We start from the raw sequence: 288,358 nt of genomic DNA, 5'->3' as shown, positions 1-288,358 counted from the left end.
CGAAGCATTTATAATCAATAAATCCGCATTTACAATTAAGAGTGTAAAACTACCAGCTTTAAGATCGCTAGGATACTGTCAAAACTTAAAATAAAAGGCGCTTTTAAGGGATTAGTCTACAAAGTTTTATTAAGTCCACTAAAAGTATGTGAGCTTTAACAAGTGTGTTCACTAAACAGCGCATTGTCGCACCTAAAGCAGTTTCATTTAAGAAACATGACGATGAAGAATAAAGACACAAAAACTATTCACTGAAAATAAAATAAAACAAACAAATAATTTGCATTTGTTCATGAGGATATATTTGCGACAGTGGTGAAAATGTATTCCTAGCCTTGAATGTCCACTTTGATAAAGGTTAAACCAAAGACAATTCAACAAGTCTCCTTGAGTACTTTTACTGCACAGCTGAGCCAGTGCGCTACACACATCTCTACATCTCTTGCAGAAGCATCAAACATTTTATATATGTCAAAAACAAAATGCTTGTTACTCACCAAAACAACTGATTATTTGAACACAAAATCCATCCTCCTTTCTTTCCTCAAGAAGACTTCAATGACTCTGTTGTAGTTTATCTGTGCATTTCAGTTCCATCAATAAGTCCTTTTCTATAGACATGGAGGCTAATGCTGAAAGCCGAGTCTGTCCAGTAGCATGTCTGCCATAAGTTTTAATTCGCTTTAAGGTCGAGAATGACCCGCTCGGCAGAAGCAGTGGACACAGGGATAGACTCGCTAGCGTCGGAGTTGGCCTTTCTCTTCTAACGATATCTAGCTTTTCTTGAAAAGTTTGTCTGGAAAATGGCGTTGTAATTATATCTGCGACCAAATCGATCTCTTCTCCTCCTTCAGCCATTGTGGGTTGAAAAAAAACAGCTTGTAGAAATCTACACAAATTAGCTCGTTCAAGTTTGCTAGCTCTGCATAGCTCTGCCTCTCAATAGTGTGTATCCAATCAAAAGACGTGCACGTGCTGACGTTATCGTACGCCTGCTAGCTGGCCCCGATGTCGCCAACTCGAAATCTGATTGGTTAACGCCACAGTTTTGTTCTTGTTCACTTTAAGCGACAGGCGCCCGCACTGTTGATTCTAAAGGCCTCAGGGACCCTGGCAACACATCATGGCTGAAATATGATTGGATAAAAGCTCTAACATAAAGGTCAGACCTCCAAATCTCCATCTGAGGCTGGAAGCAGCGCAACCAAGAGGAAAGCTATGAAATGAAGAGAATAGACTATGGGGAATAATTTAAAACATATTTGTGGAAAAAATATATCAAAATTAAATTTATATTCTGATGATGTTTAGGCCAGCAGAGAAGGCCTTGCTGGCCCTGACGGCCCACCACTGTGTATACGTCAGCTACAACACCGCTGTGGAAAGGTTGGACGTATTTGGACTCTGACACATTTTGAGCTAATTTTCATATACGCCGGCATGTTTCTGCCATACGGAACTGTGTATGTCTGGCGTGTTCGGCGTAACGTCTGCGTCCTTCAAACGATCACAACTTAACCTTAATTTATATCAACCTATTGCCGATATTTCGTAAAAATTACTTAGTCTATTATGTCAATAAAATATCATAGTAAATGTCATAGTATTGTATGTCATAAAAGTGAAAAAAGTCATATTAGAGTATGCTGTTAAAATGCAGTAAAAGAAAGTCATAGTATAGTCAAGAAGAAAAACAAAAGGATCAGTCGGTACCGGCAGCGGTCCCAGAGTAACTCAGAAGACTCTGCAACTCATTCATTTCCTCCTGGGCATGAAGTATAAACTTGAAAACGAGGCGAGTGGTAAAGAGCCGTGATTTTGAATCATTGTTGGGTTTTAATTACTATAACTCTTCTGAAGTAGTCCCCAAATGACACTTTGTTGAATTGTTGCAATTGTTAAATTTCCTTTGCGAGGCTTTGTTGAAGGTGTCTGTATATTCAGACACCTTTGTAACCTTGAGTAAATATGTGTACAAATATCAATATGTGCACAGAACTGTGGTTTCTGAGTTACTGTAACACTTCAGACTTCTGAGTAGTTACCAAGGAATTAGTAATAAACTAACTGATTATCTAACAATCAAAGAATATACAGCAGATAACGTGAAGTTAACTACACACCCGTACTATGAAGGATTTTGTGTGGTCCTTTTTCACACCACATCTGATGGTTTCTGTCAGGCTGTATCGTAAACACTGCTCCTGTGTAATGTTATACATTAACATAAAATAACAAAACAAATATGTTAATTAATTTAATTATCAATTAACATGCCTCTTATTTTGTTGTTAATTGAATAATATTTTGTCTATAAAATCTCAGAAGATACTGAAAACTGCAATTTCCCAGACTCTAAGGTGACGTCTTTAAAATTGCTTATTTTGTCTGACCAACGGTCAAAAACAGTCAGTTAACTATCATATAGTTATGTTATATAGTTATTAGCAGCTGCTAATCCTCACATTTTGCTGGCACTAGCAATAATTGGCACTAGCAATTGTTCTAAATCTTTCTAAAATAATCACTGAAATCAGATATAAAAATAGTTGCTGAATAACTTTCTGTTACTTAAATTGAAAAAGTACATCGTTAGGAACCCCTTATATTGGAAATGTTTCAAATGGTTTACATTGTGAAGCCACATCGACCAACCAGCGTTCCCTCTCAACAGTGCAGCTGCTCAGTCAGGAGGTTTGGTAAAGAAGTAAGAAAGAAGAGAGATTATCTGCCCACCACAATGTCCCAGTTTCCATCCTCACAACCTCTGACCTTGTAAGCTTATCTCCCAATGTCTAGCAGCTTCAGGATCGGCCCTGGAGGTCTGTCCTTGCGCTGGGACCCACATCCACTCCTCTACTACTTATCCTGCGACCCTCACCTTCATGCACAAATCTGACGTTCTCTTCATGTGCAGGAGTGAATCCCTCTGCTGGGCAGGCGTTCTTCTGTGTGGCTGCACCGTGGTAGCGTTTCCCGTTCAGACGATTGAACACGATCTTTGGGGGCGGAGAGCTACAGACATCAAGTGGAGATAATTAAAGAATGTCAGCTTGGGGATTTGGACAGCCTGAATCACAACCAAACACAAGCGTGCAATCTCACAGTGATGGGACAATTGATGCTAGTTGTAAGTTAATTTAAAAAGTCATGGTTGACTGACAGGTGTGTAAATGTGCTTTGTGTTGACAGCATGTAGTGATGCAAGGAGCTGCGAGAGGAATTAAGCATGAAGGTTCCTTCTTGACCTTTGACATAATAAGTTGACAAGACAAACAATAACTGCAAGCTTTTCCATATATCATAGTCTTCCTCAGCAGGGTTCAGTTCAGAGGAACTGATTTACACACAGATGGACATTTGCTGAGTTTTCACTTTGTTTACTTTGTGCTTAAAAGACCAAATGTTACTTTATTTATCTCAGAATGTCAATCAACAACTCCAATACACAATAGTAAGACCAGTAACACATCTTATATTTGCAATGCATTCTGGTCAATGGAGGCGTGCTGTTTGAACATAAATTGCCTTTGCTTCCTCTAGAATGGATTTCATGCTGTAAAGCTACATATAAATACTGATGAAGATATTAAGTCTAAAAAGAAGCCCCTACTCTGGCATTAAAATCTGAAGTTGAAGTGTACTGCTTAAATAATATAAAGTGCGTTGCACATATGTATTGCATTACATTGAGAGATGTTTCTAATATTTTGGCCTCCCCATTTGCATGAATGAAGTAGAGCTGCTGAAATAGACTGCACTGGATTTAGATGTACCAATTAACTGGCAAGTGAAGTATCTTGAGGTGATGTTGGTATTTCCGAGCAGCACCTGAACGAAGCACAGAGTCTTGTTTACAAAGCTACAGGAGGGCAGGTCGGGTCCAAGGTAACGAGACGGCTGAGCAGACAGTTAACACACTCCCAGCTTGAGTTTGGAAGTTTAAAATATATTTACAATCTAACATTTAAAAATGTGAAAGGTAAACATACAAGTCATTTTTTTTTTATGAAATAAATTCTGAACGGTCTGAGACTGCAAACTGAAACATTACAGTACCACTATAACAGAATGCAATGTTTTTTAGGTGTATGTATGTATATATATATATATATATATATATATATATATATGATCCTCCTGTATAAATACAATGAAAACTGCATTTACATTGGTTTATTTGGATTGAATAAATACAAAGTTTGCAGATAAAACGAGGGGATTTCTTTTGCAAACGTTTTTGTTTAAATGCAATGATATCCATAACAAAGAAGTGTCTGACTGTCATTGAAATATGCAATAAAGACATTAATAATTCTGTATGACCAACATTTTTATGTAATTCTAAAAAAATATTACAGAACCTGTGGAAACTGTTTAAAAGTGTGCTTATAAAGAAAAGATAGAACATATAAAACAAATAAAAATGTATCAGGATATTATGTTAACTACATATTTTGAATTAAATGATTGCACAGCTTATTTTAAATACAGATCTAAAATGCATGCATGTTTACATATGTGCAAAACAACATATTCACACTTAATGTTATGGAAATGGAAATATATAATAATGTAGAGTATGTCACCTTATATGCTTGATGTTTGCTGCATTTTTTCACATTTAACTTAAAATATGTGTGAAACAAATGTCTGAATTTCAAATATGTCCATATATGTAAAGCTATATGTCCCATTATTTAATATACATTTATGACCATATCAGATTTTAGTATGGGAAAATGAAGAGTCCGATAATGGATGCATAGACGTTACCGGAGTCACCGGTGTTACATGATCGCTCTGACGGCGCACATGCTCAGTATTCCGGGCCCAAGTAGCTCAAACAGCCCGCATAAAGGATGTTACAAAAAGCAACACTTAAACAAGACATAGAGCAGCTACTTACTTTGATGAGAGCCAAGACGTCGGCTTGAGCTTCAAATCGCTGAATTTGCTCTCGATTTGTTGTGTGGGACCTTTGAGACAAAATTCAGAGTTAATAGTTGTCATGCTCTGCACGGGTTCCCTTTAAACGCTCTGCATGTAAACACTGAACCATTTTTAAACTGCTGCGTTGCCCTAAAACTTCCCTTTTAATGGAATAAAAGCAATCTGATGTTACATTGCATCATGCTTTTAGAAGGCACTAACCTGTCCTCCGCTGTGTAACAAGTTTGCTGGGACCTCTGGTGATTGTGTACATCATGTGAACGCATATGTCTGCAGAGCTCGTGTTTAAAGATCTGTAGGTCTTCTTAATTATCAGGTGCGCATTGACTGTCAACTCTGCCACTTCCAGTCCTCTGTCCGCTCCTCCTGACGCAGCCACGCTGGGGACAAGATATTCGCAACGTGTCTTATTTTGTTCGCCGGGTCAGCTGCTCCAGAGTCGGCCTGAAGCTTGCACGAGACTCGCTGTGACTTGATGCACGCTGTGCGTTAATACTGCTGCACCTCCTAACCAGCAGGTGTTCAGCCGTAATGAACCGACGTCCGCTGTTTCTGCGAGAGGTTGCGTGTAGGTCATCCAAGGAGAAACCGGCCTCACAAGCCGGGGATCCGTCAGTCAGAGGTGGGACCTTGTGGTTCCTGATGTCCGAGGACAGTGACACTCCGGGCCGGACACTGTAGCCGCTCTGCTCTGCTGATGCTGCGGTACTGACTGAGACACCCTGGCTGTGTGACAGAATACAAGGACACTACTACACGCTTTGATATTTTCATCAGGACGGAAAGCTACAATGCTTGGCCAGTGTCAAGCCAGACAGAATGAAAAGCAGGACTTCCGGAACTTTCAAAATAAAATCTTTATTTATTTTAATTAGTCATGTTTTATTTGTTCAGAAGACAGCAGTTATAATAAAACATTGAGGTTATCTAGAATGAACAGGACACGGTTTCTGAAAAAATACAAATTTCAATTATTTTATCATCGCAGATTAAATTCCTTTCATCTTCATGATGTTAGGGTTTCAATAAAACCCTTTCTGTAGGGCGAGATACCACAGGACACAACTAATGAGTGAAAAGATACAGTATATTGTGTTGTGTGTTTTGGGTTAACAAATAAAACTGCATAAAAAACGACAGTATTTCACTTGTTTTTTTAGTTTCTTACAATCGCTTACTTTTTGGGGCTTTTACTTTGAAGTTAGTCTCGTTATTTCCGCTCTTGTTGTTTATGTTTATCTCTGGTCGGCTTTACGGCGCGGGGTAACCCCCCTCAGTGACGTCACTGCACGCCCCCCGTAGGGGAGCGATCACCTTTCACCTAATAATTATTAAACCAAACGCGTTGATTGATAAATGTATATGAAATTGAAATACAACTTGTTCTGCAGTTATTTAATAATAACTTACAGCCAGACGAAAATGGACAATTTTCGCTCATATTTCTAAACACTGACAAAATGCATGGTGTGACACAAAAGGTTATAAAAACTAATTCCCCCCCCCCCCCCCCCCCCCCCCCCCATTTCTTTCAACTTCAGTTTTAGGCCATGCACTGTAGCAAACATAAAAGTGCATATATTGCTGCATACCCTTGTAACTTCCCTGTAAGATATTAGATACATTAGCCTACATATATCTAGGATCTAAGAGTTGTCTTTGTCTTTCAGCTGAAAATCAATGAGTGACTCCACACTCAGTGTGAGCTGTCTGTGGTTACATATTCAATCATATCAAATAGTCATGAATTATTTATTCCGCTTTAAGCAACAGCAAAATAAGTATTTCACATTTTCCTATTTAAATGGTCAAGTCTTAGATTAAATTAATCATAAATCAAATGCAGAGATTGATATGTGGGTCAAAAAGCTTACAAACAGAAGTACTGTAGCTTTCTTATCTACTTATTTCAGACCACTGTCAAGTCTGAAAACCTTTCTAATGGTGAATTTAACTTGTCAAACACAAATATAATTACCATTAATAATGGCGGCATTCTATTAGGTTTTCCAGTTCCCTGATATTGAAGATGCCGACTCACTGGCATAACTTATTTACACACCTAAATGCAACATAGACATCTTTAGTGTCATTTCTTACACCTGAGCTTCTCCTGCTATTGCACGTCTGCTGTAGGAAAGGTCTATTTTCTGTTATACAGTGTACAGCGTCTGTGAGGTACTGCTGCCTTATGTTTTAGAATTCAGTCAGTTGTCATTTCTACAGATCTATTCCTGTTTTAAAGCCTTATTCCTACCCATGTCACCGCTCATCTCTTACTGTTCCTTTGCGCTGTCCTACTGTGTCTCCATAAACAGTACTGTGCTACTAAAAATTGTACTGGAGACTTAATTCTAATTCCTCATTTCGTAACTAAACAGGAGCGTAAAAGCTTGTGGTTACATCAGATGGATTTGACAGAAGAAAGATGAAATGGTACTGGAGTCACTGATGTCTGCTCTTGTGTTCACCGGGGTCCAGAAGTTTAACACGATGAAACCAAATCAAACAAAGGTCAAATCATTTCTTCAAAATGCTCAGGCATTGAAAACTAATATTAGAAGCTTCTTTTTCAGAACCTAAAGAACAACAATACCACAAAGAAGAAGTCATGCAAGGTCAACAACTCACCATCTGTATGCCAAGTATTATTTTATTCTACATTTCAGTTCCATATGCACTTTTGTCAAAGATATAAAATGTTTATTTATATAAGTTCTAGAATCCTTTTTTGCATGAGAGATAGAAATCATTGCTGGGTAGATTACATCGGACTAATGACATCTACTGAGTAAAAGCACCGACAGCGTATGAAACTGTACTGTAGGTCTTGAAAGACTCTAAAAAATTAGAGTCCTGAGTTGGTGAATACAGCACGTATTATAGACACGCATTTCCAAAATGTCTATAAATGCATGTCCTGCCTCTTGTTATGAAGTCTAGCATCCAGTCTGGTCAGTTTGATGGCTTCACAATGTGACAGTGTGCATGGGAATAAAAGAGTGGCACATGTTCTCTTACCTGATGCCACATTGTGGGTCACGAGCAGACATTGAAATGGTGCTTTCATATGGATCTGATCACTTTAATGAGTACGTGTGTGAACACTTCCTGTGTTTGGGTTCATGCGTTTCTCAGTAATGGGGTTCACAGTCTTCCACCAGGCTGTCTGTGATGTAGTTGACTTGCAGCAGCTCCTGGTAGTAATCTTTCTCCGCTTTTGTGTTGACTGTCCATGCTACCACTTCCACCCCCCTCTGGGCCCAGTACTGGGCATAGTCCCTGCAGACAGAAACACAGAAACTCAGTTATGCAGGTAAACAGCCTGTGATCCAAATAACTAGCCTCAGTCTTCGAGTTACAATGAGAGAATACGCCTCAGCTGTTGAAACTCACGGTGAGACACAGTTCTTCTGTATAAGGAAGGCTGAGATGCCACAGAACTTCCACAGCACGTGATGGTGTGCCCAGTCCAACGCCATGTCCATTACTGTCATCCAATGGTGTTTCCATAGCGACGAGAAACGCGGGGCACCGTCTCCTAACCGACTCAGGCTCCATGGCCGGTGGGTCAACGCTGTGACGACTTCTGGGTCGCTCTGCCTCATCTGAGATTAAGTATAGGTGAATGTTAGCAAAAATGATAAATACAACAGCATTGCAATACATGACAGCAATGTGAGCAACTAGTTTAGTTTATCTAATCAGTACCAGTATGCTGAGTGGGGAGTGGAAAGCGAGACACAAAGCGAGACACAAAGCGAGACACAAAGCGAGACACAAAGCCAGCCTTTTGTCTATCTTTTTCCCAATGTGGTTGTAACAATATGCACATGTTTGTACCAGACTGTTCGGTGTACGATCTCTGGCTCAAATTGAACCAATTAACCAAAGATGTTGCATTTGCAGAAAACTAAATTCAGTCCTGTTACTTGGATCCAGTAAACCTGTCAATTGTTGTCTGTTAGGTAATCCATACTGGTCAGGTACCCCAGCTTGTATAGCTAGCATTGTTGATGCAACAGAGATGATGAGCCAGAGCTCAAGCATTGAGCAAAATGATAAAATGTGCATACTGGCATTGTTCAGTCAAAGTCTCTGGAAATATGGTAAACATGCAAACTCCTTTGTAACAGTGTCACCTGAGGTGCAAGTACATCCTCTCATCGTGCTCAGGCTACATATTCAATCATAGACAACATGGAACTATAGCTTGTGGTCCAAGTGCTTGAGCCCGGCTATAATATAGTGTTTATGCAGGCAACTTGGGCCTTGTGACCAGAACAAACCATTTTGTTTGTACCATGTGTGCAGGCTTGTTATCCAATCTTATTAAAAGGTTCACGGTCTCATTTATTAACAGTCCCCTTTTGTTCCACAGCAGCTCGACTGTCAAACTCAGCAAATCTGACGTTGTTCAGGTACAGTATACTACAGGCCGAACACTCAACAAAGTTGAAAGAGCCCTCTTACCCTGTAGATGACTTTGGGCTCGAAGGAGCACACGATGCTGCTGTTGTAGAGGACTGGATGCTTTTTATACAATTCTTTAAGGGCTGCAGCTGCCTGGGAGGAGGGGGGGACAAAAACACATGGTTATTGCAGGACAGTCAAGTGTGTGTGTGTGTGTGTGTGTGTGTGTGTGTGTGTGTGTGTGTGTGTGTGTGTGTGTGTGTGTGTGTGTGTGTGTGAGACCATTTGGTGGTAACTAGCAGCTGTGTATGTGTAGATGCACTGCTGTGGGCCCTGAACTCAACAATGTTGCTGCCTAGAACAACAACTGCAGGTCTGCATTCCACATTTCGTCTCAAAGTGCTCAGTAAGGAAAGTACACTGATGCATGAATATTTAATTTAGCTTGTGCAGAATTAAATTGGTACAAACACTGAAGTTTAAGTGGCATTGAGTAAATGACTAATGTGCATCCTTCAGCAACGAGTTGCAACACTGACTGTTGTATCTGGCTCAGTTTGTGATGAACATTGTGTACTCGGGCACAGTATAAGATAGCTTTGGACTGTAACAATTACTAATCTTTTCATTATGCAATGCTGACCACGTACAAATCAATTAAATCAACAAGTATGACATATTGCAAATAGTAAACTCTTGTTTAGTTTGTTAGTTTGACTGGCTGCACCTCATCTGGATGACCTTTGACGTCAAAGTAGATGGTGAGCTGCAGTTTGATGCATTCCTCCACCGCCTCCTCCAGAGTCGGGATCTTCTCTCCAGCAAATGTCTCCCTGGTGACGAAGGACAAAAATGTTTCAGTGCGATCACAGGCTCACATGCATATCATGCTTTTTCAAACAAATGTACAGTTTACGTGGGAAACATTACACTTTTGATCAGAGATACATCTAACCTGCATGTGAGGCTGTCCATTAGTCTCTGTATATAAAGACTCTTAGCATCTGTCTGGGTAACACCGGGTCATACAGTAACTACAAGGGCCCCCATGTGATTATAATACCAATCTGTCTTTAGGTCATTTAGGGGGATTAGGTCAATTGTCTACACTACAGTATGAAGTACACTACATTAATGTCTAATGTGCACATTAGACATTTAAAAAACAACTCTACTTTTCACTCAGTTAGACTTTCTAGTTTAAATCTTGCAGTGGGAATGCTCTGGAATCTAGAGCTAGAACTCAAATGCAAACACCAGAGTCGAGATGGTGTTTGCATTTACGTGTTGCATCCTAACTTCTTATCTTTGAGTGACTGTTTTGCATTTTACTTTCTTCTTTTGTTTGTTCCGAAGCAAGCCGTTTTTAGAAACCTGTGAGCTATTTGTCTCACCTACACAGCACCCCGTCTGTATTAATAGCAACTTGCCTCTTGTTTCTCGAGTGATTTTAGAAAGCAATGTGTTAAATGTATTTTTAACATCTCCTTTTAGTGTTTTCTTACAAATGTCTTTGAACCCTCCAATATCCATGCACACAGAGTATCACCATCAAACATCTCCACATTAACTGTCATATTGATGATTCAGCATCCCCAACAGCTGGACATGAACTATATATTATTTGAACTGCTGCTAAAAGGCAGCAAGTTGCAACTAGACATAAGTCACAAAGCACTAAAATATAATGTAGCCAACAGTATTCAACTCTTTAAACCTCCAGCTAGCCAGGAAAACATGCATGACTGGTTTTTCTTGCAGACACACCTCCTGACTTTTAGCTAAAAGACCGCTCCCCCCCTCCCTTTACTGTTATCTTTTCCCCAAAAAATGTTCAGTCCGTCTGCATACTTGTATGTACATTCCTAGCTATATCCTTCTTTCTTACATGAGTCGATGTTTAGCAGCTGCGTCCAGTTTACCCAGTTCGGACAGTCTCATCTGGCTGAGTGGTCCCGACCCGTTGGTGGTCCGGTCCACAGTCTCATCGTGCATCAGTATTGGGACACCGTCGGCAGAGAACTCCAGGTCTAACTCCACGCCTGTCGCCCCGTTCTTACTGGCCTGGAGAAGAAAAGATAAGAGGGTTGGAAGCAAAGTATTTCAGATGGTCAAATGTTAAGAATCAGTCGGAGCTTTAGCCTCACTCACTTTGACTTTATATAAAAAGATATACATGTGCTGGGCTTATATATCAGCGGATATTATCGTACTGGTTATTGACAGGCTTTTTATTCAAATTAATAATAATAATAATAATAATAATAATAATAATAATAATAAAATTACTGTTCAGTACACATTGTTAATTAAAAAAATAATAATGTTAGTGGAATGAAAATGACAGTATTGGTGGGACCATAGTGGTTCTTAAGTTTCTCAGTAAGTCATATACTGTTAATATACAGTTCAATGAATGGCAGTATGGATCTGCTAAATGTTAACAATGAATGTTACAATGCAAGTCCTGAAATTGTGATTCCTATTAATAATACAAATGTTACTTCCTTGCATTTGACATAACTATGGCAACATTTTTCAATTCAGTAAGGCAGACCAGTCAGAGGTTAATGTTACTATGTTACTGCAAAGAGCCACATCATACACAAAGTCACAGATGCGCACCCCCCCCCCTTCTCTCAGCCGTTCTCTGTGCTCCCTCTCTCTCTCTCACATAGACAACATTTAAATCTAAAACTTTACACACACACACACACACACTTATTGTAAATGTCACCATAATATTGACAGAAATTTAATTAAACCTCTCCTACCAGTATTCAGAGGCCAGTTATTATCAACAATGAACATTATGTGCACTCTCACACACAAACTCTCAGTAAAAAAAAATGTGAAAACGTTTTTTTATCTTCCTATGCATGTTGCTTCTTTAAATTAGTGGGACTTCGGACATTCCTTGCCTTGAACAATCCTCCTCAAATCTGGCTTGTATTCTGTTGTGGTCACTCGAAGCAATTCTTTCACATGTGTGTCAGTCAGACAGATCGATACTTTGATTGCACGTGTTTCAGGGTAGATAGCACCGACTCTATGTTGACAAACATTGATAGTAGCTTGAGTGCAGCCCGTTTGACATTGGGATATTTTTTCCATTGGCACAGTTTTCCAGAACTCAAGGGTCCCTTCCCTCAGAACAGGTTTCAACAGGTCTTCCTCAGAAAGTTCAATCATCTCCAACTGGGCCACCGCCTCGTCCGTGACTAGCGCATACCTGTCAACCCTCCCGTTTTTCCCGGGGTTATCCCGGGAAAAAATAGGCCTAATTAAAAAAAGTGTAAAGTGACCTCCGGTAGCGCAGGTGGTAGTATTATGTTTAACTTTAGCTGAAAACCGTTATCCGCCAGTAAACACACAGAAGAAGAAAACAGCAACAACAACACAGAAGAAGAAAACACACGGATGAGAGTCACAGTGAACGGGAGATAGATGGAGACGCAGCTGTACCTGCCAAACAAGTTAACACTTTATGCAAGTACCTGCCAAACAAGTACCTATGCAAGTACTGCAAGTACACTTTATGGACTCTTGGGCCACATCACAATTAGACGCACTGTCATGCTCTCACACTGACACCACACATACACACACTCACAAATACAACTCGATATGAACTGAAGAGCCGCATGAAACTTGGCAAAGCCGCGGGTTGGCCACCCCTGCAGTAAGGGATGAAGAAGACCGTTCAGCCTCCGGTGGTAGTGTGCCCCTAGTCGCCGCTGGTAACACGGTGTTGGAGGCTGTGAGTGAGAACCACCTAAGGACATGCGAAGAAAAAAGCCCCCGACCCTCCTCTCACCTCCCGGATAGCTACTATCGTGTTCTCCGGTGCGTCATGCCCACCGCCCCGGTGAGCGACCACAGACACCTTCCCGGGGCCCACCGCGCCCTTGTCCGGGTGCAGCACCTGCCGGGCTCGGCTGGTCGGTACCTGGGGGAACCGGAACATAGCCAGAAAGAGGTAGAGCGAGACGGTGAGGGCGGTTGTCCACACCGGGCTCCGGGACCCCAGCAGGACCACCACGAAGACCACCGAGTACAGGGTGACTTCATCTCCCAGCTGCAGCATTGTTATCCCCTTTTATCGTTCTGACTGTCAAATAACAGAAAGTAGCCTGTCAGTTTAACATTAGCTCACGTTAGCTACCCGCCCTGCTAAGTGTAGGCTCTTCAGACGCCCTGTCAGAGATACAAAGGTCATGCTGGGCAGTCTGCAACTGCTCAGTTGACACGTGAAGCAGGAACAGTTGTCCGTTAACGCTGCACTCTGTCTGCGGCGGATGTGACAACTCTGCCGCAAGTAACATGTCGCTTCTGCAAGATGAAATATAGTTTGCAGCAAAAGGTACAGGTTCGGGTTCAGGTGAGATTATAATAAAATCTCAATTAGATTTATCCAAAGGTATAATTTACAATATTTCCGCAAGGGGGCAGACGGGCAAACACAATTTAAAACACGGTTGTTAAGTACATCCGGGTCATTCTTTAAAACATATTTTATATTATTTATTTTTACTAAAAAGTATCAATACGAAAATATAAAAGATACTGCATTCAAGCCCTGCGTTCTAATTTTTATTTGAGTAAAAGTGAAGATGTTATTATCAAAATTAAAGTATTTATTACGCATAACATCCGGGTCAGATTGTGTCCGTCATGTTAGCTAACAGCTCTCAAAGTGTTGCCTTTGGTATGTCTGTTATTTCCAAAAATAAGATTCGTGTTTCTATGTTTTCCCTCTTCTATTAATCCTCTCGTCGGTCATGGTGAGCCCCCTTCTTTCTCAATTTGTAGCTGCACCAGCTAACTGCTGCTTTGCCTTGAATGTATGACAGCTCAGTCAGGAGTTTTCTACTTTGTTCAAATCTGATTAATACATACTTACTCAGTAGTTGTTAAATGGCTGATTGTTATTTATGTCTACTTCACTTCTAATCAAAACAAAACGGGTGCATGTGCTTATTGCTTATATTCATCTGCTCATACATTAACCCAACTAGCTGCAAGAGGATTCCTCCTTGGGGACTGACCTTAGGGAAACCGTTAAACAACAACATCACAAGTGCAAATGCAAGCCACAAATCCCGAAGATGTTCAGTTTACTGACATACAAGATTAAGAAATATTTCTTAATATATAAAGAATAATTCATTTATGACATGATGAAACCAGGGACCTATTGCATCTTTGCTTGAAAAAAGATAAATTAATTATCAAAGTTTTTTGCAGATACATTTTCTGCCAATTGACTAATCAATGAATCAGCAAGTTGTTTTGGCTCTTGTGAAATATGAAATGTATCTGTTATTTTTCTACAGATCAGGTCAGTGCTGCAGCGCAGGTTAACCTCCCACATCCTGTCCTGTAACAGAGGATCATGTCTACTCACAGGTCGGATACCTTATGGTGTTCAGCCTCATTCACCAGGCCACACACCTATCCAGCAGAGCTTCCACGTACCCCTGATACCTAAAATCACAGCCCTGGTCAGGTACTCTGACTTGCCCACACCGGAGTACACTGTGATTTACACAATGCCTCACATTAGGCTCCTCAGAGCCATGTCCAGGCTCAAACTGCTCCAAACTGCCATCACCATGGCCATCTTACCACCAGTGTACTTCTTCTACCTCCGGGGAGACGTCCCCTTTTTTCTTGTCAGCTACACTACGGTGACGGCACTGTTCGCTGGCGTCATGCTGTACACTGCCAGTCACTTCTTCAGGAGTGTTGTGGGGAGGATGTACCTGGACCAGTCTCAGACCACCCTCAAATTGTCCCACCTCACCTTCTGGGGCAGGCGCCATGACATCTTCCTGCCTGTGTCAGATGTTATGACAATTGGGGATACAGGGGACTCCATAAACGAGAAGATATTGAAATTTAAGAGATTCAGCAGTCCACAGACGATGTATTTCTCCACTTATTTTGGACGTGTAGTGGACAAACAGGGTTTTGAGAAGGTGTTTGGAACTTGATAATGATAGTTTGTTCAAAATGAACAGATTGGGACGTTGATAGTCAACAGTGAATCTTTCTAATTATGTTCAAAATATAATGAGGATCGGTTCTACGTAAAAAACAAGATAATACAGTGGAAGACTGTTGCTGGTATAACCTGTGATTGAGATGTTAGTTGTTATCGGTCTGATATGTCCATCGTGAATAACAAGCTCATTCATTATTTTGGGGAAGTTTGTGATTGACGAGGAAGGATGCATATTTGCCGGCCTCAGCAGGACTGTGGCCTTTAGAGTGGAACAACAACAAGTGACGAGTGTTGCCAGTAATATGTTGAGTACGCAGAGGACTTTGGTACCAGACCAAAGTCATGTCTCTTAATATGTGAAGCCGAAAAAATTAAATCAAAGTCTTCTTGGTACAAATTTGGTTGTCTTATTTTTTTACAAGCTGAAATAGTCGTGTTGCATCTTAACAGTGTTAAATTGATGTTATGGGATAATACAATAAACCTGCAACTACAATGTAACTTGTAACAGTGTATTGTTTATTACAGTATTCTCACTTTTATGTTAACCTTTAAATGTTTCCTGAAGGCACAGAAGCAGAGACAACACAAAACAACATGTGACTCATTTTCATATTGAATACATACAAATAATAATAAAATAAAGTCATATAGGGGAGATTATTTACTCAATATTTCTACATGAAAAAATAAATGATGAGAAATCCAATATGCATATTACCACTGAATAAAGCATACAGAGCAAATGCATCATAACGTCTCTGTCGGCTCTTTATGTTTCACTGCTAGTCACACTACAAATGTATGTTCCACATAGAAAATAAATGAGGGAAAATAAGAATAAATTAATACCGTAACAGCTATTAAAACGCAAAATGTCAATGAGAAAATGTTACAAATGTTTGCTGCAAAACCTTATCTCAACATGTTCAGTTCCTACTTTCTTTTTTGCTACTTGTCGACGGTATATGATTGAAACTGAAGATAATAAAGTTTGTTAGTATGCAACAGTGTCCTCTGCTCTTTGCTCAGAGATGATAGCAGAACGAGTGTGTCAGCGTTCACAGAAGGTACCAGGCAGCGAATCCAGCAAAGAAAGCCACACAGGCGGCCAGAGCCATCTGACAGGGTGGATGACTGAGAAGCGTCATGGCTAACTGGCAGGCGAAGGTGGGATTTCCACTGGCAACTAGATGGGAGGTGATGGAGGAGGTGATGGATGGAGAGCAGACAAAAATAATAAATGAGGAAGCTTGCCATCATGAACAAGTCATTTCATGGATTTCAACACCTTCAATGTCGCTACAATATGTAGCTCTCGGCTCCTGACGCCTGCATAATTCAAGCTATTAAGTAGGTTTCATCCTTTCATCACTTAACTCTCTACAATGCAGAGAGCTGAGTTTGTAAAACTGTTGTCAAACACTCAATATGTTAAGTTATTCTACTTTCTCTAAAATATATATATATTTCTTAGAGAATTACATTTAATTTCAGAATGAAACTCTTGATGTTCATTAAATGTACTTGTGCCGAAAATATTCAATACATCTCAGTTAAAAGGCACTAACTGTACTGGAGCACAAGTATCCTGAAGCTAATTCACTTATTATTTCATAAATGTACTGTAAGGTATACAGTCTATAAGTGATGTTTGTACCATGACTATCAATTTTTCCATTTAGTTTTCTAATATAAATACTTTTTAGATGATGCATATTTGCAGGCCTCATTTTCTTGGCCTCAGTTTCTTTCATACCTGAACCCTTCAAATGATGTCTTACCCATTTTTGCTGCATAGTAGGGACACTTGTTGATATCACCTCCCTCCATGATCTCTGCATGACCGTGTCCAAATCCTGCATCTTGGACTTCTTCTTTAATGGTCTTCCCAATCTCTTCAAGCTCTGTAAAAACCTGTTTTCAGAATAAAAGTAGATTTGTGTCTTAACTTTATCTTTTCCTCCCAAATAACATATCTTCTTGTCAACTTTCTTTTCTGCATTGCGTTTTCTCAATCATTGTGATTTTTGGGCACATCTGTTGTCAGCACTCTCCTCCCTGCTGCCCTCACCATCATGTTAAAACCAAAGGCCCGGTTGGACTCGTCGACAATCCTCCCTTTGGTCTCAGCGTCCAATTCCAGCTCGTTCATCCTGCTTCGGTAAAGCTGCTTGAAACCCTTGTGACTGTGGATACCTTCAAACTGGTAGAAGTTGAGACCCTCGCCTGTTGAAGGGAGCTTCAGTGCCCTCAGGGCCACTTTCTTGAGGATCTGTCCACCTGAGAGGTCACCCATGTAGCGGGTGTAGGAGTGGGCCACCAGCAGCACCGGGTCATTCTGTCCCACCTCGTGGATGCGGTCCACGTAAGGCTTGGTGCCTGCAGAGAGGCTGATCTGTGAGAGAGAATGGCTATGAAAGTTTCAAGTTGCGTCACAAAAATTGCTGTTGTGTCATCATGATGAGAAGTTTTTTGGGTTTTAATCCATTTTATAATATTATCAGTAAAAAAACAGACATCTAATGCTGTAGCACTGTGATCAAATTCAGGTTTTTGCGAGAGGGAAGCTGTAATTAAAAGGAAACTGGCTGTGGCTCAGGAGGCAGAGTGATTGTCCACCAGTCAATAGGTTGAGAGTTTGACGCCCTGCAGTTCTAAGTGTCAAAGTAAATAGCTACATAACTCCATATTGCTCATGAGTGTTTGTGGCCCTTTATCATTACTTCTGATATGTGCTTTGAGTGGTCTATATAAAATCCATTTACCTAGGGCAGAATTTTCAATCACACTAGCTCATGTCTGAATTCCAGGCACCAGGTGATTAATGGTCCAGAATAGGCCTCCTTGTAACCTTTATGTCCTGAGACTGACAGGCAGCCTCTGTGTGCTTTCTGCTGACCTGGCTCTCCCAGTCCTCTCCATAGAAGTACTCAAGGTCCCGGGCCAGAGCCTCGCGCCGATGCAGCTCTGCGGGGAAATAGATTGGGGCGATGTGAGGATGGTCCTTCATTCTTCTCAATCTCCTCCTCTATGGCCATGTAGACGAAGTATAGAGCTGCTGTGCCCCTCTGGCAACAGAAGCAGAGAAAGAGAAAAAAAATGGCACATGAATAAAATGGTAACAAATTCAAATCAAATTGGTGAAGTGACATTTTGAAAATGTCTTTGGCAATATAGTTTCATGGCAAACGAATGACTGATAGGCAAAGCGGAGTCCGAGAGCAAAACAGTGAGAAATAACTGATTAACTTACTGCAAATATACGCAATGGTTAATATTCTTATTTTACTACTTTTCAAATTACAGGTGCCGTCCTGGTGCCTGCTGTTAGTTTGTTACTCTGCTAACAGACATTTTTGCCAACATCATTAAATGTTGAACTTATTATGTGAACAACAATGTAAGAGGCTTTGGAAGACAACCTTAAACAGCTCCCTCTTGATGCAGCCTCGGAGGAAATCTTTAACAAACTGGCAGTTCTCTGCTCTGTCGTGGGCCTCCTTGGTCCCCTCAGCTAACATCTCGGACAGGTCGGTGGGGCTTGGTGGAACAGAGAGGGAGAGAGAGAAGGGGGGACTGAAATAAACACCTGCGCCATTTACCTCCGGTTTAAATAATTCCCACAATGTGCCAGTGCCAGATCAAAACACTGATCACTGGGGTTTTCCTCCATACCTAAGAACTTCGTCATCATCATCCACAACAATCCTTGCCCCTCCATTCGTCATACCATTGGATCTGGGCTGTGACGTCAACTTGGTTTCCATCTGGCTGGTTGTCATCTTAAGAGAGCAGGTGAGACACAAAGTTATATCAATCCTGGACAAAACTGTTCAGCTCTTATTATTTAAAAATATATATATACTGTACATATTTTTTATGATATATTTAATCATATTTGTATTGTAATTTCTCATATTTTATTTATGCTTCTTGACTGTTTGCAGTACTTGCTTTTTTACACCAAAGCAAAGTCATAAAACCTCTTGTATATGTATGCAACAGTGATGTGTGTCACTAAAACTGTGGAAAAGAAAAGGATAACTGCTGGAGATAAATCAAGTGTACTTCATGAAACATGTCAATATAATTACCTTTTAGAAATACATCGGTCCTAAGTATAGGCTTAACAATGTCTATAAAAGTATTATATTTCCCTGTTAGCTAATTAAACGCCAGGTGCACATTGCAGTTATTTAGGAGCTACGGTGGCAATAATTACTGCATTGTTGTTATAAAACATTATCTTATTAACATAAGTATAATATAGTTATGTTTGTCAAAATAAGTCGAAGCAAAGAGTTGACATTGGTGGACAGTTACAAAACTGTCACAGCACGTTTTCGGCAGCCACAGTTACGTCCAGGTTTCTTGACACCATAAACTTTTTTAAATGACTCTCTGTCTGTGTAAACATGAACACATACTTATTATTATTATTATTATTATTATTATTATTGTTATTAACGTATATTTGAAAAAGACAACGAAAAGCTGTTTTACCTTCTTAAAATACTGCCTTCATATAGCAGCGCGTCGCAAGACAGCAGACTGTGCACAGGAGGTGTGGTTTCTATGACAACAAGCCAATCAGAGTTCCTCGTGCAGAGAGGAGCCACGTTGATTGGTTAGATTGACAGATTTTACACCAATCAGATTTCTCATCACAGAAACGAGGCGGGCCTCATCCGAAGCATGTGTTGATTATAAATATAGGCCAAATTGAAATTGTATTATCTTACGATAACAATATTTTCTTAGTTAAAAATCTTGGCATTTAGGCTGGTAATCATCCTTAATAATACAATAGTTTCTCTTATTTGTTCATGTAGAGAATGTTCATGTTGTGTTCATTGAAATAAACTGCTGAACTGTTTTAAATGAAAACCTACCTGCAGACATACACTTCATTGTCCAAACCTGAATTTACTGATCTGCACGCAGTTTTCATTTTACCCATGGACGTATATACATCATAGACTCTATAACATAGATATATATCCATCCATCCCCCCACGCATCTCCACCCTCTGTACTGTACTATGTTGATTTGACCACCAGCTGTCACTAGACTCCATGTAATGCTCATACAATTTTATTTAAAAGCTGAGCAGAGTGTCAGTAACCCAGATTATCAATGCAGGTGGAGCAGTGAGCTGCACTGGTGATTATTACCCAGCCGGTTCCTGCTGTATTGCTCCCTTTTATATGATATTATGTGGTGTCACAATGTATAACTTGACAAAACTCTGCAGCAACTATCCCCACCTGTTAACCTTCACAATTGTTTGCTACTTTAAATTATATCACTATATTATTTGCTTTTCAGTCCCTCTTCTGCATGATGGCACGGATGCAAGACATGAAGACATAAACACAATTCCTGCTCTGGCACCAACAGACAATGCATAGGAACTGTATTGTTTACATGTCATATTTTGAATGGTTGGTCTTCTTCTACTCAGTCTGAAACATCCAGCAGATAGGGACAGAACTGGATGTTTTTGTGTGGTTGCAGTCACACCCTAGATAAAGAACACATTCAGTTCACCTATAGACTCCCAGAAGAACACTTGAGAACATGAACAAAGGAACAAAGGTCCTGGATTTGAGTTTTTTCCTCTGCAAAACCTCTGTGTATTGAAAGGGATTCTGGCAGCCCAGAGGGCTTCTTTCATGTCTTGTAGGGCCCTGGAGAGCCCTGCTCCACTGTAGGAAAACCCCACTTCTACTTGTTGCTGTCCTGCTCCAAAACATCCAACTACGGACCCACCTCTGTTTGTTTTTGTCATTGTTAATAACCAAGACGAGCTTCCTATGATCAACAATATTGCATTGACCTCGACTCTATTCCTGCCCGAGTTATTTTGTTTTTATATTCAATACAATTTCCTGTGTTTATGAAGATTTTGGCTGCTTTTCTCTGACTCATTAGTGATTAACAATATATAGGAAGGCGCATGGAGTCTTTTGGTACTGATGTGTAATACTCTTAAGTATGTCTGACCGCTTGTGTTTCCCCAAAGAGACATTTATCACAGTGAAACCTGGATACCATCATGTTTGTCTCACTCCCTGTAAGTGCTAAACTAAGGCCATTACTCCCTGGGGTTTACGTGACACTGCTATGATCAAGTGTCCAGCCATGCCAGATCCTGGTAATAAAACATGCATCATGTGGGCAGTTTGTTCCCTTATATTGTTTACCACATTCCAGATTGTTTTTGGCACAATACTTTGTTACTTTATTACACAAAAGGGAAACTTTCCTGTCTGAAGGATTTCCTCTTGTTTTCAATAATCAAAAGGCTCAGGCTAAAATAATTCAGGGTTTGGATTGATTTTGGCTTGGTTCAGATTTTACTTCAGAAATAAATTAAAAATTAAAAAAGACTATTTGTATATAAACAATATTTTTGTCAAAGAGTTGACTTATTAGGGATAGTTTTTGGAAAATAAGCTAATTTGCTTTCTTGCAGAGTCAGATGAGTAGATTCAGCTAAAGACAGAAGGTGTTTAGTTTAGCATGAAGTGTGGAAGCGAGGGGAAACATCCTGGCTTTGCCCAATGTTAAAAAATACGCAAAACAAATTATGTTGTATCTCGTTTGTTTAATCTGTGAACAAACAGAAATGTAAAAAAGACAATTTGTGGTTTTTACAGGGAGTCACTGCACCCGTAACCAAAAACATGTTACAGCACGGAACTCTCTGTAAAATCACAACATGCCGCTTTTACATTTCTTCTTCTAAAGGGATTAAATGCACAAGATACAATGTAGAAGTTAGCAGGTATATTTCTGAATGGAGAGAGGCAGGGTAACTGTTTTCTGTTGTGCTAAGCTAAGCTAATTGTCTCCCCCGGCTCTATGACATGACAGTGGTATCTATTTTCTTGTATAACCTTATTCTGAATGTCCTAAATGTTGTACTATACATTTACATTCACTTCTTTTTAAGCATATTATATATTATATATTTATTATTATATATACATTCCTAATGACCACATTAACTGCTCATAGCAGACATTAACAACTGATAAGCATGGATTATATATTTATGTTTTACTGAAAATCCTTGCTGAACTCTCTGCACCTGCTGATTGAAATACTCATTCATTCTATGCAGGACTTTGGCATGGTATGAACAGGAGTAACCAAAAGTAACATTATTTGAGATGTATTACTAAAGATAAAGTTTAAAATGTGAGAAGGCCGCTGGAATGAAGGCATTAAAGTGCCACATTTATCTAACAAGAGTGCACGGAGCAGATTTGTTTTCTCACCTCCTGTAGGATACAGCACTATTGGTTTGCGATAGAGTGGCAGCTACTGGCCATACTTTTCTGATTTACAGCCACAGAAAGTGAACAGCTCTGCCTCTCTAGTGGGTTTCATGGCTGGGAGCCTGGAGCTTGGTACCATAAATCTAGGTGGCTATGGTAGCCTGCAGAGAGTGTGCTTAACCCTGCATTATGTTTATAATTAGAAACACACCTCCCTGCGTTCGCCTGCAGGAAACAGCCCGAGCCTCCATGTGTGTGCGAGGCTGTGGGCTAACAAAGAGAGGAAAGTGGACACATGGGGCAGGCATGCGATGTGAACACAGTCTGGTATTTGAGCGCTGTGATCACCTCGTTAGAATGTGCAGGTGGATGGGAGGGCAGGATGGAGAGAAGCTATGAGACAAGGTAATGAGAAGGAAACGAATAGTCATACTTTTACTGTATGTTTCAATTAGACATCACTGAACTACGGGGTTATGCTGCAGACAAAGCTCTGCAGGTTGACTCATGAAGCAATGGGATTTCACTGTTGGCATGCAGTTACACTTCTTTTGAAACAGAGTGTTTTGAACACACTTGGAAGACTAGCATGGGACAACAATTTAGTGTTGTTTTTCACATTAACAAACATTTTGTCAAAGCGAAACAGCATTCTGAATACGGAGCCGCTTAGCAGTATATCTTCCAATCAGAATAAAACTTAAAGCTTCTTTTTTTTTATCAGAACAGAAGTTTCTTTTTTTTGTAACAGGAAGTTATGAGAATGATACTCGGCTGAGCGCCACAATGTAGCATATAGCGTTTCACCCCCCGTCAATCACTGATCCCCTTTATATCTGTTATCCACTATGTCTCCAAGGAAATCTAAAACACATGGAGAAACCTTAAGTCTGATTAGAAACCTTATATATTAGAGTTGGGAAATCCTATTTTGCAAGTGAAAGCAGTTACATTTGGTTCAAAGCCACAAAAGACAGGAAACCCAACTGATCCCTGCGAACACAAAATGCACCCAGCTCTTCTTTTATTGGCCGCAGGGATCAGTGCCGCTGTCTTACAGTTGTTCTCACAAACGCAGGAATTGCTCAGATTTAATTTGCACATATTAGACAAACATGTGTTTCTTTGGCAGTTGGATTGAGGGACAACAATTACATTTAAAAACAAGCAGTTATTCACAAGGTAGATTCAAAAACATTACTGAATTACTGTGATATATATCTATACAAATGCAAACATTTGAATGGCACTTTTATGAATGGCACCAAACAGCTAAACTATTCCAAAACTAAAAACATTAACATTTCAATTGCAAAATGTCCATAAATCCCCACAAAATAAAAAAAATCACAACAATATAAACTTTGGATATTTGATCAGAAATATAACAGACAAGTTAAATGAAACTTTAATCTAAAACTGTACTACCTAAACAAGCTTAAGGGATGTTGTGCACAAGCTAACAGATCCAGCATATTCCCTCAGATATTTGATGTGCTGTCTCTCCTTTCCGTTTGTCTGCAATGGAAAATGGCTGACAATGAATCTCAGCAAATTCTTTGGCGAGTTAGTGGTTGTTACTTTGTGTCTCTTTCCTAAATGAGCCATCATTTACCCAACAGTCTGCAGAGCTAATGAAAGGTGAGAACGAAAGGATTTCTTCTTCTAAAGGACAGGAAAAAGGAGGACGTGCTCTGTAATCCCCTCTAGTTTGGGAAGCCATGTTCTTGGACACGCTTCACGCCATCTTCTGTTTCATCAATTGTGCGTCGAGTCCCACCGCCCTGGCAACGCAGGCCAAGGCCAGACAAAGATCTCACTAGTGGGATGTTTTTGAAAACAAAAAGAGTTTCACTGGTTCACCCTATCTTTTTTTTCAGTAATAGTAGCGGGGATGTGTTGTGGGCTGGGAGAACCTGACAATAGACAATGGATAATCCACACCACAACATCCATTGTGCTCTAGGACGAAGTGTCTCATAGTTTGATATAAATATTCCCCCCTTTCAACCAAACTCAACATTTCTTTTCCTTTTTTTGTCATAACAGCAGAGCATTCTTCCACCAGGGAATCAACAACAAAAAATGTTCTATTCTTGTGTCTGGGTATTTAGACAGCGCTGAGGGAACTTTTAGAAATTGATTAGGAAAAGGGAAAATGTGTACAGAGCAGAAGACATACTTCCCTATTTGGATTAAGTATCCCCACACAACACTGGATTGGATATATGCTTCATATGTCCTTATAAGGTCGATTAAGTGATCTAAATACATAGTGGACCTGTATGCAACACATTGCATTAACACCCTCACAGCGAACCAAGCAAAGTTCATGGGTTAATATGTACTACACTGGGCTGTACTTCCCCCATTGGACTGAATCTTTGTTGCATTATTTCCCTCCTTAAAAGAACAGATTGAAGCCAGCATGCAGGACCCGTTCTCACACCCGTGCAAAAGAGAAAAGCCTTGTGGGCCACGCTGCACATTTGAATTCTTTGAAAGCGATGCCTCACCCAGTGGGGGGTTCCTGCTGAAAAGAAGAACGCGAACTGAGCTTCGACCTCACAGGCTAATACAGCATGGAGGGAGGAAGACTGCTCTGCTCCCAACATTATGTCCCCAGTGTTCCCAGTGCCATTCCCAATCCACTTTTACATTCCTCTTGCTGATAGGTGAGAACCGCCTGGTCCCTCATTAAACAGGTGTCAGAGACTGATTGGCTGATTAACTGTGTTTACTTTGGCATTACCCTCCAGACTGACAGTCTCCACGTAAGAGCTGCGGGGGATTTCCTCAAGGTCAATCTCATCCATACCGAACAATGCTACATTACTGGATGAGGGAGGGGGGTAGCAGGAGGGTGTGAGAGTGGGGTGACTTGGGGGTTTGGGGGTGATGAGCGATGTAATCTGGTCAGTCATTGTAGCGTTGCCCCTCGAGGTTTTGACTGTACTTACCTTGAATACAGCACAATGACCACGACAGGAAGTCAGTATTTTGGTGTATATCAAAACAGCTGGCAGGTTTATAGCTCAATCATATCCATTATCAGCAGCTCCATTGTGTAAAATACAGTTTAATGGGATTTAGTATACAGTATGTATAGTGAGACTAGACTTTGAGCTATTCTAGATGTAGAATAGGCAACGAAATACAGTGAGAATGCAAACAATGTATGCAACACCAAGGCAGTATTAGCACAAGGCCCCAGTAGGAACTGAAAGTATTCCTGAGTTTTTTATTGCACTTGGTCACCTACTGATCTGTTCATGCTGCATACAGGCTGTTAATACAGTCCTAATACAATACAATTTGGAGTGCTCACACAGATATTAAGCACCATATTTGGCTTTAATCGCTGCAGTGTTTGCAAGAAAACATATATACATTTTTGCACAACCTTGATCTCTTACTGTGTACACAATGTTGCACAATTTCCTGTAATTGGTTGCATGTTTTCAAGTTTAAATCTTACAGAATCTGCATTTAATCTCACACTACAAATGAACTGTGTCGAACTAACTCAATACAAAACTGGTTTAAAAAATGTGTGTGTCTTAAACTGCAGTGGTTTTCTTTAGGTGAAGACAAGTAGAACTTCAAATGAATGATGATGTTGCCCCGTAACTGCTGGATGTGAAAAGAAGCAACTGTTTGCTAACAAATTTACCACATCAACTTCGAAAGGTGATGTGCAATATGTCAATGTTTTACTCACAACTTGTTTCCGCTGCCTCAAGGGGCCAAATAATAAAAAAATGTTATTGCAGTTTTAATTCTGGTTTAAGAGAATACGTAACACCCAAAATAACCGTTCACCGTTGATGTGTGAGAGAAAAACAAAGTTTTCTTCAGGAGTTCAAGGTAACGCAGATGCATTGATATACAAATGATCATTTTTGCGGGTAAAATAGACCTTAAGTCACGGAGTGTGCTGACATTAGCTCTCTGCAATAACTGCAATAAATGTGAAGCCCTCATTTGGTTTTGCCGAGTTCACTGTGACTGGGTCAAGTTTCAGCGCAGGCATTGTTTTACAATCTGCTTACTGTTAGTGATCTGACATCCTCAGAGAGAAATAGAAAATCTCTGCCAGAATATAATTCCTCCAAAGCATGTTGGCTTTCCCAGAACCACACTGTTAATGAGCTGATTACTGAAAGGACCAAATGGAAGAATCAAATGCTTTCTGTATAAATGAATACCTCGTTATCTAGCTAGGCAGTACCTAAACTACAGACACTTTAAGAAATTACTCTTCCCATTATACTGAGAGAACGCTGTTGACAAATGAGTTCCGGACACATTCATTTTTCAACATCATCTCACCCAAATAACTGTGGCTCTGGGGAAGAAGAATGTACAGGTAACATAGAGCTATGATTAATGTATGTCTTTAAATACCTCTTCATGAAGCTGTGCATGAGATGAATTAAGCTAAGATTGGCTATAGCTAATTTAAAGAAGGTGTGTGTGCATGTGGTCAGAGTGATCAGGTAATAACCAACATACAACTGTCATTCATCATCTTTAAATCAATCGTCCTGTTTTGTCTGACTGAACTTGTTTTAATGAGGGGATCAAGTATGTGGAATAGATTTACTCCAAAATCTAAACCTGCTATTCTCTACTTTAAAAAAATGGAGGATGTCTTTGAGAGCTTGTAGTTACTAATAATGTGTTGATGCAACAATTGCCAGATAATGTAATAATATCACATACTGATCTGACAACTTGAGCGTTTACAACTTTCTTATGATATATCATATTAATAATCAATATTTTCATTCCATTACGAGTGAAAATCACTTGTAACTCTGGGGTCTTGTGTTTTGCTTTCGTTCACTTTCTAGTGTTGAAAGTTTTCCTTTTTCCAGGTCAAGAGAAAACAAGGGAGTTAACTAACCTGATGCATTTTCAAGGAATCAGATACAATCTTGGTATTTCGGTCCAAACTCAAGACCCATTTGTTCAACGCAGACTACACCCTGCTTTAACCATCAACTGGAGCCTGTCATTTATTATTTCTGCTATAATCTGACAGGGTATTGACCAGGGTATTGCCTGGTATTTCCATCTACACCCACGTGCACACAGACAAGCTTACTGTATGAGTGTAGGGCACACACACTTGTTCTACCTTCTGTTTTTTTGTGTTTTTCTGTCCTTCTTGTTTCTTGTGACAGACTTACCTGTTTTTATAAAGCTTTTTATAGCTTTGAGATGATTTTATTTTATTTATATACACATTAAAGTTGGGGAAGGCAACTTAGGAGACACACAAATCCACGAGAGAGCTTTGGGAAGAGGAGCGCAGCACTCTGTTTGTCATTGTTAACCGTATCCAAGTACCTCATGTATCATTCACATAAGTAATAAAACATCCAAGATTATTTGAATCAACGTAAACAACAGACATGGCAATGAGTGCACTGGTGTGCAGGTACCTGGGTAGGTACAGGTAGACAGTACTCTGTGTTTAGTGCCAATTAGCAAATGTTAGCATCGTTAGTATCGTCACCCTGGTAAACATTAAACCTGCTATAAATCAGGATGTTAGCGTGGTCATTGTGAGCCCACTGACATTAGCATTTAGCTGAAAGAACCATTATGCCAGATACAGGCTGAGCTGCTAGCATGGCTGTCGACTCCTAGTCTTGTTAAATGGTGTTTATCTTATTTTGGAATGCAGCTTCCGAGTTCTTGTGCAAGGTATATGAGCTCAAAGAGACCATCATTGTATCCTAAAATATCCCTGTCTCATTCCTTACGACTCTGTGGCGCTCAGAGCCTCCCCCCGTGGGACCACTGGCTAATAACAGCATACAATCAAGTGTATCACTTTTTTTGTCATATTAGGGCATATCGAAAAAGAGAGTGAGAGCAACAGAGCAAGAGAGACAGAAAGAGAGAGAGAGCTCCTCCTCCCGATTCTCAGGCCCCTGCAGGTCCGTTTCAGTGGCAGAATGGACAGTTCCTGTGTTTGTGCATGTTCCTGTCTCCCGCTGTCACCCTGAGGCGCGTCGCCATTGTTTCCGCATCGAGCGCCGGAGGTCAGGGCTGCTCCCTCTCTCTCTCCCCCGTCCTCGCTGCCCAGCAGAGGGAGGGGAGCTGGGAGAGAGCAGGAGGCCTGGCTCCAAACAGAGCTGGTCACACCTAAACGACATTGAGAGATGCAGTCTGACAACAGGCTGAGCCCACACACACACACACACACACACAAACACACACACACACACACACACACACACACACACACACACACACACACACACACACACACACACACACACACACACATGTCCACCTTTTGTTGTTCAGCAGGGAGATTCCAGGTTTTCTGGTAAACAGGTAAACAGCCTCCCTGTCTGGCACACTAAGATTAGATGCGGGTAACTTTTTTCCACTGTACTCAACTCTTCTCTGCTGAACTCACATGTACTCCGCTTGAGTCGTTACATTCACTTTCATCTTGTTCGTTGGTCAAGAGCATCACTTCTGCTTTATTTAACTGCACTCTACTCTATCCTGCTCTTCATTCTTCCATTATTACTCTGAAGAGCATTGTTCTGCTTTACCGTGCTATATGTCTAATCTATAATCCATGGCTACACTTGTATTGCTTTGAGCTTTCACAACATATTCTATGATATTCAAACAACAGCATTTAGTATTTGCCTCAAAGCCAGTTCCAACTACAGAACATCTTGGGATTGGATCACACCAGCCAAATTAGCCAGAGCCGTAAACCAATTTTGAAAACAGAATGTGTAAATAAAGTAAAGGTTAGAATCACATCTCATCATTATTGTAGCCGCTGCCCACACTGTCTGCACAGATGTTGTTTCTGGTTTCATCATCATGTGTGTGATGAATTGTATCTGGTTAAAGTCCAGCTCCGACTTTTCAATAAGTACAAGCTGCTGTGTCCTTCTGGCAGCTCTGCAGGATTCACAATGTTTAAACGGTCTTCTCACCTCACAGAGGGCGTAAATTGGGGTAATTTATTTGTCAAATTACCATGATATTTGTTCTGGCATATGTGCTCGATGCTCTCCAAATCCTCTCAAAATAAATTCAGGGTGGTGGTATGATGGATCATGAGTAAAGAAATCAATCAAATCTGTTTGAATCTTGTTTGTGGGTGGCCATGGAGCAGGAAGTGTCACTGGAACAGCTGGATTTGTGGAGAAATTATAGAACATATTGATTGCACACGATACTGCAAGATTTGAAAGATTTGCAGACAGATTGTAAACAATCACTGAATAATGTTTCATTCAAAATTATTCCATCTAAGATATTGGTATTGATCAACTATGTCAGGCTGTAAAATGATTTGCTCAGTTTTCTTCACACGTACACAAAGGTAGGTGGACACTGAAGAGAATAAAATTACAAATATAGACAATAGTGTGACAACAGTTTAGGGAAGATCCAGTCCTGTTTAAACATGACAATAGCCCTAAGCACAAAGCCTGGACCATAAAGAAACGTCTGGGCTGCACAGAGCTCTGACCTCAACCCCACTGAACACCTTTGAAATGCCGACTGTGAGCCAGGCCTGACCGGCCAACATCACTTATCTCATTAATGTTCTTGTGGCTGAGGTTCAGGTTCAGCCAGGTTCCAAAATCTTGTGGAAAACCGACCCAGAAGAGCTGTTTTACCAGCAGATGGTTTTGGAATGAGATGTTCAACAATCATGTTTGGCTGTAATGTTCAGTTGTCCACGTGATCACTACACTGCAGGATTTATACCCGGCCGTCCATTCATCCATCTTTTACATCTCTCTTAATGCAAACAATGAGTATAAATGTCTTTTATCTCCCGTCACGTCTCCTCCACTTTCTGTAATGTGACCCTCAGCTTTCCTCCTGTGGTGTTATTTGCTCAGCTTGCAGCAGACGCCCGGACTCTGAGCTAGTAGACCTAAACAAGTCCCCGCTGGCTCCATATATTATGCTGATCGACATCTAAAAGGCTCTTTTTTGGTTGTGCAGCATGTTTAATATTTTCTTTTACACCTTCATCACACATTAGGCTCCTTTCACCTCACCTAATGGCACTTGTCCTTTCATGTGTATATTCAGCATGTCTAAATAAACAGTCCAGGCTGCAAAGTCAGGTAGCTTCAGGGGAAATCATCCCAAAGGTTATTATTAACACTTTAATAAACACTGTAGGGCATGAATATATTTTCTACTTTTAATATATGACCATTACTCATGGGTTCAAAACCATATGTGTTGCATTGGCATCAACTGCAGGTAGCTAAGGCACACAAGGCATCGGTTTGACTGTGAAATCCACCATTTTCCAGCTGAGATCAAGTTCTTAACTAATGGCTGATGCCATCTGGTCCTGATGAAGTAAGGAAACACTCCATAAGCCTTACGTAAAAGCTTGTTATTTCACCGTTCGTGAGGTATGAGTTTTTCCAAACAAAGAGAAAGTGTTAGTGATAGATTCCAGTGATGATTAGGTGCTTTGTTTTTACTATGACATTAGCAATCTCCTGTTGACCTCAAAGCAGACATGAACACCAATATGTCATCTTTTTGGAGGGCCTTTGGTCTTCAGTGGACATTACTGTAAGTATAATTATATATAAGAAATATACACAGATTCTGATAATAATAATCCTCACTGGTGAAATATCAACAGCTATCATCATACATTATAGTATCCCCTCAGGGTGCCAGTAAAAGGTGAAAAGGTGAATCATCTACAGTCACAATAACAATTTAAGTGGCATAATCATATTGAACTTTTTAGCAAACAGATGCTTATTTACACCTCCAGCAGTTACAGAGCAACAATATTATTTATTTGAAGTCGTGTTTCTTTCCACCTGATGAACATAAGTCCAATAATGTCTCTCTTATAGCTCTGTGTTTGGTCTCCACCAACTCCTGAGAAACTTCTCTAGATGATAATATATTAATGTTTAGCAGGTATAATGTAGTAGACCATGTTTACCATCTTAGTTTAGCGTGTTAGCATGATGACATTTCAAACACAAAGTACAGCTGAGGCTGATGAAATGTCCGAAGATCACCGAAGGTTTTAAAATTCATTTTCCATTTAATATTTCATGGCAACCACCCAATAGTTGTCAACCCGCTGATGGTGCTAGAGGAAAAGTCAGGAGTATTCATCGTCAGGGAATCAAAAATGTCCGTACGAAATGTTGTGCCAATCCATCCAATAGTTGTTGAGATATTTCACTTGATGTGTGAAACCTTTGACCTGCTTTCAGTAGGATTCAACAAACGTCAAAGAAACAATAAACTGGCATTGCCATACCTTAAACCAAAGTTACGCTCCATTAACGTTGACTTAAACATTGTTCATCCTACTGTTAAACTACTAGTGTCAGGCCTCGTCTTGGCCTCGCAGCTCTTAGCTGTCTCTCTGACAGTGAGCAGGACTTTTTCCTGAGGCCTTACACCCTCCGACACTGAGCTTCAGGTGACCTTACTTCAGTCAGCTCAATCAGGAAAAAACGCAAATACAACTGACAGGATTTGTACAATGATAAATCACTTACACGGTCGCTCATTACCCATGAAGACAAATATACATTTCTGCAGTGCATGTGTTACATACTGTCAACAGAACCACCCCACTTCCTCTTAGCAGTCCTTGGAAATTGCTCTCTAATTTAATTTGTAACAGCTTGACCCTCTTCAGTCTTGAGATCTGTCCGTCAGTGTCCAGAATGGGCTGACAGGGACCTGAACATGATGAATCTGCTGTCGGTGGACTCGAGGCTTTGTGTGAATAAAGTGGTTTTGCATTAACAGCGGGGAGCAGAACTCCTGGGGGACGTGGGAACAAAGGCTGATGTGTAGGAAGGTTGTTTTTTAAAAACTGTTTTCAGATCGTGGAGGGAAAAGTTAAGGTCATGATAGTTTACACTCATTTTAAGTGCAGTTTAGCTGCTCCAGATTTCTACATGTGATTCCCATCTGTTGGTGTATTTAAGTTCACTGTAAATCCAAAAATGTTTGCGCTAGTTTTTGGTTTCAAAATGAGATCCATTTAGGTTTCTGATTTCATGGGTCTTTCCGTGAGTTGGCACATACTCATTCTCTTGCTCCCACTCCACAGTATGCTTTCGGATGACTTTTGTAATTTAGGGACCATAAAATATTTATCAAAGATGGCTCACATGATTCCCGATCTCTGATGTGGAACCAGAGATTCTGTCTTTGTAGTATTGACACAATATGTGTACAAATGGGGACAACAGTTCACACTTTCGGACAGTCCCTCCTCAAAGGCATTCATACTGAACTGCACCCGGCTCTGTGTGTTAAACAATCTCACAAGCACTTTTTTTTAGAATAATTACTGTGGTACTTGAGTTATGGTAGCATTCAGTTGTTTAGTTTTTATATTTTAAAAATAAGCTATAAATGCAATAGTCGAACCGGGAATCTTTTACAAAAAAAGGCAGTTGTATTTCGCCTCGTGGTTTTAAACTGCAAAACGCACTCTGTCTGATCAGTGCCTCGTTCATCCAATATAACTATTGGACATGATCTGATACTGATAATACCTGCCCTACTTATTAAAAATAACAAAACCAGGTTTCTAATTACTATATCATTATTATTTTCTTTACAATATTAGAATACAAAACATCAACCCCCAAAGGGGCGCCAGAGTTTATCTTGCCGGGGACACCTCGATGCCCAGAAATGGCCCTGCACTGAGTAATGAGTAATGTGTCAGAGCCAGAGTTTGTTCAGAAGTGATCCCAAATCTACGTCTCCAATAGTACACTAACTTGTCTTATGTCTTTTCCTATACTTTTCTTGTGCTTTTTCTGTCCACTGTAAGTCCCCCCTACTTTGTTTAAAGTGGAAATGTGTTGGTAAAAATAGTCCCAGGTGTTGAAACGTGTGAAGTGACTTGCACATGGAAAACCTCAACCTCTCACTGGCTCACATTTGATACTTTTTCTGTGGTCACTCATCACAATGACATTTTTCACACAATTTTCTCTTTTTTTGTGCTGCAGCACCGCTAACCAGCCGGCTAAGTGTCAGTTTATTTCTGCCACAGGCATTTTGCCCCAAAGCACTTCCATTCAACGTGCAGCACGTCTCTTTAAGAGAGCCTGCGTGTTTGCTCTTTATTTTGGGCTTTCTTTAACTTGTGCTGCAGCAGACCAGATGGCAGCATTTGGTTCAGCTCATTTTAAATTGAATAATTACAAAGATAGCTAATCAAGACTAATGACTTTTTAACACCGGGTTTTCTTTTCAGAGGTGATCGCTCCCTCCTCAGTCAACAGATAAAATGCGGCGTGAACGGTCATGCTGTGTTGACAGAGCTGTCGACAAAGACACCGAGGCCTGGGAAGACACCCAGCATATGGCTAAAGGCCCTGTCATGCTGGCGGTGATATGCTTAACACACACATGCATGCATACATGTATACACAGACACATCTACCCCCCAACTCTACCCACTGACTGCCTGAAGACTCCTCATTTTGGATTAAGACACCAGAAGACATGAATCAATGTGTAATTGGCCTGGGACAAAAACGTTGGACCAAACAAGCACGACAACCTCAAAGTTCTGCGGCTGTTCAGTGATGCACAAAATAATGTTTTCCCGCACATTTTAGTAAGTTGTGTTCTCAATTACTCATAATTGATCACCTTTATACTTTGGCTTTAAAAACAACATTATATCTTTGAGATGTTCTAAACGTATTTCACAAGGTAACAGACTGTTTCACTCAAAACACTTTGACGATTTCATCAAGTTCATAAAGATTCACCTTCAGGGCTCTGGAGAGCCTAGGTTCGTCTTCTTCAACTGGCAGCTAACTGATTGTTCTGTGGCAAAGGAATGTGCTGCCCCTCAACAAGAAGTGAGGAGACTAAATGAATAATGTGATATTCAATTATCATGATATTACAATGAGGTGCACTTTTTTAAATGATGATAGGTTTTTTTCTCCATGATACCTTCTAGGCTCTGTAGAATTGTAATAACTTTGGTCATCCTTCAATTTTTCATCAGATCAATAATTAATTGAAATTAATTTGTCCAAAACTTTGGTTCTTGACCAAATACATGCAAAACTAACTGGTGCTCCCATAACCCTCAGCTGTACTCAATTATTAGCTATTTTGTGCTAATTATCAATTGTTAGCATGTCAACATGCAAAACAAAATGTGAACATGGTAAACATTATACCTGCTCAACAAGATCAGATGTTACCATAGGAATTGTGAAAATGTTAGCATGCTAACGTTAGCAGTTACCTCAAAGCACCTTCATGTTTGAAGACCGTTCGTCTTGTTACACATTTAAATCACCAAACACACTTGAACAACATTGGCAAGATCTTTTGCTGCACTTTACATTGTGTTCAGCCCTATATTTTATTTATAATCCTGACGCAAAGGGAGATTGCCATATGGTTTTGTATGTCTTGCTTTAAAGCGCAAAACAGAAATCTGTGCCGTGTTATTCAAGCACAAGCCAGGCAGCCACAGGGAGGCCTGAGTCATCTCGACCATGATCTTTTTGTTATGGTGAATTTACACGAGGTGTCACGTTTGACATCTCAGGTACATTTACATATTGATGTTTAACAACTCCGCATGCAGCAGTTTTAAATGCACTATGTTAATTAAAAAGTATTTACATTTAATTGATAATATGCTGATATAAAAACCTCCCACTATAATCAAAATATGTGGAAAACCCCGGAGGTCCTGTGAATCCTCTTGAACATCTGATGCTTCCCAGATAACATACTCGACCACAACTCAACCTGATAACTGACAGACATCACCATCACCTGAAAAGTATGTGAAATGTAATATAACTATTTCCTTAGAAGCAACAGATTTATTAGAATCAGCTGAAGACAACAGTCCCATTTCAGAAGAATTACTTATTGGACTCTTCCAGATCTCTGTCTTTGCTCCCCTCACAGGACTCTGATGCATCTCTGGACCATGAAATGCCATATTTCTCCAATTAATTACGCATTGTTTTAGAGACTATGGCAGCCATGTCCATAAATTCAAATTTCTCATTCAGATTTACATCTTCATTCGCTGTTCCCAAACAAATCTGGTCCTCTTTTGATTTTATCAAAGTGTTTTATGTATGGCGTCAGCGGGCTACGACTATTGCTGTCTCTATCTGGCCCAAGTGACGACGAGTGCTGAGAATGATGGATATACCAGCTGTTTACAAGTGGCTATCAGACCAACTAGTGCATACTACACGGCACTGAATGGTTGGGGAAATCACCCGCAGTCTTTATTTTCGTTTAGTGGCCCCCTGGGGCCTTTAGACCAACCTTACAGTGCCTACAGTCTGAGAGATTGTCTGATTGTTGTTCTGTTTATGACCTGTGTGGTCTAAAAAGTACTTTGTTGTAAACCTGTGTTGTTGAAAGCACTTTAAAAATACATCTGTACATCATGTAGACACACACGCACACACACACACACACACACACACACACACACACACACACACACACCAGATTTCCATTTGAAGCCTTGTGTACTGTAAGCAGTAGATTTTGTGGGAGATGCATTTCAGAATAACCCAGATTATTTCTTATAAGAACTGGAAGGAAGGATGCACGATTTACTGCTGAATGTACACGTTAACCTTTCTTTTCTGTGCATCTTGGAATCACACAGGGTCAGGAGCACGTTTTGTTAATCACCTTGTGTTATTGTAGTTTAATGAATGGGTTGATGTGTATAATGCCCTACTTTGACGTGGATTGGCAAAGTTTTATACAAAGTTGCCTTACGTCATATGTTGGGAGGTTAAAAGAGATTATCACATACATGTAGATTATCAATGTGATCCTCTTTTCCTTTTTATGACAACTGTTGCAACTGTGGTAAAGGGTACCTTTATGTTGGAAGCTTAATCTACCTGTTAATTTAAGGTTAAGGTAATTGTTGCTTTTAGAAAACATTTTTTGACATGTTGCTTTGGTTTGAATGAGGGTCTCAGTGCCACAGCCAGGATCTTCGCTAGTTAGCTGGTAGCTTTTATATAGTTGTACAGAAAGAATGTTGAAAATAGTATCTTAGCAAATTTATAGCAACTTGAAAATAGGTTAATATATTATAATAATTAGCAGTTACTCATGGACGAGAAGCTCTCCTGAGCTAGCTAACATCTCAGCTCAGCTGACGAGGACGCTTCTCATCAGATTGCTTATCTTGTTTTCAATATTATTGATGTATAGGCAATTAAAAAGTCTTGGTTCTATCCAGGACTGTGACCGCCAGTATGACTGAAGGATTTAGTATTGATGTACAACTTTGTTCATGTACATTTAGTTTTTTAAACTTTAATCACATTAGCGTGCCCTGGCAGTCTCCCATAGCTACATGTTCCTACAAAACCCAAGCGTGGCAGCCGTCTGCCCCAAATCTATACACTCATCATCAAGATCTCTCACTCGCTCTTTCCCAGAGTGCCCTGACGTCCAACAGGGAAATAGTGTGTAGATTTGAAGTCTCAGCGGGGCACTGAGAGATCAGCATGCGTTTGTCCCGGTTCACATCTATTATAAGTCTCCTCACGGCTCCCTGAGGGAGGATTTTGTAGGGGAAAGCTAAACTATGCCACCCAAGGTAGTTCCACAACATTTGACCTACGTGACATCCCTCTCCGGCTGTCAAATCATGAGACCTGTCTCTCCACAGGAGGTAGTCACGGCTCAGCTCTTTTTCACTGCAGCGTTTTATTGAACCTTCCCACCCAGAGAGAGCACTTTAAGTTATTTGTTTATTAAGTGCAAATTAATAAACTGTAAAATGAGGCATTGGTGTATTTGTGAGTGAATGCATGCTCGTGTACATGTATGTGAGAGTCTATGAATATGTGTGTGTATTTTTGAATGGGTCCTTGTGGTCAGCAAATGTTTCTGATGAGAAGATTACCATGTTATTAATCAAGTTTGAGCAACAGGGTCACCTGTCAATGTATTTCACTAGTTGTCAGTTTAATGTTTAAAATATAAAGCTGTCAAGTCATCAGTTGTGAGAAATGTTCTCATGATTGATGGAGGGGAAAAGCTCCATTTTTATTTATAGCTGGCATTGCTTGAATGCCATTTAAGGATGTGCCTCTGCATTGTTGCTGCAAAGCCAAATTACAACAGTAAGTGAACGTGTCACAGTACAAATGCACGTGTGTGTGTGTCATTGGTATGTTTGGAGGGGTGTTTGCGTGATTAACCTGTGTCACACCTGTGACAACGACTGCACTGGGAGTAAATCCAAATACAATCTTTAAAAGGTACCGTATGATGCCACATGCATGGAGTTTATGGTTTTTCCTCATGTGTTTTGTAATAATACTACAATTTATTTAGAACAATTTAACGCCACCCATCCTTAACCTTCCTAAACTTATTCATCCGGGGACATGTTTTTGTGATGCCTTCACCATAATTATTTTTCATCTCATGCACACCTGGAAGCTGCCTGTCACAACACACATATTTGCCTCTGACCGGCTCTATTGTACTATATGGAGGTTAAGAGTATTGTTGATGAGGGAATGGAGAAGTTTCAGTGTGTTTCCCACCCACATTTCTCAGCCAGTCTGGGGAGATGAACTGGTGACCTCACAGTTAACAAGCCTGTATCTCTAAACTTGATGCTATGCTGCTTGGTCAGAGCAGTAATACCAGAGGAATTCATCCAATAGTTGTGCATTCACATTTGCATAATTATGGTTCACATAGGAAGATACGTCTAAAATTCTTGGCAAACACACTGTGTGACCCTGCCTCCTGTCTGAGCCATGAGAATTTCTGTACAGTGTCTTGACCTAAAACTAAGCCTATAAGGCTGAGCTCAGGGCTGAACTACACACGTTGATTTGATATGATTAAATGACTGTTGTAATGGGATGTCAGTTGTCTGCAATTTATCTCCAATGTGTTTAGGTCACTTCCGTGTTTGTGTCCCGTCCATGTGACTATACACCATATTTAACACTACACCTACGAAATGAGGCCATCTGAGATAGAAACTTATGAAACACATAGGAAGATTGCATTTAGCCCTTTTCCCAAGTAGAGCAAGTTCACGTTCTGGACTCTATACTGGGTATGAGAAAAACATAACCTCTCGAGGGTCAGCTAGGAAAGTCCAGTCCAATATAATCTGATGTCTAACTCCAATAAGCACACTAAAAGGAAAATGTTGGGAGCTTGTTTGTGTTCTAGTTTGAGTGAAAGGCTTAGAAACTGCAGGCGCAGGAGGGACTGAGCTTGTCGTTACCGTGCTCAAATTGCTGGCTTTACAGCAACTGATACATCTGGTAACATTAGCATTCATTTACCTTGGCTGTAAACCAGATCTAACCTGAGAACAAACCACTAAAAGCTTTACCTTGAAAAATATGGAATTCGGCATCTAGGTTTGTACAATTTAATATTTCTTTAAACTTAAAACATTAAATGTTTCCAATGCAGTTCAACTTTAGCAAAAACAAAATGATTGGATATGGAGCAAAAACGTCGTTGTAAATACTACTGAATACGGAGTTAACACGTTTGGTAGCATGGACATTGTTATATTTGTTCTCCCACAGCCCCTCTGTGATGGAGGGCTTCCTAAAGCACCTCGGATAAAGTTCTCACTGTCTCCTCCGTCACAAGAAAGTGTTACAGATATGTGAAAAAGCTCAAACAGAAGACACAGACAGTAATAACAGAAATACAATAAGAGAATAATGGTAAACAATGAGGAAGTTGAGAGAAAGCAGTGGCTGCACTGTCTGTTGTTTCAGACCTGGGGAGAGAATTATGACGTGCTTTAGAGAAGTGTTGGCGGATTTGCCTGAACTCTGCTCTCCCTGGTTCATCAGACATCAGAGAAATGTCGCTTCTCGGCTCTTAAACACTCTCGCATGGAGCTCCACTATAAAAAATGTTTTATCTTATATTCAAACTACAGTCACAGACTCAGGGAGGCCGAAAACGGAAAAGTTTCAAATACAGATGAAGTGATGTTATCTTAGAAATAAGCTGATAAGTATCCTCATTTAGGAATGAAAACAATGAACAGTTTGATTAAAGGCAAAAATTGAAGCCAAATGGTAAAGAAAATACTTATCTAAAAGAAATAAGATTGTAAAAGGATATAAGGACCTGTGGCTCAGCTTATGTTGGCCGGTATTTTAAAGTAAAAGAAAAACAGCATGAAATGGAAATACTCAAGTAAAGCACAAACTGTACAGCACTCGAGGAAATGCACTCAGCCATATTTAGTACTTAAAAGATAATAATTGCTACTGTGACATAATGTTTTCATGCTTGAAATATGAATAATTATTTTGTATGCATTAGCATCTCCATTAACAATCGCATTATCTCATTCTCTATCAAAGTCCCTCTGGTCGCACCTTAAATGGTAAATACATCGTGAAACTGTGTGCCATCTTTTACAGTGGAATCAGTGGTTCAGTAGTAATTGCCTGCAGGGCATGGAAAATAGGGAAATAGCTGGGAAGTCAACTGTCCACTCAGTTAATGATGCTTGTCTGTTAAATGCCAGCAGAGGAGTCTGATAACCAGGCAACAAAGACACAGCCCGCTTGTTGCTGCATCACAGTGGAATGACTCATTAAATGGGGATCTTCGCGAGCCTTTTGTGTGTGACGTCTTCCAAAATGAGCCGTGAATGATCACATCCCCTTTTTCTCCCTCTCAGACTTTTTTCAGAAAAGTTCAGAAAATGCTAATAAACAAAGATGTATTACATCCTTTTCTCTGCGATGGAACAATTGGGGCTCATTGCTGATTAATGATGATATTCATCTCTTTTTCTCTCCTTCTCTTCCACCCTCGAAGGGAAGCGCCTGGCCTGTATGGAAACAGTGATCAACCTGTTTCCCGTTACCCATGACCCTTTTCTCCGCTGTTAGGTTAGGGACACATTGAACGCTCGGTCATGATGGATATGAGGACATTCCACACCCCCGCACCCTCAACGCTGTTCATGCTAACAGCTGTCAGTTTGATAGAGAAGAAGTGTCTTGTGGGATATGTGGTTTCTGTGAATTGTGAACTCTTTCATGCTAATTTCTCTCCCTCGACCACGGCACTGCCTTTGACTCTTTCATATAAAAAGAATGATCACTGCAGCTCAGACCTCGTCTGTCTTTTTGAGCCTGTGTTTGTTGATGCCGATTGTTCATAGTGTGTGTGTGTTTCGGTGGGGGGTAACCAGGGCTTGCATTTATGTGGAGGGGTCACCACACAGTCAGAGAGATGAGGGACTCAAACTCATGTTCTGAAGGAATCACAGAGCGGTCAACTCCTGGGTGAGGTTAATCAGGTGTGCTGGTTTCATATACATCAGTATGTATCTACAGCCTGCCTGATTCCACAGCTGTATATATCTGTGTCTATAAAAAGCATGACCGAACTTTGCATTCAAGACTGGCTCCCACACACTGGGTGTCCCAACAGGGCATTTCTAACATAACCTGTTACCCCACAAAACAAGCTAATGATGTGCTCTTTGGCTTTGAAAGTATTTGTTACTAGTGCGTCCCAGTTGTACTGGGAAGTCTGAGTTTCCGAGTTCCCAGTAATGGAACGCCCCCTGAAGTCGTTTTCACGACTCTGAAGGTCGGGCGTACCTCACCAACTCTGACTTCAAAACCCGAGAGGGCTGCTCCCCAAATCAACTAAGTGAAAGCTTTGGGAAAATACAGTTTATTATTATTATTATTATTATTATTATTATTATTATTATTATTATTATTATTATTATTATTATTATTATTATTATTATTATTATTATCATCATCATCATCATTATTATTATTATTATTATTATTATTATTATTATTATTATTATTATTATTATTATTATTATTATTATTATTATGTGTGTCTCATTAAATCAGTCGTACACACAGTGCTGTCACAGTTTGTCTGCACTAAATATTGCATGATGCGTTGTTAGCAACTGATATTGCTAACAATGACTAACAATGCTAACCTGGATAGAACTTGTTGTTGTACTGGAACGCGGTCATAAAGGTTGATGAAGACCACTGATAGCTCTGAATTTTTACCAGCCAAAATGTCTTACTCATAGGCTTATTTTTCTTTTTGTGTAGTTTTCAGATCCATGTGAACCTGATGGACGGCACTCAATGTTGATTTGCACTTTACACAGAAATGTGCATCTTCATATTTTGAGACTCACAGCTTTATGCACTTGTGTTACCTTTTGATGCGGGCTTGCTCCTGCATGGGTGTGTTTACACTTTCCTTTTAAGTATAACTTCAGCATCCATACCTTATGGTTGACCACACCTTCCTGTATGCCTTTGAGGGTGTTTAGGATTTCTTTAGTGTGTGTGCGTGTGTGTGTGTGTGTGTGTGTGTGTGTGTGTGTGTGGGTGTGGGTGTGGGTGTGTGTGTGTGTGTGTGTGTGTGTGTGTGTATGTGTATGTGTGTATGGTCACTTGATCTTTCAGCCTCAGGTACATGTTCACAGATCCTGAGCAGGAAACATCATGTTAGTGTCTGGCTTTCTTTTCACTGCGACTTTTTCACGAAACTAAAGGAATTACACACACACACACACACACACACACCACCCTGTGTGGTTTTGCCACATGTTCAGCCAACATGTTTCCTATTAACTTCCATTCAACCGGCTGGTATTAAGTTGTTCAAAGATGTACGGTCGAGAGCCTCAAATCACACTGGATTACGCACAACCTCCAAGACCAAATCAGCCGGGCAATTTGTTGTCCAACCTGGTTATGTTCTCTGTCTCAGGTGATTTGAGTTGAAGGCTGCTGTGTGCTGAGCAAGGCAGTGTTTTTATGTGGTTACTACTTGATTCAATATGAGAGAAGATTCACAGAAAATATCTCCTTATATTTTCGGTGTTCAGTTGACCATTAGGTTCAGTGCAGGTGTACAGTAGGTCTGAAACATAATCAATATCAGAAGCAACGAGTGTATATTTAAAGTCACTTTGTTACAAATGTTACAAAAAGGTTAATTACTGTTCTTTAGTCCAGTTTTTCGTTGCTCTCAATGCACTTACACATACAGCTAAAAACAAGGACGACAAAGTTAAAACATGAACGTTTAACTAATATGTACAGATAAACAATGATGTTTTGAAACAGTAAGAGAATAGTGCAAAGGTGCAGAGTGCAAAGGTGCAGAGTGCAAAGGGTGCTGGAATAAATATATGACATATGAATAATCATGTCCATTCACATGTCCAACAAAAATGCATCATCATGACACTGTGTTCTGATATGTCAGAAGTACAATGACGAACCTTATGGAAGTGCTTTGCTTAAAAATGTCATATTCTCATTCTTTGAGAGCAACAAGTTCAACACCACAAACTCGATTTTAATGAAAAATGAATGAAAGAAAAATGATGCATCATGTTTCTGATTAGCCAAAAAGTTCCTGCATCACCTTTCGACCTTTACATGCTGACTGAGAGCACACACACACTACGACCTATTATACTGTGTAGTCTAATAAGTGTGTAGTGCGCTGTACAATTACACACACTTCATCATCCTTCGCTGTCTCCTGGAGCTCTGTGTGAGGTCCAGTTTTCTTGTAACTTTTGTGTCAACATTTATTCTGCTGCTTCATCTGTTGATATGTCTCTTCATCAATCTGTGATTTTATTGTTCTCCGTCGTAAAGCGTTATGTCTGATTCACACTCTAATTAGCCCACTGGCCTTATTTTAGTAGTCACAACTGGCTTGTAATGTTTTATCTAGTTGTATTAAGAATATTACACACTGTAACCTGTGGCCTCTCTCTTGCTGTAAAAACCTCTAAATTCCCTCCGCTGTACTGGATCAGAGCGACTAGCAGTTAAAATACATATTGATAAAAAATACTGTACATATGTCAGCCACCTCCATCATGGCCGGGTCTCAGCTGAGTAAGCAGAGCACAGAAATCCCATAATCATTTCTGAATGTGCCCAAAAGGCTCAAACATGCAACTCTCGCCCTCTAAACCGCTTGGTCCACGTCCAAAACCTTGTCTCATGTTCCTCGTATATATCTATACACAGGTCAGAGGTAAGAGCTGTACTATGAAATTAATCCGCTCTACATGGTTCCACTTTATTAGAGCTGACAGCTTTGGGCTCCCTGGCGCTGTGGGCGAGTAATGAACCAACACAAATGAATACTTTTGAAACCTCAGGTGTTAGAATATCAGACAGTGATTTTAATGCTCATTACATGTGATTTTCCTCTTTACTGGAGAAAAGCTTTGCTGAATAGGTTTCAGTTCTAAGGTGGAAAATGTCAAGTGATAGTCCTGTTGAATAATTCATCGGGTCTCAAAGTGACTGTTCCTCCGTAAGGCAAAACTGTTTGCATGAGGTTTTGGCCCGGCGGTGCCTTTCTGTTTGAGCTGGATTATTTTGGTGAAGCAGTCTGGTCTCTGGTGATTTATTTCTCTCTGTGGAAAGAGAGGCTGCTTGGTCTGTGGTACAACTTATCCCACCTGTCTGAGCTGCGGTGCAGCCACTTTTTATTAACATCAAAATGAGTACATAACTCCTCATGACAGTTCTTGAAAGAGAGAAATGTCGTCTGCTCTGTATTTTCCACTTCAAAAGCCGCATCGAAGTTGATATTTAAGGTATTACTATTAAACAAAATGACTCCCTGTATTGTGAAAGGACTGTCGCTCGTAGTGCTGAACCCACTAAGAATCAACACTCAACTCTACAGATGTGCGTCTCTTGGCTGTTTTTAGCTTATTATTTGAATTTCAACACTGTCTCACAGAAGTTACATTTATATAATATTTATTTTCTGCCAGGATTATCCCAAGTGCCAAGAAAGTCTCACATCTAGTCATTATCTAACAAGTGAAACATTCTTTTCTTGTATTATATAGTGGTGGGAAATATTTGGATTTGTTAGGAATAATAAGAGGTCGTCCACATAGAGAGATAGCCTGTGCTCAGCGGATAGCAAAGGCTCGAGCTTTAATGGCAAGAGAGAATAATCAACAACAAACTCCATCAGGTAAAATCTCTATGCGCTTTGTTTTTCTCTGGAATTGGAGCAACAAGCTCAAAGGAAAGTGAATACTAGGCTTCAGTCAGGTTGGAAGAAACTCGACTCCAATGGGATGCTCTCGTTGCTCCATGTCTGCTGATGTGTAAGTAGCCATTAGTTTGCTAACAGGCCAGCCGTAAACACTTGATAAGCCCAGAGTCTATCCAGAATGTCTTTCTGTAAATTAGTCTTGAAACCTCTCCGCCCTGACGTAGCTTCAAATCAGTCAAATAAACAAATAAACACAGTTTTCAACGGACAAAATGCAGACATGTCACTCCTTTTATTTCATATGACTTTATTGAAAAAGGGCTTGAGTATCATAGCTAAAATACTGCCTCTTGGTTTATAAAACAGTGACAATACAGAGAATAATACTCTAATACATCTCGCGTATATGAAGAATATGTGTCAGAAGCTGCCTCAAAAGAAATATTTCACATTGTCTCGGGGTCCAAAGTAGAACACATGCACCCACTGATTACTAACACACTGTTGTGGAAAATATGTGAACCTGAATGTGTATTTGGACCAAATAATACACACAAAAACTTATGTAAAAGCTCTATTTTCACAGTGATAAAGATGTATTTGTCTGAAACTATAATATTTCATTATCTATATAAAACTAATAACATGTTATTACATGTATCTCATTAACATAAACAACAATGAAACAATGGTTAACAAAGTTTTTCAACATGTGTAATGCAATATCTTTCTCCTGGAATAGAGATAATTATCACATTATACATATATTACAAAGGTTGAAGTTTACAGAAATAACACAATATTCATTATCGTTAACAAAGTAAAGAATGGACGGCGGTGTTGTAATGAATTTGCACAACAAATACAATTATACTTTTATCATTGCATATCAGAGCATTTGGAAACTGGAACAGTGTTATCTTATTTAGCAATGTGTTCAAACAAATGAGTATAATAATATAACATTAATAGCCGTTAACTTCTATGACAATATTGGAAGATTAATTACATTTACATAATTATTGCACCATTAGCTGCAAATTGATATCACTAGGCACTCACAGCAAATAGACCGTATGAAACTAAACAAAACAAAGACCATAGAAATGACCACAAACAATTTCAGGGGGAAAAAATGTGCGGCATGGCAGCAGTTGAGTGGAAGTGAAAAGAAAGCCCGTGGGGTGCTGGGAGTGTCCAGATTGGAAGCACATGTCGGACGCTTGAATCTCAACTCTAAGGTTTTGTTCTGTTTTTGCTCCGTGGCCCAATTGACACATCATACATCAACCTCAGTAAAACTTTAAAATTGAATCAAGTGTTCGACGGGGACGACCGGTGGGCTTAATAACTTCCTCATGTAACACAATGACAGTTTGTTTTCAATCACTGTGTGTTGAATTGAACAGATCGTATTCAGTTCACAGCTGTTACATCTGAGATTGGTTGATAAAGAAACAAGGAGAACAACAAACCAGGAGGGCGATATTTCATTTGTCTGGCTGGTTTTTTTTAATGTTAAAAAATGATAAAGAAAAAGAGTATTTTAGTGTTGCATATTGTGTAACAAACCATTACATATTTGTGAAATATTGCATGAAACCTTTAAAGAGAAGCTTTATACTGTTTCTCACATTTAATGGACGAGCCTTCATTTAGTAGCTACTGCCTACTGTACATAGCGTTACAAAAGCATTTAGTAAGATTATACACAATATAAAAATAAAACAATTACATTTAAAAGACACATCTGATAATAAAGTGGCTCAAATATATATAAAAAAGGATAATCAAACACTTTCTTTTTGCCACCATCAACATTCCCATTGTGACGTTTATAATCAAGTTGTTTTATGTGACCATTTATTAGCTTTCCATTCCTACCAAGGACATGTGTTGGTATGAAGATACTGCAGTGGAATTGGTCTGTTGTCATGATATACATTTAAATATAATCCATTTAATGAGGTGTAAAGAAAATGAAGAGTTGTGACGATCTACCACCTTTTTCTAACAATGAAATAGAAAGTTGTGCTTTTTGAGGTTCACAGGTTTCTTTCAGGTTTCTTTTTATATTTGGTCTCTGTTTACTGATATGTTCAATAACAAAAAAGCTGCATTGATAAGCGTTTAATTTCATAATCGTTATCAATACAGTATGGCCTGGGCACAACGCCAGTTTTCCATTTCATTTAACATATCAGACTCTAACAACTGCGCTTTAAATGTTTTTTGACTGGTAAAAAAAGCATAATTGTTTTTCATATAGAGGTCACAACATCCCATCTTAAATCTTGCATAAAATAAACAGTGAAATATAATTGTGTCAATTACTCCAAGCCCTCATACTGAATATATAGCGCCACAAGTGCTGGTTTCTGAGCACTGTGTGTCACTGTGTGTCACTGTGTGTGAGCTTCTGTTGTGGAGCTTTAAGCTGGAAGACAATTCAAGATAACTGTTGGCCTGCATGGCTCGCTCTGATTGGTCACTGCTTGTGAAGAGTTAAGCCCATTGACCAGAGTCTGTTACTGCCCCAAGACCTCTCAGCCATGGAGTAATGCCACTATCACTTATTATCAGAGGAAACATTTAGGTCTGTAACATCTCCGTCCCAAGTTTTTTTTCTTTCTTATGAAAGTAAGATTTACAATAAAAAGTAGAAGTAGTAGTATGTTGAAATGAAAGTAATCACTCCTTTGACATGACCAGCTCCTCAGAGACCGATGTGAATGTTTTTTATGACATGACATGAAGGTGGCGTGACCCACAAAGCCCTGTGAGAGACGGAAAGCTCTTTAGCAGTGTAAAGTAGGAAAATACTATATACAGACACACAATCAGAGTTAGTTCATATGTCGCACGTTCAAACACACACGCATGCTCTCCATCTCTCTCGTGCCCAGCACCCACACATATATGACGTGAGCATGTGTCCCGTCACTTCGAGGTATAATTGCACTTGGTGCTAAGATGGAGAGTTGGAGGTTTCTGCGGTGGTGTGCAGAGGGGATCGGTGGCGGTGCTGGGTAACGCACAGTTTGGTGGTGAAGTGCTGGTTCTGCAAGCGGTCCAGAGAGGTGGACAGGTACATACAGCGTGTTTAAATACATCCATAGCAGTGACAGGGAGGTATACAGGTTCGGCCCGCGGATGCCAGGCCTGATGACAGACATGTCTTCCCTTGTATTTAGTTTTTCCTGTTATTGCGTCTTCTAGATTTCTTGACCCTGGAGAGAGATACAGAAGGATAACTTAGTTATTAGCCTGAAAAGAGAAGAAGGTCATTGTTTCTATTCTTTTGCTGCACCCGATGGGGAAATCTGGATTAGCACCAATACATTCACTGACTATGTTGTTATAAAATCTGATCAAACTTTTTTTTTTCATGTACCGGTACATTTGAAGGATTTAAACTATTTTGCTTCCATAACTTTTCTTTCCGAATAATGGAAGAAAAATATCCAAAATACACATTTAGGTGTTTATTTGACTAACTTTGTATATTTGTGTCTCCTAAATTCACCAAAAGATAACAATAGATAATACTTCATTTGCATATTCAAACAAAATTTCAGAAAACTTGTAATGCAAAAGATTATTGTCTTAATGTAAGTAATAGATGAATATCATGGTTCCATTCAATGTCCCCTTTAATAACTCCCTAACCTCCTTCCTATGACTGGTGTGCAGTACATGACTGTAGCACTTTTTGCTCAAGTTATTATCTACACGCAGTATGTGCAGTGCCACATGCATTCTTCAATAAACTACAATAACTCCAAGAATAAGACTTCATTTTTAAAGTGCTTCTGAATTCACCCAGGTCCTTTACTAACACAGTAAACAATATCTCGTAAATCCTCAGAAATTACTTTATTGTTTGTTTTCACGTTGTGCTTCAAGTGTTTATGGAGTTTTAAGAAGCAGACATGCAGCCTGGCGTTAATCACCACCAGACATTTTGGGATTTTCTTTTTTTTTTAATGAGGAATGCACACATTTTAACTGCATAGCTCATTAAAAAGCTGAATAAGCTGCTGCAGTTTTTACTATGAATAGTTTTTACCCACAATGCTGCACCCACACTGTCGCTGATGTGCAATTATTGATGATAATTATGTGGAAAATGCTTCTTAGATAGATATAATAAAGTCATGCTAAAAGTACAACAAACACGTGATTTGGTGTGAGCTGCGAGCGAGCTGAGAGGGTAAAAGGATGAACATTTGATTATTCTGCAGTCACAGAAACATGCTTATGAGAATAAAGGAAGCAGACATAGCAGTGACAGATTTATCGCTTTTCTTTCTTGATGCTAATTATTTCACAGCTAATAACTCGGCTGCTTGCATCAACCATGTCAGTGAATTCAGAGAGTAATTGTCGGCAGGAAACTGAGAAATGTTCACTTGTAACAATGGTTTATTTCTTCTCTGGGCTCTACACTCAGCAGTGACTAGAGGGGAATTTCATTCCTGTGTCTGTCAGCGATGCTTGTGTCTGCACAGTGAGAGAGAGAGTTTTCTTCTTACTTGTTAATGGCGTTCTTTAAGTACTGCTGCAGCCACTTGGTCTCCGGGTTGATGCAAACTTCCCTGTTGCTCTTCAGCTTGGCACTGTGTGAGGAAAAAAAAGAATTTGAGGGATGAGACTTTACATTCTGAGTGTTATAGTCCAATCCAAACTCACACGTAATAAATCAGGTTCAAGGCCGGGGAATATTTTCACCACATCCTTTTGTAGACAAACATCCAGGGATGGTGTAGAGTACAGAGTACGTATCTTTTTTATTAGCTGTGCGGTCAAGTAACAGGACCTCCCAGTAATCTCAAGGAAACTTGGTTGGCATTTTAATTAGAAGGGATCCTTAAACAATCTCATTCATGTCCCTTCGTTGGTTCTATTGGGTTGCATTTTAGGCATTTCCTCCCTCAGGACCGCACAGGGGGTTTTACATGTTTAGCTCGGAAAAAATATTATTTCATAATTAAAAGTATGCCAAATGAGCTATTAGCAGTTCTTGTTTGAACTGTACAAATGTCTGTACAGACAACTATCACTGGATTACTTTGATACTGAAGAACATTTAAAATACGATGATTCTTAGGCAAGTTCTGAATAAAAAGAGTCTTTTTTCAATGATTTCCAAAGGGATTTATAGACATTAATAAATAGATATGGACATCATAATGATATCCCCGGAAAGAGCAAGTCACACTGAATCTAAAAATGTGTGTAACATGTCTGTGTTCAGATTTGGCAGAGTTATTACTCCGAGATGGAGTCAGACCTCTGACCCTAATTAAAGGCATTCAGGTGCTGAAGGGTTTTAAACAGGCTCCCCTAATTCTCTTTCACCTCACACGATCGTTCCCTCACGTTTCTACTCTCTGCAAGGCATACAATGCTGAAATTAATGGAAAAGAGTGGCTTCTAGCAATGTGGGAAAATTAGCTAAAAAGCCATTGTAGCCTATGAATTAGATAATGGTGGAAAGAAATGTACAATATAAGCAATTTGCAGTTGCTAAATCTAAACGCACAAACCACCGGTATGGTCTGTTAAACCTAAAAGCACCATAAGTGACATTTATAATTCCCCAGAGCACTATAAAGATAGTATTACTGTCTGCTGTGGTTGGGAGGTGATATTGTTTAAGTAGATGCTCTAAAGATTTGTCTTTTTTATGGCTCATAAATCACAATAATACAATTAATGTTTTATGAAACCCCACTCAAGTAAAAGCTTAACTTAATCTCCCAAACCCCCAGAACATCGTACAACACGTCCCAGTTAAAACCAGAGGATTAACAAGCTGTCACCTTAATGTTGAGAATAAACAAATCACACTGCTGCTGCTTAATAATGCTGTTCACGATCCGACTCCTGTTGAATGAATCAAAGCTCGATGTTAAGATGAGTTTATGTCAGGATAATATCTGATACGGTTTAGCTCTCAGCTAAACTCTAAAAACTTCAGCACATCCTAAAACACGTCCAAGTTGAAAACCGGAGGATTACTGAACACATAACAGGCTGTCACCCTCCGATCTGCGGTGAAAAATCACAGCTCTCTGTTTCCACTCAGCGACAGCTGGAGCGGAGGCTCACATCGCTGATCACACTGTTGTTGTAGTGTGTACACTCTGTACTGTACTCCTACATTTACATCTCACATTGTTGCAGACTTTATATATATATATATATATATATATATATATATATATATATATATATATATATATATATATATATATATATCATATCTGCCACAATTACTTTAGGACTCAACTGATTTGATTAGGCGAAAGGAACAATTGCATTTAATAAGACTTTTCTGTGGCATCTCTATCACTACTGGGTTGTTATATGAAGCTATTTTGGTTGTTTATAGGATTACATCTTGTTAATGATTGTATTAGAAATGGTCTTTGTGATTGTATAATTGCATTAGTGTTTAATTATGATTTGTGGCACGTGTGTGTGATCTCTTGTTCATCTATTACTGCTGCCTATTGTGTCCAGATTAAATAACATTCAAATAATAAGTACATTTTACATCAGTATTCTTTTTTATTTGATATGAATAAGTAAATCAAATTTGTTTTGATCTTTTAAAATAATTTCTTAAATGAGCGATTGCATTTTGCAGCTTATTTCAAGAGAGTACAAAGCAAAACTATATCTTGAAAAACCTAATGATCGAATGTTTCTTTCTTTTAAACAGCAAAGCATATAAATGTTACTCTGGAAATTGGATTTTACAATTGATATACTGCTTGATATTTGCTCGTCAAGATCTAATCTGCAGCATAAGACTGAAGCAGGAGCTGCAGGGACTTCAGAACGATCCAAGATGAGCATCTCTGCGACCTCAGAGAGTGTGTGTTCTCGGGTGTTGATGGAGAGCTGAGCCAAATATTTAGGAGAGGATTTGTTCTGTTATCAGACAGACTGCTGGGAGAGTGTTGGGGCGAACAGGGGAACAGGCAGCAGGGTCTCGCCCCCTCCCTCCAAACATGTGGATCTCACACCTCAGTGGCAAAAGGTCGTGTATGAGAGTCAACGACTCAAGAGGTGTCTCGGCTCACTGTCCCTCCTTCTCTCCATCACACGGCTTCACAAATTAAACACATTCCTAGCTGCTCCCTCTTCACTGCTTTCTGATTCAGTTTGAACCCCCACAGTCTGCTCCACCCTTTTAATATGCCACCTCCCTTATTTAGATGCACACACGCGTGCAAATAAGCAAATGGCTCCTAAACTTAAAAGAGCAGCTCAGGAGCATCAATCCAGACATCAGGCCCAAATCCCTCAAACTAACACGAGTGGCAGGAGGCCAAACAGCTCAGTAACTGGATCTGTGTTGGCTTTTCCTCCCGGGATGTCCCCTTCTTCCTCCTCCTCTTTTATTTTATTAGCTCATCCGCTCAGGAGCTTTCTGCTGTTTTGATGTGTCTCCCTTCATCCTGTTTATCTGTCTGCTTGTCTGGATGACCAACTGAGAGCCTAAACCCTAATTGACTTGGCTGGAATCTGAGGGCCGGAGTTCCCCGAGCAGCAGGTAGTAATTACTTCACAGCAAGTTAATACCAACAGCATGCTGGGACGGGTGGGGGAATTGGGGGGGTAGGATGAGGGTGCACGGTGGGGCGGAGGGCAGAGGGGGGACAGAGGGTATCGTGTTCCCGGCTTTCTTTTATCTGCCTCAATAGAGATATCAGAGCGACTCTGCGGGCTGAATGACTTCTTGACTCCTCTGGCAGTTTTCTGGAGCGAGGTTGAGTGAGTTTGTGTCCCGGCCTGAGCGCCGTGTGTCCTCTCTGACCTTTTGCCATTCGCTCACCCCTTCTAACAGCCCCCCCCCCCCCCCCCCCGCCCTTTCTGGCAGAAGCCCCACAGCCTTTTAGCCTTTTGGCCGTGAGGCTTCTGCAGTCCCGTTTTCAATAGCGAACAAATAAATGAGGCTTCTTAAATAATGTGTTCAGGCTCGTGACATTATGCTCAATGTTGCTGGGCAGTTTGAGGCGGGAAACAAACAAAAAAGAGATACAGGGGGTCACCAGAAATACAAAGATAATCACTTTGACCCTTAATTATTGCTTCCTTTGCAAAACATATATGGCCCCCTCGAGCTCGAGTTAGTGCTTTCCTCTTTTGTGTTGTTTTAAACTCAGGCCTCTCATTAGGGAGAGAATAGAAGGATATTAACACCAAACACTCACACATCTACTCTCTATCTATCTACACGGTTTTTAGTTAAGTAGTGTAGTATTACTATTTTTTGACATATCAAATAATGGTAAAAGAAAAACCTCAAAAGTGTAGATTTTTAAATATATAAATCAAGGATGACCTTTAATTAGAAAGAAACGTACATACTAATTGATCTTATAAGAGACAGAGGCTCAAAACAATATAATCAACTAAGGTAAAAGTGGGAAATCAGTTAACTATGTAAAATGTAAATTCATTATTAAATTATATTATTTTGAGGCACACAAAAAAAAAGTCAAATTTCAGATGATCACTAATTTAATTTGATTTTGAAGTGATTATTGATTCTTGGTGCTGCCCTTAAATCTTCTGTTGTATGATGTATGTATGTATAATATATAATGTATAATTTTTTTTTAAATTTCATATTGCAATAACTATTTTATAGTAACGTATGAACATACTGTAAAAAACACAAACCCTGAAGTCACTAAAAGTTGAGAGTTGGACCAGAGTTGGAAAGCGGCCATGCTCTCTGCAGCGCGGTGTTTTGTGAGAAAACTAGAAGCTTGACTTCACTTTTGAAGGCAGCACTGATATGACCAACAGTGTTTTTAAATTCACCCACATCCAAAAGATTTAATGTAAAAGAGCTACGAGACAGAATCCTCTAAACGATCATCACTTGTCAGCTCGATCACTTCACTCTCATTCACTTACATGACTTGGAAGGGGCAGTTGGGTGTGTGGAGGAACTTGAGCTCTTTGATGGAGCGCTGAGGAACCGTGTTGAGGGTGGAACGACACCAGCACCGCTCCACCAGACTGATGGGCTTTGCTGCAAACACACAACAAGGAAAAGTACAAGTTAGCATCAGTGTAGGTAAAAGAAGAAGTGAAGAAACTACTGGTGAAGAAAGTGTGCAGTTAAAACAAGTAAAACACTCAGTGTTGTGTTGAGCTCACTGACCGATACACTGAACAGGGACAACAGCAGTTTTTTAAGTTAAGTTAAATAATTCACTTTCACTCAATTGATTTTAAGCTTAGGACAAACTTATATATATATTTTTTATATAAGCCTTATTTCTTTCATGTCAGCGTGAAGACAAAAAGAGCTTAACAAAAAGCTTTCATGAGCAGAGGATCAGTCACACACACACACACACACACACACACACACACACACACACACACACACACACACACACACACACACACACACACACACACACACACACACTCATTCACATGCTGCATTACTCGTGTTATCTGTTTATTAATTGTGGCAGAACACTTTAGTATTCATTTGACAAAGAAAACGTAGTTTTGATCTGAAGTGTTTTTGGCTAGTTAAAAGGAAATGCAACATGTTGGCTCATGGTAGTTTGTGGAAAAGGCGTCGTTTTGGTTCATATGAGGATTTAAAGTTAAATTAAAATCCAAATTCTAACAAGGTAGCTTCTACATCTTTTCAGTTGTGATTAAACGCATCACTTCCCTCAGCGGACAAATTAAAAGCGTGTTTAATCTACTGTAACAAGCCTCTACAACGCATGGGAACGTATGAGTTTACCTGCTATTGCTCTGAACAACATGTTCATTAAAAAGAGATTAGCCCTTTTCTGACCAGTCAGACACACACAAGCAGAATTTCAGCTTTTCACTCCCGGGGCATTCAGCCGGGCCACTCTAATGGAGGAGGGTCCTCCACATTCAATTTCCAATATTTGTCCCTTTTATGACAAAGCACTCTGCGGCTCAGACGCCATCAACAGCCTCTGAGGAAATCACCTCAAGTACATTCTTAAAATGATTACAAATCACCCCCGGGCCTCCATGGAGGCTTTTGGGGGGCTAAAGGACCACAGATGCACACGGATAAATCCAAGTGCACACAATTACAAAGTAGTTCTGAATTTAATTTGCGGTTTTCAAACAGATTTTCCAAATAAATAAGGATGATTGTAAAACTATCAAAGAAAAGATGAAGGGAAACACCCTGCAATAAAAGTTTACATTAGGAATCCATCCTAAAAGCCTCGAAGCTGTAAAGTGCTTTACTCCATTGACAACAAACACATGGTTTAAAAGCTTCATTGAGGCTTCAGAGTGTCAAATAAATTATTAGAAAAGCTCGCAGAGCAGACGTTGATTTTAGGAACAACTCATTCTTTGTATCATTCCTGCCAAGATAAACACTAATTAATTAAATCAACTGCATCACGTGTAACTTGCAGACCTTTGTTGTGGGGTTCAACATATTCCTATTGATATGCATGTTTCTAATGCGACACCAAATGTCCCGCCACAAATGGCTAAATCCGCCAGTAATATCAGCCTAATGACTCACACCCATTCAGGGTCTTTTCTCATGCAAACTAAGGGATCATTATGCAGCACGCAGCACCGGGGCCAGAAGCGAGCATCCACTGCTATCATCGCCGCATTGTTTATCCCTAATTAGAAACTAATTAAAAGAAAGCAAAGGGAAAGGACAAATACACACATTTAGAGCTAACGCAGGGGTCTTACTGGGGCCGCAACAACAAGCTTAGCATAACGCAGGACAGGCGACCCAACAGCACCCTGGTTGTCTTCTACCAAGGTTTGGATTTGGGAGATTAATGTGGTGTCACTGCGGAAGACTGCACTCCTCGTGTGGTACGTGAAGGATTTTAGTCAAAAAATACTGAATAAAAATTATTACTGGACATTTTTTAACAAATAATAAACCCTCCTAAAAAGCTACATGAAGCTGCAGTAATATAGATTACTCATTGCTGTGAATATGTGGTCATTTAATTCACTGCCATTAACAATTAACAATCATTGATTAATCTGCTGATGAACTGTTTTCTCAATTCATATATTTTCCAGAGCCCAAGTTGACATCTTCAAGTTGCTTGTTTCCTGCGACTAACAGTCAACATATATTGTCACAAAGTTATGAAAGAAATCTCAGCAAAAATGTCTCTGAAAATAAAATCCAGTGACTTTTCTGCACTTTTCCTTAAAAATGGCTTAAACTGTTGATCAATCCTCAACATAATCAATTTATCGGTTAATGTACTTAATCTATCTTCGTTTCAGCTCTTTAGTAATCATTTAATCCATGCAGATAAACGGTGGATGAATCATTTTGGAATTAAAGTCAACTCTCTGGCATCTATTTCTCCATGAGATGTAACAAAATAAATCAATGCAGAGTATCAAAGTTTAACAGCCACAAGTGCAACAAGACATTGTTTCAAAAAGTAGCTTTCTTATCAAATGAAAAACACGCAAATAAAACCTGACAGAGGACCAACAATGTCAAAAGTTAATAATGAAAACATGTTCAAACGTGTGAATTTTATTTAGATTTAAGACACTCACCTGATTTAATTAAACATAGACTGAATAAAGAATTTTAAGTTTCTACACAGACAAGATTAAAATGATCAAAATGATAAAAGCCTCAACATCCAGGTATGTAAGACTAAAACATCTCATGGAGCAACTTTTCTTCAACCAAGAATCATTAAAAACCCTCAAACATGATCAAACCAACAATCTATCTGCAGCATTAAAAGTTTCCCCAGAGTGTCCCGTCCCTCTCCCGCACTCACCGCTGGAGGTTGGTACATGTGTGGCCACGGCCAGCAGAGCCATCAGTGCCAGCAGTTTGACATCCATGGTGGTGGGCTTACAGGCTGCAGGAGGGCTGCTCTCTCTCTGCTACAATCCAGGGCACAAGTGTGACTGCCAGCGCTGCTCTGCACTGTGTTAAATCTTCAGATGGGAGAGAGGGAGAGTGAGGAGGAAGGGAGAGGGAGTCCCACTTTCTCAGGAGGGAGGGGGGTCCCAGCCTGAGGTGGGAGGAGAGGGGGGGAGCTGCAGCGAGTCAGCAGAGACTTCCTCGATTGTAAATGTGCTGGCTGGGAATCAAGGAGAAAGTCTGAGGAGAAGGAGAAGTCTCTCTCTTTCTCTGTCTTTCTACTCATTTCGCCATTTTCCAAGCGTTCTCCTTTTTTCTCACCCACAGTATCGCTTTGTTCTGTCCATTTCATCGTCTTTGTTGTCTTTTCTCCTTTTACATTTTACACTGATTTCTCTTTCCCAATTATTGCCACCTGCCAAACACACACACACACACACACACACACACACACACACACACACACACACACACACACACACACACACACACACACACACACACACACACACACACACACGCACGCACACACACACTCCCTTACAGACCCTTTTCAGAGCCAGGGCTCCCTGCTGTTGCACTAATATCGTTGTTTATTTATTGTTTGCAAGGACTCAGACTGCCCCCCCCCCCTCTCTCTCTACTTTTCTCTCTCTCTCTTTCTTTCTGTACTTTCTGACTGTGTCTCTCTTTACTCTTCCCCCCACTTGTTGACTCCTTGTCGTCTGGCTCTGCTCCCTTCCTGACGCCTGGTTCATGTCTTTATTGGACTCCTCTGGATTTCACGTCAGTTTCACTGTATGCTCTGCGATGACTCTATTACTATCACTGTTACATATTGACAACTGTATCATTAAAATGCATTATATATATACTAATTGTGAATGACTAATGTGACTCTCCAGACCAAGATTATTAAAAATGAAGCTGATATTTGGAGAGGAAGCTTCTGCGACGGGCTACTGTTGTATGATTTCTCAACAGCTTCAAATGAAATGAGATTTCAAAGCAAATTCAAAAGGATGAAGAAGAGAAACAGTTTAAAGTCCTTTTTCACACGTACGTTACTTTAGGATAAAAAACTTTTCCGACCAGATGTGAAATTCCTTTACAAACAAAGGTCCGTCTGCGTTTGATTTTCTCATATGCTGCCAACTAAAAGTGTCTGACAAGGATGGTGTTTCGCGCCAACGTGACAATGTTGCCAAGTAGATTCCTTATTTTGTATATTTACATTTCTGTACCATCATCAAATAAAACCTTCTCCTCTTAACATTTAGCTTTTACAGAAAAGACAGCCTGTGTTTCCTCGACGCTCTTACGATACATTTTTATGGACAGTTAAACGGAATTATATCTTAATATACAGTAAAGAAACATTGTATAGTGTTATTAACTTGTTAAGTGTTTACTTGATCTCTCTGTGTTACATAAACAGTGCGTGAATATTGGATTTTAGATGCTATCTGCTGGAGATGTGACAAAGAGCGATAAAATAAAATCCTTCAGGTACAGATGGAGGTTCTCTGTCTGTTCACTGACTGATGATTTGATGGAGAACTTCCAACTTCATCTGGAAAAAAAGGGGCTAAAACAGTGAGCAACAAAGTAAGAGAACACAGATGTGTGTGTAGATGTTTGCTGTGCAGTTAGTTTGTGTGTACATGTCTGTACATGTGTGTGTGTGTGTCTGAAAACATGAATGCAATTATGCATGTTTTTTGTCTCCTTTCTCTTCGTTCTGCTGCATTGAATCCAGCAGCTGGTAAACTGAAACTGGTCGTCATGCCAGAACTTGACGCCTTCCCTGTCAGAGCTGTTGAGGGTGATTCAACCCTCCCACCCTCATCTGCAGCCCCCCGCCCTCAGCACCAGTAATACAACCATACACTGCTAAAGACTGCCTGTCATTTCATACACTGAAACTCCTCTCCTGCAGCTTACTGGCCCCTACCATGGCGGCGTGCTGAGAGAGTACTCGCAGCTCTGAGTCCTGCTGTAAACCTGAGGGGGTGTTTACTGTTAGCCAGAGAGTCATCACATATAACTGTTAGTTACAGATTACAGTTAACAGTCATACAGAAAAATGGCAGTTTTCTGTTGTAGCATCTTGCCAGAAAGACAAGATTTATTATATTTTCCACAGGTTTTGACTTATTTGCTCTGAAGATTTAAGCTGCCACCCTTCAAAGAATTCCTCAGCAACATTGCTTTTCAAATATAGTTATTCTGGATAATTCATAGACAACACTGTGGACATTTGTAATTGGAACTACACAGAAAAAGTGTCCAGTGTGTTCGGTGGATTATCCAGAGTAAAATAATTGTGAAATAGTTTTGGGCTCTTGAACCCTGACTTTTCAAAAGACAGTGTTCGGTACGTGCAGCTGAAATCAATGATCCCATTTCATAGAAACATTGCCTGCACACTGAAAAGAAAAGAAAGTAAAAGAGGCTGCATAAAATAATGAATCTATTCCATGTGTAGAAAGTGAGACAATGGGAAAAATCTTGGAAAAAAGTTTTGGTCAAATGACCATCGTCAGCACAATTTCTTCTTTTCATTCCATTCAGAGTAACCAGGACGCTGTATGCTGATGAATTATTAAAGTGTAATCTGTCCCTGTTGTGAGCACCGCAAACTAAACGACACCTCTTTTACGTTCGGGTTGAAACAGAAATCTTAAAACCTGGACCAAAAAAGGTATTCGTATTTTGGATGAACTGACTCTTTAATGTGATCATTTGTGTATTAAATTACCAGCAGCTTTCAAAGGGACCACAGTGTTAGTCTTTAAAGCCGTCTGCAAAACAGATGTGGATTTAAGTTTTGATTAAACACGGTACCTCACAGTGAAGCTCAACCTTGCTTTGTGCTCCGCACCCTCCTACATGGATGTAACGATGTTTGGCAGTGTAAAATAAGTCTGTATTATGTTTCATGCACTAACATTTACAAGTTAGCTCGCATAAACTCCCAAACTACCTAAAACCTTGTCAATCTTATCATCACATTGCTGAGAGTAGTATTTACTGAGACACAAAAACAAATGTCACTAATGTTTTAGCCGCTCCAGCGCTAACATGCCACAGGAGCACTCCTGCAATGGAGGCCGGGAATGTGTTTGGCACGTTTACCGCTGACCTGTGGGACAACACTGCCACTTGTATCACACGAGGGGTCAGAGGTCAGTGTTTCATGTTGCTGTATAGGGTTACAGCCTGCCAGGTCTTTGTTCTGGACCAGTCCTGATAGACGAGCTCACACAAATGGCTGCCATGATGAGGGACATGATGGAGAGCAGACGAGTTCTGCATCAGGTCCACACATGCAGCATGCTATTTGAATGAAGTAATTGCCCAAATTTATTATGTGCAATAAACGCCTTTATTGTAAATGTGATTGTCTCTTGTAAAAACAAAACCTTGATCACAACAGGACGTATGAGGATGTGGTTAAATAGTATTAATTGGGTTTTTAATGAGAGTAGAAAAACATCTGAAGACAAAACCTTCTGTTTTCCTCCCATTCTTCCTCACATGGTTCTAGTGTATTTGCTCAAGAAAATTGTTTTGGAAGTAAAGTAAAATACAGGTTCAAATCTTTCTGAAGTAATATTAATTTACACTCACGTTTATTCAAATAAAGAGTATAAAATAAACTCCCTCTGTCCACCTCAATAACCATCTTTCATCAGCAGGTGTGTCATAGCTCTTAAACCAAACCCACACAAACACATTAATAACATCTTTAATAACCCTTCATGTACAAATTGAACCCCAAATAAACACAGACTAATCTTTTGGGTAATCTCCCAATGCGACGGCAGATCCCGACTTTCCTGTTGGGATCTCTGCGTGGAGATTGCTTTGTGGTGCAGAGTTTATTGTGTTTGTCCAGCAGTTTGAGTCTGGTGCTGAGCTTGGTTTTATGGTTGCAGGACAGATGAAAGGTTTCCCTCCACTGGGCTTAGATAAACAGTAGTTCACAATCACAGCCGGGGCTGTATGAGAGCTGCAAAATGTGCCATGTAAACACACATTAATCAACATGTGGAACATTTCTCAAAAGCCCCAAATGTATCGGCTTGATCATAAAAATGGAATGTGTTGAGTTAAAACTATGCCCACTAAATCTACTTCATGCGGAGCTATGTTACGGTAAATGATTTACAGTTTAATGAGTCTGGATTTAAAAATCAAGAGTGTGTGAGTGAGTGAGAGAGAGTGAGAGTGAGAGTGAGAGAGAGAGTTTATGGTGGTGAGTTGAAGCAGGGTAAACAGGAGGTTTTGGGGGTTTAAGGTGTGTGGGGGTTGGAGAGAGGGAGATGGGTGTGTGATGTTTTATTTGGAGGGGTCCCTGTTATCAGTTAGCACATTGTACCCTGAATTTCAGCAGCTGGCTTCTTAAGGGACACACACACACACACACACACACACACTTTTCCAAGCGTTCTCCTTTTTTCTCACCCACAGTATCGCTTTGTTCTGTCCATTTCATCGTCTTTGTTGTCTTTTCTCCTTTTACATTTTACAGTGATTTCTCTTTCCCTATTCTTGCCACCTGCCAAACACACACACACACACACACACACACACACACACACACACACACACACACACACACACACACACACACACACACACACACACACACACACACACACACACACACACACACACACACACACACACACACACACACACACACACGGCAAGATGATAAACCAGTTAATCAGTAATGAATAAAATATCCTGTGTAGTCCCTTTAAAGAGCCATTTAGATTAATATAGAATAACTGATTATAAAAAGTATGTGGGAAAGGTTAGAGAGAAACAAATTCAGTTCCAGACACATTTAATTTTTTTAACAGACTGTTGGCGTGGGGACGGGAATGCCGGTCATTGGTCCACCACTTCGGTCCAGACTGAAATATCTCAACGATCTTTGGATGGATTGCCAGGAAATGTTGAACAAATGCTCGTTGCCTCCTGAACGATGGTAACATTCTGCTCATAGTGTCGCTGTGCCTACCTACAGCCTGTCTTTCAGATATTGCAAAAAAAATAATAATATATCTTTAAATGTATTATGTATACCTCAAGCCATAACAGTGGCTTGAGGTAATATAGAAATAAAACACACATGAAACTTTGAATATTATTCATTTGTTGATACACACATGTAGGATACTGATTAGTGCATACAGTATACTATGGTTAGTGATTAACTATACCATCATTTAAAAAAGTAACAAAGTATTTTGACTGTAACGACATTCAATCTGTAATGACCATGAATCAATCATTAGCTTTGATAGCGTTGAAAGAAGTCTACATTTGAATCATTGAAGTTAAGAAAGACCGACATGACAGATATGCTGTCAGCACACACACACTACACAGCAGTTTGAATGAGTACAATACAAATAGCACAGCATTATATGAGCACTCAGAGGGCAGCAGTCTAGCAGCAGAGGGAACAATGATGAAACACCAAAGACGTCTTGGCTGAAGAGTTGCTCATTGAGTCGGCCTCTTCACCATTTGAATCCTGCGTTCCACATTCACATGTACAGCACATACAGTCAGAAAGCTACGGATGCCGGCAGAGAGTAGCGATAAAGACATTTCCATTTGAATAAGCGTCTTGTCTTTAGGTAGAAACGTCCTCAATGCGTTTGAAGTTTTCAGCTCTGCTTGGCTGTCAGTTACAGGAGAAAGGCCTCTCAGTGACTAATCCAGTTTACTTTGTGCCTGTCTGAGGAGGAGAGCATCTGGCATGACACCAAATGCCACTCAATAGATGCTTTTCCAAACAAAGGCGAAAAAATGGCCACCCCTCCTCTGCTCTCCTCCCCCTCGCTCCTCGTTTCCTGCTTGACAAGCACATTGAATCCGTCTCGTCTTTCATATATTTGTCAAGAGCATGGTTTGCATCTGACCCAGTTGCCGTGGTTTCAGCTCTTGTATGGGTCAGGACATGAGTTTACTGTATATATTATGGGATGCTGAGAAAAGAGAGGGCGGACTGAAGTGCTGGTGCCCTTTAGTGCCACATTCAAGTGAGTGAGACTTACTCTGGGCTGCTGTTCTTCTTAGAGATATTCTTAGAGCAGGCCATATGAAAGGATGGTCATCACAACTCTAATTGGATGGGCTGTACCAGCAGCGCTCAGTCAGCGTGCGCGTGCGGTCAAACCTCATGAGTGTGTTTCTGTAAATGTCTGTTGTATGTAAAGGCTGCTAGTGAGAACAAGGGCCTGGGACAAAATCCCATCTTTAAAAACCTACAAATTCTTTTATATGGCGGGAAATAAACTCCCTTGATCATTTTGGAATTTCTTAATCTAATTTAGCATTTGGTACAATAAAGGTTGCAGTTTGTGGGAGCCCAATATTGAGGACAGTGGTTTTTGCTCAGGAAACTGTTCAGTAAACATCATGAAGTTGCAGAAAATTCTGGCCAACTGTATGAGAAAACCTTGACCTCAGCCATCAACAGAAAACCTTACAATCAACAATGTGAAATGCAGAGTAGAGATAATTGTAAAACAGCATCAGTTTCCAGGAATGCAAAAGAAGCATGAAAGGTGTACAGGATTCAAAATAAAAGGAACGTTAGAAATATAAATGGAATCATTATTTGCTGGTTTGCAGTACATTTGTATTACTTCACATATTAATCAAATTGTCTACAAGTATGTGCAGATGCATGAGTTTGCATTGACCTCGTCCTCATTTTGTGCGACTGACAGCACGTGCAGGCCTCTTCTGGATGTGACAGTTTTCATGACATCACCTCTGAGATTCATGGTGGAAAAGACACACTAATGGCAGCTGCTGTTCGCCCCACCTCCTTCAACAGTCCCATGGTGATACGTGATTGAGGGGTCCGTTTCCAATTGACAAGTTTCATTTTCCTGAATTTGTCTAAAGCTAAAGCTGACGGCGGCCAAGAGGACTCTGCGAGAAAAGGAGATAAATTGAAAACATCGGCTTACATGGCAGAGTTTGAAAGAACATATTCCTCTGCTGAGCTTTTCAGCCATAGCAAATTAAAGTCGTTATGGCTCACACACATCGTCCAGCTCCAGCTTTGAATGTAACAACTCTGCAAACAGCAGAATTTTGTTGAGATCACTCTTTGGTAAATCTCTAGCTTGTTCTGATCTGAGGCAATTCACTGTGTAAAACCTGTGCAGTCAAATGAGAAAGGATGCCGTCTTTGTGATGTAAATTACTTATGGGCTCTGAAGGCTTAATGGGATGTACGTCTGGCACATCAGGAACAAATCTGTTGGCTTTGGCACACAAAACCTTTATTTAAACACCACACACAGGCATTGCACACATCAACGATATTTCCAGTGCGGGGTTGAGCGACGCACAAACCAGCAGATCAGCGCTGTGGAACGAAGCCAAAGCTGGGATGTGATCCTCAGAGTACTGGGACGGAGCTGAGGTCACGACCCCGGCAGATTGGACAACCAGTATCAGTGTGTCAGTCCTGCTCACTGCTCCCAGTTTGGCCAGAAGTCACACTCTGGCAGGTGGGAGGCGAGCTGCGCTCTCTCTTTTCAGACTGTTGACGCTACAATAGCAGACAGAGTGTTTGTGGTTCGACAGCCAACATAGTCCTGTGTTGAACAGAGAAAGTCTGTTTATAGATAGGTGTTTTCTTCCAATCCACTCGCCAACAGAACTTGGCTAAAATTAGGTTAGGACTGTTGCCATGGTTAAATATTAACAAAAGACAACACTGACTCCGTTGTGAAAGCTGCAGATGCTTTCCTGTCCTCCACATGCCTCATTATAACTACGCTACTCAACATCTTACTGTTTCCTACTTGGCACTGGATTTACCAGTCTATGGCACAATAGTCCAATACTGTCACGGTGAGGTGAAGGTGAGGACCCAAATGCAGTACACTGGACAAGTTTCTAACAAAAAGAGAGCTTTCTTTTATAAAAATACAAAGTAACAAAACAACACAAACCAATCAGGACACGAGCAGGACACGAACAGGTTGAGCAGGACACGAACAGGCTGAACAGGACACGAGCAGGCTGAGCAGGACCGAGCAGGAGCAGACACGAGCAGGCTGAGCAGGACACGAGCAGGCTGAGCAGGACACGAGCAGGCTGAGCAGGACACGAGCGGGCAGGTAACAGACACGTAACACGAACAACAATGCGACAAAGAACACTGAGACAGATAGGGATATATACACAGACACTAAATGAGGGAACGAGACACAGCTGGGAGAGAAAGGCAGAAAACACAAGGGCAGGAAGTAATACCAGACATGACACAAGGGGAAGGGAACATTTCAAAATAAAACAGGAAACAGAAACCAAGATCCTAACAAGTACAAATGTGTTTCTTCAGTGTAGGAGACATTTATTCTGTCTGTACTTCAAACTCATACGGAACATTTAAATAATGAACCAAAGTGGTCTTGCAATCAGTTTTTACTAAGTTACTTGAACTTTTGTATCAACTACTTAATACATATGTTGAAAAGTGATTCACATTACTGACTACTTACAGTAACATCAGTAATTACCTTTGTTACAACTCTAAAACCTCTCCATGCACACTTCACATGTTCTGTATTTAACAAATTGAAAAATTGAAAAAGAAACCGCACTGTGGTTTAACGAGCAGCTTGCCAACAGTTTGGAAGTATTTACCCTGGATGTATAAAGAGAACTGGATACAGCGTTGGAGGCGGGCCCTGTTCATTCCTATGAAAGTTGCTCAGTGGTGCATGACGCAAAAAAAGATCGACTGCTGGGTATAAAACGACCCAGATCTTCCACATGCATGCGGCCCATAAAGCCTTGTGCACCAGTGTGTCATTTAACTCTGCTCGGCCTCGGGCTCATTCACATAAGCGACACATTACTGTAGATTCGGCTGTTAGTGAATTTTACAACTATTAGGACTATAAAAGTGTTCGAACTTGGAAGTTGATTTACCTAAAAAGGAACCCTCTTTCCTTTGTAAGTCTAAGGGGAACAGTCTTTTTGGGATCAATGTCAGACCTGGAAGTTAAAACTTAGATTGCATGGGCCACTTCATAGGTGCTCACAGTGAAGTCTGAATGAAACTTGATGATTCCTGAATGGTGAATGACCAATGGCTAAGGTTAGCAAGCTGGCTATTTACACAACAGTTAGCTGCCACACCTCCAGCCCCTTTGGTAAGCTAACATGTCCCGACCAGTCTCTCTACTGAGCGAGATTAAAATGAACCCCCCTCCCAAAATGTAATGTGACATTACTGAGCTTTTCAAATTGCGGTCCCTTACGTATGTAACCCGTTACTAAGTAATGCTTTAACGCTCAACACTGCTCGTCATCCTAACCCCTACACTACCTGTGACAAGATGTTGATGAGATGCTTTTCTTTAACTGAACACTTTATCAAACAGGAGTCCTGGCAATTGTATTGCTCAAAATCGAGTAAAAATAGGAGCATCAGCTCTCATAGGATATAGTGTGAATATATTTTGTATGACATCACGGAAACCATCTTGAATCCATTTGTGTCAAACATCTCACTCAGATAAATGAGTCAGTCTGCTAGCTGAGACAGATTATTACACGAGACATTCTGAATGGTCTCGTCTTTTTGTTTCCCATTACATGACAAGCTGCTTCACTTCTCAGTTCCCCCGTTTCCACTAATTTGGTCATTTTCCTTGTCTTCACTCTCCGCCCTCATCTCTTTGGATGTTTTTACACTGGTCTTTGTCTCTAATGCTACCAGTCATTTATTCTGTCCATCTACAAACGCAGCAGGCTTGTTTTCAAAGCATTAGAGCCTGATCCCCCGTCAACAGAGAAAACCCAGCAGGGAGAATCGATAGGATCTAGGGAACTCAGCAGCCGTCCTGCCAACATATTCTAGAGATAGAAAGATTAAAGTGCACCCAAACTGGTTATCCTAGCATGTGTAAATCCACACACACACACACCAACTCATTTATTATCAATACACTAAAGAGGTTCTGTACTCTATGTGTCTTTTTTGCTTTCTGTGCCTCAGCAAGGCTATTTATGCAAAGACCCAAGTATGCTTATTATCCTCAAGGTTTATTAACGACTACATGCCTCATGATGCAGTTCTTCTAAAGGTCACTAGTTTGTGGCTACAGAATAAACTCTGGCTGAAGGGTTGTGGTGAGGCATTTAGTTGCTCAACCCTTACTCCTACTAAATTAAATTCCCAGACAACCAAGGAAACTTATTTCTTCCTAGATCACGGTCACAGTTTTGAAACGTAGTAAATGAAAAAAAAACAAGTCCTGTATATATGTAAGCTCCTCCCTCTGTGGAATTCCACAGACTCATTAGAAACCTACTTGTGTCAAAAACAAACAAAATCTGGGACAAAAATATGTCCCACTCGAAGCATAACCGAGAATGCAGTGCAGTTCTTAAGTGGAGCGGAAGCTTGAGTCACATGCCTCATGTATGTGAGGATTTATTTGTTGTTTCCTGTCGCGTTATGCTTTTATTAATACACCTACTTTTCCACCTCAGACAATCATGCAAACCTTTTTTGGAAGTATTGAAACTATTTTGTAAAATAATTGTTTAATCCAGTCTGTTTCTGGGCATGTTTGACTGCATGACGAGTAGTTTAGCCAATCACACTCAGCGGTTGCTGTTTGCTTGTTCCACCTCAACCGCAACCAAACTTGACATTTCTGGCTCCAAGTGTAAACTCAAGCTTGCTTCAAAGTGTCCTTTGAGAAACTAGAGACATAACTAGATTGTAAATTCATTCTTGACCTTGACCAGATAATCTCCCCACATGGTTCATTAAATTAAATTGCTTTCGATCATATCGCACAATCTTCTTTGACAGACAAAGTTTGCTATTGGACGCACTCTGTTTAATCTATTCCCTGCACTTTTCTTCTTGTGTTTTTGGTTTTGGAAAGGCAAAGAATGACCCCATCTGTCACACTCTCTGAAGAACAACCATCACTAGTATCCAGAGCATATTGCACAATAAAGACGTTATTCTAAGATACATCTGGACAATAAATGTTTGAGGGAGGTTTACATTTTTTATAACCAGCATCTGCAATAAATGACAATGAAAATACTGACTGCATCAAAGTGAAATTAGACGGAACAAATGTCCAGTTCCCGAACTGTGAGGAATAAACACAGATGTTGCTCAATCTCTGACTGCTTATTTCTCATCTCAAACAAGCAGTGCTTCACATGGGACGAGCTGATTCATGATGCGCACTTTTATGATTAACTGCTGTGAAAATACAAACATAATAGACTGCAATATCATTGAAATGGCCAACCATACATCAGCACATGGTTTGAATGGGGGCCATGTATATTTAGACTTAGAATAATGTGACAAAACTGGTTATTTTATAGCGAAGAGGTCTTGAACTTCAAAACAAGCCTTCAGTGATAAATAAAAAGACTTTTGACTGTTAATCGTACTGTGCTTCAGTGTAAACATCCCCCCTTTTAATCCTGCAGTTGATCTCAATCACATTACAATACATATTTCCATGTTGGGTAGTGAGTTGAGTTTTATTTCAAGACTAAAAGCTGTCCGCTACTCAAACCATTTTTGGCCACTGAGCTTTTCTTTACTGGTGATACATTAACTGGTATTATTAGTCCCCTCCTCTCAATATCGCCAATTTATGACCCGTCTGAGAAAACATGACAGGACTTTCTCTCGTCTCCTTCTTCTTCCTTCTCGACAGAGGGATAACAAGAGGAGAGCTTTACTGGCCCATTGAAGTCTCTGTGAGATGATTCCCAGATGGAAAATATTTTTAAATGTGACGGATCAAAGTGCACATGTCGCTCTCCTCTGTAACAGTGGTGCAGGTTGGCCATAGGTTTCTTCTTCTGATCCCTGCGCTGAATAAAAACAATTCTCTTATAGCCAGAGGAAGTAAAACCTGACGGGCATTAACGCAGGTTGTAGTGGACATTGATTTGATACTGTACCATTGAACACACATCTAATGGCAGCTGTTTGTCTATATCTTTAACACAAACGGACAACTCTCAGAAGTTCATGTTTGACATCCTTATGACAGTTTGTTACTCTGTCATATATATCATCTGCTCACTAAGGACTCTGTATGTGTTCACTGTGAGTCAGTGAGCATCCTGTCTTTAAGATGACACTCCATTCAGAATTTCCCAAGCTAAGAGACAGATAATAGTATTATAGTATGTTGTAAATGCTCCATGTTAAGTCAACTGCATCATACTTTAGAGCCATGCAGTTGTAGCAAGGAATCAAGCCAGTGACGTAGCAGAAGTATTAGATTTGTAATGTTTCATCGTCTAAAATGAGGTAAGAATCAAACAAAAGATCTGCACACTGAGTTAAAAGCTCCCAGCTATTTTAACATTGGGACATTTTGATTCTGACAGAGATCTTGGTCAGGCATTCAAATCACAAAGTAGAACGAGCAATATATAATCACTGACACATGACACATGTGATCTCAGTAGAGTCAATCAAGTTGGACCAATCAGAGCAGAGCTTAGAGACGCTTCCACAATTAAATACATCGATTAAGTCAAGTATATTAAATGATATGAAGTAAATCATAAATCACATAATTCATCCAAAAAAACTCAAATCATAAATACATAGAAAAAGTAGAAAAATAGAAAACAGTAGGCCTACTGTGTATTACACACCCAAAATACATTTGCTTTAGGAAAACAGGCAAGTCCATTTTTGTAGTTGGCCATAATTGTTAGTACCTACATATTAAATACACATCACAGGTTAACTACTAAGAACAACTTTCCTTTATTCCTTAAATATATATTTTTAATAGTATGGGACACGGATGCAAAGTGAAATGAAATGAATGAAATACAGCATGACAAAAGCTTTCGTCCCTCAAAGCTTTATCTTTGGCGACGCTAGATTGATCCGCTACTGAGCCATGAAGGAAACACACAAAGAGAGGAAAAAAACCTTAAGTGTTTTACAGCCCAGCCACCCATAATGATCATTCCTTTAGAAATCAATGAGAGTAAAGGCCAGTATTACTCCTGGGAGACGAGCAGACGTTAACACTTCTGGACTGTTTGTATTGATCAGACGCTCATCTGTGCTACTTTTAAAGGAACCGATCCTCTTGAGTTTGAAAAAATGACGGATAGATATGTGGATGTGAGCCGACAAGGCTCTTATAGAAAGGCACACACATTCCATCCTCCTCCCTCACCTCTCCATGCACCTAACACCCGTCTTGAAAGATACCGATGGACTGGTCGCGGTGTAAGGTCTCTGCGTTTGAAGTGTGTGTGGGGGTTTGTCCGGCTGGGTCATTGTCCACTGACACACACACTCTCTGACCTTCGGTGCCAGGCCCGGGGCCGAAGACCGTGCTGAATAGAAGAGCAGATGGTTGAGAGGTGTCTTCAATGGAAACTGAGAAAGAAAAGAAAAACAGTGCAAGGAACAAAAGAAAAGATTAAAGATGCCTAAAGAGACGGGCAGGTGTGTGTGTATCCGTGTTCGTGTGTGTGTGCGTGTGCGTGTGCGTGTGCGTGCGTGTGCGTGCGTGTGTGTGTGTGTGTGTGTGTGTGTGCAGGTATGTTCCAAGTTTGTGTATTTTGAATGTGTTCGCTATAGTCAATATCATATCACAGTATCTCTCTGTATTAGCAACAGGCAATTAAAGATTCACACATGAAACTGAATTTTCAGAAATATGCAGGCCACACACAAGCCTTAACCAGATCTGGTTGTGTGTCACTGAACTCCCTACAGGGGAATACTGTGTGAGACATCTGCCTCTATAGTATTTAGGGTACTATTTTTATTTTATTTGATCGATTATCCGCAGCTGTTACTCCACTAAAATGTATGTTTTTAATTATGAGCGACCACGTTAAGCATCATATTTGGTCTATCGGTGAGTAGATTTGATATTTTGTAGCTGTGCCACCTTTGGAAAACAAAATGCAACCTCAATGACTCTTTCAAGAAATCATGCGCTGTTTTCCAGCAGACAAAGTATTAGCAGATTAACAGGAACATGTAAGTAGGCCAAAGGAAATGTTTTTCCAAAGCCTTTAATTTCCCGTAAAGATGTCAAAAAGGACACAACGACCGATCTTAATTCCTGTACTCAGCAGCTTCTATAAACAGATCCCCAAACCAAGTTTCCATTAGATTTGCGTATGTTAAACCCCAGAGCGCAGAGCCTCAGATGATAAAATGTGCCCAAAATAGTGGCCAGCCCTGACCTTGGATCTGCCTATTGGTACAAAGTTTCCATTACTTTGGCTATAGTCAGGGGAACTCTGGGGTTCCCAGAAACATCATTTAAAAAGCACGAGTGTTTGTGAAATAATGATGTACTTGAATAATGTGCTGTTATTATTATTGAGGGATGTACCTAAAAAGTGCAACTGAGATTTGAGAATGTACCAATGAAAACAATTGTTTGTTTACCTTTGAGTGTCCCTCACCGTTTACAGAGACTTTCGCACCACCCCTGAAACCACTCATTTAGATTCCTCACCACAGGAAAGAAGGTTTGGAGAAGCTGCAGAGGAGACAGGAAGAGGAGAGAGAAAGAGGAGAGGGGGACACCTGGTTTGTTTTCACATCTTTGACTAAATCAACACTCACCGTGTGGGATCGGCCATCTGTTGACAGCTCGAGTCACCATAGTGGAGGCTGAGGTTACAAGGGTGAGAGGAGGAAGAAGGGTGAAGGGCGGATGGGAAATTGGTCGCTGAGGTGCATGTGTGTGTGTGTGTATTTTATATTGTGGGCTCTATCAACATGTGCTTGTCACTCATACAACACCTCATCCTTTGCTTGTTATAACAAAAATAACAAATAGAAATGTCTACATTATTGAGAGCAGGATATTAAAACAGCAAATTGCAGGGAAACGAAGGCAAAGTTTAGGTTCAGGTCAGCACCGAGACTTAATTGGGGGATGAGTTTGCTCCATGCAGCCTCCAAAACAAACACACCAGAAACCACTTCACGTTTCAACATCCACTTGTCAACATGTCAGCTGCGTGTTGACGAGGCTTCCTCCGCCATCTGAAAACATTCTGAAGCGTCAGTGAATCACTAAATTGTTTACTGTTGGGATCGAGAGCAAAGAGTGGTCGATGTGTAATAGTGTGTGTGTGTGTGTGTGTGTGTGTGTGTGTGTGTGTGTGTGTGCTGCATGTATGCACAGCATGTGTGACACAGGAGTGAATCTGGTAGACATTATCAACACTCAGTTCTCCCCACAATCGGGAGGCACTTAACCGCGTTAGACAATCACCGTGGGGTTCGCGAGGTCACCACATCAACCGTGCAGCAGCCAACAAAAGGCGAGCATGTCGGAGGTTAACACAGGAGTCGGTAGCACTGAAGACACCACTTACACAGATGCCTGGTGAATGGAAAAAGAAAATAGCTGCCGGGATTACACGGTCCAGCTGAAAGTGTGTTTGCATTGTGGGCGTCAAACTGCTTCTTGTTGTTTTAGGATCCATAAGTGCGAGCGTTTCTTTGTCATTGGATTTACAGCAGTTGACGGTGGCGTGGTAAGAATCTAACTGTTCTATTTCAAATCTCAAAATATATTTTCCATTTCAACAGGCTGTAGCCTGAGCTGTTTACTCACCAAGGACAGATACATATTTTCCATTTCCGGCTCTGTGAGGCAATTTAAGCACAGCTGTGCTTAAAGAGATAGTTTGGATTATTACAGAAGCTAAGCAATGTACTGCAGTGGACAGGGGCAGCCGCAAAACAGGATTAACTCTGAGGGCTGTGAATGTCTGTACAAAACTTCAAGGCAACACATCCAATAGTTAAGATATTTCAGTCTGGACCAACAGACTGGACGGACCAACATTGCCATCCCTTGAGCCGCTAGCATGACTAAAAAGGAATCCAAGCAGCATTCGTTTGCTTCACAAAATATTTTCTGTTGCAAATATTAGCATATAACAATAATTTCTGGAAGAAGAAATAATAATAATGATCCTTCAGGCAGAATGGCGCGGTTCAAACCAGTGTCAGCAAATGTCTGAACTTGCTGAAGTGTCCCTGAGCACGACCCTGCAGCGCCTCCAGCTCCAGGGTTGCTGCTGCACAGCCGACCCTCCGACCTCTCTGAATAGGAGCAGGTGAAAAGAGAGTTCGCCTCCAGGGATCAATAAAGTAACACATTGTTATTGACCGCAGGAAAACTGGTGAAATTAACTGTATTATGAATTTATGTTATGAGCCTGAAGCACATCTATATTTTACTCAGCTGGTGCTCTTTTAAGGAGGGACTCACTATAAGTACGACTGTAAATGTAGCTTGAATTTCTAGTTTACCAAGAAAAACACGGAGCGACAGGGATTATATCATATGAGCAGTGTTTTATCACATTTCAGAAACACAATTTGATTTCATATAATAATTCATTTGTGGTGTAAATGTTTCATGAAAAGTTCTCATCCTAGAGCTTTAACTGACGTTACTCTGAAAAGTAAAATAACTTATTTTAAAGAATAATTTATTTTCAGTCTCACGTCACTGCATCATAGGGCCATATGTATTTAAAATGTAAAGCTGGTTTAGTTCCATACTCTGCTAGTCTTAAGACTTGGAAAAAGTAAGAATACAGAAGTTTATTAAATGAAGAAGGTTAGTGTGTGTTTATTGTCTAACAGTCAAAAGCTTTAAAAGTAAGGACAACAATTAAAGCACAGACATTTAATGCATAAAAATAATAATTTGCGGCACCACATTCTTTATCTTTTCATGCACCACCATAATCTGTAAAATAATTAGTAACTACACCTATCAAGTAAATGTAGAAAGTATAGAGGAAGTCCTGAGAAACGGAAATGCTCATATACAAATACTTCAAACCTCTGTTTTTGTATAGGAATTTAGTAAGTTTGTACACATTTAGTAAGTGAGTACACATGCTGACTCCATCCGTCTGCTCTGCGTTAGGACCACATTTCCCTTGCATCATAAACTTTGACTCCTTTCTAACGACAAACCCCATAAAAGAAATCACCTCTGAGAAAAGCCTCAAAAGGTTTTTTCCACACAAGTCCACAGCTTTAGCCTCCAATGAGCTATTACACAAGTTTACACCCAAGTTTACACCCACCTTCCGCTAATTTACTGTTTCCAGTCTGACTCAGCCGAGCAGGTTAGTGAGCCAAACAGTGGACCTGTTGCCCAGGTGGAGAGCCGAACACATTCGTCCGCAGCACGCAGAGCCCAGACTGAGTTATGGAAGCAGAGGGAGCTTGGCGGGGCGCCAGGACTCACTCTACTGTTTATTTACACTCCTGTTTAACGAGCTTTATGATTCATAAGCCGCAGCTAACGGCCTTCATGGGACCAAATATTTATGTAAGTTAGATCTCTGGTCACTAGTGAGGAAACCCTCAAACACACACAAACACACACACACAGTGATCTGTTTTTCACTCTGCCCAGGAGCTATTTCTCATTATGTGCACGTGGCCCCAAAACACCTCAAAGCAGACAACTGAGATTAGCTACTGATGAATGGCTAAAATACAAGTCTGCATGGTGTGTGTGTGTGTGTGTGTGTGTGTGTGTGTGTGTGTGTGTGTGTGTGTGTGTGTGTGTGTGTGTGTGTGTGTCAGAGAGAGAGAGAAAGAGAGAAAATAAGACAGAGAATGTAAGAGCTTAAAGCAGGACGGTGAGGCACAATAAAGAAAAGGGGATCAAATTGGCAGTGCTGTAAAGGCAGAAGCAGGATGAACGGTGGATGCAGCAGCGGACAGCTGGGACTATAAACTCATGCCAGGAGAGGAAAGAGAGAGTGATGGAGCAATGCAGTGAGAGAGGGATGGGGCTGCTGTCTTCGCTGGTGGCTGCATGTGATTAGTTGAGGAAGCTCTGGTTCCCATTAACACCCTGTTCAACCCTCTGGACCTTTCTGGTGAACAGGAGGATGATGCAGGCTGGTGGCGTAAAGGTATGGAACGCCACACAAAGCTTGTTATCCTTGGTTTCCTTTTCCTTTAAGAATAAATTGTCATTATATTTAATTTATTATCTTTGATTATTTATTGACGTACACATACATATGTTTTCCTCATACTGTTTTTCATCTGACCTTTGTTTTAATTGGATTGTGTTGAACTGATTGTTTAGTTTTCTGCCCACTTTGAGTGCTTCTTGTCATCATTATTATTGGAAATGCTTATGTTATTATTTGTTTTTCTCCTTAAGTTGTGCACGTCCGTTGTATAAGGCTATGGTTTCTTGACCTCTACAGACGCATATCTGGATTTTATGCAGTCTTGTGTGAGAGAAAATGTTTTGTTTTTTTAAATAAAATAAAATGTGACAATGTGAAAGGGGTTCGCTCGTAGTATGAACCTACAGAAACATTATTGCGTGAATCTGCAGCTCCCCTCAGCTTTACAGAGCTTTATAGAGAGTTCCCTCTCAATGTTTAGCTGTCTGACCTTCAACTTCAATGTTTTGGTTCACTCTCACCGCTCTTGACATTTTCAGCCCCAGCAGGCAGCTGCACTTATTGTTGTCACGTGGTTTGATCCAAGAAGCACTGGCCCACATGATGCCCAACATGTATTTTTTAAGGAACAAAATAACATAAAACACTCACAATGAAAGATGAAGGTTTTAATGAACTTAAAACTCTTCTGGCCATTGCACTTTATTCTAATCAACAACATTGTTGCATTGTACCGACATGTTACATCCTAAACACCCCTATCATCTGGTCAAACTACAATTGCACGTTTTGATTTGTAAAATGAAATGTTCTTTTGAGTAGGCATAAATAACCCTGATCATACTTGTGTCTTAACGTTAGGCATTATCAGGCAGTGATAGAAAGTTATATGCAAGTCAGCTAAACTGACTCCATATCTCTCCAGTGTGTAAACTCAGCTGGTGTGGAATGTGGACCGGTGTTGGTTAATCTTCTCCAGACCTGTCCTTTATACCCCTTTAGAGTCCTTTATAATCCTTTAATAACCTCTGACCAGAACCCTCTTTATGGCCTTAATCATGAAGTCTAGGGTCAATCCACTTAGCACCAATCTCTCCTGCATCACTTCCTCCTCACTTCCTCTTTCATCTGCCCATTACGAGGGCATAAAAATAAAAGCCCTGCTCGTTTTCACTTATCAGATATCTGGCCTTGTAAAGTCTTTCTTTTTCCTTTTACAAATGTCCTTAATCCATGTTGAGTACCAGGATTCCTCTTACAATTGAAACAAGGGTATTTAAAGCTGCCACCCAGCAGGTGAAACATCCAAAATGATATCAAATTGGACCCTAAACACCCCAAATTACCCAGAGATGTCAAAATAATCCATGTTCCCCTGTTTTTCAAAAAACGCTCTCACACAATAATGTTATTCAGCCGTGCATACTGATCCAGTTCAAGATGAATGTGACAATTCCTACAGCATAAATAACAGATTTCTCACCTTCCCTAATGTTTGCTTTAATCAGCGCAGGGCTTCAGTGATTAGCATTCAAATACTTCTTTGAGATTATTACATTCGCACACCAGCTGCACTGGAGATAGATCCAGTAAATCACGATAGAAATGTACGCTCAGTGTCGATTATTAAGTGTCCAAAATGAGTTATGTAATCTTCATACTGTGTCAAAAACATTTAGTCTGTGATTAGCTTAAACTGAAGAAACTCAGCTGTATCTTGAACTGGTTCAAGTTAGTTTAACAATCGTTTGAAACTTCACCACAAGAGGTTGTGCTAACAGAGACATAACAAAAACAAAAAACAGAAACTGTTATAAGATAATACATTTAAAAGATTAATGTGTTCTTGCTGTAAACATGGTAGCAGTCGGGATCTTCTTGTTTTTAAGACACTGAATGAGAGACTGCAGGTTTCTTTTTCAAAAAGATATCTAGTGTTTTGGAAATGAACTCTCCAAATAGCGTCGGTCAGAGAAAACTCCCTCAGGCATACACTTCATACTTAAACACAGCATTTACACCCCAAACAGCTAATGCCTGCCTGCCCGGGTGAAAAACGTGCACCCAAACAAAAACCAAATCTAAACGACTCAATCACTGTGTCAATGTGTTTGAGTTTAGACTTAGGGTGTTGGGAGTCTCGTCATGCCTCCATGTTTGAGGATTAAGGGGTCTGTTGGCATACAGGCTCTGTACTCTTATAGTCTTCTATACTCTCCTTTTTTACTCCTCAATAAAGGCCAGTTTGCTTGGAGCTGAAATCCCCCCTCATGAGCCTCCTCGATGTTGCTCTCCGACGTCCACGATTACCACTTTGCTGCCAATGTACCTCCCTGATAACTGAATAGACACACCTGCCAACAAAAACAGTAACCCTGCTCTATTCAAAAACAATTTGACAAAGAACACGTATCAAATATTTATCTGTATTTTGTTTTGCCAGGGTTTGCCATTTCAAACAGTGAAGTTTGAGAAAGAAAATAAATGAATTTGATTATATGCCCAGGCTTCATGAAGAAACAGACAAAAGGAAAATGCCGGCTTAGTGTGGACGGTAGGCCAAAACTGAGTTCTCAAACTAATGAGTGTAACACACTTTACGGCCCCACTGAATTGTGTTGTCAACATAACATTCACTCATTCACACACAGGGTAAGTTGGTGATCGACTGTAGCTGGCAAGCTAACAGCTGACACGCTAGCCAGCTGTCAACATGCTAGCACTAATCGGTCACAAGAGCCCCTCTGGTTTCTTTCTATTGTCTCTGTACTTTGCGGCTTTCTACCACCTGGCATTTTGCTCTCAGGACTGTTTAACATTGTGTTCAAAGGAATGACAGTCCTGAGAGTTAGTTAGTTGAGGGTGTAAGTTTCAGGGAGTATAACATCTGTAGGCTATAAGCTCTAGTAGTGGGCGATTTCTACATGTTGACCCAGGCAAAACATACATTTAATATTTGACCCAGGAGAAAAAACATTGCTAAGAACATAAAACACGTTGACGAGTCTCCTTAATGTGTCATATTAAGATGATATTGAGCTGGAGATGCATTGGACCTTGGGAACATAGCTTGTTAGGGGACAATAGGTTCATCCGCTTCTTTATTCAAAAGATGTGTTTGCACCATTGACTTCTGTCTCATAACTGTCTGCAAAACGGTTCTCTTTTGTTGAGCAGTTTATACTCGGACAAAGCAGGAAAAAGTGGGTGTAGCAACACGGCTAATAGGCTATGATAGCTTCCTCCATTTTGGACTATCCCGGCTCTCCGTGCCTTGAATATTTCAGCACTGCAAGTTAGCAAGGCAGCTTGCTATTGGTCAGCGATTTAGGCACAGTAGAGTTTATCTTTACCACATGAGCAAATCCCTGTTGCATTTCAAATCATGCTTATGTTGCACAATTATTTCAGGCTGAAATAACCTAATATTCACAAATCAGTGTTTTATAGCTTTCATTTCACAAACTCAGCACGTTGGTTACTTATTAAGGATCATGTTTCGTAATTCCTACACAAACATGATGTGTGTTGAATGATTGTCGAGATGTCTACACAAAGCATGAGCTCCACAGGAAAATGCAGACACACAACACAAAGTCAACAAGGAGCACTTCACCACACAGAGCAACCAACCGGTTGCAGGTTCTACCAGAATAGCATTAACCCCATGACTTCCAGAGACAAAAACACTGGCCTCTATAGAAACCACTCTATAGGATGTTAGTTTTGTGAAGCCTCCAGGCAAATTGCAAACAGGAGTCCTCTTTTGCCCTCCTTTTCTCTCCACATTTTCACTTCGCACAAACGGACAGCCATCATTCAAAACCCATCTCGTTCCAGTGGTCGACCCACAAAGGATGAGAAGCTGCCATTGAGGAAGAAAAAAGAGCGAGAGTTTTCATGTTTCTAAGTCCATGGTCAACCTTTGAGACTGTGAATGAGCCTTTTGGTGATGTTCAGGCTTTTCATGAATGTCATTAAGAACGTCTTGAGCTACATCAAGGTCCAAAGGCCACCTCTATTCACTCTTTAATGATATATCCTCATGCTTCCCTCCCTAAAATCACCAAACTCTTTGTTTTGCACCTCAGAAATGCCAACCGGAATCAAAGTAACTCATCCAGACAGTCTGTCCATCTGCAAAACATACCTTGGCTTCGGAGTCATCTTCGATGCACGGATGTCATTTTGTTACCTCTTTCCTATAAAAGGTAAATATGAAAGATTACGGTGAGCTTTGTGCTGCAGTAAAATTTCACAAAGTGTGGATTCTGTTAAGGAAATGAGCTCTGTAACACGTCTGCTTCAGCGTTTTCGAACAGAGTCTCGCTCGTACCTTTAGAGCTGGGCAACAAAGAGGCAAAGACCATCTCAGCCTATAAGAGGCATGAAATCCTGATGTTTTTGCAAAGCAAAGGGATTTCACTTCTAATCTTTCATTTATCTTGGGAGTGTGGAAACCCATGTTTGGCTGGATTCATGCTTTTGGGCTGCAGGCACCTTACATTTATCCACCAGGAATTCCTTGTGTTCACCAAGTTAAAAAAACAAAGACAAAACTTTCAAGTGATTTCCAGTCAAAGGAAAATATGATTCTTCAGCCCTGTTGTGAGAGAGAACATTGAGGAGTGGTTGTTTCTGAACCCCTGTAAAATACTTTTTACACTTTGGTTTTGGCAAAGATTAAAGAAACAAGATATACTGTTTTGATTAGTGAGCGTCAGAAGTTCTGGAGGGCAGATTACCGACTGCTGCTTGTAACTTCATGCATGAGAGTTTTATCATCTAACTCAAGAAAGCATATTCGTATATTTCCAGAAGACTTTTTCCACTTGATTTGACTAACTTTAAGCATTATTTTTCACATTTGTAAAACAACAATGGCTGTGAGACTAGACTGGTCTATTTTGATATTGACTTGATTGGAATGGTGTCAGTCTTGGCTTTGTCTCAACTTTTCTCCATCTGCTTTGGACCCAAACTCATTGATGTAATTCAATCCTTTCTTGTGAGAAAGATTTATAGACATCTTAAACAAACCATCACCTCATGCTTCCAAACAGTCCTCTCTAGTTCTCAAACAGCTTTTCAGGTTTTCTCTTATTTTCTGTATATTTCACTTTCACTATCTTTCACTATTCTCCCCCCTCTCTGTCTATAACCATTTTATCAGCTCTACACAATTTGCATGGATCAGTCTCTCTCTCAGGTCAACAGCTATGTCTCATCCTCTCAGCGAGTCCGTCTGAGTCCCGTCTCAGATCGCTGTTACATCGCTGACAGACTATGATCCCCACAAACACTTTGGGGAAAGGCAACACCTGCCTGGATCTCCTTTCATGTCTCTTTCCCTCTTTAAAGCATGTGGCTCCTGAAGTTGATATTGTGCCAAAAAACACATTTGAAAGATTTAAAATGTCGTCACCAGTTGCTATTGTTCAACAAATGAATTTACATTGTTAAGACACATAATAACCAAGTCGCCTGATTCCTTTTTTGTGGCGTTTAAGCTTCATTATAATAAGAACATTCTCAACATTTGCTGTTTCATTCCTGTCTCCCCCTTTCTCCATCTTGTCTAGTCTATTTTTTCCGACTTGCTTTGTCTCTCTCATCTCGTCACTAATCCACATAGCTGATAAGTGTTGCAGAGCCGCTCTGATTGGCGCAGATAGTGATAGAGTTACACAGTGCTCCATCTTCTGACCCCCTGCAGGCTGTAAACCAGACCAGATGACTTTAAGATGAGAGTTATGGTCCACTTAGAGGGAGCAAAGGGTCAGGCTCTGGGACACACACAAGCCTTTTGGGAAAGTGTTACTATGGACTTGGCATGTGTTTATCATGGATTTACTTAATGGATGACTGGATTATGTTCTGACAGCTGAGGTGCTGTGGTACCAGAGGCAGCTGTGTTTTACATGCAGGGTAAAAATATAGCTATTTCATCAGCAGCAGAGCAGCGTGTATTTTTGAAATATGTATCGTGTTGAGTAGCAAAATGAAATGTCCTGACGCACGGATGTGTTGAAAACGACAGGTCGTTTTTAAAGACGAATGTCCTTTTGAAGTGTGTAGCTCTGACAGCTCAGGTGCTGTGGTCACCATGCAGATGTTTTTCCAATTCTCCACTAATGAGATTTAAATTTAGAACAAGTCAGTCATTTTACAAGCTTTAGTCAAACATGTGGTGTGAATTCCCACATGTGAAGTGTGAAGAATATGTTGAGATTAGTACTGATTATTGTTCTACTCTTAAGTAACTCGATCACATTTGAATACAGTCTATTATTTCCCCTTGTAATAACTACTGCATTGATATGTTGCTTTTGCAATGTGTACTTTAATAATCAGTTCCAGTTTTTTAGTTAGTTACATAGTTGTTATATCTGAACACGTTATCTTTTCATTTAAGGACATCACACATGTAAGGTGTGTCAATCATTTCAATGATTAAATAATTGTCAAATAAGGGTGTGGATCTTGTCTAAACTATTTTAACCTGAGCCATGTAAATTGAAATTATTTTCTCTATTCTTTTTCAATGTAAAACAAGTTCTTAATTTACAGTAGGTGTGTCTCTCACATCTTTCTTTAGCGGAGGTGTGTTTCTCATGCTTTCTAACACACAGACATGACATGTCAAGATGTCCACGTACAGACAGCATCTGGAGGCTTGACTGCTGCACAGAGCTGGACATGAATTCCCTTCAGCCAGAACTTAACCACCTACAGAGGGACTGAGAGGAGGAACATCTTTGAGAGACAGTTGGAAATAGATCACTAGGAGGATACAGACCTCTAGAGACAATATAATACAATATATGCTCATACAGTAATCCATTGACACAAAAGTGATGTTTCGCTTTTTGTGCATGTGTGTTCATGTGAAATGAAAAAAATGACACAAGATTGTTGCATTAATGTATGCATGCCTGTCAACATATGTTGCATTAAGGACTGATCACACCTCTGTTCTGGGGGAGAATGAATATCATTTGCAATAAATAGTCCCTCAGTGTTGGCCAGTACTTATTTTTACAGCTGTACAGAGAATAAGGTACATGTATGTGTGAGTGAAACAACTTCATTATAACATTAAATCACTGCTCTGCTGAAAGCCCGGAACAAGGTCCTCTGCTGTTCAGAGAGAAGAGAATTAAGTTGTTCTTTAAAGTTTAATGCAAAGAAAACAGGTGAAGTGACTTCCTACTTCAGCATCAGCTGGGGATCGTTCAATCAATTCAGGCTTCACGCAGAGCCGGAGGAGATCCAGTCATACTTCTACTCAGATTCTGAGTTCAGTTTCATCCATTATGGGCCATTATCGTAACATTTCAGTCCTTATCGAAAGAACAAGAAAAGCACTTTAATGTTTACATCTTTCACTTGGTTGACAAACAATCTTAGAACTGAAGGTTTTAAGTCAATAAGATATGCAAATCTATTTTATATTTGAACTTTGTTTACATTCATATGAAGTGAAGCGTTGCAGTTGAGTTTATTGTTCGCAAAACATGTTTAAAATGTAAGGCTACTGTAGGTCCCATCTTTTCACATTGCTTCAACATAAAAGGTGTCACTGGAGCATAAGATTTGACAAAATGCAAGATAATCTTTTGTTGCTGAACATAAAAGTTAGTTTATAGATGAAGACCAGCTGCTGACTGACGGCAATCAACCTAATCAAGATGATATGATGCACCTGTGTGGCAGAGGCTGTAATTAAGTGAGTTAAATTAGTTCAAGGGTTCAAGTTGTACACTAACTTTCTAACAGGAAGTTCTACAGACACTTTTTTATCTCAAAATACAACAACTGAGCACACAATTTAAAGCTATAAAAAGGTTAAACAATGACTGAACTAACCTGCAACAAAAGCTAAGGGAAATAGCTAACATCTATATCATGATGAAATAGTAAGACATTTAATTTAGATGTAAGATTTTAAAATCCACGTTTCTTTTGTGAAAGCCAAACGATATTCTGGAACGTTTTCAGTTCTGTTTTTAGAGATGTAAAACAAGAACATATCTGTCACTATAATGGCCACAATTCTTTGGAATATCTGGCATGTTTACAACTGGCAGATTTAGGTATAGGCCTATCATGTTTTGACTGTGACTGAAAGTGAAAACTAGATTAAACTAGAAGGGAACTCGGAGAGTGCAGACCTCCGGCAAGGCTGTTTCCATAAATAAAGAATATCTGCCCCGTTATTCGGATTAACTCCAAAATGTAATAGATTCTTCCTTGGCCGATGCTACACCCTTCCTCCAAGTCTCATCAGAAAACGTGCCAGTTGTTTTTCTGTGATCCTGATGAAAAACAGACAAACAAACAAACAAATGGAACAGAAAACATGACCTCCTTGTCGGAGGTTATTTCAGAATGAAAGTACTTAAACCTCAAATTAAACTGATCCTATAAATGAGAGTAAATGAGAAAAAAATCCTACATAAATCAAAGAATTATAGGACCAGATGTCCAAACATACATACGCAAATACACAAATAAAGACATGCAACATCTCCAAACACCCCTCTCCAACACAGAAACAAACACCCAGAAATGTATGAGATGACGGTTCCCCCCTGTCTGGATGTATTTGTGGGGTACATGTTGATTTAGCCGTAACTTCAACATATGTCATGTAAACCATAACCAAGGAACATCATGGAAACCCTTGGCACTGACCCCAGCCGCTGCTTTTATGGACGGCCCTGACCACTCCCGTCTAAAACTGTCACCTCCAATTTGTAGGCGCGCAGGTAAGAAAACAGTGGAGCATGTTTACTATGAGCAAGGAAGGGTCAGCGGCTGTAAAGTTTGACCACCAAAAGACATAAAATAGAGAGTGAAAATGCATAAAATACCATGTTACCATGTGGGAAAGATGGTGTTAGTGAATGTTTATGTGTTTAGAAGAGACAGGGAGAGAAAGACAGAACACCATAGAGAGAGAAATCTAATTAAATACCAAACTTCTTTTAACAAGCTTCTTAATTTGTCTTGGATTGAACAAAGTTCATGGGAGTACAACAACATCCAACATCTTTACTCTTTGTGATGGATGTTCACTTGACATTGAGTCATTAATTAAAAACAGCATTTTCCCAGCTGTTTCTAGTAGTACTACCGACGAGACATTGTTTAGATGCCGTGTGACGTTCTCCCTTTAAATGTTTGTAGCTCCTGAAACGCTCTCATCAACCAAGTCTCATCTGATCAAACAGATCCTTAACTGTTAAGTTTAAGCTCTGGGAAATCTGTTCTTTCTCTTCATTGTTTCATTTGTGTATTATACTTGGACTCCCGGATTGTATGTCAATCATCAGTTAGAATTCTGAGAGAAAAATATACAGATAGAAATAAACATAGAGAAATAAAGTTAGTGTTCAGAGTAACAGAGGAATGTTCGACGCTTTGGGAAGTAGGCTTATTCGCAGGGACGTGCATAAGGACGGGCGAATGTTGTCCCGGTAACAGCCTATTTTCTTTTTGGCAGAGCTGCCCTTCTACAGGAATCTTTCTGAAATTTCATTTTTGCTGTTGTGGTTGCATAAACACGAGTGCTAAAGTTAAACCCACTCACAATATCATCCAAAGCTTTATTTATTTTTGAAGAAAAGACACAGAGATGTGGCGACCCAGAGCCCAAAAAAAAGATGCAAAGTGATGCCTTAGTGCTCCAGTTGAACACCTGATGCATTTGTCGCGGGCAAAACGTTTTATGTAGACAGATGGGATGAGTTTTTTATTTGATTTCATTACATTTATTAAAAAAAAGTAAACAGCGTGGTAATGCTCAGAGAAAGAAATTCCCCAGACAAAATACGAGGATATTCTTTAAGATTAAAGTGATACATTTACCAGAAGAAACTCACAAGTTTACGGGAAAACATGTAGATTATATAGTCCTGAATTTGCAAATAAAAACTTGGTCAAGGAACAACACCGCTTTACTTTGCAAGGTTGGATCAACATCATCACGCCACGGTTTACACACACATTGTTTTGGTTTAGAGCAAAAGCTCCTTAAAATGTCTGTGCATGTCTCTGCTTATTTGCAATATTTCTGGTGCTCTGGAGAAGCCAGCGGATATTCGGGCCAATAATTCCTCTTCCGTGCATGTGTCATTGTTTACAGTCCATTTAAGCAACTTGAGACGCGAGAATGGAGTTGAGAGAAGACGACCACATTATTTCACAAGTAGCCAAACTAATAAACCACAATGAACGCCACCAATTCAAAAATCGTGTCCCATTGCTTACAGATTATGTATTCATATGCAGATATAGATGTTAGGTTTAGCATGGAGACTGGAAAAAGGGGCAAATAGTCCTAATTTATCATGACAGCTTTGCAATGACAAAAAACAGAACTGTAAAATACTACCCTGACCTAAGAAAACATTAGAGATGAATGTGGGAGGCAAATGGAGGAGTAGTTTGGAAATGTGGTGAGTTTATTGGGGTCTCCTCTAATCTTTGGAGACAGGAAGAGGGAACTGGGGGTTGGGCTTGAAGAGGGGAGATGAGTTAGGGAGCTTCCGAACCACACCAGCGTTTTTATTGATCACCCGTAAACCTCTGATGATCCTGGAGACAGTTTACCCATAAACCGCCATTTAAGAGTGTCCGGGAATGCTCCGAGCCGAGGCCGAAGCTAGGTAGGTAAAGGGACACCGTGGGGTCCGACAGGTTTACGAGACCCCCGCCCCTCTTTAAAACAGACAGGCTTTTAGCTGTCTCGTAGGACAGAGAGGATATTCTTTCTTGTTGATCCGGACTGGGAATTCCAGGCATTGGTGAACCAGAACAAGTGGGATCAACGCTTCTCTGGTGTCGACCCAATGAGCTGGAGAGGAGGAGGTGAGGCGGGGGGTGTCAGGACGGAGTTAGGAAGACAGAGGGGAGGAGGCTCTGTGTGTTCACCTCCACACATGGCTGCACGACATTGTCGGCTTGTCAGCTAGCTGAGAGCGCTCAAGATGTCCTGCCAATTAGACACAGTCCAGCGTTCCCATAGAGCTGTTTGTTTGTGTGAATAAACAAGGCTTGAGAGATTTACATGGCTCGTAGCAAAATGAGTCTTTTCATGTGTGTTGTAAATCATAAGTAGATGTAATCAGCCTGTTGGGTTTCACTGCTAAAACTTTTTCAAATCCAGGCTTGCTCCGTCATTTTATTATTGGCTTGAATTCAGAATATTTGAACATCCCATGAGAAAACAAGCCGTATTCACCCCGTGTGTGTTTACATTCACCCCGTCACCTCACAGCACCCAGATGTTGTCTGTTTTTCTTCCGTCGCACATTAAGCTCCTCTCTTTGCCACAAATGAAAGGAGGAAATAATGTAATATCAAAGTGGTCTTAATGGATCTGTTATCTAGATGATCCACGTGCGATACTGTGTGTAGGCAACCGGCCATGATGAATGTTTTTTAAACTCCAGACCCATTTAGCAGACTAATCCACATGCTCATTTATCAATCTCTCACTCAGACCCATGTCGAACACACAGAAACACAGTTTGGCTTTGGAGAGACAACTGAACTCCACAAAAAGATGCAGCGTTTAAAAAAGGCATGATTCCCTCTCTGATAAATGATTAATTGCACATGTGAAACGTATGGTATACAACTTACATGATGAAAATATTTTATTTCCCTGGACAAAAAGACACCTTTGTTTCTCGTTCAAGTGAGGAAACTTGATACACAGAATGAAACGAGCACTTTGGCCACAATGTCCGCTGTTCTTCAGAAAGAGCACTTACAGCCATTACATTCCTGTTTCATCGATAGGAATCAGAAGTCACTCTTCAAACCGGCCGAGTGCAGGTCATTAGAGGAGAAATGGAAAAAAAAACTAGAGGATTTTCGGATTGGAATATTTCCACATCCGTCTTTATTGGAGCATAAAACAAGTTTAGCCCTCAGGGTTCAGAAGATTTAAGAGCGGCTAAAGGAAGACATTATTGAAAATGATCCCAGAACTTAAAAAGACAACACCAGAGAGAGAAAGTCTTTCTTCAACTCCTTTCTTGTGTCAAGAAAGTCACGGTTAAGTTGCTCATATGAGGTGATGAGTGATGGAGGTTGACCAGGCAGGGTGACGTGTGTGTCAGCAAATGAGTGTGTGCACATGTGTGTTTGTGCATGCAGCCATATCTTTAAGTTTGGGGAGTAGCAGATAATATGATAACAGCTTTCTGATAACAAAGACAACTATGGCAACTATAATCTGTTAAAAATATATATATATATATTAATAAACTACTAAATGACTTGGAATCATGTTTTAGTGAAAAATACGTTTAGAATTTGAGATAACCTTTATTATTAAAAATGTTTTTGATCACAGGAAGCTTTTCTGAGCTTCAACAAAAAGCAGCCTGCTTCTCATGATCAGTTGTTTACTGACATACAGGTCATACATAAATTCATTTTATTTTTATTTTGGATGTTTATCAATGCCAAAAGTAACTAAAATAATTCACATTATATTGTATATAGTAACTTCAATGTTTGTCTTTTCTCTCCGAGTAATGAAATGATGTTAATATTGCATCAGACACAGCATGGAAACTCATGTCTCACGTGCAGAGCTGAGAGAGACTTGTTGCTCATTGACACTTCAGAAGAGCGACTCTTTACGAAGCAACCCGACCAGACCTTCTGGCTGAGGGATAGTTTCTATCACTCCTAATATGTTTCAGTCAGTGCACAACAGGTTATCAGCTCTCATGTGGTATGAGATCACAAAGTGGAAACAGGCTGTTATGGTCCTGTTAAATCCACATGAACAAGTCAGCCGACAGCAGCGGGCGCCGGACGGGCCGCTGTGGAAACACACCTCGCAAACGTGTTCATCACACACATACAGCTCATTCAGGAAGATCAGACTGTTGCCCACTGAGAAGCAGATATTCAATACAACTAATGAGAAATAGTGAAAACAAAGATATCTATATCTTTATCTTTATTATATTACATACTTTCCTTGGGGGAAATTAGTTTTAGACTTCACACTGCAATTCCAAAATGTGTGAACAAATAGACAGCACAAAGATACAAGACATAAAACCACCAGAAGAAACTATAAAACATTAATGACAATGTCAAAGAACGTAAAGAGATGAATCTGAAGCTGTAAAACAGAAACATGTTGTAGCATTTGTCTTGGTAGCAAAGCTTTATGTCTTATATAACATTGTGTCTTGTACTGTTCTTTTCTTCATTGTGTTTGTGTGAAAACATTATGATGCATCTCAAGGGGTTTATCCTGATAGAAAACATTTCAATATATATCAAAAGGACAGCGAAATGTTATCTTCCTGTTTCCAAACATCTGCCATCACTACAATCACTGACACTAAAATCATTATTTACTATTATTAGATTTGTAACACCAATACTACGATGTTCTCTGATGATGACGTTTGTGATGCTATCGATGCCGATCGCGTCAGTTACAAAACATACAGAGGAAACACCATGTATGGTCGTGTAAGTCTCGGTCAATACCTCATTTCCTCTTACCTCTGACCTCTGACCCTCACCGTGTGGTCATCACAACTATTAACTAACTGAGCTTTTATCCCCACGGATACTCGGGGCCAACAGGGATATTTGCTGTTCCTATGAGGTCGGAGGTCAAGTTTAGCCCCCTTAATGGAAAGCTCTCCTGCGAGCTGCTGATCACAATATTAAATATTAAATATCATGTCTGAGCCAATCACGATGTCTTGTTCCCCCCCGACTGGAACTCAAATTAATTTCAACCTAAAGTGCGTTTGGGAGCAGCAAATGGAGCGAAGCTACTCTGGGTGATGATGTAATGACCAAAGTTGCTATCGCTATGGAGAGAAGAGGTGCTCATGGGGATGTGTAGGATGTACTGCTGGGTTTTTGTTGTAATGAAGACATACCAGACAAAGCACTTTAAGGTGCATATTTGGTTTGTTAGCTCATATAAAGCTGCTAGATAAACCTGCATGTCTTTATTGTGTTTTTATCCCTTGTATTTACTCTATGTTACTTTAATTTTGCACTATAGAGCTGTAGGTTCAGTGTGTCCCTGTGTTGCCTGCACTTAAGCTTCTTATATAGAGGACAATAAACATCTTTTTGCAGCAATAATAAGTCTTTGTGGAAACTCCAAGGGGGTCTTCCTAAAAAAAGATTAGCCAACATGCATTCAGCGCCAGCCTAAAGCACGGGGTTAAGTTTCAATATAGGCAGAAACCAGAGAATATCAGCCACATACCTGACACACTCCTCCATGTGAATGTGTTTATCTGCTTTTTATAATACGACAAATCTATCAACTCACTTTATATTATTATTCTCGGCGGTAAACAGATGAGAATACATTAATTCCTTTGTTGACCAAGAAGCCAGCCAGAACATGATTAAATAAAACTCTGGGCCAAGTTTTTCCCCAAAGCTACAAACTGCAGCTGAACATAATTTAAACAAAGCAGACAAGCATGCCAAAACCTGCTTAGAAAACATTTCATTAAGTAGTAACTGTATCCCAAACTGTTTATTGGACCGATATCTCTTTGTTGAATGAAATTAGTAACACGGCGAGAGATTTGACCGAGACAGATATCAGAATATGGGCAGATGTCAGATTCCTGTTAGACCCCTGTGTGAGCTGATGAATGTATGATGAATGAAATGACAATATTTGATTCAAACAGAGACGCAGACAGTTTGATGAAGCACGTCTATACAGTGATGAGCCATCCATCATCTGTCAAAATCAAACGCTGCTGACTTCCATCTGAACAGCAGCCAGGTCTTAGTGCACGCCACCCAACATCTCTGTCTACCATGTGTGTGTGTGTGTGTGTGTGTGTGTGTGTGTGTGTGTGTGTGTGTGTGTGTGTGTGTGTGTGTGTGTGTCTCATATGGAAGTGATTGAGCCACGAGAACCTGTTTCTCTTTAGAAGGCAACTATTCCATTTATCATGATTTATAGCCTCTGATGGGTGTCCGATAGCGTTTCTTGGGTCTTTTCGATGTGTCCTGGACAAAAAACAAATGTTCACAGCTTTTAGATTTAAATGATGAGAGATGAGATTAAAGTTTTAGGAATGGCTGCAAACGCATAATGCTGCATTTAAGTAATTCAGAGCTCTGATTATCCCCCAGGTTTTATTGGCTGAACGGAAACGTCCTGAAACTCATTTACATAAGAATCTTGACCTTGACCGCACCATGTGATATAATCAGATGATAAAATCCTTTAAAAAAATAGTTTAAATGTCAATCTTTTTCAAGGAATGGGTCCCATATTGTTTTCACTTGGTCCACTCCCGCCCCCCGTGAGCCCCTGTGTTAGTGTGTTCTGTAGAAGGAAATAAGAGACATTTAAACACCACTGAATTCGTAGCATGGAAATATTTGACGGTGAAAACCTTGTATCTAAATGCATTTGTTCTGTATTCACCACTTCGAAATTTCTTAATTTGCCATTTCAAAAGCTTCATTTGAATACATATTTGTTTCAATATTCACAAATTCAAAACTAAAAGTAAAACTTTCAGAATTGACAAATTCGATTGGTCAGATGTAAACATTTGAGTTGATATGTCAAATATTATTTGACACTTTTAGACTTGATAGTTTTGCATCTGAATTTGAAAAATCGGACATTAAAGAAAATATTAATTTAAATTCAGCTCTTGAAATCGCATATCAAGAAATTTCAGATTTAGATATTTAAATAAAAGTATTATTTCTGAACAAATACATTCAGATATATTATATTACACACATGTTTTTTAAATAAAATATTTAAATGATATGAAATCAGTGGTGTTTAATGTTCTATTTTAAGTATTCGGAGGCTGTTACAGTTCTAATATGTGTGTCTCTTATTTGCTTCCTCAGTCTTCTGGGCTATTTATTATTTAAGACTCTTCTGCAGGGGAGGACCAGCACACCTGCGTGCAATGTCGTCAGTGGACTCTGCTGAGAGCGCACCTGTGGAGGATCCTCATCAGGAGTTTACATAAGTTGTTGAGTGTCTGTGTTCAGCAGACACACAGTTCCTAGTTTGAGTGGTTTCAGTGGCGCTGTGGTGCATTGCATCAGTTTCATTGTAATTAGTAAGTTCTTAAGTAAAGAATTTCCAGTGACCTTCTCCTGTGTCTCTGAGTCTGCATCTGGTCCTTCTGCCTACCTTGTTTCACATTTTTAAAACCACATGTACAAAAGTTCCACCGATGTAGAACAACAGCAAAACCTTTACCAGACTCGATCACATTTTGCTCACTGCGAGGAAGTGAGGTACTGTTTTATATTTATTTCCTCAGGCTATGATAATCATAACATGGAGTCATCATCACCTCGAGCATAAAAGCGCACTTCCTGAAGTGCAGTGCTCTTACAATAGTCTCTGCTCTTTGATACAGATGATCTGTGGGATAAATCCACATTAACCATACACCAACATAAGATTACAATCTGTGAGTTTTACATTAGCTGGAGCAGTGACTGTAAACTAAATAATTCAGAGCGTTAAAGCCCGCTCTTAAGATCAGATGTGTGTATTTACTCTGGGCAGACGGAGAGCTCCACCTCAGTCGTCTGTCTGATTTAGAGCTGATCTTGTCTGCCACAGAGTGCTGTGTTGTGGTGAAGGCTGTTCCCCTCTGTGAGGCTTGTGGTTCAGTGTTTATGGTGTTTGGCACTCAACTGCAGATTTGATTCTGTCTGGTTTGTCACAGTCTGGATGCTTTCTTTCTTTTCTGCTGCTAAGCAGGTGCAGAGGCTTTCCGCAGGGCTACATCCAATGTTATAACTTCTAACACTAGTGCTGCGTGTGGTGAGGGCTGCTTCCCAAACTTTAACTGAAATTAAGCAAATTAGGCTCATGAATGTATATTGTAAGAATAAGATCCTTATCCACATAATGACATTAAGCACCAGAAAAGGTGTACTGCTGTGAACACTGAAGTGTTTGTGAACTCTGTAGTCTTTTAGAACCATTTGTATTTATATACATTTTTATTTAAAAAATAAAAATAAAATAAATGTGGTTGTTCAGGACAAACACAAAAGAATACACATTTTTCAGATGCGTCAGAGAGGCTCAACGTTGAATGGAATTAAACAGTTTGGGAAGCAGCACGATGTTAGTGACCCATGTGGGGGACTGCCGTTCCTGTCCCATGTGTAACTAAAAGTTCAATAACTGAGGACGTTATGTCACATGACGTTATGTCCGGAAATTAAGTTACGTTTAATGTTATTCGCTGTTTGAATTCAAAAAGGTTTAACTTTCCTTATTTCTAAATGGAGACCCAAATGTTCTACGGGCCGTTTCCTTTCACAGGATCCCATCACCACCAGACTCATCAATTCAGTTTCTGGTGTCTTGTCCAATGTAACTGTTCCTTGTCTGGATGATTATTGACGCATTACATGTGCACAAAGAAAGATTTCTGCCAAACATCTGGAGTGTCGAAATAGGTCAAGCTGTTGAGATAGAAAATATGCACATTTTGATCAGACCTTTAAACCAGAATGGTTGATAGCCAGCTGCTGAGCATTTGGGCGGTAATCAAGAGGACAGACTGCAGAGAGGGAACCTGCTCCAGACAGTCATTTATCAAAAGGGCAGAAACATCATGACATCGTATCCCGAGGTTGAAGAGGAGGTCTCTGGGTAATGTTGCACTTACAGGAGGACTGGTATTTAAAAGTAGCAACAAAAGAAAACTAAGCAACCTCAAACGTTTGTCCTCACTCACAAGGAGTTGGAGCACAGTGCGCTAAGTGTACATCACATCCTGAAAAAGTACGAGATGGAAACCAACTGGCTCTCAAGAGCAACCGTCCTCCGAAGCGGGGTCCGCTGGGTCCTTATTCAGAACGTAAAAATGTTTATCAACTCAATCAAATTAATACTTCTGGACCACTGTGATCCGCTGGATGTTTTATTTCATTGCAGAGGTCACGCAGGCTCTTCTGGGTGTTTGCATTTGAATTCACGAGGGTCTCGTTTGGGATGTATGTGTACGTGTTGATGTCAGTGACCCTATATGTGTTTGCGTGTTAGCATGATTGGATTTGTGTGTGTGCGTGTATGTGGATGTATGTTCGCGTAAGTGTGTGGCCTGCTTCCAGTAGAATGAGGTAGGCAGGACAAACACTGGGGCTAGTTTATCTAGTATAGTTAACACAGCAGGAAACTTAAGCAAGGCAATAAGAGAAGCCCAGTGGCTTATTTCAATGTCGGAACCAATTTTTCATTTTCCTCTCAGCATTATTTTCATAATGTGTAATCCTTTGACTCAAATTAAAACAGGCAAACGGCATGACACTGCAACTTTATATGTCCACAAGACTTAATCAAGAAAATAGGATTAAAAAAGTGAAAGAGAGATCAGAGCAAAAGTACTTCCCATCCTCAGAGGCCACACACATGTCACATGGGGTCTACCTTCTATCAATGCATCCATTGTCTGTCTGCGTTAGTATGACAGGCAATGTATGTACATGCTGACGTTAGGTAAATGGAAACTAATCTACCCTCACACCCTCACACTACTGTCCCGCAGGCTTCATGTACAACCGATATGCATCTTAGTGCTTGGATGTTAACGCTGTACACGCCTCCTTAAGGCTTAGATTATGTCGGTTTATTACATGGTTTGTTGTAGTGATTATTTAATAGCGGTTGTGTTTAGCAATCTTACTGGACTTTTAGCCTAAAACACCTAAATGGTAGTTTAAACAAGTTTCCCTGCCGTTGGAGAATCTCATCTGATTAGAAAGATTATGAAAAGATATCTATATCCTCATGTTTGTGCTAAGGAGGACACGCTGTTCCTAACGCTCCAAAAGTTATGCTAGAGGGTTACGCAGAGCTTCATAGTTTGAAGCTTAGGACTGCAAAGTACAGAACGGTGCAGAGTCAGAGAGCTTGAAACCTAGTTAGTATCAGCAGAGGACTTGAAGTAGTTAGCTAAAAGCAATGATTTCAGGTTAAAGTAGTGAGAGATAAGTAACACAAACAGATGAAATAGTTAGCTAAAAGTTTAACAGTTTAAATAGTTAGCTAAAGTAATGGGTAGATATATTAAATCCCATCTTCTTGTGCCCGTCTCTCGTTATGTTTTCCTGTGTTGTCCTCCTGTGGTCCACGTCTCAGGTTTGCCTCTCTGTGTTTGTGTTTGTCCTGGCTCCTACACACCTGCCTGCAATCATCTCATCATCTCTCAAGTATATCAAATACCTCTTCAAGGAAGAAGCTTGTCCTTATAAAAGTGAATGTCAACACTCTTGAGCTGACTTAACCCAATGTTTGGACCGGCACCAGATCCAGCTGCTTGTTTAAGTGTCTCCAACAGCTCATTAACCATCGCCAGTCAGGATGAGTTGCATTTTAATTAGCCCAAGTATTTGTTGAAAGCCTAAGAAATACCTTGTGGTTTCATCAGTGTAATTTCAGCTTTATTTCCAGCTTTTTTCAAGGCTTCACTTTCAGTAATCGTTCTCTCTGAGGACAATTACACCTCTACAATAATCACAGAAGCTCAATTTATTAGCAGCACCAAAAGGTTTAAGTGCGCTTTAAAGTGTCAACTGTGCAGCGGAATCTCAGCTGGTTTCCATTTTTCTGTCATTATGGTTTTGTGTTTAAATACAAAAGACTGCCGAGCACAGCGAATACGATACCTTATGACCAAATACTATGATAGTTAATGGTCGTGTTGCTCTCCTCCAATGACGGATACAAGATGTTAAAGGCCTTATGGGAACTGGGACATTGCACTTCTGGAAGACTTCAAGATGATCTCAACTTTCACAACACTTCAGACATTATTTTTGATGTGATTGTTTCTATGGAGACAACATGTTTCTGAAGCGACCCACCTAGTGGAAGTATATTTGTTGAGGAGGCCTTGCTATTGCCAACTGTCCATCTATTCCCATCTTCAATTACAGTGATAAGAAAGTAATTAATGAGCCACGTTGATTGGATTGAATCCATTTTGATATTTAGGTGTGGAGCTAGAAACGGGCCCGGGAGTATCAGATTAATCTCTAATTGAGTAGAAATAATAAACTCTCCCCGGGTCCACAACTTTGACCGAGGGGGAGGTGTGGTAAAGCTAACACAGCCTCGGGTCTCCACGTTGACAAGCTGATCACGGCGTTCAGCACCACACTGAAAAAATGTTTGGGGCAACACTTTGTACTTCTTAGGTGTACCCTGACCCGGGCTCTCGCAGAGTTCTTGTTTTCCCAGAGCGAGTGTGCTTTGAGCGTGTCTGAAAGATGTGGTGGGAGTGAGGCCCTCAAAGGCAGAGGGTCACTTCTGTTTTATGTTCGCCCAAACCTGCTTGTGTAGGCCTCATTGTATCCAGCAGAGGTGAGGATCCATGTGATGGCTCACTTGTCCAGAATTTATCATATTTCATCATCCCTTCCTTCCATTTGTATATGGCTGAGACACATTTTATAGACGCTCTTCTCGTCTGCTTTCACATTGTATACCATGACATGGATTCATGCCTGATCTTTATTTTCAAATATGACATTTGGCCGGTCCAGCTATGAACTCATGGTGGAATTTAGCCTTTACAACCCCATGTTTGACCTTCTCTTTTCAAAACAAATACTCTAAGTGGAGTTAGTCATCGTTTGGGTCTGCATCAGCTCTACACTTGTTGTTTCAGTAAAGTGTGAAAGGAGATGGCCAAACCAAACCACCGCAACTGGGGGTGCAAATGTATGATTACATCTGTTTAACGTGCAGAACCCATTTAGTAATAACACAAGCCAAGTGGTCTTACTTACTGTATGCTGAGTATTTCTCCCACTTAAACAATTATTGTCGTAAAGCATTTCTGTAGCCACATTATGAAGTTTAACATCTTGGCAAAGTAAAGTGTGTCAGTGTATACGCAGTTTACAATTAACAATTACGTGCAGACTGTTAATGTGGCTTTAGGCCGGATGGCAGGAGTACAGAGGTTTACAGTAGGAACTCATACACTGTGATATATACTGTTACCCCCAACTTAGTTATATCATGAATTCACTTTTATCTTCTGGTGCTCAGATGTGGAAAGTAGATAAGTTACAGTTGCTGAAGTGCGGGCCTTAAATACAATTTTGAGATGCAACAGTATTTAGATTTTATGTTACACATCTGCTTCACTACATTTCAGAGGGAAATGTTTGGTTTTAACTCCACTATGTTTATTTGAAATCTATAGTTACTAGTTACTTTATAAATGACACAAAAATACAAAACATGATTAACATATAATTAGTGTTACTAATAACTACAGCAAAGCTACCCCAGGGAGGAATGTAGTTTGTTAAACTAAAGCTACTTAAAAAAAGTAGTTTTAAATATTATGTAAAAAGAAGATCATATTGTCAATGCACATGTGATACAAAAATTGTTTCAAAAAGTCACGTGCCAGAAAATAATGGCCACTTGTTCATAGGTCATAATGTTCATAAACTAAAATAATGAAATACCCCACAATAAAATATGAAACTCATATTTAAAGAAGGGGCTGGTCAAAGGGACTTTAACTACAGACATAATGGTAAAGTAATTTCCTTTTTATGGCCCAAAATGTAGTTTAGAAATAGTTTCTGTAGTTATCTACACAAAAAAAGGACAAAGCAAGCTGCTGAAAAATGTACTTAAACTGCTAGTTTATTAATTATTATTATAACAGTATTATAAAGTTGTTTAATTTAGACTGGCTGCATCTTCAAAATGCTGCCAGGAGACATTCTGCATGATAAGTACTTCTGATACAAAGTACACCTGATACTACAGGTAAATGCATCTCGGTGATAATACTACTGTTGTGTTACTTGTAATGACTATAGTACTTCTACTTAAGTTAAGGATTAAAGTACTTCTTCCTGGAACAATCTGCAGGCCAAGCTTTAACTTCAGTGTCTTTTTACTTTCAATGATTTTAAACTTAGCAAAAGAAAGTGGTCACTGCTAACTGCAGCTTCTTCAATTACCTAACAAACACATGTCTAATTATTGCTGCTCTGCTAATGTATTGTCTTTTTTTATTGTTGGTATATAACAGTAAAATCTTGACTAGGTCTCACTTATAAAATAAGTTTTAATCTCGATGTGACTTCCTAGTGAAATGTAAGGTTATATATATTCTTCCACCACTGTTGGTGCTTCAATATGTGTGATGTGATGACTGTGTATATAAGTACTCATACACACGTGATAATAGAAGCTGTACGTTTTCATATTACAGTATAGAAGCAATTATAATACCAGCGCCCATATTTCAGTAACCACAGTGAAGATTCAGATTGGTGCTAAATTCTCTAAATGCTAAATGGGTGCTAAATTCTCCATGGAGACAAATATGTTCTCAGGCTGCAGTGATTCATCGTCACTGATTACGAGGAGATGAAGCAGTTAGAAAGCAGTACGATAACAATGTCACTGATGTAGAAGTGCATATTTAAAGGGCTTATCATAAGTGCCTTGTTAAAGCTTTGTGATGATTAGAAATGCTCAGCGTGGTGAAACATGTGCGTTCCTGATAAAACTGTCATTACCAAGTTAGTCCCCTTGTTAAAGGCCCTTAATGATAACAATGATCGATAATAACTGAGTGAATGATTGAGTATGGAAGTGACAGAATACTGTTGAAGTGATCTTCAGGTCCTAAGTGAGAGAAATGCACATAAATCAATAGGAGATGATACGACATCTTGTCTTGAAGCAGTTGACAGCGTCATTCTTCATCATCGGCCAAATATGATATAATTCTTCATCGTAACAAATCAACCATCAAGTCAACGTGTGCGTTCCCATGTCAGATACTGTATAAGTGTACTTGAACTATGGCCTCCACCACCTGTTATTAATGGATAATACTGTAGTGTGAGGCTGAGAATACACATTCTATATCTCTTAATGCATAATATTATTTACAATTAATTATTTTTTATCTGCGGTTGTGAAAAAACAAAACATGAGAAGTAGCTAATATCTAAAACATCAAACTATGAGAAGTATTCTCCCCTCTCAGTGTTTCAGTCGTCAGCAGTGAAGGAGCTCCATCACAGCCGCCCAGCACAGATGGTTGCGCGCCTCCGGTGTGTCTGATCTCTGGGGAAGAGAACCTAATACCTCCCTCCCCTCTCTCCACGCTTGGACGAGTGCTCACTGTACCATGAGTGTATGTGATTACATTGTTTGGGTTGGCAGCCCGGCCCGAAACTGTCCCCGTCTTAAAGAGCAGCATGCCGGACTGCGAGGGAACGGACCAACAGCACAGAACTATTTGAAAAATCCCCTGTTTAGGTTGACGGAGCTGTGCATTGTTTATTCTGACACAATAGAAACATAATTCATGACAATCACTTTTGTGTTGAGGTAGTGTCGTCATGTGTCGGCTGAATTCAGGAAGCACTGAGGTCATATCTGTAAATGGGGTTCAACGACAACCTTTGTTTACGAGGTGTTTAGGCCAAACTCTTAAAGCAACACACTGGTGGCTTTTGCATGTTAAGGCCAATTTATTACTTTTTTATTAATATATTACTTTTGACCATTTTGGAAAGCAGACCATTAGTCTTAAGGCAGCTGATGAGTTTCATTCATTTCAGTAACAATTAACTCTGAGATATGAAACCGTGAGATATCTTTTCATTTCAATAAACAGCCAAAATCACATTATCTTCTTTTACAATTTATGACATTACATTACAAGATATTTTGACTCTCAGGTCTCAGATGTCCAACAACAAGGGTTTTCAAAATGGTCCCTACTCAATCATATATGCGTTACACAATGATGACTTTGCAATTTTTACCAATAAATTAAAATAACAAACTGTTAACTGTTGGAATATCTATTTAATTTAAGTGCCAGTTTCTCAGAGTCCTGCAGGTGCGAGGGAGCGGTGGTGGATACGTCAAACAAACACAGGACTTCCCCCAGGTGACTGGTGTTCATGTCCTGTGTGAAGCCAAAAGTAGAGTTATTTTTACAGACAGCGTTATAACTTTTTGTGGCGCTATGTGACCGAGTCACATGACGTTACGTTTGTAGCTTAAGTTACGTAACGAATGCATTTATTTTAACCCGAATCATGATCTTTCTTCTAACCATAACCAAGTTTCACAACCGTTTCACAACATTAACCAGGTGCACATGTTACAACGTTAACCACGAAAGACCTTTCTGTGTCAAAACACTACGCAGAGGGCTTCTGTCAAAGTGGCAAAATATGGAGATTAGGGATGATATCATGTTGTCTATTAAATGCGTGTCGGTGCAGTGTTTTTATTTTAGAAAAAGAAAATGCAGCTACACATTCTTCTCTTCATTTTGACATTTAATTAAACATTTCAGCATAAAGTCTGTTTATATAATGTCCTTTCCTTGATTGATTAACGCATTTTGGGAAACAGTGCGTTGCCAGATGAATGCTCGTAGCCTGAAGCCAAGATACATTGTCTCTCCAGGGATGTGGCCTCAACAAAATTCCCAAATTTATAAAAATGAATATGAACGATGGGGTGAAATGCGGTTTTTGCTTCAGCAAGCTCTTTCCCGTGTCCATCCTGTGAAAACAAACTGAGGAGGGGGGAGCTGTACATCTCCATACAAGAGGTCTGTATCTATTTCTGGGCACAGCTCCTGCATCCCACACATGCATGATTCCCCGGGAGCGCATGGTGACATCTTTTTCCCAGAGAGCTATGTATACATGCGTCCTGGGTCATCTTTATTTGTTATGTATGCACTCCTTGATCAAGTATGTAGTTCCCAGAGAGAAGGTTTTGGGCAACATGGTGAGAAAACCAACAGAGGCACAGTAGTGTTTGCCAACGGCAACATAAATCAGTGGGATTTAACATCTGACATGAAGAATTAGCCAGTTTCTTTTCTCACAGATGAGAAATACATGGCATATTGAGCCTGTAATGTGCCAAAGTCAGGAGTTACTGTTTTGCTCACGAAATAAGAATCAGGTCAATTAACTGTGGAAAAACATATTTTATATAATAGCAGACATTCTTGGCTTAGATTTCAACTGTAGTTCCAAATAAACATGTCACATTGAGTCATGTTGATTTGATATTCATCAGATGCTTGGTCACTGTGCATCCTCTCCAGAGGACGGTGGTGGAAAGTCTCCCAGAGTGGAATAAGATCTGGATCTACTCTAACTAAATGTTCTGTCACCAAACACACGCAGTAGCTCCATGCTCTCTGCAGCAAACCATTAAGTGTCAGTGAAAGGTCCACAATTGATGCATGTGTTGCATTAGTTTTTAAACAAAGTAAAATGCAATTATAGCATCACTTAGTTAACAAAATAATGTGTTCTGAGTATTTGTTTGTGGTGCTAAACTTAAGTTCAGAAAGTTCCAGCGTTGAGTATTCAAAAGTAAAAAGGTAGCACACACAAAGATCTTCAGGACAAAGTCTCAATTTCACCAATTTATTCTGGCCATGTGAAACAAACATGCAAACGTTTCGGCATGTCAATGGGGAACATATTTTCCCCTTGAATATACTGTTCCTCTCTTACTGATGAATATCAAGATGCTGCCGACTCAATAAGAACAAAGGTAAATGGAATATTTAGTTTATGAGCATGAAAAAACTAAATAAATTAAAAGTTTAAATAGTCAAGTCAGACGGCTTTGTGGTTCACCAATAGAAAGATCCAGTCACCTAAATATGTGTGTAAACTTTGTATTTTCAGCCACACTATCACAGAACTATCACAATGTCAGTTGCACGGTTAGTTCATCCACCACTTTGGTCCAGACTGAAACAGCTCAATAATTGTTGGATGGATTTACATGAAATTTGGTAGAAACATTAATGTCGCCCAGAGGATGAATCTTAATAACTTTGGTGATCCCCTGACTTGCCTCTCGACCCGATATGAGGTTAACATCTGTGTTTGGGGTTTTCTTGCCAACCTTTGTGTTGATTAACGTGAAACTTGGTGCAGACGTTCATGTGCCCCTCAGGATGAATAGTAATATGTTTGCTGGTCCCTCATTAGGTAAAACCTTTATTTTGCACAAAACTTTGGTTTACAATTAAATACCTGCAAACTAATGATATTCACATCAGCCTCAACAGAGTGCTAATTAGCAAATGTTAGCATTGCTAACACACTAAACTAAGATGGTGATGATAAACATTATACGTGCTTAACATCAGCATGTTCGTATTGCCACAGTGAGAAAGTTAGTATTACTACCGTTACCGTTTGTCTCAAAGCCCCATTGTGCCAAAGTTCACAGAGGAAGCTGAAGAGTCACTTTGAGCTGCATCTGACATATTGTTTTCGTGCTATTGCATACTGTTACAGATATAAAATCTGATAAAACAAGCAGTGCTTACATTCAGTTTCAAATACAAGATGAGGTGAAGCTTCCTGCACTGCTGAGAAAAGCCATCCGACTTGTTATATGATGGATCATCTTCATCATTGTTGGTACTGCTGCCAAAATCTGTTTTGTTGGCTGGATAACAGAGGACATAATTTATAAGCACTTAGAAATAGACATGTAGTCCTTCTTTAACAGATGGAAAGATAACTGAACCATTTAAACGGAAGAACTGACTGACCCACATAAACAATATGCGGCTGACCAAACAGACTGACCACCTGCTTCTATTCCAGGTCAGGATACATTCCACATGTTCTCCGTTGCTTGGTTGACAGATGTATGTATCATTTCCAACTTGGATGTCTCTGAGCCTGTCAGTGAGTCAGCAATATTTGGTCTTTTGGCAAAAGAACCTAATGCCAAGTTCCAGTAAGAAAATCCTTTGCAGAAAACTAAAAAGCAAACTGACAGGCAGTTGGCAGGTGACTAAAAAAGTCCTTTTCTTGTCAATGGATTTCATGATCAATGGGCCAAATACTAAAAACACTCATAAAAGGGTTATTTCAGCTGAGATAGGGATAAGTCACATACGTTTGTTTGTTAAATTGAATATATATAGACCTATGTAAATGTAAAGAGAGTTTTGTTAAGCAGGCTTAATGGCCATCCTGCTGCTAGGTGTCATCATTCAGTGGCAGGCTGCAGTGATGATTGATTGAGTATATAGAAATAGCTTTCATATGAGTAAGATATTGCTCAGGGACGAATAATGACAGCATTGTATGGAACACATCTGAGTAAAATATGGTTTCAGGTGCCTGCTCATTTTTCACAACCAGTCATTTATCAACACGGGGGCAACAGTCAGGGGAGGAAAATGACTTTTTGATCCTGAAAACAAATCAATCACTTTGACTATTTACTGTAACAAGTCGATCATTTGCACGTGCATTTGGATTTCAAAATCGTGCATGCTTGTTATCTAACAAGAAGCAGTTTTGTGTCAAAGTGAAAGGGTATCTGAGCAGTCTATGATACAACACATTCCTCCCTGACATTCACAAACCTTTTAATTCCTTTGCTATTAAATCTGATTGTAATAGCTTATTTTGAAGCTTTAGGCCTGACAAGACTGGAGGTCCTCATCTTGAATCATTGCACTGCATTTTACAAGGCAACATGGAAACAATTTGATTTGATTGAATTATCCGATTTAGTTTAATCCATCATTTTATAGATGTTTCTTTCCCCTAATCACTACAGTCTTTGCCAGCAGACAGTAAACTGAACCCAGCGTGTCAGGCCTGCTGTTTGCAGTGACATGGTAGAGAGGAACCAGGAATGTTGTTGAGGATTCTTCCTGGAGCCGTCTGTCGCTCTACAGAGAAACCTGAAATGACCACGAGCCGGCAGAATCGATCATTGAGTGTCAAAAAAAGTTAACTTTTCATTTCCCTACCGTGATGCCGTGCCAACAGACTGTCACTTTCTGAAATCAATATCTTGTTTGTGTCCCTTGCTGCTCTGTGAAGTGTATAGTGTTTTTATACTGTACTCATAACCTAAAAAACAGAAATATACAATCAGACATCACATTACAATTCAAACAAAGCAACAATTGTTTTGTTTTTTCCATTTACTTCCATCTTTATAAGTTACAGGAGCCCCAAAATCCACAATTGGTCAATGGGTTGGAGCCTGAATCGAGCTTAGGTGGGTCATGTGGCATTGACCTCCTCTTAGTGTTGAAACTTGACAGACATGTCTATTTATTTAAACACAGTGAATTGACTCTGATCTACTTTGCATTCCCACAGAGAAGTTGGGGCGTTTCCATTGTCTTCAAAACAGTTGGATTTTGGAGCCAGCATTCGGCAGCCATTAAAGGAACTGCATCTGGAAGTGGACTCTATATTCAGCCATTGTGAATGCCACTTGTTGCATTTTCAGAATGTGGCGTCAGAGGAATCACACATCATGGTGTAATATTTGCCAACTATCCACATTAATATGTTCATGCAGATACTTTGTATTTGAATTCCCATCACTTCCTCTTCAGTCACATGATGCGATCTAGAACATGTCGGAATTCACTAAACAACACTAGAAGTAGACCACTTGTGCTGCAACACTGAATCACTGCTTAATTCCTGTATACATTCAACATTACATACTACTGACATCTTAAAAGTACAATGGGGAATGTCCCCTTAATGTCAGACTCAACAAAGGTGGTCTGCATTACAGTCCTGCCACAATGTCACGTAACACAGTTTGACATTACGCTGAACTATCTCAATGAGGTCAGAGGGCGAGGATAAGTGTCCCTGTAATGCACTGCTAATGTATAATCCTGAACATGGCGCACACTGACATACCACACGTTATGCTTTACATTAATAATCATAAAAAAGTACACAAATCTTTTAAGCACCATGATAAATCTGTATTTTTTATAGTATATAGTATAGTTTTTGTTATTTATTAAGCTTACACTTGCATTTCATATGCAGCACAAAGCTATACTCCATTATTTTGTTTCAGCAGATGTAAAAGGTGTAGCTGTTATTATCAAATGTTATGTATTTTGTGTGCATAAAGGTGCACGACTTGTATGACTGCAGTCACATTTAAAAGAGGCAAGTGATATTGTGAAACAACTACATTATGCAAGATAAGGAGGATTGTGACACGTACAGCCAGTACTGCTTCTCTGTAGTCAGAACATATTTCGTCATTTATCTCAATCTATGGGGCCAAATTTGATTTAACTTCAACGGGACACTTTTTCTTCTTTAGACATTAAACAGGTTGCTGAAAGGTCAACAGTGAAATTCTGCTAACGACACATTACCTCACAAAGTGCACCAGTCATTTATCTTTCTTCATATTCATGATAAATGGCTCGTTAATCTAAATACAATCTACACTAATGTTATTTAGATATTTTCTTCATCACTGTACATTTTCCAGTGCTGCTTTTCCAAAGGTTCCTTATCTCCTCTGGCAGCTCTTGAAATGGATAACCTAGTTGTACTTGATGGATTGCAGATAGTAGCTATCACCTCAAGAGGGTTAATACAGCAATATTAGAGGTAGATGATCAAAGACAGGCTTGATAAATCTGCTGCTGTCAAATGCAATAAATGTGTCCTGTAGAGGAGAGGATGCATTGAGAGAAGTGTAATGCTGAAAGTTACAAGAGGAAAAGTTATGAAAAAGAAAAGAAAAGAGGTAAATACATCTCATACATTTTCTGCATCGGCAAAATACAAAAAATCAATAAACTCCGACTAACATGAGCATATTTAAAGTAGTCAATTATTTCCCTAATGTTGTTTTTTACTCCTCTTCTCTCCAGAGATCGTCTCTTTGACCTCAGTTCCCCTCTGCAGCCACTCCAGCTCAGACTTCTCCTGGCCAACAGCAGCTTTGGAAGAAGGAGTTTGTTTTGAAGAAATTGTTTAACTAAGACTCCCCAGTCTGCTTTGTAACACATAGCAAGATAAATAGATGTCTGATGGGCTTTGTTCAGATAACAGAATTCACTGGGACCCCGCAGGGTCTTCACACACATGCTTGTATGAGTGTGCCGTGTTCAATACTAGAGATGTGCAAGTAGTGCACATATTTAACATAGTACTGGAGTGTTGTTTTCCTTGAAATGAAGGTTTGTCTGGATATCAAGCCTTTTACTGTGTGTGTGTGTGTGTGTGTGTGTGTGTGTGTGTGTGTGTGTGTGTGTGTGTGTGTGTGTGTGTGTGTGTGTGTGTGTGTTTTCATGGGGATCCACAAAAAACCAACCACTTTGTTTGTCAAGATAAACTCATTAAATTGTCAACTCTTTTGCCAATGTTGATTGAATAAATTATGCAGATTTTTCCCCATTTGTGACTTTTATTTATTTATTTTTGAGTGCATTTAAAAACAACTTGAATATTAAAGGATAGTAATAGTAAAATAGCTGTTTCTATTAACACTATTTATCCCTAATCAGGGATACATACAATGTCATTTAAGGGCCATTGTAGGTTAAAAAAAAACATTATGGAGCCATGGGGGAGGGTGGTAATAACCTGAGAATAAAGTCTGAATTTACGAGAATAAACTCACAAATTTAGGACAAAAAATGCAAAGGAAAAGATGCAAGGATATCGCCATGTTCCATTCTGTTGCACCTCCTGACTAACGTTTTTTCTCGTAAATTTGTAAGTTTCTTCTCGTAAATGTAACACTTTAAATTAAAAAAATTTCTCTGAATATTTTGCCTTTCCGTAATAATTTATTTTAAACCTATAATTGTCTTTATACACCGTCATAGATACAGGTAACTTTCTTTTTTAAGTTTTCATCAAACACTCAGTTATAACATATATAAATTTAGCAACTGACCAAATCCACCCAACATTTGTGATCATCAGTCACCTTATTCCCTCTAACCTCAGTCTGTTAAACTGACAGGATATTTATATTGTAATGTTATTTTAGAGGCTGAAGTGAAGCAACATAGCGATCCTTTTCCCCTCTCCTCTGTAGTAGAGAGGCAGACAGAGACAGTAGGTGGTCCGAGTTCATGGGAAGGTTTTCTTTTTTGCTCATTTTAAATGTGGCCGAATTAAAGCGAGGGGCATGTGATGAAGGACAGAATGATCATTGATTAAAAAAATATACACAAACTCTGACCTACAGGTGCTTAGCTATATACGCAAAACACAAGATAATGTTTTTTTCCGACAGCATTTTGTTATCTTAAATAAAGACATTATGTAGGGGCTTTGGACATATGCACACATGCGTGTAAAATGAGAAGATATGATTCATGTTGCACATCCAGTAGCCTATGTGTAGCCTAGCTTAAATCAAAGGCTGGAATGACGTGGAAGCAGGTAGCTTGTAGCCTATATGTTTACAGAGCTGCTATGTGTGAAAGACATGACTCAACCACTAACAGCTGGGTGCAGTGACTTCACACTGTAATTCTACAATAAACAAAAGCCAGGAGACTATTTTTGTACTGGTGGATATCTTGGTAGCTACAGCTAATAAGTTCCTGGGTTGCAGGGAGGTGTGTTTGTCTTTAGACAGTGCTAGGCTTCCCTCTGCTTCTAGTCTTTAAGCTAACACACCATAGTCATATCTTTGTACTGGATATTTTTTACTTTTTCTTTAAGTAAGACAGCAAATGTTTCTCACAATGATGAAGTGTGCACTGAAAACCTAGCTTAGATATACCTATTTACTATATTCACCAGCTAGTCCTTAACTTTGACTGATGTTTGTTAGCATACAGTGTGTGCTAAGAGCTGAAAGATACTGATTTTAGGAGTGTTACCTTTCATATTACACCGGTTCATTTCATCCAATGGGAAAGCCATGTGGTACACACAGGTGTTTACCACTTAATTTATATCAACCTATTGCCGATATTTCGTATGCGCAGGCATACGTGTCTGTCGTACGGATATGTGTGACAGGGCCTTAACACCTTACATCGTTATCATCCTATTGGAGCATTGAGTGTGGTCCCTTAATGCAGCATAGCTCTGCCCTAGCCAGAATGATTGAGTGTGTGTGCCTTTACAGTAGCCTACCATCATAAATACTGAATAATACAAGTCAAAGGCTGTTGACAAACATCTGAAACCTGCTGCACACCAGAATGTAAGCATAATTTTCTTTATTATTTAGAGATATGATAGAAAAGTAGTATTTCACATCTGACAACAGGTCTTTGCTTATTCTCCTGCTCATACTAACACAAGTTAATCCCAGCCTGAGGCGTTAACGTCTGCAGCCGTACAGGCTCAGGAGCAGTGAATCCCTGAATTGAAATGGAGATATTTCAGAGCCCCTTAAATGATTGTGTTAGACATTGGGAGATTACATATGAGCTATACCATATAGGATACAAACTTGTTTTTATAAAATTGAAAATAGAGGAGAGTAAATCTCTGCTGGGAATCTTCAGGGAGAATGTAAAGCTGACAGTTATTAATGCTCTTTGTTACAGTACACACAGGACACTCTTGTACAGGCATAGGCCTACACACAAACACACACACATACACACACACAGTTATGTGTTTCTTCTAGGTATTCATCTGTATACGCCTCAGTGTTCCTTGATTCCTTGTCCACTACTGTGTTTGTTTGACACAATTTGTAAATTAACTGATTCGGCTCATAGCTCCTTTCCTGTGTAGTACAGTATGGGGTCCAGGGTCAGACAGGGTCAAGGAAGTATCGCATTAGCATGTTTTAATGGGTCATGCATCATGTACGAGCCTCTTTTCTCGATACGACTTGGTAAAGTTTCACAGCCGTCTGAGGGCCTAGACATCCTGCGCTCGATTCTAATTGGACAGAAGCAATGACAGCAGGAATCATTAAATCACATATATAGTATGACTTTTCACGGCTCCTCTGCATCTCCTGTCTCTGAAGCTGCTCATTCTCTATTCTCCTTACTGCCAAATTAGTTTTTAACTTCATTTCAAGAGAACAGATCTTTCATGAACAGAACATCCGTCATGAAAATAAATGTTGTCTGAAATTCACCCTTTAAGACTTTTTACAGAAGCTATTCTTGTAGTTTTCTTTGTTTCAGCACTTCAGTGTCTTGACACCAGTACACTTGTGCAACAGACTGTTATTACAGTTTATTATGTTTTAATTGTTTGGTATATGTACCCAGGCCCCCCTGTTGAACAGCGTTCAAACTGACTGGATTACACCTCAAATTTTATGAAAATGAAATAAATACCCAGCCGTCCACTGTTCAAGTTGTTTGAACGAGTAATGTCCCCTTTGAGTTCATTTACATTACGCACATAATCTGATTAATGTGTGCCTCATGGCTCTGCTAATGAGAAATGCTGTAGATTTGCAATCCTAATGGCCAGATGTGAGACCAAATAACTTGTGTGCAGTTACAAATGATGCGACTCAAGCATGCATGGTTCATAAGTTACTTGTACTTTCTTTTAGGGCTGCAATTTACAATTATTGTCATCATTGATTATATCGATCTTCAAGGTTCTTTTCCCAATTAATAAATTGTCTGAAATATTAAAAATAAATAAAAGTTCTTATTTCCTAAAGCCCAGGATGGTGCTTTTAAATAGTTTGTTTTGTCCGACCAACAATCCTGAACCTCAAGATATCCAGTTTACAATTGTTTTGTAAACAAAAAATAACTTGATGATGAGTGATTATTGAAATAATTTCAGACTCATTTTCCTTCTAATCAGTTCATTGTTTTAGCTGTAATTAGCGATGTGTGATGTCCAAAGGATACCAATCATACAAATCCCTTTTTTCCTCTACTTATGTACATACATGAAGACATCTTTCTAATTAGGATCAGACCTACTTTTCAATTCATACACATGAAATCCTCGTGTATTTGATAAAGAAATCATGCAATGTTAGCAATATGGGCCTTCATAATAATAATCTTGCTTTTGGTGTATACATTTCCCATCACTTCTACTGTATATAATAAACCTCCATCAGCAGTGAGTCTTTCACCATGTGCAGAAGTCACTCATTCTCAATGAGAGAGGCAAACACTCGGCCAGCATACGGGGCCCAAGCTTTGTGTATTAAAATTTACCTCCAGAAGTTTAACTGACAAGTGCAATAAATCAAGGCGGGACCTTCCCACTGAACCACGTCAGAACAAATGGATCACGCCAGAATGCTAATTCCCCACCAGCCTCTGTATAAACACAGAGATGGGGGAGGCAGAGGGTGAGGAGGGGAGAGGCAGGGCGATGAGGGATGGTCAGGAATTCCCTGGCCAGTGAGAGAGAGTGGGGAGGGTTTGGGGAAGATTATAGGAGAGATGATTGAGTTGACTGCATTTTATAACCTCTCAGTGGATCCGCTCTGTAAATGTAGTCATATTTTCAACCAGGGCTTATGATAGCGTTACATGAAGCCAAAATTAAATTACATTTGTGGCATTAAATTCTTTGTAGGAGCAGCAGATGCCACATTTTTCAAAAGATAACACATAATCATAAGCATGAGAAAGTGGAAGTGGGTGAGGAAATAAGTGAAGGAAATAATGACTTTTCATGAAGATGTTGGGTCCACGCCAGCGTGTCTAATAACCACAAGTCATTAAGCAATACATGAAATCTCACCTGCTCAGTCACTGTAAGCTGCTGTGGATAAAACATGCCTAAAAGCTAAATGTAAAACACAAACTGCTGATTCTGCTTGATAACGGAGAGACTTAGTAAAAGTTATGAGGTAGTATATTAACAGTCGGTTGCACTGATTAGTGAGGTGCTGGTTGTGGATACACTGTGAAAGTAAGAGCATGCATTAACACTGACATTAAATATTTTATTTAGTGTGTTTCCTGAAGCTGACATCCTGACAGATACACTTCTTATTCAACCTGACAGCACATCAAGAAGGTTTATGTTATATAAACGGTATAAATACTTTCCCTCCTCAATACTCAATTGATGAAAGCACCCTGCATTAGCAGCTGCCAGATGTGGCTACAACAGTACGAGGTTGCATACTAACATAATATACCGTGTCCTACTCCAGTGAAATGAAACTTCAGGAATGTGTTTGTACTATTTCAAAATGTTTCTCACTGGAGATGAGCAAAGTAGCTGTTATTACATTACATTATACATTGTAATTGTCTGTTCGGGTTTAGATTCCCATTATATATATTTACTTGTAAGGTTTTATATTCCCTGTTGTGGCATATTAATTGTTGTTATTTTATCAACCTTACATTGTTTTATCTTATTTGTATTTTTATTGATCCCTTTCCATTCTCTTCATACTCTCAAAGTGTTAAGTCTTTTGTTATATTTGGTTCTCCTGTCTGGGCCAGAACTCTCCTGTAACAGTCTCTAGTACTTAAATGATATGTTTCCAGAAACACAGTAAAATGTACTTGAATAGCTCTTTTAAAAGTAACAGAGTAACATTTTAGAAAGGAGTCGGGATTCTAAATAAGTTCAAGAGTTCAAACTAAACTATTTGAATCGGAAATTAATTCAATGAAGTGTGCAAAGCAAAACCAGATGACTCTAATCTCCTTTTGTTGAGGAAGCATTGTCATAACTAATGAGAAGTTTTACAAAACAAATTCTCATAAAGTGAACCAAGGACAAGCAGTTTATTCTCTGGATTATAGTCATTTATGACCCAAAATATAATTATTCCCACCTTGATCCAGTCCCTATTACCTGTAAAAATATATATTTTTCAAATCATATCACTTTCCCATGATCAACTCCAGTGTGCATGCTTAAACAATTTACATTTAATTCTGAAATCTCTCTGAATAACAGCGTCAAACCACAAACATCTAAATGGATGTAATGTGGTGTTATTTGTAAGTACATTTCATTAACCCTATGATATACAACAATAATGATTAAAATTACTCTTGGATATGACACACCTTCAAGAAAAGGAAAAACAACAAAAGGAGTAAATATTATGACCCCACAACTGATTATCCATCGTGATAAATTTAGCAATTTCCTCCACAGTGTTAATATTTTAGTTTTGGGAGAAACTGAGAAACACTGAGTTGGAATATTCCCGATCTTGTTCCCATGATAGCTGCCACAGACAGAGTTGGTTTATTCATACTGGTCTGCTCAAATAAACCATACCACCTGAATGCCACCCACATTTAAAATTAAACAGCAGTTAAAGAAGTTTAGGAGGCTAATAAACATATATGTCAGCCTCTGTGTCACAGCTTATTTCCTAATCAGTCAATCTCTGTCTGTCTTTGTTTTTCTTTACTGCTGACTTATAATATAAAGGCCACCGCTGTCGCTCAAGATCAAGCTGCCGGACTGATAAATACCACAGAGCTGTCCTTTACTGAGGTATGTTGAGTCCAGACTGAACATGCAGGCAAGGTCTGACACCTAGTGGAGGATAGTTAAACATGAAAGAAACAAAATGTTCCAGTAATGGGCTTCAAAGCTAAGTGGCTTAGATGAGAGCTGGTTCATATCACTATTTCTCTCAAATTAAACTAAACTGAGTTACAAATAATGTTCTCCTATCTTTAGCACATGTTGTGTATCATCATATGTAGCAACTCCACCCAAGAACAGGTTGACACAAGGGTCACTCGCAAAAAGGTTAAGTTCTCTCCAAGTTCACTCTATAGAGCAGCTTCTCTTGTCAAACAGGGAAACAAAACCCTGCTTTAATTAGAAGCTCAACTAATTGCATAATTTGTCTCATGGTGCTGCAGGGTGAAGTGAGGCATAAGGAGAAAAAAGAATGCTGTCTTTGTTGCCTTTTTGCTGGCTTTGGCTCTCGCATCGGCCCGAGGACGGCCTGATTTCCTGTCCCCCTGTCCCCGAAACACACAAAGCAAGCAGCGACGTAAGTGACACAAGGTAGGGCAGGTGTAGAAGTACGACAGACAATGCTATGTCGGTCTGATCAGTGCAGATTTAGTGAAAAGTCTTATTGAAAATTAGTTTTAAGTTGATATTCTGCAGAAGGTACTTTTTATGATTCAATGACTCCTTATGAGATTTGTTATAATGCCTAAGATGTTAATCGACAGGAAATGTATAATTTATTAATTGCTTAAGTCATCTCCAGCCAAACTCTCAAACACAACAACGTGCAGCTTTTCTCTCTTTTCTGTCATCGTAAATGATGTCTTCATAATTTGGACAGTTGGTTGGACCAATCGAACAATTTGTAGACGTACAATTGGACTTTTGGAACTTGTGATGGATCATTTAAAAAATATATGTTATTATTATTATTATTTTCTGACATTTTATAGACTCAATTATTAATCAAAATAATAATTGTCAGATATAATGTCAATGAAAATAGTCGCTAGTTGTAGGCCTAATGCGATACAGATGTTTTTGAAAGTAAGATGGCACATGACACACATTTGAATATTAACCACGAGTGCGGATGGCAGACGGTCTTCTGTTCTTTCAGTTGTCTGGATGCATCGGAGGATTTACAAAAGCTGAAAACTCACGAGAGCACCATATTCAGAGTTAACTGTAATTGAGTTCCTCTTTGCTTCCTCTCACACATTTTCAATGGTGGTCTTTCTGGTTTTGGGTCACCACTCAGAGCTTATTACAAACAGTATAAAAGGCCCAAAATCTCCCTCCCCTTGGTGTCCCCCCAAAACGCTGAGCGGAATAATGAGCAGTAAACAAGGGGAGTGGAGGGGAGGGAGAAGATGGGGTGTCCAAGTTGAACTGAGGGGTTGACAAAAGAGTGGGTGTCTCCACAGCGACTGAGTCGAGCTGTTTGAGTCACATGGCCCGGGTTTCTATTGAAACCAGTGAGAAGAGGCTTGAAGCTCAGCCTTTACTCCATGTTTTGGAAGCCAATGGCAGCAACATGAGTGGAGCCCAACAGGACGGAGAAATGACGGCAGACAGCCTCCATCTGAACGGGACGGCAGCTTTGGGACTGCATGACCAGGAGATGACAACTCTGTCTGGTGTGTTGTACGCTTTTATATCAGTTCAATTCAATTCCACAGCCATAGACTTTAACTGAAGGAATGATGTTTAAGTGTTTCTTCTGAGTGAAAATCCTGTGCTTCTTTCCTTCTACCCAGAGTTCAAAGTGTTTAACATTGTCATCATTGCCCTGGCCTTATGTATCCTCACTATCACCGGCCTGTACTGCATCACTGTCTGCTACAACCGCACCAGGTGAGGATCAGATGTCAGATATGCTTTGATACTTTAAAATATTTCTCACCCTAACTAGAATCCATGGAAGTTTCTACGTAGGTAGTTTAAAACGCTAAAGACTGTTGCATCTTATCTTGTGTACTAATACAAAATTATAACGATAATCCAGGTACTCATAGTGCACTGTATTTTGCCATACTTCTCAGTGTGCACTCAAAATAGCCAATGTAAGTACAGAAGTGTGCAGATTGAAACACAGCATTAGTCTTTAAAGTTACTGTAAATAAGTACAATGCATTGTAATGTAAAACTATATTACAGGTCCCATATTGTCAAAAGTGAGATAGGTCTTGATTTTCAGCAGATATAGGTGTTATATAAACACTTTGAAAGTATCAAAATGCTCAATCCACGGAGACATGCACACAGCCTTTTTTCAGAAACTGTGCCTTTAAACGAGCCGTCAGGACTTGTGGAAGGTTTTGATATCGCAACTATACTTTATATAGGTCAAAAAGCACCGTTACAGTCAATCCCAGGCTGCAATAACATGCAGAGAGCGCAGATACGGAAGACCCGGAAACACTGACCAATCAGAGCAGACTGGTCAGAGGGGTCTTAAAGCGACAGGTGTTGAAACAGAGCGAAGGCAAATACAGGTATATTCAGACGGACAATATGAGAAACATAATCTGTTTTTGAACATTAAAGCAGGAAACATGTTCTTGTAGAAACACAAAATACAAGTAGGAACTTGAAAATTAGCACAATATGTCTCCTTTAAAGTCATTAGTGCAATTAGTGCCATCTCCTCCACCAGGCAGTCAAAGAGAGCCCAGGTGTATGAGAGTGCAGTGACCAGAGGCGAGCCGGCGGACCCTGTGGCGGTCAAAGCAGTGAAAAGGTCTACCAGCTTCATCAACTCTCTCGCCTTCTTCAGGAAACCAGAGGCAGCAAAGGACAACTCCAGGATCTACTACATCTACAGTAACCCGCTGCCAGTAGGACTGAAGGAGGAAGAGGAGGGCGGGTTTAAAGCCTCACAGAGACCAGAGGAGCAAACTGCGCTGACGCTGCCGCTGTCGTTTCAGGAGTACGCCAAGGATCCCAACAATGGCGTCACCCTGGACCCTCCGATTTTTTACATGCAGCTTTAGAATATGGTAAAGAGTTATTGTTGGGCTGGGAGGGAAAAGCTGTCTGAATGTCTCGAGGCGGGCAGGAGACACACTGGAATCTGAAAGGTCTGAGCTTTGACCCCTGCTGCTGAGTGACCATGTACAGGCCATTAAAGGGGCACTCCAATGATTTTACTCATTCAATTCAGTTTAGTTATCATGAGTGTGAAAAAACTGATGTATAATGTCTTTTGTAGTTCAAGTCTAATAAAAAATAATAAGTTATCTTAGGAAAGAATTGGAGACCAGGGCTGCAGTCGAATAGTTTGTTTTGTGAAATGACCAGGAAGCATTTAAGTGGCAGCAACAATGAGAGCTGGTCGAATTATAGATACGAAAGGTGCTCCATTGTTTTCTTTCTTATCTCGTTAGCATAGGTTACACATTGTACCATCCTTTCTAAAGGAGATGTTGTCCCACAACTCCTTGCTGCAGCTACATTTAAAGACCCACGTTAATAACATCCGCATTCGCATAATTATGTAGCCTAGTGTAGGTGCAGTCGCTCGGTCTTAGCCTCGCGGTTGTCCTAATGAAATCTCCTTCACATCTTTCCTTGATCTCATGACATTTTCCATCGAGGTCAAGGAAAAGTGGTTAGGGAAAGACACAGGACAAAAACGTTTTACTAATCGACCGCAGCCTACGTTATGAATTCTGAAATATAAATATTAGAACCTGATTCCCTAGCATGGGCCAGGCAATCAGGTTCTAATATTTCATCCACTGGTGCCTAAATTTTGACCATTCTTTGTTTTAATCTGTTGTGAGTCCCATGAAAGTACACTCCTGAATCATTGGTGTACCCATTGAAAACCTTAATCTACGTCTAATTTTAAGAGTGTAACTGCTGCTGCCTTACTCACTGTTACAAATACAAAAAATGCGGTTGGGTGCAAGAGCAAACAAGGATAATTATCTGACATTGATCCATGAAACTGCATTGGATTTTACCGTTTAAAAATCCCTGTCTTGACATCACTGGCTAGAAGACAGTTTTCTGTTCCTAAAAGATGCAGCTACCCTGTGGAGTATTTCACCACTAGGAGAAGAAGACTGCAAGCTAGCAAACATGGACGTAAACAATGCAGGACTTAAAAGTAATAATATCCAAGATTTTAATTTAAATCAAATCAATCATAGAATGAGGTAACGCAATGGTGATTGAACCTATGGCCCACTGATGACCCCTTACAAACCGGGTGTCTGCGGCAACATTCCCGGGAATTCCCGACAGTTTGTATCTCTGGGAAGTGAGATCCAAAAACACACCTGCAATTACCGAAACGTAGATCTTCCAGATTGTAACTTTAAATATTTGTATAATAGCAGTGCAAATGTTTTATAAAATAGAAAATGCATTAATCATGTTTGTAAGGCCTCAACAACACACACAATGCATTCTGGTGGAAAACACTGAATGTAAACAGAACACTCATCAGGGCACCTTTAATATTAAAGGTGCAAAATGTAAGTACAGGATTATGCTAGTTATACAGAGGCCTAGTAATTATGTATAAAGTTGTCATTGTGGATTCTTCTGTAAATACAGGTTAGGATAGTGTTTGAATACTGTACATACTGGTGGTGTTATACTCATTCTTCACAAGTCAGATACTTTCTTTCTTCCACATTTTCTACATCTTATGAAACTTCTGCCACTTTTGAATAGCCTCAACAATGGCAAGCTTAACATAATGATGTCAAGGTTTAAAAAAAGAAGAAGCTGATTATGTTGGAGACACAAAGTAGTAAACATAGAAAAGTTATTTCTTTGATTTTTTTAATGATCTTTAATAAAACTGCCGATACAATGTGCTTTACAAAAGAAGCCGACTGTGAGACACAGAGAAGGATGAGAGAAATACAAACGATTATCACTGAAGAGCAAATGATCATACAGTGCTCCTGGGACAAAGGATGGGATTGCACAGGAGTCAGCCCTCAGACGATTGGCTGGGTCTCTCTGATCAACCACTCCAGCCCCTCCTTCCTGCCTTGCCTCTCCATTTCGGCTCCAACCACCTCCCGGCACATCTTGTGGTACTCGTTCACCCAGTCCCGCTGCAGGACAGAGAAGAGAGGTCGACACACCAGGAAGAGACTTTGAGTAGTGCATGATTTAATAGGAAAAGCAGGGAATATTATTAAACATTTAAATGCAGAGTTGATGATTTTAAATGTGTTCAATGTCCCACATGTTTTACTCCAACTCTTTATTAGGCTACGTTTGAGGATTTGTTGTATTTGAAATGTTTATCATGTTACCAATAAAAACCTTTTGAGACAAATTTTGAATTGGTGAATTTGTGTTTGATTGTCAACTGAGGTTTACTCTGGCACTAATGTATTTATTTATACTGTAAAGTTCAACTAATATTCTTATTTATAATATTGATGCATTTTAACACATCTAATCCTAGATTATATATTATTATATTATATTATATATATATATATATATATATATATATATATATATATATATATATATATATATATTCTACAATAGGAGCAATTGTAACATAATGCATTTTCTCCCCCTGGGGATCAATAGTATTTCTGATTCTGATGATTTAAAACAAGTAAGAAGTTTTCCTTACCTCCTTCTGAGTGAGTAGCTCTGTGTTCATCATCTTGACTTGGATAGGAACCAGAGTGAGGGGCTCAAATGTCAGACTACCTCTGTTTCTGTAGTTGTACTGAGCACACAGACAAGAGAACAAAAACATTATGACTTTCCTCATAATTAAAACTGATGCTATGATCACTCAGTAAAGAACACCTTAATGAAAATAATGTCTTTCAAACAATGACTCCATGATTATATAAACATAAGGCCTTGTTCCCAGTTAAATAACTTACTTTTGGCATAGCTGGTACAACAAGGACCACATTTTCAATACGAATGCCAAAAGATCCATCTTCATAGTACCCAGGTTCTAGAAAAAAAGAAAGAGAATTTAAAACATAATCAAACGCAGAAAAGGTAAAATTAAGAGTTTTTAAGGACGTAAAAATGGATTTGGGCTTAAGGTATTTTTAAAAGTATGATCACCATACCATCACTGACGATCATGCCGGCTTCCAGAGGTTCATCAGCGAAGGTCTTGTAGCTGATGCCGCAGGGCCCCTCATGGACGTTGAGGAAGCATCCCACGCCGTGGCCTGTACCGTGAAGGTAGTCCAACCCCGACTCCCACAGAGCTGCACGGGCAAAGGAATCCAACAGGTGGCCTGGGGGGAGGGGTTATTGTTAGCATAAAGTTATACACTAAAAAGCCATCCATTGTTAGTTGTTTTCAAGTGTTTCAAAATGGTACAAACATACAGTACCAGTCAAAAGTTTGGACACATGTTCTCATTCCAAGGTGACTGGTACTGTGTTTATACATAAATTGCGTGATTGAGTGATTTTATGTGTTAATGTCCAGGATGCTCCCCCTCGCTCTATCCAGTGCAAGATGGAAAATGAATGCATAAATGCATGAATAAGCAAACCTTTCCTCTCCATGAGATGGCTATGGTTGACCCTGTTTCCCTCCAGCAGATGTAATATCTCAGAAAGCACTTCTCAGGTTTCATTGAAACATCCTGTTTCCAATGTTTACGATACTTTTTCAACTAAAGACAGTAAGAATATTCAAGAAATACTGTCTGAATGTATCATATTTGCCTTACCGTTTGTCAATGCCGAACATGTTTTGAGAATGTAATGTGTAATAACAGTATAGAGCAAGGTAACCCGTGTCAGAGTAGAGGACAACACCTTTTGTTCCGTTGGGGAAAACAGCAGCACTGACAGCTATGTGTCCCTTCAGTACATAGGTGAAGCATTCCTAGAGGAAAAGGGGCGAGCACATGAAACAAATGAAATAATATCTGAATAATTCAAGATACGACTTATTTTGAAAATGAAAACTATGCACCAGCAAATATACAAATCTACCTTCTCATAAGCTGATGGAGTCCCAAAGTGCATGGTGCGTGTGACGTCTGTGGTGCCATCCCTGCCAACGACAGAACGTGAATGCAGATGTACGTGAGTAACGCACAAAAAACACACAACTCTTCCCATGTCGTCTGTGTTCTTGGCATTAGGTATGGAGGTGATGATTGTCTGAATAAAATACATACAAGTCCTACCAATACTAGACACGGCTAATAATCATAATTATCTTGTTTACACGTATTGCGCTCCGGAGTCGATCAGGTAAACTTCATTCAAGGAGAGGGTTCTGTTGGTTTCAGGGAGTGGTCTAAAGGAAAAAGAATAAAAGTCAGACTTAGTCTATTATTAAAGAACAAAGCAGCAGATACAGTTACACAAACATATTACACCAGGCCGGGACAGTTTCATAAGCCAACTGACCGGTAATGTATGATCGCTCCGTTGGGGCCGACGCTTGAAATTGTGGGGAAACTGAGGCCAACAAAATCTTTCTGTTGACTGAGGAAAAAGAGTAAACTTAAGAGAGGGACCATGTTCACACAAGAGAGCACACATCTTGATTACAGGAGACTAAATGTTTCAAAGTTTCAGAATAAAACGTTTTAAAAATGAACAAAGCTTATTCATTTCAAGGCCTTTCAACACATTGTACTACACCTCCATGTCCAGTAGAGGGGGATACAACTCCAGTCACAGCACAGTTTTAAACAGCACATCTCAAACGCAGCCTTCCAATTACAGGTGAATTGAAACCGAACTGGATGAGCTGGTAAACCAAACAATGATAATGTTAAACCCACCTGCGTAATTCTTCAGCCTTATCTGCGGCAGAGATCTCTGTCACGATGCCTTTTGGAATCTATAAAACAATAACCGCAGCGCTAAGTCATGCGGAAAGACAAGTAAAAGCGGTATTACTTCTAAGGATCTAATGCCGTCAGAAAAACAATGAAAATACCTCCTTTTCCAACCAAGCAAAGAGTTCACATAAGGCAGTGGCATCTTTGATCTGTTGGGGAAAAGTGCAGAAGTTCTCATGAACCCAATAATTGGCGGATGAACACGACAGATTTTATAGCGGTCCAAAGTTTCTTACATGAGCCTTTTTCATGCCTTGAATCTCAGTCGCGTTCTTCACAGCCTTGGCGAGGCAGAGGGGAGTGTAGGGAATCGGAGTCCTGTGGGCCTTAGACAGAATAAGAGGGAACATTTACAGTTTAAATAAATATATATATATTTCATGCAAAGGTGTGTGCTGTCAAAGCCATAAAAATGAATACCGCCTTGACTTTCAGTTTAGTAATTTCAACAATTTAACAATGACGCACATTGGGAGTGGCTTTTAAAGGTCATTTAAGGTTGTGCTCATTAATAACCCTTCACGTATGTGTTTACATGATACGAAATGTGTAATTTTAAAAGTACAAGGATCCAGATGGTGCTTGAGAGCGTAGCCCGATCTATGAACCAGGAAAACACAACCCAGATACAATGAAGCTATTTTTTATGTTGCTCTCTCACTTTGGGGATGACCTGGGTGAGAGCACAGCTGGCCTTGTCACAGATCCACACTTTGTCCTTGGGGCTGTGTGCCGCGCAGACGGCCTGGAGCTCAGCGTACACCGACTCATACGGGTACGTACGGATGCTCATGTCGGGCTTGCAGGGGGAGTCCAGCTGCAGGTGGTCTCTCAATGCGGGATCAGCAAGACGCTTCAGGTCCACAAAAAGCCTGCAGAGAGGAAGGGGAAGTTCAGTAAAGAAATAAGTCAATAAGGTGAAAACTTTGTACCTGAAGTTTGGGTAGTGGTAATGTATGTAAACAAGTGTGTGTGTGTGTGTGTGTGTGTGTGTGTGTTACTACGTTAGTAGTTTGTGAAAAATTAGTTTAAATTCTGAGTGCATCATCACCATTTATTCCTGTATTATTAGCATTAACATAGCAGCAAACAACTATTTGCTATGTAAAGATATAATGGAGTAGCATCCTGAGCAGACAATGAAGTCACGCTCCGTCTGTGTGTGTTGTAATCCGAGCTTCTGAGTGCTTTGTTTAGGTAGCCGCACCGGCCATGCGTGAATGTGAGTGCCAGCGAGTCCTCGTGTGTGCCAACTAATTTCTGATAACGACATCCAACCGACGACGAACAAATGTACCGGTCTCCCTCCAGTTCCCTCAGGTGAACACTGTCAGCGCTGTCAGCGCTGTTGTTTGCACAGTTTGTGCTGTTAACATGTCGAGAGTTGAGTGGGGGCAATCCTTTAATCTCTGAATTTCGTATTTGGCACCTTAAAGGCGCAGACACACCAAGCCGACATCAAAGACCTAGTGGCGACGAAGGCCTAATGTCGCATCGCCTCACGTGGCCGGTGTTTGGGCCCAAAAGTTGCACTTGAACACACCGCAAAGACTACATCCAACAGCCAACTAACACATACGTTCTGCGCCTGCGTGAGAGGAAGTATACAAGCAGTTGTTGTGATACACGCATAAAAACAAAGCAGCGTTTGCCGACCATTTTCACTCTTCGCTCACCACTTCATTCCAGATGACCACGACTGAATTGATCTGGTGAAATTAAAAATGAGAAGAGCCTCTGTGTGTGCCCTCTTCCCTTCAGTCGTTTGCTTGCTTTCCTCGCCTCGTCCGTGTCTCTACTCATGCACTGATTTGCTTAAAGCTGAACAGCCAATCGGAGTGATCTCTACCACCAACGGGCTACTCCAACGATTCAACATGCTGATTCGGTCAAAAAGCAGCCGCCTAGGGCCGACTAGCGCCATCTGTGCGGGACACACTGTAAAAACTAGGGCCACAGACATTGGCCGTCGGCGTGTCAGGGCCTTTAAGGTAATTATCAGAGCACTGATCCAGCCAATACTTTTGATGCATTGTTATATATCCTTACCTTATTGTGTTCATACCCACAATGGCATATGCGAAGAAAACTGGGTTGTACTCGATGTCTGCACCACGGAGGTTAAAAAGCCCTGCGAAGAGGAAACAAGAGAACATTACATCTCTATAATATTTACAACATGGTAAATTGTTTTATCCCGTAAAGATGGAGACAGTGTCAGCAGACAACAGTCTAGTTTTATAACTTTGGAACTTTAGTTGGTCTCAACTAAAATCGCAACTTGTTTTGTGTTCAATATGGATGTTATTATCGGCCTGTCACTCATCCTTTGTGGATGCCTGAGCGAATCCCCTTGGATTTGACGCCCATTGAAACACTCTTGTCTGAGTGCTACCTGATGACAATCAAAATCAGCATTACTATAATCAACACAAACCCTCAGACCACACAATCAGAAGCAAGAGCTCATTAGGCTCGGTGAAGGAGCTGCTCAGACAGGCATGTAGAGGGACACCCGTGCATCCCTGGGTCCTTGGATCGTGATCATGTATCAGAACGGACTTATGTAACAGAAGTGATGTCGGGCACGGCTGCTGCTTGTTTTAAACAAAAGTAACCAACACTATACATCAACAAGAAGGCTCTCAGAGAGGCCTTTCATACGTTATTCCTTCAACCAGCTCTGCACAAATGTGTTTCACACTTGGAACTTGCGGGATATCTCCACCCATAGCCCAGACTAATAAACCACACTTAGAAGAGGTAAATGTATTGTTGCCTGTTTGGCAACAGTACAAGGAAACTACTGGCATGATTTTTATGAAACTGTTTGAAATGTTCTAGCAGTGACAAAGAACACGTAACATTTTCTGGTGCGGATCCAAAATACAGGGCGGAGATGTCTTTTTAAAGGTGTTCAAGAGTGAAGGTTGTACTGTGCAATTCTTACATCCTGGAAAATGTGCTTTACTCAAATATCTCCACTTTTTGCTACTACATCTTTAGAGGCATGCATTTGCTGACGGTCACACTGATTTTTTTCTTTTACACTTTGAATTTCTTTAAAAAAAAGTATCCGTACATGCAATCTCGTCCAACGCCGTGGCAACAAACCAGCTGACTTTCCTCTTCGTCATCTTGGCTCTCAGCGCTGTGATCTTGTCTTGCCAGGACAAACCTAAAAGAAGACATTTTTCAGTAAATCTACAGTAACATCCTTGTTTTATCTGGCTTGGAAACAAAAGAAAAGAAAGGTTACAGAACAACATCAATCATTTTATTGTAGAAGAAAGAAATAACTGCGATGTAATAATGGTGCTTTGCACTGACCGGTGTACTCTAAGCCCAAGTTGCGGAGCTGTGTGCTGGGTCTTTCTGGGCGGTCCATCCAGACCACATCGATCAGGTTATCCTGCACTGCCACCAGAGAGTGGCCTGCACTGGTCAGCGCCCTGGACATGTTCTTCCACTGATCTGAAACAGAACTTCAGAAGTGTTAAGATGCACAAACACACGGTAAAAAGATTTAACAACATGATGACGAGACTCTGCAGGAAGCAAATATCACAGAGTGTATGTGTCTGAAAGCTCATGAAGTTATTGTGCATTGTGAGCACGTTATTCTCTCTGTAATCAGACAAATACTGGAACCACATTGTACCCCAAGTCTGTGTGGCTGCTGGCCAGCAGAGGCACGATTAAGAGCTCTCTGCACAGCTGTTGTGTTTGAGGATTTTCTTTAACCGATGCATATTCTCAGTTGTATTATGGGAAGAGCACGGTGTTCCTACTGCTCTGATTGTCATTTGAAAAGTAATGTTGATCCGCTGAGAGGAAAAGTGTCCCGCCACCTACCAGCAGCGATGATCCAAGGATCTACTCCCACTCTGGAGTTCTCTGGCAGGATGCTGATCAGCCAGTCCTCCTGAGAGGGGGTCTCCTTCAGCCCTGGATATGATTATAAAAAAACTAAAATGATCACACTCAAAGACAGAGACATAAAATATGCCTGACATACCAGACATAATTTAGGACAATCTTACTTTGTTTTTCATGCCTAATCATCAGTGCTTCGATAAAACTTTGGTTCTAAGGGTTACGTTCACTGACTTCATTACAGAACATGTAGTGCAAAGTGCAGTGGGTTTCAAAATGAAAGAAAAAACTAAGCTTATCGATCAGTGTTTGTAGCTTACAAAACATCACTAAGAGGCCATTTTTTATTTCATAATGAAGAACAGAAACATCAAGTAGGACATTACCCATCTTCATAAGGGTCCAGTTGTTGTCCATCTGCTGACTGGCCTGGAGGAAATATCGCCCATCGGTCCACATGGCAGCGTACTGCTCTGTGACGATGGCTGTACCTACACATCACAACACACAACGCAGATTTGACCTCACAGATTTGAATCACACATGCTTTGTTGGATCTGGTTTGCACAATGGATGAGTGTTAAAGGTAAAATATGTAACATTTCCACATTAAAAGAGCGGACCTATGTTTTATAAGCTAAACATACCTGCAGAGCCATTAAATCCACAGATAAATTCACGTCTGCAGTCACACGGTGCAATGTATTCACTCTGAAAGACATGGGGGGGGGCGCGGGGGGGGGCGCAGAGAGAGAGAGAGAGAGAGAGAGCGAGAGAGAGAGCGAGAGAGAGAGAGAGAGAGAGAGAGAGAGAGAGACAGAGACAGACAGAGAGAGAGAGAGAGACAGACAGAGAGAGAGAGAGCGAGAGCGAGAGCGAGAGCGAGAGAGAGAGAGAGAGATTCATTAACAATCAGTGTGAAGTGGCCATCAACCAGTCAGACATTTTGAAATGCTATCTTTGCTGCTCTTGAGGAGCAGTGGGCAAAGGGCTACAATTAATTGCGAAGGTCAGACGAGATGATCAAAAGTGAATCAGGACACACACAAAGTCAAAAAGGCAGGAGCAGCAGCTGCACAGCTGTGAGCTTGTGCATCTGAGTTCATGCTTGGGGGTGACTTTAGTCCTTTAAACATGTATAAATGTATGTTATGTGTCAGTCGAGAAAAAATAGCCATCTCTTGTTATTCATTATTAAAACTCTACTGGTAAAGCTTTCAAACTATCCACAAATCTAGTAACTCCAGTACACGATCCAGGAACTACTTCATCTTAGATATCCCTCACGTACGCACTAATGTTGGCAGACTGGTTTCAGGTACTATGCACCTTTTAAATTGAATGACCTGCATAGTGCCAAGAGGAGTTGTGCATTCCACTGGGAGATGTTTTAAAGCTTTGTTATCTGATGTTCCTGTTTTGTCACGGTTTGTAATTACTTGAATTGTTATTGTGTTGTTTCAGTTTTGCACTTGTGTTCTTGTCAATGTTTCATGTTCTCAGGTTTCTAAAAGAGAGATTAAGCTCAATGAAACTGCCTGATAAATTTAAAAAAAGATTAATTAGGAATAAAAAATGTGTGTGATCTCACTTACCTGGTGTGCATCTCCAGAAGGGACGATGTAAGCCTGGATGGGCTCAGAGAAGTATTTACAATTCCTCATCCCCTGGCGAAGCTGCCTGAGCAGCTCTACTGTGATCTTTGGAGACATGGCAGTGTCTGAATGGAGAAATAAAATGACACACTAATTAAAGACATACAACTTAGGTAATATTTCTTAATATCACACCTTGTCAAAGCGCACTTAATATGTACAATACAACAAAATGATGCCGTGATTTGCCAAGTGCAGACAAACATATGATGTAAAAATAATCTTTAAAAAACTATAATTTCACACAACTGCCTATTTAAAACAAATATGGAGACTATTGCTATTCAAACCCAGCCTTATTATCCATAGATTACCTGACTTTTGGGAAGTCATGTTGACTTCAGGTGACTGGATCAGGGCAGTGACTGACTGTAGCCTGCCTGACTATTAACGTGGAGCTCAAAGTCACAGTCCACACCAGGATCTTTAACCTGCTGGTTGAGCAACTGTCACGGGAGTTAAATATTAAAAGAATAGACTAATTGGGTTGTGGCGGAAGGTGTCTGATCTATTTCCACTGTGCCTATCTCCTCAAACAAAGTCCAGGTAAATCTATCACTATTTCCATGCACTGTAGGGCGGTATAACTAACACAAGTCGACCAATCACGTTGCAGTATTCTTCATCGATGAGCTCTCCTATTGGCTGAACACCGCATGCGATTGTTGTTTACAAGTCTGCATTAGATGAGTCAGTAGCTTTCCTTACCTCTTAACTATTAGCTACGCTAGCTAACTTGCTAAAATAAAATACAACAGCTACTCATATTCTGATAAGAAAATGCATAACTACAGAGCTTGGGCGATATTGTTATATCCACACATTACTGTCATCAACAGGCCAACCACAACACACAGTAACTAATTAATTCCGTGAGTCGCTGTTGATTTTAGTACTGGGTGTGGTAGCACGCTGGTAGGATATTTGTAAAGCTGCTAGTTTATTTTCTTATGTTCACAGCTCTCAGTAAACACTTTCCCCCGCGTTGATAGTGGACAATACGCTTCAGACACAGGCGTGGTGACCAACCGTCAACATCCCTGTGCGCCACGGACACGTTATCTCCCCCACACCGCCGCTAGCTCGCGTTAAAGTCCCCCCACATGCAGCCAGTGAAATGCTGAATACACACCCGGTGGATTCCTCTGGGAAATGTGTTACTTGGGCTAACAAACGAAGCACTTCTTTACCAGTCTGGACCTTGTGTTTTCAATTTTCAACACAGGAGGCTGCCATTTCTTTGTTGACGTTTTTGGTCACGTGACTGCAGTTTCTTCCAGTAGACGCTGCGGGATCCAGACTCGCCCCCCTTTCTGTGAATAATCCACACACTGAACAATACAATAACACATGGATATCTATACAATTATAATCCATATACTGGCACTACGCATGGAGTCTAAAATCTCACCACTGCACTAGAGTTCAACAACGTGCTACTACTTTAAAAGTCGTGATACTAACTAAAGTAGTCAAATATATGTATTTATTACATCAATTAATAATAGCATTAACTACAAAGTGGATCAATAAAAGTAACCAAAACATTATTTATTTAGGTCGTCAATTTCGTTCGCCCGCTGCCTTGTTTGTATCCCTTTTTTCTTTTAATACACATTTAATTGTTTACTTCCCCCCCCAGCAGTATGCAACGATGAACATGCACTGACAATATGAATCTACATAATTCCTTGTTTGTGTAGGCCTACTATACTTGGCCGATAAAGGTGATTTTGAACAGTTTTATTTATTTATTTATTATTATTATTTGACTTATCTGATTAACTTTTCACAGTCTTTTTTTTGGCTAAATGAGGACTCGTGAGTTTAAATATCTCGGGTAGGTTCTTCTTTAGATTTTTAGGTTTTGATGAATGGCTATACAAAAATTCAATCCTTAGTAAATGTTATTAAATTGTAGATGCTCTGGAACTATTTTTAGTAGGAGTAGGACGAACACTTGCCAGAGATTTCTAACAACCTAGAAACCCCAAAATGGTGTTATAATGGATTATAATTGATATATGAATCAGTAGTTCATTTTTTTCTGAACCATTCATAAAGTTATAGTTGTGACTCACAAACCCTGTTGGTGCCTTGTTCGGAAGTGGTACCAACATCTAATATGAATGATCTAAAGCATCATATACTCTGTGCTGTGCTCTCACATTTATTCATGTGCTGAGATATGTTGAGGGTTTAAGCAAAGAAGAAAATCACAGATTATTTGCACAAGGCATACAAACATTATTGCATTTTATTTACAGTTTTCCAGATATTTACACACATGCATGAATATATGGATGGTGCATAAATGAAGAAGAAACAGTTTGGATATCTGAAAATGTACAGTATTAACTCCATCCACCAATAAAATGAAATATAATATCTGTTGTGTAAAAGTTTCTATAAAGGTACAGTTAATAAATAGCTTGTTGCCTAAAATGATTAAAAGTAAGAAATACTTATTATTTGCTTGACATTTATTCAGATGACCATCGTATTATTGGGAGGGCTACATTTCATAAACATATTCACAGTTTTACAATATGCGTATCCGTGTGGCTTCGCTGAAGATGCATGTTGTGGCCGAATCTCTAAGCTATCAATAAACTGTGGATGACATCAGGCAGGTGGCAGCAAACATCAAGCCCAGCAGAAAAGTTCCTGGCATCAGCAGCAGACCTGCACTTCCTGAGGGGATCAAATGAGGTTAATCTTTATGTGTTTATCGTTGTTATTATTATTATTGTATAAGGAATATAACTTAGTAGATGGAGTAGAATACCCTCAGCAGAATCTCTCCACATCAAAATCATTAAATCCATATTTATTTAACGTGAACCACTACAGGCTATTTTGTGATGTTTCCCCTTAACTAGAGAATATTTCGGTCAGAGAGCTGTGTATGTTCATAAATAAGTTAAACATCGAAGGACTTCCAAATGTTTTCCCTTAAATACATAAACAATTTCACACTCCCATTGTGCACCTTAAGTCTGTTTGAGGCTATGATTACAGTATGGAGCTTACTTACTTGTACATGAGTCCGACTCTATGAACATGCCCATCTTCTCGCTGGTTTTGACAGACTCCAGAAGTTCTGTGCTGACATCCCCTTTAAGATACAGACAATGGAGCAATAATTACACACAGACTGTACTTGATAATTACTGTTGCTGAGCCTAAAGGCAGTTATGGGTATGCTTTTCCATCATCAATCCAGTTAGGTTTCTTTCAGCTGGTAGTTTTTCAGTAGGTGTGATTGCTTTGCACATACTTTTTCTTCAGACAAAGATCAGTGTCTATTAATTATGTCTTTTCTAACATTGTCCTCATCACACATTCTCATCTGTATGCTGTCTGAAACCTCTCGTGTGTGCAACTTTCTGCTGTATTACTGTCATTATCACGGCAGAGGAGGCCTTTCTCAGAAATGATTGCAATAGTAAACTCTCCACCTTGTGGGAGACTTGTGAGGGCATAAATGGCCGTCCTGTGCTATACTGTGTGAAACCGCCATACAGACACTTCTCTGTTCCCCCCTGGGACAGAGGAAGAGACAGAAAGTGAGACCCACAAACACTCAACTCCAGCATCAGGTTACTGGGCAATCTTTCAGGTTTTCTAAAGATTTTTCAATGCCCGTAATTGTTCATTGTCCTGATGAACGCAACCTGGGCACACAACTTGCCCACATCGGTCCTGCAAGCCCTGAAGTAGCTGAAGTGTTTACAGACTTACATGCTGCACATACAGTCTGATAGATTGAGATTATATCTCACACACAAACATCTTTGTATGTTGTGGGAATGCATAATATAACAGCCCTGGCCATAATGTAGGCATTATATGCTAAACTTCCTTTGCTGAATCAGCTTTTATGCTATTTTGTTTCTCTTTTTTCCAAGTCATCTTTATATAAACTGTATACAAAAAAAGATTCAAATTATGTTTTGAGATTATAAAAAAAGAGAGCAGTTCGACTTGATGAGTCATGAATGAGTCATAACTAAAAAATATCAAGGTACACTGCTTTAAAAAATTAAAATGTAAAATAAATGGGTTTAGCTCCTATATACACCGTCTTCTTTTGAAGGAACCTCTATTTTTTTGGGTCTCATGATATGTTTTTGGATCCAAAGAGCACCTTCTTTTGCAACGTGATCTCATCCCTACTCGTCATATGTTGTGGCTTGTGCAGAAAGCCTTGTCTTAACTATAATGACACCAGGGCAGCCGTGTGCATTATATCTTGACAGTGAAGGTTCACGCGTGGTTAATGTTGTAACACGTGACTCATAATGTCGCAAAAAAAAACTCTTGGTGAGGTTTAGCAAAAAGATCATGATTTGGGTTAAAAGAAGCTACGGACGTAATGTCCGTTAAAATAGCTCTTTTGATTTCACACGAACGAAGGTTTCCTGGGTGGTTTGTTTCAACAACAACATTAAGTAATAATAACTTTGACATACAACATTGCATATTAAAATAGCCCAATCCCATCACAGGGATGTGTCTGAAGAGGTATGTAAACTACTACTTAGATTTAATTGTAGCAGGAGTGTCATAACTTCTGGTGGTATTTGTTGAGAATTTGAATCACATGGTTAATGGCTTAAGCTTTTGATTTAGATCTTGATCATTTTAATAGGATTTTCAGTACAACAAAGAGGAAGAGGATTGAATATTCACCCACTCACTTCCTCAGATCAACGTTACTCGTGTTTCTGTTGTTCTGTTGTTGTTGAAAGCTTATATAATTGCCCTTTTATTGCACATTAGACACACTATTGTGTTTATAGGGGAAGGGTTTTTGCCTTACCAGAAACCATGAAGTTGACTTGGTAGCACGTTCCATTAGCGACAGAGCTGGGAGAGCCGGCAAGGATGGTGACTCTCGCCTTTTGCACCTGCAGGACATCTGCAACCCTCTTACGGAAGTCATATCTGGGCAAAAAGATATGAAACATCAACTTTGTAGTCACACAATGAATAAAATAATTGGAGATACTTGGAAATACATTGTATTCAGTGCATCTACTCTAATCAAATTCAAATATGATCAACAAGTGCAATGAACTTCAGGGACTGTAACGATTTCTCAGTAACACTTTGTAATAAGTGTACAACACATGCTTAAGTAATGCATCAGTCATGATGATTTAATTCATAAATGAAAGGTGGATTTAATAATTATTATCATGAATTCCTGTTGCTCACTGTACAGGATACCAGCTAAACTTTCGCTACCCTGCTACATTTTTCCTACTTGCTTATCTACAGTATATGTGACAAGAGCATACAATCTGTAATCTACAGTGAAACTATAAAGCATGGCTCTACGTATGCTGTCCGTGTTCACATAGCACATTTCAAACATGAAATGATCTACAAAGAAAAAACAACTTCAAACACTTAAAAAAAAGGATTAAATGATGAGAATTGCATATTATTTTACTCCACATATGATTATTAGGTTCCACTTCAGGCAAGCTTGCCAAGAGATTTAAGATTATTAACCAATCAAGCTGTTTGTATTGCTCTCACCTGCTGAAGTTAGTCACTTTGGGAAAGGTCTGATTTGCTGAAGGGGATTCTGGGAGGATTGCTGCACATGCGATGATGCTGTCTCCGTTCATCAGCATTACAGATCTGTGGACCACTGCAAACACAGACACAAATTAACTTTACTATGATTGCTAGTAAAGGAGCAAAGTTGTTGCTGCTAAATACACTGGGTGGGGGAGAGGGGGACTACGTCAGTGTGGTACCTGTGTTGTCTCCAGTGAGCACAATGTTGCAGTCACTGATGATCTGTCTCTCTCTCAGGCTGACTGTGCCATGTCTTTCTGACAACTCTCCCACCACACAGCTCAGAGGGTTAAATAGCGAACAGCTGGAGCTCTAAAGGAGGAATAGAAAAAAGGAAGTGCATTACATGTTAACCACAGAAGCACAATGGTCATGTTCTTATTATTGTTGCAACAAGAAACCCACAAGTTATAGACGTCCTTCTCTGCACTTTGCTTCAATCGAGTGATCGATTACAAATATAAATGTCTGTGCAACTTCCTCATGCTTTATTTATCAACAAAAACATTTGCAGTGGAAATGTTCAAATGTTTCACTTTCTAACCAAGGCCTTTACTTTCTAAACCATAAATCTAATTTAACAAAAGGCCTTGTTGCAAAAGTCAAGTATTTTCATAAATGACTAATACAATTCAGAGTAAGACTCGCTATACTTGTATACTTGTTATATTATATATTATATTACTTATTGTGTAACTTGCACAAAAATGAAACCCTAATATTTCTGTAAGGGACATCTATTAAGTTGTCATCTATCAGATATCAGGCTGATGTTAGGACTGTAATAATAGTACAGTATAGTATGTATTACATTACATTACAGGTTATTTAGCAGACGCTCATATCCAGAGTGACTTACACCTACACCTATCTTTGTAGGGGGATAAGGAGCTGATATCCAGTTTGTAGCAGTTACCTTAACGTCAGCAAACATCCCTGCAATAAAGCTTTGCATAAAGTCTGAAGAAAATCTGATTTAAAGTGCTGATTTACCAGCTTCAACACTATTAGTATCAGCCTTCCAGAGCTTTCAGAATCAAGAGAAGAAGCGCAGAAGTTAAAGCAGAGACAGGCCGGTCTCACCATTGATGTCATGTTGAAGGGATTGAATGTTCCTCCCGCACCGATGCACTGGCGGGTGTCGGCGCCTTGGTTGCTTGTGATGAACATGGATGCCTGCAGGGAGGAGCGTAAAATACAAGTGTGAATGTGTGTGCATATTATTTTTCTGCTGTGTCTCTATGTGGTTTCAATTTGTCTCATAAATACAGAGAGAAACACACACACATTAACACATGATTCACACATTAACAATCTCTTCCGAATCGTCCTGCATTCAAAGGCAAGGAAATGAACTTGCTGGACAACAATAAATAACTTAAAGTGCTGCACTGTAATATTTATCCATCCTTCCTGTCCGTAATGTGCAACCTTGTGCCTTCAGATTACAGGGAGGACCCACAATGACCCTTGTTTATTACTCTGTACTTACATTTTGACTTGTCGATGATTGAAGGGCCACCTCCAGCTTTAGATCACTAGTACTCCCATCAGGAAACATCTGCTGGCGCTGGGAGAAAGATCAATCAACATGTCCAATATTAGCAGTTAGAGAGACTGCATTGACCGTGCACTGTCATACTCTCATAGTAAACAGTTCAACCACAACTGAGTTTTTGTTTTGCTGAAATATAAAGGAAGTTCAAATGGACACCAGTGGGGATTTAGCATTGTAACCTGTTATGCCATTCTTACACTCTGTGACTCTGTTTTCTGCCGGAGCAAATTTAGCAGATTATGGTGAGTGACAATGTTTATTCCCCAGACTGTCCTGGATAATATAGCCTCTTGGAGATACAGTATTACAAGCTCTTGGACATTGTGCAGTGCTCAGTATGGGGCATCTGGAGGGCGGCTGACAGAGACAGCTGTTCTCTTGGGAAGCGTCCTGGTTCAGGGGGTCTGTATGTTTCACTAGCAGGCAAATAAATGCTAAGCTAAGCTAATGATCTTGCCCCTTCTTCCCGTGTTACAACCCACCACAGGCATAATGAATTCACGGTCTGTCCAGTGCAGCAGAAATACTCTGTCATGTTTTTGTGGCAGCTTGGCTCCAAATGAGCTAGAAAGAGAGAAATCCTTGTTTCCGTGTCTGTCAGAGAGATTATTTGCTTCATTCCTTTGATACAATTTGCAATCAGAAATCTCTTTCTGGTGATGGGATAGGTGATTTTTACTTGAATTGAATATACAAAGTATAATTTCTTACATTAGACAGTACAATTGAGTAAAGACTTTCAAAATCAATATCACAATGTCAAAGTCAAAATGTAATGTAGTCAAGTTACAGACAAAGGCTTATCCTAAGTAGGGTGCTGTTCTATATTCCTATTCCTTTTTTCTTTCTTAGAAATATATTTTGAAAATAACAACCTTGTTTTTTCCCACTTTCATCAAATATGTTTTGACATTTTGCACTATGGATTAGTTTAGCTACCTGAACTTGGGCAACAGAAATGTGGCAGCTAAATTAAGATTACTTCAATTACTGTGGTGTGAGCCATCAACAGATAAATGTAACCTTTGAAAAGTGGTGTGGGAGAGGGGAACGGCTATATTTACATTAACGCAAGAGCCAGCTTTTGACGAGGAGGGAGAATGTGTTAATTAAACATACCTTTTGACATTTAACTGGGACATATAGTGTAATTAATATTTATACTGAACATCCAGTCACAGGATTTTATTACATTTTGTTACTGGACATGCTGTGTGTTGAACAGAAAAGACGAATGAGCAAAAGTACTGATGTACAATATATTGTCACTTAAATTGCATTTATGTATAATGAATTGGCATTTAGTGGAAAAGACTTTGGCTGTTGGTGGTTCTTACCATTTTGACTGTCCCAGTCACAATACCATTGAAAACTGCCTTTGCAATAGTCCATTGTCCATCTGTAGCTCTGTCAGCTGAGATGTCAGCACACCGCATTCTGCACAGAAAGACACAAAAACACAAGATGAGCAAAACATATCCAAATCCTGCAGGGTCAACCTTTAGAATGGTCTTCTTCGCAATATTTTGTTGAGTCATTCTCAATGAATGAGGAGGCTTATATTTCACAATAGAAACATGAAGAGGATATGAGTCGACGTTTATGACATCCTACACCTGTAATAGCCCTCAATAGACTGGGCAAGTCTGACATTGTGCCAGGGCCACTCATGGTAGGGAAGCTTAGATGTGAAAATACTTTCTCATATCTCCTTCTCTTATCCCCCTTCACAATCTTTTGGTGACAAATCAAATTAATTCTCACCTTGATCTGTTAGTTGAGTAGTGAATCACCAGTGACCTTCCATCTATGCTGTAGGGTCCGGTTAATGGCATGTCAGGGTCCATGTATACAGCCTGAGTCTGGTTGAGGTTATTCAGTTTCCCAAACTTCCCACCAATGTCACCAATTTCATATTGGTCGACTGTGCCAACTCCAGGTGCGGGGCTGTTTGATATGTTCCAGGCTAATGGGTTGAAGTGGCCCAGGATGTTTGCATTGGAGCAGGGATCTGCACTGCCAGGTTTGATTGGCAGTATGTGAACATGGTAGCCCCCAGCTATGGAGTTCAGGTTAATCAGGGATACGTTTATAGTCGTGGGGCCTTGTGGGACTGCCTGGGAGAACCGGACTTGTCCGCCAGGGATCTGGAAGCCGAACCAGCTTCCTAAGCTAGCTTTAGGGACTCGCACCATTGTGACGTTGGCACAAGCAATCCTTGGCCCTCCTCTTTCTGCTTGATGCATGACCACAGATCGACCGATGATGCTTGTCCCGGACAACCAGGAAGTGACATCAGTGAAAAAGTGTTTTGCGCCCACTGCGCCCACTTTGGTATCGAGGTTGAGGGTTCTGTGTTTGCTGGAGAGGTCTCCCACCTCGCAGGACAAGGGCCTGGATGGGCCACAGTAGAGGGCATAGCTGCTGTCACTTGCATTAATGTTAAAAGGATTCCAGTGTCCTCCTGTTGTGCTGCAGCGATTTTCATCATTATCTTTCTCTGAGCTGATGGGGTAGGTGTGAACATGCCAGTTGTGGTTTTTGGTTGGTGTTGTTGAGGGATTTCCATATGACAGATCTGTGAAGATGGTTACGTCAGAGAGAGGGTTGTTCGCCAGCTGGGTAAACCAGATCTCACCAACCACAGGGCTCTGAAATCTGGCTCTGCCTACGATCACTTCACCGGGATAGCTGATGCTTGCACAAACATACCTGGCACCATTTGTTTGATGAATTACAACCGAGCGACCTACAATGCTATTCTGTCCAAACAGAGGGAGGCTGAAGTCCGTGAACATCATGTCCACCTCGTTTTGGCCTGCAAGGGACATATGCTTGGCGCTGAGGTCCCCAATCTCATACATGTCGTGAGTTGAACCTGGCCCGTTCGGGTATGTTGGGTCGTTTGTGTTGAAACCGAATGGATTCCAGTGACCACCCACATTATCATTTGAACACCGGCTTGATGAAGGCGACATGACTGAGGGGAGAGGAAAATTGTGGACATGATAAGAGCCGACTCGGCTCTTTAAATTGGTCAGGTTCACCCTCAACTCTGTTACATCAAACGGGGAAGCCTGACGGAAGCTGAGGTATCCTTTGATCCCTCTCATATTCACAACAGCGCTCACCTGTTTCTCTGGCACAATATAAATCTGAGCACATTTGTAACTTGACCCCATGCGGAAGACAAGAAAGCGATTGTTGATGTTGAAGCTGGTCAAGTCCAAGCGGGATTTCTCCGGTTGTGAAGGGGTTCCGATTTTAACAACACCCAGATTAGTCAAAGCTGAGGAGTCTAAGCTTTCAAGTAGAACATTACAGCTTGCGCCGGTGCTCTTAGATCCAAAGAGAGTGATATTGGTATTTGAGGCATTGACCTGACCGATTGTAACTAGGTCTGCAAGCACCCTGGGGTTGGTCCGTCCCTTGTTAAAGCGCATGTAAATATTACCCGCGATGGGTCCGGTGAACCTGGCCTGATAAGTCATTTGCGTTTGAACCTGACTTACAACTGTGCACACTTTAGTGCCGTTACATGTCTGCAAGGTCAATGAGAAATCGTTCAGGTTTGAGCTGTGTTCGAGGAGGCGAGACACGTTGATGGTGGGGTTTGAAGAAGGATCAGCTGTGAAGGTGAAGACGCTAGAGCCGATATTTGCTTCAGAACAGGGCTGAGCGTGATGGCCATACATGACGGGGAACATGCTGAGGGAGATGTTAAGTGAACCACAGGATCCAGCGCCAGACACGTTGACAGTGGCCATATGGGACGTGGAATTGAAGTGCACCTGCCCTGTGACTCCTCCCATGTTCAGAGGTGCCAGAAACTGTTCACAGGGAATGGAATCTGGAAAGGATGAGAAGAAAGTTATGGTCGTATTCTGGGTTCCTACACTTGTTAATGCACAACCCATCTCAACAAACAGAACACTGATATTGCATGATCCTGCAAAACCCTGATTCTCAGTAATTTAAGGTTAATTTACCAATGTTTAAATAATGGCCCTATAGTATCTGTGCACATTACAATATGGTTAATGTCAGACAATTAAAAGATCTAAGTTAAGGTCAGGGAAAGCATCTCATCATGCATCAAGTCAGCCTAAATAAACAATTCCCTCTCGACATTTTTTCAAGGCCAATACGTCCTCATACCTAAATGACAGAATGGGCAATTTGCCAATGACTCCCAAAACAACATATATAACCATTGGAGATTATCAGTGATAGGCATACATTGTAAAAAAGGTTGCCGTTTTAAATATGTGAGGTTAAAGAACATTTGTAACGTGACTTAGGTTACTTAGATAAGTTAAATATGTTACGTACATGAGGATATGGTGGTGATATGGGTAGGATATGTTTGTTTGACATACCCAACCACCTCTCTACATGGACTTTATACCACATCACTTGACTTTGCTCCCTTCAATTATTACTACAAATATTGTTCATTTCAAAAGTGTAACTGGTAGACACAAGATGTCTCCTACAGAAAAGTCCATTTTCATTGTATATGACCTGGAGGCATGCATGATTTAATACTGAGTGAAGCTCAAACACACACACACACACACACACACACACACACACACACACACACACACACACACACACACACACACACACACACACATGCAGGATGTGCATGAATGTGAGCCAGTAAAAATTAACTGTCATTGAGGTACAAAGCATTTTTCTAAAATACACTAAGAAATATCCATCTGTTTTGTATTTACACACGTGTTGCTTATACCTAAGTATATTCACTAGCTCAATGATTAATTGTTGAAAGAAAATGTAGTTATAGTTCTCTTTGACGCATAGTTGAAATACTAAAAGGATTTGAATTGGCAGTCGATGTGCTGCTGTGTCCCGCACACTATACTGTGCGTTTGAACTTTCGGCCTAATTTCACAACAATGAGAATATGAATGAATAGAAATGAGAATAACTTGAACAGTAATTACTGAAGAATTATGAAAAGTACAAAAATGCTTAAGTAATACAATAACGTACAAAGGCTGTAAACCGGAAGTGAAAAATGTAATGGGTATGAAGGGGTTCAAAAGTAGTGGAAAAGATGGGTACACGTTTCAGAGTTTGAACTATAAACCCTTCATTAAAACGGGCAAAACAAGTTGAAAATAGTATAAGGGAATTAGAACACTTTTAAAAAGTTTCCAAAAGATTAAGCCGAATAATATTAATAAAGATATAAATATATGTTTAAGAGTGTGCATTGCTGAAGCAAGGGCAATGTTTAAAATCTGTTTCCACTCGGATTTTACAGTGAAGTCTATTTGCTTCAGTCACTTTACAATTCTAACTTTTATATGGTAAATGTGCACATGATGCAGGTCTAATGAACATGCAAACAACTTATAATTACCACATTTTAACAAATATTTTGTTAAACAAGACATTATATAAAGTATTTACTATTAGAAATATGTTTTTGTAAAATCACTAAATTAGATAGATCATGCCGCTTGGTAGCCGACACAGTGGAAATACTGTTTGAATTAGGTTGTATGCAAATTTTAGTTTCTATTCTCAGTTAAATTCTATGTATAGCAGCCACTTGTATTTCGTTAATGTTATTCTTCCTGTATGGCATTTGAAGTGAGAGTTAATAGCGGAAATGTTACTTTCACAATGTGATCATACAGTCTTGGTCTGAAATTATCATAAGCATAATCATAACCCCTACTTTGATTACCATTTGAATTGAATTACAAATGATTAACAGATTAATATAATGTTGTTTTTTGAAAGCAAACTATTTGATTTTTAATGGATATGAGGTGTAAATATTGTGTAAATATTATTAATCTGTTTATAGCAGACTTTTTAAGCAGCCCTTTGTCTATAGTATGCATGCAAAAAATAAATACCTGTTGGTATAAGCCAACACAACTTGTGTTCTAGTTTATCTTCTTTATCTATTTTGATGAATGCGGCTGTACCGGTACAACAACAAATCAGTTCAGCAAGAAAAAAAAATAGGTCTGGAGTACTGGATCACACAAATTTCCCCGTGTGTGTGTAATAGAGTCTGAATCTGTGCAAGATAGAACAGATACTAAGGACATACTATTTAATCCTGTCTAGAAAAGGATGAGTAGAAATACAAATTGTTTGTTTTTTGTCAATTTCAAGTGTGATTTGATCATTTGGATTTTCACATCGTAGTGGGATTCACATAGGGAGATGCTACCTACTAAGCTTTCATCAATGAAACTGAGCTGCTGGTGTGTCTAATGCACAATTGCTCACAAAACAACTTAACGACATAAAGATAAATCTTTGACTATGTGCCACTGAATAGCTGAGAGCTGGTTTTCTTTCAAGCAGAAAAAAAGAGCAGATAATAAACACAACACCAATCAGATCACAGGAAAATAATTAGTGAAAGGACCATCTGTTGGCAGAAATCCTGCAGACTCTCAGACCCACATGGCACATGTTGTCAACCCCTGATATAAACTGATGATTACATAAATCATTCATGAAGGCCCTTAATGCAAAGGTCAAAGTTTGCAAAAATACTCACCAAGTAAAGAAAGCAGCAGGACAGCTCTCAGAAGGCACATGATGGCTGATGTGGAAAAGACACACAGCAAAGAAAAAATGTCTACTTAGAATTGAACCTGGTGACAACCTAAGTTCAATGACAACAAAGTGATGCCGCGTGTGTGAGTGTGCTCTCAAAGAACGTGTCATGAGTATCTGGCTTTTAAAAGTGTGCAGCCTCTGTGGTGCTGTCTGTGTCAGCCTGTGATTGGACAACAGTGTCTCATGTATGGAGGTAGGGGAGGGAGGAAGAGTATTTGGCAAGCATGATAGGTGAAGTGGCCAACAAAAGTGAACTACCCTCTATCTTTGTTTGTGTGCAGTCTGCTTTGTGAGATAATATTACACTTTTTAAAAAGAGGAGCACACTGATGACAGCAGCATTCTCTGGTCAAGAAGCAATATGAAATAAATAATATATAAGTACAATATATTTAAAAATCAATGTAATGATAGCCCAGCACCCAAAGTCAAATCATAGAGCCAAATCAATTTCATTGCAGCTATACAACAGATAATCAGCCTTTCATGAATATTCCAGCTAGTTGAGCAAGTGATTGAATCATCTTGTAAAATTCACAACATGTATATAAAACCGTTCTTAGTAGGAATTGTGGTGGCAATTCAAAAATGAATCACCTTCCGGCAAGAAATTAACAAATTTGTCTCAGTGTGCTTTACAGACTGTACAGGATACGACACCCTCTGTCCTTAGACCCTCGCATCGCACAAGGAAACACTTCCTAAAAGAAACCCCACAATTAAAGGGGGAAAAATGGAAGAAACCTCAGGGAGAGCAACTGAGGAGGGATCCCTCTCCCAGGACGGACAGACGTGCAATAGATGTCGTGTGTACAGGATAAACAACATAGTACAAATACAACATTTGACAGAAATTATGTTGTGTTGGAAAAAAAAAGAGAAAGTATGGATGAATCCAGGAAAATGTCAATAAGGCTTCCCGGTGTCCAGCAGAGTCAATAGTGTTTTAACATAATTAATTATGTTAAAATGTGGGTCTGGAGGTTGAGAAGCCTGATGGCTTGGTGGTAGAAACTGTCCTAGAGTCTGGAGGTGCGTGCCCCCAGGCTCCTGTATCGTCTAACTGACAGTAACAAGGAGAACAGTCTGCTGGGTGGCTGTGGTCCTTTATGATGCTGTCTGCCCCACTGGAAAATGTCCTGAATGGCCGGGAGACTGTTCCCAATGGTGTGCTGTGCTGCCTCCACCACTCTCTGAATCGATTTACGGCTGTGAGCAGAACAAACAACCTTATAAAGATAAAATATAAGAAGACTATATGATAAATTTACACAACAGGAATAAGGACAAATAATGTGCCCACAATCAAGCTGGTAGCCTCAAGGTGTTATTCAGCGGTTGCTGACTTGATCCATTATTTTCTTTCCCCTTGTATAACCCTGGTTCTGCCTCTTACTCTTTCTTCTCTCAGAATATCCCTCAGCTGTCCTTGTGACAGGGTTGAGGGAAAAAACGAGGAGCGAAAATAGTAACTTGTTCTAAGAATAGCGGCCCGATGGCCCATCATTGTGGGCTATTTGGGGTAGGCCACGCAGCTATTTACACATATTGGAGGACCTGTGAAGTGGGTCAGGTCCTTCACTTGGCTTTTTTCGATCACTGATTGCGGCAGGAGCTGGAATAGTGACATCATAATGTACACACAGGTTTACCATTTTCACACACACATGCAGACAATAGGCAGAGTCGACAAAATACTTTGGCAAATGGAAACAAAGCAGAAACTTTACAGTGTTTTTCTTAATGAGGGGATTCATCATGTGTAATGCTGTGGAGGGGTGTCTCAGCGTCTCAATCTTGATGTAATACCACTGAATAGTTTTACAAATTTTCTGAAATTTGCCTCAATCTGTAAAGTATATGACATCCTCTGTCCTTTTTAATCATCGCTTCAGCTAATAAAAATGATAATGAAACCTTTATTAACATGGAAACTTTTTAAATGTCTTTATTATTGTAACAAGGAAACAAAGATGCCATAGATATTTGACAGCATCAACGTTTGCTGCCAAAGCCTATGAAAAAAACTATAACACACATACCTAAGCAGCATTCTTACTCAAACAACATAGTGCATGATACATCATGCCATCATTGTCAAATGATCCATCCTTCTTTGAACAACTCAGTAGCCAAAAGGTGGTTATTTATTTATTTTATCTTAACATCACATTCAATTATATTTGCTTTAGTTTCATGATGAAAGTGAGATACGGACAATTTGTATATGTTAGAAAATACAGTAGAATAAGAGGCTCTTAAAAGACATGAAAGATGAGACCAGTGGTGGTAGTACACACATCCTTTATTTAAGTAAGAATACTAATACCCCAAAGGAAAAATACTGTATTTACAAATAAAAATCCTGCAATCAAAATCAGTAAAAAGCACAGATGCATTATGTGAAAAATGCACTTAAAGTATCAAAAGTAAAACTAAACACTGCTTTTTTCAGAGGTCATAAAAGGTTGGGGAACACTGGTTTAATAATAATGCATTGTATTTTATAAGCTCCTCAAGTTTCTTGTACAATCTGAATCCAACTAGTAAGTGATATTTCCCTCTTAAATCTAGTGGCGTATAAGTATTGTTGTTGGCTCTTTCTGCAGTAGTAGAGTATAAACTCTGTACCTTGTCACTGTATGTCACAATAATATTTCCCAGTATCTATGACAAAATAAAAGAAGTAGGCCAAGTATGTACTACTAATTAGTTGGAATTGGGTGGTAACAAAAACAATAAAAGTCCTGGCAGCAGAGACAATCAAGCCTTTGAATGTAACACGCCTTTGAATGTAACACGCCTTTCTATGTCATATGTCCTATTTATGGGGTTTTTGTTTATTTTCTTTATTCGTAACTAATCAAACAAGAATTCAGTTACACCCATGTTGAATGTTGTTAATAAAATATGTAATCCTCATTGACATCTTGCTGAAAAGTGACAATGACAATGACCTCTCCCTTCTTCCTGCATAACAGGTCGTTAATTAATTCCGAGTTACTTGCTCCAAAGAAATAGGGGGCAGTATTTGACCTCTAAACTGAGTCCATACAATCTCTAATGTTCATATTTTAGTTGTAGTAGTTTGGCTTATTTATTGCATTATAATTGATTCTTTATATGATGTATTACATTTACTCCCGTGTAATGCATAGTCAGTCTTTCAGTGGGCTCTGAGAGCACTGTTTTTTTATAATCTTGGATAAACATGTCTTTGCAGCATTTGCAGATTTTTTTTCACAAAATAAAATAAATGGTAACTGTTGTAGTAAAACCAATCCGTGTACCTTTGTTACAATCGTTTGTATCGTTTTGTTTCTGCTTTTTACCTTACTTAATGGTCAAATGAACATTAGGGGCAAGAGGCGGCAGAAGCAAGAACGTTTTTGGATATCCTGGGAATTAATGAAGAGGGTCTGTCAGGAGATGGTCAGAGACTTTCATGCTCTCTCAGAGCCTAGATTGATAAGACTAGTTTTATTAGAGAACAGGATGAGGTGTCGAGAATAACTTTTTATTTAATGTTAGATAAGGTGTTTGGGATAATTGAGTCTTGGGAGAAAGGTGGTGACGCCCCCCCCCCCAAAAGAAAATAAAAGTATGGAGAAGACTCTTGCACCTGTCTGTAGGTGCTTTTTAATTTGCATAAGGAAACCATACGAGGTAAGAGGAAACGAGGAAACGAGGAAACGAGGAAACGAGGACATGTGTTTTTAGAGCTAGGCTTTTTTTCTGAGGGATTTTCAATTTTGACGGGGCGCTTCTATTTTAACCGGTGCAGCTTTTCTCGTATTTACGGGACTGGTTTAGCGGTTCAGGAAACTCACAGACCAATTGCATTTGAGTTAAGACATCCCACGTGATGCTACGCAGCCAAGCAAATCTGTGAATTCCAACCGGCAAACATTGCGACTCTGAATACAAACAGATGAGAGACGAGAGGCGAGAGACAGATGGAAAGACGAGTTATAGACAGGTCAATTTATGACAAACAACCACCTGACCCACAACAAATTGCAACAAAAGGTTTCTTAGTGGTTTTCATTCCTACTGGATATACTGATCAACAGAAACAAAGTCTACCAAAATCAGACCTCCGGAAATGGGTTAAAACTGGGTAATTTCCAAGATGGCCGCCGCCGGGCTTCAAAATCACTAAAACAGCTATAACTTCTTCAATAATTGTGATAGAAACATAATTATTGGTTCTAGTCCATGGTTTTAAGGGGTGGGCAATCCACTGGTGTTGTTTAATTTCAGATCTGGGCAGTATTTAACATGAAATCCAAGATGGCGGCAAAACATTAGGGGCGTAAAATCAATAAATTGCCCATATATAATATATCCCCTATCAGGAAAGGCAAAGATCTTTGAATGTGAAACTTCATCTGTAATGTTATGTCCGTTACACTGCCTCAGTTCAGTCCTCATCACTGTCCTCTAGTTCCTCAGAGACTCGATTTAACGTATTGTCACAACACGTCACTTGGCACGATCCACATGCAGACGTACATGGAAGCCCATTCTTTCGGCAGCTGCAACGGGGCGTACCCAGTCCCCAGCCCCAGTCCAGAGGATCAAGGTCACTCTCCATCCCCATCCAAACCCTGACCTGGTAGTAATCTCGGAGACAATGAAACTTGATGGCAGATTCCGTTGGGGTAAGACGTTCAGGTGTAACAAAGACTTAGCAGCAGCGACCTTTTTGTTGAATATGCTGTGACGCATGGCTGCCAGAGAACATGTGCTCTCCCCACCAAATATAACGGTCATCGCTTGGCTGCCAAGGTTCTCTATGTCAGCGAGGCTCGAGTCTTTATGCTGTTCGCTTGTTGTGTATGTGAGGTCGTTAAAGTCCTGCATGGCGATGTTGACCTCAGATGTTATGGGGGCTGACATTGTCCACAATGCTCGCTGTTCCTCTGTCATCTTACTGCCATGAGTCATGCTTTTTAGTGATCTTTTTAGCTACATACATGTACTTAATTAGATCATTGCCTTTCGAGACAGGGGATATATTATATATGGGCAATTTATTGATTTTACGCCCCTAACTTTTTGACGCCATCTTGGATTTCAGGTTAAATACTGCCCAGATCTGAAATTAAATGACACAAGTGGATTGCCCACCCCATAAAACCATGGACTAGAACCAATAATTATGTTTCTATCACAATTATTGAAGAAGTTATAGCTGTTTTAGCCCGGCGACGGCCATCTTGGAAATGACCCAGTTTTAACCCATTTCCGGAGGTCTGATTTGGGTCAGGTGGTATATCGACCTGTCTATTAGCGATACAGGGAGAGAAGACGGAGAAAGGGAGAGAAACACTGACGAAGAGACGAGTGAGCGACAGACAGGGAGAGAACAATAACTACTCATGGCGCTCTCCAAGAAGAGAAAAGTCAACTGAGCTTTCATCCCAGAATGGACTCATTCATGTTCATCCTTCCCACTGGGAGCACAACACCAGCGTCTCATATGCTCAGAGACCGTGGTGCTCATTAAAAGTGGTGATGTGAAACGCCACTATGAGACAAAGCACAACGTTTGACCAAACATACCCACTCAAGTCTGAACTGAGGGCACAGAAAATAAGCACTCAGAGCCCAATATGATTTTGATTTGTGACAAAACAAAGCAAATAGGCCACCTGTCAGCATCATCAGCCACAGAGAACAGTTTAACCCAGGATGTGCTAGCCTGGGTTAAACTGTTCCATTGTTAAGATGTGTTGAGATTTATTCTAACATTGGTTGAGAGTTAAATCAAGATGTGAAACAGTTAAAGAAAAAGGGAAACTCAAGCTGCTGCTACACTTTATTTTATATTTCTAAGATTAAGCACATTTTAAGATGCACAATCTTTGAAAAGTTATTTTATTTATTTTCTAAATTGTATTTTTAAATACAGCTCGAGAAGAACAATATACATATCTACAGTAATATATATATATATCTGTATAGTTCAATGTTAAGTGACAATAAATATTGTCTAAATGTTTCAAAATTGTACTTTCTTTATTAGATTTGACGTTAATACAGCTACTAGGCTACTTCAGTATATATCACACTAATTCATAACGCAAGTGAGACATTAACACAGATTATGATTGTTTCGTCTTTTGAACACTTGACATTTCTTATTCGGCGAAAGGTTGAAATTATGTATTTAATAGCAAACCCGACGCTCAGGAATAATAAGCCTCACATGTGACTGAATGGAAAGTACGATAAATGTAAAAAGACTCTCCTCCTCTCTCTGAATTAATTGTATCCATAATAAACATTAATTGGAATAATAACAGATCATAAAAAGAAAAATATTTCTAATAAATTAAGAAAGTTGTTTGTAGTCCATTTTGTGGTTCAGATCTACATTAACACATGTTTTTACCTAGATGGTGAATCAGAAAACAAATACAATATACAACTTTAGAGTGATGCACTTTAATCTGTGGTCTGTCTTCACTCCGGTATGAAACTCCAGAGGTGCTAAAATTATCTGCCACTTTGGATTTAGTTCAATAAACTAACTAATGTAACGTTACGCAGACTACAGCCCCCGGGTAACATTAGTGCCCTGTAAACACGGATGGATAAACCCTGCGTGAAGATTATAAAACAGCAGTGTTTTTTGACCGGCTCTCAGTTTCAGCAGTTTGGTCGATTTTTGGTATTCTTGCCCACTGACAGACTGAGAGGCATTACACAGGAGTAAATGCAATAATAATAATAATAATAATAATAATAATAATAATAATAATAATAATAATAATAATAATAATACATTTTATTTGTAAAGCGCCTTTCAAAGCTAAAAGCAATCTCAAGGCCCTAAATACACAATATAAAGATACATTCAAATACAATAAATATGCTAAACTACTACAACTAAAATATGAACATTAGAGATTGTATGGACCCAGTATAGAGGTGAAATACTGCCCCCTATTTATTTGGAGCAGGTCTGAATTACACATTGAACCTTTAAGGTAAGTGCTGTTCCTGGATAAACTACAGGTTGTACACCAGCACCCTTAAGGCCACTAGATGGAGTCAGTACAGCATAATTGTAAGAGTCAAATTTGATATTTACTTCGATGCTGTTGTCAGAACCTCAAATTAGTAATTCTTTACACAAAAATAATGACCTTTTACATGACAATATGAGATGGCCTAAAGCCAGCCACACTGATAAAAGCAGATGAAAAGGACATATACTACAATACAATGACTACACACACTGCGTATTAAGCTGTAGCATGATAAAATGGTAGACTATGTATGACAGTAGTTCCAGCAACGTATATCTTCGGATTGCTTGCATCATATTGTGAATAATATATATAATAGGCTATAAAAGTGAAGCCAGTATACACAAATATACTTAAAGATACATTTGTTTAAAGCCTGTACTGTGAAGATCTGCTCAACAGACTCTTTGTGTCTTAACAGGGACAAACATAAATAATACACATCAACAACAGCCAGCCTGAATCACGTGTGCTCCGTCTCAAGCAAGGGATTCGCGAAAAAATGCGTCGCCCGTTTCGGTGAATGAAATTCCCACTTCCTGCCATATTGTGAGCCAGCGTTTCCGCTTTACCCGGCATACTAGATCTACACGGCATGTGTTGCTGCCTGCACAGCCTGCAGGGAGCAGGTTTATACCATCGTGTTGGTTGGACGTCAGTGAAAGTGCTCCGACACGTCGTGCTCGAACGGAACCATTGAATTCAAACCGTGAAACAGAGCAGAAAAGGTCCAGCGGTCCTTGTGTTTCTGGGACTTGGTGAGCCTCACAGAAGGTTTGTGGAGGATTTCATTCATATGTTTAGTCATTTAAATAACATTTGAATAAGACTGTATGCGTTGCTTTGTAGTTGCTATTCATGCCTCGCCCGCTTAAGGATGTTTACCGGTGTTTCAATATAAAATATTGCTGTGAATCACGTCTATGAATCATATGCTTAATGACGTTGTGTCCAGCAGCTTGTGAACATCCACACTTTGGTTATCCAAACAGCTGCAATATTGTATTGTACTTCGAGGATTTAGTCATAAAACTGTGTGACTTGCTGTTTTTTTGTGACATTTTAAGCAGACTCAACGGAAAGTTCTGTAGGTGTATTTAATGTAGCTGTCATATTTACTCTTTCAAATATTCCCAGGCAGTGCTCTTATTATGGCAGGAGGTCAAAGTTCAGGGTCAGTTACAGTACAGCACCTCCTGCAGCTGGTAGGGATTCACTCAAGGTGCCACATTTCTAGACTTTATACGCCTAGTGATACAACAAGTTAACTACTGATTTGTGGTCTTCAAGTGACAAGCAAGCACACTATCTTATACTTTCTCGCATATTTCATTGAGCTGTATAGTGATCAAGGAAGCCTCTTTAAAGCCCCTACATGTGAGTTTTTAATGAGTATGTATCGGATCCTTGTCAGATTATTTGCATGGCATTCGTTTTTGTCTTTTGAAAAACAACACAATCCGGGTGGAAATTATTATGTGTTGTTGTAGACAAAGACAAGCACCACCTAGAGTTGATATTTAAACACTTTTTGACCCAAAAGAAAATAGTACTAGTCATCATGAGGTGTCCAGTTATACATTTAGGTTAAATTACTTCATCTTCAGTTTAATTACAGTTGCAGATCAGTATGCAGAGTTATGTTTTAATGGCATAAACTATCCATAGGTTATTGGCAGTTATTCATAAATTAATTACTAGGCTCAGGGATGTAAGAGTTTTGGTATTCTCTCTGCAAATACAGGTATGCGTCATGGAAACCTTTCAATTCTAGTTTATGTCATCAGTGCAAGCTGAGCCTGGTTGCACAGTGATGTTAACAAAAAGCAGTGCAGAAAGCATTTTATTATTATTTCTGGGATTATAATATCTTTAGCTTTAGAGCTTTTGCTGAGTTGAAGAGGTTGGCTTTCCTTAAGCAAACATCAACTGTTAAATGGCCACCAGCTGGGTTACCCAGTGCGTGCATGCAGCTCTATCTTTTCGCTTCCTCTGAGTTTGCCGCCTTTTCACCATTTGTCGTCTTTTTCTTCCCGATCCTCTTGTCATTCCCCCAGGTTCTGCAGATCAAAAGTCAGGCAGACGACCCCCCCTCCCCACCATCCCCATCTCCCCTCTCTCCCCCTTCAAACTGCATGTTACCCGCGAGCACCTCCTCAGAACCTCTGGCTCGTAGATATTTCTCAACCTGTAATGACTCTCTGAGGATATCCATTTCCACACCAAAGCTTGGCCGTCTAAACCTAAAAATGTTCCAGACAAATATGATAATTGTCTCCAAAAGGCCTGAACTCTGACAGACTTGATTTTTCATGTTTATTTCTGGGGTTTTTTTCTCCCCTTTTTTTTACGTTGTTCCACAGAGCCCTCTGGATAGCTGTGAATGTTCACCATATGGACCTGAACTCTAAAACGGTATCCCCCTCATTCTCTGATTTTATAGAAGGGGGCCCCCCCGTTCAAAATCCTTCAGGGACTTTCTGTGAGTCAGATATTTAACCCAGAGCAAATGACGGAATAGATAGAAAATGCGAATATACTCCATATTTGTTTTTACGCCACCTCCGTACATCCTTTTTGATGTGAACTCCATTTGCTAGTGTTTGTTTATACGGTCCTCATGAATATTGCAGTTGCTTGGGACTCTAGGGAGGCGAGACGGGGAGGACAGTCTTAGTTGAGTAAAGAAGAAGCCGACTACCAACTAGCTTGAAACAAAAGTTGTTTTAAATGTGTGTATTGAGCATCAATTCTACAAAATCTAAACACACCAGTCTCTGTAAGCTGATCCCCTCCTTTTTCCAATTGATTGATGATAGTTTAATGCTACATTTCAGGTCTATCAGATTACCCTAAACGGCAGATTAGTCCACATTTTTTGTTACCATTTAATTCAGCCAAACACCATCCTCTAGCACACCTGGCTTCATTTTTAAAGCCAGTTTCTGAATCCATACGAACACCTACACACAACATTAAATTAGATGACATGCAGTGCAGTTGCTCTGCCCATATGGGTGACCGACGACCAGCTCGCTGAAGAATGTGTTTGTGTGTTATTTGTGTTGTTACTTGGACATTTATGTGTCTTTTTAAAATAATGCACCAGCCAATGAGGCTTTAGTATCTCCATGTCCATATTGTATTATTAATAGGCCTGTAGTGTTGACCTTTACAGTGCTCGCAGAATAACATTTAGACAGTGCCGAGCGGAGGCAAATCTTTTGTCTCAACACATCTGCAGCAGTTTGAGCCGCTCTCTGTTGTTTATTTTCTCTGCTCTAATGGATGATTTTATAATAACCCGAGGCAGCTTGGCTAATCTTAAAATCCATGCCGAGACACAGGAAGTACAGTGTCCACTGTGTTGGGTGGAAAGGACAGACAGCCTCATAGATTAGTAACAGAGTGGCAGTGACCGGCTGAGTGGGTGCAGTCTGCAGGCACTGTTAATGAGGCATGTCCATAGTAAGACTTGATTGCTTGGGAATGTTTCTTTTCGGGGAAACAGGAACTGAAGAATGAAGAGGGAGAAAATATTTGATGAATGTAGTTTGTTTTTGTGCTTCTTGGGTGACAGCAGGTGCGTAGTAGAAGATGAGGTGGACAAACGCTGCAGCTCCTACACTTATTTTTCACGTGCGTGCGTGTGTGTGTGTGTGTGTGTGTGTGTGTGTGTGTGTGTGTGTGTGTGTGTGTGTGTGTGTGTGTGTGTGTGTGTGTGTGTGTGTGTGTGTGTGTGTGTGTGTGTGTGTGTGTGTGTGTGTGTGTGTGTGTGTGTGTGTGAGTGAACCATTTAAAACGCACACGGCCCAGTGAATTTGAACCTGTCCAGAGGACAGAGATGACTTCATCATTACCTCACCCTGCTCTGCTAGAGGACTTATCAAAAACATGTGGCTCTACTTCTCCCTCTGCACTGCAAATGCATTGAGTCTTGGACGGCAATGTTTTTCCTTTGTTAGAGGACGTGTGTGTTTGCGCACAAGCAGGCTTCATTTTATTATCTTGGATTTGCTTGTCTCTCTCTGGGCTTTGACTTCATCTGTCATTCATCTGGCTTGTTTCAGCATGCAGCTCTGGGTTTGGTTAGACAGGACTGAGGCCTGCTAACTTGGACGAGATTATACACCATGCCTGAGCATTTGAGCCTGTGTGTATGTGTCTGTTACGCCCAATGAAACCAGATGGAAAAACATAACGAGGATAACATTTATTGCCCATATTATTACACAATCATACTAATACAGTGCTTTTAAGGAATAGTTTGACACTTTGGGAAATATGTTAATTTGCTTTCCTACCAAGAGTTACATGTGAATGAGAAGATTGATGCCACTCTCATGTACAGTAAATATGAAGCTACCACTAGCGTTTTGATTTTGTTCCCCTGTTTCCAGTGTTTGTGCTAAGCTAACTGGCAACGGCAGCAGCATCATATTTACTGTACAGACATGAGTGGTATTGATCTTCTCATCTAACTCTTTGCGAATAAACTTATTTCCTAAAATGTCCAACTATTGTTTTTAAAGTAAACTTGAAATTCAAGGTTTTAAAGACTGTAGCTGGGGAGCTTACACCCCAGACCAGGGTAGACCTAAACCTGCGGCTCAGGAGCCACATGCGGCTCTTGAGCCCCTCTGTAGTGGCTCCCTGTAGATTGTTGCACAGTGGACAATCTTTCAAAGGAAACACCTCTTATCTTGGAGTTCGAGGGGATATTGTGACACTGAAATATTTTTTTTATATTTCGTCAAAATGCGTCACATTCTACTGCGTCTACGGGCGCGGCGCCTTTCCCTGCAGGTGGCTTATCTTGAGTTTCAGACCCCCGCCTAACTCGGTATGCTAACCATGGATAAAATGGAGAGTTTACATTTGCTTTCACTGACAACGATGCTGGCTGACCTGTATGCTCCATATGTGGCGGGAAATGGTCAAACAACAGAAAATGTAATGTTGAAAGACATTTCAAGAACAAACTGGAGATGTGTGAAAAATTTATATTTCTGAACTGCTGCTGAAAGCGGAGCAGGGCAAATATAGTTTCAAGAAATGGATGAAGTCTTCAAACTCCAAACTACTGCAGCTAGTTTTGTGGCCGCTCAGGAGATAGTGAGGCGTGGAAAGCCGTTCACAGATAGAGAATACATGAATGAAGCATTCTTAAAAATATCGGAGCATCTATTTTTGGACTTCAAAATCAAACTGTGCAGACAATTAGAGATTTGTCTTTGTCTATGAAGCCATCACCACCACCATGTGGAGGAAAACACACTGAAATGGACATAATTAAATACAAACTGGACTATTGTTTATTTACTCTTATTAAGCTATTAGGCTGCTTTTTATATTATATTATTTGTATTTGATTCAACAAATATGGGGAGGACTCAAATATACCTGCATAGTTCTGTGTAGGCCTTATCATGCCAGTGTATGTTTTCCTCCTCTTCAAAAGAGTTTGGTGTTTTCCTTTGTTGAAATAGGTAAAAATTGCGTCTTCTGTTTTCTCTCTACTGTCAGTTTACTCCGACCTGGCATTTTGTTTTCGGTATTGCCATTTAATCATTTCACTCTATAAAGAGTTTTATTGAAGTGGGACAAAATAAAAGTTCCCTGAGCTAACAACATTTCTAACTGCTTGGTAGGTAACAGTCAGCTAGTTCGTTAGCTGGGTCGCTAACGGGACAATACTTTTGCAGAGTTTATTCAAAGGATGTATTTTTACCATAAACTCATGTCTCATAATTGTCTGGAAACCATTCCTCTCCAGTGGAGCAGATTATACTCCGTCTGAGGAGGTTAACTAAAACTGGATGGGGGCTAGAAGTAAAACAATCTAGCTATTAGAAAACAGACACCAAATGAATTGTGTTGCTGTATGTGGAAACCCATGGTTGCGGTTTACCTGTTACACGCTTGCTTGTGTAGTTGGAAATATATCAGATGTGGTCGGGGTACTGATTCTTACACCAAGTGGGCGATCTTGATAAAGTTGCGTGGAGCTGCACTGCTGATCTGCAACTTCAATGTTTTACTTTTTAATGCTCTGAAGAAGTTAAGTGAAGCTGAACAGTCTCTTGTTTCATACTATTGTGCGTCCACAGTCAGGGTGCTGTTTGATGTGATGCATGTGTGGGCTGAGTGTTTAGATTCCACAGTTGTTTGGTGGCCAGAGCCAGACGTCCCAGCGGGGTGGGGTTAGAATAACTTTATTATACACTTGTGGGTGGTTGAATTACTGAAAGCATCCGGCCTGACGTGGAGTACAGCTGACTGCTGTCCAGCCTGAGAAAGCGTGTACGTTCATTTGTGCGTCCATATGCCATCCCTTTGGATGTGTTTGCATGTGTGTTTGTTTTGCATTGGGTTCATAAAATGTTTGTGTTTACACAAGCCTTTCTCTGTCTGTGTGTGAGGGGGCGGTCCCTGGCAGAGCCCTGTTCAGCAGCGGGTCTTCCCAGCGCAGCGAGAAGGCGTTTGCATAGATATTAAGGCTGGAGTAACCATGGCAATGGGGTCAGCCTCTGACCATGGGAGAAGGAGAGGCGCCAAGTTTGAGGCTAAAAGAACTTTTGAAGCAGACAGCGGCTCTTTTGATCCCCGCGGTCGTCACCTTATTAAAGTCTCTCTGAGGGTCAAACATTTGACATCAAAACAATTCAAAGCTTGACAATTGGACTTTTAATCATGTGGAGAATTCATGAACGATGAGATCTAATATGTTGTATCTTATGTGATGTCATTATCCAATCATTGAGTTCCTCAGCTTGTGCAGGTATGAGCTGCAAATGTGGAAATACCAACAATCTGGTCTTTTAACATCAGATGGTTAAGATATAATCGATTTTAATTCTGTTAATGTTGGATCCATGAAGTCTTGAGTCCTTATTCAATCATTAGTCTTAATTGTTGTTTTTTTACTGTTGATGACCAATGAAATGCTTCCATTGTGAGCAGAGAATGGCATTAACTTGGTATGCTGTTTTGCCTGGGCTGCTTGCCAGTCATGAGTGAGTGTGCTGCCACTGTTTGTGGAGGAAGGGGTTGGGCGCCTCCCCCCATTACTGTCCCCCGAGGGCCTGCATTAATATGGAGATTAGATTAGAAATCTTCCAGGTCACTTAATCTACTCAATTAACTGACTGTCATTTCACAATTTTACTGGCAAAGGAAACATTACTATAATTTACAGTGAAGTGCGTGCGTGCGTGCGTTCGTGGCCACGTGAATAGCTTCTATGGATGCCTTCATTACAAGTGTTGATCCCATCGCTGTGTGGGGATCTGGAAAGGATGCACTATTTCTGAGTGTCATTGAAAGCTCATATTGCCTGTGTGCACTGTGCACTGTATCTAAATCCATGGTGCAGCCTGGCCTTTTCTTCTCTTCTCTGCGCTCCATTAAGACATGTTTCTCTGCTGTTTTTATTACCCTGCTATAAAAGTCCTGCTGAGCAACATAACTCTTTCATACGTACATTCACATAAAACCTTGCATAGTTTTAGCCCTGAATCCTGCAGTGGCATTCGGCTCCGGAGTGCTTTGTTCAGTGACTTTCACTGAGTGCATCTTTTATTTTGTCATCATTTTATAGAAAGATATATCTCACTGTAACTGACCTTCTGTGTAATAAATCATGCTGCTTTGGAATCTGTATGTATTGTCTTTGTTTTCTCAGCATGGACACAGCATGATGATATCAGTTCTGTGCCGGTGAAATAAAATGCGGTAGCACTTGTCGCACCGGTAACCTTCTCGGTTGGACGACCACCAGCTGGTTGCTTTTGGAATTTCCGAACACGATGTAACAACTGTATTTAAATGTAGATGGTTTTATTGGTTGTTGTCGCTTGAATGAAGGGTTTGAGGTTTGATTAATGTGTGGCTGAATGATGTGACCCAATATCTATATCCGATTTAACCGCATTGACGATAAATGTCACAATAATATTTGTTTTATGCATCAGTGCATGTCGTTAGTTTTGTAATGTTGGCTCACCTTTGGCATGTTTATGACCAGTTAAAGTCATGTAGCCATTTTAGGTTAGTAAAAGTTTCATAATGTTGGTAAATTATTGTCTAACAGAGAGTTTCGTGAATAAACTGGAAAAGAAGGTCGGTAACTCGTGATTCATTTCACTAAAGATTAATCTGCAGATTGTTTTCTCATTTCGTATGCCACGTCAGAAAACAGTGGTAAATGTCCATCACAATACCCTACAGCACAAGGTGACGTCATTAAATGTCTCGTTTTGTTCGACCAAACCCATAAGGATGCATTCTTCTAAGACCAAGACATGCAGCAAATTCTCACATTTAAGAGCCTCAAATCTTTAGCATATTTGCAATTGTAATTGTTGTCTACATTCATGTAAGTCTATTCATATTCAACTTTTGGAATGTAGCAATCCAATGGAAATTACAATTAAATCCAGTAAATTATAATATGTGTGCATGTGTATAAAATATGAACTCTTGTTGGCCTCATGTCCAGGAAACATGCTTTATTGCATCTCTGACCAAACATCTACATTTACCACATCATCTGCCACTGTTTTAGCAGGCACACCCATACCTTGGTTCCTGTTTTTGGACACACACACACACACACACACACACACACACACACACACACACACACACCCTGGCATTGTCACGTCACACACACACATTAACAAATCACTGTTGGCAGCACTGAGTTTGGCCGCTGAATCCTGGTGTTGATGTGGCTGTGTACTGTGCTGTCCTCTGTTGTTTGCCTCTAACTGGGTCAGCGTGTGTACTAAATGATGATCCTCATCCTCGCTGCCACTGAACCCAAACGCTGTGTCAGCACAGCCCAGTGTGGTCTTAATGGTGTGTTTTGGCAGTTATTTGCTGTCCTTAGTTAGTCATGGTGTGAATTGATTTAGTATGGTTTATTTAGATGTGTGCTGTGGTAGGGCGTGACCAGACGTGACATGAAGCCAAATGTTTCCTTACAATACAGCGTTGGTGTTTACGAGGCGGACAATCGGAGTGGCTCCTGTTGGTGTTTCTGCATTTGAGCCTCCCAGAAACACACTGTCAATCATTTGTGTGTGTGTGTGTGTGTGTGTGTGTGTGTGTGTGTGTGTGTGTGTGTGTGTGTGTGTGTGTGTGTGTGTGTGTGTGTGTGTGTGTGTGTGTGTGTGTGTGTGTGTGTGTGTGTGTGTGTGTGTGTGTGTGTGTGTGATTCAGCACGTTGATCTAGCTGGCCATAGTGATAGGTTGTATTTGTAGGTACAGTGATATATAAATAAACTTGCCTTACAGTACATCACTAGTATAGCGGTGGTGGAGTGTGAGCTGTGTGTGTGGTGACTCTAGATCTGATGGACCACCATGGTGCTAATTTACAGTTCGTTTATTTCTCCTGCTGTGTCATAAATTGTCATGTTGCCCTTGTATGTGTTTATGGAGATACATTTGCTAATATGACCTCTTGCTCGGATGACCAAAAATACCACTCGGGGGACACATTGCATCCAAGTTTACTCCATTGGTCGTGTGTTTGTTTTTGAAAGAATTTGTGTCAGTTACAGCATCTGTTTGCAGCCCTCTTGTGTGTATCCTGTTTTAAAGTGACACATACGCTTTCAGAGTACTCTAAGTGTATACATGTTATATATGACATTTCAATAGGTTGTAATATTTCTGGGATTCTCTGCTCTTATGTATGTGGTGTCAGAAACTGGTTCAGTGCATGTAAACAAGGCAGCGGGAGTATTTTATTAAACATTTAAAAACGTAACTGTTTACAAAAGAGCAGGCTCCTGATAGACCATGACAGTCCAGTGCAGGCAGAAAGGAAGGGGTAGTCATTGTACAATCTTTATTCTGCTGTCTGATTAATACAGTGGTACTGATTAAGTGATACACAGAGGAGAGGAAAGGAAAGGAAAGGACCAGGGCCAGCTAATGCTTCCTGGCGAGACACGATGTGATAATAATAATTAAGTGCAGGACATCATAAACTCATCAACTTTGAGTCTGACAAGAAGCCCAGCTGCAGGTTTCCTGATGGAGTGTGATAATTGGGCTCCTGAAGATACCATTAAAGCGATTCATAAAATGGAAGACCATTAAGGCGCATTAACAGACGGGCATTAGCACCTCCCGGCCCACAGCTCCCATGAGCATGACCTGCTGTACTTTGTAATTAATCTGAACCTTATTATGAACGAGGAAAAAACTCAACCTCAACCTGTATTTAACCTCCGAGCCATTTACTTTACTTTGATCTGTGACGGACCGTACCCCGTCCTGTGTTCTCCCCTCAGTCTTTTATTCAGGTCAATGTTTCTGCCAGACAAACTAATATGTCTTCACACTTCTGTTGTGTTCTGTTCTGCTGTGCTTCTCCTCTGCTGGAGGGCCAATGCCACGTCATTAGTGACGCATGGTGCATTCTGCACAGCAAACCCCTTGGGCATCACAAGGTGTGTCATTTTCATTAAATTGGGAAAAGAAATGTAAATTCTCAAAACCACCATTAATATTTAATATTCTAACCATCATATGCTTAATCATCACAATACTTCTCGAGAACATCTTCTGTTTATCAAACAACAAAGTGTCTGTATAGCAGGTCACTTTGACTGACATGGATTAAAGTATTAACTATCCCACTGTAACAAGACAAAAAGAATTAAAGCAATCATTGAAATTGCCCATTTCTTGTGAACAAATACTGTATGAGAATTGTTTTAATCTTTTATGTTGAAGAGTTTTATTTTGAAAGGAAGTCTCCATAGTAACCTCCTGCATGTCTTAAATTTCTTTTTTAGATCTGTCTTTTATTTAACCATTTAATAACAGATTCTCATGACAAATGCACTTTCCGCCTTATCAGTTCCCCCTCCTGACGAATCGCTGCTCACATAAACTCACAGACTTTCCACTGAGGATGTATCTGGTCAGTCGGGGAGAGATACCCTGTCAGATGTGCGTGGTGTCGTGTCACATATCTCGGACTCTGGATGGGAAGTATGGGGAGGCTGTATTTCCTTTACCTCAGCAGAGGAAGTCACTGGAGAGGACCCATCTTTTGTTCTGTCCTTCCAGGACAGTCACTGATATGCTTTGGGGGGGGAAGTTGGACAAACACAACATGTAGTACAAGGCCATGTGATATCCCCACATACCATGTTTCTGTGCCTTTTCTAATGGGCCAACAACAGTTGTTGTTTATAACTTGGACGGTTGATGTCATCAGTTTTGTGGTCATAGATGTGTCCCAAAGATGATGTAATCTGTTTGCGCCTGATTCCACATGTGTTCCGGAAAAATGTGTTTCATGGCCTCTGGGACAATAATGGGAAATGAGGACAAGTGTGCGTGTGCGTGTGCGTATGTTACAAGGGCTGTCACAATTTTGATTTGAAATAGAAAATCGATTTGAAATAAGCTTACAATTTCGATCAGCGTAATCAAAAGCAGGATCGGTGGAACATATGGCCTTAGTTTAGTAGCCTACATTCCCAAACACATGGTGGATATATCAGCTTAATACCATGTATCTTTTTGAATGTAAATGACAGTTTGTAGGACTTTACGAATCAAGATGCGAACAATGACCATGTGTTACACGTGTCCTGTAAATCAAACAGAATTGGGAAACGGAGCTTTCTGTTTTTAATCCTCGTGTGCTCCTGTAATACAAAGCCTGAGATATATTGCTATTATTTTCATTGACAGAGAAATGTAGAATAACTGCAGGGGAAGCCTAAGCTTGTCTATAGACACAGGAAACTAGCCTATATCTGAACTTCACAGGCCTATGTTGTATATGTGTGTGCTTGTGCGTGTGAGCATTTATAATAATATTACAGGGTGTTTGGTTATCATTAAAGGAATAGCTGGACATTTGGTGAGATATGTTTATCTGCTTTCTTTCTGAGAGTGAGGTGAGAAAATCGATCTTCTCTCCTAACTTCATACAAGAAAGCAAATCAATTCCTGAAATGTCAAACTTTCCCTTTGGTAGAACATGAAAGGAGTACGGCCATTTATGATCCTTTTGTGACCAGGTTAATTCTAGGTTACTTCTCGGGTAGCGGTTCGGTTTTAGCGCTGGAGTTAGCGGGGATTGTTTGGTTCAAGCATGGTTTATGTTTGGGTGAACTTTTAAAGATGATGTCAAGGTCAGGAAAATAAACTACTTGTGTGTACAGATATGCCTGGTTATTCTAGCCACAGACGGCAACTTACCATAGTTTGAATACAGTCTTATTATTTTCTTATGTGGGTTTCAGTCATATTGATCTTTATTCATATGGTCATTTTACATTTTATGATTCCTTAAACTAGAACAAAGTTTCTTCTGAGAGGCCAGTTCAAGTTCACAGGCACCAAATGCTGTTTAAATTTGCCAGTTTGTGGGTTGGATAACAACGGCCCATGTTTAAAGAAACATGAGGTTTACTCAAACTAACATTGGACTGTTTCGATTGCTTGGATTGTCTAAAAGCCATTTATCCTCATACAGTATGATGGTGCATTCAAGTGTTCCTTGGATGATCCCATTGCCCCAATTTAGAGGTTGTCTTTCCAACTTCAGTGTGTTCTTGACAACCGCTTTACCTGACTTGTTTAAAGAGGCGTGTTTACTTGCTTGGATTAATAGCGTGTCACATGTTCAAGTTATTGTTATGAATAAAACAAATGAAAACAAAAGTGAGTGTCTAATGAGGCTGTTTCTAGTCATGTCACGTCCTCTGCCTGAACTCATCATTCAGCGAGGCTCTCTTCCTGTTAATACAGCTGTCCGGGTGATCTGTTCAGAAAGGCTTTGAGCGCACTGAACATGGATCGACCTGAGGGGGAGAGCATGAGATCGTGTCATCTCACCAGAACAATAGAAAAACAACTAACAGGGTACACACAACTGTTGTGGCCATCTTGTATTAATCACTGTGCATTTAGAGATTCATCTTAAGTATTTAACGGACCACAAGGTTTAGTCCAACATAACTTCAGTTCTAGCGGGGGTTTCACTTGTGACACTTTAGTTAAAGTATCGTCATTCTACCCAAAATACCTCTGCAGCCTGTGTGGTGTTGTTTTCCTCCAAACAAGTTATTTCTCTCGTAATTATCCAAATTAGATTATCGTGTGTGTGTGTGTGTGTGTGTGTGTGTGTGTGTGTGTGTGTAATCCTTACCAGAAGAGTATCGCTACCACTAAAGAAGTACAACCCTGTTTAGAAGTGTTGGATCCTTTTCAAATGAATGAGCTAAGGAAACTATAGGTTTATTTATTTTTATTAAAGGTTTATGCATGTGCAATATTTACACTTGACCTTCTACTTTTGCTTTACGTATGTTAATACAGCAGTTTCCATCCGCAAGACAAACTCCCAGAGGCTGTGTATGTTACCGACTGTTATACAGTATATCTCAAAAGTGAGTACACCCTTTAGATTTTTGCAAATATTCTGTTATATCCTTTCAGGGGATAACATTATCCTACTGAAACTTTGATATAACTTAAAGTAGTCAGTGTGCTGCTTGAATAACAGTATAGATTTATTGTCCTTTGAAAATTACTCAGTACACAGCTGTTAATGTCTAAACAGCTGGCAACAAAAGTGAGTACACCCCATAGTGAACATGTCCTAATTGTGCCCAATGATGTTGTTTTCCCGCCCTGGTGTCATGTGACTCGTTAGTGTTACAAGGATTCAGGTGTAAATGATAAGCAGGGCTGTTAAATTTGGTGTTTTGGGCACAATTCTCTCTGAATGCTGGACAACATGGCACCTCATGGCAAGGAACTCTCTGAGCGGCTGAAAAAAAGGATTATTGCGCTTCACAAAGATGGCCTTGGCTATAAGAAGATTGCCAACACCATGAAAATGAGTTGCAGCACAGTGGCTAAGATCATACAGCGGTTTTCCAGGACAGGTTCCACTCGGAACAGGCCTCGCCAGGGTCGACCAAAGAAGTTGAGTCCACGTGCTCAGCGTCATATCCAGAGGTTGGTTTCCAAAAATAGACGTGCGAGTGCTTCCAGCATTGCTGCAGAGGTTGCAGAAGTGGGATGTCAGCCTGTCAGTGCCCAGACCATACGCCGCACACTGCATCAAATCGGTTTGTATGGCCGTCGCCCCAGACAGAAGCCCCTTCTGAAACCGATGCATAAGAAAGCCCGCAAACAGTTTGCTGAAGACAATGAATCCAAGAACATGAGTTACTGGAACCATGTCCTGTGGTCTGATGAGACCAAAATAAACCTGTTTGGGTCAGATGGTGTCCGGCGTGTGTGGCGGCACCCTGGTGAGGAGTACCAAGACAAATGTGTTTTGCCTACAGTCAAGCATGGTGGTGGCAGCATCATGGTCTGGGGCTGCATGAGTGCTGCCGGCACTGGGGAGCTGCATTTCATTGAGGGACACATGAATTCCAATATATACTGTGACATCCTGCAGCAGAGCATGATCCCCTCTCTTCGGAAACTGGGCCGTAGGGCAGTTTTCCAACATGATAATGACCCTAAACACACCTCCAAGATGACAACGGCCTTGCTGAAGAAGCTGAAGGTTAAGGTGATGGACTGGCCAAGTATGTCTCCAGACCTAAACCCAATTGAGCACATGTGGGGCATCCTCAAGAGGAAGGTGGAGGAGTGCAAGGTGTCCAACATCCGTGCGCTCCGTGATGTCGTCGTGGAGGAGTGGAAGAAGATTCCAGAAGCAACCTGTGCAGCTCTGGTGAATTCCATGCCCAGGAGGGTTAAAGCAGTGCTAGATAACAATGGTGGTCACACAAAATATTGACACTTTGGGCACAATTTAGACATGTTCACTATGGGGTGTACTCACTTTTGTTGCCAGCTGTTTAGACATTAACAGCTGTGTACTGAGTAATTTTCAAAGGACAATAAATCTATACTGTTATTCAAGCAGCACACTGACTACTTTAAGTTATATCAAAGTTTCAGTAGGATAATGTTATCCCCTGAAAGGATATAACAGAATATTTGCAAAAATCTAAAGGGTGTACTCACTTTTGAGATATACTGTACATACGTGGAAACATATCTGCAACGTGGCTGCAGTGCTTTAAACGTCTTTGTTTTGTGTTTCCCTTCCCGTGTTTATTTCAGATTATTAAAATACATTAAATTGTACATATTATATGTGGACCATTACTTAAATGTGATAATTACGCATGCACTGTTAAGGCATGTTTGCATAATGTGTGCATGCTTGTAGGAAGTGTTCCAGAGCAGCTGTGTTTACCTACTTCAGTATTAATGAACTGCCTGTTTTCATGTTGCTGTTTTCTCCAGTGAAATCACTGCAAGATAAGAGCCCACATATTCACCTCACACCTCGGCTTCTATTAGCTGTGCTGTCAATTTGCACATTTGGCAGGCAATACACAACAGCCCAGTTTCTGCAGCCACAGTAGGAATAAGTGAATAACTCCAACCATACAGTCGGGTTACTATATATTAATTTGTTCATTCACATCTTAACTCGTCTCTATTTGCATCTTTTTATCACTGGGATGAAATTAGATTTTTGCTTTTAGTTTTAAAGAAAACAATTGTTTTCTATCACTTTTTTACTGTAGGCTGTTCGCTTATTGTTTACTGAAGCTTATAAAATTTTTAATATATCTTAATTTGGTTGTTCATTATTAAGCTATTTCACGTAATGTTCTGCAATTACTTATTTGTTGGAAGTGTAACACGTGACTAATGTCGTAGACATTTATGGACAGTACTAGCATAAAGGTGGAAACACACACACGTCTCTATAAAGCAGAGTCAACAGTAGTCAGATTTAGAGTAGACATCAGCACTGACGGAATCACGGCATCTGAAAAAACGGGTGAAACCAGGTGAAAATTCTGCTTTCTGTTGACATCTGCTCTTTCGTCAGGCAGCAAAGTACACGCATGCATAACAAAAGGGCAAGATCAGGAACCAAGTCTCAACTCTGGAGGAGATCATTTTGAGTAAATGTTTAGCAAATTAAATGTAGTAATTGCTGAAATCTTAGCTGATTTACTTGGAGAATGGTTTGACTTTGTCCACTAGCTGGTATGGCATCACACTAAAGGTTCAATGTGTAAGGTATGCCATCATTTTAACATTAAAACACTTAACTAACATTATCAACAGAATGTGAAGAGGTCACAGTGTTGACATTATTTTAGAGACGTCTATGTAATGTGCTGCAGAGATATCTACTGAAGTTAGCATGCTAACAGCTAGCTGCGCTTGTCCAGTCTTGTAATACCACTTGTTCCTCTAGAGGTCATAGTGAGTCACTGTAGCTCCAGTCTGCCCTCAGTACAGAGGGAGAAGAAGTACAGCTGTCTGACTCTCTTGTAAATATAACAGCCATGTTCCGTGTCTCTTTTATAGTTTGGTTTTTGGATTACATTCAAAGTGGCAGAAACGAGAAAACTGTGCTTGTTCTGGCTGAGCTCAAGTCTCTCTAGCTGCTGACTGAGGCTCCGTCTGAACATTAGAGATTGTATGGACCCAGTTTAGAGATACTGTCCCCTATTTCTTTGAAGCAGGTCAGAATTACACATTGAACCTTTAAAGCTGACGGTATTTGAGAACATTTTTAATCAGGCTTGCCACCACCCTTGTGCTGTTATTGTCTTATTAAGCTATCGTGGCAGGATGCTGTCATCATGCCCATGTGTGATTACTTTGATAAATGGGTTAATTTTCACACCTGAATAATACTTTACAAAATATCATCTGCAGACTGTCTTGTCTACCATCTGTTCTGCCACTGATAAACAGATAAACACATTCTAACAGATGCCTGCTTTTGCTTTAGGCTCAATTTCATTGTTTTGCCAGTTCAGAATTGAACTCTGAGTAGCTCAGCCTCCCTATAAGTCCGTCTCCTCAGCTCACTCACTTATCCTCATTAAATTTCAAAGTCACAAGTCACACAAATCAGCGCAATAGCAGTGAAAGGCTCACCTCTCCTTCCTCTCATACTTCTGAATTAACTTGGTCTCTAACCACCGTGTCCTCAGAGATTGACGGCTCTGAAGACTGGACACTACAGCTCCAGCGTCCTCTCTCCTAACCCGTCTGACAGAATCAGATTATTGAGTTGAATTGTTGTCACTGTGGCCAAACTAAAGTAAAGTCGACACTCATCTCTTCCCTTTTTCTTTAATAAAGTGGTGTCTCTTAGAGCCTAGGTCACAAGACACTTTGAGGGGCTTTCTCTCTTTTAGAAGTGACCTCCCCTCCCCTAATAGGACTAAAGCAAATAGCTAGTTTATGAAAATAGCACTTTGAATTTATCTGGATTTTATATAATAGACAAATGGGACCATGCTGTGTGGCTAGACAGTCACATCCACCAAATCACTGGCCACCACAGTGGTCAGCAGAAAAGGTTGTTGCACTGTGCTGGTTTTCCTTGTCTATCTGCATCTCACCCAAAAAAATAAATAATTAAAGCTGCAAGCAGCAATGAAAGTGCCCTCGCCCCACCTGCTCCTCCGCGTGTGTGCCAGCCGCGGTCTTGTTACGACCACTGAACACTGCGTGAAGGAGTACACCATTATTTACTCTGTGGAGGAGATGGCACTATATTTCCTGCTTCCTGTAGGAAATGGCAACGATGACTTTGGCCTAATATTTTTGTTTCTGCCTTTTGCTTACAATTTACCCAAAACCTAACATTGAGAGTGGAAAGTCTGAATGTTTCCCACTGTTTGTATGACAACACTGACTTTTTATAATCCTGTGTCTTAATGTAGATTTACTACCTATTACTACACCTGATGCTGATGCCAGTTGGAAACGTCCACTATCCACAGGCTTAATATATCTGGTTACAAGAAACTAGGTCTAAATAGACGGTTTCTGCATAAATAACCAAGCTGAGATCTGAGTAGAATATATAAAATCTCTGCTGACACTGAAATTCATCCCTGGATTCGTCTGTCAGGCATTCACCATTAAACCTAGTGATGTGCTGGCAGCTAACCCTTTTTATATGGCTAATTAGATCCGAGCGATGAAAGAATACAGACTTGCTGTCAGCGAGCTTCATGCTTCTCACCCTTCTCATTGTCATTCCACACCTGAAGGAAAACTCATTTCGCCCCCTCCACTAACATGAAAAACAATCACCATCAGATTCAGCAGGTGGTTTCAATTCCTGGTAATTCTGCCAGCCTGGACAGAAAGTGTGTTTCCACAACTGCTGGGCGATCTGGGGATTTTCACATTCCAGGTACTCTGCAACCTCTTGCACAACTCCCAGAAGAAACCAACACTTCCAGTCATTGTGCCCGCCATTACATCATCGCCGTTACATCATCGCCGTTACATCATCGCCGTTACATCATCGCAGTTACTGCACACACGCGTGCAAGATTCAGCTTTTGGCTGTTCTGCTACAAACCAAGTCTACTGTAGATTCATATAATCACTTTATCATTTATGGTTGTGCAGATTGTTCTCTCAACACATCGTCTGCACCTCATGCAGCAACATTCTCTTAAATTTCTCTTCGGCCTACAGAAATAAGAGAAGTCAACTTCAGATGCAACAAACGCTCTTAACCATCCAAATCTGCTCTTATCAAGGTGTCGACTCACAAGTCAATCTCTAAAGGCTTCGCTGTTATAGAGATCGGAGACAATTGTCTAAAACTGACAGGAAACAATGATATATGATATATGGATATATGAGTGTATAAACCCCCCCCCCCCCTTCATAGCAGAACCAATCTTAAGCCTTCAGGGCAGCCCTTCATATTGTGGCGACCACACACACGCACACACACACACACACACACACACACACACACACACACACACACACACACACACACACACACACACACACACACACACACACACTGTTGCTGCTGTTCAAAGATTTTAATTTAAAAAAAAGAACAATTCTGATGTAAAAATGGTGTATACGAACAAAAACAATAAGAAGTTTGTTCTTGTATCGCTTCCTGCATGAGGCCGATTGTTCCATAATTCTTTTATACAGAAATTTGGAATATATTTGTATGTGTTATTTTGGAGAAATCCCAGAATTCCCAGTTGTCAATTATCATTATAATGGAATGCAGGCGCAGCTCCCTCAGCAATAACACATCTCACATGCTATCAATAGCTCTCGTGTTCTCCTACGGCGAGCCATGCTCCCTGGTGTTGACACAGTTGGTGTTTGTGCAGATGACATAGATAACTATGAAGGGCACAGACCGAGTCCCTGAGACCGCCTGCCGCTCAATGTAGCCACCAGCACAGCGTAGAGGCACAGCCCGCTCTCCGTGGTGGAAACTTCTGACCGCTTTGACCGAGAACACACGCATCGAGGGGCTATACACTCTCGTTAGAATTTACAGTGCAGACACATGTACATGGGCCACATCCAGAGATGGTAGATGTTGCTGTAGTGTACAGACCGTGGGGGCAGCATAAAGAAAATAAATGCAACACTTGGACCAAATGTTCATTCATATCCGCCGAGTCTTCCCCACTGGACCGGATTCATAAGAGAAGGGAAAAGGCATTTAAAGTTCCCTTTGTAAAGAACCTGGCTAGTTAAAAGGTCTGCTGTATCAAACGGGGCAGCTGCTTTGTAATTTGGCCCGTATGCATAAGAAGTCACCTAATGCAGGGCATGTATATGTAACATAAATCCATTTCTGTCACCAGATGGAAAAGAAAGATTAAAGGTGTTTGCTGACATTGCATATCTTCTTTTTGAGTTAGAATTTTGTCAAATCTGATGAATTACGTTTTATATGATGAAAGGATAACAAAAAGGTTTCAGGGTTTATTGTGGGAGCCGTCCTTTTTAATATCAGAGTTTTATTTCACTCATTCCAGGCTAGTTTGTGTTTTTGTATCTCGGCATTACATACTTAAAAAACACACCGAGTAAATAATATTTAAAGCGAATGAATGTGTCTGCCTCTAACCGTGACAGATGTGTTCACCTCAGACAGGCAGTATGGCTCTGTTTGAGTGGATCGCTGTAACATTTCCCAGAAGACTTTGATGCAGAAAGTAATGATGTGTTCTGTTTTTTGTTCTAGTTGGCGAGACGTTAACTTGAGCAGCCCCCTGAGAGGTAAGAGTTTCTACGTCAACATGCACCATTTCAGCTCCTGCTAAAGCCTTTAAAACACCTGTTGGCTGCGTTAAAGGCACAGCATTATCATTTTACGCCGTAAACACTCACGGTTGATAGGGAAATAAAATGTAAGTGTTGGCTGATGTTTTGGTTCAGTCCAAACGCCTCCGCCCTCTTCTTTGGTTTTCCTCAAGGACACAGAAGGAGAATTATAGTGAGCCGTTTTCAGAGAGTCTTGGAAAAATGACACAACTTTGGTCGGTGGTAAACTTACAAACTGCTTCTGGCCAGACATTTTACTGTGTTGGAAGTTACCCTGAAAAGGAAATAGTGACAGTGACGTCCTCTCTCTCTATTTGTATAAAGAATACATTTTATTTATATATATTTTATATATATTTTATATATATTTTATTTATTTATTTATTTATTTATTTATTTATTTATTTATTTATTTATTTATTTATTATAGATATAGATATATATATCTATATCTATATCTGGTCTGTGCATTTTAATTATGACATTCTGGTTGGATTTTGTAAAGCACAAGAAACATGAAGAGTCTGCATGTGCTAGCTTCTAATATTGCTACAGATAATTTGCCTATTGAAGGCAAGGCATGTCAAGGGCCACTACACTACAGCACTTCCTGATGGCAGTGGCAGCTGCAGCTATTGTGAAAGAGTGGATGGTTTTACGAAGCCTTTACTACCACTGTTAGTGGCTCAAGCAATTTGTGTTATCTTTCACTCCAACATCTTCCAACGCTAACCTATTTAACCTTGTTTTTAGTCAGCTATACCAGCTCTAAAGTAGGAAAACATCTATTTATTTGAACCTTTTTGTGGATTTGATAATTAAATGGCCTTTCCCACAAATTGTTGCACAAGCCGCAGCTGCTATGCCTCAAGTCCACCTTTTTCCCTCCCTGTGTCTCTCCTGTTTTCCGTTTATTCTCTCTATTTGTCTCTGCAGTCTCAGTATGTTCACTTCCAACTGTCAAACAATGTGATTATAAGAGACACCGTGTTAAGGAGGGCCGTCTCCGTCTGTTCCCCCCTCTTTCTGTCGTCTCTTTACCTCTCTTGTCTCAGTCTTATCTCACCCTACCACTCTCCCTCTTTCTCTGTCAGATACTTTTAGAGTCTCTCTCGTCCTCTCGGTCCCCGTTTGGCAGATCTGTCAGGTACAGGGCCTGCGAGGACGCGCAACAAAGAAACAAAGCAGCTCTGCCTGCTGACGTGTCTCAGAATGTGTCCTCTCGGTGTACTGTCGCAGACTGAGCTAGGCGACTCATATCAGGGGACTTTATCCCTGTGTGGGACTATCTGAACGCTCACCAGGTTTAGCTGCTGAGAGCTTTAGTTGTTTTTAAGACTCTGTTAGCATGACTCTGATTAGTGCTGCGGCGGCTCCTGCTCGCTGATAATACTGTGATTTATAATTAGACCAGCATGTTTAATGGTATTGCACACATCGCTATTGGGAACGGGCTACTTTGCATGTCTCTCCGATACACACGCATGTGTACATTTACAATGAAATGCAAGCTTAAAATAGGTGAAAGTGTCACGTTACAAGCTTTCCAACCGCAACTGAAAAGCCCTACTCATTGATTTAATAACATCTCTCAAATTGACTCAATAAGTGTGTTCAGACTTTACAACTGAGTCTAATGTTGTTTTGATTCAGTGTAATTATCAACAAGGAGTCATAGGATTCCCACTGCCGCTGTTGACTTTGTGATTCGGACACGTTTGTCATTTACAGTGCAAACGACAGCTAAGCCGTCTGGCTGAGCTCCTAATGCTCCATTTATAAATTACACCACAATAGAAAGTGGATTAACAGCTGTTGTTGTAATCCCTTAATGAGTTTCATAGTGATTTGGTTTATCCTGCACTGATGGCAACGTTCAGAAGTATTGCACATAATTGAACTGGGTTAAGTGTGTTGGCCTGTTGACATGTTGACACTCACGAGTAATAATGAAACTTAGTGCTGGTGAGATGAGTCGAATCCTTCACCCTGTGCTGATCTTTAAAGCTGCAATAACTTTTGTTTGGCCGCTTCTGGGAATCGCAACAAGCTTGTAAACACATCGTTGACATATTATCACCTTATAAAGTTGATGTGGGGAACATCTTGGCAAACAATTTCTCATTTACACAGCGAGCGACATTATCATTCATTTGGAGTCGAGTTTGTGTCCAGCTGGCGGATATAAGTCCAATATTTATTGTCTTTTAGCTCTTTTTGATCTGCTGAGGGAAATATCTGTCTCTTTAGCGGCTAAATCCTCCACTATGTTCACCTGCTAGTCGTTGACTTTGTGTGTCTGCTTTTGGGTGTTGGGCAGGTCGCCTACAGTTGGTTTATCAAAGGTCTTTCACTGAAAATTACCCAATGAGAGTGTTGAAACAGTAAAGTGGTGGGCCATAAAACCAAAACATTGTGCTACATATAGCTGAGGGTAATAGCTAATTATCTGTATTATCATATTAATAATTAATAATTAATCATAATGTGTCTCAAAAAACATTACAAGTCTTTGATTCTCTTTCTCTCCAGATAACTTTTCCTGTAAGCCGGTCTTACGTGACTGTGATAGAGATTGACAGCGAAAGAGCAAAACACACAAAGTAGTTGAGGTGTCCATGTCACCAGGTTGCAAAGACACAACAGGTAAGAAAAAAAGAAAGGACTAGGCGATATTGAGGCTTTGGAGGGTGTCTGCACTACAAGGAATGCTGAAAAGAAAAGTTGAGGGCCAAGCAAAAAAAATACAAAGGAAAAGAATACAGATATAAAACCACATGACTGCTAAACCGTTTACTGGTGTTGGGAAGCCAAGGTCAAAACTTTCCACTGGTCATTTTCTTTCTCCGTAAGTTTATTTGTCATCTTTCTTGTCTCTTTCCTCTGTCTCTACATGTGTGTTTCCATCCTTCTACTTTCACAGTGTGTTCCTCCTCTCTGTCTCTCCTCTTTCCTTCAGTAAGACAGGCTGTCCTCTAATCGGCAGGGCAGCAAAGAGACGTCAGCGTCTCCCTTCGCCCTCGTTTAAAGTCTCCTCATCTTCTGACTCAGTTAAAAGCCTCAGCGTGTGTGTGCAGCCTGGTCCTGGCTGCCTTACCCTGTTGATGTCATGCACCTGGCTGTACCACTGCATTTACAGTGAGTTATTACAGAAGAAATAGGAGTTCAGAGGCTTGTTAGAATCTGCTTGCTCTCATTGCAAATAGGGCTGGATGTTTTCACTGAACTGCGAAATGATATGCGCCACTATATATATATATATATATATATATATCTCTCTGATCTGATTGTAGAATACGGTTTGTGGACTGGGGACATCTCTGCAGCTCGATTTTTATATTTTATTTAAAATAGCATTTTGGCACACATTTCACCTATGACAAATATTGCTCCTCCTGCAAGTCATGTTGCGATTTCGATACACTTTCGATTTAATTGTTCAGCCATAAAAGCAAATTGCCTTTTGTTGTTGGCATTGGCAGTTTAGAAGCAATGATTGATGGGAGGAGCTTTACAGACCTCCAGACTTCTGTCCCCACAGATAACTACAGCGTTGCATACTTGTTGAAGTTAATCAGCTCTGTGACCTGAGATGCTGGTTTGACTTGGCGCTGATGTTGACTGCCTGCCGGCTCCTCTCCAGTCATCTGGATGGCATCACAGCTGTTCTTATCTCCAAAGCACACACGGCAGCCACTCACATAACTGTCTCTGTACAAACACACACGCGCAGTGGAGTTTGGCAAATTCATCAGGCATCAGGGTTGATGGAAATTCCTTTGCCAGTTGAATCTTACTGATTTTCAGTTAGGGGTGCACCAATATTGTATGTGGCACATCCGCTGATGCTGATATTAATCTGCATTTTTTTTAAAATGCTACCATCAATGTAAAACAAGGAAAGCTTTCTAGTCATACTGTACTTCTCGAAAGTTTGGTCTGTAACATATTGATAAAGAAAACGCAGAGATACAAATCGATGTCCAAACGTAGGCAGTAATATGATTATTAATGCCAATTCAAGCTGATACAGAAAACATGCTGACATATCAGTAATTTGATTCGTAGCTTTAGTTCATTGCAATTACATGCACCGGCATTCACAAAGACAAAAAACGATGCCCCACTTTATTTAAACCCTATTTAGTTCCAGACAGCGAGGACCCTGAAGAAACTTGTTATTTAATTGATCCTTCAGGTTTTCTGGATTCCTACCTGCATCTACCTTTCCATTTGCATCCGTCGTACATTTTTTAAATCCACAATGTAGTGTAATTTGATACTTTCATCGTCCATATGGGTGCAGCTGAGGGTTCCTGAACATATATGGTGTATCTATACAGTCACAGTCTCTTCTTCTCTCCCACAGATAGATCCTGAGTCGGACATGTTTTTGCCTCCCACTCACACAGTCAGACAAGTCAACACGCATGCTATGCCGGCGTCAGTGTAGACATATCAGCTCCCCAGTGCCGGCAGCACTCATGCAGCCCCAGACCATGATGCTGCCACCACCATGCTTGACTGTAGGCAAAACACATTTGTCTTGGTACTCCTCACCAGGGTGCCGCCACACACGCCGGACACCATCTGACCCAAACAGGTTTATTTTGGTCTCATCAGACCACAGGACATGGTTCCAGTAACTCATGTTCTTGGATTCATTGTCTTCAGCAAACTGTTTGCGGGCTTTCTTATGCATCGGTTTCAGAAGGGGCTTCTGTCTGGGGTGACGGCCATACAAACCGATTTGATGCAGTGTGCGACGTATGGTCTGGGCACTGACAGGCTGACATCCCACTTCTGCAACCTCTGCAGCAATGCTGGAAGCACTCGCACGTCTATTTTTGGAAACCAACCTCTGGATATGACGCTGAGCACGTGGACTCAACTTCTTTGGTCGACCCTGGCGAGGCCTGTTCCGAGTGGAACCTGTCCTGGAAAACCGCTGTATGATCTACTGCGAGAATCTGGACGACAATTGAGGTACCTTTTTTTTTTACTGCAGCTACGGGCAGCTGTTGGTGGGAACAGGCAGTGATACAGAAACATAAAGACTGCAGGAATCCAGACAAAGCGATGGGTTTTATATAAGGTAAAAACAATAAAAGACGTGTCGTTCTTGGACTTTCAGGGAGAGTCTTTGGTTTAAATCACAAAAGGTTGAGCACATCTGACATGGATAATGGTATAATGATGTTCAACCCAGCCCTCCAGCATAACTTAAATGCAGTGTTTATGGTATTAATTAATTCTTGTTAATCTTGTTCATTGTGTAAAAATGATTTACGTGTTGAAATTTAAACAAGTTATAGAAACATTTAAATTTATATTTTTGTTTTGTCAGATCAATCTCAAAAGAGTCAAGTTCCCATTCAGACTGACTCCTCTCTCTGCACACACACACACACACACACACACACACACACACACACACACACACACACACACACACACACACACTTGTGGCGACCGTGTGCATTGATATTGTGGTCTTTCTGAAGTGTGACACCCGCTGATGTGAAGTGTCAAACTGTTTTAATCATAATCAGAGTGGGTGTTTTCCTGATCAAGAACAGCTGTCTCTTCTGTAACTCATCAGTGCTGACAGCATCCAGAGGAGGAGTTTGGTTTTTGTGTTCGTTTGTCTGTTACATTTGTACTGCATTTGGTTTGTGTTTTACAGCCATATTTGATATGATTTGTTGGCCTCTGATTGTAGTTGTGTCAAGATTTAGGAAAGAGCTCTGATCTTGTTGCAGTGCCCGTTTATCTCTAGTTTCATGGCTGTCTGTCTGTGTGCCACGGTTTGGTGGTTGAGTTTGTTTTACTGGTTCTGAGCCACATGATGTTTCGTCTTGTAATCTTTCGGTGCATCCCAGTGAAATGCAGACGGGGTGTATGTGGCCACATATTGACCACAAACGCACACATACACAGGGGGAAAAAAAGCGGATTATTTTGCCCATAATCATACATATGCTCATATTTAATCAAGCACACATGGCACAAACGTATATACATGCATATAGACGTCACAGTCGAAGACACACTTACTCACACACACTGGTGGCCTGTGGGGCCTTTGTAGTGCTGAGTGGCCACAAACGACAGCTTTGTGTTCTGGGAGGCTGGGAAAGTTGGACCGCCACACACACACACACACACACACACACACACACACACACACACACACACACACACACACACACACACACACACACACACACACACACTTTGGCAGTGTCAAAGCCTGTGTCCAGTTCTGCCCGGCTCAATAGGCTGATTCATTAGAGCCTCCTCATGACACTAGAGGAGAAAATGGACTTGCAGGAAAGGGAGGACGAAGAGACGGGAGTGTTGCAGCTCAGCACTCTGCGGCTGAAGTCTGACATGACCTGACAGTGTTCAGGTCAGTCGTAAAGGAAAAATCCACCCTAAAATACTTGTTTTCGTTTAGTGTTGAGCCTTGCATTCCCAGGTTTTTTTCTCTATCAAGTAAAATGAGTGTCCTTCAAGGCCTTTTGTGGTTTTATCAGTCTAGATTATATAATACACTTGTATTTTGGGTACGATGTGCTGCCACTTGTAAGCACAAGCACTGCTTTAGGATCTCTTACATAAAACCATGCAATGCCAGTGCTTCATTCACTTCATTTCATCTTCGTTACCTCTACCTCTGGTTTGACTTGAAGTTAAAGGAATACTTAGCAACAATGCAGGTGTTTGAGAAGTAGTGAGCATATGATATTGTAAGGATGACACATCTTGTTCCTGATTGGTCCAAGTGCTAAATGGGAAACTTCACACACCTGGAGCAGGTTATAACAACCACTCTAAATGATTTGCTGTCTTCATTGTGACCCAGCTCTGCGTAGAGGTTCCAGAAATATTACAGAGCATTTCATTACTAGAGTCATTATAACTGTCATAAAAAGTGCACCATCAAAACATCATTCTGCTTTAGTTTATTAGCCACATAGCTCAAATTAAAGGTTTCTGACGGTTACTATTACACATCATTATTCACAAAGATACTTACACACCTCAGTCATTCAGTCGTAATGCATAAAAGCACTCTGAAAATGTCCAAACCTCTTTTTTTTTTTCCAGCAGCTCATCCCAAATTAATTTAATTTGCTCTGCAGGAGAGATTTTTATTTGATTTTTACAAAAGGAGGTTGTTTTTTTTGTATCTAATATCATCACTGAATCTGGCAGCTGGCAGTGGAAATGTGCTGCGGAGTGGAGCTGGTGTTGTAAGTAACGATGCTTGGCAGCAGACTGTGTTTGTCTGGGTCGTTCCCTAGCTGTCTCCACTGGAGTCAGGCAGACTTACAGCCCGGGCCTCCTGTCGACAAGGGGCTCTCACAGCCCAAACCCCCCCCCCCCCCCTTCGGATATGTTTGAGATTTCATGTCTTAACTGCCCCCGCTGGACCGTGCTGCGAGATTATGTTAAATTTTCACATTTTTACAGCCTGTTAAAGGTATATGACTTTTGTGCTTTTGCTAAACCTGACATCATTACTATGGAGCTACCAACGGCTTTCTTTCCAAATGAGTAACAGGCCTTCAACGCTATTTTAAGAATTTCATTATTACATTTACAATGAAGACACGTTGCAAACATGTGTCTGACTATCACAAGGTGAGGTTTATGTCCCCGTCACTGTGTGCATTTTTTTTACCATGATGAGCACCTCCTGACCTTGTGTCAGACATGGACTCATTAGCTGAAGCACCGTGTTTACCTCTGTCACATGGTGTTACAGTCAACATGGGGAATTAAAGAGAACCCCTGCTCCCCACTCTAAATAGGTCAAGAGTCTCCACACCCCACACTGTGAGGGGAGGTCGCCTCAGGACTCCAGTCGACCGAATTCTGTGAATAAACAAGGACAAATAAATCCAGATGATTAATAAAGCTGCGTGCTTGGGGCCATTCGGTCAGTTATTAAAAAGTATGACATATACAAAGGAATTATTTATTGAATGTCATATTTTGTCAACATGTAGCGCTATGACATAAGAAACCTTATAGATTCCTGAAGGAGTTTCTTCAACAATACTTATAAATTACGTATAAGTAACATGCACTTCCTCTACTTTCTGCCCATGCTGTTTGTTGCTATATACGGATTTTATTAGTTAAATCAAAAACACACAATTCTCTCTACTAGGGCGTGCCACCAATACTTTCTGCATTATCTGTACGGTTTGACAACATATGGCTCATATTTCTACACAGAAAAGTCACTGTGATGTGAACTTCCTGCATCAACTCCGCTCTACTCCACATACAAACTTTATTTCCAATGCTGGATGCAGGCCAATAGGCCACTGCAGGTGAATTGCAGCACTTCCTCTGGGTTTTTTAGGGGATTTCAGCTTGCGTCAGCAGTTACATTGCTTTGCTATCCTATCGTACTAGCAGGGATATAAAGGGTTTATTGACTGTGCGTGCACAGAGTTGGACTTTGGGCAGAGATATTGTGTTTTCTTTTTTTAGCCGCTAGATCTGATTTTTAGGAACATTTTGTCTGTTTATTCTTGTTAATGCTGCAGTTCTGTGGGTATGGCTTTCTCTACCGCTGCTGGCTATGTACTTATTTGTTTTGGATTAGAAAAAGATACACATTGGTCACATGTAACAAACATGTACAATGGCTCTAGATGTGACAAACGGCAGATTAGAATTCATACAATATGAACATTAGGTATTTGTAGATCAAACCTCAGAACTACGTACCACCAAGGGCTATTGTTCTGTTTGCATTGCCTCTGCCAAAAGGAACGCTGAAGTGACGTAAGCCACCCAGCCGCTGACGAGTCAAAATCACGTTGTACCCTAGCGCAAATGATCTGTCGGTCCATTTGTCTGTGTTTTCTTCCATTTTCACATTCACAAGTCTTGTCTGTTGTTTATATGGCTAACATGTTTTTTAAAATGGCGGTTGCCAGTGCTGCATTGGCTCATGTGTTCGACCAATCACCGTACACGTACACTCGAGGTTTCCGCTTGTGCTGGAAGGGTACCTACTCTGAAATAGAACAAAAAGAAAAAAGTTTCTCAAAGCAGAACTTCTAAGAACTATGATTGTTCCTAGTTCTTGTCGTGTGGACAAAATAAAAATAAAAATTTGTGAACACACTTCGCTGTCCAGCTGTTGCGTCTGCAGTGCTGTTGTTGAGTTGAGCAATATTATGTCAGGATCTATTAATGGAAGAATACTGACGGACAAGCACTTAAAAATGTCATGAAATATAATGTATGAGTCATATGTACACGCATAGAATTACCAACAAGAAGATTTACAACTCTATACCTACTTTAGAGCTCATCCTGCTCCTATATAATTACCTAACTATGAGTGCTTATTAACACGCAGTGTGCATTTGTAAAGTGCACCACTCGACTCCATCTTCCTCCTTCTTCTCCTTAAAGGATGTATAGTAGAAAATTATAACTAGCATCCCGCTCATAAATAATCTAGACGTGCATCCTTTTTTAACCAATGGAAACTGCCGGGCCGCCGCACGTTTCACTCAACTATGTGCTAATGTTAGACCAAGCATCCCGCGAGAGGCCAGAGGGCGAGGTTTATTCTGGGAGAGGTATGAACAGTCTGACAGAACCTGAGGGACACTGTGACACTGTGACAGTGGATGTGGTCCTGGTTCTTTGATAATATTGTGTTTTATTGCGCAGAGCGTTTAAACAACACTCTATTGGCTGTTTTTGAGTTGTTCTGATTTAAACTCGTAAACTATTTCTTTCCGATTATTCCGACACCACATGAATGCAGCACAAATGCCTTATCTCGTAATGGCAACGACAGTGAAACATAATTCATGTATCCGCATTCAACTTTAAATGGGATCTTCCTTGGCCCATGCTACACCCTTCCACCAAGTTTCATGAAAATCATGCCTAAGAACTAAACTGAACAAACGGTCAATCATACACACAAGCCGAAAACGTAACTTCCTTGGCGGAGGTAATAATAAGTAAGTCTTATAAGATCATATGACAATGCAGGGCTTTGCACGTTTTGAGATTTTTCTGCAAACATGAGCCATCAGCTGTCTGCTACAATTTGTTCCTGACAGCACTGAGGATAACAGTTATTCCAGTGCATCTTCAACACACCACCACAAAATAGTTTCCAGTGTAGGAGATTCATTGCTTTTATCTCTGGCGAGGGATTGATCCTCACGTCCTAGACAAAGTTTGACAAACATAAAACCTCACTCACCGCACAGACAAACAGATTAAGCAGGGAATCCCTGCCATTTAGAGATTGACAGCTGGGTATACAGTAGCTTGGCCAGAGAGTATCTCCCCATAATCCCCCTCTCTCAGCTTGAATAATTGATTCTGAATTGATTCTTGCTTCTTCTGCCGTATATGTATTTTTGCTTCCTATAATTATTGTCTGCCTTGTTTCTGTGCTAGTCAGCAATAAAGCTAAGCTTTTACCCTCCAAATGGAATCGTTTTCGAGGAAACAGCAATTAAAAATTCATTTGTTTGACTGACCATAGATTACACACACCAACCATTTCTTTACATGAGGGAAGTTAGCTGTTAGCTGATGCCAATTTAAATTCTTCTAAGCAGAATTTTGATAAATCTAAGGCCTCTTGGAAAATGAAAACCCACTAATACAATGTCCATAAAAGCTTGTCTGCAGGACGGGCTGTGTTTCTCTCTGCTGAGAGTGCACATGCTTACTGCAGAGAAGGTGTTCGGGAAGAAATGTGAAGATGCCTTCTCAGTTGAACTTTGGACAGCGGAGTCAGTGTGAAGTCAGTGAGTGAGCCTTTCACATGCTAATTTAATGTCATTCCCCTGGCCTCTTTTTATATCGCCCAAGTTAACAAATTGATCTAACCACAACAATGTGACAACACTAAAACATATTATCTATCTGTGTCCTCTTGTAGGAAATATAGTCCCCACAATGTCCACCAACAAGTATTATTCAACATTTTAACATTAATGTGTTTTTGAGCTTGTGTACTATGGTTTGACATTTTTGAAAATACACACGTTTGTTTTCTTGCCAAGAGTAAGATGAGAAGATTGATACCATTCTCTGTCTGTACGGTAAATAAGAAGCTGGAGTCAGCAACCAGTTAGCTTAGTTTAGCTAGCTTAGCCTAGCTTAGCATAAAGACTGGAAGTGGCTAGCCTGTCTCTGTCCAAAAGTAACAAATCTCTCCACCACTAACACTCACTAATTAACATGTTATATCTTATTTGTTTACTCTGTATAATAACCAAAATGTAAAAAGGACAATGGAATGATGGTGCGTTGTGTGCCAGACTATTTCTAAAAGCTAGCGGTTTCCCTCTTTATGCTAAGCTAAGCTACCTTCATGCTGTCTCTCCTTTCATATTTAGCATAGAGCATTAAAGTGGTTAATCTTTTCAACTCACTCTCTGCAAGATAGTGAATAAGCATATTTCCCAAAATGTCAAACTCTTCTTTTGAAGGACAAGGCATGGTTCGGCTCTCAAAATATTCAGCATCTTGATGTTTTTCACGCAAATTCCCCAATTTCTAAATGCCAGTAAATCCTATTTTAGTTTTGGTCCAATTCTCCTCAACTCTTTTGTAAGTAGGTAAGATTCCTCACATGAGGAGGTTGTTAGGCTGCTATCAGGGAAAGTGCTTGATGTCTTTGGAGGAATAATAGGGAGGGAGGGACCTTTTTAGTGGAGGGAAAGTAGGGGAAGGCTCTCTTGTCAAACCGTGCTGAAAGAAACTGGCCTTTTTCTTTTTGTCTCGCCAAGGACTTTGAGAAATTTTGCAACAATGATGAAGGGGAGAGGAGAAATTCAAATTAAAAGTTTGCTCTCAAAGGAAAGGAGGGGGTGGATAGGAAGGTTTAGGGAAGATAAGATGGCATGGGATGAAGAATTAAATAATAGAGACGGAGGGAATAAATCTAGTAAGTGTTTTTATTTTTGAAATTCTTTGAAGGTCTTTTCCACAAACGATCACTGAACCCCCTGAGGGGAAAGGACTCTGTCATCTCACTCCTGTGTGAATTTAAATCAGGTTTGACCCTCCCCCTTCTTGTCCCCTCTTCTACCCCCCACCACCATCATCACCCGCAGCCTCTCTCCGCATGCTGGCTACTAGTCCTCTGCAGCTCGTGCAGCAGATAAGTTGTGTTTTCTGTCATTGTAGCTCTCTGCACAGAACCAGTCAAAGCAGAGTGGGGCAGGAAGAGCACTGAGGGGGGGGGGAGAAAAAGGGAGAAACTGTAGGAGGAGCGTGAAAGAAAGAGGGCAGCCGGCGCAACAGTTTTACACTGCATTCATCTACAATGGGAAAGGCGTGTTAGAAAGAGAGAGAGGGAGAGAGCAGTACGGGCAGAGGACTCGCTGCAGTGCAGGTGGATCACAACTGAAGAGGAAGGTTCAGAGGCAGCAGTTTAACTCTACTTGGCTGTCCAGCAGGTTCGTAGTGCAGTTTCTTTACAAAGCTAGCTGATTGTTGCGTGGTTGTGTACCTCTGTATGTGTGTGTGTGTGTGTTCTACAACTAATATAATGGATGCTGTGTTCTCCACCATCAAAGCTGCTATCTCACTGCCATCTACTCTTGTTGCCTTTGTGCAATTGTGACATTTGCAAGAGCTGACAGTACCAAGAATAAGAGCACAAATCTGTGATAAACTCGTACATGAATGTTATTTTTCTTGGTATCTCATGCACAAACAAGTTCACGTTACATGAGACACTTCTAAGCCGGGAAGAGAATATTCTACTTTGGTTCCTTCATGATAAATGAAATAGCAGAGGGCCTCTTCCCTCCTTTCAGATTGCTTTTACTACAGAGAAGAATAGAGCCGAGAGCTGTGAATGGGCCAGAGATGGCTTTCTGTGTGCAAAAGAGAGGTGCCGCCCTCTCAAGTGTCAGCATGCTCAGTGGGTTGAAGGCAGGGGGGGTGGGTTCATGTGCTCGTAGTTTATAGAGGGGGCTGGGTTTTATACATCTGGGCCATAAGAGATGAACTATCGTGTGGACTTAGTCCTCCACTTGTTTTAGCTTTAAAGCGTCTTAAAAGTTGATTATTTCTATTGTTTCTTGTTGCTCCTACTGTGCTCTTTACCCCCCTGAGGCAAAGGCGGAGTGATACAGTCAAGTGGTTCAGTCGTTCTTTTCATAGGTGTCTGTTTACCATTGACTGAACAGTGATAAGGAGCTGCTCGTTTCTATTTCTGGCTGTTGTTTTCTGGGTGTTTCTATGAAAGGCCCCCTTTCATGGTTGGATAACCGACTGAGTGATGGGAAAGTCTGCGGTTGCGTTGCTCTTTGCTGATGTTGTTATCTGTTCGTTGGCCCTGAATGTGTTGCTTACAGTTGCTTCACTTTGTTCAATTTTATACCGCTCGAGGTGTTTGGCATGATCGAGCCTTTGCATTCCAGGCCTCGAGGTTGTGAAGCATTGAAGCATTTCTACTCGTTTTCTTTTTCTTAAACCTCTACAGAAGAAGTAGTACAACAATATGTACAACAATATGTACAACTACATGTACAACAATATGTACAAACTACATGTACAACAATATGTACAACTACATGTACAACATTGTACAACAATATGTACAACTACATGTACAACAACATGTACAACAACATGTACAGCAACATGTACAGCAACATGTACAGCAACATGTACAACTACATGTACAACTACATGTACAGCAACATGTCATGTACAGCAACATGTACAACTACATGTACAACTACATGTACAGCAACATGTACAACTACATGTACAGCAACATGTACAGCAACATGTACAACTACATGTACAGCAACATGTACAGCAACATGTACAGCAACATGTACAACTACATGTACAACTACATGTACAGCAACATGTACAGCAACATGTACAACTACATGTACAACTACATGTACAGCAACATGTACAGCAACATGTACAACTACATGTACAGCAACATGTACAGCTACATGTACAGCAACATGTACAGCAACATGTACAACTACATGTACAGCAACATGTACAGCAACATGTACCCCACTCCAGCTCAATCTTCTCTGATTTTCACATTCAGTGTTTTGACACATTTGTTTTTCCTGCTGCTGACAGAACTGTAATCATCTATTGGATTAAGTAATGTAGTAGGAATATCAAGGGCCAGGTTGATTATTGTTTGTGCTGCGATCTGTTTTTAATTTTTAAATGGGGTCAAATTTCAACCTACATCAAATATTTCTGCTGTAAGAACAACAAACAACTGCAGTGAAAACAAAATAAACATGTGCACTGAATTGTAAAATCTAGCAAAGCTTAAAAAATGTTGGTGTTGGTTATCGTGTCCATATAGAATAACACTACAAAGTGTGTTCATGTCTTATTTCCTGTCGTCTCATCATTCCACCTGACAAGCGCTGCTGAGATAATTTCTCAGCTGCTGGCAAATAAATTCTGACTTGCTGTCAAGTTGGTCTTCGACGCGCTGAAGTAATGAAGTCTGATGGGTTCACATCAATGACACAGACACCTGCGTCCATAGCGCGCACGCACACACGCACACACACACACACACACACACACACACACACACACACACTTTTCTCCTCTTTGTCACTTTTTCTGTTATCTTCACCAAGATACACATTACTTTAAACTAAAGGTCCTCTAGAACATTATTGATTAGACGCTTTAATATCGGGATAGCATAATGCGGACGATAGTGTATAAAACATATTTATAATATATATATGTTTTACTTGAATGTGGTTCTCACTGGAAAGTAGATGTCAGTCACACTCATGATGCTCAAAATGCCTCAAAACTCCTGATAAAGAAACAAAATAGTCTTGATTTGCAGGCGTTTTCCCAAGTGGTAGTACATTCTGCTTTGAGATTCAACTCTGTCTGTAGAGGAGACGTATAATCTACGTACATATCCTGCTTCCATGGCACTCGCTGCCATGGCGATGGCCTCGGCCCTGTGACGAATCCTGACTCGTCAAATCAAATATTTGTCCAGAGCTCTTTTGCAAAGAAGTAATAATATAACGGGACCTTTTGCAGCAGGCTTTGTTTGGCCTTTATCTTTTGGCCATTCTCTGAGCTTTGCTTATTGTTTAAGGAATGACTTTGTGTGTCGGGGCCCTTGAAGAAAGTATTGCTGCCTCGGGCTGAATGATTTGCTCTCCTGCTGGCCTTGATTTCCTCTCCCAAGGCAAATGTGCATTCATCTGAATTGTGAACACCACATGCCTGCTCTCGGGTCAGGCTTTTTGAGATGTTTCTTTGTGTTAAATTGAGACAGATTTCTCAGTGTTACATATGAGTCATCATACTTCGACCATAGACATGCAGTTTGATAACATTTATAAAGCAGCCCAAAGAGCTTACCTTTCCCCCATGCTGAGGCCGAAGAGGTCCCGGTCCCGGTGTCTCAATCAACCTCAGTGACCCGAGCAGCTCTCTAGTTCCTCTCCTTATGTTTCCACTTTTGGAGGTGTGTGTGTGTGTGTGTGTGTGTGTGTGTGTGTGTGTGTGTGTGTGTGTGTGTGTGTGTGTGTGTGTGTGTGTGTGTGTGTGTGTGTGTGTGTGTGTGTGTGTGTGTGTTTTAATTTTTACAAAAGGACAGGAAAGGGCGCGTCTTATCACCAAAAAAATGGGTGTTACTCTTCTTTTTAACTTGCATTGTAAATCGCGTGTGCGTGTGCGTGTTAAATCGCTTGGCTAGCCTGCCTGTGATTATGTCATACAGCATGGGTTCCAGCTGTCCCGAGTCAGCTGCATTTAATTTAACTTTCCAGAAAGCCATCCCTAACCACAATGTGTGTAAACTCTGTACGTTTGTACCTTTTTTCTTAGCGCTTAATTGTATGTATAAAAGTGCACGCTCAATAAACTCTGTGGAGCGTCACCTGTTGGCACGCCGAGCGAAGAAATCCTTGCTGTCAGATTCTGGCTGAAATAAACTTTGAACCATTTTGATGATTGTGATTTGGGTATGATTAAACACCACAGTCCAGCTCTAAGTTAAACCAAATGTGTTTGGGCTGGGTCCCACTGAGGGGTTTAAATATGAGCTTTGACATACGACTGCACACATTTCAGCTTTAATGCAGGTGCACACACAGGGGCCCAAACTCACTGCCATCATGTTTCTTTGCAGAAAGTAAAGCATGGACCAGTAGATTATTATTATTATTATTATTATTATTATTATTATTATTATTATTATTATTATTATATATTTTTTACAGTCTAGGTCACTTTATTTAGCTGAGGTCCTTTAATGTTTGATATTCCCATGGACAACTGATCCTCAATTTCCTTCTGGCTTAAATTCATGACTTGTTGACATACGTAGGCTGGTTGACTAACTGTTGTCCTCTCCCACAGACGGTTTAACAATGTTACTTAATCAGATTCTTGGGAACGGCTCTAAAAAAAGAGAATTGATTCTGCGTGGTTGATTTGTTGTTTGATTTACTGAGGATGTCTGACAGGGCAGTGAGAGAGTACTCACTATATCTATCGTATGTTCCTCTGGATGATGATATCAGTTAAATGGCTAAATGCCAATAGAAATGTCTGGCTCTGTATTGTTCCTCTCTTCTGACCCCTGGCTCACAGTCGGCCTTGACCTCAGTGAGTTAAGGCTTGTAGGGTGAAACCAATAACATTTTGAACTTCTCCCAACACTTTTTATAGGCAGCTCTGGCTGGGTCAGAGTTCACGGGAAAGCTTTGCTGAAACGGTCTTGACCGACACGGCAGAACCTGCTGACATGTTTCTCCCACGACTTGTCACTCAACTTGGATCTCAAAGTTATTTGTAGAATAAGAAGAATCTATACGCACCTGTTAGACTGAAGGAGCTTGATGAACTCCTAATGTGGCTTCTGACCCGATAAATGTTACTCTGACAATCGGCCTGCTTAAGATCAAATAACATTTCTTTCTTATGTGTGAATAGAAGTATTCATATTGCCGTTAAAGGCATGCTCAAGATTAGATCAGTTACTGAATGATGCAAAAACAATGAGTAAAAGACAAAAGAGTAAAATATGTCCACCAGATGAAATATTGGGCAATATTCACCAAAACCACCAGATGACTCAGGCCGGAGGGACACGATGCAGCAGGACATTTCTCCCCCGCAGTTATGACCAATCTTTACTTTCCATTATGCTTAAGTTCCATTTGGGCACATGCCATTCACTTTGGTGTATCCCCATCTGCAAATATTACTCCATTACTGTACAACTTTGACCCCTTAGATCGCTGATGGACATTTTTATCTGCAGATGTTGCACGTTGTCGGCATCTGAAGTCCAGTTTCTACTCTGTCTCCCTTTTGTCAAGGACAGCTTCCCTCCCTGTCTTGGCAGTGGTAATTGCAGAGAAGTGCTGAGTCACAGGGACTATCATGTATCTTATACCATATCAGCTGTTCCTAGAAAGGACTTTCAGAGTTTTTGTTTGCATAAAACTGCCACCAGCCTTTCATTAGCACTAGTTTCTAATAGTAAGAAACCACTCGGCATCCAACTGAAGACGTTCTTGGTTTTTCAGTAATTGTGGTATGTGGGGAAAACAAGGGGAATGATTTGTTTTATTGTAATGTTTAATGCCCCATTGACTTTCACTATAACTGCGAACAGATGTAAGATAATAAGTGCTAATTTCTCAATTCCCTGCGATAAATTCTACTTTCTGCTTTGTAAAGAAAAAAAGAGGAAGAGCCTGTACTTTGAGCTCTTAGAGGAGAGTGAGAACCTAAAAGAAAAGGAATAACTTTTTTCATCAGTTTGTGTTTGTTCCAGATGTGACATTTGAGTCAGTTTGAGGGATTGTGAAAGGAAGAGCGGAGCATACATGCTTTGTACATAACTAAGATTCATACCAACAAGCCAGCACAAACATACATGACGTCCCTGGGATACACTGCAAAACAATACAGGACCTTGTTTTTTAATGTCTCAAAAACAATGACTTCATCATTCAGCTGGAAGCTTTTCTGTCCTGGCAAATATTGACTGGTGGTGAGGGGGCTGAGCACACAACCTCCCAATTTCCCCTTAAATCTCCTTCTCTTCCTTTCTTTTATTTTCTTCTCTCTATCATTTCTTTCCTCCCCTCCTCACTCCCTCTTAACCAAAACCTGGAAGTCATTTATAAAGTCAGGATGGGGTTTCTCCCGTCCAGAAGTGGATATGCGAGTAGGCCTCAGTGAGGACGTCCCACACCTCCCATCAAGGGAATTGCATCAGAGTGAAGCCGAAGATCTCAGCGCTGGAACCGGCTGTGGTTTGATGTTACAACCAAACCTAGTTACTAAAACAGAGATTGTGTTTACTACAGTTACAGTCTTTTTAACAATTCAAGTCTCCCAAGTAGAAAGCAATGATGTGTAGAGACATTGTACAAGATACTGTGAGGCATGTGAGTGGAATATACTGGGACAGTTCACCACTACGCTTTACTCAACAGCCTGTATTGCATTGTATTATGGGTTTAACCAAAGCAAGTCAAGTGAAGTCTAAGCTGAGGCTGTTTAGTTTATTTATTTGTGCTATGTGTAGGTGTAGGATATTTCAATCGACAGACCCTTTTGCTCGTCTGGGTTTAGCACGAAGGAATGTATTCCTCGTCACTTTTGAGGGAATCAAATCCAAACCATCCAGGATTCAAAGTGATCTTCAAAGGGAACTAAAATAGATTTTTCAGAGAACATGACAGTTTCACTTCCAACCTTTAACCTCTTTCTGTCTCTGTGAATACCGCTAATCTTGATTTTGTGCCTCTCAGCTGTAAGAGCTTATTTTCCTCTCGTCTCTTACATTCGTCACACAAACTAGATTAGAGCTAGGAGATGGACTAGTTTGTACTCTCATTGTCGTTTCTCATCCTGATCTGCCTAATCAGGTTTACCGGAAAATATCCTGATTTGTCATCATGTATCGGTATTTCTCACACAGGAAAAAGGGGATTATAAAAGTGCTGTTATGTCATATTAGTTTAATATATACCGTTTAGGTATATTACATATACAGTGACATTTCAAGACTAACAGGAACAGATACACCTCTTGATAGTGTTAAGCCCTAAAGCAGTAACATCACAACTTTGGGGGACTTCTAAGATCCACACTCCAAGGCCTGCTAATCATTGTGGGCTTAACGTTGGAGAACACAGCCCAGATTCCTCGTGCATGAGAGAGGATGGGGTCCAACGATGGGTGGGAAAAAAAGGGGGAGAAACTAAATCGGTGTGTGGGAGACTCCTGAGTTTGTGCAAGACAAAGTGACGTATCAATTTCATGGGTCAAGGGTCGTAGCCACGCAGATGAAACGAGCAGAAGTGGAGATTGAGAAGTTGGGTGGGAGGTCAAACAAGCCACATGTACAGAAAAAGACCAGTTTGAGATACAAGTTGGGAGCGCGAGTAGGTGGGAGGAGATGTTATTAATCTCTTTTTGTTTTCCCTTCGTATTGTCATATCCTCTGCAGCTGGTCCCGGGGCTGAGAGGGAAAGAAAAACACAACTGAGGAGATCAGAAATCTAAACAGTGGTCCTGCCAGTGGGCTGGGTGTTCCCCACCGCTGACACATCTGTAATAAAACACATAGTCTGATTTCGTAATGTGCTGCTAATGAAGGGGAAGAGAAGGCCAGGTGGGTGGGAAAATGCACAGATGTAATGCAGCCCTTCTGTTGAATAAATCAGTGTAGCGAACCAGGGATTTAAAAACTAACATTCTGACACGCATTCAGAAATCATGTCAAAAGTTGGGTCAGGAATTAGATCACCATAGTCTACAACGGAATGTTAACTTCTGAACTATTTCATGCATGAAATGGTTCTTCTTTTGTCTCTCTGTTACATAAATAGGCCTCAATATTTAGTTTGTCGAGAGTGATTCCACAGATTTATTGCCCTGCCTTGACCCTGAACAGAGATCTGCCATCAATCCCCTCGTTTTCTCTCAGGTCAGGTCACTGTAGTCTGACCTGACAGTCTGTGGGTCACGGTCCCTGTAAAACACACTCAACAAGTTTTTTCCCACCTGACAGCGAACCTCTTCTGGGCCTGAATCACTGTAGTTACAAACATAGGCTCATGAACATTCATGCGTACACACCAGAGACTATCCAGCACTGGGGAAGAGTTGGGATGTCATACTCTACATCAGGGGTGGGGAGACCATTTGATCCGGCCCTCGAGGTAATTCATAAACACACGCAAAAAAATTAACTAGAAAAAAAGAAGCAATAGAATAAAACGGGCGAATGTCCTCACGTGGTCACGTCAATAAACTTCAATATTAAACGAGACGGTCATTATCATCAGTGAACGCAGCATGGCGAGTGTAAAACAGAGAAAGCTGGATGTGGAATGTCGCAATTTTCAGGAGAAATGGACGAACGATTATTTATTTGTGGTAAGTAAAAGGCCAGTGTGTCTAGTTAGTGCGCACGCGCTTGTGGTGATGAAAAAGGCTCTTGAGCGTCATTACTGCACAAAACATGCCAAACTGCACGAGCTGAAAGGACGAGTGTGTTTGCATAAAGTTAACGCTCTTCGGCGGAGTTTGGCCCAACAAGCAGCTCTCTGCAGAGCAGAACATACAAACATGGACAGATAGAGAGGTAGACTACCACACTAAGAACAGACTGTTCCACCACTGCTGTGCAATTATCACTGCCATTTACAATACTCACTTTATTTTCTATCAACCACTTGGTACTTATATTATTTTTATTCTATTTAATTATTGTGTTCTGCCTTTTTACTTCATATGTTCTTCATATGTTCTTTTGCTGTGATATTTTGCACAGCATGAAAGAAAAGTGAAATGAATGGGCTGCGTCTTAAAAATGTTTGCAGAGGTTATGAGTTCAATAATCAGTATGGCCCTCGAAAGATGTTGAAAAAAATTAATTGGCCCTTGACATGAAAAAGGTTCCCCACCCCTGCTCTACATTGTCTATATTGGGGTGGCAGTAGCTCAGTCCGTAGGTACTTGACTTGAGAATTGAAAGGTCGCCAGGTCAAGTCCCCAGAGACACAAATCAAGCACAGATTGTGGACTGGTAATAGGCAAGTGTGTATAGTCAGGCAACACTTCTTTACACAGTAGTATATATATATATATATATATATATATATATATATATATATATATATATATATATATATATATTTATGTGTGTGTGTATGAAATCTACACATAACAGTTGGTTTGCCATAGTCCTAACCACCAATAAAGTGTCTTTTTATACATATTTTTCAATTATTCTACTTAAATGTATTGCAGTAGACACTACGATGTATGGTTTTTAGGTTAAAGTTTTATTAAACATTTTTAGCTCAGAAATGTGTCAATATGGCTTCTCGCTTGAGAAACCTCCGACCTCTTTAAACCTGCTCAGCTCTTCAAAGGATGCTTCTTGGCTCAGGCTCATAAAGGTCGTCATCAGTGTTGCTAACACTGGCTCGTCCAGAGTCCACTGTTTCTCCCATGCTGCCTGGGGTTTGGCAGGTAAAGAAGTCAGGGTTATGGAAGTCATTAAAATTCCTTAGGAACATGTGGACGCTTGTTTATTTTTCCACCCAGGCAGGGAGGGTGGAGGGCTGCCAGGACGCTGCACTGTCCTTCTCTCAGCAAGAAGGAGAGTGGACAGAGTGTGAGAGAGAAGGACCTGATGGAGGACGAAGGAGATGAAAGACGGATGAGTGGAGGAATGAGTGAAGCAGAGGACAGACGGGTGGAGAGGGACCGACAGAGAGAAAGTGGTTGAAAGAGGGAAATGGAGGATGGAGAGATGGATGGAGACAGAGGAGGTGGAGGCAGACACCCTCTACTGGATGCCAAACAAAGAGTCGGACTAATGAACGTTGAGGTTTTAGTGAACCGTACAGGAAGAAGATTAGAGACGGATGGATTGACGCACTCGCTGGATGCGAGAGAGAGGAGGGAGGGAGGGAGGACAAAGATATAATAGCTACAGTTTGTCCAACTGTCAAGTGAAGTTTAGACAAACTTTAAAATGTCACAAGAATGTCATAAACATTTACCTAAAGCAGATTATATGGCTTTAAAAAGAAATTCAGCAGTGAAATGGAGAGAAACATGAGGCCTATCCAATTTCAAATATTTTAAACGTTTTCTTATATTAAGGAAGGATTCTTTTTCTTTTAAATATGCTTTGTTCTTCCAGAGTTTCTCATTTCAAATACATATTTTGAATGGAAAACTATTTAATGGAAACTACTGATGAGAAGGCAAGAAGAGAGAGAGTTTGACACTACTTTGTTTGAATTATTTGCGCGACTTCCAGTTAATCCTTTCACTGAACCGGCATCGACAACTTTGTGGTATGAAACGGGCCGTCTTCACTTTGCCTGGAGATTTTTGGGGAAAAAATGATGTGCTAACACAGTTTGCCACAAATCAAAGGGGAAGCTACTTGCTCCAAATTACTTTGCGCTTGTTGCTTTTGCACTTAACAATGAGGTGAAATTATTTATTAAGAGCTTGTAACAAAACAAGTCTGGCTTCTACAGAGCATCTTGAAGGCCCTGAAAAATATTTTCTTGAGTACTTTTTTCACATGAAATGTTGTTTCCCTTACTAATTAGAAGTCTGCGAGGCTCTGTTGGAAAAAGGTGATGTCGCGTATCTCTGTGCAATCAGTTTAGCAACATTTTAAATTTAATGTGAGGAGAGTTGTGGGGTCGTTTGTTTGTTTCAATCATTGTCTATCAAATCTAATCAAACCACTAAAACACAGTCCTAATGAAGCTCTAGGGTTGGGTGATATTTTAAAACGTTCCAACCTGGCCACCATCAGATGAACAATCGGCAATTGTAGATCTACTCTCGTATGCGCGGTGATATATTCGTCCAATCGCCCAAACAATGTAGTCCCTTTGTCCTTATCAAGAGAAGTAGCTGATCGGACCAGCAAATCATTTCCCTTTGCACACTGTCGTCTGTTAAAGCCATCCAACATTGTTAGCTGTTAATAAAAGACCTCTGATGGCGTCTCATTTTCTTAGATCCTCCATATGCGATACACGTTCATGCTTTACATCGCCCACCAACTAGCCATAAATCTTTCTTGCCTTCATTTTAAATGTGGAAAGATCCCTTCATGCTCGTCTTTAAACACCAATAAGGGCCTGCTGTGGGCGTTTTGTCTGCTTGGTTAAACAGAGTGGAGGACTTGTAAGGGATAATGGTGCAGAGTGTTACCTTTCTAGAACTGATATAACGGATTCTATAATATGCCACTGGGCATGTGCGAGTGTGTGTGTGTGTGTGTGTGTGTGTGGGAGTCGGAAACAAAAATGACCGGTCTGCCTTTTCCATCAGGCACCTTGTAAACCGAGTCAAGTCACCGCCTCAACTTAATATCCGCTGGCAATATTCTGTTAACCATCTGATCTGACAGTAGCCTGATAGTAGGAAAACCTGCAGTGAGGCCAACTGCTGTGTTGTCCATTCGTCTTCCAGCCATCTTTTATCTAATAACCAATGATAGTGGACAAGGAGATGTAGGGGGGAGGGAATGAGGATAGTGCTGTCAGCCCAGGAGCATGAAGAAGGAGAGAGACAGAAAGAAGGGAGTTGAGGAATTTCTCGGTGCATAGCTGCGGTATCACCTTGCGCAGTTGAAAAATGTATAAAAGTGATCTTTCTTGCTGCCGATACTCCCCTCATTGTGGGCTGGGAGACGAGGTTTTTCAGCAACATGCCTTCAGTGAAGTCACTCTCCATCCCTCTTTTTTCTCTTTTCCTTTCTCCATCTCTCTCCATTTCCCTGTGTTTGATCATGCTAATTGGAACTGACACTGCGATGTGGGCCCTGGGGGCTATCTTAGCATTTACCTGCCTCGCAGACAAATCGGTGACTAATTGAGACGTAACATGAGAACAAGCATCTCCGTGCAGCCTGAACGTTCCCTCCCAAAAGGCTGTGTCCATTGAAATGGAACCAACTGTGGGATCACATGTCTGTCATGCCAATTTAAATCATTACGTGGCACGTCTGAAAGCTGACATGAGATCAGTACCTGGGGTCAGATGCATTCATTTATATACCAAAGACGTGAACTAGATATGACAGCGGGGTATTGTAAGTTAAGGCTATTACTTGAAGACAAATGCCAAGGGTTCGCTAAGGTTCTGGTTTCATGAGCATCTTGTATCATTGGTGATCTAAATAAGCTATTGCACTCATGGTAATCCACAGTGAATAATTGTGTGATCTTGGTGTTAGTGGTTTGAATTGAAGTTTGGCCTTTATTAAAAGGACACAAAATGTTTGAAAATGTAAAATTCTCAGACGAGTGAGCCAATTGGAGTTGATGCTGATGCTCAGTGACACGCTGTAGTTCCTCGTAACCATTAGCCTGCAGGAGTTTTTCTTGATTTAACATCTGAGTGATCTTTATCCCGGCGGGAACATGATCAGACATCTGAACTTGAAGGTTGAAAAGATAATCCCTCATGCTTTATGATCCTACATCAGTTGTGTAATCCTTTCTTTGCCTGCTTTGCTCTCATTCTGCCTTTGTAAAGGTCTCCCTGTCTGCAGTGGCTTTAAGATGTGTCATTAGATCCTTTTATATGTTACCCGTCCGTCTGAAGTTGACAGTGACACAGGTACAGGTGCGCTGCAAATGGAGAATCTAAAGATCCTGTCGAGATGCCACATAGATAAAAGAACAAGGCAGCGTTGAGAGAAAAAAGAAACCAGGTGAATACCATGAGTAAGCATTATTGATGTGTTTGTAGCTTTCTGCAAGATCAGGGCTGTATTGCATCCCATTATCTTTAGCATTGTGCTTAAATTAACTTCAGCAATCAGCTGTGGTCACATCCTTCAAAGTTTTCCTTCCTGATTGCATCACTAGGTCTTGGTCTCTGTGGTGACTGTGAGTCGTATAGCACACTGCTTTGTCAGGAACAATAAGTTGCCACAATGATCCGCTGCTTCTCTTTGGATATCCTTTAAGCTCTTCCTGACTGGGAAGGAGGGTAGCTTGTGTGCACTGTTGTGTAAGTGAGAATGTGAAGGGTGTGTGAGGAAACAGCTGGACCTACAAGTACAAACATACAAAGAAACCCTCGTACAGTTTGTAATGAATGTGAGGTCATTGATACATTTGTGTAGAGATGCGTTAGGTTCCTTGGAATTGTACCATGTTGCATGTTTTTACTAAAAATATGGGGGGGGGGGGACTTTTAGGCAAACTTAGAAAAGATCGTTCCATTTATGCATCTCAATTTCTTTAACATGCTTTGAGTTCTATAAATGCTACTTGTTGGTTGTGTCCGTTTGTCTTCCTGCCTCTTCTTCTGTGTTTTTAAGGAATAAAAGTTCAGTTATGCGAATGAAAAGATCATGTGATAGAGGGATGATTGCAATTTTGCCATTCACCCAACAGACATAGACACTGACTTAGTAGAGATCCTGGTTCTAAAGAAATTGTAATTTCATTGTATTTATTGACCAAGTGTCACTTAAGTTTCTGATGTATCCGTATATGAACAGTTTGTTTTCCTCTCTCCTTAGCACTTTCCTTATTATTACATTTCTTGTAAAAGCTTAATTATTTCTCAGAGCAATAGAATTTTTTCAGCAGATTTTTGCTGCTCTGGTGCAGATCCGAATGTTTCTATACGTTTGGCCTGGTGGACAGACGGAGAGAGAAACAAGCACAAAGGAGATGAATGAAAGAGTAGAGAGGCAGGACGAGAGATCTAAGAGGAGCAGGCTCTGGAGTATTTTCTCCTCCTTGGTGGTCTAATTATTTACAGTCTGTATAGACCAGTGAAGCCTTCCACGACGATCATGGTGCAGAAAAGACGCTAATAATTGGCCTTATTCAGGTTCATATGAAACTCTGATGTTCAGGAGTTCATGAATGAAAGCGCCGCATGAGACAAAATCTCTTTGATGGTGGAGAAGAATTTCCTACAGTCGATGAAATGACTCTCTTCAAATGAAGTATACTCGCTCAGCAGTCAGAGCAATCAGGACGCACACACACACACACACACACTCACTGACGCACTTGCTTTCAGCAGAAAGTTGTAACTTCTGGCTAAGTGCCACTGTCCCCTTGCTGGACCCCACATCCTGACAGGAAGCTTGTCCTTCCTTCTCACACACACACACAGACAGACACACACACACACACACACACACACACACACACACACACACACACTTGCATGTGTGACTGTCACAGAGGGAGAAAGAGGCACTGGAACACTGCAGGCTTCACATTTGGACAACCAGCAATACGGCGACAGAGATGAATAGCATTAGTTACAGACCACAAATGGAAGGAAATGGCGCTTAAATGACACCACAACCTCTTAATAGGGAGTACTGACTCCACGTTGAGGGCCTGGCATCTCAAAAGCATCTCTGCTATATTAAGTATTGTTATCCATTGGCTTCAAGCAGAACTGGGATGCTATGTGTTCCGAGATGACTTTGGGAAGCATATTTACGGAACTAGAAGCCAATTGTTTTGCTTCAGTTGTACAGTTCACCCTGACCTCAGCACTGTTGGGTAGGGATGGGAATGGAGAACTGGATTTGTTATTGTCTTATTCCTCCGAGGTCATCATTTGGCTGTGAAATTAATATTTCTTTTAGCATGTTCAAATGTTATGTATTTGGACTAAAAGATAAACAGCTGCGTTGATGCTGAAAACCTGTGTGGACACTCACACTTGTACTACAAACAGCTACTACGAGCACCAGCTAAATGGACGTCTTTCCTCCTCAGAGCTGAAATTTATTTACGGCGAAGCTCAGTGAAATGTTGATGAGGCGAGGAAGTACCCCAAAGGCCCGTGCAGCAAGATGTCTGACCTCTTGGATGTCATCAGCATCAGTTCCTGCCACTTTCCTTCCCATGATGGATGCTTTGTATGGAATTGTGTCGCAACCCCCTGGGCTCGAGCCTGACAGGCCCGGAAACGCATGCTTGCTCACACACACACAACACACACACACACACACACACACACACACACAAACCTTCCCCCCCCCCATCTGAGAGCTTGTCATTGAGCGGTCAGATTTGATAGAAGGGGTCACAGCACAGCACAGAGACGGTGACTCACTGAGAAGAACTCTGCTTTTTTCCTTTCCTGTTGTGGAAGAGACATGCTGAGATTTACTTTCTAATAAAACAAGAACTCATCAAAGCCCCCTGGCTGAATTCCAATCTGTGGAGACCACCCATGTGATGCAGAGTCCACAAGGGTTCAAAAAGTGTTGCCCAGAGAGCAGCTTTCGAGACTTGAACACTACTGTCAGTGAAGAAGGTTCTCTTATGTTACCCTCAACGTTACGCTTCTAGACCAACCCTAGCTTTGGCGATACTTACGATATTTACTACTAACTTGATTGATTAATTATCTTTCAGGGAATGAGCTACTGGTCATTAGTTGTTACTGGCATCACTGCTACATTTCACTGTTCATCCTGGTAGGACAGCAGTTTGACATTTAATTGTATTACAATATTGGCAGTCGACGCTACTGAAACAAGTGATTTTATTGTAATTCCAGTGTCTAACCTGGATCATTTCTGCTTTATTCATACAACCATAAAGCAGTGAAACACATCTAAGACCTGTCATCTTCCACGCTTAGTACCCTACTGCTTTGGTGGAATCTAACCCATGACCTTTCAGCAGCAACAACAACAGAGTCACAGCTTTTATCTTTGCAGAATGGACTCGTGCGAAACACAGGTTGGTTTGTTCAACCAACAAAACATCTAAATGCCAGTGTCCTTTTAATGTGCGGATGTGGGCGTGTTCAACCTTGGTTGACCTTGGAAGCTGCTAAGCCTCAATAACCGGCCTTCACTTTGAATCAAAGCTGCAAGTCTATTGTTGGATTGTTCCCCTCACTGTTTCTGGAGCTTTAAGGTGAATGAAAAAGCCTTTTGTGTGGGGGGGGGGGCTGGTTGCCTGTGTGGTCACTGTGTGTTCAGGCTGCAACCTGTGTGGTAGAACAACATAAGAGGCCCGTTGGATGAGGTTATTTCACAATTCCTCTGTCTTCTTCTGAAATCAAGTCTTTCCAAGCGACTAAAGAGGTTTTTTTTTACAAATGCAAGTTTAGACTTGAGGTTCAACAACATATAGGAGCTGTATGGGCAGTGGGAAAAGCTTACATATGTTATGAGACTTCTCAACTCTTGTGATCTTTTTTTTAAATGTCTGCTATGAATAGGACATAGAGCAAGCATAAAGTGAAGCATATGGAGCTGCAGAAGCCCATGTGATGTCCCTCTCCGCTCTCGCTTTCAATCTAAATTTTATGTCTGTTTTTGCCTCGCTTTCTTGGTTTCTCCCTCTTTTCTGCCGGGGTGGGGTCACCACATGCACGGACTGTTTGTTTGGAGTTGCTATAGAAACTCATGTGAGCGTGTGACTGTGTGACTGTTTGTGTGTGTGTGTGTGTGTGTGTGTGTGTGTGCGGGTGTGATGGGACTGCAGTTCTGCTTCATGCAAAATTACCTCATCCAGACACAGATCCCGACATATCGAGTCAGTCTGCTTCCTCGCATTGCGTAATGGATAGTCCCCAAACACACACACACACACACACACACTAGCTCTCTGGCCGACGCCCCCTCAGTGTTGTGCTTGTTGCTTGACCACAGACGAGTCATGAGTCCCTTAGCAACAATAGTCCAACTCAATTTGACAAGAAAGGAACTATGCATGATTTCTTGATAATTTGATTTCATATCCTGCCTAAGTGCGGAATTAGATTTATTTGAATCAGATGTCTCTTCAGAAAAGGGGAAAGAAAGTTCATGAACTGACGTTGAACCCTCATAGTTGAGTTCTCGTCATCAAGCGTGTGTTCTGCATTCATGTTGATACAAAACCGCTCCGACTCCCACCTTATCACCCAGGGTCAATCACTTGATGTTCCTCAGCTGCTTATCTCAGATAGTGTGGAGATGTGGAACACAGCCCAGCTGTTGATGTGCATTTGTTATAGCTGAGAGTCAAGTTAGTGGTAAGAAATCTTTTCTGTGTGGAAAGGAATGCTGCTTTCTCTGAGGGGGAAGGTTCGGCTTCATTACAGAAAGATTTCTGGAAGATCTATTTTCCCCCAAAGCATCGACGCATAAGCACAGCTATTAAAGGCCTACTTATTGATCCACCATGTGACTGTGGTCTTCCACAAGCCAGGCCATATTCTCTGTAGAAAGGTCTAACAATGCATGCTCAAGTCGATGTATCATTGCATCATTCAGTTTGGCTCCTTGATTGTTGTCAATTCCAGATTTGACCACTTTTGGTTTATTTTCCTCACCTTTATTGAGCAGTTATGCAGTTACATTTGGATGCACATGTCTACTGATCCTATTATATGCAACTTTACCAGTCTGATTTCATACAGCAGACATTTCCTATTGGAATAAATCCATAAATCACTGATTTAACTCAAAGCAGTCAGTCAACTAACGCATCAAATCAAGCCACATAATACAGAAATCCCCTAACTGGGCTGCATGGATAATCTCTTCCCACATGTTAGTTCAAGCAAAATATGTGCTCACCTGCTGCAAACACAGGCTCTGATTAGCGAGGAGGTATTGGCACAGAAACCATCTGCCTTGGAAATGAACCGCTAAGCTTTATGGCGCCACAACCGTGCTTCAGTTGTCTGTTCTTGGGCTTTGAAATCCAATTCTGTTTTATTATTTAGTTCATCCCATATTTGAATGTATTGCCCAACATACAGAATGACACTTTTACTTCCGATATGAATTATCTGCTGTTACTGTAGTAGTGACACGCAGTCCATCTCAGTGCTTCCCTCCGCAGCTTTTGCTCCAGAGATTGCCAAAATATATCTCCATTTTGATCGTTGGAAATCCAGGACAAAAGTATATTCTCGTCCTCTACTGCAGGGAATCTGTCTACGCTACTGCAGCATAGAGTGGGACCTCTCCAGGGGTTTTTATAAATATAAAACCGGGTACAAAATGTTCCTCTGCACAACTTTTGGGCTTACAGCCAAAGAGAAACTGCAGTTTTGGGTCTTGGTAACTTGATCTGGATTATATGGCTCGACATTTAACAAGCTAAATTATTTAAGTTAACACATTTTTTAATTAGTAATTCCCAGTGGAGTTGACATGAGGCAACTCCTTCTGAGTCAAATCGGAACACACACACCTCATGATACACAGATTTTTAGATTCTGTGATGTCCATCGCAAATAAACGTCCATAACTTAGAAATTCTTATTACTACAGAACAGAGATTCAGCACGTCTTTAAGTTTTTCTTCAGTATCAAAGTAACCCAGTGATAGTTGTCTGTGTTCATGGGTAAATCACAAACAGTAACTAGTAGCTAATTTGGCATATTTTATATGGTTTCTGTTTGCCAAAATGTAAATATAGGTATAAAAAAAAAAGGGCTGAAGTTGTAGACTGCATCGTACGTAACTGATTACATACCAACATTGTACTTACTTACTGTTTACATCCCCCAAAGCATTATGGGAGTTGACTTATGTTGTGGCGTGTGTGTGTGTGTGTGTGTGTGTGTGTGTGACTTAAAATCTCACTGGGTTGGAGAAATGGCTAACCATACAATACCTTTACAGTATGTGAGCGTAATGTAGACCGTGTAGCAAACTTTCTTGAAGGCCTGCTAGCTTTCTAACTGGTGTTAAGATCAATGAATTGAACTGACTGTGAGGATGTGTGTGTAAATAAGTACGGCTGTAAGTTTCTGTAACACTAAATGCTACTGTGCCTTTTGAGCACAAGTATGTTTATCAGCTGGTGTAGCTGATGCTGTGTATCTGAGCGATAGACTGGCTGAGCCGTAGCTTTGGATTTAAATCGTTACCAGGTACCATGAAAACCTTTCTAAAGGGTTTTTGTTTGTAGAAACCATCAGGGCGTAATTAAAGAAAGTCCACTTAAAATAATCCACGTGTTTTTCTCAGTTTCTCAGTCAGGCATTGATGTCGGTAAGAGCTTTGAGAAAATGTCAAGTAATTTGCACCGAAGCTAATTCAGCACACAGCTCTCCTGTAAAAGTATATTGTGTCGTGTCACCATGGAGCAGCGCAGACCGCTCTGATGTCTTCACCCTGCCTGACTATAAACCCAGTGTCTGGTGGTGAGGACATACGGTAGCATTTAGCAGCTGGGACACCCGGTGATGGCTTGTTTTTGTTTTGTGGTTAAAGCAATAGGGTCCTGTGTCTATGGCTCTGTCATTACCAGCTATAATGGCAGGGTGATTAGGTGTGTGTGTGTGTGTGTGTGTGTGTGTGTGTGTGTGTGTGTGTGTGTGTGTGTGTGTGTGTGTGTGTGTGTGTGTGTGTGTGTGTGTGTGTGTGTGTGTGTGTGTGTGTGTGTGTGTGTGTCTTGAGTATTGCAGAATGCTGTGCAACTGACTTCTCACCCATTGTTACCTCTCAATAATATACTGTGTGTGAAATATCTGTGACAGGGCTCCCACATGTCCACATACATTCAAGCCAGTTAGCTAAGCTTAGCATAAAACCACACATTGATGCTTTTGTATATGTAGTTATAACATCTTAAAGAGTGCGCTTTAGAAGCACTGGTAGGCAGGATTTGTTACCTTTGGACAGAGCTCTTTGGCTAGCCTTTTCCTCGTTATGCTAAGCTAAGCTAAATGTCTCCTATAGGTTCATGTTTAAAAAGGTCAAACTATTTTTGTGAAAACAAACGAAAGAGTATAACCGCATTAAAGCTGCTGAAGATGAAGCGTACCATGTTGTTGGGCGACGAGTCATTAACACTTTCAGTGAAATCTTGTTGTGCTCAGTAGTAGTATCGTTTAAAAAATCTGATTTTAAACTAATTAAAAGTAAAAAGTAGTCAACTAAAACTCAACATTTGATTTTCTATGTAAATATGCTCACATTTCCACATCATGACATCCATTCATATTGGAAAAAAACTCCTATTCATATTAATGCCGGGATATTAATTCCAGCATTAATTTGTGATTTGTTTGTGGTACGTCTTAATGAATGTACCACTAAATGACCTTTGATGGAGATCAATTATGTTTTGTGCAACTACAAATGTTACCAAAAGCTTTTTACAAGAACTCACAGCTTCAAATAACTTTACGAACCATTAAAAACAAACCACATCACGACGGTGCATTTTGAACGGCTAATTAAGAGTGTCTCAACAAATATACTGCTCTCTGCTTAACTACATTGACCGATGCTGATTACCTATACTTTTAAAGGTCATTGCCTTCTTTCATGCTGCACGCACAGCGACGTTCAGTACCTGAGATACAAGTGGGCAACCCCCTCCTTTCACAGCTTTGATTCAGAGCAATTGGCCTGTGCGTTGTGAAGCTACAAAGCACTTATTTGTCTCCTGAACGTTTGTGTGAGTTGCAGCGCTTTGGCTTTCATGTCACAGTTTTATTGAAGACACATGCAGCTGAATGCCAAATGTGGGCTTTGGTTCTCGTTGGCTTCAGAAATGTAACGTCTGCTTTGAACTCCTATGCTGTCCCACACTCATTCACTGCAGTGCAAGGTGTATCTGGGCATTTGGGACGAAAACTTGATAGGACATTTATTTAAATGTTTCGTTGCGTTAAATTTGGTCTTTCTTAAAAGGTAACTGTCACAGGTCAACCAGGATTACAGAAAATGTTCTACCTCTGTCAACTTTGACACTCATTTTTATGAAGTCAGAAAAAAAACGTATTAAAGTTCAAGTAGCAACATGAAAACCTGTATTTACAACCAGAAGAAGTGATGTTATTGTAAACTTTTGTCCTCTGTTTCTGTTGACTCAAGGTGTGCATGGCATTCTCTTGTCCACAGGGAGTGGAAAGTGTGTGTGTGTGTGTGTGTGTGTGTGTGTGTGTGTGTGTGTGTGTGTGTGTGTGTGTGTGTGTGTGTGTGTGTGTGTGTGTGTGTGTGTGTGTGTGTGTGTGTGTGTGTGTGTGTGTGTGTGGTTATCTGATATGCTGTGATTGCTCTGGGAGTGACGGCAGTCCACAGGTATTGTAGGCTCTGTTTAAAATGGGTCTAGAGCCTCCACACGCAATAATCAGCATAGATAAAGATGTTACCGTGCACCTGAATTAACGCCAACTTAAAAACCAAACCCCTGTACTTAATATGAGGCTTTGTCACAAAACCATGAAAATATAAATCACTTCTGCAATGGCACACAGCAAGAGACGTTTAACGTTTAGTTTCAGTGCAACTCCAGCAAAAACGTTTGATAAACCATCTGAATTCTTCCACTGTACATTTTTGGCAGGAAATAAACTCAATTACGCCTTCATGAGAATTTAAAAGGAAGCCTGTCTCAGTCTATTTAGTGACCTGCTTTCTCACAAGAAAGATAAGAAAAGACAGAAAATATATTAGTGTCAGGCTTCTTATCACACTTGCACCAAGTGACTATTGGAAATGGCATCGGTGCCAGTTAAAAAGGATTACTACTGTTCCCATGCGGCGACACATGTGACCAGGACAAGAAAGAGTGAATAGAAATCAATGGGTCATTGCTATTAGCTTTTTCCATCTGTATCCTAGTTTTAATAATGAGCCTTGACAGGTGAGTCATACTTCATTTTGTGTCCTAAATGGTCTGACTGGCTCCAAAGTTCCTACAGACAATCACTGCATTTCCTAAGCTATCTGTCTCTGTTTTTTGTTCAACTTGACCTGGAATTGCACATTTGACCAAAGTGACGATTGGTTGGTGACTTCCCATTGCACAACGGAGGATATTTAGGAGTAACGGCCACTTCTTGAAAAATACACACAAGCACTCTGCCTCCTTGCTCGTTCTCGTCTGTCTCAACAGTTATCGCTCTACCTGAACCTTAAGGCGGAGGCAGACTTCCCTGGTCACGCTTGAGTACATCTCTGTAATGGTGTGTGTGTGTGTGCACGCTTTCTCCTTGCAAAGTAACACAGCTGCTTAGACAGTGACAGCATTGTTGTCCCAGTGAGCGCTCCAGGAAGTGAATCTGAGCGCGTCTCAGTGTGTTAAACATTACCTGCTCTCTAAATGCCTCTTTACCTCTCAAACATGGCTTAGAGGCTACTTAGGATCACTCCCATACAAGCGTAAAACTAGACAAGCCAGATAAACAGAGAAGTGACAGTTTAACAGGTTGTTGTGTGTGTGCGTGCGTGCGTGTTTGTATGTGTACAGCAGGTGACGTAATACCGGCCTATTTTTCAGCCCTGCAGGGTTAAAAACTGACCAGGAAAGATGAAAGGCCGCTTCACTGAAGCGACGCCTACTCTAAGGATTATAAAGGCAGATGACAAGAACACAAAGAGGTTCTTAATCTGGTTGTTTTCTTCTATTTCTCTGTTTTCATGAATGTAGCGGGAACACATGTTGTTGTTCCACCTGCTGTTGTTGCACTTGAACATGACTGCTAATCAAGGAGTCGAAGCCATGTAAGACTGCCAGTATATAAGAGGTGCCGGGAGATTTCAGTTAAAGTGGGTTTATTCCTTTGTTTTAAACCTTGCAAGCATGCCTTGTATGTTTGATGGATAAACCAAGGCTGTGTTCAGACCAGCATTGACACTGCATTAAAACAAAATGCAACCATTTTAGCCTACAAAAGAAAAAGAAAGCTGTTTTGAATGAAAAATATTTAACCCTCGACGTGTGGAACCAAATAGTTTATTTGTTTCTACATCTTGCATGCGGTACATAAATGTAGAGCTTCCTACTGTATAAATTGTAGGGTGGTCGAGTGGTACGGCTTCCAAATACAACACCAGGTGGTTGTGAGTTCAATACCAGGTGCCACCATCGTACCCCTGAGCAAGGCACTTAACCCTGAGTTGCTCCAGGGAGACTGTCCCTGCAGTTAGTTCACTGTAAGTCACTCTGGATAAGAGCGTCGGCTAAATGACCTGTAGTAGTAGTAATAATAATAAATAACTTTGCCAGGAAGTTATAAAGCCTTTTGTCACTAACATCAAAACATAACTGGCAAAACAAATTGGTAGTTGTATTACCGTATGAGACGAGGTTAGTCATTCACTGAGACAACAAGCAAAAAGGAATGTGACATCATCCGGCAGCAATGGTATTGGCCAATCCAATACGTGTAAATGCACATACAGATTATTTTGTAACGTGAGCAGGGTAATTACTGTTAGCCTTGCGATCATCGAGACGGAGGATATATGATTGTTAACGTGATAACATGCAAAATCATGTCTGAGTATTATAAACGGCTGCAGTGTTTTGACATCTGGTAAGCCTTCAAATGAAAGTATTTCCAGTATTACTCCAACTGGACTTCCTGAATCCTTCTTCATCCCCTCAATAGGGATCCCCCGAAGCAGCACGTCCAAACCAAAGCAAGTTTTCATTCAGACTGTCCAGCAAAATGGGTGAAAACGTCTCAAGCTTTTACCAAGAGTTATTTTTGCTGTCTTGTGGCTTTGTAATGTCCTCTGGGAATCAACTTGGCCTCTCCTTGAAGTAAAAGTAGTCAAAACAAGCTTAATAAAAAATGCCTCTCTTTTGTTGTTGGGGTTGCCTCACACCCATTAACTGAATGAGTTTTATTTTCTTAAGCATTACCACATCTGTCAATTTCCGACCGTGGGGTCTCACCACCATTTTTCCTGGTCTTTGGGAAATGCGCAAAGGACCCAAAAATGAGCTCAAGTGTTTGTACTTTCCTCAACAGTTAGCATCAGTGAACGTGCCCCCTCGCTCCTCTCCCGTTACTGCTTGGCGTTTGGTGGGAAACGCTGATAGCAGGGCTTTGTCAGTAAATGGATACCAGCATGCAGACGCTCAGGTCTTCCTCTCTGTTGTGTTTTGTTTTTGTCCACAGTTTATCACAGAGGTCAAGGAAGGGATGACTTCAACAGAAATATGGGTTTACTTAACGGTGATGTGCAACAGACTTGTTAATCATCAGACATGATAACAGTTGTGTGGAGACGGCAGAGTATCAAACGCTTTATAACCGCCAGGGTTTAGTCTAACCTTGTCTGTAATGTGTCACATGAGTCAACCTAAAGCAATAACAATCATTTGGGTTTCCATGAGTCATGATTAGCTATCGTTAAGAGACAAGCCTGCTGTTATATCAAGCAGTGAGTTGAAGCTGCTTGTGTCTGGGACTGTCCCAGTTTGATGTGTTCCCTTCGCTTCAGTCCTCTTTTGAACTTGTTGTACACTGTAGGCCAAACAAAGCTGCAGTTAAGTTTGTGAGACAGTTTAGTATTTCATCTCTGACAGTTGTGTATGTTCCCAGGTTGGGGTTGTTTTTATACGTTTTGTAATTTAATATTCTGCGCAATCATCACAGTCCAGGTGTTGTGTTTACAGAATGTTGTTCAAACAAGAGTGAAGTGATCTGTCATCTGAACGCTTTTGTTGTCTAAGCCCTCGATAACTATATAGTACATGAGCAGCATTGTTGTGTGTGTGTGTGTGTGTGTGTGTGTGTGTGTGTGTGTGTGTGTGTGTTTCCTTGTGTTTGTGCTGAGTGATGCACCAACATCCAGGAGGGGTGGAGGGAGATAAAGTCTCCTTTCTATGCCAGTCTGTACTTGGCATATTCACTGCACTGCGGATGAGGATACTGTGTGCAGACACAGGGCAGGGCAATACAGAAGAACCTGATATTGTACCATTTGCAAGGAACAATGTCAGTATCAGTATTTTACTGAGCCGGCCACCAAATGCAACCTCACACATTAAACAAGGAAGTTAACGGTCATTCTGTTCCATGATTTAAAATGTACATTCTGTCATTATTCATTTTTGGAATAGATGTGTTTTATGCAAAACACACAGTTCCACAACAATGACTGTATTGAAAGTAAATTAAATCAACAAGTGCAAATAAAAGTGTATTTCATGCTGCTTGTTGTCACTGAAATACAAAGTACACACTGATGTGCCGTGCAGACGTTGTTTCCAATCAGTAAAGCAGCAGATTTGACTGATCAGCCCACCTTCACCCAAATTGGTGAAACCACTCTGTGAGATCTGCTCTGTCAGCAGATTGTTGGTCTACAAATCTGCTGACTTTCTCCATCGCACATTTATTGCACTAAAGGAACATTTTCTTTAAGACAATGCTGCAGTGGATTCTCAATCTGAAATAAACAGTCCCTCCGAGCTACTGGAAACAAATAGGTTTGTTTTAATGTCATTTCATACTATAGACCAGCTGCACAAGTAATGGCAAAGAGAACATAGTTGTTCTTTGTGTAGTATGTGGGAAAACACATGTAGTCATGTGGGGCCTGCAGGAAGATTACGTTTGTTTGTTGGAACAAACCAGCTGCAAGCGCTCCACTTATTTCCTTGACCTGCATTTCAATGAATCAGCCTGTTTTGCCCATGTCTGTCTGTCTGTCTGTCTGTCTGTGGAATGTATAACGCAGTGTCTGTCTGTCTGTCTGTCTGTCTGTCTGTCTGTCTGTCTGTCTGTCTGTCTGTCTGTCAGCCAGCCTCATCAGTAGGTACAATCTTTGCCCTTTGCTGTAAATAAGATAAGCTCAGCACAGCCAGGTGAAGATAACAGACTATGCAGTAATGCAAAAACATTCAAACTTTAGATGCCAATTATTGTTATCAAATCCATTGTTACATATTGTTATGAGTTTTTATTGCTATGTTTAAAACTTTAGGACGGTTGGAAAAACTTCAAAAATCTCAAAGTAAAACAGCATATAAAACACAAAATATATCAGTATATATATCATTCATCCAAATTATGAAAACTATTGTAATTATTGTTGTATTCACGTACTGCATCCTCATGACCAGATATTGGGTACACGTTTACAGCTTAGTGATGCACCAGCACAAGTCTCACACGCCTTTGTATTACAGCATGGAAAACATCATTCTTACACAACTGCAGACGCTGGTTTGAACTGATATCAGCAGGAAATAGAGATTCGCATTTCACAAAAAAAAATGCAGGATTTGGTGTGAAGTTTAATTTTGGCTTTGCATCTGTTGCCGCAGTGTTGTTACAGTTTCTCCTCCAAGAGCATAAACAAAAACTTCTTGTAGTCTTAGCTATCAGGTGATGGCAATCAGCGTGGGCTACAGCTCGATATTACGCTAAAGCTCTCGGCCAAAAACATTTGACATCAACTACTCTCATAAATTGGAAGTCACGTTTTATGAAGATTTTATTATGAGTTTTTTTAAGTGAGATGACTTTTACAAGACAGTTCAAAGTAAAAATTAATCTCACAAAGAGAGACAGTTTGTAGGCTTGATTCACATACCAGCAAATATAGTATTTCCTGCATATTTCAGTAGTTTCTGTAGTTGCTTCTTCAACACTTCTATGCTTCACATGTGGGTACAACGTCTTTTCAGTGTCTCATACTATGTGTAAGAGATCCACTTGTAAATTGACATAGCAGGCGGGGTTCGGTGTGAAGCACGATACTATAAAGGTGTTCCCAAAGTCCAAATCTGTTTTTTTACCCCACTAATCACAGTTTTTCGGTCTCCCACTCGGGGGCGGAAAACAAAAAAAAACCCCTGTAATTCCCAAAGCAACCGCAAAGGGTGAAATGCTCCCCTAACTGCGCTGCCAAAAAAATGGCGTCTTGCTGCTCCTGTGTTTTTTGCACTTGTTTAAATGAGGTTATATTCATATTCAACTCATTAATCTATCAGCTACAGCTGACCCGCAAAGAATAAAGTAAGTGATTGAGCAACACACAAAACACCATCTGAGAAAAGTGTAGTTGAAGCTTTGATGAGAATCAATCAACAGGAACAAATATCAACAGAAAAATGGATGCCAGGCTTATAACAAAGTTTTGCTTTAAGCAAGACACAGAATCCCTAACAGCTGTGATGTGGTTTACACTGACCTCTGACCTGGGATCATTACACTGTGACATTGTCATTTGAAAATTGTAGTCTTGACAGGGTCCTCTGGCTTCTTTTTGTGCGTGTTTAAGTTCACAGATAACATTAATTCAGTGGGGCAGAATCGGCTATAAAGGCCATGCAGTTTTGGCTGCAGCAGGTTGTGGCTGCAGTTACACCGCTGCCAGCCGGACTCGTAAACACTGACCTTTAGTACAGTCGCCTGAGGGTAGGCGGAGAAGCAGGGGGTGTGAATGAGGGAAAAAAGAGAGAAAGAACAGAAAGAGGATTGTGGAATGTGGGAGAGAGACCAGAAAGTGAATGGATCAAAGAAAAAAGAAAGAGGCAAGAAAAAAAGATGACTAGACAGAGAGAGAGAGAGAGAAAGAGAGAGCAAGCGGGCGGTGTGATTAGTGTGTGTGAGCCTGAGCTCCGATTGGTCTAGCAGCCTATATGTGTGTGTGTGCGCCTCTAGCCAGTGGGCGGGGATTAAGCCTGCGTCACGTGGTCCCTTTAGCTTCTTTTCCACACAGACACACACACACTCATTCGCAGAGGGCACACAGACACACGCATATATCCTCTCACATACACACTCACAGCTGTTGATACTTCTCTCTCTGATGAACACCGGGGCAGCCGAGTAGTAGAGCCCGCAGGAATCTGGGAGAACCTGCTGTCTGCTGGCAGCTCCACCAAACTGTATCTATATGGACAATCTGGACGGACAAGTGGACTGAATGGTTTTCTAATCGCAGCCTGGCTCTCACTTTCTGTCCTTCATATCCCGCTCTTTCTCTCGTCTTTCCCTGGCTTCTCTCTTGGACTTAGTGTTGGAATTTGAGTGCAGACAGCGAGCAACAGAGAAAAACAGAGACATGTGTTTTGCCCCAGCCGCCTACTACTACTGCCTGTGCTCTCCCATTCACTGACCAAGCAGGAAATACAAGGTTGGTTGGACTTGGCTTATTTATTTAAGACCTAGTTTGTTGTGGGTCATTACACCTGGTTTGGATTTTGGTTGGGATATAAATACAACATATATATATATATATTTATTTGTATTACTACTAATTAGAGTCTTTTAAAGACCCTTTTAAAAGGCTTGTCTTCTGTTTTTGTGTTCCCACAAGCATGCCTCCATCTCCGATCCCTGAAACTGATTTGTAGTTTTTGGGGAATTCCATGTTGGTTGCTTTGGCACCCAGGCACACACACACTCCTGCACTATAAACATGCTTGGCCGTTACAGTGCAATGAGTGTGAGCACCAGAGAAGATTAGCTGTGGCTATTATCTCTAATGTGCAGAATAGCAGAGGTTGTGTGTGAAGGAAGAAACACTTGCACACAGTATCTACGGGGCACGGCAGCAACAAGAATCAGCCTTCAGCATACTTTTCTTGAAAATATAAATCAATAATTTAGAGGGAATGCCAATGTGTTTTGCAACCTGCACAATAAGGTTGCACAAGAAACCGACCAGCTGCTGCCATGCGTTGCAGACAATAGCAGTGACTGCTTGCACATCGGTGAGCTCCAAAAAATATTTTTCTCTCTGTCATAAGTCTCTGTAAGCTGCCCATTATTTGGCTCACACACACACCATCCTCCAGGTTCCACTGATGGATCTGTCATGCAGGCAGGCATGTTTAGACACACCTACTCCTCAGGTTGTGTGTGTGTGTGTGTCTGTCTGTATGCGTGTGCATGTGCATGAGTTTCCTCTACAGGGTATACAGTACGGGCAGATTTGTTCTGCGTGCGCTCACTGTGCCATTTACAGTTAGTTTGGATATAATTAGCCAACGTACAGATTCTTTCCTGGTATTGTTGCCGTCGGGGTCGTAAACACAACCCAAAAGGTTGTCTATTTTTAGTGGTGGCAGCTCGTTGAGACTCAAGCAGCCACGCTTTGAAGCTTCCCCCAAGGCAAGATAAAGACATGAGGTGTGTGTGAGTGTGTGGATGGGTCTGTGGTGTTGCTGCTGGGCGTCTTATCCAGTGTTTGTGCCGATTGCCTGTAATGTTAATCAGCATTATTGTGACTTTGTTTTTAGTTTGTTGTATATCTTTTTAATACCAAGCGTGCACGTGCCAGGCATCTTGTAATGTACACTGTTGGTGAAGAGAGAGATAAAGTTAGAGAGACAGTGATAGACAGTGATGGACAGAGATGTAGCGGAGCAGGAAGACGGGACCAGAGCGATGGAGGTTTACAGATTAGCTGGCTGTCATCAGATGAAGATGGAGAGTTGTTTGTTGTCTGAGCTTCTGGCTCTGTTCCAGCTCCAAATGTCAGAGGACTACCGAGGCATTATGGGTGAGCACACACAGCTCTCATAATAGAGATGAAGGAAGGAACTAATTATATCAAATAAATAAGTGTTGTTTTAGTTGGGTTAGAATGCACTCAAAATAAGACATTTGAGGACGTCCCCTTGCGCAGTTACTGCTTCTTAATTGTAAAGGTTTGTTGTTTCTCTTTGTCTTATGTGATAGTAAATTCAATATATTTGGGGTTTGGACAGTTTGTCAGACAAAACCACTAATCTAAAGAAATCGGCTTATGTTTAAGAAACTGGGATCACCCTTTTCTAGTTTATTTTATCAACCAAATAATAAATCGATTAAATGAAAAAATCACCTCCAGAATGACGGATAATGTAAGTGATCGTAAGCAGCAGATCTAGAAGAATGTAGTTTCATCTCAAGTCATATATATATATATATATATATATATATATATATATATATATATATATATATATATATATATATATATATATATATATATATATATATATATATATATATATATAATCATTTATTTTTCAGAGCAGGTAAAACAAAGAAGAAGTATCCCGCATAGTATTGGATAAATCTAACAGTCTAGTGTTGGGGTTTAGTTCGGGTTAGATGGAGGTTACGTTGTCTACACCATTCATCATGTAACTGCTAGCAACCACAAATGTTTTAAGCACGGCAAAGTTTATAGCAGTGATTTGTTTTATAGAATAGATAGACGTCTGCAGAGCTGCGAGAGGGAGGAAGGGGTCACTGGAGGTCACGGAGTGAGAGGTGGCAGTCACCTTGCCTCAGGCAGCGGTCGCAGTCTAGTGCCCTTCAGTAAACACAGCCTGACTCGTCGATCTGCCACCGATTAATGGAGCTTGAATCGATTACAATACAGCGCTGTCCTCTGATGTCATATCTTTAAAGGACAATTGTGTCTCGAATTTCAAGGCGGTCACTGAACTCGATCTGAACTTCTGGCATTGTTCGGAAAACTTCAATGTGTCTCATTCAAGAAGTGTTTAAATGAATCACAAGTGAGCATCTGTCCTGAAGCATGACATGTGAATTATAAAATTGATGCAATAATGCGAGGATCAGATTTCATTCTTACTCAGATTAATTGTGCACAAACCCCCCCCACCACCACCACCACGCTCCCAAACCTCCCAACCGTTGATCTCTGGATGTGACCAGACCGAGAGGGTTCTGGACGGGGACAATGATGTATTGATCTAGAGAGGCGAAGGGAGGCAGGGAGGGAGCTCATGCTGGGGACTGCTGGAGTTGTGTGTCTTGTGACAGAGCAGGGATGGGATAGTGTACTCGTGTATGTGTGTGACTAAAGGGAGGGGAGAGGCGGTGTTTACAGAGCTTGGAGGAGGAGGGGGGGCTTATTTTGGTGAGGCTACAGCTGTTGCATTCGCCACACAGAATTCCACTCATTCAGCAAACTTCAGGCACGAGTTTCTACTGTCATTCACAAGTTGTGGCCGGTTGTTTACACTAACTTTAGTTTTGGCCGCTGGAGCATCTTTGAATAACAGAAGTCAAGGAATTCAAAGCTGAAGCAGAGATTGTAAAATCAGTAGAGTGACGAGTAGATGTGCAACGATAAGTTGGTTGATTGATTGATTGATTAGTTTGGCAAGAATCTGCAATTATTTTGGTAATTTTTTAATCATTTATCATTGTGGCATACAAAATGCAAAATACAAAAATGCCAGATATGGAGATTTTCAGCTTTTCTGTTTTATAGCAAATGAAACTGAATATCTTTGGGGTTTTGGATTGACAAAACAAGACATTTAAAGTCAGCACCTTGGAAACGGGGATGGACATTTGCATTGTTTTACACACCACCAAAGGATTAATTAACAATCCAGAAAATAGTACAATACAAACACATCGTTTTGTGGTTTTATCCTAGCCTGTCCTGTGCACTCAGTAAGTAGAACAGTGCAGGCACACAGGAGGATGAATTCAATAACAGGTTACATAACTCTTCCCTGCCCAGCTGCCTTCTATTAAAGAGGATTCTTTGGGGCTTTTATTCGTTTCCATAGTATAAATCACAGCTTTAGTAGTGGGATCAGGTACTGAGCAAGAAGCTTCCGGTGCCCCTATGAAATCTCTGGTTCACAGATAACATGGATATTTTGGCAAAACATTGTCATATTTGAGGTGTAATCTTTCTTCTTCCTTCTGTTTCCTCAAACTTTTAACTGTATGTCTTTGACTTTTCACATCTCCAAAAACACGGAGATCATCTGCATAGAGGGGCCAAGGATACCAGTTCAATGGGGTGGAAAAAGCATGTGACAACCACATTGAGCTACTTCTGGAGTGCCTTTGAGCAAGGCATTGGACACTTGTCTGCTCAGTGTACAAATGTAGAGGAAGCAGGAGTTGTTATGGGGTAAATCTAATGGTCTGAATATTGGATAATTGCAATAAATGCATTCTCGGTACACTTTAAAGTTTAGGCCATTGGTAAGCCTGTTGAATGTTGTCGCTGGCTTTCTTGTATATTTTAGTTGGTACAGTCTTAACACGGTGGTTTTCATCCATAGCAAGTGAAGACGTGTGGTCATGAGAGAAAAAACCCACTAAAAACATGTTTGTCCACATGGAAGGATTTTCTTAAAGGCATTGTTTGTTTGCTCTGACTATGACTCTTCTATACACTGAGCCGTGAGTCACTGCACTAATCTCAACCATCTTTTTAAGTGGCATTTGACCTGAGTGAGTAGCTTAGCGCCATGTGCAGACCAAATCATCTCTCCCTCCCTCCTAACCTCCCCCTGTTTCCCATCATACGGAGTTAGGATAAAGACTAACAAGTGGGGAACTGAGTCACTTCTGGCAGAGTAACCCCTATATATTGATCCTCCTGCTGTTGACCACTGGGCTTTTGAAGGGCAGAAAGCAGCGGGATTCCTTTCTTAAAACTGTTCTTGCTCACTCTCTCTCTCTCTCTCTCATTCCTCTGCTCTTCAAGCCAAGACACCATCTGTTAGAGCTCCCATAAGCCCCGCCTCTCCCTAATACACCACCAGCTTATCCTTCGCTACTGCAACAGCAGCCGTGTTGCAAGTGAGCCTGGAAAATGGCGTTTTATCTTTCTCTTTCCTTTTGAATCTGTGTTTTTCACCAAGTAGGTTATGCATTTGATTACGTGTTAGTTTACAGGAATTCAGTCAGGCCACTATTGAACCAACAAGCGAATCGTTCTTACTGTCTTTACTCGGTTTTTGGTCAGGTATTAAAGGAATTTGTGTTGGATAGATGGGACCTTTTGGTCATTAACTACTGTGATTTAAATCAAAAGAAAATCTGTGTTTCTTAGTTTGTGCCGTATTGTCAGGTTTCCTCTAAAAAAGTCATCTCTTTCACATCCATAACGAACGTTATATATTCAGATGTATTTCCTTTTGCCTTTATTGGCTGAGTCCCTTGGCGTTACAACAAGGCATGGAGAGTCACACTTGTTGCTTTTACTGTTACAATCCCTGTATCCGGCAAAATGCTTGTTGTCATGCCAACTGACCTGAGAATGAACGTTGGGAGTAAACCACCTCACCAGTCAAGGCCTGGATGTTAAAACAAAGCTTTTCCTGTCCTCCTCATGCACTTCGTTGGATTTTGTGTCAGAGTGACCTCACTGATGTCCATTTGCAGTTGTTACAACATGTGTGTGTATGGAACAAAACTCTGCCGTCAGGATGCTGCAGGAGCTGTTTATTTGCGTAAAAGAACAGCACCTCTCTGTGTTCGACATGTTGTAACTCTGTCATCTGCTGGTGATAAGTTGTTTGTCAATACATTGAATTGGCATATGCTTGCTAAAGTAATATATTATTACTTTTTGTTTACTTTATTGAGTAATTACTTATGACTGAAAGTTACTTCATGAAAAAAAACATCATGAAACTTTGCGAATCTTCCCTTTTTTGCATTTTGCCTTCCACAAGCAAATCTGTTTTGCATCATAATGCATACCACATTGTCATAAGTGCTTTAGTTTGAATTCTGGTACATTCTGTTCTGTTCCCTAACGTCCCGTTGTGCTATGAAATGTTGCAAAACATCCGAGTGCACATGTTTGTTTTATGGTAAATATGAAAATGTTCCCACTTGTCTTTTAAAATGTCATGATTTGTGTTATAATGTTTCCGCCTCTCTTTTCTTTTCTTCTCAGGTGAGAGTCAGAGCAGCGGGCATAGAGCGAGCGAGTGAGGTGAAGCAGGCATGAGCGTGGAAAACCATCAAGGGGTGGTGACTACCCCGCCCCCGCCCAGTGGAGGGACTAAGGAGCGCTACTTTGACCGGGTCAATGTCAACGATCCGGAGTACATCAGGGCGAGGAACATGTCACCTGATCTGCGGCAGGACTTCAATGTTCTGGAGCAGAAGAAACGTGTCACGCAGATCTTACAGAGCCCCGTAAGTCATTTAAAAAAGTGTTGAAATTCATGCATGGGGTGGGGGGGCATTGTCTGGAGGAGAATAACACTTATAATAACACAGATGGTAAGTTCCTAAAAAGGTTAATGAGCAGTATAATGCTATCAGCTAAAGCCACTGTTTACCCTTGATGTTACACAAAGCAAACTGGGTGAAAGAGATTGTGTGCCGCTGCAGATTTATTACACAGATAGCGCAGAACTCTGTACCTCGAGCGTTCTGAAAGGTAGATGGGATCTGGATTCCTTAACTCTACATTCCCAGCCTGGATCTGTTAACATGAGAATATTCTCCATAAACAAATTCTGCATATGAATTCAGAATCTGTAAGCAACTCTGCAAGATTTTGGTATCGGAAGCAGTTCTGGGTTTCCTTTTGTAGTCCCAGTAGTATTGACCACACAGTCACATTTAAGCGTTCTTTGGTTATATGCAGGTAAACAGTCCGTGTGGAGAGCAGAAGAGGTGGACAACATTGACCGAAAGGCAGTATCGGAACCCATCGGTTATTGTCTCCCTACGATGTAACTTTCTATTTGCTTTAAATTAGCTTGTAAACCGGCTACTTGTGAAACATCCGGTCGTAGACGTCTTCTCTCAACTCCAACTCTATTCTCGTGTCTCAAGTTGCTAAGAGGACTGTAAACAATGAGCAGTGCACGGAAAAGGAAGTCTTGGCCCGGATACCAACTGGCTACACCAGAACCCCCAATATATTGGCTGTTGCTCCCAGAGGCTTACCGTCGTCAGACCGATAGCAGATAGATTGACATGAGAGTAAAAGTGTCTCTATTTGTTGGCCCCTTGACAGACTGCTGACCTGTCAAAGGTGTACCCCACATGTTCCTCTATGTATGCTGGAACAGCCTCCAGCCCCACATGAGCCTGGACAAAACAATTTAATTCCAGAAATGTAATGTAAGGAGGGGAAACTACCTGGATGGTGTTCTATCTTTTGCCAAAGAATAGGGCGGTTGAGTTATCGAGATCACAGAAGACCCAATGGAGAACTTGCTGCAAGCAAAGAACTTTTCACCTCACTGACTTATACTTTGGGCAATCACTTACATTGTTCTCTTTCTGTCAGTAATTATTCCCCAATCAAGCGATTTCTAAAGATGTTACATGAAGTTGCATCACATGTACTTGTGTTGATGTTGCGACACTGGCCACAGAATCACAGCAGTCAGCAGCTACCACACCCTCGACAGGCTTACTGTCGGAGCTCTCCATGTGCCCTGCCGTCCAGCGGCTCTCATGTTGGATCAGGTTTTGCTGAGGTAAACAACTCTGTGAGTACAGGGCATATTTCGGCCAACATGCATCGTGTTGTGGTTTGATTTTCTTTCCCTGGAAATCTAGATTCTTGAGAATTACTGTTGCTCTACTAGCCAAACGGAAGTACTGGAGTTAGTTAGAGGTTTGAGCCCATTTGGGACCCAACATACTAATTATTTAGACACTCATAGTAGTACTGTTGTACTTTTGCAGTTCGCTGCAACCTCTGCAAAGATCAGAATGCAGTGCCAAGTTTGTGATTAACAGGGAGCAGTTCAAAGAGAGCACAAGCCACACTAACACTTGAACACAAAAATATACACGTCAGATGCCAGAGTTCACAGAAAAACACCATGTGCAATAGTACTCTTACACTTAGTTAATATTTTCCATGCGTTATGGATCAGTTTCCTTTTTGATCCCTGAATTCAACTCTGGTAGAAATGGTTCATACAAAGTCAAACTCAGTGTTGTCCTGTCCTGCTGTCTTTATGTTGCCCTTTGAACACTTGCGTCACCTTTCAGTTCAGCCTATGCAGTATTAGGAATATTTGCTCTGCACTATTGACTCAAGGCTGGGCTCTGCCTGAAGTGCGCCTCACTTTTAACTGAGGGATCTTACATTTAGAGAGACGAGGTGTGTGTGTGTGTGTGTGTGTGTGTGTGTGTGTGTGTGTGTGTGTGTGTGTGTGTGTGTGTGTGTGTGTGTGTGTGTGTGTGTGTGTGTGTGTGTGTGTGTGTGTGTGTGTGTGTGTGTGTGTGTGTGTGTGTGTGTGTGTGTGTGTGTGTGTGTGTGTGTGTGTGTGTGTGTGGTGGTTGTTTGGCCCGTTTCTTTTTAAGCTTTAAATGTGATCCGCATTCTGCACATGCCCAGTGTTATTTTCTTGGCACGCATCGTTTTGTGGCAGATGTCTAGGAGGGTGCTGCTGATGCAGGTTTCCACTTGATACTCTGTGTCACATTATGTGTGTACGTGATCGAGTACCGCAAGTGCAGTTAAGAGAGAGCAAATGAGTGAGTACATTGAAGGGCTCTACTCTAAGCAGACAGTCGGCCGTCATCGAGCTCGAGAGAGCTGTCCGACCACCACCTGACAACACCAGTGCAAGACGAAGCAAAACAGTGCCAGCCACAGTGATCTATCTCTGTCAGGTGCTGAAAACACATGGATGCTGCCGACCACCAGCTGAACATTGGCTCTAATCTTTGTGGTGGGTTAAAGTGCTCCAGTTCTAGTTAGCTTGAGTTCTCTGTTTATCTTCATGGTCTAAACCAGGGGTGGGGAACCTCCGGGCCGTATACGGCCCACGATACCATTTGATCCGGCCCTCGAGGTAATTCATAAAACACGCAAAAAAAAAAGAAGAAAAACACTGACTTTTTCCTGCCTAAGGTCAGGATCCTTGAACACAACACTAGCGGAACGTGTCATGTCACGTAAAAAACTTCAATATTAAACGAGACGTCATTGACATCAGCAAACGCAGCATGGCGAGTGTAAACAAGAGAAAGCTGGATGCGGAATGTCGCACTTTCCAGGAGAAATGTACGAATGATTATTTATTTGTGTAAGTAGTAGTGTGCCTAGTTTGTGCGGACGTGTGATGAAATAATAATTATAAAAATTTGAGCATCATTACAGCACGAAACATTTCGAACTGCACGAGCTGACAGGACGAGTGCGTTATTTTTATTCTATTTAATTATTGTGTACTTTTTTTTTACAGTGTTATGTATATTATTCCCGCTTGATGTGGTTTTGAACGTGAGCCAACCAGCTCTCAGTCAGCTGTTGGCCACAGAGGATGTTTCAGACCTGACATCAAGACACTTGGCCTCTGCTGGTTTATTCATATTCAACAACAACAACAACAAGTGTGTGTCACCAGCTGGACCTGCACACGTGTTCTCTCTCTCGCTCTCTCGCTCTCTCGCTCTCTCGCTCTCTCTCTCTCTCAGCGGTGGCCGCTGCCGCGGATGTGATAACTTCACCTAGACAGCCGGTGGCTGTTCCGCGAACCTTGCCGCACCGCGCCACTGCTGTGTCTGACCTGGTGCATGAGGCAGGTGGTGATGTTTCACAGGGTGTGTGTATTAATAATGATGTACAGAAAAGTTAGGAAAGTGGTTTGGGTGAGGCAGGTGAAAGTAAAGTGGATACAGTTGAAAGGATGATATGGGGCGAACGGATGGAAGAGGAGGTGACAACGTTAGAGGTAAAACAAAAGCCTGCTATAAATACGCAGGAGAAAAATAAATAATGCATCAAGTGAGAAAAAAAAAAATGCAAAGTTGGGGATGAGGGGCAGACTTTAAGAAAGCAGGGGCAGGTGGATGAAAGTCTGAGTGAAGAGGAGTGTGTCTCAGATAGCAGTGACATCCCTGGTTTTAATTTAAGTAGCAGCCAAGACATTTTTTATTATACCGCTAAAAGTTTTAAAGCGTTTCTCCAGCAAACAAAGAATCAACATGGGGTAAAAGTGGAGGAATACTTTCCAGATTTGGCCGTTTTTAATACCTCAGCCAGACTCCATATGAGCCAAAGAGAGGAGTCTGGCCTCACTGACCTTTAGATTAAAGAAACTTGTGCTAAAAGTAAATTATTTAATTTATATGTTTTTATTTTTGTTTTTATCATCTCACTTGCTATGGATACTTTTAGAGTGGGTATTTTAAAGGTGAATGGAGCCAGAGTTTTAAAAAAAAGAGCACAAGTATATGATTTTACTGCAGTCTCACTGGAGGTTGAGCATTTTATCGAAGGGAGGTTGCTTTTAGTTAAGACCCTGTCCCTGCAACAGACTTGGTGGAGAATGCAGACTGGGTCCACAGTGGAGGATTTTATATAAACCTCCCCCTAAAAATGCGGACTGCCGACCTTCAGTAGAGGTTTTTACAAGGTGCTATCGCTTCCAACGCTTATTTCCGTCATTAATCCTGCTGTTTTTAACAAGTGTCCATTTTGTAATCTTCGCAAGGCTGTTTTCGATGTTTTTAGCGAGTGTAAGAGACTCACAAGTTTCTTTCTCTCTTTTAACATTGTTTTTTAGTCTCCTTGATGTAGTTTTAATATTGTTTGTTTTAGTGATAACGATGAATTACACTTTGCACAGGTTTTTTTTTTTTTTGGTTGGATAAAGAAAAAAAATATAAAAAATAATAATATGTGTATGTATGTATGTATGTATGTATGTATGTATGTATGTATATGTATATGTATATATGTATATGTATATATAGTATATATGTATATGTATATATTATATGTATATATGTATATGTTATAGTATATATATGGTAGTCGATATATTATTATATATATATATATATCTATCTCTATTATATATCTATATATATGAGATCTATCTATTCTTATATATCTATTATATATCTCTATACTCTCTATATTATCTCTATCTGTTCTTCTCTTATATATCTATAGTCTCTATCTCTCTATCTTCTCTCTCTTCTTTATTCTCTATTTTTGTATGTGTTCTCTCTCTCTCTCTCTTTCTATATCTATATCTATTCTCTCTCTCTCTTGTGTGTCTTCTCTATCTCTCTTTGTGTCTTATTTTTCTCTATATGTGTCTATCTCTCTCTTTTGTCTCATCTCTCTCTTCTCTCTCTCTCTCTCTCTCTCTCTCTCTATCTCTATATATCTATCTCTATATATATCTATATATATATATATATATATATATATATATATATGTGTGTGTGTATATGTATATATATATTTATTTTAAAACGGAAAGGGATTTTCCTTGCACTTTATTTGTAAACTGTTTGAGTTTACATTTATTTTTCTAAATAAAGTGTTTTTGAAAAATCTCTCTCTCTCTCTCTCATCATCTCTATTTCTTTCTCAGTCTGTTTCTCTCTCCCGTATTCAGCTACAACAACAAGAATGTCAACAGCGGTGTGTCCACACATGGTGCCTGTCTCTCTCTCTCTGTTTGTTTTGATTCCAGTGTTATGGGACTAGTGGCGGCTCCAGATTGCATGTTTCTAGTGCTCAGATGACAGGTTGTATTTTAAGACAGACCAATATAGGCAAGGCGGGAGGGAATCAACTCAGCTGACTTTATCCACCCGCCTCATTCATGCAGCCGTGTTTACCTTTAGAAGTCAAAGGCTACAGCTGAACCTTGAACCATTTTCGGTCCCTCATTGTCCCACCAGGCAGTGTGGACACTTTCATTGCCTGTATGCGATGTCAATAAGCGTACAGAGGCACATTAATTAAGACAACACATGTGTAAGGATGAAAGAGGGGGAGAGAAGGTAATGCATGTAACAAATGCATACTGTACAGAGTCCCTTGATGCATTTACGGAAGTGACGCAAATTATTGATCACATTTTTAAGCAGAAAGCGTATAGTGTTTTCATCTCTTCTACAGATGTTAGAGCAACAAAATCCTCAATAATTTGGATGCAGGTAATGACATTAAATCTCCTTAAGTGTACTTGACTTGTTTGATTAAGATGAGAGAAGAGGAAGCTAAGGATTTTTTTCAAAAGGCTTTTGGTGGAGAGTGTTTTCTATTGTATGACATGCAAATATTTTGCAAGAAATTTGCCTTGAGGTGGTTTGTGAGGGACACTGCAAGAAGGAGCTTGGATACAGATTGTGGCCACAAATCCAAGTCGCATGATATCATGGTTGGTAAATCATAAAATGTAATTGTTGAATTGTGAAGTTAAGCTTCTCTCTGTGTTGGGAACGAGGTTGCCGTGACTATCTGCGACCAAAAAGGTCAAAAGTCCTCAGAGGCTTGAAATTAGATCAGGTGAAATTGAATTTGAGTTATATATCCCACATGCTGCTTCTATTTTCTGCATCTCCGCTCATCTTGCTTTGTCCCTTGCTATTAGTGTTTCCTCTCCACTGCACGTCTGGTGGCACAGTTAGTACATCATCCATAAAAATGATGCCAAGTGGTAAATTTGCTCCGCCTCATTTGCACTAGTCTGGTGGTTTTCATAGGAAGTGCACATTTTCTCCTCTTCCCCCGCCTCCCACTTGCCAGAAAACACAAGTGGATAATTTATGGTACTTTGGCGGGTTGCGCCGAGAACCCCCTCATGTGAGGTAAATGTCACGGCTGCGCTCCATTATGTTTTCTCTTTTTCTTTTTCAAGTCCTGAAAGTCTCATTTGATAGAACATTAGTGGTTGAACTCACCCCAGAGACTCTTTTTACAACCACCGCCTCTCATCTCAGAGCCATGTCTCGACGGCTGTGTTTCAGTTTTGGCATTTCACGACATCTCTTGGGTGCTGAACTTAGCTAAAACCTCCAGCAGTATAGCAGTGCTCTCAGGATTAGAGGGTAATGTACTGAAATGTTACTAAGTCCACTTTAGCTCATGTGCAACCTCAAAAAGATAGATCAAAAGTCAAAAGAATCTCTAGGATGCTTAGTGGTAAGCGTTCCACTAGTTTCCTCATCTGGCAACTGAAATCAATGTTTATCATTCAAAATCAGAGACTGAAATTATTTAGTCATAAAGCCAATAAATGTAAAGATTTGTCTCTTGCTGAAACTGTTGAATAAACCTATTTGCAAATATGCCGGATCAGTATCAGTGCTAATACTGACCTGATTAAGTGAGTCGGGTATCGCCCATCACGTGACCAATTCACATAAAATACAGTTTCCTTGTTTTATTGACACTTTTAAGAATGTGATCAGTGTAAAGGATCCTTGTTGCTCAGATGTACGCGCACTTACCGGGGCGAACAAGGGCATCCCTTTAAGAAAAAGGGCAGAGAGTTTATGGAGTCGTTGCAGCTGGAGTTGGGGACCAATGCCACTGATGCACACTCTGAGGTTAGACAGGGGGAAATCAATAGCATTGGCAAGTTTACAGGCAGGCACTCTTTTACTTTGTAACACTGTCACGATGGCGGCTTGAAAGAGCTGCTTTGTGCTGACATAACTGGGGAGGTTGTGGCTGAAATTACAGGCCTCATCTGGTGTGTGTGTCTGCACGCTTTAGGGATAATGTTTGCGTGTGTATTTTGACCCTGTTGAAGTTACTCGTTTACTTTGGATTATTCACCTAGTTGAGAATAATGCAACATGAGCTTGGATGCCATCACAAAGAGACCTGATAAATGCAGGTCAGTATGTTCTTCCACGTGAACTATGATGCAGTTTTGAAGGAGTGAGAATGTAATCCTAATCTGCTACAGGAAATGACCCCAAAGCACAATGTTAAGAAGTGTAAGGAAACAGAATTGGACATTTGATATTCAGCTGAGAGTTGAGGCTCTGTCCAATACACACTACTTGTGACTGGTATTTTCAAGCCTTGGTTTGCTGTGCAATTACTTGAACTCTGCTTTAGTGAGTCACAGCCAAACATAATAGTTTAATTTCACATGAGGTAATGCTGAGACCATCCCTTTTTTTGATCAGTGCACAAGCGCAGACGTGTAGGATCGGCCTTGCTACAACAGTCATAAAAAGTCCTGTCTTCCTTTCCCACAGGATGATGTATAACAGTTTAAGTGTCACCTGTATCTGCAACAATGACTGAGCTGGACAAAAGGAAACTTCTCTGTAGGTCATTTGACAAAAGCCCTCAGAAGACTAGGAACTTCCTGTTATAGTAAGATTTCGAAGAAAAGTTGATATTGTCCCTTGGAGAATGTGACTAAGATGATCTAAAATATGCATGTGAAAATGTATTTTTATTTAACATCCACCAAATAGTAAACTCTTTCCAGGAAGCATCTGCCCTGACGTAATGTCCATCAGCAAAGCGTGAATCCTGGCAGCTCATCCGGCCCTGTGGAAGCAACAAAGAGACTATTTCTCAGCAAGAACCAATAAACTCTCACCTTTACACCGGGGAATGTCTGAAACTCTTCCATGTTTGTTACTTTACATAAATTGCCATGTTTTACTGCTGTCTACAGTCTGAGGCTTTGACTCGTCCGCCAAAGTGCCGACCAAACTCAAATCTGCATTGACTTAATTATCTCAATACCGCTGCAGTTCCACTTTGAAAGATTAGCTTTTGCCATCTTTGAGGAGTCACAGAAACCTTTCCTCATTTCTCTGATTGGATCACATTTATTTCCTCCAGTACGTGCAGAGACCCGCTTTGCTCTGTTGTCTGTCGGTGATTTTGATCAGGCAAATGTGCCGTCGCCGCAATGATGCAATGTCATTTTGAAGGTTCACCTGATTTCATGTCTTTGAGTTGATGTGGGAGTCTCATCAGAGTCGAGCAGTCACACCACAGCAGCTAAAAAACACACTTGACGTGTGACACTATTTATATTGCTGCAGATGTGGGGGTTTTGCTGAAATAATAATGATACGATCCACTTTAGGCCCCCGGATTAATCTGTTTAGATGATGGGAATCAAATCCCTGCTGTCATAATCTTCTTGGGAACACACAAATTGTACAGCAGATGCCTGCTAGTGTGTGTGTGTGTGTGTGTATGTGTGTGTGTTTCTGTACACTGAAAGTCTGTTGCGTTGAAAGTTTGTCTGAAGTTGATTTCACAGTGTTTTAAAACAAAGGTGATCCTAATGAGGTTTTTTCAGCATTTTTTAGCTAATTAGTTTTTTTTGGAGCACAACTTAACTGTTTTGGTTCACTCTACGGTGTTGAGCTATCGAGAATCTTCCAGCACAGACCCAAAACAAAGCCCTTTTCAGTCGAATCGCACAACACAAAATCTGCTTGAGGGTCAAGTGCTGTGGCTTCAGTAAACTGCGTCTTTAGCACTGTGGCTCCAACACAGCACAACAGTCTTTGAAACAGAAATGCCCAGATCAACAAAAACAACTGAAAACAAAAAGCCCTGACCCACCACTGTCAGGCATCCGCAACAGGCCAGTTGCCACAGCAACCTTGCCACTAGGGACTGAGGAATGTCTGGCTTGGGTTCAGAATCAGCGCTGCTCCGGGACTGTATTTGTCCTGATTTGGGGGGTTGCTCCACTTTTAACAAAACATCCCCACATGGGCATCAAACCAAAGGCCTCAACTCCGTTCACATAACACTAATGGAGCGGCACATGGGGTGACTTGGATGCAGGGGGAGGCAGAGACGAGATGTTTTAGTGCACAGCTCTATTGGGAATGTGTTGACTGTAGCATAAACATTGAGATGAAATAAAGGCATGAATATTGGATGTTGCCCTGCAATAAGAGTCATCGCATTGAAGTAGTGTCATGGCCTATGTTCACTCTCAGGGCAATGCTGATTTTGCCACAGATTTCCACCAGGAAGTTAAATTGGACTCATGCGGTCAGAAATTTGCAATTGCAACAAATCTCAAATGCAAATTAGTCTGTAATCTCTGAGCAAATAAAACATGAGTTTGCAGATTTGTCTGGTTCCCAGGCAAATGGTTTAGGACCCAAAAAGGCAGTAATGTACATGTCCTCTTTTAAAATGATAGCTTTCAGGCATGGCAGACATAAACTGTATGTACCTGCAGGAGATCCACACGACACACTGATGTGTTGGGCTGACTCAGAACTGTGTGCTGCAGTCCTGGAAATTATTTATATCATTGAACACAGCGACACGGTGCAGGTGATGAGATTTTAGTCGAGCCAGGAGATGAGTTTTCATTTGCATGTATACATTGGAACGTTATTATGAAGGCAGCAGAAAACATATTAACTTCTGACTGTTGGAGGTCGTCTTTATAATGCACATAAGTACGGAAAACTGAAGGTAAACATGGGAACAATAGACTAGACTGACTACAGACCTTTGAAACAAATGGATGACAATGTGAACAGGCCACACAAATCAAGCAATCCTGATACGGAATGTAACAGACTTTGCTGATTATTACTGCGTTTCACCTCTGTACTGGTCACAGCTGTTAACAAATTAGCCAGTAGGGAAAGTTGAGGTTCCCAACAGCTACACTTACAGTATTACCGTGCGTGCTGTTACACACTTGCATGGCCTTTAGCATCATCACATTGCATCATATTCAAACTCCTTCTCTTCTGATCTTCATGTACACTCAAAAGTCTTGTGCTTTCTGTTTGAAACGTTTGATGCATGAGTTGTTTCATGATGAGAAACAATTCCCTTTGATGGAAAGCCTGAAGCCTAAAATCATACAATACTTTGATATGATGTAACACATTGTATCTGGTCTTCAATAAGAGCATGTTAGCATGTACTTTATTGTGTCTATGAATTCAACAGATAACTGTAGTCTGGACATGAGGATTAGCGACACATACACTCTCTCTCCCAGTCAAGCAGCCAATCGTAACTCAGGCTACGAGCTGGCCCGACAGCCAATCCTCACTCGGCTTGTTGGGAAGCCATCCTATCCTGATCCAGCTTCATAGAGCGCATTAAGTAAAATTTGGATTGACACCCGAGGAACAAGTCTAATCTGTGATTAACACGTCTCCCGCTTTATTCCTTCTCTTCCTGTCTCTCTTAATGTTCCCACTTCTTTTTACTCTTTCATCCCTCCCTCACCACTAATCTCTTCTCCCTCTGACTCTAATCTGTCTCACCATTATCTCCCTGTCTTTTCTTTTTATTTATTTGTTTTAGATGTCGTTACATTTAAAGAAAGTTAAAGCTCCATCTTCAAAAGGAAATAAATGATTGCCGTTTAATCTTCATAGTGTGAATTGTGTAACTCAAAGGCTTGATTTCCATGTACAGCGTACATACTGGATATTGTTCATTTTCATGCTTGATGTTTTGAAGATTAGAACATAAATATTAACCCGAAAAGCCATTTTGATGTTGGAAACTTGCTTTCCACTCTGCATTTAGGGACATCTGAGGGTTCGTTTTCTAGTTTTTGTCGCGCTCCGTCGTCTCATTGTCACATTATTTCCGTTCTAAACTCCTTCTCTCTTCTTATCCTTTTCCAGGCCTTCAAAGAGGAGTTGGAGAGTCTGATCCAGGAGCAGCAGAGGAAAGGGAACAACCCCACTGGCCTGCTGGCCCTCAGACAGATTGCTGACTTCTTCATGTCTAGCTCTGTGGCCGGCTTCAACACCTCCCCCCTCAGTAAGTGCTCACTCACGGTGCTGAGGCACGTAACCCCGGGAAACAACACACTAACATTTAGCAGAGCGTGCCACCCGTGCCGGGTGTGCAAGCACTTAGCGCTGCAAATCAAAACACGTCATCAGAATTTGAAGAGAGAAGATCCATATCCAAACATGAGCTTTGTGTGCTTAAGGGCATAAATACCCCAAGACGACCCAACCCCAGACTCCGGAAGAGCTGCGCATACTTCTCTGGGTTTTGATCTTGGAGTTCTGTCCAGGAGTCCATATGTGAAGTCTGCTTTCTATCACAGCGCTGGAATGCTCAACTAATGCCGAATTACATGTAAAATGCAATATAGTAGTACAGTTCAGCTCTTTCTTAAGATATGCCCATAATGAGCAGGTCTAAGAGTCTTCGGCAGTAAACAAAGTATAAAGGTTGGAGGGTTGTTTACATCCCCTGTCGTTCATGTGGAGCCAGATGTGTCACATGCAGCATTGTTGCAGATGTTGCCAGCGCTCCTGTGTGGCTGGTGACGTCGTCGCTGGGAAAAGAGGATAAAAGTGCATTTAATTTTAACACAACTAGATCATTTTCTTCCAGGCATATTCTATTTGTTTCCCTTTTTTAAACTTGATCATACTATTGTTTAGGTCTGGGGATGGTCACTCCCATCAACGACATGTACGGAGTGGAATCCACCACCATGGTGAAAGGCGAGAAGCTGACACGCTGTAAGCTGGCAAGCCTCTACAGACTGGTGGACCTGTTCAGCTGGGCCCACTTGACCAACTCCTACATCACAGTGAGTAGCTGCACCAAGAGTACGACTGAATTTAAAAACAGAAGGGCGGATTCCCAGAGAATGGCTGGCAATCTGCCGCGTCTCAAGGTCCAATTCACAGAAGATATTGCGCTAATGATATAACAGCGCAAACACACGTCCTTAAAGAGTGCAATAATCCATGTGGCAAAGTATAAATCTGGTTGAGGCCAATGCGTCGGTAATGAGGGGCGAGAGCCTGAGCCAGCAGGTCTGGTCAGGGGAGGGTTTCACTTCCAGCTACTCTCAAAGGCAATTAAGAGGCGAGGAAACTGTCACTGCATCCCAAAATAAATGAGTCTGACACCCCTTATACATGCGCTTCAGTTACCACCAACTCTCTCAAGACGCTAATAATGTCACTGCAACTGTGTGTGGATATTAGCGCTGATGCAATGAATGTGTTTCTTTGCACAGGTCTCGTGGCCACAAAAGCCGCCCCCTAAGAAAGTGTTGACAGTAGTAAGCTGTGTTCAAAATGAGTCTTACTATGTAAAGCAATATATTTACTGTTTGCTGTTTTACTTCAGTGTCCTGATTTTAAGTGTGATTTCTTCTCACAGTCCAACAATGAAAAACAACGGAAATGATGCGACTCCACAGCCGATGATTTATAACTGAAGTATATAGGGAGTAGGAGGTGATTTCAGACATGGCAATGGTTTCTGAAGGCAATCAGAACGGATATAGAATATGTTGATGGATTCGATGACATTTTGATGAATTGTCTGGATTCCCATGTTACTTTATACACATAAAAATATGCTGATTTGACTTTTTCTTGTTTTAGGCTCGAGTCAGTAAAGAGCAAGACCACATCCTGATCCTCCCCAGAGGACTGTCATTCACTGAGGCGTCTGCATCAAACCTGGTAAGAAACATGAGAAGCAGTGGACCCCTCCCAACATCTATGCATTTAGTTATATACGTAGTCTTAAGAAAGTGTCCTTTCAGCAGTTAAACAACATGTATGAAAAAAAGGGTGAGGTAATTTCACTTAACTGGATACAAATATAATCTTTTCCTTGAGTTTAAGAAGTGCAGGAAGAGGATAGTTTTATATTATTATTTAAGTGTTTGTGGAGCTTCTAAATTGAAATACAAATAAGTAAGATACCCACAACTTTAATTTAAGCAATCTCTTGCTTAAGTGAAAATCGGTCGTAAATGTGTGTCAATGTCTGTGTATGTTTGCCAACAGTGCTCTGAGTATTAAGGTTTTGGCCTTCACCGGTCAGAGCTAACCCTTTTCCACTTTGCTTAATCCGACATTTACTTCCATCAATTTACTTCCTTGAATTGTATCAGTGGGAAAAATAGTATATGTGGCAAATTTAATTGTTTTGGTCTTTGCCTCCCTTCCTGTCTCTCTGTCTCTCTGTCTCTCTGTCTCTCTGTCTGTCTGTCTGTCTGTCTGTCTGTCTCTCTCCCTCCCTCTCTCTCTCTCTCCCTCTGTCTGTCTCTCTATCTGTCTGTCTGTCTCTCTCCCTCTTTCCCTCTGTCTCTCTGTCTGTCTCTCTCTCTCTGTCTCGCTCCCTCTCTCTCTCTCTCTCTCTCCCTCTGTGTCTCTCCTCTCTCTCTCTCTCTCTCTTTCTCTCTCTCTCTCTCTCTCTCTCTCTGTCCCTCTCCCTCTGTCTGTCTCTCTGTCTCTCTCTCTCTCTCTGTCTCTCTCTCTCTCTCTCTCTGTCTCTCTCTCTCTGTCTCTCTGTCTCTCTCTCTCTTGCTCCCTCTCTCTCTCTCTCTCTCTCTCTCCCTCTGTCTTCTCTCTGCTGCTGCTGCTTTTTTCTTTAGCAAATATTGGGGTTCGGGTTGTTTTTTCTGTCATGCTTCGGTTCAAAGAGTGCACACGTTGTCACATATGCCCTGTCAATAGATTTGCAATATTGTGTGTAATTGTCGGTTTGCAACCCCATTTCCTCCTGCCTTACATTTCAACTCTCTCTGATTCAGTTTCTATTTCCATCCGTTTGTCTCTGTTCTCCTCTTGCTCTCGCTCTACTTTCTCTCTCTGCTTTCCATCCAAGTGTTTATTTCTGCTCATTTCAATGTATCAGACAAACATTAATTAGGTTTTCTTAGTGTTTGTGGTAATAATTAAATAATGTATGCCATAAATAGTTTTGCAGATATACTGAATAACCAGAATAAAATCATTTCTGTATATGTTGCTTGACCAGCCAGAGGATGGTTCATGTTTGATGCCCAAAAATCACTTTAACATTAATATTTCCCCGAAAGGTTCTGTCAACCACAACTCATGAGTTTGTGAAACTTTCAGCATTTTGCACATTTGAAACGCGTCTCTGTGGCCGTTTGTGCTTTAGAGTATTTATTTTTTCTATTGGTTTAATCATTAAAATATGAAATATAGAAAACATGAACGGACACCAATAATAAAAAACAATAATATCGACTTGCCCAGCAGTAATACATTCTTGGAATGCTTGTTTGATATTCAGGAGGAGTATTTATGTGTGTCTATCAAATAACGCCACATAACTCCCCCATAATTAACTTTTTATGTGTTGGTGCATTACCAAAGATTGCATAAAAGTCACTTGAATAATATCTTTTTATATTATCTCTCTCTGTTCTCGCTGCTTTGTTGTTCTTTTCTCCTACTTTATCTTCAACACCTGTGCAAACACACACTTAAATTAAATGCAGCTGACTCGGGACAGCTGGAACCCATGCTGTATGACATAATCACAGGCAGGCTAGCCAAGCCATTTAACACACACACACACACACACACACACACACACACACACACACACACACACACACACACACACACACACACACACACACACACACACCTGTGTAATGTGGCTGGGTTTAGTTCCGGCTGGTCACATGCTTTCTGCTGCTGCCCGATAGCAAAGAAAGTGAAGAGCGGATTTTGAAGCATTTTTAAGATCGATGAGACAGATTAGTTTTATTCTTTATTCCTATGTTTTTAATTTAAACCTTTTTTTCTTGCTACACCTTGTTGGCGGTCCTGATTACAAAAAGTCAGATATTCAACAAAGCAGCTTTCACATTAAGATTTATCTCACGCTAAATACAGTTTTGTAAAATTGCATTTGTAAAAAATATAGACAATGGGCATGTTATTAAATAGACAAATGAATTCTCTGTATAATTTTTGGCTCAACTTTACAACCTCAACAAGATAAAGTGGCAGTAGGTAGTCCTGAGAAGCTGATGATACAGTAGTTACCACAATTATTGAATAAGGAACAATGTTTTATTCACCAAACTTATTATAAGGAAGGCTAGATATGTGCTCTCTTAATGCCACACAGGAAGATCAGCTGTCTTTAGCTAGATAAAGCTAATGGCTATCACAGAAGGGCTCTCTGTCTTACTGTCGTGTTAACTAAAATGCCCTCACATCAAAAATATATAGGAAAAGTTGTCATGTATAGTGATTTCACATTTTGCAAACTTGTCCAGAAGGGAGAGCATTGTTTTGTCAAAAGACTGCAGCATCAACATTGGCTGATATTGGTCATCTTAGCCTTTATGTTACTGACAAAATCATCTTTGCCATCTGTGGAACTGTGTAACATAAAAACATTTTACTCATCAGGAGTTAGTGTTGCTTTGTTTCCTACCAGAACTTAGGCTTTTTCAAATGAAGCACAAATTGCCCAGTATACCAATGCTTTTAGGCGTCTCAGCTGGTAAAAACTAACCAGTTACAACACTGTCTCAGTTTAATCACGCGTAATGTCACTTTTTTGCTAACCGCTACATATTGTACAAATCATAGAAGACCGCAGGGTACAATGTTCAGTTCAGATTTATTGTCCCTCAAGAGGAAACGCAACATACAAGAGGACATGCAGCATGATCACAGCCGTTACAGCAAACAACCAAAGAAATAAAGATGTATCTGTATGTTAAAAGTATCAATCCATTGAAATGGTAGTCATGACAAAGTGTTGCTGAGCATTGAAGTCAAGGTTCAAATTCAGCACATGTATTGCACTTGGAACAAAGGACACTTTAAACGTATTACTGTTTGCCCTGGGGGAGCAGTGTCTCTGCTCAGAACTAACAGATTCCTCCATGAGAGGGTGTTGAGCTGAGATTGATCGTGCCTTCTGCAACTCTTCTGCCGAAAGCTGCTGCTGCAGTGCAGTAGAGTAGGCTCAGTCTTGAAAAGGCGAAAGCATTTTAAATAGTGTATTTTTTGTGCGTCTAGACCACATCCATCTTCTCTGTGGTTGCCTGTAGCGTTGACCACAACATTGCAGCTTTTGGGAGACTCAACAAAATGATGTTGTCTGGCACATTCAGAATCGCCCCGACTGTGTTTTAGTCTGATTGTGTTTTGATTCCAGTCTGACGCTGCTCGGTTTCTCTCTCCTACTCTTCTTCTCTCAGCCTGTTTTGACCCAGTGATCTCTATAGTTACATGGTTGAGTTCAAGTGTGTAGAAAAGAACAGATTAATAAAGAAGAAATCATCCGGTATGAAGAATTTGAGAGGTCTTGTTGGGGTCAGATGGGTGGAGGCTGAAGTTCAGTTGACTTTGGTCCGTTTCCATCAGCCTCTCCCTCTAAATCTCTCTGTTGGAGCTCTGAGAGGAAGACGAGGTCATTTGAGTTCTTAAAGAAATTCACTGTTTGGTCCATCTCAGTGTTTTTGATTCCAGGTAACATTCACCCTTTAGTTTAGTTTGATGTCAGTTCAGTGATGGATCGACGTCGCTTCACAGGCTCAGAAGTCTTGAAGATGTCAAGTTTCAGCTGACTACACTTCTTCTTCAGGCCTTTCAAGTGCTTTCCCTCCGGCCGAGTCGCATTTCAGATTCTTTCCGACACGTCCTTTGGCATCTTTTTATAATTAGAAGTGCTATGTTTGTCAGAAGGGCCTCACAGCTGTAGGGCGAGTTTGCCTGACAGGCTGAGGGAGCTGCCTTTTGAAGGATGTGACAGAGTGAACTGATACTGGACTGGACATATGATTTAAACCAATCGATGTTCAATCGCCTGACAGCTGGCTGTGGCTGTGTGCGGAGACAAAGAGGTCGGTAGTTAGTCACGCTCAGCTGGTACCACTCATTTTCCTCTGCTGGGTGAAAGATCAATAGACGGTCATTCATCCAAACATCCATGTGGGTGTTAAAAGGCAGAGCAGCACTCAGGGTTTCTCCGGGTTTTCAGCTTGAGGTGATCCAGAGATCTCCAGCAAGCTGTGAACCTGCTGTTTTAATTCATCAATGTTATTCTATATAAGTTTCAATATAACACTGTGTGCTTGTTCTAGTATTAAAACATGTGTTACTTGGCCAACATAGATATGTTCACACTTTTTTTATATGTAAAACAAACTCACTAATGCATAGGTTTGTGATTGTGTTAATATATGTATGCAAAAGCTACAGAAATACACCATTTAAAGTCATGTTTTTAATAAAAAGAATCAAAAGCATTTTGTGTTATACTTGTAATATTATATGGACTGAATTAATTAATTTAATTCTTCAAAAATAACCTCATGGTGTGAAAAGGAAACTTGTTTCTTAAGGTGATTAAGATTCTCTGCACATAATGCATAACGCAAAATGCAGCAGAACTGCAGCACATGTGTATAAAGTGAAACTCGTACATATTCAGCTGAACCGGGTGTATTCTATTAGCCTCAGACTGGATGACGGATGCCCTTTCCTGTTGTGATAACACACACTTGGACTTGTGAACGATAAACGTGAGCTCGTAGGTTCTGGTTTGTATCACAGAACAACATGTGGTTACAGTGACAGGGATGTTGTGCAGGGCCTGCAGGCAAAGCTGTGTTTTCTGTTTGTTATTAGGTTTTACAGCGAGAACTGTCTTCTGCAGTCAGTTGCGCTTTCTTGGGGATTTATAACTGTCTCTTTTTCCAGTTATCCGTCTTTATTTTACTCTGGTTATCTAACGCTCTTCCCTCCTGGTCTTTGCCTCCATCTTTCCCTCCACCGCTCTTCTCTCCCGTCCTGTAATGTAATAGCTGCTAACTAGCTGGGAATTAAGTTGTCATAGAAAAGAACATGTACACATCCCGACTATATTCTGTTTCCTGGTAACACTCCCATTCATGTGCAGGAGAGGAGCGGACAGAGAGGAGGAATCGTTGATAATGTGATTTCTGTCATGCTCATTGATTTTCTTTTGTGTTTATGTCTTCTTACTTAATTTTGGAGGGTTATCAGCTTTGTGTGTGTGTGTGTGTGTGTGTGTGTGTGTGTGTGTGTGTGTGTGTGTGTGTGTGTGTGTGTGTGTGTGTGTGTGTGTGTGTGTGTGTGTGTGCACTTTAGTGCCTGGGCATATTTGATTACACTGATCTGGGCATGGTTAGTTTAACAGTATGTCGCCCTTCAGCCTCATCATCTTTCCTCTCCTCCTTTCTCAGGAGAGTTATCTACTTGACAGCAGCTTCATCTGGACTCTACATGATGCTGCCGTCAAGTTTTCAACAAGCTTGTTTAGCTTGTGTTTCTGTGAAATTTGCACCAGTTGAAGGTCCCATATTGTAAAAAGGGAGATTTCCAAGTGTTTTTTAGTTATAAAGCAGGTCTGGTTGCTATATATAAACACTGTGATAGTGCCAAAATGCTCAATTTACGGAGAATTGCGCGCAGCCCGTATTCAGAAGTTTTGCCGATCTGTCAGGACTTCCGTAAGGTTGTGATGTCACAACTGTACTATTTATAGGTAGAAAGTGCCGTTACAGTCATTATCTGGCTGCAATAATGATGATGGAGACCTGGAAACAGGCCCTGGGGCCAACAACGACCAATTAGGACCAATTAGAGCCTGAGTGGGTGAGCGTGTCAGACAGAGGGAGAATACAGGTATATTCAGATAGACAGGATGAGAAAAAATAAAGAGTTCTTTAAATATTAAAGCATGTGAACACTAGTAGAAACATAAAATACAAGTATGAACCTGAAAATGAGCATGATATGTCCCATTTAAGAAAGAGGACAAAGGTTTGCATCCAGCAGCTCCATCATGACGCATTCACTGACTTTATCTCCTCTCCTTGTTTCCCCAGGTGAAGGTCAACATTATCGGGGATGTGATCGAACAGGGCTCCACCAACCTGAGAATGGACCCTTCAGGTTTCAGCCCCCACGCTGCCATCTACTCCATGCGTCCAGACATCCGCTGCATCATACATGTGCACACTCCTGCCACGGCTGCTGTAAGTTCACGTTACACTGGGAGGTTTTCAAACCTGCCCTGCAAGAAAATGACTGTCGAAGCTCCTGATTAACCTGCAGAACACCTGTAGCTCTTTTTGACAGGGCATGTGAAAAACAGATGTTGGATTTTAAGTTAAGTTGTTTTAGGGATGTTTAAATATTTGAATGATTTAATTATATAACATCTCAAATGACAAGATATAATGGTCTGTAAAAAGACAATGTCATGGGAAGTGTTTCTGATGTGCAACAAAGACGCTCTTATCAGAAAAGAGATTCAAAGTATTTTTCACAGAGGCGTCTTACATGAATGTCAGCTGCAGACTCGGATGAATAAAACCACCGTTACACACCTGTCAAAGCTTCTCATCCCTCACATGTCTCACATGCTGCCTTCGTCTCATCTTCCTCCTGATTTAGGTGTCATCTATGAAGTGTGGCATCCTACCCATTTCTCAAGAGGCATTGATCCTGGGTAATATCGCCTACTACAACTACCAGGGCAGTTTGGACGACAAGGAAGAGCGCAAAGAGCTGCAGAAGGCCCTGGGGCCAACGACGAAGGTAGGAAAACCAAGAAAACACTAAGCACTGAGCAAGGTCTTCCAGCTGGGCAGTCCGACTCCTTCTTATAGGGATAGCTTGCTTGATAAGAATACGCTTTAGTAGCTTTCTTGCCGGCAGTTAGATGAGAAGATTGGGCTGTTTTTACAGGGTGGTATCGAATCTTCTCATTTAACACAAAAAAGTATTTCCGAGAATGTGAAATTATTCCTTTAACTATGCATAAAAAAAAAAAAAATATGAAAAGAAGTGAACATTTCAGGAAATACAACAGTTGGTAAGCCAGTGATGTGTAGACAGGATTTCTTGAGAGGTATTTTTAACACGCTCAGGAAAGGAGGGTTTTTGTTTCCTGTACCTGCATTTAAGAAAAGAGAAGTTAACTAATTATCAGGGTGGGGTTTATTTGGAATATGAAACGGTAGCAAGACAGTCGAATCAGCACATCCTGTTGAGATGTCCGTTACCTTCTGTGCATCCTTGTTTCTGTCCCTGCATGTGCTTCCCAGTTACTTATTAGTTAAAGGTCTCAATTAAAGCAAGTTAGACAAATATACCTCTAAAGACTCTGTTTGATTTCTTTCCTAATCACTAATGTTGTTTCTGTGTGTATTACAGGTTTTGGTGCTAAGGAATCACGGTGTGGTTGCTCTCGGGGAGACCATTGAAGAGGCCTTTAGCTACATCTACAATACCCAATATGCCTGCGAAATCCAGGTACGCACACACAAGCTAACTTTGCTAACTTTTGGGTAGGTTACCCAGCACGTCCCAGCACAACTCAGCTTCACCTGCTCATGTATTAGACCAGCAGGGCGGCAGCTTTCCTGCTAAATATAATCTCTCCACAGCCGTCTTCACATTTCCCCGCTTTTAACAACACTCCATAATTCATAATCTCTTGCCTTGTGGGAAATATTGTCTAATCAGTCTCACAGTGATGAAGGGATCAACGAGCTGAGTGTTGTTGGTGATGTAGGTCCAACGCAGCATTTAGAGAATGATGTTTTTCTTCCTTTTATTTATTGAGCTACTAAGAAAGCTTAAATGGTTGAAATGAAATAGTTAGCTTAAAGTAACGGATAGGCTACATTGTTAAAGTAGTTAGCTTAAAGTAATGTCATTTTTTTTAATAGTTAGCTTAAAGTAACAGCTAAATTGTTAAAGTAGTTAGCTTAAAGTAACGGATAAATTGTTAAAGTAGTTAGCTTAAAGTAACGGATACATTGTTGAAATAGTTAGCTTAAAGTAACGGATAAATTGTTAAAGTAGTTAGCTTAAAGTAACGGATACATTGTTGAAATAGTTAGCTTAAAGTAACGGATAAATTGTTAAAGTAGTTAGCTTAAAGTAACGGATAAATTGTTAAAGTAGTTGGCTTAAAGTAACGGATACATTGTTGAAATAGTTAGCTTAAAGTAACAGATAAATTGTTAAAGTAGTTAGCTTAAATAAACTGATACATTGTTGAAATAGTTAGCTTAAAGTAACGGATAAATTGTTAAAGTAGTTAGCTTAAATAAACTGATACATTGTTGAAATAGTTAGCTTAAAGTAACGGATAAATTGTTGAAACATGAGAGCATACAAACTTAACCACTTCGATATATAAACACTGAAAGTATTGTTACAATATCCACTTGTATACTTTTAATGGTTGAATAATATCCCGTTTGAAATCTACTCAAAGGAATACAACATGTCACATAACTACAGGGTTTGTATCGGCAGATGTTTTGCTATCAGACTTTATTTTGAATGACTTGTCGTCACTTGTGTTTTGTTGTGGCAGAGCTATGAGGGTTGTCCTGATGTATCAACGTTTGTATCAAAGTTATTGTTACAGTATGTGTGGGATTTCTCTGGTGTTTTGCTGTTGGACTCTTGTGTGTCTTTGTGTTCATTTGTACAGGGTATTTTAGAAGTGTTGTTGTGTCCCTCGCTGGAACAGGCGTACCAAATCTCCTGATTGACTCTCCCCGGTCAAGCAAAAGAAAACATTAATCCATCCTGCAAAGCCCAGCTTAATTTCTATAAATAAATCCCCCCACCATGTTTGTTGTATGCTATGTACTGTATATTCATGGGTTCTGTGTTCGCTTTAGATTGAGGAGATTCCCATTTTGTTTTTTTTGTAAATGACGTCTTTCTACTGCGTGGAAATGTGTCAGGATGTCTGTTGCTGCATATTCTCATTTTCATTAGGTGGATAATGCAACAGATGTTATGGGATAAAAAAGGCCTTTTGTCGGTGTTGTGTTGCATGAGCCATCAGTCGGCAGTAGGTGCTCACAGACTTCTCACTTTGTGATTATAGGTTAATGCCATCTCGTGTGCTGGCAGCGTGGACAACCTGATAGTGCTGGACCAGGAGAAGTACAGATCGTCGGTGTTCGACGTGGCAGTAACGGGTGTTTCCATGAATAGCCAGTACAAGTGGAAGATTGGCGAGCTGGAGTTTGAGTCTCTGATGAGAATGCTGGATAACCTGGTGAGTGCACAGATACCAAAGTGAGAAGATCTGTACAACACAAACACACTGATAGGAAAAGAACACTCATCTGTGTATCATAATGCCTCAGGCTCATTAAATGACTATATACGATAAAGCTCAGAGGCAAATGTTAAAATAAGATGATGTGAAGGTTACTCACAGGATTTATTTTCCTTTCTTGAATCTCAGCTCATTGCGGCCTTTTAGGACCTCGGTTTTATACAAAACCATTCCTTTAAATTGATAATGTGTCAGTTTCATACAACTAAATGTCTGTTTGGCTTTTCTTAGTCATTCAATGAAATGTAACACAATAGTGACACAAGCTGTAAGCATTTCATAAATGCATTACATTTGTTTTAAATGTCCTCTAAAAGGAGAACACCTCTGTTTTTTTTTTTATAGTACATTTATGTTTCTTGCAATTACCTGAAGGGAGACTGGGTATCTACCATGTGCAGTGGTGGCCACTGTGGGAGAACAGAGTTAGAAAATACTTTATCATCAGAAAATACGGGGAAAGGTTAACGGTTAATACTGTTGGCAGGTAAACTGGAAAATGTTATTTGGGAAGCACAGGACAGAAACAGTTTAAAGAATGAGGGGTCGCCCCAGTAGCTCACCTGGTAGAGCGGGCAACCCAAAAACAAAGGCTGATTAAAAGAATATTCAGGAAAGGTATGAGGTGAAAGAGGTGAGAGAGGGATGACACAGCTCATCTCTGTGTCATCCCTCTCTTTTCTGACAACTCATAAATACAGCATGCGTATCAGATAAGCCATTGTTTTCAGTTCTCACACAGACACAGTGATAGGAATGAGTGGAAGGAAAATAAACTACTTACTCTCTCCATCTCCCTTTAAAAACCAGCATACAAATGCAAAGAACTTCCTGGTTTGAATATGTAAAATATGGGCGAATGTGAAGCAGAATGTTGCAGGAAAAGAGCACACCAGCCCAGCTGATAAAAAAGAAAAAGAGGGATCAAGTCAAGTTGAAAGGTCAGCTTTTAAGATTGTACTGAGATGAATAGAGAAGCACAAACGGAACTTCACTGTCAAGCCGAGGGTGGAGAAATGCCTGACGAACAGCAGGACCTAGTGAGAGCTCAGTGACTGAGAGAGGGGGAGAAATGGGACTATGAGAGAGATGGAAAGAAGAGAATAAAGAGAAGAGGGATGAGTGGCAGAGGGAGATGAAGAGAAAGGGTCAGACAGGAAATGTCTCTCTGACTCCGTCCTCTGTGCTGCCAGAAACCATGTGCTCACAACACTGTTTTTCTCTTTCTCTTTCATTTGACTAACTGTGAAACTGGCAGCTCCACCAGCGTGGCAGGAAGGAAAAGTCACAGAACAAATTCTTATCCCTGCTCTGTCTGATGCAAAAATGAAACACTGCACGCATCATTTCGCTTGTATAATGCTATGAGCTATGATCTGAGACCATTTATGATTCTCATGGGGTAAACAGGATGTTACAACAGTAGAAGGAGTGGATGGAGGAATACAGGTCAAATGGAGACTACATAAATACAAGTGAATAAGCCTCCTGTTAGGCTATGAGGTTTTGTTTCCTAGGTCAATGTAAAATGAAACAAACCAAATAATCTCAGATGAAAGGAAACAAACTTTATGTAATCTGGTTTCTTGCTGCAGGGCTACAGGACAGGTTACGCCTACAGGCACCCTATCATGCGAGAGAAGCCGAGGCACAAGAGCGAGGTGGAGATCCCCGCCACGGTCACAGCATTTATGTTCGAGGAGGACGGGGACTGTGCCACGCGGCTGCCCTTCAAATTCCTGCAGCAGCGGCAGCAGAGGGAGAAAACGCGCTGGCTCAACTCGCCCAACAGCTACACCAAGGTCAACGTGGAGGGCGGAGAGGAGCGCTACAACAGCAGGACGACCACGGTGAGTGTGTAGCAGGAGCAGGAATAAAGGTTTCAGTTGTAATACTGATGTCTGAATGTATGAAGCCGAACGGAGACAAATCTCTTTCCTAAGGTTTTAACAAATGACACGTGCACATACATCTTGGCCTGACTTGTCACCCAGTTCTTCGTCAGTTAGTGTTGAGTGCTTTGTTTTGACCGGAGTTGTTCCTCAGTGTTTTAGAACCTGATACCAGGTCGCCATCTACTGGCTGAACAAAGAACTGCTTTTATTTCGGTTCAGTTGCACTTGTTCATTTTATTTATCTCTGAGGCATTTAGCGACTTCAGTGATTTGGTATTGCACTTCCATCAGGTTGGATGCCTCACAGGACACCCATTTAACAACAATGATCAAAATCAAATCAGCAGAAGTGGTATATAAATAGGATTACATACAATTGTCTCAATAGAGTTTTTAGATTTTGAGCAGACAGTTTTGATCTCACCTGTTTTCACCTGCCTTGCTTCTACAGTGGATGAAGGCGGAGGAGACGGGAACCCCGATCCGGATCGAGGACCCCAATCAGTTTGTCCCACTCAACACAGACCCTAGTGAGGTCCTGCAGAAGAGGAACAAAGTAGGTTGAACTCTTCTCTCTTCTAACTCTAACCCTCCAGGGAAGTTTCACATCTGTAATTGTGGTTCCTCAGCATTTGTTACATGTAAGGTTGTGCAAAGCTGAGCACTTCAGGTATTTACATTTGAGTTCTGAATTGCTTTGACAGCCGTTGTAAATCAATCAAAGTCACTGTTAACGCTTTCTGAAGACATCATTGTCTGTTTTGTCCAATCACAGATCAGAGCGCAGAACCAGTTTGATATGATGTCGTCAGGGCCGCGCTCTCAGCACCTTGCAGGCATCCCTGTTGATGAGCCACGACGGGTAAGAATTTCTTTGATATTCAGACCTTGTCTAAATTCACTTTGTTTGCTGGCCTTACAGCCGGATTCTGCTCCTTTAAAAACATTGGCGCCAGACGGTAGGTTAGAAAGAAGCGAGTGCGTGACAGTCTTGTTTCGCTGAATCATCTCATGTCTACAATTGGCCAGTTACACAAAGAATAACAATAAGCCTCTGCAGAAAGAGGTTTACTTTAAACAGAGTTCTCTGGCACCAAGGCGAGCTCAGAAGATTCTTCTGCTCATACAAAGTAATGACAGAAATTTGAAGGAAGCACAAAATCTGATCTTCATGGAGACTTTACATGCATTTTTAACACTGTACACATGGTACACAGCAACATAAGAAACACTAGCTGCTTTTCAGTAGTGTGTTTTTTTCTTTGTAGTTCAGAGACATTGACTTCACATTTAGGTTTCCGGTAAATGCTCCAAAAAAGATCCTTTATGCGTCTGTTTATGGGCATGCAGTGTTTTATTGCAGATTTCTCAAATTATTATTTTTATTGAGCAATAACTCAAAGTTGTTGTCAGATGATTAGACACAAGTGAAAACACCTGTGTTGGCGTTCCACTGGTGTGTCGGAGCTTTACCTCCCTCAGTAGCACAGCCGGGGCAAAGACTCCTCTTGACCACTAGGTGGAGACAAGTGAGAACATTTTGCAAAGGCTAAAGGAACCTCGAGTAAGTTGATGGTTGTACTTAGTTATCAAGAGAAACAATTAAATAGACAATATGTAGGAGAGATGAAGGTAAACGTATCAAGTTTAGATGCTGATGGTTTTGTGGTTGGTGTCTTGTCTTGAAGGATCTGGTGCAGATAAAAGTTCTGGTAAATATCCAAAAGTGTTTTTTTTTTAATTATTGTTGCAGTGGTGTTTTTATTTGACTCGTTTTTGTGGATTCATGTTTCACCTGTTTGCCCGTTCAGAACAGAAAACATTGCATGTTTTCATTAATGTCATGTGTGAAGGTTGACACTGATTTAAAATGAATGTTCACAGATTTTATTTCTGCTTCAGACAAAGTTGCACTCGCGTTCTTGAAATTAGAAGTTTAGTCAGAGCATGTTGGGTTTTAGGAGATATTTCTTTGCACTAAAATCTAAGCAGACATGTTGTAAAATGTGTTTTTCTTGTGAGCATACTTGATGTTTTGTGAGTGATGGTGCCCCACTGCATTAGTAAACATCTCATGCTTTCGGAGTGTTTATGTTTCCCCAGTCTGTTAAAAAGATGTTTGTTTGCTCACTAATTGGTTGAAAATCTCTGTGTAGAGTCGGTGATTACATGAGTTCTGTGTGTGATGCGGCCGACACTTTTATCTTTATATGAGCAGCTTCAGTTAGGTTGTAATGACCCGCTCAGACACAGTGTGTGCCTTTGGGAGCGTCTATATGATCGTGTTTGTGTGTTAAATCAGTGTGTGTGTGTGTGTTTCAGAGGAAGAGAATAGACAGATCTTTTTTTTTTGTATGTGCATGCATGTATTTATGCTCTGAAGTGTACATCAGTTTGTTTGTGTGTTTGCTCTTGTGTGCGTGTGCATGTGGCTCCTGACAGTTTCTCTGTGTGTGTGTGTGTGTGTGTGTGTGCTCACTCCTCTCTCTGTCTCCTCCCCAGCCATACGTGCCCACAGAGGAGGAGCAGATGGCTCCCCTGCCTCCCAACCCCTTCAGTGAGCTGTCGGAGAAGGAGCTGCAGGAGTACCGCAAGAACGTGGAGAGGAGGCAACTTGGCCTCAGTGGTACGACACTCATGCATCCATACACACGTTTGAAAAAGAATGCAAAACTCATACACACCAGTCCATACATTAATGAATTTTAATAGGTGTGTGGATTTGATTCTGAACTCTTTCACGCTCCACTTGCAAACACCACAAGGGCCCGGTCACACTGAGAGACATATGGACTGCACACACTGGCACACACACACACATAGTGACTCGTACTCAACGCCAAAGACTGTGTGCAGTGTGTGAGCAGCAAACGACCCTAGCAATCTGTGATGGATCATTTTACAACAAATTACTGTGAAGGTTTAAGACAATCAATCAATAATCAATCTGTAAAGCCGCACTTTGAAAGCACGCAGGAAGAGATTAGTTAGAGCCAGCGAGATTTGTCTCCAGAGTTGAGCGAGCAGCCGGTCTTTGCTGTCGTCGAAGATGTGGACTCTCATTTTTGGCCGTTTTGTGTTAGAGCCTGCTGATATGTCAGCGGGGCCGATATTATCAGCCAATATCGGTTTAGACAGAAATCAATTGCAGTAATATGTGTTTTATCTTGATTTATTTTAATTGATTATTTTAACATAACTTTCTCTTAAATGTCATATATTGTGCTTAGATCCGGACAAACGGTATCTTTATCACAACTCTTTAATAACAAATCTTAGGTATCCATGTAAATAACATTTGTTTGAACATATAATATGGTTCGATATACCATTTATCTTGTTTCTATTATTCCCAGATATTAGTGTCGGCCCTAACAATTGAGTTCAGCTCTAGTTTGTATCTCTGACATTATTATTACAGGTCACATGCACTGAGAGTAAAATCTATTGGATTTGACTTGTAAATTGAATGTCAGTCTATCAGGAAATCAAAGTTCCAGCGCACTCCAGGATACTAGGATAGACACTGTTTTATTAAGAGGTTACTTTAAAAACAAGACCAGGTAGTTCGCTCCTTCTTGATTTTAATGTATACTGTCAATAAATAGTGTCTATCCTGGTGTGTGCTCGAACGTTGATTTTATTTATGGTTTACGCTGCACCAGCCGGCCCCCAGGAGAGGAGCAGTGCTGTGCATGTGGTATCTTCAATTTTCCTTTAATCTCACAGATTCCTCTCTCTAACAAGTGTCCGTGTTCCTACTATAGTGTGCTCCGTGAGCTTTTTAATTTGTGCAAAAGACCCTCAACTGTAGGAGACAAGACCCTCTGAGCCAGATGTGAGCACGTCCTGCCGCAGCCTGTTAAAGTTGTTAACAAGCACCATCTGACATTTTCAAGCGCTCATAATCGGCTAAAACAGCTGGACAGATTTCAAACTGAGCTTGAACCAAATCGGGATTTCTCAAAAGTGGCAAATCTGTCTCTCCTCCTGTCAAATCTTTACTTGCAGATTGATCACTCTACATGTTGAGTTTGTCCTGTGCTCTCTCAGCAGTATTGTTGTTAACAAACATCCATATAATCCAATGGTCTGTAGCCCTGTCTCCTTAGCAGCGTTCCCAGTGGACACTTTCATATTCTAACACACTGCCTGTCTACGGTATCACATACAAACACACACACACACACACACACACACACACACACACCTATGTGCCTTTTAACATGAGGGCTTGTCCCCGCGGGCTCCACTGCTGTCTTCATCTGTGTGTGGACACACAGGGTGGTCAATGCTAATCATATTAGCCCTCTGTCCCACTGCCTTTCAGACAGACAGGGGGAAATCAATAGTGAACAGATAGTGAAGGGGGGTGGTCCACTATAGTCCCCATAATGCCCTGCCTCCTGCCACGTTAGACCAGGTTAACGTGTGTATGTTTAAACATGTGTGTGTACATCAGCGTGCACATGTGGTCATGCATGTTTATAGGATCATCTAAATGAATCGTGTGTGTGTGTGTGTGTGTGTGTGTGTGTGTGTGTGTGTGTGTGTGTGTGTGTGTGTGTGTGTGTGTGTGTGTGTGTGTGTGTGTGTGTGTGTGTGTGTGTGTGTGGTGTGTGTGGACATGCACTGTATTAGAGGTGTGACTAAGATGGTAGACCGAGCAGACAGCAGGTCTTCACACCCGCCACATGAGCGGAGCCCGTTGCTATGACACTGTTGCCCCCACAGCCCCACCAATCCCCGGTGGCCAATCTGGAACCAAGCTGGAGACTGTCTGTAATGGCCTGATAAATGCCTGGGCTACACACACACACACGTATAAGTTTCGCCAGTGATTAGTTGTGTTCATTTCACTCCAGTATATTCATTTTGTGATTAAAGTAGGATCGATTTAAACATTAAATGTCAAAACTGATACAATAGGCACGTGTAGTGTAGAGTATAAAATGTGCATATTGCAGCAGTCGGTGTCAAACGACCTACTGTAACTGCCTGAGTGGTGCGTAAGATGCACTCTATATTAAAAAACGTCTCATGTAACGTCTGATAAAGAACACTTTAGCACTGTCACTGCACACACCAGGCTGTTATGCAACCACCTTCTTGACTGCGACGCCAACTGAATGTGTAACCCTGAATGTGCTACTGAATATGTTAAAGTGAAATGGGAATGTCATTCACTCGCACTAATCAGTGTTTAAAACTAATGAAGCTACTAATGCGGAGCTGGACTGTTGCATTTACTGTACATAAAAATAAGTTGTTTTTATCATGTAAGAAATACAGAAAGTGCTCAATTAGTTCCGAAGCCAAAAGGTGCTCGTTGAGATTTAGAAAAGTAACTGATGAATGTTCTCTTGTGTCTTTGTTACCTAAAGTATGATTATGGTTTAAAATGCTGCCCGTGCTGACCTCATAAGGTCTACATTAGGTTAATATCAGGGTGATATGGTTAATATCAATTTCAAAATATAAAGAAAAAACATTTTCCGATAATGATAGAAACTCATGATACAGGATACTTTTGTAGAATCCGATACAAACTGGATACAAATCTTCATGCAGAAAAAAACAACTTAAATTGCTTAGAAATATTCATTTGGACTTCATTTGATTAACAATATCATCACAAACAGTTTACATACGCTAATAATGGCCCTAGCTCTTGATACAATTGATCTCCTTCCTCTATCTAACACTGCCTGAAGTTGACTATCTATTATTAAGAGCTAATAAATGACCTTATTTTTTAGCAGGTTTTGTGTTGGCATGTGGCACAAGGAGCTAGCTTGCTGCTCCGGGATCCAACCTGTGGACCTTAAGTCCATGTTTGGGGCACCTGTCCCATCAGTGGGATAGTGAGGCACAAGGTGTTACAGTGCACGCTCAGCCACCAGCAGAAACAGATCAACAGACAAGGATTTTTTAGAAATGTTGTGTAAAAGCAGCTGTGCATGGCCTGATTCTAACATGTGTGTTACCACTAATCTCTCCAACCCCCTCACTTCCCTCACCCTTCATCCCTTCATCCCTTCATCCCCCTCCCCAACCTCTCATCCCACTCACCCCTGCTGTCGTCCCGCTACTTCAATCCTCTACACCACCCGGCAATCCTCTCATCCATCCCTCACCCCCCCACGACCCCCTCCCTGCAGATGGAGAGCACGAGCTAACCTCCGACGACGGCTCCACTCTCTCTCAGTCTCTGTCTCTCACCCAGTCCCCACAAAGCACTCCAGCTAAAGAAGGTATCACTCACCCAGAGAGAGAGAGTCAGAATGATCTTCACTGCCTTGCTGTGTGTCTTTAACATCAGATGTGTGTTTGAGTGTGCGTGCATGAGAGTGCAAATTAAAATGAAATGGACTAAGAGCTCAGTGTGCAATGCTAAACTACTGATTTGTGCTATGAGTTCGTACAGCACTAATGATTTTTCTTGTAAAAGCTCGCCAGTCTACAATAATGAAACAGCAATAATGTCCCATCCGCTCTATTTAAAACCTCATTTTCTTTAAAAATACATTTTTAAAGAACACAGATCACAAAGTCTTTTGACGGCTAAGTTTCAATGCTGAATGTTGGAGCGTCTTTAAATGCACCGGAAACTACAATTGTCACAACAAGTTCACACATGAGATCTTTTGCCTCTCTTGCCTTGTAAGAGAGGCAAAAGGTAAAACATGACAGACCTGCCGGGTTGGTAACATGAGCATGCTATGATGTCACGTCATTGAATTGAATTATTGAATTGTTTCCTTATGCTGCGATTTGGATCTACAGTCTCGTATCTGTTAACCTAGAAATTCTTGTGTCTGACAAGCCAGATGGTGAGACAAAGATCACAGCGGCCTCCTTACAGGTTGTAAATAATGACACTACGGGATTGACTTCCTGTCAGCTTCCCTGCAGCACAAACACTCAAAACCACACAATGAGTAACAATTAACCCACAACGGAACATTGGCTCAGGGGACCCAAATTTTCTCACACCGCCGCTATGAGGTCAGCACGTAGTTGTGCAGAAACCAGCTCATTTGTTTGTGTGAGCCTCTTTTCAATGTCGCCCTGTGTGTGGTTTTTGTTTTTGTGGGTTATGAAAATATCACAAGAAGTCATCATTGTTTTCATGTTTTAGTTTAGCAACATGATGCTGCTGCTCTGCATTCCCCACCAACAGAAAGGGATGTGACACTGGCAGGCCTGTGACGTGAACACTTATTAAGGGAGTGGGTGGAAGCCCCATTTGAATTTTTTTAAGATGAAAGGACAGACTCTCTGGGCTATCAGGTCACTGGAGTCTTAGGCAGTGATGTAATGAAATATGTAGAGCACTAGGACAGCCTGTCTGTTCGTGTGAAGCGGAAGTTCAACACGCAGTTCAAATGGTAATATTGTGTTTGGTAGAGCAGGGACAGCAAAGCCTCTCATTCACCACATGAGCAGAGCGAGGTTAGACACAATAACATGAACGCCTGCAAAATACAACGTAGTCCAATACAGTGTTCCAGGTTGATCTTAGCTCTGAATAGCAAAGTGTATTTCCTTATTAGTTGCAGGTGCTTAATAGGGTGTGTCTGGCAGAGTCCAGTGATGTGGCCTTCCTTTGTTCCTTGTTCCTTGTTCCCTTTCCTCCCCTAACCTGTGTCTCTCCTCTCCTGCCTCAGACAACCACACGGGCCTGATGAACGGCAAAGACGACCACGGCGACGTGGACAAGGAGCTCTCCAAGCGCATCAGCCAGATGACCACCAGCGTGGAGAGCGTGGAGATCACGGTGCGCTTGGGCGAAAAGATCGAGGAGGCGCTGTCCCCCGAGAGCTCGCCCTCCAAGTCTCCCAACACCAAGAAGAAGAAGAAGTTCCGCACCCCGTCCTTCCTGAAGAAGAACAAAAAGAAAGAGAAGACGGAGGCCTGAGAGCAAACGAGCAGCGGAGGGCGAGGCAGGCAGGAAGGCCGTCTGCACAGAAGAAGAAGAAGAAGAAGAAGAAGAAGAAGAAAGAGGGGCGGCAGCCACCTTTTCTGTTTAATGTCTGTGTTTTTATTTTGTCTCCGTTATCAATGTCCTTTATGTTTTAAATTTTATTTGAGTTTTTTAACAAAAGGTTTTTATGTGCAAAAGGCAGTAGAACGGATTACATTTCAAATGAATTGGATTGCAACAGAAAAGAGAGGTCTCCTGCAAAAAGACAGAAAGAAAGAATGTTTGGGAACGTTTTGGGATGGGCATGTGGGTCCACAAATTAAAGTTGCAGCAGATTTTGGGTGGGTGTTGGGTGTCTGCTCACCTCATCACCTATGCAGTACTCTAACAGGGCTCCTTAGAAGCCGTGAAGTGTCATTTGAGGCCATTTAGATCCTGAGTAACTGGCTCCTTCTGTGTTGTTTCCCAGCCTGAAAATAGAACTTGAAACCACCTCGCATTTATCTTGCTTCAAAGTCCAATTTTTTTTTTATTATTGGATTGCACTAGTGTTGAAACTAAAACCTTTTTTTTTTCTTCTTTTTTTTTAAAGACCTCCTCCGGTCTTTTAAGGTTTTGTTTTTACATTCTGGTCACCTGACTGCATAGGAAACTGAGAGGCCACGTGAAATTTGAAGTCACACTGGAAAACTGGTCTCAGAAAAAAACATGCCACATTGTGTTGATTTATTTACTGTGAGAGAGGTTTCCTCTTCTGACACAAACCTTCTCTTCAGCTGATTGTGGTTGAACTAGAAGGTGAGTTGAAGACTGGACTGGAGATGGTAGTGAGGACGAAGGCTAGCAGTTTAGCACAACTAAATTGACTTAATCTCAAAGAGCCGATGACTCACTCAGAATATTTATGTAGCATTTTCATATCTTTTCCTCTTCATCTCAATGTTTTTTGTTGTTTTTTTTGGGGGGGGGGGGTCCAAACTAAATGGAAGAAACAATCTCTTTTTAGTAAAGCGTCACTGTTTGTGTCTAGTTTGTCATCTCATGAAATTGTATCTTTTTTTTATTGAACACAAATTTGGTATTAGTCAACTCTGTTTTGTACTCATTTGTAAGCTTTTACAGAGAATTACAGATGTTACGCATGTTTTCTCTTTTTGCAAGAACTGAATTTATAGGGCTGACTGTTCTGTAGTGATGCCTGATTGCTCAAATTATATTCTAATAGTACAGAGTACACACATTTACTATATAACACAGATATATGAAAACTGGATATGTTGGCTATAGATTTTTAACTATATATTTTTTATTTTATTGTGCTGCACTTTTCTCGTGGTATATAACACATTTTAGTTGCAGGTGGTTACACCAGTGATGGAGAGTGTGAAGTTTTTGGTAAAAGTTGTGCAAGTAGCAAGCGAGGCATGGTGTCGGAGAAAGGTCAGGACACAGAAAGTGAGTCGTATGAGGAAATAAAGAATAGTCTTTCATTGGTGTCGCACATGAGAAATCATCTGTACTTCTCAACTCAACAAAACGGGAAGTGTATTGCGGAAATGCTTCGTCCAACTATCTGCAGTCGCCAGCTGAAATGAGAATCATGGGTCGTGGAGTTCGGAGCGATGACATCTTTTTGTTCGGTGTGTTTGTTTTTAAAGCCATATTGTAATTTTTTTTTAATGATGAGACAAGGGTCGTGATTCTCGTCTGCCTGCTCGGGCGCTAAGGACCCTAACGAGACCTCGGTTAAATCACCCCAGTGACTGCATCCACACCCCTCAGGCTCCCAAAAAACTTCTTCTTTTTTTTCTCCAGTAGCTACATTCACAGCAGCTACGCTTCCTCGCTTAATTTGCCATATATTTCCTCCTGGAACTGGAACATTATCAGGAGGTCATGTGGACATTTTATTTTTATTTGATCGCTCTGCGAGCCCGGTCGTCATTTCAGCGTCTAAAAGCCTCCCCTCTTGTAATTTCTCTAGTGAACACGACCGTATGGTAACTGTCAGATGACCCACAGTTGAACTCTGAAAAGCCAAAGTGTGATGGGTTGCCACATATCCTCCCCCCGCAGTTTAACCAGATGTACCAATATCCCAGCTAGCAATGTGAAGTATTGGATTTGGGGGGAGGGAGGGTTTAGGGACACATCTTTAGCTGTGTTAAATGATAGATTTTGGCTCTGTGCAAAGAGCTGAGGTCACACAACTGAAAGATGGAGACTTACAAGGGAGGTGTGAGTTTGGAAATGGAAGTGCATATGTGTGTAGTGGAGAAGGCCATGGGGTAAGGACAACCTGACACTAACGCACCATGTTTTGATCACTCAGACTGTCTTCTGTTATACAATCTCTCCTCCCGGAAACTGTTTTTTTCATCCATTTGTATGCTTTCTTTTTTTCTTTTAGTTTGCAGAGAGCACTAGGCTTCTTTTTTTATTAACCATTTTATGAGCATAAATTGCTCCCAGATGAACTGAATGTGCATTGCATCCCCTTTAGTTTCTCCTCTTCTGTTTCCGACTGTTTGCACCTTGCTTTACTAATGCCTCTCTATCCAAATTTTGTTTCTGTTTTTAAAAAAAGAATGACTTTTGCTTTGGCATGCCAGAATGAGCCAAGCTACTTTGTGACCTGTGAAAATCCTATATAAATGGTTATCTAATGGAGTTGCTTTTAGATGTATTGCTAATCAGTGTAAATTCACAAATAAAACTGTATTTTAAGAAACAGAAGCTCATTTTTCATGTTTGTTCATCACAATTTGCGTCATTGCTCAAACTGTTTTTTAAGTTTAACATAATCCATACACACTCATTTTCTTTTATGCCATTTTTAAGAATTCAGCAGTTATACGATGAAGTGTAAACATTCAGTTTCACAAGCTTAATGCTGCATTATTCATGATAGTTTAACAGTAGTGTGGAACAGCTTCGAATAGAAGGACCTATGCTGAAATACAGTACTTCAGTGTTAAATGAGCAGGAAAAAAGAGTAACTGGTGCCTTTTTTTATCTTGTTAAAAGATGAGAATAAATATATTGTATGTGTGAATAGTTCAATCAGCAAGTCGGCAAATGTATGGCAATGATTGACTAAATGCAAGTGAAAATGTGACAATGATCATAACAGGCACAGGAAATGCAGAAGCACTTGAGCAGACATGCTGTGAAATGTGTATATAACTGGAGCAGTATAAGTATAACAGTATAATACTGTACTCACTCAGAAGGTACACATTACCAGAAACGTACCCATGTTATGAGATATATTTTGTTATTGACATACTCGAAGTACTGTATGTCATTTTGTTTACCTGTAAACTCATGTGTCCTTTAGCATCCCATAAAGCAGTGGTTTCCAACCGGGGGACCAGCTGGGCTGCAAAATGATTTGCTGTAGGACATAAAAAATTCTAAATGTATCTAAATGTTTTGGACTTCTCTCTAATCGTTTGTTCTTTTGTGTGAAATACTTAATAGTTTTTACCTCTTTATAAAATATTTGAATTGAACTAAATCTGCCGCCTACATTACCCACAAAGCAACTGTACCACAGACAGTTCAGTTCGGTGGGTTATGCTAGCAGCAGCTAACGTAGCCTCTAGTTTAAGCAGAGACGAGGAACGGGCTACAGAGGCTTGATAAACCCCAGATTTTTATTTTCATTTAAAAATGTGTCTTCAGACCCAATTGACCCTTCCTAAGTCCCACCCCTTTTCGCTCTGTGCCCCAATAAAAGTCAACTTTCCCCTTTCTGTTACACTAAGATATGTTTTGTCTGTTTAAAGATAATATAGCTGTCAAGTCACATTATATTAGTGTCAATCTTCATGGACACATTACAATGTATATAGTCACATTTTAAGTTAGCTAATGTTAGCAAAACGCTAGCTAACATATAGCTAACACTACATCAAGAGGAGTTAGCCTAGTGTCAGATCACCAACGTCAGCCAGGTTTGCTTCCTCCTTATTTGTGTGGTAACGTTAGAGATATTTGGAAAAGGACATAGATTGGTTGCTGACAAATTTTTATGACAAATTAAATTATCGTTAGCAAGACTAACTGCTAGCAGCTAACATCTTTTGTTTGTCACATCTATGTAAATGCTTCGTTCCAGCCCAAAGTAACTTTTAGTCACATTTATTTGGATATGTACGACGTCTAATCGGAAAAAGATGAGTAGTGAGTAAAAGTTATCATTGTGCATATATCCTTCCACCACATTCTGTAATTCTTGTTATCGGCTTTTTGAAGCTATATTGCCTGACGCCCAGAAATTAATACACATACGGCAACCGGCTAAACAGAACCGACGTTACCATGTTTCTTTTTGTCAAGCTTGACCGAACTAGCAACAGTAACGGGGCGGGGACTTAGGCTCGGTCGCTTGACTCAAGTGACATCACTGGAAGAAATTTATCAGATTTCAAAAAAAATATGTAGCCATAAAACGCTTTATTCAATTTTTTTCAACACACACAGTAGCAATCCCAAAGACCTGTAAACAGGCTTTAATGTTTGAAATCAGGGGAGTTCCCCTTTGAAGGGTAAAAAAAAGAAGGTTGGGAACCACTGCTTAAAACAATGGTTATGTTGTTCTGTTGTTTTGTACGAGTAGGTGTCACTTTTTGTTTAGCGTCCCTCTGATGTGTCCACAGACGTTCACTTTACTGCCAAAGAGTGCTTCACTTTTAATATCTAAATCAGCTGCACTCTTTCCAGTCACAACAGGGACGTCTGTCTCCTGTTGGTGCAAACCTGTCCCATCTGTGTTGCACAGCGAGCATGAACTGTCCAGTAGAGTATCCAGGGTTTGTGTGCATATGAGCAGCCAATGTGCCTTGACTGCATTTATATCCTCAGATGCAAAACAAAATATGCAAAACCTATGTCATGATAGTGTGCGCTAACGTCCCCATAAGAGGTGTCTCTCTGGTCTTTTTGGGTATCTGCCAATTGACATAATATTTACATTTTGACGTAGAGCTAGTTTTTAGTCTCAACCCCAAACATGTCCTTGCTCCATTGCAGTGGCCTCAAATAATTTCCTTTTCTGTCCTTGGCATATCCTGAAATCTTATGGGGAAAATAATACAAATCAGCGTCCACCACTACTGTCAACAATCATACTTTTTAGGATACACCAGATCATTTAGTAGTATAATTTAGTATACTTTAAGAAATGCCTGAATGGTTGCAAAAAAAGTAATTTGAATGTCATTTTAGTAGAAGGAAACTTTAACACAAATGGTAACAATCATCAAATCCAAGTCCACATCAGGGAGTGTGTTAGTGAAAGGAGAGAATATCTTGAGAAAAGTATTTATCTCGGATCATTTTTGTTTTACATGTTGCTAGGTGTAGCTTATATATAAAGTATTTACAACACTGTAATCCTGTCCTGGCGTCAGTGAATGTGATATCAGTATACAGCACTTTATTTGGCAATGATATGAACAATAAAAGCGTATGAGCAATCCCGTGACTGGTGTGGCTCATGATTGTGGAAAGATGAAGTCTGTTGCTGGCAGTTTGATCAGTGCTGTGATTAACATTCACGTATCACTTCTTGTAGCTTCTGGAAAGTGTTGATTCTGAGGTCATTTGATTTGTTTGTTGTTCAGACTTTATCTCTGGTGTATGGAAAGACAAATAACAATATAAGAGATAAAACTAGTGATCCCTGGGGAAATTTGGTTCGGATCAATAAAACTTCATCTCTCATAATGTGTTCCTCTTCGCATATAGCAGAAATGAAGGATGAAAGATAAGTGGTATATAGTACAGTGTGCTGCCTATTCTATCAATTCAGGAAAAGTTATTCTTCCAGTCTTTAGTCAAACACAGAGATTGATCACAGTTTAAGTTTTTGATTTTGTAGAAATATGTCTGGTTAGTACAGACCCTGAAAGCTCAGCGCACTGCAATTTAAGAAAACTCAAATAGAAAAAACATCTTTACCAACTTGACATCGCATTAGAAAAGAAAAGCTTAAATATGAGAAAATACAACCAAGTACAGGAAAAATGCTGAAGGTTACAATGGAAAAAAGTTACAAAAAGGTTTTGAGGGGACACTTAAAAGGGAAGAACGCAGCAGTTGTATTTAGTGTCCCCATGGAAACTTCTGTTGTTTTGTAACTTGTCTGTTTTGTTTGTCCCACTTGCAGCTTTTCCGAATTTGTTTGTCTCTTGTGTTTTTGATTGTATGTTGTGTGTGTATTGTAAAGTTGGTGAAGATTTTTGCGTCATGTGCTCATGTTTTCTAAAGTTGCTGTGCCACTGTAGTGATGAGTGTCCCATTTTAGACTCTTCAACACAACACAAAACACACACACATACATTATACACACACACCTCTCCTATTGCATCATGTTCAGCACAATTAAGGAGGTGAAGAGGGGTTTCTCCTCTCCAGACAGAACCACGCTGTGACTGTCAAAACAATGAACCTACTTGCGTCCAGATGGATGATCTGCCCGGGGAGTGTGAAAACCATGATCGTTTTTTCTTCTCGAAACAACCCCCACACCCTTCCCAAGCACACACACACACACACACACACACACACACACACACACACACTCACACACACAAGCACCGCCCCACCCCACACAACTAGACACCCACCACTCCAAGCTTCACTTCTACAAGAGACTGCAGTGATGCCCAGATGCCACTGGGATGAATTAGGGACTGATAGACAACATAAGGGGTCAGTTAGGTCTGAGCCCAAATACACACCCCATGGGACCACCCACACCCACACACACACACACACACACACACACACACACACACACACACACATCCAAGCTGGTGGTACATTTTCTTCATCCAAGATATCTTTTTCTGTGTGAGCATGATGAGTGAAGAAAAAAAGTAAAGGCTGGATTGTGACTTTGCTGACAAGCCATGAATTAAATGTCCTCAGATTGTCGTCACCAAAAAGACCCTTTTTGTGTTTCATGATGCTGTTTCAAGATCCATGTGTGTCTTGAGCGTGAGGGGGGTTTCAGTGTAAATGAAATCCTAGATCCATGCTCTACCCTATTCTATGCCTTTAGCCGCAAAGGCCTGTTTGCTATAATATTGCCAGCAGTAGCAGGAAGCAGTTTTCAGCAAAAAAGAAGGCTCTGAAAACACACTATAGGCCTATGCTAGTTATAAAGCATCAAATGGCAGTTTAGCATCTAGCTGGTGAACATAGTGGAGCATTTAGGAGCTACAGAGTCAGATATTTTCCTGCGGAGTTGGTAGAGAAACAGAGCTAAAAGAAAGTAAATATTGGTGTAATGGTGGTTTTCACCACCATTCCCTATGTCCCAGGTCTGAAAACCTCCTGCTCCCACTAGGTCCAAAGCTCCCTGTGCTCGTGGTGTGAACACCAACTCTCCCCCAATGCGCCAGAGATACCAGTAGGCTAATGGCAGCAGGGCTAACTGGGCTAACAGCTAACTAGCTGACAGCAGCTAATGTTAGCAGTAGTTAGCGGTAGCGTTATTTTAGTGATAAGTAAAGCTTTCTGTCAATCTGGAAACTCCAGTAAATCACCAGGAGTTGAAGCAGAGCGTCCAGGGGAAACCAGTAAACATTTTCTCCATAAAATATGATCCAGTTTCACCGAAATGAACTTGCCGTAAAGCCTTACACACTTCTCCCGGGAGATTGTACGACCCGCTCACCAATTTACCTTGCAGCAAGAACAGGCGTTCAGTGTTCAAAGAGGGAGTGACAGACACACCATTCTCTCTATTACAAGTAAGTGTAGCATGAAAATGATTTTGGAGGTAAAATCGTTACCTAATATTGCTCTAAGCAATCTACGACCTCTATTGAATTTATTCTGCAAGCAATAAATGACTGCAATGTTTGAGGTCCCAGCAGCCCGTAATCAGCAGAACTAATAAAGTCACATTGTCTGCAGAGCTCCAGCATTAATGTCTTGTGATGAGATAATCACGATGCAGTATACTGTGATTATAGTACTGCTGTGTTATTGGCTTTGTTGGCTTGAGTACATAATGATATCCTCATACCACTGTCCTGCATCACTGAACTGGTGAAAAGTGCAAGTCAGTGTGTGTGTGTGTGTGTGTGTGTGTGTGTGTGTGTGTGTGTGTGTGTGTGTGTGTGTGTGTGTGTGTGTGTGTGTGTGTGTGCATGTGCGTTACATTAAAAGGCAGGGGACACAATGGAGTTCTCAACAATGGCCCGATGGTGAGAGAAACAAGCTTGTGATTGATATGTCTGAAGAATACCTAAAGTTGGAATCTACGTTCAGAGTGAGCAACATGATGAAAGAAACACACTATTACCGTCCTACAGAATAGAGTGAGAGGTTTGTTGCGGTCAACAAGTTAAACATTTCACAGACATGAGTGGATTTCAGATTTATTTATTAATGCATATGTAGTGTTTCAGCAAGTTCAAATAGAAATTACACACTCAAATCTATCAGAGGGCTCTTCTAAGTCAATTCAGTCTGTTTTTATGTTCAGCACAGGAGAGTAAATTGCACAGATATTTGACTTTTGTGGTCTTCTGTAACATCCTGCCAAACTGTGCATCTTATTTCATGTTTAATTCTGAAAGACTAACATATCTCCTGTCATTTCATCTGATTGGCTCTTCAGCTTTAGCAAATCACTGCACGAGAAGCGAAACGGAAGTGAGCTGAGCAAACAAACAACTTAAGTCAAGAGAGCATCTTCATGTTATCTGAACACAAGATTTTTTTACAGCTTCATGGCCATTTGGAATGAAGCAAATGAAGACCAATTGATCAGCATGATGAAAATGGAAAACGCTATTTCTTGTTTATATGAGAGCAGTCCGAGGTCTTCCGGTTGCCTTGTTTGAATGATGAATACAGACTACCGCCGCCTGCTGGTGTGGAGAGTTATTGCCACTCACGCAGGCGCAGTACGCACGGTTGTAGTCGTTGCGGTGTGTTCAAGTACGACTTTTTGGTCAAGCCTAAGGCGACATGAGGCGACACAGCGGGCGGCTCCGTCGCCACTAGTACTGAAAATTAAGCTGATGCGAGCAGTGAGAGACTTGCAGTCAGTAAAAACAAAAAGAAATGAGCTGAAAGACACTAAAACACTGAGATCTGAGAAGAAGAGTCAGGTGATATGTGATATATTGTACATTACATGCAGTCATTTCATCCCTTGTCAATATCAAAATATTGATTTGTGTAACTTTAAAACATTGGAATACACTTCAAAAGTACAGACACGACTGCCCTGCATACAGATACTAGCCAGGCTAGCTATACAGGAGTTTTGGTCCGCAACAGTAAACATTCTGGCCCTTGAAGCTAACGTTAGCTACCATATTACTGTTGACGGATATTAAGATGCAGAGTTAAAATCTCACCCCCAGTTCTTGCTGAAGAATAGACACTAACCCAAACATTCTTTCATCCAGACTCGTTCAGTCTTTTGCTTCTGTTTTTTATCACTGCAAAGCATTCATACAGCACGTTGTTGTACCACAACAGTCTCCATTTTGTTTACATCTGTTTCCCCATGAGATCACTTGAGGTGGTGCATTGCTCCCTCATACAGGATAATCTTAATAATATCCTGTAGTGTGTGCATGTTTGAGATTAGAGAGAAGAACATCTGTGAAGTTTCCCCTCATTTGCGTGGTGAAACCCAATTTCAAATCGGTTAGGATTTCAAAACTCCTGTAGTCTGAGCCCGGCTTAAGCTGCTAGTAGTATGGATGTAATGCTTACTTTATGTGCCCTTAATCCAGGCATTTTACCTGACAGAGCAGAACTGTGCTAAATTGCTTTATCAAGAACATCTTTTGTCTTTTTCTTTCAGCAGAAGAGGTTAAATGCCAGCAACACTTGTAGTATGCAAACAACTTTATCGAAAACGATATACAAACAATATACAATAAAGTTGTTCTGTTTACTACAAGTGTTGCTGGAGTTTCACTTCTTCAAGACTTTTCCCTTCTCCATGCACCTTGGAAGGTGAAGTTGTTACGGAAATCCGTACTCTGCTTCTACGGTCGTCTGTACAGCATACAACACCCTCTGTCCTCAGACTCTCTATTCAGAGGGGAAATGAAGGGAAGAGATAGAGATATAAATTACTTGAAAAGTAATGCACACCAAGAGTTGTGATGAGGTGCTGATCACTGGAAATAGTGAAAGAAGGAAAAAGAAGTGTTGCAAACTTTTAATCAAAAGGCGTTTCGGGCTTCAGGCATTCTTCAAGCTCAACAGGCGAGACAGGGAGACATTAACTAGGTTGTGCTTATATAGCAGAGTAGACAGAAGTAGCCATGGCAGAATTACAATGTAGACAAACAGAAATACAGTGTACAACTAAAAACTACAAAGCACTTCCAAATAACAAACCAACAAACCAGCCAATATGAACAGTGGATACATGTTGGAGCTAACCAATAGTGAAGTGATGCACATGAAGTGCCCTTAACCAAGAGCCATGTGGAAGCTCCCACTGACTTCAGCTCTGAAACAAATATGAAAAGCTGCTTTATGCTGTCTTGCAATTACCAGATCCATATGACAAATGCAGCGACTGCTGAGAGGAATTAGTGGCATAGATTGCCTTTAGCCACAGTATCATTTGTTCTCCTAGGTATTGACTCCCTGCTATGGGTTATATATAGGCCACTCTGTCACATGCTCCTCCCATAGTAGAATGAGACCTGTATCCCTTTGCTATAGGAAATCTAATCCTCCACTGGAAATCAATAGCATCCTATTTCCTCTTCACTTGTCAAGGATTCAATAGATTACAAGCGTGGACTGGGTTTTGGTTCAATATTTAAAAAAGCAGGATTTATTTGATACCAAACGATGATTTACTTTTGGCACATGCATGAGTGTTTTGGTGTATGCACCTCATCACCTTAACCAACCTGATCATGTGTTAATACCACATTAAACTGTTTTAGGGATCAATGTTGTTTCACAAAGGGGATGATGGAGGGACATGTTTGTGCATCCTCAGCAGAAGAGGAAGAGCTATGGCTACTCACTGTGATCTATAGTCCCTTGTCAACCACACACACTGCCCTTTAACCTCCTTATCACCAGAAACCAGGAACCAAGGAAGGAAGAGACAGAGAAGCGCCTTTGAAGTATGCTGATCTAAGCTGCGTTTGAAAGGGCGTTGCTATTTTGTCACGCAGGTTAAGATGACGACATGAACTGGCAAGAACAATCTAAACTGGGCCAGACTGCAGGGTTGGACTGGAGTGGGTTAAAGTAGGCTAAATTGCGCATGGTTTGGTTGCCTTGGGCGTGACTCCACTCAATGAAAGTGAGCTGAAGAGGGCTGGAATGAACTAGTTGACTGAGAACAGCTGAACTGGATTTGACAGGGCCTGACTGGACAGACGTAGACGTACATGACTGGAAAAACGTCAGTTGGATTCTTTTAGGAGTCGCTCGATTTAAATGTAAAATCCATCCTCAGACACCCTTATGCCAAAATTATAATCCGTAAGATTTTCATATCAAACCCCAGTTTTGATACTATTATTGGAAAAATAAAAAATAGTATATTAATTACTCACCTATATTACATCGCTTACATTTACTGTGTGTTGCCCGGAGTAACAGTAGGCCATATAAACTACATTTAGACACAAGCAGAGTATATAAAATATACCAGACGCTCGTGCTCTAAGCAAGAAGTCAAAGCTACACATTATTGCTACAGATTATCAAACCAGTTGAGCCTACAGGGTTAATGAGATGAATTGGATTTTACTTCTACGTCCTCTTTTGACCTATGTTGTACTTGGTTGAATGAAACACCCATGTTCTCCCTTCCTACCCTGACCCCCAGGAATTGCAGCAATTATGTGTGTGTGTGTGTGTGTGTGTGTGTGTGTGTGTGTGTGTGTGTGTGTGTGTGCGCGCGTGTGTGTGTGTGTGTGTGTGTGTGTGTGTGTGTGTGTGTTGCATGGGGTATATATCATCCCAGCGCTAAATACCAGGTTCACGATGCATCCTGAGAAGAGGGTGTACAATGTCTTAATATTCTCCCGTCATTCCTTCCTTTCTTTCTCCATCTGCCACACCCCATTGGAGAAAGGGGGCTGGGCGAGGAGTGGAAGACAGCTAATACCTAACTCCCTTAAGAAAGGGGTGCATCTGCCTTAAAGGAGGTCAATAAGGTACAACCAGCTACTGTGAGTTGTGTCTTGTGGGCTAATCCTCCTCCTTTGTGTCAGCCACTATCTACAATGGAACGCTAAAGGGAGGCTAGGATTTCCCTAAGTGACACTGATTAATGGCTGAGAATGCAGACAGATCCTTCTCCTCCTTATCAGTACAAGCCCACACTTATCTAGACTTGAAATATGAAGTGAAGCGTGCCTTTGAAGAAATGTTTTGACGTTTTGAAAGTTAAATAAAATGATTTATAAGTGTAGAAATAATGTCCTGACAAGTTTAAGCAGCTACACTTTTGTTTTTTGAGGCAGCGCAACAACCTATAAACACAATACTGACAGAATATCTTATTTTGTGGCAAGCGTTCAAGCAAATAGCCTAACATCCAGCAGATACAAAAACATTAGCATTCATTTGGAGTCATTGCTCCGGTCACCCGACTAGTATAACTCCATTATTCATTTTCCTTTTAGCTCTAGTTTGGTCTGCACCAACTACTGAGGGGAATATTTAGATCTTTGACTGCTAAATGTTCAACTGTGTTCACCGGCTAGTAGATCACTTTGTGTGTCTGCCGTTTGGTGCAGAGCAGGTAGTGTACTGTACAGTAGGTTTGTAGAGCTTTTGTGCAAGAAAACAGCTTCCTGCTGCTGTCAACAGGTTGATGATGAAAGCAGTGAGACTGAACCAAAAGTGTAACGTTGCAGGCCGTAGAATTATTTGGATGTAAAGTGGGCCGTATTTAATTCGGAGATCTATTTGTACGTTGTAACCAGCCTTGTCAAAGGAGCTTTATAATTGGAAGAAAGTCTTCAAAAGAGAAAAACTAGCTCATTCAAGTTATTCATTACAAGGGATACCAATGGTATGACTAAGCAGCAAAGACATACTGTGTGAGTCTCATAATGCTATTCATTTCTAGATTCCACTTGAGATGTGTGTTATGTACACACAGACACCATATCGTCCCCCTGGGAGCCGCCAATCGTTTTGTCTGGCCTGGATCCCTCTTTTGTCTCCCTCCTTCTCTTTCTCTCTCTCTCCCCGCTCCTGCCTTCTTATCCTCTCCCACCCCCCTTATCCCAAAACCTGATATTAAAAAAGGATTACCAAAAAACAACATGGGTAATTTCCTGCCGCTCTGAGAACTATCCCCCTGTTGAGAAGACTCCCAAACCTCTCTCTCCTTCCTACCTTCCCTCTCTACCTCTCTTTTTCTTTCTAGGGCCTGCCAGTAGAGATTTGGAGGGGCGACAACAACAACAACAACAACAACAACAGCGGGGGGATGGTGAGGTGAGGATGGTTTAAGGGGGGGAGGCAGAAGTCTGTCTGCCTATCTTGCTCTCTCCATAGTCTCCCAGCAGAGATTTGGAGAGCAACAACAACTGTGAGGGATTTTGAAAGTAGGAGAGACAGAAATGTGACTCCCCAGTGAGCATCTCTCTGCTGAGGCGAGAAAGAGGAAAATAAAGGAGGGAGAGATGGATGTAGGCGATGAAGGGCACAGGGGAGGATAGGTGTAGCAGTGAGAGGAGAGATGTGAGACATGGAGAAGAGCTGGAGGACTGCAGAGAGAGGAGAATATGGATCGGGGGAAACTTTCTGCTCGGTCACATCTTCATGCTATCGAGGAATTTGAGCTCCTACTTGCAATGTGAGAGGCTTCATGACAGAGTGTGTTATAGAAATAAAACTGACATTAGGAATGGTTTAGGTTTTTATTTTAAAACCTTCATTTTTTTAATGCATTCACTCAAAAGATCTATTTTCATCCAAAGCAAGTAATGACAATATTCAGTAGTTTACCAAAATGAGTTTTTTGGTTGTCACGTTTCAAATAGTAGATGAAAAAATTAATATTAATGCATCAGAATCAATTTACCTCTGCACAGTACATTTGCATGTATATTACCCTGACGATGAGCTGATGCAAGAAATATCCAGGCTGACATCACAATGGCAACACATATAGGAAGAATGTAGGCAGAAGGTTAAATATTGCTGTAAAAATGTATAATATTAAATAATTAATGTCACATTGTAAATGAATTTTTTTCTTTTTTTTTTAATCACATTTGCTGGAAGAATTTGCTCAATTTCATGCTTCCCACAGGGGAAATCATTTTCATTTGCTGATGAGACTGAAACACAATACTGTTTGATGTGGGATTACATACAAGCATCCAACCCACATTTCAACTCTTTCACACACATGCTGAGCAATTTGTGAGCCACATTACACACAGGTGTGGAGCAGTCATGGGTCAGTTTAGATGTTGACACATGCACACCAACGTCAAACAATCTTGGGTCAATGCTGTGGCATGTTTTGTTGTATAGGTCATAGTTTAAATATCACAGGCAAGCTAATGTAGCTGTAAATGATGTAGCTGCTCATTTTGAGTTTTCGTTTCCATGGAAAGATTGCTCTTTCATGTCACATTTCTCTACACTGTGTGGTAAAAGTTATGTTGTTTCCCTGAAAGGAGTAATTCAAGGCATTTTTATTTGATGATTGACTTCATTTAGGTTTTACACCTTTTTGGTCAGACTTATCGCTAGTGGCTGGTCCATTACACCAGCAGCAGTGAATGTTGCCCATATCTTTGTTGTGTTATAATGAAGTGACTTTAATTTGTCATGGTTAGATTTTAGTATAGCATTGTCCTGCTTTACATTCATAAAGTGACACAAAGTCATGTAGAAGTACTACACAGTAAATACACATTTAGCCACTGATGGTAATAGGGTAGCTCCAGTCTTCACTGCTTTGCAACATGGCTGTGGCTTGGGACGGTTGGAGAAGAGAGTCAAAAGGGGGAGGGAGAGAGAGGGAGGGAGGAGGGAGGGAGAGAGAGGGAGGGAGGAGGGAGGGAGAGAAAAAAAAGAGAGAGAGAGAGAGAGAGAGAGAGAGAGAGAGAGAGAGAGAGAGAGAGAGAGAGAGAGAAGCTGTTGATTCATCCTCTGTCATGTTTTCCCCTCTCTTCCCTATTCAGGAGTCACACTGACCTCCATTCACCGGCTACTAACGAGGGCTCCACCCCTACTCACTGTAACACTACACTCTGGGACTCTACACACACACACACACACACAAACACACACACACACACACACACACACACACACTGTACAACTACAACACAAAACCTTTTCTTACGCACTTCTACTGCCTCATTCCCATTACACACAATGTTTTCATGCACACAGCCTTGACAACAATCCGTCCTTTATCCCCCTTTCTGTCTACGATATGCACACAGACGCACACCAATGCACACATGCTGTATAATACAGTCAGAATTGCAAACAATCTGGGTGTACATAAGCATAAATGTTTCATGTGTATAGTATGTGCATGTCCTCCTTTTGCCTCAGCAGAAACTGGTTTAAACAAGCATCACACGTATGCGGGCACACACACACACACACACACACACACACACACACACACACACACACACACACACACACACACACGCACACGCCAATGTCTACATGCAAACTAATGCTTTTTAAAATGTTCTCGGAAAACACACGATGCACACGTACACACTTAAGATTTAGTATTTTCTCCGTTTTCTTCACATAATACATACACACACACTTACACAGATGCCCGCAGGCACACATTTACACAATATACGCCACACAACCCATGCCCTCTTTGACTGACAAACAATATATTCTACCGCCTTTTCCATCTTTATTACGCACACACACTTAGACTTGCAAACAGCCTTCCCTCCCTCCCTTTCTTCCTCCATTAGCACACCACACACACTACTATACTTTATGTACAGTGTGTGGGACAGCTGCCAGAGCGCCTACATGCATCCCACTGCCCATTATAATGCACACATTGTGGTCAAATCCCCCTAGATCAAGAGTGGACTGACAAGCGCCTCACTGTGCCTGAGGTCCCTCCAGATAAGCCATTGTAAGCCTTTCAGTATCACAATATATGCTCCCCCTTCTACAAAGCAGGATATGGGTCATTGGGTCAAAGGGACTAAGTGCTGTGTATTACATAGGAATTATGAATGTGCCTCCCCTCTCCTCTACCACAGATAATCACCTGCAGATTATCCCTCATTGAATGCTGCCCTTAATCAAACTCCGCTTAGGGAAAGTAAACAATGTATGTTAACGCATTTTGGTGTAGCTTGAACATGAGAAGGATCGGATCACTGCTAATCAGCCACATTGAAACAGTTTGACCGTGTTATCCTGGGCGACCTGAGAGATCTGCTATCTGAAATGGATTAAATTAACAAAACAAGGTACCTGAGTACTCTGGGTCAAGTAAAGACAAGAGGCATGCTTGAGACATGAGCATTAGTACACTACAACCACCTCGTTCAAAGATGACAAATATTTGAAATAGGTGGGAGGGACTTATAATTCTGGTTCTACTTCTTCAATCATTTCCCTCTTCCTCTCTCTGTACTTTTTCACCATCTTTGTCTCTGTCTTTCTTTATTGTCTTCATGTGTTTTTCTATGTCAACCTTTGGCTACCGTTCGTCTTTGTTGATTTTAGTATGCTTTTGGCTTATTCTATCATTATTTTAAAGATTTTTCCCCTTGACATGTTAAATTATTTGACATTTTTAATGGAATTGTTCAAAATTTGGGTAAATATGCATATTTACTTTCTTGCTAAGAATTAGATGAGAAGCTGGATACCATTCTCATGTCCTATATTGTCAATACAGGGTTATTCCTATATTCCCAGGGTCCTATGTTGTTTGGTTTTTTTACCTAATAATATAGTTTTTTACTTCATAAATAAATTGTTATCTATTTACAATGACAAAATCTACATTTCTGGTTTAAGTCCTATTTATCTTAGCGATCTCAGTTTGTACGTGTTAATGATGAATCCTCCACGCAAGCCAAAGTCAGTCATGGAGTTCCGCATGGTTCTGTACTTGGACCTATTATATTCACCTTATGCTTTCTTTAGGCAATATCATAAGGAAGCACTTCATAAACTTTCAAGGACTGCCTTCTTTCATCTACGTTACATTGCAAAAATAAGACACATCCTGTCTCAAAACGATGCAGAAAAACTAGTTCATGCATTTATTACTTCAAGGCTGTATTATTGCACTCCTTATTATCAGGTTGTCCCAGAAAATCCCTTAAGACTCTTCAGTTGATCCAAAATACTACGGCACTGTAAATTGACAATAACTAGGAAACAAGATCATATTACTCCTGTATTAGCTGCTCTGCACTGGCTCCCGGTAAATTCCTTCTCCTGATCAAAGCCATTGATGGTCAGGTTCTAGTTTATTTTACAGATCTCATAGTACCTTATAACCCAACTAGAGCATTGCGCTCCCAGAATGCAGGGTTACTTGTTTTTCTTCTAAAAGTACAATGGGAGCCAGAGCCTTCAGCTATCAAGCTCCTTTACTGTGGAACCAACTCCCAGTTTGTGTTCGGGAGGCAGACACATTTCCACATTTAAGAGCAGGCTAAAGTCTTTCCTTTTTGTTAAAGCTTACAGTTAGGGCTGGCTCAGGCTTGCCTTGAACCAGCCCCTAGTTATGCTGCTATAAGTTTAGACTGCCAGGGGACTTGCATCTCTCTCTCCTCCTTTTCCTATCCCTCTGTATGCATTCATGTCCATTAAATGCATGTTACTAACTCAGCACCCGGATCATCATCCCCGGAGTTTTTGTGTCTCTCATCTGGCAGGTTGCCACTATTAAAGGTTACGCCTGGGTCATGAGTCGTGGCTGCGCCTGTTGCCCTGGTCCTGCCTAACGTCCACGTTAATATATTGTTTTGGAGGCACCGGAAAGCTTTTTTGACATCTTCTTGGATTCCATCTTTTTCATATTTGATCACATCATGTTGTAATTTTACTATGTTGTATATTCTCAACTTCTACTGCAAGTCTGTCTGTCCTGGGAGAGGGATCCCTCCTTAAGTTGCTCTGCCTGAGGAATCTTACATTTTCCCCCCTTTTAATTGTGGGGTTTCTTTTAGGGAGGTTTTCCTTGTGCAGTGTGACTAAGGATTGTTGTATTGGTGTCGTATTCTGTACGGTCTGTAAAGCCAAAGAGACAAATGTGTAATTTGTGATATAGGATAATATTTATAAAATATTTTAGTTTGAAACAAGTCAAATTTATCCCGAACACAACAGGATGGTTATTTGTTAGGGTTGTGTAATAATTGAATTGGGGAACATAGGGCCCTACGAACACAGATATGCTCCCGTAAATAGGAAGCTATAGCCTGCAGGTTGTTAGATTAGCTGTGCATAAAGATAGGAAGCAGGGTGAAAGAACTAGCCTGGCTCTATTCAAAGTATTTGTTTTTCATCTTACTAGCACCTCTGAAGCTTACCAATTCACATGTTATATCTTGTATATTTAATCCTAAAAAAAAAAATCAAAATGTAGAAACGACAATTTGTGGTTTTACGTTATTGCTGGAACTATTTCTGGGCCCGGGAAGTTAAGCAAAGCTGACTGGCTGTACCTTCATATTTAGTGTATGAACATGAGCACCCACTTTGAATGATATCAGCCCAATGAATGGCAATTATCAGTGGTTATCATAGATATTGGTTAAAAGGGGCATGCTACACCTACGAGTAGATTCAGAATGCCGCTATCATCTATTCACACGGTTGCTCACCGATCCAAACATAAAAAGGCGGTGACCTCTAGTTGCCTTAGTAATTACGACGAAAGCAAAGGAGGAAGTCCGGTAACATAGTATAAAGTCTGCTTAGGGTAGTTGGATGGGTCAAACAAACACAGGACTGTCACCAATGATACAAGTGTTGGTGTCCCATGTGAATCCAAACGTCAACGTTGAGTTATTTGAACTGACCAAGCCATGAATTGTTTTGGCATATAACTGTGTCCATTTCATTTAGTTGGATATGGACCTTTTGGCCAACTGGTGGGAGCAGTTTCCCCCTTCTGAAGCATTAGGGTAGTGAAAACTACTGATAACATTCTAACAGTGGATATGAAAGTAGTAAGCCTATTCATCATAACAACAATGAATCAGCGCATTAACCAAAATGTCAAACGCGAAATGGGATTAATAAAATATGTGACACACCATTTATTGTTATGATTAAGTTATTATTTTAATGACAACCAGCAAATTAACACCTAACATTGCACATCAATTCATTAAATGGAACTTTTTAAATCAGGGGATGTTGTGAAACTTAAAGTATGTTTTGCTGCTTTTGTCAGGCTCTTATCTCTCTTACAGTATAGTTTAAATAAGATGAGTAGTGTCTGTTATAACCATATGACTGAGCACAATCTACTTTCGGTGTAAGATTAGACGACTTAAACTTCCTGTTTTTATGGCCAGGTTGTGTGCTCTCTGTCTGCCCCTGTCTCGTTCCCTCGTCTGCTTTGGCATTCCTCCCACCTTCGTAACTGTGCATGTGACCTGGTGAGGAGCAAGGGTCGTGGGCCAGTGGTGAGGGGGCGTTGAGGGGGGGGGGACATTTCAGGGTCTCTAAGCACTTCTTGTTATAAGCAGGGCCCCCCTGTCTGCCGTCTCTTTCAGTGGGGAACTGAAATGAACTCCATGGGAGGGCACGGCACTCCGTCGCAGGCGTCTGCTTGCACCACCCCACCCCAAAGCTGATGAGGGCCAGCCATCTGCGCCCTTTGTCTAAGGAGGGGGGATAGCTTCCCCATTTATTTTCTACATACCCCTTCAGACACACATACACAACTACAATAAGGACATCTCGCAAGAGCGGGGCAGAATTAAAGATTTTCTTCAAGGTGCAGGAGATCCCACCCCTCTCTGTCTATCTTATGTTTTTCCCCATCTCTCTCCATCTTAAGAGAGAAAGAAAGAATGAAAGAAAGAAAGAAAGAAAGAAAGAAAGAAAGAAAGAAAGAAAGAAAGAAAGAAAGAAAGGATTCATATTAAGGCAGCCATCTTTTTTACTCTGCAGCTGGCTGTGTTCAGCTCTGCCCCTCCTCTCACTCACTCAGTATGAAATCTCAACTTTTCTTTCTTCTTTCTTCTCCTCAGTCTCTCCCATCACACTGGCACACAATGAGAGGCTGTGTTTTCCTGGGAGTTGCCGATTGACTTGCTGAAATTGTTCACATAGCTCATTGTCTCTGCCCAGACTTTTTGGGGAAAAAAAGACCAGACACCCCCCTAAAAGATAATGTTTGAATTATTCAACGGAGCAATAACTTATCACCAGAGTCATTTTCAACCAGCAGTGAATAAAGATATGTATATTTGAATATCAAACATGATGCAAAGGCAAAAAAAAGAAAAAGAAGAAAGAAACTCCTCCCTGGTGGCAGCCTCGGCTTAACTCATAACTCATTTTTATGTCTAGCGGGAAGCAGAATAGATGAAATAGTGGGAAAAAGTGACATCTGACATGTAATCAGCCATGGAAATAGGATACTAAAGGCCCATTCCACTTTTTTAAAAACCTCCCTGGGAATAAAATATCACAGAGCAGGGTTCATGACCACGGGGCTGAACAATACGCATCAAATCACCCTTCAGGGGCTATAAGAGTGGGAGTTGAATAGAGGAGAGCCGTTTGCTTTTGATAAAGCACAGATGTTCAGTAGGGAAACATATTTAGACCCATAACTGGGGTGCAAGGCTCAGCTATAGCAACTTCTTCTGTCTGTGTTTGAGGGCATGAGAGCGTGTGTTTGTGTGTGTAGATTATGTAGATCGGTTCCTCACAAAGAAATCAGAGCACACACGTGCACATACGTGCACACGCGTGCACACGCGCCTTAAACATTTATACATATGCTTGCCTGGGACCGGCAATCTCAACATGCCCATAAAGTCCTCACTCATTCGCTTCCTCACCCCCATCCAGCCCTATTGTCTATTTGAGAACAGCTCAGTGAATGGAAGACCTAGTTTTGGCTGTGGAGGTTGGAGGACCCTCTCCACCGCTCTTTCCTTTTTGGCTCCTATTGTTTGGCTGGCCTCTTCCTCGCTGGAGGCCCATACTGGACCTACTTACCCAGAAACAGCCAACTGCTAAGGTGACCCTATTTCCACTGTGGGTCAATGAGAAAATGTCTTAGTCCAGAAGTACAGTTCATGTAATTTTGCAAATAGCTCTTGGTGAGCTACGAGTTGAGGTAACTTTAGTACACTAACTGCACTCCCTGAAGAAATATTGTCCTTTCCGAGTGAAGCAGACAGAAGGGTCTACAATATGCATTTGAAGGACATATCCAGCATGTCAAACTGACTCAGCAGCAAAAACAAGTTAGAAGCTAAAGCCTACAGATGTAAAAATGAACCGCCATCACCTGGCGATTTAGGAAAGCAAAGCAGGGTCGGTCTTTATTCTCTCTTACAATCATTGAAAAGTAAAAGAAGCATGTGTATACATTCAGTATACCTTCAGTAGTTAGCGTAGCATAGAAGTGCTAACTCTAACTAATGATGTAGTAACTTACTCTTTTAGCTCCTCAGGTTTTTACGTAGAAACGTAATGTTTAAACGTATATCTCCTTCTAACCTATCTGTGTAACCAGTATCACTAGAACATGTGCCCCACGCACAACATTTAACCATAACTAGCTCGGAATCCACAAAACCAGCCTGAAAATGAAGAAAATCTGAAACGATTACATGAGAGTCTATGGAGCAGAGCCGAATATTTGTCAGACCCTCGTCGGAGCTCGCCAGTTTGCATTCAAGGGGCGGGACTTAGCAAAGCATTATGACTGTGGCTTTTAATGTAACACAAATGATTTGCTAGACTAGTAAGTGGAAGAATGTATTTTAATATATAAATGCTAATATTTAATGGCTTACAATATTTTGATTGCCTGTTGGTTCTGTTTAAGGTTGTCTCTACTTAGCAACCTGACCTCAAAGTAATTACAGTCTCGCCCTGGACATCTTTGTGTATGGAACCCAATCAACTTTCAACTGGTCAACTTTCTGTCAATTATTTCTTCTTGTTTTTTGATCGCTTTGAGGCAGCAGAACAAACTGTTTAACGCATCATTGACATACATCGCCTCAGTGATAATAATCACCTGAGTGACACCAGGCCACCGAAGATAAATCTAACCATAAATGCATTGAGATTTGCAGTTGTTATTTAGAAAAACAGGATAAATCACTGAGGAACTAGAAGAGTTTAAGTGTTTTTTGGTTCTCCATCTTTGTAAGGATCTATCTGAGTTTTAGATCATCAACATCAGTTTGAAGAGAGATGTCATTCTGGTCATTGCTGTGCCTCACTTCTTCAGAACAAATAAGACTTGAGTTATGGTTTAAATAAGGATTAAGTTAGGATTTCATTAAGGGTTCAGGTTTCATATATGGAGCTGATGGTTGAGGTTGTCAGTAAAGGGTCCTCATAAGGATTGACATTCATGGATGTGTGTTACTATTTGTCCATGTTTAGTAGTGGCACTTGATCTTAATCTTCATGGTTACAAAGAGGATAACAAACAGCATGCTTCAGTCTCAACCCTAATTTAATTATTGAGCTTTTATCTGCGTGAGAATTTGCCGATCGTTCCCATCCTATTTGTATGTTCTCTGCCAAACATCAGATTGGAGATTGAGCACCACAGACACTGTACATATATTTCCTCTGATGCGTAACCCAGGCACCCTGTATTCCTGGCATTTATTTAGCTGGTGGCAACATTAAAGTATTAGACTGATAAGGGTTTAGCTGCTGTAGTCATGAGTTTAGGGGGCAGGGGTATGTATCTGTGGCTATGTGAATGTGTCTGTATGTAGTATGTAGTATATGCATGTGTCCACATTCCCTTAAGTTTAAATGAGGCCCCTCAGCCCTTCACTCCCATCTGTTCCCCTCCTGTACACACACACACACACACACACACACACACACACACACACACACACACACACACACACACACACACACACACACACACACATCCTACAAAAAGGACATTAAATGGGGCGTTTAAGATGTCAGGTTGATGAGTGCGGGGCGGGAATTCGGCTCCAGATGATGATGTTGTAAGGAGGCCGCTGAGGTTCACACCCCCACTTTCAAGATGATTCATTGGCTATCACACTGCTCTGCTCCCTCTGAGACTCATCAAAGACGCAAGTGAACTAAGAGAAATGGCCATAAATAATAGTTAAGTGAGGGATTAGCATTGTTTGTTAAAAAATGATAGTAAAGATTGCCTCTCAGATTATTTTAAAGCAAGCGCTACGGTTTTGTTAGAAAACACAGTGCTGAGAAATGTTGCTCTCTGACAGAATCTAAGATTACACAAGGTGCTGCCAAGAAATATGGGCCAGCAGGAAGATTAAAAATGATCTGATAAAAAAGCTTCCCGGTCTTCATCAGATGATGGACAACAAGGCACATTCACTTTATTGTATGGCTCCAGGTGAACGTCCATTCGTGTTATCTATGTTAGACATACACCTGGTGATGGACACATTGGCTTTTTATAGAGATTGTACCAGTGTCTGCGCTGTTATCACAGACTCTATAAACATCAAGTTGTGGTTCAGACACTGAGCCAGCCTTCAGGGATTCATGGACAGCCACTAAATGAAAGCATACTTGATCCCCAGCAGCTCATAAAGGGCTTCATCGGAGGAACGTGGTAGCTGAGAGGGGGCAGGAGGTATGGATTTGCATTCTGTGGTGGTATTTCCCTAAAAGGTCCTGCACACCCTCACAGGTGTTTTCAATGACTCTGGTTGATAAGATTAATTACTCTGTAGTTGGGTGGAGCTACAATGGGCTTGACATGCAGTCACATAACACATCTAGGTTGTCCTACCCAAACAGATGTAACAGGAGAATAAGGAAGAGAACTATCAATTTAATTCAGAGGTGCACACCCACACAGTCCATGAGCAGAGGTCTAATCAGGCAACATAAGTGAAAAGACCTGTGTGGGTGGACTACAGGTGAGTAGTGGCTATAAAATTATGAACATTGACACACGGCTTATTTTTAGGCCTCTTCAGTCATTATATTAAAGCCACATTATGTAAAACAAAACATGTTTTTTTAATAAAACTTGACTGGGGAGAACGGTGTCTCTGTCAGTCCCACTCTGCACCCTGAACACCTGTACTTGAACAATGTAACTTTGGTGAGCAGGTCATACAATCTCCCGGGAGAAGTGTGTAAAGCACTAAGTTGATTCTGCTGAAACTGGATCACATTTTATGGAGAACAGGTTTTCTGGTTTTACTTTGATGTCCTCTGGCTGCTCTGCCTCGACTCTCAGAGTTTCCTGACGAGTTTTGATCTTAAATCTCGTAGCTGTCCATATTTACGATAGCGGTGTAAAAGTGAATTGTACTTTGGACTGTTGGGGCGCTAAATCGACATTTTGACGTGTCATAGCAGGACAAGCACAGGAATAATTAATATACAGGTTTCGGGGCGGCGTAGATAGCCATGCACAATAGCACGCTGGCTCATCAGGTTTGCTTATTGAGAAGTTTGTGAGCTCACAAATGAGGTAAAGGCTACTGGCCTCTCAGGGAATCTAATCAATTACTTTTGTTTATTTTCAATCTACATTAAATGAATAACACTTGAGAATATACATCAGTTTTCTAAATCAAACATTAAGAGCATCAAAAAACACTTTGATTTTGCATCTTTGTCGGACCTGGTGATGGATGTCAGGGTCGAACCTGTAAACACACACGAACACCTCATCACATCTTTTAGGCATTTAGGATTACAAACGCTTGTTTCCTGCTCAGAAACGAACATCACTGTTGTAATTTACGATTTGCTTTTTAATCATGTATTGATAAAGAGTTAATACAATATTTTTAATAAGGAATTTACCTACCAAAAAAGTACATGTGAGTTTAGGGTGTCTGTAATTCACAGCAGAATCTTAAGCCTTCTAGTTATGTGGTAGAAACATTATACATTATGTACATTTCTACGATTTTATAGTCCACTAAATATGTTTTAACAAGGTAGAGCAAAACTTTCCTAAATATAGACTGTGGGCATCTCATTTTACAACAGATCTGCGTAAACCTTCTCGATCTCTGTCGGACTGCCTCATTATTGCAGTTGAGGTGATTTACACCATCAATAACTGATGAGCAAAGCAACATGTCATCTGAGCAGCTCACTGCGCCTAACCAGATACAGAATGATGGAAAATCTTGAACTGTCAGCTTTATGTATCAGCCTGTGGCGCTTGACTGAACTTTTTAATGTTTGTCTAAATGATCCCAATCTCAGGTTGATCATTTTGATGAATAATAAAAATGGCTATCAAAGCTGAACAGGCAAATATCCCAACTGAGACATTTACAATTTAGACCCCCTTAAAAACCGGGAAATGTAGCCGTGCTTAAATCGAGTCTCTTATCCTGCGGGACACCCGCGGAATGAACTCACACACACACGCACATGCACATGCACACGCACACACACACACACACACACACACACACACACACACACACACACACACACACACACACACACACACACGACACCCGACACCCCCAGGCAGTGCGCCCTCTCCTGCTGGGCCTCGTCTTATCCTAATGGGATTGCTACGGTGGAAGTCTCCCAATAATGAAAATAATGAAATCAGCAAGGACCCAAAGAAAGGTTACTGCTCCTCTTGCAGGCAGCATCCCCGGCCAGACTGCACGTCCCAACCACCCCCCAACCCACCCCACCCACCGTAGAAAACAGACAGAAAACACAGAGGGAAGAAGGAGGTGAAGGAGAGGAGGAGATTTGCAGACAGACCCTTGAGAGAGGAAGGTAAGGACAGCGAAAGGAAGAAGTATCTGGGAAAAGAAAAAAACAGAAAAGGGAGGGTAGATGAGATTAAGGTGGGATGTGTTCAGTGTGTTGACCCAATCATATCAGTCATTTGTTCCTTCATGGCCAGGTCATTTGATTGGCATGACGAGGGTTTTAATAAGAGAAAGGTCAGACTTAGCCTATGTGGTGAGTTGTCTATTTGTTTCTTGTGAATTCAGACAGAAATACTACAAGTATTCACCTCCAAATATAAAAATAGATGTTGTAGACTAGGAGGGGAAATAAACACAAACAAAAGGGAGAATTGTGGGATGTGCGAGCAGAGTTCCTCAGGGACAGGAAATGGGAGCGGTGACAACAGGAAGCCAGTGTGAAAATGACAGAGGGAAGATTCCCACAGCCTCTCCTTCTTTTTCTCCTCCTCGGGCTCCACTTCTCACCTCCCCTCCAGCTTCTCTAAGTGCACACAATCATCACACCGTGCGTCTCCAGGGGTCTACTCCTCTACAGCTACAAGCAAGATGCGAGCAAGAGTGTTATTGTGCCTGCATGTGTGCGTGTTGGGGACAAAAGCCATGTTTGTGCTTCGTGTGTTAGCACTTGGTGTTTTGTTAAGGAGAAGATATTGTTGGCCATGTTAAATACTGACATCAGAAGATGTAAAACAAAGAAATGCACTTGGCGGCATGTTAAGTTACAAACTAATGGCCGTGCACTCACAACCTTCAAACCATACTTAAAGCAACATCTAAGACATTTTACAGACAACATATGACAGCCATTTCTCATGCAGATCATGCCAAGCCTGCATGATTAATCACTGGCTAAATGCAACTCCAACGCTATTTACAGCATCATGCCCTCATCATCGAGAAGGAAATCTGCTTCAAATTTGGGTTTTGAACTACCAGTATCTACATATTTAAAGGACAGGTGTGATGAGATTACATACTTTTTTTTAACAAATCCAATGAAAAGACCAAAACCAACAAATGTATTTATCCTATACTGCCTCTAACCCATAGTGTTGTCCAACAACTATTAAAAATACATAATTTAGCCATACCTTTGCACTGGCTGACACTTTCCTCAACTACGATGATCCCACATGCATTGTCCCGCTGCTGTAAATATTACTACACTAGAACACCAAAGTTGTATTAATCGAAAATAGTGCCCAATGCACTATTTACTCCTGTTACATTAGCTAAAAACTACAATGCCCAGCTGTTTAAGGAAATGATTTAACTTTTTATTTGTATTAAAGTATATTTTTTAACCTGCTTTTAAAGATGTATGCCTTCAGTGCTAATGGACTTGGGGCTAAGAGTCACAGACAGGATATTCAGAAAGTATCGAGATGCAGACATATTGCTGGTATGGGCCTTTTCATGTTTTTGTTTTTGTTCAAAATGTAAAAAATCACCAGGATTCTTTTTCATTCAAGATATGTAGTCAACTTTTATTATTTGAGTCGAACGGTTTTAGGGCTCAATGACGAAGCTGTCATAGTGTCTGTGTCACCTGCTCTGCTGGGATATGGACTCTCCACAAAAGACATGTGGCGTGGTTTGCACGAGACAGAAGTAGATTTATCTGTATTTATTATCGGGTTAGTGAGCGAGAGCTGTCACCACGTCAACACGCTTCCTGCATACTATTTTGTGAAGATTGGCAAACAATTGTCACTTCCTGGTCTGATCAGGCTAAACAAGCTACGGGGTTGAGGTCATGTCTCTTTCTCGTCTGGCTCCCTTTACACAACTCCTATTGCTGCTACCATCCTATGCAGGTCATTAGCTCTTTGAACCTGCAATCTCGCCCTCTCTCTCTCTCTGGTCTTCCTCTGCTCTCTCTCTCATCTTTAATTTGCAGAGGAAACACACTGCCACAAGGCTCTCCTGGCTAATTTGGCAGCCTCCCACATCAGAGACACAGGGTAGAGGCGGGTGGCTGGAGGGGGGAGGCGGGGAGGGTGCGGTGCCACACCTCCAGTGGAGCTGCAGAGACAGCAGTCTGAGGCCCCCGTGGATAAATGACAGGTTAGCACGGAAACCTGAAGCAAACAATACTCACACTGGTATGCCGTTGCTGGGAGAAAGGACATAATGGATGTGCTTGTTTCCACCGCTCTGCCTATCTGTCTAACTTTCCACTTTAACTGGGTGTGTTTGTGTACATGTGTGTGTGATGGTTTTATGTGATCTCTTAAACTCTTAATAAACACATCTGACTTGTCTGCATTATTTGTGTATGGCTCTGCATGTAGGCTTCCCCTGTTTGTGTGTAGGTCACTCTCAGCCTCTCTCTATCTCGCCCCTCCCAAGCCTCGGGGAGTGAGCGTGCGTAATCGTCTGCAAATGTGAGTGTTTGTTTGTTTTATCATTTGTTTTTGGTTCAGCTCTCGCGTTTGAGTTCATTTCTGCGCAGACATTTTGTTTGCTTTCTTTTCTGTGTGTGTTCATAAATGTGTACGCACGTGTGTCTTCCCTCAGTTCTGCCCTTTGTTTGACCCAAGTTAGTTTGTTTCTCTGATGTCTGCAAGATGTGTGTTTGTATGTATTTGTATAAGTACACACTCACATGCTCTCTTTCCCGCCGTGGCCATTGTCACCAGATGTCAGTGCCTGGGAACATAGGGGAACAATGGTCACCAAGAGCCAAAGGGCAATCGCCTAGGGAGGGGCAACAGCAGTCTGTCATCTAACAGGTTTATGTTTCACCCACCCTGTCATTTCATCAGCATGTTTGTGAAAGACTTGATGCTGTGGTTGTTTCACATGTCTTTTGTAGGACACTGAAGTGAAATAAAAAAACGATAATTAAAAAAGTGAAAATATGCACCTGGGAGAGTGTTGAGACAGGAAGTGAGAAATGAGATTGAGAGGTGCAGAAGTAGTCACATCAGCAGCGCTGATTTGAGGAACAGGGTGGGGTGCAGCTGTGTAATGTGTTGTTTTGATACTGTATCACAAGGAAGGGCTGAGAATATCCTGGAATAGAGATAATACCCAGGAAGCCTTTCCCAAGCGGCCGCACGGTTCAAACCAAACAAAAGAAAAGCCTGACTGCAATCTTGATGGAAGACAGATTAGTATCTTGGCCAGAAAGCCCTGACAAAGCAGAGAACCACACAGCTTGTGGGCCCTTGGGAAAATAAGCACACTGACAGTAGCATAGCCCACGGTGTCAACATGAGGTCAGTCGATGAGGCTCCCACGAAAGAAATGCTTTGTCACTCTCACCCGGTCATCTTCCTTTGACAAGCTTTCCCTCTATCTGATGGACGGTGTTTTGAGTAGGCAGCAATTACGCTGAGGCACCTGTGCTAGCTTGCTGTCAGTTTGCACAGTGAGTTGTGTAAATACGATGTAACTGAAACACAGTGCTGGCTATTTGTTGTGTAGCTTGGGACAATTCAACATTGGATTTGCAGATGTGTGTGTGTATGTGTGTATGTGTGTGTGTGTGTGTGTGTGTGTAAATGTAAAGCGCCACCATGGTTGGTTCGCATGTAAGCCAACAATTACAGTAATTGATCGGTGGAGGGGGGAGAAGAAAACAGCAGGCAGGACATGTATTCAGCATTTGTGTGTCAGGCTTGACCTCCCATGGAGAACAAATACCTATTGTGACTGATGAGGAGAGGACATAAAGGTTAAGGATGAGGGTCTTTCAGAGGCCTTGTTAACCACACCAGTGGACAGAGGCCAAAACAAAAGAGAGCGGTTGATTTAGGGTAGTGCTACCCTGCAGCTGACACACGCATGCTCCATCTTCAATTGTAGTCGTTCTAAACTGCATTTTTTTATTTCACACTATTTTACGTTTTAGGCATGTTTTTTTCCTCTTTAGTTTCAATAAAAGTTCATACTTTTACTCATCACCTTGTGGAAACAGCATAGGCTGAGTTCAAAAGGTCAACTGGCTGAATGAGAAGCAGAAGGGTGCTTCTGGTGTTTTGGAAAGCTAAACAGACAGGAATACAAGGCTGTAAAAAGGTCAGCCGTATGAATGGCCACTCTTCAAATCTCTACAACCCGCAGCCAGGACAAAGGTTTCACTCTGGAGGGCTGTGCATGTTTACTGTGAAGAGATTCGATGATATTCTCTCAACCATCACTCAATTCCTTTAAACCCTCTCTTCTCCTCTTCAGTCCCCCTTCTTCCGTTTCCTCCTGCTCTACCTCCCGAGGTGCACGTTGTGGACGTTACCTAATTACCCGTGAACACCACCAGCTGAAGTGCTCCTCCGAGAATGATGTAAATCTGTGACATTTACGAAAATGTCAGTGAGTTGTCAGAGGAAGCAATAATGGGCGAGAGAGACCCATTATAGTCAAAACGGGTTTTTTTGCGTCAATGTGTCTCGCATACCTACGTTACCGCCTTCAGAAGATTTGTGAGTTACATTTTGTCGGGTACTCTAATATGTCCTCAATCCACAGAGACTGAATAGATGATGTTGACTCAAGGATGATGCAAAATGTTTCCAGTAAAACAAGCTCTTTTATTTCTCCCAGGCAAAATGCAATTAGATCAATGTTTACTCTGCTTCAAAATGGTTTTATATCCTCTGAAAACAAAGTTGCTTATTATAAATGATGGGCTGCTACATCAACCTTTCCTCATATCACTACTGCTCTCCATTTAAACTTTGCTTCCCTCATGCACAGCAGAGCTTTGACCTAAATGCTAATGTCCTCATGCTAACATGCTCACAATCACAATGCTAACTCGTTGATATTTAGTGTATATGATGTTTAACATGTTCACCAGCTTAGTTTAGCAGGTTAGCATGCTAACAGTTGCACTATGTCGTAAGTTTTGCATGTGTTTGTTTCATAAATGAAAGTATTGACAAATGAAAATGTTGACCTGATAATGGCACGAGATAAAAAGTCAATTGATTGAACACCTTGGGCTCTGGGAATTTGTGGGGATGTTTCACTATTGTTATTCAAAACAAACTTTAAACAGCTATTAAATTAGTTGCATCCCTAATTGTTACTGATGATCAAAGGGCATTACAGTTAATGGGAAATCTTTTTTGCAACACACCATTTCATTTCCATTTGGGAGACATTAGCATTCGTTTTGTCATTTAGCTACCCCTTTAACATACAGATGGGCGGGTGGTTGTTCTGGGTTTCCCCTCAGGCTAAGAATAATGAGCTTGTCTTATTAAAAATGTTTGACCTCTGTCCCTGTCTCTCCTCTGGAAGCCCGAGCTGGTTCCCAATGGCTTTATGACTAAGCTCGTCTCCTTGTTTTGACATGGGTGTTGCCTTTTAATTCCTTTAATTGGAAAGATAGCGTGAAGAGGAATGGTTTGACCTATCGGTGTCGGAGGAAGCTACAAACAATGTGCCTGTAGGACATCTATAGCCCTGAGCTAGTGTCTCTGAAGTCTTTACCTTCATACTGTGACCAGTGCTGGAGCATATTATTCCCTCCTGCTCTTTAGTATTGCTCTATTCTCCCTCCTTGCAGCACGTGACCCGACTGGTCCAACAGTGGCGTGAGACATGTCGGGCTTGTGACCCAGTGTGATCCTTACTGAAAATGTAATTATTAGGATTAAACCTAAACAACTTGTCATGCTGAGCTTTCAATCTCTGCTGTTGCATTAAATATCTGTGCATTTAGGGAAGGTGCCCTGAAGCAATGCACTACAGGGCATAGGCAACCTAAAAAGCAAAACGTACAAAGATGCACTTAGTAACCTCAATTGGGGAAGCTGGCCTAAAATCCTAAATAGGATGTAGGCGAGCACTTTTCCAAAATCCACTCATTTTGTCAATGTGCTGTCGGTGGCACCTTTCAAACTCCAAAAGGGAACGCTCTGAAATAGGTTTCCTTCCTCTACCGCTACCCCTCACTGAGGGTGGAGAGGTGGGGCAGGGGCGGCAGGGACCTTCAGAGATTCCCTTGTGCGTTGGACTTGAAAGTTTCTGTCTCTGTGAACTTTACATCAAACGGTACTGGGTTGCTGCTGGTTCTTTGAAGTGGCAGAGGGGGGGTATCTGAGCTGAATACGGGACTCTGCCTCAACATGTTCGGGTTCAAAACTGACTCTGCAGCAGTGTAAAAAAAAAGCTCATCTAAAGGTCTACTGAGAATGGCACAAGATCAAGGCTCGGGATTTATCTCTCAGTTACCATTCCTGTCACATAATAGAGCATGTATAGACTCACAGTGTTATCCTACACAAAGTTATTAACGTTCCTGTCTCTCACCCCTCTTCAAGATAAGTGTTATTATGTTTTTACTGGAAAGCCATCTTGGGTTTGATGTCTTTTAAGCCTAAAATATCAAAAAGCAAACTCTCAACCACAGCTGCTGCTACCTCAACAACTTTACTGCTTCTTTTACTAGCTGCTGCTGCTATATAGCATTACTACTACTGCTTTTGCAAATACTTCAGTTGGCTACTTTAAGTAAATTATCAGTACTTAAAGCAACATTGTGTAACTGTTTTACCTTTACCTTAAGCTTCAAAATCATTTTGATGCTACACTCACTTTTAATAGGGAGAAAGGTGTCTCTGTAAATCCCATTCTGGGCCCTGAACGCCGGTTCTTACACTGTTACTTTGGCGAGCGGGTCGTACAATCTCCCCGGAGAAGTGCAGTTGCACTTACTACATTGATTTGGGTGAAACTGCATCCTTGTCCTTCGGCTGCTCTGCCTCGACCCTCTAACAGTAGCTGCCGTCAGCTAGTTACACTACATTTGTCTTTAGCAGACGCTCTTATCCAGAGAAACTTACAGTGAACTACTTACAGGGACAGTCTCCCTGGAGCAACTCGGGGTTAAGTACCTTGCTCAGGGGAACAATGGTGGCAGCCTGGTATTGAACTCACAACAATGTAAAAGCCTAACCACTCGACCACTTGACCACCACCAGCTACTACCATAGTTAGCTGTTAGCTTAGTTAGCCGTGCTGCCTGGACTGGGAGCTCTGAGGGAGAGAGTTGGTGTTTACTCTGCTATCAAAGGAGCTTTGGACTGCTGGGAGGATGTTTTCAGGCTCGGGACATCAGGGCATGCTGGTGGGGAGCGACGCTAGTATCGTGCCAGAATTTGAGCTGAGCGAGCATGCAATGTTTTGTGTTGTTACACTTACTTAATGTTTGGCTGTGTCAGCAATGTTGTTGCCTAACTCATTTTTTTATCATAAGTAATGTGATCACAACAAATACACGTGTACTGTCCATATTTACAACAGCTGTAAATAAGTGAACTGAGTCTAAAACTGTAGGGGCGCTAAACCACAAAAATTACCACATAGTGTTGCTTTAAGTTGTTTTTTTGTGAAGTCGCATACTTCATAAGCATTGAAAACAGGAAATCAGTGGAGCTATATCCAGTAAATGCTCAATCAGTAATTGAACATGATTGTGGCTATCAAACTATCTAATCTGAATTATGTGCAGTCATGCTCTTGATGTCATACAGGTCACAACCTTATTACATTCGTTTTCTATTACTGAGTTATTGCACCAATTTCTGTGAAAACTTTAGGTGATCCTAATATACCTATTCTATCATATCAATAAATGATTCAACAAGATTGTTTTAAGTAATGTCCTCCATATGTTCACATTTCAAAACAACTTTTGAGCACCATTGAGAATTACTCATGAAGTTGTTTACATCAGTTGACTACTTAAAGTAAAATATCAGTACAGTAACAGTACTAATACTAATACTAAACATACTATAATGCTCCAATAATCCTTAGCATTGCTCTCTTACTGTGTGTAAGGATAACTTCTGCTACACCACCATTACACTGTAGCCTCAGATTTTGAATAAAGTAGCATACTATACTGTGTAATTAAAATGTCACGATGACAAGCGAACATTTGTTTTCTTTTATTCTGTAGGCTATAGCTTTAACAGAAGGTTGTCCAGTGACGGGCACAAGGACCATGCAGACTCCTCAGACAGAGGGGGGCCGGGCTCTCGTTTTCCCATGCACCACCATCTACTGACATTGGCCACTGTTCCACATTTAACACTCCGCATTCATAAAAAAAAGAAAAGAGGAATCATCTGACAAGAGCAGCATCCCCTGGTAGCTGCCTCACTGTTTATTGAGCTCAGCACGTCGCCAGAACAGAAGCCACACTAACTTAAAGAGGAAGAAATGGCCAAAAGTGAGATACAGAGAGGAAGTTTGAAGAGTGAGGAGTTCTTTTTTGATTCCGAGGCGTCTCTCTTGGATCAGCAAGATTTCGAGATGTCTAGTTGCCCTTTCAATGACGTCTTCAACTCCAAAGACTCCCACATGGAGCAGATCAACACTTTTCTGAAAAACGTACAAGTTTTGCTGGAGGCTGCTAGGTTTCTTGAGAGCGCCGACAGGAAGGACGGAAGTGAGTTTATATGTGCTGCGTGTGATCCTTGTCATTTTCCTCTGAATTTTAGGAAAACAAGACTTCATTGTCAATAGACGCAGACAACAAAGGGCTGAGTTCATTCAACTAAGCACCACTGCCTGCTATAAGCACAGCCTGCACCAGACTAATATGAGTGACATACCCATTGCAATTATAGGAGAGTATAAGCATATGCTTTTATTATTTTCTGGACTGTTTGCATCTGTATGATCTGCATGTTGAACACTGTGCATCGCTTTGCGCCTGCACAACTCTCAACCCATGAAGATGTTATTTCTACCTACAGCATATATACAACAATGTGACATAATGATTGGTTGTGTGGGTGTGCATGTTGGCTACCACTCCGATATGATAAATCTGACCACATTGCAGCGCCCTCCAACTCAGTTTAGGATGATGTCATTGTGCCCACGCAGACTCGATCGAAAAAACCGACAACTTTATAGATAAAACGCAAAAAGACACACATTAATGGTGAATCGGACATATACAACACAGAAATGTCTCGCATTGTTGTTAAATGTTCTTGTTTATAACTTTAGCCTATTAGGAAGGCAACCCAGTATAGGGTTGATTGAAATTGCCATCTCAAATTGCAAATACACTCTGGCCAACTTATAATTTAATGTCAGAGAATTTGTAATAAATGCAATATTAAAAAAGACTTTTAAAAAAAACAATTATTAATGATGTCCTCGTTTCCTTTTACCAAGCCATGATTTAAAGACGCAGGAAAATAAACAGTTTTTCCTTTGCTTTCTTTTGCGTCTGTCCGTTAAGGGCTGTTTTGTGCAGAGAAGCTGAGCCTACGGGCTGGTACGCGCTGCAAAAGACCTTTGAGCATTATAACCTATTATTATAATGTAACGTGGGAATTATGCAGCAGCAGATCGCAGAGGCAAAGCTCTCCTCTCTCGATTGTTTGCTTCCTGCTATTTGTGGGCGTGTTGAACTGGTTTCCACATGGCGCAAAGCTCCTCTGCGGTTGGTCAGGTGCGAGCTCAACCCTCGACGCCTGTCAAAGCCATCCGCCAATCAGACGCCCGGTCGGTGGCGACGTCATGTGTTGCTGGGCCTGGCTTCAGCCTGCAAGTACACCCCCATGGTCCGGGTGGATCATGGGATTTGTAGGGCTTTTTTTCTTTTGCAAGAGAGAGGAGATTGGAAATGAAGAAAGTAAGAGGAATAACTGACAAACAATGAGTTGGCTATTTGTGTTTAGTCATTAACAACAGCCGCTTCAACCAATCCACTTATGATTGATGGCCGAAATTAGTTGAGTTAATATTTAGATCACAATTGTCATATTGTATTACAGGCCTGTGATTTATAGTAATAGTGAATGTTTTATTATTTCATTCTAATTAATTTCAACATTCTCTTCTTTGTTATCAGTAACAGCAATAACCTCGATTACACTTTGCAAGAACAATAAACACCACATTAAGTTTAAACTATTTATGTTGACCTGTGGAGTGTAGCACTGTCCCACAGACTTATTTACTCGTTAAACTGACCTGCCATAGATTCAGTCAAATTATAAAGGAATAACGGAGGCTATCGTACTTCATATATTGCAGTAAAGGCATGACAATTCGTTTAAATAATAAATATTATACATGTTTGTCAGTGTTTCATAAATGCACCAAAAGACTTGATTTCCCAGAATGCATCGCGTTGGACCGGCCTCTCCCCCGCTAGGTCCCCGCCTCTCAGCTGTGCAGCTAGGTAAACAAACAGGAGAGGAGAGGAAACGAGCAGCAGCAGGCACTTTGCTGGCTCTGTGCTCCCTCGGGGAAATTTTATATGATTTATATCAAATTTTGTAAACATTTAATATCGTGTTTCCTAGAAACTTTTAATACTTTGATACGCTGGTTTTGACATTTTCTAACATCGGCACCTGGCAAGGATTGGCTGAGGCTTTCCAGTTTGGAAAACTGGATTTCCCCCCCTCTTCATCCGACTAAGGCTGCTGTTGAGCCAGCGAAGAGACCGAACAAGTTAATAACACGACAACAAAACAGTATCACTTAAAGTAGTAATAACCGATGCACTGTCTTCGCTGTATTTGAAAGCGACCTGCCGTTGATGCTGTTTGCGAAGCTAACGTTACGTTAACCTGAAGAGAGCCTAGCTAACGTCAACGGCAGCCAGCCGCAGGAAAGAATGACTGCTGTTCAGTTAATAAATATCCAACGGTTATTGGAAGCTGCGGAATATCTAGAAAGGAAAGATAGAGGTAAATATTATGATCAAATGTATGTGAAGCTAAGCAATGTATCAATCAACAGCGTCAACATTTGTTCTGTTGACTGGTTGACAACGCCAATATGGATATGGTGTTAGCAAATGTCATCACAAACGTATCACCTGTATGTTCATGTCGACCTGAAGAATTGTAATATGGCTGGGGTCGAGAAAAAGTGTCCAAACTCGCCTTAACCACACATTTTCTTTCCACAGAGTGTGAACACGGATATGCTTCGACATTTCCATCAAGTCAGGACACAAACTACCAGAGGCAAAGGAAATTCCGAAATAAGAAGTTCAGCAGTAACCACAATAGGTAAGAAACTGCTCTCTTTCGTGGTGTCCCTAGTACATTGTGGGCACTGTTAACACAGCATACATTTACTGATAGATGTTCGTAATGTATGTGACGTACTGGGAAGTGTTGCCCACAGCATGTGATTATACACTCGCTGCCAATGCGCTTATCGCAACGTTTGATAAACAAGCGAGCTGTCAGCACCGGCTGCAGTTTTACGGTCGAGGAAAAAGCCTCTTTCTTTGTAAAAAAAAAAAAAAAAGTTTGCATGGATGTTTCACAAACTTGTAGAAATGTGTTTAGAACATAGGTGCACATATGACCGTCGCCACTGCTGTTTTGCTGGCTTGGGGGAGGGGGTAGCACCAGGGCTCTGCAAGCTTTTCATCAGCTGATTGTCAAATGGACTGCAGTGGTGGCTGAGGTTAGGGATCGTGGTGAATGCTTCAAAATGAAAAAAAAGTCATTTGTAATGTTGTGCATTCCTCTCACCCCTGGTTAAATAAACACACAGGATTTAGCTTTATTTGAATTAGAGTTTTATTTGTTATGTTTTTTGGTATTCATGCTCAGTTTCTAGTATGTCAAATGTTTTCTACACTGAGAAGAGAGGGATAGTTTTGCCTTCTGCCCTAAAGAGGAAATCTGCTATTTATGGCCGGTGTTGTTTGCAGACTTCCAAAGGTCAATATGTGGAGCATTTTTCAGGATTAATGATGTTTAGGGCAATCAGTAATTTGCAGTTTCACCTTTTTTATATACAACTTTATCCTCTCAAGTAAAGCATGTTTGCACCAATCGTGCTTTCCTCTTTTGTATGCATCATCAATCATACACAACATCAAGCTGTTGATGTGTGTTTGAGCATATGTTTAATAGTCTATTCTATTGTGTAGCTGCATGTAACACATGTCAAGCACTATGCTCTCACTGATGCCAGACATTTGAATTTAATAGTAGGAGTAGCAGGCGAGAATGCCCCAAAGTAAAGACCCAATGGTATTGTGTTTTTTCTTGGTGCTAGGCTGCTTACATTAATCTGTTCATTGACAGTCATACATCAAACGCAAGCCCCACTCCCTCTCTCTCTCTCTCTTAGCCTTTTAATATTAATGTAAGAGCGGGCCACAAACAGGAACTGCGCATTACTCATCATGAGCGTAGAACGCTGCCTAGTTCTGCATGGCAACAGTCATGATCAGATATAGGTCTGAAGCCGTTTTCATAAAGCTTCCAAAGAGTTGCTCTTAATAGGCAAATTCTTCGTAAGTATACAGAATAATGATGTTTCGGAACAATGCCATCTTTAATGCAAAATGAAATCCTCTGAGAACTAAAAGCTTTTCACAAAGCATATTTGCTCTTCATACAGCCTCTGAGGTGAACAACTCTTTCGGAGCAGGAGGGTTGAGAAGGATTTTCATAAGCATGACAGAAAATGGCACCAAGATGTACTGACAAGAGAAATCTTCTCCCAATGCCATGCAACAAGAAGTTAATACAGTTATACATGAAAGACTGTGCAGGAATTATGTTTGGTCTGTCTCTCTACAGAGACACGTTCACATCTCACTCAGCGAGGTAACACCATTTAGCATTTAACACCCTTTCTCAGCCTCGTGTAGCGATGCAGTTTATTTAATTCCCACTGGAATTGCACACCTTGCAAACAAACAAAACAGCATTATTTTGTATATCCCTAGTGCTGTCAGGGTTACTGATGGGGTGCATGTTTACGCCATAAATGGGCCACTTTATCCAACAGTCCTATTTATGTCCTGCTGCCATGGCTAATGATGAGAAATGTTGCTAATTAGCCAAATTTGTGTACCATTTTCACCACCTCGCAATTCCACATTCTGAGTGACAAAAAGAGACCAAGGATGTTGCTAAATGAGATCATGCAGTACCTACTCCTCAGTCATGTAAATGTTCCTGTTCATACTTCGTTGATGATCACTTTTAGAACATTTTAAAAATTCAATTAAAGTGACTCCTTTTTGAAATATGATAATATAACGATTAGATTATCTGTACAGTGCATTTAGTGTGACCCGCTCCAGCTATACAGTAGTTACCTTCTCAGGAGTAGCGATGGGATTATCTAACTCTGTCCTCTCCTGCCTGCCCGTTTATAGCAGGGTTGCTTTATCTCGTTGATCCACTCTGTGTGTGCGTATACATGCATACACACACATGCGTGCATGCCTACAGAAAGAAGTGGCCCTGATCCAGTTTAAAATCTGTATTGCATTGTCGTTGAGCTGCAGGCACGGAGATATCTGATTCAGCAGACAGCAATGCAAGTTGACTTAGATTGATCTCTACGTTGAGAGGCCATACGATGTAGTGTGGCAGGCTGTCCCAAGGCATCTCTAGTTTTCAGAGTAACAGACGGTGTAACTGACACCAGAATTGCCCTAAAATGGATTTCCAAGTTCTAAAGTTTTTTATCTATGGGAAAAATAATTGGGGCTTTCACAAAACCTTCTTCATCACTGTCTGTATTATTACCAGATTTTCAAACTTGGATGTTTTTTCTATCATTTGTATCTAATGATAATGCTTGACGTGGCTACATTGGTAACGGTCCCTCAAAATACATTTATGTCATCATTCTTAAAGAGTGATAATCAGCCAAAAAAAAAACCCTCACATAATTGCACACTACACTGAATTAGATTGTGGTGAATTGCTCCAAGTTTGGAGGAGATGATGAGGGTTTCTAAGCAACACAGACACAGTGCAAGCACAGTGACAGCTGATGACGCAAATGATGTGCTCCAAAGTATTCATCTTCTGTTAGCAAAACTATCGCTGTGACTCACAGTTGCAGAAATCTGTGGACTTGCTGCCATTACAAAAGTAATTATATATTCACGTAAAAGCATGCATCACTCGCAAAACGGTGAGTCGTTATTTTTCCTACAAAGAAATCACTTTGGAACTACATTTCTTTTTAGATGACATTTATGAGAGTAGTAGCAGCCGAGCAGAAGATATCAAGCTGGTTTTAGATCATTTTTGTGATTTTTTTTATGCGTGACTGGTCTGCTGATGCACAGCACGGTCATGCATGATTACTAGGTTGTAGAATATGTAAGTTGAATCCTGTCAAGACCCCGAGCACGAGTGTGTGAGCACAGGCTCTCACAGGTTTTCGGAGAGTGGCCCGGGCCAGCTTACATGTCAGCCCTATGTTTTGCTGTGATAGCAGCCCCTCAACCTGGCCATACAACTTGTCATGTTAAATCAAATATACTGCCACAGTTGACTTAACATCCAGTCGTGCATACCCAACTACATGACATTTAATGTATTAAATAGAGACATGCAGTGTTTTTTTATTGGTGTAAATAATTAAACTTGAAAATATATTTTCCTCTGAGGCAGGTCAAATCTTTACTGAACTACAGCCTTGAACTGTCCCCCCCCCTCTCTACCCCATTCTTATCTCCTACTTTCACCATACATCCTGCTTTCATATCAACAAGATGGCAGTTGTTTCAGCTTAGTATTAAAAGAAAAAATAGAGGAAGGCATATTAAAGTATTGATAACCCACGATGTAGAGAAGTGCTGTGTACATGACTCCAGGGAGGTTGAGTCTATCACCCCCCCTGAAACCTGTCCCCCTTGAGGCGAGGTAGAGTGCAGATTGTGTGGATAGGAACTTGGTCATTTAAGCATCAGGAGGAGGGCTTCAGTATGTTGCCACACAAAGAGACTCTTAGGAACCAGCTGATTCACTTTACATTATTAACAGAGCACTGAGCCCTGAATGCTGCATGCACAGGGTGTGTGTACGTGTGTGGGTGCATGCTCGTACTTGCCCGGCAGCACATGCACGCACACACACTCATGCACAGAGTGAACTCTAGTGGCTGCAGTGACACACACACACACACACACATACAGAGTTCTGCTGTGCATTATTGAGGAAGAGGCCGTATAATGCCACAGTGAATGCCCGGCTGTCACATTGACGTTTTAGTTGCTTTAAAGGCTCCAGTTCACTGGGCCTAGAGTTGGTCTCATGTGGGATTCATTAATAAATTCATTAATCAAATTTGACAAGGTAGTTCACTGTGCTTATCTCTGCCCCTGCTTGTCTAGCTCATATAGTTATTATCTTAATCTTATGCCTTATTTCCCCAAACGGAGTACATTGCCTTTTCAGGAGTAACAGATATACAGTAACAGTCTATGGCTTTACTTTGCATGTTGAGCACGCACCTGTGTTTATTATTTAACTTCTGTTTTCTGTCTTTGCAGGTCCACACATAATGAGCTGGAGAAGAATAGGTGAGTTGGCATTACATTTTCAAAACATTTAACCTTTAATAGAGCACACACCACCTGCAGGCACATGCACACCTTGCCCTGACATGTCAGCAAGTCCGTCATGTCCTACTTTTATTTAGCCCCTACAACCTTTTAGCCCTTCTTAAAGAAAGCACTTCCTTTGCAACAGGTCCTTAAAACCAAAAGTAAGGAGTGATCCATTTGTGTTCAGTTAAAGGCATTTCCCCCCTCCCTGTTTCCCCCTCTCGTGCACATACCCTTTGCACCTTTTTAGAGTTATGTAACAGTTTGGTTGCCGGGCGAAAGGCTTCGAGTTACAGGGACAGGCGAGGGTGCGTGCAGGCAGAGCTGGAGCTTAAGTCAAATGTTCCGTGCTTGTTTTTGATGCAAATATGTTTTATTTGTATGTAGCAGTATCAACAATGTCAGCTGAATGGAATGTCCTTTCAGTAGCTTTCCAGCCTAATCATAGTTCTATTCTGAGTTATATCTCTGCATTCAAGATAATATCTACAGTAGAAGATATGTAGGGTATTCAGGCAGACCCTGGCTTGTGATGGTTTACCACGCTGTCTTTAGAAGAGAGCGAACACTGGTTTCTTAGAAGCCCTTATCAGATTGAGTTCACCACCCACATAAGGTGCTTGCTGGTGTTTATGTTCAAGTCAAGAGTGAAGCCGTTAAGGGTTTTCTTCGACACCATAAATTAGAGCGGCTAGACTTGCAGGATTTATGGTAAATAGAATAAAAAAGCTTGCCATCCATTTTATCTGAGGGTGTGGATACAATGAAAGGATGTGGGAGGCTGGATCCATTCAACGTAATTACATATCACCTCGGCCTGTTTTTCTCACCATTTTCTTTGGCAGCCTCTTCTAAAAGGATGGGAACATTGGAAGGAGAGGCGTCCAGTGAGTTAAATATAGACAAGAGTTGATGTGTCATCTCGGTGCTCATACGCGATGCCACACAAGGCCAGCCGGTCGGCTGACTGGCCTCGGCAGATAGCAGCACCCATGCAGGGTTGTATTTTCTCCAATGTTCTACCCACACAAATACTTTTTTTTTTTTTTTAAATGTGCTGGCTCAGATGTTTGTTCCTACAACACATTGTGCTTTCGTCACTCCTTCCACATTCACGCATCCAGGCACTTTGTAGTATGGTCTGTTCTAGCCATTTATGGGCTATAGTCATCTCTGCTAATCAGAGATCTAGTGTACAGCCTGTAGATGGTAGAACAGAAGGGATCACTGCTGGCTTAGTTCAGCACTGAATTCTGGTAGATGTATGAACCATTAGAAAGATAATTTAATGAAGGGAAATGAAACGTATAATAAAACTGATGTAGAAAATAGTGATTTACCCACTCGTTTCTGCATTTGACAGCAAAGGTTTTTCATCGATGTTTTCATTTGTGTCATGTGAACAACTATTGAAACTTCGCGTCCTCTCCCTCCTGCCTTTCCTGGCTCCACCTTGCTGGTGCCGTGCGTACTCACGAGAGAGGGAGAGAGAGCTGCAGTTGAACAGAGTGAGCTGGGGACAGACTGTCCTGTACCATGCCACTGTACCAAATTCGGATACCGACACGCTGTTTCCCCCCCCCCCCCCCCCCCCCTTGTCTTTGTTTTCAGCTCAACACAGTGAGCATGGCGTTTTTTGCTTAGTAGTTGAACAGTACAAGTTCAAAATTCCATTAGTAAAGAAAGAGGGTAAAAATTGAAATGGTAATCCATCTTTTTAGAAGCACACTTAAAGTCAGGATCGTTTATAATCCCCCACCCTTTTTTTTTTCTTCTTGCCAGCAGCTAATCCAATTCCCCTTTAAGCACATGCCTCACTGTAAACTATACTTTATGTATCGGGCATAGTTGTTCACCCAAGTGTGTCAGGCTTATAGTATGATTCTACAACAATAACCGCAGCAGCAGCAGCTTTTCGTTCCAGCTCAGCAGACTTCCAAGTCCTGTAAATTGGAGGCATCTTCTTTATGGTACAGGTTGACCAACACTTATCAGCTCTGTATATCTGCCGCCAGCGAGACGTTTTGCCTTGCATGGCTACCACAAGTCCTGATAACCTCTGTGACGACAAGACTCGCAGTGACAGCGGAGACCACAGAATGTGGATAAAAGGGACCGAAAGAGGTGTGTGGGGGGGGGGAAACCCACATTCCAGATGCTCACACTGTGCGGCTGGGCCAGATAACGTGGTGGCTCTGCCGCTTTGATCATGTTCCTCCTAACAGCCCATTCCACTTCCTCATGTCACTACTAAATTACACTGCCTTAGTGAGGTTTAACAGTAAAGGGCTTATATGCACGCACGTAGAAGTTCAACTGCTTTGATCTCACAGACATCCACCTATTACTCCCCTTTCTTTTAAGCATGTTGATTACAAATTCCCCAGCTCAGGTTAGTTTTCGGGTGATCCTTGTTGGTTAAACTGTTTCACAGTAAAATACTAAGGTAATCCATGACCCAGGGTTTAGTCTGTTGTTATTCAACCAGTTGTTTTCCTTCCCCTGTGGATGATGACTCTGTTTATGGATAATCAATAAGACAGGCTTTTACTTGCCACGATAAATCCACAGAACTGTCGCTTATCATTTACCCTCCTCCTCTACAGCGACTGATTCATTTTAATATTGTTTGTCTTTTCCGCTTGATTTTTTCTTACGTGGGGATTTGGTCAAACAGAGTGAGTTAAACACCTTTGTGCCTGTGGAATATTAAAAAGGCTCAGTGTTGCCCATTAGAGTTGGGAGCTGGTTGACCTTGGGTGGCATGTAAGGAGCGTTCGTGAGGTCTGCCCGCTTGGGATTTGTTTTGGCTCAGTGGTATGTGAAATGGTAAATGAAGATAGTCACCCCTCATTTGCATTCAACTTTGGATCAGTGTGGGTATTCTCCACTGTCAGTGTTATTATTTCTTGTACGTGTTTGTGTACGTCTGAAGGTTTCTTTCTCTGGCTGCACGGTATATGAGCTTGTCAGGATATACGGTCGCATTTCAGAGCTTACTCCTCTTATATAACTTCACAATATCCTGGATGTAACTGCAGGCCTTGTGATGAACAGTACTTTTAGTTACTCCAGGCAGTAACTAAAACCACTGATTATCATCAGGTGTCCCATTTTTCACATGGTACATAACTCTATTGGGATTGAAGCCTTCTGTGTATTTCTATTCTTTTTAACCAGTGGGCTGTACATTCAGTACTGTTGTTCCAGCCTTGGGGTTGGATGAGCAGTCAAACATGAATAAACCCAGCTACATTTTCTCTGGCTGTGCTGATGCTTCATGAAGAAAGCCAAACTGCTTTACCAGTGTTTCTGTTATCTGCTCAGTGAGTGCAGCCTATTCTCAGGCTCTGCTGCAGGGCCTAGAACTGGGACCATTTGTTCTGACCAACGTGACGACTTGTAAGCTTTTCTTGGCAGCTTAAGGGACTTGATCTTTGGTCTGGTGAGCCTAGCTAAAGCACGCACACGTGCTGGAGCATGCCCCACCCCCCCACACCTCATCACAGGCCACCCGTTGCTAGTCCTTAATAGCTAGGCTTGGCTTTGGCTTTTGCTTAGCTAACAACGATGTCAGAGGATGAGGAAGTAATTGACAGGCTGATGGGATGAGCAGAATGATAGGTCAAACACACCTGACTAAGGGAAGCCCAGAGCAACACGCAAGCCTGATACAAACTCCCACTGTGTCAGTGTGCCCACTGTGAGCATTATTGACCTGTAATTAACACAGTGACACACGAGCCAGTATTAGGGTGGGACTAGTCACCATAAACAGTCAGATGATGCAAATTGTGGCT

The 288,358-nt window shown here is 40.8% G+C and overlaps 10 protein-coding genes across 22 annotated transcripts in view; 4 read left to right on the top strand and 6 right to left on the bottom strand.

The window, feature by feature from the left end:
* The window catches only part of mcrip2 (MAPK regulated corepressor interacting protein 2), an 8,062-nt gene extending 2,285 nt beyond the window's left edge, over nucleotides 1-5,777 (bottom strand). Inside the window, exons 1-3 of the mRNA XM_029434514.1 lie at nucleotides 5,155-5,777; nucleotides 4,910-4,979; nucleotides 2,882-3,015 (exon numbers count right to left, since the gene is read on the bottom strand). Coding sequence (XP_029290374.1) covers nucleotides 2,882-3,015; nucleotides 4,910-4,979; nucleotides 5,155-5,209 — 259 coding nt within the window. The 5' untranslated portion in view covers nucleotides 5,210-5,777. The remainder of the gene's footprint in view (nucleotides 1-2,881; nucleotides 3,016-4,909; nucleotides 4,980-5,154) is intronic.
* A 1,811-nt stretch (nucleotides 5,778-7,588) lies between these two features.
* gde1 (glycerophosphodiester phosphodiesterase 1) lies at nucleotides 7,589-13,453 on the bottom strand. 2 transcript variants are annotated; one of them, XM_029435366.1, is made up of 6 exons: nucleotides 13,184-13,453; nucleotides 11,255-11,430; nucleotides 10,094-10,199; nucleotides 9,427-9,519; nucleotides 8,350-8,561; nucleotides 7,589-8,235 (listed from the first exon to the last, which is right to left on the bottom strand). In XM_029435366.1, exons 1-6 carry the CDS (start codon nucleotides 13,451-13,453, stop codon nucleotides 8,088-8,090), a joined length of 1,005 nt encoding a protein of 334 aa, XP_029291226.1. In that variant the 3' UTR covers nucleotides 7,589-8,087. The 2 variants fall into 2 exon arrangements, with proteins under 2 accessions (XP_029291226.1, XP_029291233.1); XM_029435373.1 differs by lacking the exon at nucleotides 13,184-13,453 and adding an exon at nucleotides 12,980-13,117 and having other exon boundaries at nucleotides 8,088-8,235.
* Nucleotides 13,413-15,869, top strand: tmem186 (transmembrane protein 186). 2 transcript variants are annotated; one of them, XM_029435398.1, is made up of 2 exons: nucleotides 13,413-13,747; nucleotides 14,703-15,869. In XM_029435398.1, exons 1-2 carry the CDS (start codon nucleotides 13,706-13,708, stop codon nucleotides 15,360-15,362), a joined length of 702 nt encoding a protein of 233 aa, XP_029291258.1. In that variant the 5' UTR covers nucleotides 13,413-13,705; the 3' UTR covers nucleotides 15,363-15,869. The 2 variants fall into 2 exon arrangements, with proteins under 2 accessions (XP_029291258.1, XP_029291266.1); XM_029435406.1 differs by lacking the exon at nucleotides 13,413-13,747 and adding an exon at nucleotides 14,001-14,150.
* A 238-nt stretch (nucleotides 15,870-16,107) lies between these two features.
* hmox2a (heme oxygenase 2a) lies at nucleotides 16,108-19,912 on the bottom strand. Its single transcript, XM_029435385.1, is given in 8 exon segments — nucleotides 16,108-16,562; nucleotides 17,158-17,290; nucleotides 17,448-17,771; nucleotides 18,276-18,383; nucleotides 18,385-18,444; nucleotides 18,799-18,916; nucleotides 19,052-19,158; nucleotides 19,880-19,912. Coding segments are annotated over 7 exon segments (978 nt in total). The 5' UTR covers nucleotides 19,880-19,912; the 3' UTR covers nucleotides 16,108-16,434.
* Nucleotides 19,913-45,069: 25,157 nt separating this feature from the next.
* On the bottom strand, nucleotides 45,070-56,778 carry cxcl12b (chemokine (C-X-C motif) ligand 12b (stromal cell-derived factor 1)). The gene is made up of 4 exons (XM_029440705.1): nucleotides 56,611-56,778; nucleotides 53,720-53,837; nucleotides 49,315-49,398; nucleotides 45,070-48,009 (listed from the first exon to the last, which is right to left on the bottom strand). Exons 1-4 carry the CDS (start codon nucleotides 56,675-56,677, stop codon nucleotides 47,970-47,972), a joined length of 309 nt encoding a protein of 102 aa, XP_029296565.1. The 5' UTR covers nucleotides 56,678-56,778; the 3' UTR covers nucleotides 45,070-47,969.
* Nucleotides 56,779-112,420: 55,642 nt separating this feature from the next.
* Nucleotides 112,421-114,235, top strand: LOC115012580 (uncharacterized). 2 transcript variants are annotated; one of them, XM_029438279.1, is made up of 3 exons: nucleotides 112,421-112,615; nucleotides 112,736-112,832; nucleotides 113,755-114,235. In XM_029438279.1, exons 1-3 carry the CDS (start codon nucleotides 112,429-112,431, stop codon nucleotides 113,969-113,971), a joined length of 501 nt encoding a protein of 166 aa, XP_029294139.1. In that variant the 5' UTR covers nucleotides 112,421-112,428; the 3' UTR covers nucleotides 113,972-114,235. The 2 variants fall into 2 exon arrangements, with proteins under 2 accessions (XP_029294139.1, XP_029294132.1); XM_029438272.1 differs by having other exon boundaries at nucleotides 113,635-114,235.
* Nucleotides 114,236-115,758: 1,523 nt separating this feature from the next.
* Nucleotides 115,759-125,641, bottom strand: xpnpep1 (X-prolyl aminopeptidase (aminopeptidase P) 1, soluble). 3 transcript variants are annotated; one of them, XM_029438258.1, is made up of 20 exons: nucleotides 125,526-125,641; nucleotides 124,276-124,400; nucleotides 123,328-123,391; nucleotides 123,067-123,171; nucleotides 122,660-122,752; nucleotides 122,135-122,278; nucleotides 121,887-121,982; nucleotides 120,854-120,935; nucleotides 119,466-119,676; nucleotides 119,041-119,130; nucleotides 118,903-118,953; nucleotides 118,745-118,803; nucleotides 118,365-118,442; nucleotides 118,180-118,251; nucleotides 117,942-118,002; nucleotides 117,762-117,831; nucleotides 117,056-117,229; nucleotides 116,858-116,934; nucleotides 116,596-116,694; nucleotides 115,759-116,056 (listed from the first exon to the last, which is right to left on the bottom strand). In XM_029438258.1, exons 2-20 carry the CDS (start codon nucleotides 124,390-124,392, stop codon nucleotides 115,937-115,939), a joined length of 1,863 nt encoding a protein of 620 aa, XP_029294118.1. In that variant the 5' UTR covers nucleotides 124,393-124,400; nucleotides 125,526-125,641; the 3' UTR covers nucleotides 115,759-115,936. The 3 variants fall into 3 exon arrangements, with proteins under 3 accessions (XP_029294118.1, XP_029294111.1, XP_029294103.1); XM_029438251.1 differs by having other exon boundaries at nucleotides 125,468-125,612; XM_029438243.1 differs by lacking the exon at nucleotides 125,526-125,641 and adding an exon at nucleotides 124,650-124,905.
* Nucleotides 125,642-126,564: 923 nt separating this feature from the next.
* cusr (Copper-only SOD repeat protein) lies at nucleotides 126,565-138,190 on the bottom strand. Its single transcript, XM_029437257.1, has 10 exons — nucleotides 138,048-138,190; nucleotides 133,253-135,338; nucleotides 132,826-132,925; nucleotides 131,423-131,500; nucleotides 131,014-131,106; nucleotides 130,110-130,242; nucleotides 129,886-130,000; nucleotides 129,161-129,285; nucleotides 127,373-127,453; nucleotides 126,565-127,029 (listed from the first exon to the last, which is right to left on the bottom strand). The coding sequence occupies exons 1-10, from the start codon at nucleotides 138,085-138,087 to the stop codon at nucleotides 126,941-126,943; spliced, it is 2,940 nt and encodes a 979-aa protein (XP_029293117.1). The 5' UTR covers nucleotides 138,088-138,190; the 3' UTR covers nucleotides 126,565-126,940.
* A 7,564-nt stretch (nucleotides 138,191-145,754) lies between these two features.
* add3a (adducin 3 (gamma) a) lies at nucleotides 145,755-246,030 on the top strand. Of its 7 annotated transcripts, XM_029443310.1 has the most exons (17): nucleotides 145,755-145,923; nucleotides 165,236-165,270; nucleotides 210,771-211,015; nucleotides 222,212-222,350; nucleotides 222,989-223,140; nucleotides 223,949-224,029; nucleotides 230,209-230,358; nucleotides 230,780-230,923; nucleotides 231,542-231,640; nucleotides 233,241-233,414; nucleotides 235,073-235,327; nucleotides 235,824-235,928; nucleotides 236,148-236,234; nucleotides 237,061-237,084; nucleotides 237,875-237,998; nucleotides 241,534-241,626; nucleotides 243,043-243,293. In XM_029443310.1, exons 3-17 carry the CDS (start codon nucleotides 210,821-210,823, stop codon nucleotides 243,291-243,293), a joined length of 2,073 nt encoding a protein of 690 aa, XP_029299170.1. In that variant the 5' UTR covers nucleotides 145,755-145,923; nucleotides 165,236-165,270; nucleotides 210,771-210,820. The 7 variants fall into 7 exon arrangements, with proteins under 7 accessions (XP_029299170.1, XP_029299187.1, XP_029299162.1 ...); XM_029443327.1 differs by lacking the exons at nucleotides 145,755-145,923; nucleotides 165,236-165,270 and adding an exon at nucleotides 170,283-170,301; XM_029443302.1 differs by lacking the exons at nucleotides 145,755-145,923; nucleotides 165,236-165,270 and adding an exon at nucleotides 177,638-177,788 and having other exon boundaries at nucleotides 243,043-246,030.
* A 31,269-nt stretch (nucleotides 246,031-277,299) lies between these two features.
* mxi1 (max interactor 1, dimerization protein) overlaps nucleotides 277,300-288,358 on the top strand; it is a 29,293-nt gene continuing 18,234 nt past the window's right edge. Inside the window, exons 1-3 of one of the 2 annotated variants that reach the window (XM_029438642.1) lie at nucleotides 277,300-277,652; nucleotides 280,146-280,248; nucleotides 284,505-284,534. In XM_029438642.1, the coding sequence (XP_029294502.1) occupies nucleotides 277,424-277,652; nucleotides 280,146-280,248; nucleotides 284,505-284,534 (362 nt within the window). In that variant the 5' untranslated portion in view covers nucleotides 277,300-277,423. Of the gene's footprint in view, nucleotides 277,653-279,400; nucleotides 279,922-280,145; nucleotides 280,249-284,504; nucleotides 284,535-288,358 lie in introns of those variants that run through there. The other variant, XM_029438649.1, reaches the window with a different exon arrangement.

Source organism: Cottoperca gobio, chromosome 1 (genome assembly GCF_900634415.1).
Source record: "Cottoperca gobio chromosome 1, fCotGob3.1, whole genome shotgun sequence".
NCBI classification, from domain to species: Eukaryota; Metazoa; Chordata; class Actinopteri; order Perciformes; family Bovichtidae; genus Cottoperca; species Cottoperca gobio.
This window is presented reverse-complemented; position numbering and strand designations above follow the sequence as displayed.

Excerpts from the sequence above, each read along its gene's own strand:
- gde1 (XM_029435366.1), bottom strand. The coding sequence starts at position 13,453 with ATGCTGCAGCTGGGAGATGAAGTCACCCTGTACTCGGTGGTCTTCGTG. Across the intron at positions 9,520-10,093 it reads TCAAAGGTCATCCAGATGAG|GCAGCTGCAGCCCTTAAAGA; the intron begins GTGCAGCCAGTC and ends CCCTCCTCCCAG. Across the intron at positions 8,236-8,349 it reads CAGAAGAACTGTGTCTCACC|GGACTATGCCCAGTACTGGG; the intron begins GTGAGTTTCAAC and ends TTCTGTCTGCAG.
- tmem186 (XM_029435398.1), top strand. The coding sequence starts at position 13,706 with ATGAAATATAGTTTGCAGCAAAAGGTACAGGTTCGGGTTCAG. Across the intron at positions 13,748-14,702 it reads AGGTACAGGTTCGGGTTCAG|ATCAGGTCAGTGCTGCAGCG; the intron begins GTGAGATTATAA and ends ATTTTTCTACAG.
- cxcl12b (XM_029440705.1), bottom strand. The coding sequence starts at position 56,677 with ATGGATGTCAAACTGCTGGCACTGATGGCTCTGCTGGCCGTGGCCACA. Across the intron at positions 49,399-53,719 it reads AACTGCCCCTTCCAAGTCAT|TGCCAAGCTGAAGAGCAACA; the intron begins GTAAGTGAATGA and ends TTCCTCACACAG. Across the intron at positions 48,010-49,314 it reads TTAAAGAACGCCATTAACAA|GGTCAAGAAATCTAGAAGAC; the intron begins GTAAGAAGAAAA and ends ATCTCTCTCCAG.
- LOC115012580 (XM_029438272.1), top strand. The coding sequence starts at position 112,429 with ATGGCCCGGGTTTCTATTGAAACCAGTGAGAAGAGGCTTGAAGCTCAG. Across the intron at positions 112,616-112,735 it reads GGAGATGACAACTCTGTCTG|AGTTCAAAGTGTTTAACATT; the intron begins GTGTGTTGTACG and ends CCTTCTACCCAG. Across the intron at positions 112,833-113,634 it reads GTCTGCTACAACCGCACCAG|GCAGTCAAAGAGAGCCCAGG; the intron begins GTGAGGATCAGA and ends CTCCTCCACCAG.
- xpnpep1 (XM_029438243.1), bottom strand. Across the intron at positions 122,279-122,659 it reads TCCTTGGATCATCGCTGCTG|ATCAGTGGAAGAACATGTCC; the intron begins GTAGGTGGCGGG and ends GTTCTGTTTCAG. Across the intron at positions 117,832-117,941 it reads CTCCATCAGCTTATGAGAAG|GAATGCTTCACCTATGTACT; the intron begins GTAGATTTGTAT and ends CTTTTCCTCTAG.
- cusr (XM_029437257.1), bottom strand. The coding sequence starts at position 138,087 with ATGTGCCTTCTGAGAGCTGTCCTGCTGCTTTCTTTACTTG. Across the intron at positions 135,339-138,047 it reads CCTGCTGCTTTCTTTACTTG|ATTCCATTCCCTGTGAACAG; the intron begins GTGAGTATTTTT and ends CATCCTTTCCAG. Across the intron at positions 132,926-133,252 it reads TACTCAACTAACAGATCAAG|AATGCGGTGTGCTGACATCT; the intron begins GTGAGAATTAAT and ends CTTTCTGTGCAG.
- add3a (XM_029443302.1), top strand. The coding sequence starts at position 210,821 with ATGAGCGTGGAAAACCATCAAGGGGTGGTGACTACCCCGCCCCCGCCC. Across the intron at positions 235,328-235,823 it reads ACAACAGCAGGACGACCACG|TGGATGAAGGCGGAGGAGAC; the intron begins GTGAGTGTGTAG and ends TTGCTTCTACAG. Across the intron at positions 235,929-236,147 it reads TCCTGCAGAAGAGGAACAAA|ATCAGAGCGCAGAACCAGTT; the intron begins GTAGGTTGAACT and ends GTCCAATCACAG.